At 38.8% G+C, this 288,358-nt stretch overlaps 7 protein-coding genes, 3 long non-coding RNA genes, 1 other non-coding gene and 1 pseudogene across 21 annotated transcripts; 6 read left to right on the top strand and 6 right to left on the bottom strand.

Annotated features, from left to right (window-relative positions):
• Window positions 1-46,341: 46,341 nt before the first annotated feature.
• Window positions 46,342-54,741, top strand: CD69 (CD69 molecule). The gene is made up of 5 exons (XM_004052681.5): window positions 46,342-46,486; window positions 50,803-50,925; window positions 51,957-52,156; window positions 52,531-52,634; window positions 53,632-54,741. Exons 1-5 carry the CDS (start codon window positions 46,423-46,425, stop codon window positions 53,738-53,740), a joined length of 600 nt encoding a protein of 199 aa, XP_004052729.1. The 5' UTR covers window positions 46,342-46,422; the 3' UTR covers window positions 53,741-54,741.
• An 18,703-nt stretch (window positions 54,742-73,444) lies between these two features.
• Window positions 73,445-84,820, top strand: CLECL1P (C-type lectin-like domain family 1). Its single transcript, XM_031000978.3, is given in 4 exon segments — window positions 73,445-74,425; window positions 74,428-74,587; window positions 84,577-84,663; window positions 84,666-84,820. Coding segments are annotated over 4 exon segments (504 nt in total). The 5' UTR covers window positions 73,445-74,266; the 3' UTR covers window positions 84,764-84,820.
• Window positions 84,821-113,749: 28,929 nt separating this feature from the next.
• Window positions 113,750-116,450, bottom strand: LOC134756550 (nucleophosmin-like). The gene has a single exon (XM_063693806.1). The coding sequence runs from the start codon at window positions 116,028-116,030 to the stop codon at window positions 114,972-114,974; it is 1,059 nt and encodes a 352-aa protein (XP_063549876.1). The 5' UTR covers window positions 116,031-116,450; the 3' UTR covers window positions 113,750-114,971.
• CLEC2D (C-type lectin domain family 2 member D) lies at window positions 114,827-152,713 on the bottom strand. 3 transcript variants are annotated; one of them, XM_055358652.2, is made up of 6 exons: window positions 141,423-152,713; window positions 130,161-130,271; window positions 123,139-123,323; window positions 118,278-118,381; window positions 117,261-117,384; window positions 116,399-116,450 (listed from the first exon to the last, which is right to left on the bottom strand). In XM_055358652.2, the coding sequence occupies exons 1-5, from the start codon at window positions 141,481-141,483 to the stop codon at window positions 117,273-117,275; spliced, it is 573 nt and encodes a 190-aa protein (XP_055214627.1). In that variant the 5' UTR covers window positions 141,484-152,713; the 3' UTR covers window positions 116,399-116,450; window positions 117,261-117,272. The 3 variants fall into 3 exon arrangements, 2 of the variants coding, with proteins under 2 accessions (XP_004052725.1, XP_055214627.1); XM_004052677.5 differs by lacking the exon at window positions 117,261-117,384 and having other exon boundaries at window positions 114,827-116,450; window positions 141,423-141,798; XR_010129300.1 differs by lacking the exons at window positions 116,399-116,450; window positions 117,261-117,384 and having other exon boundaries at window positions 118,284-118,381; window positions 123,064-123,323.
• Window positions 152,714-152,796: 83 nt separating this feature from the next.
• On the bottom strand, window positions 152,797-169,570 carry LOC101149094 (aspartate aminotransferase, mitochondrial-like; annotated as a pseudogene).
• Window positions 169,571-177,500: 7,930 nt separating this feature from the next.
• Window positions 177,501-225,226, bottom strand: LOC109029068 (uncharacterized). The gene is made up of 7 exons (XR_008670513.2): window positions 225,106-225,226; window positions 205,984-206,211; window positions 205,085-205,188; window positions 203,765-203,968; window positions 194,102-194,209; window positions 178,666-178,826; window positions 177,501-177,908 (listed from the first exon to the last, which is right to left on the bottom strand). It is a non-coding gene; the product is annotated as an uncharacterized lncRNA (long non-coding RNA).
• Window positions 187,106-187,212, top strand: LOC115930281 (U6 spliceosomal RNA). Its single transcript, XR_004066932.1, has one exon. It is a non-coding gene; the product is annotated as a U6 spliceosomal RNA (small nuclear RNA).
• On the top strand, window positions 203,651-214,717 carry KLRB1 (killer cell lectin like receptor B1). The gene is made up of 6 exons (XM_004052676.2): window positions 203,651-203,812; window positions 208,648-208,746; window positions 209,426-209,500; window positions 210,622-210,776; window positions 211,116-211,231; window positions 213,845-214,717. The coding sequence occupies exons 1-6, from the start codon at window positions 203,728-203,730 to the stop codon at window positions 213,990-213,992; spliced, it is 678 nt and encodes a 225-aa protein (XP_004052724.2). The 5' UTR covers window positions 203,651-203,727; the 3' UTR covers window positions 213,993-214,717.
• Window positions 225,227-232,982: 7,756 nt separating the features above from the next.
• Window positions 232,983-249,217, bottom strand: LOC109029264 (ovostatin homolog 2-like). Of its 7 annotated transcripts, XM_063693805.1 has the most exons (10): window positions 248,955-249,098; window positions 248,592-248,682; window positions 242,572-242,716; window positions 240,462-240,562; window positions 238,236-238,345; window positions 236,701-236,791; window positions 236,260-236,328; window positions 234,304-234,406; window positions 233,540-233,614; window positions 232,983-233,135 (listed from the first exon to the last, which is right to left on the bottom strand). In XM_063693805.1, the coding sequence occupies exons 4-10, from the start codon at window positions 240,546-240,548 to the stop codon at window positions 233,074-233,076; spliced, it is 597 nt and encodes a 198-aa protein (XP_063549875.1). In that variant the 5' UTR covers window positions 240,549-240,562; window positions 242,572-242,716; window positions 248,592-248,682; window positions 248,955-249,098; the 3' UTR covers window positions 232,983-233,073. The 7 variants fall into 7 exon arrangements, with proteins under 7 accessions (XP_063549875.1, XP_030856986.2, XP_055214621.1 ...); XM_031001126.3 differs by lacking the exon at window positions 248,592-248,682 and having other exon boundaries at window positions 248,955-249,183; XM_055358646.1 differs by lacking the exons at window positions 248,592-248,682; window positions 248,955-249,098 and adding an exon at window positions 248,719-248,842 and having other exon boundaries at window positions 242,572-242,647.
• A 15-nt stretch (window positions 249,218-249,232) lies between these two features.
• Window positions 249,233-258,046, top strand: LOC129525938 (uncharacterized). The gene is made up of 3 exons (XR_008670512.2): window positions 249,233-249,851; window positions 255,672-255,850; window positions 257,796-258,046. It is a non-coding gene; the product is annotated as an uncharacterized lncRNA (long non-coding RNA).
• A 6,907-nt stretch (window positions 258,047-264,953) lies between these two features.
• On the bottom strand, window positions 264,954-270,765 carry LOC115930232 (ovostatin homolog 2-like). 2 transcript variants are annotated; one of them, XM_055358644.2, is made up of 7 exons: window positions 270,321-270,561; window positions 269,643-269,752; window positions 268,128-268,218; window positions 267,686-267,755; window positions 266,275-266,376; window positions 265,511-265,585; window positions 264,954-265,106 (listed from the first exon to the last, which is right to left on the bottom strand). In XM_055358644.2, exons 1-6 carry the CDS (start codon window positions 270,516-270,518, stop codon window positions 265,533-265,535), a joined length of 624 nt encoding a protein of 207 aa, XP_055214619.2. In that variant the 5' UTR covers window positions 270,519-270,561; the 3' UTR covers window positions 264,954-265,106; window positions 265,511-265,532. The 2 variants fall into 2 exon arrangements, with proteins under 2 accessions (XP_055214619.2, XP_030856984.2); XM_031001124.3 differs by lacking the exons at window positions 264,954-265,106; window positions 265,511-265,585 and having other exon boundaries at window positions 266,275-266,378; window positions 267,687-267,755; window positions 270,321-270,765.
• Window positions 270,766-272,983: 2,218 nt separating this feature from the next.
• LOC129525937 (uncharacterized) lies at window positions 272,984-274,996 on the top strand. 2 transcript variants are annotated; one of them, XR_010129298.1, is made up of 2 exons: window positions 272,984-273,224; window positions 274,108-274,996. It is a non-coding gene; the product is annotated as an uncharacterized lncRNA (long non-coding RNA). The 2 variants fall into 2 exon arrangements; XR_010129299.1 differs by having other exon boundaries at window positions 272,984-273,329.
• The last annotated feature ends 13,362 nt before the right edge of the window (window positions 274,997-288,358 follow it).

Raw genomic sequence — 288,358 nt, 5'->3', positions numbered from 1 at the left:
ACATAATATGTATAAACAGCACCAAAAAAGGCAAAAGGATTAAAATCATATGAGTGATTTTCTAGATCCTACTGAAATTAAGGTAGTATACATCTCAAATAGATTCTTATAAGTTAATTGTACATCATAAGCCCTACAGTAAACATTAAAAGGAAACCTGAAAAGTGTACTAAAAAAATCTTTAAAGAAATTAAAGTTAAACTAGGAGGTATTACATTAACGCCAAAAAAAATTAAGTAAATAGAAAACAGAAGACATAGGCCAGGCATGGTAGCTCATACTTGTAATCTGCGCACTTTGAGAAGCTGGGCAGAAGGGTCATTTGAGGTCAGGAGTTTGAGACCAGCCTGGGCAACAGGTCAAGGCCCTGTCTCTACAAAATGCTTTTAAAAGTTAGCCAGGCATAGTGGCATGTGCCTGTCGTCTCAGCTACTAAGAAGGCTAAAGCGAAGGATTGCTTGAGCCCAAGAGGTTAAGGTTGCAATGAGCCATGATTACACCACTGTACTCCAGTCTGGGCAACAGAATCAGACCCTGTCTCTAAAAAAAATAGAAAAATGAAACAAAAATGACTTGAGACACACAGAAAACTGAAAATGGCAGACATAAAACCAGCCATGTTAATAGTTCTATTAAACGGAAATGGGTTAGCCAATCAAAAGGCTCAGATTGTCAAACTGGATTAAATGAACACAATCCAACTATATGCCATCTACATAAGAAACTTCAGATTCAGATAAAAATAAGTTGAAAGTAAAAGTCTGTAAAATGATACCAAATGAAGAGCCAATATTAAGCGACCTGGGCTAGCCTCAACACATTTTAAAAAATTGAAATCATATAAATTATGTCTTCCTACAACAATGCAATAAAATTAGATATCAAAAAAGATAGAATTTTTGGCATTTACAAATATGTGGAACTTAAACAACTTACAGCTAGGTTTATCAATGGATCAAAGACAAAAATCACAAGGAAAATTAGAAAATACTTTGAGATAAATGAAAAATAAAGCAAACATATAAAAATTATAGGATGCAAACAAAGCAGTTCTTATAGTAATATTTATACCTACAATGCTATACTATTAAAATAGAAGAAATCTCAAATAATAACCTAAGCTACCACCTTAAGGAATAATAATATTAAAGTAAAATGTACAACGAAATAAGCCTAAGCAAGTAGAAAGAAGGGAAAAAGAAAGATTACAGTATAAATAAATGAAACAGAGAATAGAAATCAATAGATAAAATCAACAAAACAAAAGTTAATTCTTTGAAGATATCAACAAACTCAACTAAACTTTAGGTAGACTGACCAAGAAAATACAGAAAATACCAACAAAATCAGGAATGAAAGAGGGGAACATAACTACTGACTTTACAGCAACTTTAAAAAGACAAAAAAAGAATTGTAAAGGAGTAATACAAACAATCAAGCATTACAAATTAGATTACTTAAATGAAACAAAAAAATTTTTTGAGAGATTCAACTGATGAAAAGTCTCAAAGAAATAGAAAAACCACATAGAAATATAAAAGTAAAGAAATTAAATCAGTGGTTTTAAAACTTCCTAAAGAAAAGTCCAGATCCAGATTACTTATCTGGTGAATTCTACCAATTATTAAAAAAATTAATACAAATCTTGCACAAACTCTTCCAAAAAACTGTAACAAAAGGGAACATTCTGCTATGGTTTGAATGTCTGTGCTCCCTTCAAAATTCATGTTGAAATATAATCATCAACGCAATAGTATTAAAAGGTGGGACCTTTTGGAGGTGATTAGTCCAAAAGGGCTCTGCTCTCATGATTGGTGACCTTATTAAAAGGGCTGGAGAGAATTAGCTTGGGTCCTTTGGGCCCTTCCATCTCTCTTGCTGTTTTGTCCCTTCTGTCACGTGAGACAGAAGGGACACATAAGATGTCAATGTGTCATCTTGGAAGCAGAGACCAGGCCTTTACTGGACATTGAGCCTGCTAGCAGCTTGATTTTGGGCTTCTGAGCCTCCAGAATTGTAAGAAATAAATTTCTATTATTTATAAATTGCCCAGTCTAAGGTATTTTGTTACAGCAGCAGGAATAGATAATCACAATTTCCCAACTCATTTCTTGAAGCCAACAACACACTGATAATAATATAATACTATGTTAAAAAATTACAAGAAAAGAAAACTACAGGCTCTTATTACTATAGATATAAAAATTGTCAATAAAATATTAGCAAATTAAATCAAACAATATACAAAAAGTATTACACAATGATCAAATAGAATGTATCTCAGAAATGCAAAATTGGTTGAACATCCAAAAATATATTAATTTAATATACCATATCAATAAAATAAAACATCAAAACAATATGATCTTCCCAACTGACATATAAAAACACTCTTCTATGCTGAAAACAGTCAACAAATGATTAACGTAAGGGAACTTTTTCAATCTGATACAGAACATCTACAAAAAAACACATTTGGTGTTATACTTGGTATAACAGACTTGAGGCTTTCCCTATAAGATCAGGAACAAGATAAGGATATCTACTCTCAGAGAAGTATTGGAACAAATGATTCTTGAACAACTGGATATTCATATACAAAACATAAAGTTAAACCTCTTGCTACACCATATACAATTTAAATCAAATAAATCAACAACCTAAAGTAACAGAAAAACAATAAAACTTTTAAGTGAAAAATGACCATAAATCTTCATAATCTGTTTTAGAAATAGTTTCTTTAGATATTACACTAATCGCACAAATAATCAAAGAAAAAACAGATAAATTGAACTTCCTCAAAATTAAAAACATTTTTGCTTAACATAATACTATCAAAAAAGTGAAAGGATAACCCATAATGTGAGAAAATTTTTGCATATCATATATCTGATGGAGGACTTGAAAGAAGAATATATAAAGAACTCCTACAATTCATTATTTAAAAGATACATTACCCCATTAAAATATGGGCAAAAGATCTGAAAAGACATTTCTCCAAAGAAGACATAAAAGACACAAATTGCAAAAAGGCCACGAATGATTATCAAGAACATAGTTATTAAAGAAACACAAATCAAAACCATAATAAGATATCATTTCATGCCCACTAGGATAGCTATAATAAAAAAGACAGACAATAACAAGTATTGATAAGGATGGAGAAAAATCAGACCTAGCTACCTTGCTAATGAGAATGTAAAATGGTGTAGCCACTTTGGTAAACAGTTTGGCAATGCCTCAAAATGTTAAATCCCAGCAAGTTATTTCCAGGATATCAACAAAGTTATTCTAAGGTTTATATGGAGAGGGAAAAGAAACAGAAAATCCAACACAATATTGAAAGAGAAGAACAAATTTGGACTGATGTTACTTGACTTCAAGACTTAGTATAAAGCTGCAGTAATCAAGAGTGTGGTGTTAACTAAAGAAAAGACAAACAGATCAAGGGAACAGAATGGACAGCCGAGATGTAGACTCACATAAATGCAGTAAACTGATCTTTGACAAGGCAGCAAGAGAGTACAAAGGAGCAAAGGATCTTCTTTATAACAGTGATGCTGGAACTGGACATCCACAAGCAAAAAATAAGAAGAAGAGAAAAATTTTTAAACAAAAACAGACAGAATTTGTACTCTTCTCAAAAATTAACTCAAAATAAATTTTATGAAAAAATGTAAACACAAAACCATAAAACTCATAGAATAAAACTTAAAAGAAAATCTAGATGATGTTGGGTATGAGAATTTTTTAGATACAACACCAAAGATATGATTTATGAAAGAAAGGATTAATAAACTGAACTTTTTTCAAACTAAAGACTTAAAGACTTCTACTCTGCCCAAGATACTGTCAAAACAATGAAAAGGTTTTCTTCTAGGGTTTTTATGGTTTTGGGTTTCACACTTAAGTCTCTAATCCATCTTGAGTTAATTTTTGTATAAGGTGTAACGAAGGGGTCCAGATTCTGTTTTCTGCATATGGCTAGCTAGTTCTCCCAGCACCATTTATTAAATAGGGAATCCTTTCCCCATTGCTTATTTTTGTCAGGTTTGTCGAAGATGAAATGGTTGTAGATGTGTGATGTTATTTCCAAGGTCTCTGTTTTGTTCCATTGGTCTATATGTCTGCTTTGGTACCAGTACCATGCTGCTTTGGTTATTGTAGCCTTGCAGTATATTTTGAAGTCAGGTAGCATGCTGCCTCCAGCTTTGTTCTTTTTGCTTAGAATTGTCTTGGCTTTATGGGCTCTTTTTTGGTTCCATATAAAATTTAAAGTAGTTTTTTCTAATTCTGTGAAGAATGTCTGTGGTAGTTTGGTGGGAATATCATTGAATCTATAAATTACCTTGGGCAGTATGGCCATTTTTATAATACTGACTCTTCCTATCCATGAGCATGGAATGTTTTTCATTTGTTTGTGTCCTCTCTTATTTCCTTGAGCAGTGCTTTGTAGTTCTCCTTGAAGAAGTCCTTCACATCCCTTGTAGGCTGTATTCCTAGGTATTTTATTCTCTTCATAGCAATTGTGAATGGGAGTTTATTCATGATTTTGTTCCCTGCTTGTCTGTTATTGGTGTATATGAATGCTTGCGATTTTTGCACATTGATTTTTGGGCTGATTAAGGAGTTTTTAGGCTGAGATAATGGGGTTTTCTAAATATAGAATCATGTTGTCTGCAAACAGAGACAATTTTATTTCCTCTATTCCTATTTGAATATCCTTTATTTCTTTCTCTTGCCTGATTGCCCTGGCCAAAACTTCCAATACTTAGTTGAATAGGAGTGGTGAGAGAGGAAATCCTTGTCTTGTGCCAGTTTTCAAAGTGAATGCTTCCAGCTTTTGCCCATTCAGTATAATATTGGCTGTGGGTTTGTCATAAATAACTCTTATTATTTTGAGACACATTCCATCAATACCTAGTTTATTGAGAGTTTTTAACATGAAGGGATGTTGAATTTTATCAAAGGCCTTTTCTGCAACTATTGAGATAATCATATGGCTTTTGTCATTGGTTCTGTTTATGTGATGGATTACATTTATTGATTTGTATATGTTGAACTAGCCTTGTATCCCAGGGATGAAGCCAACTTGATTGTGATGGATAAGCTTTTTGATGTGCTGCTGGATTCAGTTTGCCAGTATGATATTGAGGATTTTTGCATTGATGTTCATCAGGGATATTGACCTGAGGTTTTCTTTTTTTGTTGTGTCTCTGCCAGATTTTGGTATCGGGTTGATTCTGGCCTCATAAAACACAAACCATAAAAACCCTAAAAGAAAACCTAAGCAATACCATTCAGAGCATAGGTATGGGCAAAGACTTCATGATGAAAATGCTAAAAGCAATTGCAACAAAAGCCAAAATTGACAAATGGGATCTAATTAAACTAAAGAGCTTCTGCACAGCAAAGTAAACTATCCTCAGAGTGAACAGGCAACCTACAGAATGGGAGACAATATTTGCAATCTACCCATCTGATAAAGGTCTAATATCCATAATCTAAAAGGAACTTAAACAAATTTACAAGAACGAAACAAACAATCCCATTCAAAAAGTGGGCAAAGGATATGAACAGACACTTCTCAAAAGAAGACATTATGTGGCCAAAAAACATATGAAAAAAAGCTCAACATCACTTGTCATTAGAGAAATGCAAATCAAAACCACAATGAGATACCATCTCATACCATTCAGAATGGTGATTATTAAAAAGTCAAGAAACTATAGATGCTGGTGAGGCTGTGGAGATAGTGGAATGCTTTTACACTCTTGGTGGGAATGTAAATTTGTTCTACCATTGTAGAAGACAGTGTGGTGATTCCTCAAGGATCTAGTACCAGAAATACCATTTGACCTAGCAATCCCATTACTGGCTATATACCCAAAGGAGCATAAATCATTCTACTATAAAGACACATGCAAACATATGTTTATTGCAGCACCATTCACAATAGCAAAGATATGGAACCAACCCAAATGCCCATCAATGATAGACTGGATAAAGAAAATGTGGTACATATACACCATGGAATACTATGCAGCCATAAAAAAGAATGAGATCATGTCCTTTTCAGGGACATGAATGAAGCTGGAAGCCATCATCCTCAGCAAACTAACACAGGAACAGAAAACCAAACACCGCATGCTCTCACTCATCAGTGGGAGTTAAACAATGAGAACACATGGACACAGGGAGGGGAACAACACACACTAGTGCCAGTCAGGGGATGGGGGGAAGGGGAGGGAGAGCATTAGGACAAATAGCTAATGCATGTGGGGCTTAAAACCTAGATAGTGGGTTGATAGGTGCAGCAATCCACCATGGCACACGTATACCTATGTAACAAACCTACATGTTCTGCACTTGTATCCTGGAACTTAAAAATAAATAAATAAAATTTTTAAAAAAATGAAAAGATAAGCCACAGACCAAAAGAAAATACTTAACAAAAGACATATCAGATAAAGGACTGTAATCCAAAATAGATAAATAACTCTTAAAGCTCAACAATAAGAAAATGAATTACCTGATTAAAAAATGGGCCAAAGATCTGAACAGATACCTTGTTAAGAAGATATACAAATGGAAAATAACCTTATTAAAATATGTTCAATATCATATGTCATTAGGTAATTTCACATTAAAACACGCCATTACAGAAAAACCAACTACTATATGTTCTCACTTATAAGTGGGAGTTAAGTTATGAGTATACAAAGGCACACAGAGTGATATAATGGACTTTGGAGACTCAGAAGGGGAAGAATAGGAGGGGTTTTGGAATAAAAAACTACATATTGGGTAAAGAGTGCACTACTTGGGTGATTGATGAGTGTAATAAAATCTCAGAATTCGCCACTATATAATTCATCCATGTGACCAAAAACCACTTGTACTCCAAAAGCTATTGAAATTTAAAATTTTCTTTGAAAACATTTACACACCAATTAGAAATGTCAAAATCCAAAATATGAACAACACCCAATGCTGATAAAGACGTGGAGCAATAGGACTTTCATTCTTTGCTGATTGAAATGCAAAATGGCACAGCCACTTGGAAAACATGTTGACAGTTTCTTACAAAACTAAACACATTCTTACCGTATAATCCAGTAATCCCACCTCTTGGTCTTTATCCAAATGAGTCGACAACTTATGACCACATGAAAGCCTGCTCATGAATGTTTATAGCAGCTTTATTTATAATTGCCAAACCTTGGAAGAAACCAAGATGACTTTCAGTAGGTGAATGGATAAACTGTGGTACATTCAGACAATGGAACATTCTTCATCACTAAAATGAAATGGGCTATCAAGCTATGAAAAGGCATGGAAGACCCTTAAAATGCGTATTTTAAATAATTAAATAAATAAAAGATTTAAATAAAATAAAAGATTTAAATAAAAAGTGTGCATATTAAAAATACATGAGCTGCAAAAAAATATATTCTTGAGGTACAAAACTATAAAATATCACATAATCACTTTTTTAAATAATTATGGGGCCCTTTTCTTATGGATGTTTATAATGTGTTTGCTTACATGCCTTTAATGGATATGTGCTCTGAATTTATATATTCATTGTCTAATTATTTTAAAAATTAATATTAAATGCCTATACATTATAAATTAATAAATCAAGAACTTATTGCTTGTCAGCTAATGTGCTAGATACCGGAGAATAAAGATATTAGTAAAAGCTTCAACTGCCTCAAAGGATTTTATATTTACAATACAGGCTAAGCTCAAATATAGAGAAAAAGTGTATGATGGCAAGGCTTAGAAATCTCTAGAACTACATCTGATAGAATAGAAAGGGAACAAATTGACAAGACAAAGGTGGATATTAAGATACTTTTTCTGATTGAGCATTGGTAGTGGTAATTCAAACATGATTTCTACATGTATTCTACATGCATTATATCACTAGAACCTCTTATCACACTTTAGTTGCAGCTTAGATTGTTATCCTTGTTTGAAAACGAAGAATAGAAACATAAGAAGAATCATATTATTCTCCAAAGTCACCTAGAGATAGTAAAATTCTGGGGCTAGGACTTACAGGCCTCAAATCTGACTTCATGGAGCTGTTTCTCCACACAAGCTTTCCCTAGACTAATGAGTAGTACAATCGGTTCTATACTCTCTTAAAACCTTAGTCCTTCAACAGCTGGAAACACACTGCTTTGCAAATCACTTAAATATCTAGTTAAATTAGTTTTTTTTTCTTTTTATGCAAACAATGACCCCTGAAAGGAAAAAAAAAAAAACACCCTGGTACTTCTATGGGATCAAAAAAATAGATATTATATAATAAAATGCAACAGATGATATAATTTCTGTGATTTCACATCATACAAAGTTGAAACATATATGAAAAATATATTAAAACCATGTGATTGAACACTCACATAAAGTACAAAAGACCAAAGTTTAGAAAATAAACTGCAAAATCTGCTGTTTCTGCTCATATATCTAAGCCTTTTCTCTTGGTCATAAACACTACATAGATAGAGAAGGCAGCTTTGCTCTTAATAATACCTGAGCATTGAAGACCGTTTTCCCCAAAATAGCTTCTACCATACACACATTCATTCTTTCACTCATTCACTCACTCAATATCAATTTAATATCTAGAATGTTTCAGATCTTGAAAGTACAATAACTTAAGATCAATGATTTATAATTGAGAAAGGAAATGTCAAATATCGGTGATGGAGTTTATTCTTACCTAATTTCTATTTTTTAATTTATATACCATTAATACTTTATGAAACACATGAAATAGAAGAGTCTATAACTTTTATTTGTGTATTTCTAACATCTGTCAGTTTCTGGCCCACTTGTTTGTCTAATAAGTGTTTGACTAATGATCAAATGGAAAATAGAATCTGGTGAAGGTGTCCAAACGCAGAAAGGAAGGTGTTTACAGGGAGGACAACATGAGAGCCCAGCACTTTACCTCCTGACCACACAGTAGCAGGTGTTTCCTTAAGGCCTCACACCACCACTAGAGAGCAACAGTTCACAAGCGAACTGAAGGTCTACGTGCAAGAGCCCTTGCAGGAATGCAGAACAGGAAGGCTGCGAGGTGGAGGCCTTGTGTCAGAAATTGGTCTGAGGAGCTCATTTACCCCAAGGCAGTTATTTGAAACACAAAATCAAGTGATGTGCTTTAATTCGCTGGCCCTGTGCCCTCTATTATTTAACCCAATTCTATCTTCGAGTCATACAAAACAATTACTCTAATTATTTTTTTAAAATATTTTTAAGCATCTGTCCTGATCTGGTCATTGTGCTCAGAATTGCCACACTGCCTATTATTATGTGCCTGCATTCACCATCGGTTATACAGCAGGAATAATGAATAGTTTCATCTTTTAAATTTTAGTTTTTAGGATTATCTCCCCCTCCAAAAACATTGAAATGATTACAATTATATAAATTAAAGTAATTTTGATTTAGGATATCCCCCTACTATTAAATACCAAATAAGGCAACTGAAAATGCATTTCAAGTTTATGAATGCAAATAAACATATATGTTAATGATTAGGAACCCTCTTGTATTAGAGTCAATTGCCCTCAAGCTGGTAAAGAAATTAGAGTTTCTTTTTCCCCGCTTTATTATATAAAAAGTTTATATGCCACAAATAGGCTAATTTGATTGCTTTATAAACATATTGCCTCTTTAAAATACAAAGTAAAATAACTTGCAAAAGGAACTTGAAATCTGTCAATGTCAATCTGTTCTAGCACAATCTATCCCAAATCTTCAATAGGTCTGAAAACTCCAACATTACTGTAAATTCATTTATTTTCTTTCTTTCTTTAAGGAATAAAAAACAGAGTTAGTAACTTAGTCTGTTAGGCATTGCGCCAAAGTAAGTTCCACTAAAATTTGTGTAAACATTCAATGTGGTGTTTATTTTTTTTTTCTGAGAATTCCTTGTCCTAAATGATGCTTACTTCCTGTTTAACATTTACAAAGAAAACGATATGCAACACATACTTTAGCTGAAGTCATAATGGAGTTATCATTACAGTTCATTACAGCCAGTCCTTGTTACCCAAGATTAGATGCATAAAAGGCTGATCGCCGGCCCCTGCCTTTTGAAAGCTACCTAATTGTAAACGAAAGCATGTATTAGATTGGTGCAAAAGTCATTGCGGTTTTTGCCATAATTTCAACAGCAAAATGAATATGCCTGCTCCCCCCAAAAAATGTGGTTGGAATACTCGTAAAAAAGAAGAAAAAAAATTATTCACAGAGGTCTAAAATCCTGAAACCAGCTCAAAGAGTATCTGAATGTTTATATTGTTTTGAATTGAATAAAATGAGCAGTGAAAAAAAACAAACAGACAGAAGTATGTCTGTTTCCAATTTATTCTGTGTCCTGGAAATAAATCTTTTCTCATTTTTTCTTTAAAATGAAATTCACACACACACACACACACACACACACACACACACACACTTATGGGAAGAAATTAACAAAAGATCTCTAACCAGAGAGTATAAAATTTCAGGCAGTCTCATGAAAATAATTCACCATAAATCCTCCACTATCAAATGATTACATAGGAAACTGCATATTATAGTTACAATTATGACCACTTTAAAGAAAACACCTAAGAAAGTTAATATGAAACACAGAACAACCCTTATGCATAATTCACATGAAGAGATTGATAGTGGTAGAGTCAGCAGCAGCATTAGAAGTGGTAAAGATGGTGACGTTGATATCACTAGTATTATTGATACTACTTCTCTAGCAACCAAAGGAAGGAAGTGTATAAAGGAAAAGTAAAGATCAATTACGTCAAATTTTTCTGAGAAGCCCAGTAAGAAGAAAACTGAAAATTAAATATATAATATAGCAACATATCAGTAATTATTTAATACCTTGACAAAATCAGAACAAAAATGATTCTGAGAGTTATCCAGAAGAATAATTACAGCAGAAAAGCCAAGATGGTTTTTCCTCCTAAAGGAAGAAAATGGTGGGGTCTTTAAATGTCAGATATTAAATAATGACAATCAAAACAACAACGGTAGTGTCTTCCCAGACAAATTCAATCACCATTCAGATCTCAGCTCAATTTTTAATTTGTGGATAATCAGAAGGGATGTGGACTGACACTGTCAATCATGTGGTTCTTCCTAAAACCCATGTAAAAAAGCCAATGCGTTCGTCCTCACAGTATTCCAGTGGTTGACATACTCCCCCTCCTTGATTTCCACCATTCTCCTGTAGAAAAGATACGAAAAGTGTTGAGGATGTAAACTTAAATCATGATAAACGTTTGGTGGTTAACTGATGCAACAAGATGAATCAATACAAGACACGCTATTTGAAAAAGTTCTATTTCTCAGGCTAGACCTCCTGGCCAGGATGCTGCCAATATCACCTGCCCAGAAAAAAAGAGCTGGAGATTTTTCAGCAAGCTCAGGCTGAGTATATATTGGACCACTGGAAACGAAATTTTGAGAGGTACAGAGTCATGGTACCTTTCAAAGCAGGGTAAAACCAAAGAGAATATATGGTACCCGAAGGTAAGAAGGCTTCTGCTTCTTACTTCTTGGACTTGCTATCTGCATATCACTCCTGCAGTGCCTTTTTCTCTCAGGAGCACTACCATACTTACGAATGAGAAATCTAGAAGAAATCTGGATTATTCAGAGAAGTCCTCTCTGATCACATCTTTTAATATAATCATCCTCGATCTACCCACTCTCGCTCACTACCATATGTACACATCGATGTCTGTATTAATTAAACAAATAATTATTGAACATCTGCTATCACCTGGCAATGTTCTCGGCACTAGGGATATAGCAATTAGTACAACAAAACTGATGCCCTTATGCTGCTTACATTCAAATGAAGGGAGATAGGCAGTAAACAGAACAATCTTATACTAATAATTCGGTTGGTGGAAAAGTCCCTTGAAGAAACAAAGCAGGGTCCAGGCATAAATATGGGGGTCCAGGGAGTTCTTTACCATTGCTTCAAGACAGAAGCAGAAAGATCACAATTAAAACACTGTTAACAATAGCAGGCAATTGTTGGTGTTAGCGTGAAATGTGAAATACAGCTGTCGCAGTGGACGTATGATTCTGTGTGCATTGCTCACTGAGGGTTAGATGCTGTGTTTAGGAGAGAGAGGACAAAGTTGACTCAAGAGTTTTTGATATGTGTGAATGTGATAAAACTACCATTGAGATATGAAAAGCTGGAGAAAAAGCTGGTATGAAAGGCAAAATGAGAAGATGAGTTTTTAACATTTTAAATTCAAAATGTCAATTTGACACTGAAGTAGAGAGTGTGACTAAGCGGTTGCCAGACAAATATGGAATGCAAAAAGGAGGTCAAAGCTGAAAAACAGGTTGTAAGAATATGGAAGGCATTAATGCTATGGGCTGGATGAGATAATCTAGGAAGCTTGTGTAGATAAAGTAGAAGAAAACAAAGGGGTGAAAAAGGCTTCTTCGGAGAAATGACTAGTGACATAGAAGAAAAGTTTCATGCAAGCTAAACTGAGAGAGAGAAACAGAAAGAGAAAGAAATGGAAATCAAGAGGAAAACAGAGAACCAGTCATTAGTTTTGTAAAATGAAGGTCATTTGTGGTCTTGACAGGAATAGTTTAAGGTGCAGTACTAACTACAAAAGCCTGTTTCAAGTGGGTTATGTTTTTTAAATGAGACATTTCAGCATGATTTTTTATTTCCCCAGCTAAATAGTCCTATTAAGGTGCAGGTATAGTGTAATCAGAAAAGTAGATTTAATTGCTGGGGAATTATATAAGCCAAATTATATTAGTCAAATCACACAGCTGTGACAAGAGACAGTAATTTCATCATTGTCATGATACAAAGGTGATTCCGCTGTTACTAACAGGATTTTACAATCCCAGCCCACTTAGTGCTCATATAAACACAGATATTTTAAGAAAAACAATTTGTTGCTTCACTGAAATTCAAGGTACGTTGGGTTCTATATTTATTCTTCTTATTAATGTTCTCATTTTATCTTCTTTTAAATTAATTCAATTATTTGCTAGTTTGACATATTTTGTATTAGGCTTTTCTTATACTAAAAAGTGTAACAAACTATGACAATAACCTTGAATGAAATTGTAAACCGCCAATACCTCCAAAAATACCCTTGAAATTTGTAACTTCTTGTTTCTAAGAAAAGAAGTTAAATTGACTTCCTATAAATTACATAGTTTTGTGGTGAAATGAAGAGAAACGTGTATAGGAAACAGATGCGTAGGAGTTACTTCCTTATTTGGTTGCAAATGAATTCTGAAGTTTTGAAGAAAGGTAGAAGGTGAGTTTTCCTAAAACCAGGACATTTAAAAACCGTTCCAACATCCAAAGCAAGATTGAGAAGTATATTTCCTACAACTGGTTTATCACACGGCTCCTTAGCCCCTTTATTAGAACTTTTCCTTTTATCACCTTGTGTAATTGTGTAATCATATTATTTTACGATCACTTTTTTTGCAGGTAAAATGTTTTATTTATAAGGCTTATATGTATAAAATTCAACTGTAGACACACAGGTCGGAGACTATGTTATTCATTTTTTATCTCCCATGGTTCTTACTTTCCTGATATTCATCATGAAGCATGGGGCAATAGTACTTTTTAGTATTAACATCTAGGTAAACAAAGATATTTCCTATTTTATGCATCAATTTAGTATTTGATATGTTCTGCTGTACTTCTGGATACAAAGTGCTCCTTGATTTTATCATTCAATTCCATTTGACTCAGTACACCTATGATTCAAACCAACCATGTGGTCAATGTAAAAAACAGAGATACGGCCTTAGCCACTATAGTCAAAGGTATACATTTTGTCTTTACAGCCATTTTCCTGTCTATTTCTTTGGAAAAAATCATTTGCCCACATAATATGGTCCTGGGAGGTTTTCAGTCAGAATACACCATCCTCCTGGTTGAAATGATTACTTTAAAAATGGCAGATGAAGCTTCCAATGCAATAAAATATTGATCTACATACTCTGATGACAGTAAATAGAACTATGTTTGCTTTTTATCTGTATGACTCATGTTTATGGTTTCCTACAAAATGTTCATTTCTGTGTGTTTATCAGAGAGTCAAAACATCCCTTATGATTATCCCCCAAAAAATGCCAGATGCAAGGAGTTGGAGGAGCAGATCTTGTTGAGATACAGGCTGCAGAGAAATTCCGTTTGCTCATTCTTTTGTAGTATTGATTGGTATGGCTCTTAGGGAGTAAAATGATATGTATCATCCAAAAAATAAATACATCAAGAATGATATCCCAATTTTTTGCTAGGATTTGTCCCCAAATTTCTTCAGGCTGTGTTACAGGTCAGGTTCCTCAAAAACAGACTCTCAGATGAAGGATTACATAAAGGATGTTAAGTACCTGTGGATGAGAAAGAAAGGATTGGGCAAAGGCAGATATCGAATTGTGATGCAGTAACACAAAGGCTTCAGCTAACAGTATAGGGAGCTCTGGAGGTGAGTGCCCTTTCAAGTTTATCTTGATATAAGGCAACAAGTCCAAGCTTTTATACTCCCACACGAACCAGCCGTTTGATACATCTGGCACTGGGAGAGAGTGTGACTTTGAGAAGGCACTTCTGTTTAGCTGAGAGCCATACAAGGAAGATTCAGTTGAAAGCTTCTGACTCCCAGGTGCTGAGACAATGAGGCTTCAGTCCAAAGTGGAGACACACCACTGCACCCATTGTAAATGGAAAACCAGTTTTTAAATCAAAAGATAAGGAAGACATATATATATATATACACACACGCATATATATACATATATACACACATATATGCAGATAGATAGTTAGATAGATAGATAGATAGATAGATAGATAGATAGATAGATAGATAGATAAATTTTCCTGATCAGACTCCTTTGCTTAGGGCTAGCAGCATATATCCAAAAGTCCATTAAAATATCCAACTCAATCTCCCACATATTCCAGAAACAAAAGTGATCATTTTGATTCTTTTCTAAATCTAATTTTACCCCCTAATTTCTGACTCATTTGAAAGAATACTGCCCACAGTTTTAGGAATCAAAGCATGAAGGCCATCCTTGACTCTCTGTCTGCATTTTTTTCTGATTAAATGACCCTACCTAATAAATCATAGACTGTAATGACTAATAATGTCTTTAATTCAACAACTTTCCATCATCTCTACTTCCACTGCATTGGTCTTAAAGGCAGTCATCTCTCTATGGTATCCCTTTATTCCAGTTCTTCTTGCACCCGTTAGACTGAGTGACTTCCAAAAATTGCACCTGTTAACTTCCAAAAATTAATATCTAATTGCAATTTGTCCCAAATTTATAAGAATTTATTACTTTCTTTCTGCACTTAGAATAATTCCAGACTATTTAACAGCATTGATTTCACCCTGTAATCTGGCTTTGTCTCTTGTTCCATTCTTCAGTCTCACTGTAGTGGACCATTCTTTCTCCCATCTCTAAGACTTGTACATTTTACCCTTGTCTACAAAGTTGTTGTTGTTGTTTTTCCCCTGCCTTATTCACCTGGCAAACTGTCTCATCTTTCACTTCTCAGATTAAATATTTACATAATTTTATAGAATGCCACCTTGAGAATAAATTCTCCAAGATGTGTTCTACATGCCCTCATAATTACCTGCTTAATTGTCTTGCCAGACATGAGCAGAAACAGTGGAATAAAGACCTACAAAAAGCTATTCCTTCATAAAATCAACAAGAACATTGACAAAAATTGTCAAAACAAACTTCCTCAGAATACTGTGAATTAACCAAAGACTTGCAAAAATCTGGCAAGCATTTACTCAAGAAAATAGGTGAATTTAATTGAAAATAGGTGAATTTAATTGAAAACAGTGACCTTTGTGGAGATTTAACTTGCTCTATTCCTATTCCATATTTCTCAGCTTCACAGTAGCCTTGAAAAACTATAGTAGGTCTTACAACTATAGTAGCAGTAGTGAACTGTAGCCCAACAGGTCTCAGAGGGGCCATAAAGGGTTTAGAAGTCCCAAAAATTATTCTTAGAGTACTGTCATTATTCAAACTATCAAACATGATCTTGGAAATTCCCACCTACGACTTTAGTTGATCTCAAACAGAGCTTGCTCAGTGCAAATGACTTTTTCCCTAGGGGTATTTGACAAAAACAATCAGCACCTATTGCTGTACATTGCAGTTGCTTAATATGGAATAACAGCTGGGGCAAAGGAAAAGCTGACCAAAAAACTTAAGAGGGAAACTTAAGGGATGGGCTGCCTATAGTAGTTCATTGAAATGATACAAAATATTGATACAGCTTCAATGAATGGAGGAACACCAGAGTCCTTTGTCTCACGCCAATTTAGATAAAACAACATGGACACACATGGAGTGGTTTTAAGGAACAGAGAGTTTAATAGGCAAGAAAGAAAGAAGAAGCTCCCAGCTACAGAGACGGGGGGTCGGTGAGGGGTGGGGGTGGCTCCAAGCAGAGAGAGGAAACCCCAAGTATGGTGGAAACAATCTGTTATATTAGGAGGCTGGAGGAGGTGGTGTCTGATTTTTATAGGCCCAGGGGATTGGTTTGACTTAGTATGTCATTCACGTAGCCTGCAAAAAAACTGGCTCTCCCACCCTAGTCTTTTAATATGCAAATGCAGGCCGCCATGATTTTCTGCACAGTGGAGACCTCTGGGGGTGCCATGATGCTTGGCACATGTGGTGACAAGGAGAAGAAGGTGGAACTTGCCATATTGGATGGACCCAGCTTCTAATAGCTGGCATTTGCATATCAAAGCTTGCTGGCTTGGCCCTTCAAGCCATTTTTTTGCTAAAAAATAAATGTTTCTGGAGCTGCTTTTATTTAAAGAAAAAAACCTTACCAAGGACCACTTATCCTATCTGCCTGAAATAATTTCTTAATAATTTCTATAATAATATGATCATCAATATCATGAAAATGACCACACTGCCCAAAGCAATCTACTGATTCAATGCAATTCCCATGAAAATATCAACATCATTTTTCACAGAACTACAGAAAACAATTCTAAAATTCATATGGAACCAAAAAAAGAGCCTGAATAGCCAAAGCAATCCTAAGTAAAAAGAACAAATCTGGAGGCATCACATTACCTGACTTCAAATTATACTACAAGGCTATCATAAACAAAACAGCATGGTACTGGTATAAAATTAAATACGTAAGCCAATGGAACAGGATAGATAGATAACCCAGAAATTAAGCCAAATACTTATAACCAACTGATCTTTGACAAAATGTACGTAGATTGGGGAAATAATTCAATAAATGGTGCTGAAAAAACTGGACAGCCACATGTAGAAGAAAGAAACTGTATCCCTATGCCTCACTATATACAAAAATCAACTCAAGATGGATTAAAGACTTAAATCTGAGGCTTGATGCCATAAAAATCCTAGAAGAAAACCTAAAGAAAAACTCTTCTGAACATTGGGTTAGGCAAAGAGCTTATGATTAATACTCCAAAAGAAAAGGCAACAAAACAAAAATAAATAAACGGGACCTAATTAAATGAAAAAGCTTCTGCACACCAAAAGAAATAATCATCAGAGTAAACAGATAACCCACAGAATTGGAGAAAATATTTGCAAACTAAGCATCTAACAAAGACTAATATCTAGAGTTTATAAAGAACTCAAACAAATCAGCAAGAAGAAAACAAATAATTCCATCAAAAAGTGAGCAAATTGTATAAATAGACACTTCTCAAAAGAAGATATACAAATTGCCAAGAAACATATGAAAAATGCTCAATATCACTGATAATCAGGGAAATGCAAATTACAATCACAATGAGATACAATCTAACTCCTGCAAGAATGGCCGTAATTACAAAACTGAAAAACTCTGGATGTTGACATAGATATGCTACAAAGGAAACACTTATACACTCCTCGTGAAAATGTAAATTAATAAAAACCCCATGGAGAATAGTACAGAGATTTCTCGAAGAACTAAAGTAGACCTGCCATTTGATCTAGCAATCCTATTACCAGAATTAACAATCCAAGTTAAATATAAACTAAAAGAATTTGTTATTAGCAGATTTGTCTTACAATAAATGCTACAGAGAGTTCGTCAGACTGAAATAAAAGGACAACTAGGAAGTAACTTGAATCCACATGAAAACATAGAGATCATTGGTAAAGGTAACTATATGAGTAAATATAAAAGGCAATATTAATGTATTTTTGTTTAATAATTATATTTTTCTGCTAACTTATTAAAATAAAATTGCATAAAGCAATGATTATAAATGTGTATAGATGCATACTTTATAGACTTGTATAGATATTTAATGTATAAAGCTGTAATTTATATGGCAACAATAAAGACAGTGGGAGGGTCCAGAGCTATCCAAGAGTAAAGTTTGGAGATACTGTTAAAATTAAGATGGTATTAATCTTACCTAGATTGTTATGAATTAGAATGTTAATGGTAATCCCCCAGAAAAACCACTAAAGAAATAACTGAGAAAATGTATTAAAATAAAACAATATAGTTAAATTGGAGAAAATATCTATTTAACACAAAAGAATACAGTAATGGAATGATAAATAAATAAGAAGACATAAGACATATAGAAAACAACAAAAGTCAGATTTAAACTCTAACAAATCAGTTATTACATTAAATTTAGATGGATTCAACATCGTGATCTAAAGGTAGATATTGGTGGAGGCTGGGAGCACTGGCTCATGCCTGTAATCTTAGCACTTGGGAGGTTGAGGTGAAAGAATCACATGAGGCCAGGAGACCAGTCTGGGCAACATAGTGAAACCCATCTCTACGAAAACCTTTGTTGAAAAATTAGCCAGGGGTGGTGGTGCACACCTGTAAGATTAGGCAGGAGGATCACTTGAGCTCAAGAGTTCAAGGCCACAGTGAGCTATGATCATGCCACTGCACCCCAGCATGGGAGACAGAGTGAGACACTGCTTCTGGAAAAAAAAAAAAAAAGGCAGATATTAGAAAAATTGACACAAAATGGGATCCAACTAAGTGCTATATACAAGAGACACATCAAGGTTTAAAACACACAAATAGTTAGAAAATAAAAGAATAAAAAAGGTATACCATGAATACAGTTATGAAAAGACAAAATAGGCTTCGAGATAAAAATTATTTCTAGAAACAAAAAAGGGCATTTTACAATGATGAAAAGGCTAATCTGTCATAAAGACATGACAATCTTAAACCTATATGCACCTAAAAATATACCCCTAAATTTATAAAGCAAAAACAGAATTAAAGGGCAAAAAAAGACAATTAAGCAATAGTAGTTGGAGATTTTTGTATCCACTTTCAATAATGAACTGAACTAAACAGAAGATTGTAAATTGTAAACCAAAACCAAAAATGACTGAGGAAATTCTCAATAGTTTTACGGTTTATTTTGCCAAGGTTGAGGATGCACACGGGGGAAAACAAAAGAAAACAAACAAAAAAAACAAGCAAGTTACAGTACAATCTGAGACTTGCACTTTTTCCAAAGAAGGTTTTGAGGACTTCAATATTTAAAGACAAGAGAGTGAGCAGGAAGAGAAAGAAGAAAGAAAAGAAAAGCCCTGCTCACTCTTTTGTCTTTAAATATTAATATTCTCAAAACCTTCTTTGGAAAGTGGTTACATTCTTGTGTAACCACAAGGCAAGTGGTTACATTCTTATGAGGATTTGATTCACACTCACTGAATCTACATTTTACACATAAAAAGAAGGAGTGGAGAAACGGACAATTATGAATTCGGATTGTACTCCGTAAATTTACATTTTACATAATATAAAGTCAGCATGTGAAATTGCATCTCTTTGGTAACAACAACAACAAAAAAATCAGTTTTTGCATGACCTAGTTCCCAAGCCTAACTTTCCTTTTTGCATAGTGTGTTTCGGGTCCTGAGATTTTATTTTTCTTTTATATATCCCTCCTATTGTTCAAAATATTTTGGGGAAAGTATTGTAAAAGAAAATGAGTCTCTGGTCACAGACTTGATCTGATCCTTTGTCATTACAATGCTTTATTCCTAGAAGGATAGGTCCCACATTGGTAGGAAGGCTCATTCTAGGAGATTACAGAGTCTTATGTCCCACAGAGTAAAATAAGGGGAGGAAGAAAGAAGGGGGGGAAATGTAGGCAAAGAAAGACTGGGGGAAAAGGAGGGAAAAAGAGGGGGACCAAAGCCAGATTATAGCAACAAAAGGGAAAACAATCTTGGATAACTGATTCAGGCTATATTACCGAGATGTCCACACATCAGGAGGCAGGCAAGAATGTGGGGAGTGTGTGTGTGTGTGTGTGTGTGTGTGTGTGTGTGTGTGTGTCTGTGCATTTATACATATAAATAAGTTGCCTAACTTCAGCTTACAGGGCTTTAAGAAAAGCAGTTATAATTTCTAGTGATTCCAAGACAGAAAAATGGGAGAAGAAAATTTTTGGAAACACTAGTTTGCAGCCTTGTAGGTAGTATTCAGGATCCAGTCTAGTTAAATTGTAGACAAATGATAAAAACTGAAAAACAATGGACAACGCTAGAATCTAGTAACAGGTGTACTATAGTTTCTTTTGAAACACAGTTTTTCTCTCTCCAGTCCCACATTGCTATCAAAGACAACATCATAGTAGGACCAATTTATTTGCAAAATAAATTTTAGTCTCATTTTACTTTGCCTGATTATTTGCAAAAGCTGCTCCAAGAATAATTATTTATCCTACAGGATCCTTTTAAAATGGCTTTGCTGAAACGTTTTTTAACATAAGAAATCTCAGGTTACACTTTTGAAAGCCTTTTGAGCCTAGCCAAGGATTTGAATAGCTGCAAGATGCCTGTAGGGATTGAGTGAATTTCTCTTTTCATGAAGTCTCAAGATAACTTGGGGTTCCTGGGCCTGTCAGAAAGTAACATTTTTTCACTTATCACAGGTCAGGAATCATGTGAAGGAACTGTGTAGACAAGGTACCAGGCTCCAGAGCTCTTGTTCTGCTTGATATTCAGTTAGCAATTCTCATGAACACTATCAGCCTTTTAGAATCTTGGAAGATGTTTTTTGTTTGTTTGTTCATTTGTTTAGTCCAATGGTGTGATTTTCCAAAGTTATCAGAAACCTGTATTCAGGAGTGCTGGTGAACTCCTTTCAATTAATTTTATTAAAGAAGGAAATTTTGGACTATGGCAGATTATAAACTGTTTTTTTGAGAAGAATCGAAATAAAACAATATCTGTGAATGACAGTCTTAGGAGAGTAACAGTTAAAGACATAACTGGTAAGAAAATTTTGTTATTTCTGTGGCATACAATAATTTAACCTAATAATAATTATTACTTATATATTAAGACATATCAGAATTATAGGAACTTCATACAATAATAAAACACATATTAGTAACATTTATATAAATAGAACCCAAAGAAAGGAAAACATTGTTTCATATTTGACAATGCTTTCTTTATGATTTTTAACATATCAAATAATCCGAATATGTCTTTTTTTCAGACTTCAGGGAACCTAGTATCTAAAAAAGTTAATAAAGTCAAAAAGACTGAATTTAGAACTTGAAATTTTGATTTTGGAAAGTTTGTCAAATAGCAAACATTAAAACGCTTGATATGACAAAATAAGAGCACAGATCTCTGTAAAGTAAGTCATCCATTTAGCCAAAATGATAATTCAAAGATTTTACAAAGCAAAAACCCTTACTCTGTAATAGAAGAATATCTTTCCCAAACAATAAAGGCTAATAAAGATGGCATGAAGTCATCTGAATCTGTGTCTTCTCTCCCCTTACTCTTTATTTTTTTTGCAGTTTACTCAAAAGATAAACAAAAATATTTTATTATCTCTAAATATTACACAGAAATCTTGCTTAAAAGAGAAAACCTATGTATAGTGTATTATTAACACTAAAGCTAATTTTAATAAAATCTTATTAAGAAATCCATCCTTAAAACTTCTAGACAAAATTACTTTCACTTTAGCAAAAACTGTATTTCCATGCCTTCTTATAATCCTTCTATTTACCAAACACATCCTGCTTTCCCTATACACTTTATATACAGAGATGTTTTATATCCATTAGCTTTGTGTACATATATTTTACAGTTAACTCATAGTAATTCTTATTTTTAGTGAAAAACCTAGAAGTTTAGAAATTTTAATTATGTATGAGGAGCAAAGCTCAGGACAAAAGACAATGTCTGAAGGTAGACTTCCTCATGGCCCCCAATGGCTTATATGTAAACACCTAAATTTACAGGGAAATAGAAGCAAAGTTTTATCCCTTAAAGCATCTAGCAGAGACAATATCTGACCTGCTGGAATAATTCAAATGAAACGTCTAAATTCAATGGAAGACATTCTGATTATTTTATCAAAAATTCGCAAATTATCTCTTTTACTAAAATTTAGTAAAGTCACGTGAACTAAAAGTCTTTGAGTTAAAATTTTTATCTTTCTGTTAAAATATTTAATTTAAGTGCTTATTATTTTAAAGCCAATTAACCAGAGCTCTTTTATATATTTTGGTAGTAAAACATCACATTCAAATGACATGTATAAACACATAGACATACAGACATAGAAGCAGATCTTGTAGATTTATAAGTTCATTATTCGCCAGTTTTTTAAGTTCGCTTCTCCCATTTTAGACTGTCAATTTCTTTCGATTACCTGCCTTATTGCCTTAGGCAATTGTTGGCTAGGCAACCTTAAATTTGCATTTCTAAAGGGACAACTTTGGTAAAACAAGATAGAGAATTTGTATTTTAAAATCACAGGGCTAAGAAATTAAGCCTAAGTACTGCATCATCATTTGTTCAAACCAAAGGGAAAAAATGCTGTAAGTAAAAGTTCAATTAAGACAACCAAAAAAGGTACCTTAAACAAAAGCATATTTGTAAATTTAAAACAATGGTAAAAGTTCCTAATGTACACAGGTAAGCACCCTTACAAGAGGAGATTTCCTTAAAGACATAAATTTCTTTTTAGGATAGCCAGCTAATGCTACAAAGTTGTATTTTGGCTTTTTAACTTAGTCTTGTTTCTTAGTTAGATTATTGGTTTCAGGGTGGAGCCCTTCAGTAAACATGGGCAAGAGAGCATGCAGTCTTTAGGAACTAATATTTAAATATGTGAGGCCGGGCGCGGTGGCTCACGCCTGTAATCCCAGCACTTTGGGAGGCTGAGGCGGGTGGATCACGAGGTCAGGAGATCAAGACCATCCTGGCTAACACGGTGAAACCCCGTCTCTACTAAAAAATACAAAAAATTAGCCAGGCGTGGTGGCGTGCGCCTGTAATCCCAGCTGCTCGGGAGGCTGAGGCAGGAGAATCACTTGAACTGGGAGGCAGAGGTTGCAGTGAGCTGAGATCGCGCCACTGCTCTCCAGCCTGGCGACAGAGCAAGATGCTGTCTCAAAAAACAAAACAAAACAAACAAACAAAAAACGTGAGAAGCAGCTATAGCTGGAAGGCAAAACACAGATCCAGCAAAATAAAAAATCTCATTTTTACATTGAACCCTGGGACCAGAAAAAGAAGGAAACATTAAAGGATGAGACAGTGTAATGCCCCCAATGTACCTCATTGTAAGGATATTTCCCCAGGGCTTCGGGGCAACCCAAAACCAATCAGCCTACTCTGTAATCAGCCCATTTCTTAGCCATTATAAATACCAAAGGTCAAATTATCTTATAATGCAAAGCAATTTCTGGTACCCCCAAAAGCTGAAAAGATCAAGTACCACAATGCAAAAAAATGCAGAGCTTTAGACCTGAGAAATGTCTACCTATTGTGTTAGGAGTTACGAAGAAATTATTGCAGGCAGATAGAGAGGAAAAGGGGTCCTTGGAAAGTTTTCGTTTCTTTTAAAGCAGCTCCAGAAACGTTTCTTGTGGAGCAGGAAAGCCCACTCTTAGAGCCCTGCGGTAACCTTTGATATGCAAATGCAGGCCATTAGAAACTGGGTCCACCCAAACACGGAGATTCCCACCACCTTCTTCTTGCCTTTGCCCCACATGTTCCTGGCAACCTGGCCGCCCCCCACATATTCCCCATGTGTGTAGAACATCATGGCGCCCTGTATTTGCATATTAAAAGACTAGGGTAGTGGGGCCAGTTTTTTCGTGGGCTACATGAGTGACATACTGAGTCAAACCAATCCCTTGAGCCCTATGCAAATCATACACCACCTCCTCCAACCTCCTCCTATAAGCAGCCAAGTTTCCACTACATATGAGGGTCTCCTCTCTCGGCTTTGGAGCCCCCTCCCTCTGTCTCTGTACAAGGGAGGTTCTTCTTTCTTTCTTCTACCTTCTTTCTTGCCTCTTAAACTCTCTGCTCCTTAAAACCACTCCATGTGTGTCCATGTCACATGAGATAAGACCCCTGGTGTTCCTCCACTCATTGGAGCCATATCACTGTGACTCTTGAAACTCCACAAAGAAACCAGAAAACCCCAGAAAAGGGGTAAGTGGCACCTTTATTCTGAGTTCTTTAAGGGGTCTGAGTCATTAGAAGTCTTGTGTACATCTATTCACTTGGTGTTTATTATAGCAAGGGGAAGGAGGAATACTGTGGAATAAAAGTAAATGAAAGAACAATTTTTAAGAAAAGGAAGTGAATGGAGAAACCATGCACAAGCATTTATTTTAAAAGGTTTCAGTTGGCCAGGCAAGGTGGCTCACGCCTGTAATCCCAGCACTTTGGGAGGCCAAGGCAGGCGATCACGAGGTCAGGAGATCGAGACCATCCTGGCTAACATGGTGAAAACCTGCCTCTACTAAAAATACAAAAAATTAGCTGGGTGCGGTGGCAGGCACCTGTAGTCCCAGCTACTCGGGAGGCTGAGGCAGGAGAATGGCGTGAACCCGGGAGGTGGAGCTTGCAGTGAGCTGAGATCACGCCACTGCACTCCAGCCTGGGTGACAGAGCAAGACTGCATCTCAAAAAAAAAGGTTACAGTCAACTAAAAAAAAAAAAAAAAAATTCCCCAAACAGGATTCAAAAAGAGAAAAAACATAAAATATTTTTAAATATATATATTTTAAATATATATATAGCTCATATATATTTAAAATAATATGTGTGTGTGTGTGTATATGTGTGTGTGTATATATGTATATATATATGCCCACCAGTGTCCCCCCCAGTGCCAACACCACCGCATGTATGAATGCACAGAAGAAGGCCGGAGTCCCCACCCGCCCACCCTAAACCAAGACTGCTGCTGCTGCCAATGCCTGCATGGAGGATGACAGCCCTGGGCCTTCCAGCACTCCTACCCAGCCACCAAATTATGCACCATGCTGTGATGCCATTGCTTCTGGCATGAGTGAACAAGCATGGATCCTGCTGCCACTGCCTGACAAAGTCCATTGGCTGGGGCCACCCTTTGAAATTTTGTTGCCAGTGGTCTGAGAACACCTCATCCCCTTCAGTGAAGCAGGTTGCCAACCTTGATGGTCCAGAGAACAAAGCCGGGAGCCCTATACCAGCCTCCCAGAGTGCACAGCCCAGGAGTGCTGAGCTGAATCTTGGCCCCCCAAAAACCTATCAGAAACAAAGTCAGTCAACTGCACCCATTTTATACCATAGCAAACCTCCAATGACATCAAACAAGATCAAAACAAAAAATAAAAACCCATCCAAAGGACAGTAACTTCAAATATCAAAGGAACTTCAGCCCACACAGATGAGAAAGAGCCAGTGCCAGAACTCTAACAACTCAAAAAGCCAGAGTGTCTTCTTACCTCCTAATGACTGCACTAGTTCCCCAGCAATTGTTTTTAACTAGGCTGAAATGGCTAAAATGACAGACATATAATTTAGAATATGGATAGGAACAAATGTCATCGACAATCAAGAGAAAGTCAAAACCCAATCCAAGGATTCAAAAGAACACAATAAAATAATACAAGAGATGAAAGATGAAATGGCCATTATAAGAAAGCATCAAACTGAGCTAATAGTGCTGAAAAACTCATTTCAAGAATTTTAAAATAAAATTGCAAGTATTAATAGCAGAATTGACCAAACTGAGGAAAGAATCTCAGAGCTTGAGGACCAGGAATGTCTGGAATAACTCAGTCAGACAAAATACAGGAAAAACAATAAATAGAGTAAACAATGCCTCCAAGAAATCTGGAATTGTGTAAAGAGACCAGATCTACAACTCACTGGTGACCCTGAGAGACAAGGAAAGAAAGCAAGTAACTTGGAAAATATGTTTCAGGATACCACCTATGAAAAATTTCAGAACCCTGCTAAACAGCCCAACATTCAAATTCAGGAGATGTAGAGAACCCCTGTAAAATAATATACAAGAATTCCGTCCCCTCAACACATAGTCATTAGATTCTCCAAGGTTGAAATGAAAGAAAAAATATTAAAGCCAGCTAGAGAGAAGGGGCAGGTCACCTAGAAAGGGAACCCCATCAGCATAACAGTAGATCTTTCAGCATAAACCCTACAAGTCAGAAGAGAATGGGGCACTATATTCAGCAATCTTGAAGAAAACAATTTCCAACCAAGATTTTCATATTTAACCAAGCCTCATAAGCAAAGGAGAAATAAGAGCCTTTTCAGACAAACATATGCTAAGGGATTTCATTACCACCAGACCTGCCTTACAAGAGGTCCTGAAGGGAGTGCTAAACATGGGAAAGAAAGACTTTTACCAGCCATTAAAAAAACACACTTATGGACATAGACCAGTGACACTATAAAGCAATCACACAAATACGTCTGCATAACAACCAGCTAATAACATGATGACAGGAACAAATCTGAACAAATCAATACTAACTCTAAGTGTAAATGGGCTAAATGCTCCAATTAAAAAGGCACAGCATGGCAAGTTGGATAAAGAAGCATGACCCAACAGTATGCTGTCTTCAAGAAGCCCAGCTCACATACAATGACATCCATAGTCAAAGTAAAGGCATGGAGAAAAATCTACCAAGCAACTGGAAAATAGCAAAAAGAAAGGATTGCTCTTCTAATTTCAGACAAAACAGACTTCAAACCAGAATTTTTGTTAAAAATCTTGTAACAAAGATTTTTGTTAAAAAGCACGAAAACAAAGAAGTGCATTACATAATATTAACAGGCTTGATTCAGTGAGAAGTCTTAAGTATCCTAAATATATACGCACACAAACAGGAGCACCCAGATTTATACAGCAACTTTTTAGAGACCTATGAAGAGACTTAGATTACCATACAATAACAGTGGAAGATTTCGACACCCTACTGGCAGTATTAGACCAATCATTAAGGCAGACACCTAACAAAGATATTTAGAACCTAAACTCAACACTTGACCAAATGATCCTAACAGATATCTACAGAACACTCTTCCTAAAACAACAGAATTTACAGTCTTCTCATCTGCACGTCATGCATATTCTAAAATCAACCACACAGTTGAACATAAAACAATTCTCAATAAACTCCAAAGAGCAAAATCATATAAACCATGCTCTCGGAACACACTACAATAGACATGTAAATCAATCTCAAGAAAATATGGCTCAAAACCACCTAATTACGTGAAAATTAAACAACTTACTCCTGCATAACTTTTGGGTAAATAATGAAATTAAGGTAAACATCAAGAAATTCTATGAAATTAATGAGAACAACGATACGACATACCATAATCTCTGGGACACAGCTAAGGCAGTTTTAAAAGAGAAGTTTGTAGCACTAAACACCATGAAAAAGTTAGAAAGATCTCAAATTAACAACCTACCAACACAACTGGAGGAACTAGATAAACAATAGCAAACCATCCCCAAAGTTAGCAGTAGACAAGAAATAACCAAAAATCAAAGAAAATCTGGAAGTGAAACTGAAGGAAATTGAAACCTGAAACAGCATACAAAAATCAACAAATCCACGAGTTGTTTCTTTTAAAGAATAAATAAGATTAATAGACCACTAGCTAGACTAATAAACAACCAAGAGAGAAGATCTAAATAATCAAATGACTTAGGGGACATTACCAGTGACTCCACTGAAATAAAAAAAAAAAACAACTCAGAGACTACTATGAACACATCCATGCATACAAACTAGAAAACCTAGAGGAAATGAATAAATTCCAGGAAACATACAATCTCACAAGACTGAACCAGAAAGAAACTGAGTCCCTGAACAGAACAATAATGAGTTCCAAAACTGATCCAGTAATAAAAAGCCTATCAACGAGAAAAAGCCCAGGACTATACGGATTCACAGCCGAACTCTATCAGATATATAAAGAAGAGCTGCTACCATTCCTACTGAAAGTATGCCAAAAAATTTAAAAGGAGGAGCTCCTCCCTTACTCATTTTATGAGGCCGGTATCATTCTGATACCAAAATCTGGCAGAGACGTAACAAAGGAAAACTTCAGGCCAACAAAGGCTCAACAACGGCCAGGCATGGTGGCTCATGCCTGTAATCCCAGCATTTTTGGAGGCCAACGTGGATGGAGTCTCAAAACCTCAAAAGTAGAGAAGCTGACAGTGCAGCCTTCAGTCTGTGGCTGAAGGCCTGAGAGCACCTGGCAAACCACTGGTTTAAGTCCAAGAGTGCAAAAGCTGAAGAACTTGGAGTCTGATGTTGAGGGCAGGAAGCATCCAGCACAGGAGGAAGATGAAGGCCAGAAGACTCAGCAAGTCAAGTCCTTCCATCTTCTTCTGCCTGCTTTATTTTAGCTGTGCTGGCTGCTCATTAGATGGTGCCTGCCCAGATTGAAAGTGGGTCTGCCTCTCTCAGTCCACTGACTCAAATGTTAATCTCATTTTGCAACACCCTCACAGACACACCCAGTAACAATACTTTGCATCCTTCAATCCAATCAAGTTGACACTCAATATTAGCCATCACACTGGCTATATAACCAAAGGAATATAAATCATTCTATCATAGAGACACATGCACACATATGTTCATCACAGCACAATTCACAATAGCAAAGACATGGAATCAACCTAAATGCCCATCAATGGTAGGCTGAATAAATAAAATGTGGTACATATACACCATGGAATACTACGCAGCCATAAAAGAGAATGAGATCATGTTCTTTGCAGCAATATGGATGGAACTGGAGGCTATTATCCTATGCAAATTAACACAAGAACAGAAAATCAAATACTGCATATTCTCAATTATAAGTGGGAGCTAAAATATTGATTATACATGGACAACACAAAGAAGGAAATGATAGATACCAGGGCTACTTGAGGGTGGAGTGTGGGAAGGGGTGAGGATCAAAAAACTACCTATTGGGTAGTTTATTACTCGGGTGACAACATAATCTGTACACCAAACCCCCATGACACACAATTTACCTTTATAAAAAAGTTGCACATGTACTGCTGAACCTAAAATGAAAGTTTTTCTAAAAAAAAATTACAAAAGTCACACATATATCAAACCAAAGAAGACTCATACTCTGGCTGGGAATCGAAGCCAAGCCACTGTGGTGGAAGGACAGAGCCTTAGCTGTTGGACTACAGCATGCGGTGGTCTTTGTTGTTCTTCCCAGAAGAATACCAGATCAAAAAGAGTTTTGAGCTTGCAAAGGATTTTAACTTTTAGGTCACAGAAGTCTCAAGGCTAGCCATGACATCACTTTGTATCCTATTTCAATTTAACCTTTTCATTAATTGTTTAGAATAAGAGATCTCTGAAATCTTGTTTTATTTTCAGTGGCATACTCAGGTCCAATAGTGACTCAATCCAAATGCCTCAATCCAAATGCCTCTTTAAAGTTCAGATGCTACAAAAAGTACCAAAAGTGCACCAGAGTCACTACAACCCAAGAGCCATCACACAAATCCTTTTTTCTCATTAAACAAAACCTTCCAGAGGAGACAGTGATTTTTACCATCTGCCCACCAGAGTGCACAGAGTCCAGGAGCCTGGTGGGTAAGAAACTTTTACCCCTTTGCCAACAGATCAGGTTACTGGGTTCTCTTCTCAGCAGCTTCTAGAAGCGAAGAACAGCTTTGAGTCCTTTTTACTGCACTATCACGGGGGCCATGGCCATTGGCCCACTAAAGTTTTGCTTAAAAATCACTGGCATGAGGCAGATTAATTAATAGGAGAAAAGGTATACAAATTTATTTAATCTGTATACAAAGAGACTTCAGAATGAAGACAGTCCCAACAATAAGATTAAAAAGCCACAGTAAAGAATGAAGAATCAGGGCGTGGCCAAAACCAGGTTATGTTGCTAAGTCAGATTTAGTGACAACACAGGTTATGAGGGAAAGAAAGGCAGGAGCTTGACTAGCAACAGAGACTTTGTTATGTAGATGAAATTCTCAGGTAGTCAAATTTTTTATCTTTCTTAACCAACCAGGTTTTTTAGAGGTGGAAATTTGACTTTCTGCAGCTGTGGGAGTTTCAGTCAACATTAGAGATGGCCAGGAGTTGGTCAAATCTAACAGAAGATGAATCAACCACCGTTCCCCCATAAAAAAAAGGTCCAGAGAAATAAAAAAAAAATGATCACACAATTTACATATAGTCAATATCTCTCAGCATAAGGAAAAGTTATCACTAGCTGACAATAGATCTTGTCCTTCAGCTACCAAATCCCAAAACGAAACCCCAAACCATCTCTTTACCTGCAGATGGAACCCATGCTGAAGACTGCTTTCTGTCACCACAGAAGCAGAAAAAATCCCAAAAGGAGTCCTACAGCAGAAATAAACCTCAGATTGCAACGAAAACCTTTGGGAGACCAGGGATCTCTAGAGGAAGAAGCCCCCAGACTTCAGCATATTTTCCTATCAAAGCAATAAAGATAGCCCACCCCAGTACCAGGCACCAATAAGAGAGTTGCCACAGGTCGAGGGCCAAACTCCACTCAGAATCCCCTCATGTTTATGAAAATGTAAACCAAAAAAAATTTTTTAAATGACTGAGGCAAGTCTCAATCAGTTTTCAGGTTTATTTTGCCAAGGTCGAGGATGCTTCTGGGAAAAAGAAACACAAGTTACAGTAAGATCTGTGACATGTGCTTCTTCCAAAGAAGGTTTGGAGGACTTCAATATTTAAAGGAGGAAAAGAGAGCAGGAGGGGAAAGAGGAGAGATTAAAAAAAAAAAGGCCAGGTGCAGTGGCTCACGCCTGTAATCCCAGCACTTTGGGAGGCTGAGGCGGGCGGATCACGAGGTCAGGAGATGGAGACCATCCTGGCTAACACGGTGAAACCCCGTCTCTATTAAAAATACAAAAAATTAGCCGGGCGTGATGGCGGGCGCCTGTAATCCCAGCTACTCCGGAAGCTGAGCAGGAGAATGGCGTGAACCTGGGAGGCGGAGCTTGCAGTGAGCCGAGATCACGCCACTGCACTCCCACCTGGGTGACAGAGCGAGACTCTGTCTCCAAAAAAAAAAAAAAAAAAAAAAAGCAGAGGAGGGTAAGCAATGAAGCAAGTGGTTACATTCTTGTGAGGCCTTGGTTAGCACTCATTCGATCCACATTTTGTAAGTAAGGGAGGTAATAGAGGAACAATCAATTATGCATTCCTTTTACACTCAGTAAATCTACATTTCACATAACATAAAGTAAGCATGGGAAATTACATCTATTGGTTTGGTAACAAAAGGAAGGCAGTTTTTGCATGACTCATTTCCTGTACTTAATTTTCCCTTTGGCATAGTGGGTTTGGAGTCTTGAGACTTTCTTTTCACAAGATCAACAAGGAAATAGAAGACCTGAACAACGCTACAAATCAATTACTTAACAGACATCTATAGGACACTTAACGGGCAAAAACACATTTCTTTTAAGTGGATATGGAAAATCTTCCAGGTTAACCGTATGTTAGCTCAAAACAAGTTTAAAAATGTCTTAATTTAAAATGATGGAGATCATGCAGAGTATGTTCTCTGATCACAATGAAAATGAAAATAGAAATCAATAAGAGAAACAAATTTGGCAAATTCATATATATGTGAAAATTAAACAGCAAACTTCTAAATAACCAATGGGTCACAGAAGGAATCACCTGGGAAATTAGACTTTGGATTGTATGACAATAAACACACAACATACCAAAATTTATAGGATGCAGTGAAAGCAGTGCTCAGAAGAAAACATACTGCAATAAACACCTACATTTAAAGAAAGATCTCAGATTGTTACAGTAGGTGATCAAGCAGACATGAGAAGGGTGGGAGAGGTCCTCCACCCACCAGAAATGTCAGGTGATGGTCAGGCAGTTGTTACGCTCTCGTTCCAAAATAATAATTGGTTGCTGTTGGCCCTAGGGAAAGGCAGTCTCCCAATAGATAGAAAAACGTGAAACTGCTGATTAGCGTCCCAATAAGATCTCAGGTGTTGGGCGAGTGGGCTCAAACATGCACACTAAGTGGCAAAATGGCAGAGCCTAACTGGTATATGGCCTTCTAGGGGCATTCAACTGGTAAAGGAAGAATGCCTCAAGTTGCATGCATACAACTCCAGTAAACACACTGCGTATGCTCCCCTCCCACGTGCTAGCAGGCCAGTACACATGCGGACAGCCCAGCCCAAGGGAAGAATCAGGGGAGAAGGGACACAAGACCCTGGAAGTATGCCAATGTATAAAGCCCTAAGTCAAAGTCAAACAATGTATAAAACCCTAAGTCAAAGTCAAACAGTTCGCTTGATCTCTCCAGTTGCCTGCTGGGCCCTTTTCCAAGTGTACTTTACTTCTTTTCATTCCTGTCCTAAAACTTTTTAATAAACTTTCACTCCTGCTCTAAAATTTGTCTTGGTCTCTCCTTCTGCCTTATGCCCCTTGGTCAAATTCTTTCTTTTGAGGAGGCAAGAACTGAGGTTGCTGCAAACCTGTACAGATTCACCACCAGTAACAAAATCAATAATCTAAACTTCCACCTTAAGAAAACTGAAAAAAGAAGAGCAAACTAAACCAAAAGCAAGAGGAAAGAAAGTAATGAAAATTTAAGAGAAAATAAGCAAAATACAGAATAGAAAAGCAATAAAAAGAATCAGTGATATCAGAAGTTACTATTTTTAAAGATTAACAAAATGGATAAAACTTTGACTAGAATGACCAAGAAAAAAAAGAGAGAAGACTGAATTACTCATTGTGTGTCCTCTTTGCTAGACTGCACACTCCCTAAAAAAAATGGCTATAATTGTTTTGCTCAATACTGGATCTTTAGCACATATTTATTTCAGTGTTTGGAACAACATAAGTGTGCATTAAATATTGGTTGAATATTGAATGAATTGGTGCAATTCAGTGAAATGCAATTACTTATCTAATTTTATGCATTAGTAGCAGTCAATTTTCAAATCACATTCCTTTATGATTTCTAGCCTGGGTCTCTACAACTTGCAACCAGAATATATATCTCTTAGGCCTTCTCCATTTGAAGCTGTTGCTACTGATGTGCGCTGGTTCTATTTTGTTTCCTTTTTATCTGATTCTGCTATTCCCCACCCACTTCTCTAAACTTTACTTCATAGAAAACCTGTCTATGGTGTTTGGACAATAGCACTTTTTTTTTTTTTTTTTAAGTTTCAAGTTATCTGATGTGGTTTTAAAATTTCCTGTTAGGAGATTAAGACAAATGTGAGTTAGGGACATAAAGTTCCAGAGCTTGAATATGAAGATCGGTAACAAAGATTTCTTTTTGGCAAATATTTTGCAATAATTGTTGCAGACTGTGTTGATTTCATAGCCAGCATGCTATTATTTCTTTCACCTTTCCCACTGGAAATTGGAGACTATTTAGATGCTCATCATTTTTCATGTGGCCCTGGTGTTTCAAGAGCAGTAGATTCCATCCTGTAACTCAGAAGACGAATCCTAACTGGTCCAGATAACCACGGTGATATCAATTCTATGCTAGCAACTGGGTTATAAAAGGCCAGTAAGGCTAGCATTTGTAGCTAATGTTGGTTGAGCACCAACTTTCAACCATATATTACATTAAGTGTTTTTGACGTGTGAGCTCATTAAGTTTTTGCAACAATTTTATGAGAAAGTATACAAGTTGTCTCATTTTAAGATTAAAAAAATTGAACACTTAAGAGAATTTGAACTTGATTATTCTATACTTGACAGCCCTTGATAAAGAGGAATTGGATAGATTCTCTGGAACAGGCTTTCTTGGAGACGTGCTGTATCTTGACTAGAACATTGAGATTGCTAAAGGTTCTGGTTCATGTGTGAAGAACCTGAAGGAAAATACTCTAACAATTAGAAGATGAGTTATATACAGTTATTTATGTCTTCCTTACTGGTTGTTCTTGTGCCTGCCTGTGATTCTTAGAACAGACACAGCCATTTTGTAATCGTTAGGAGAAATGATGCCAACTAATAAGAATAGCAAAATAGAAAGATAACTCCTGGGTTCTTGAACTGCTGAAATCACCACCTCTCAACCTGCAATGAGATAATAACGTTTAAATCACGTTGAGTCAATTATCTGGTATGCACATCCACATGCATCATAACTGTAGAGACCCCTTCTGACTTTCTTGTTTTAAGTGATTGTGATTCTTTATTGTTTTAGTCAACTGACACAGAAGTTTTTGGTTTTTACAGCTGAAGTCATTCTTATTATTCAAATGCAAAGAAAAGTAAAGATATTAAAGATGATGAGTGAAAAGATATGGAACCAGCCTAAAGAGGAATCTTAGTGTCTAAGAAGTAACAAGTTGAACATTAAGAAACGATGAGTAAATTTCTGCCTCCATGTGGTAGTGTTACCTATATTCCCCTTTGCCCCAACAAACACACACACGGACCCACACAATTACTGATTAGAAATATGTCATCCAGACAAAATACAAAAAAAAAAAAAAAGAACCCAAGTAATCTAAAGACCTATAAGAGCAATTAGAATAGTTGTATGTGGAAAATAATCACAACTTGGAGAAATTATCAGCATGAAGATGAGTTTCCCAGTGATATTACGGCTCTGCCTCCAGGCATACTGCAAGATGTTTGGTTATCAGTGATCAATTTCCGATAAAAACTCTACAATTTTTCTAACTATACGTACCAGACAAAGTGTGTTACTTTGGGTCCCCTGAGAAGCAGACTTCAATAAAGAATTAGACATGCAACATATTTGTTAGAGAAAATACAGTTGACAAAAAGTGAGAAGACTCAAGAAAAGGATGGTAGAGCTTTCATGTTATACCATGTGAGGAAAAGAAGGAAGGAAAAGAGGTTGAGTGTACAAGCCTTAGAATGTAGTGCAGTTCTAAAAATGTTTGTCAAGACTGATAGGGAATCATCAAATCAAGGTTGCCTGCCAGAGGAATTCCACATCTAGGAACAGAGCTACCTCAGTGTCCTTCCAAGCTAATTCACTGCCTGGGAGATACATGTGAAAAGATTGGCTTTAGTATACATGTGGTAAGGAAGTTCAATGGGCAAAATCTGGGGTGAAGATTTGAAAAAAACATTTTCACAAAAGATAACACAAAAGAATAAAGAAAATGGTAGTGTGATGGTTAATTTTATGTGTCATAAAAGATAAATATAAATTCTATCTATCTATCTATCTATCCTATTGGTTCTGTTTCTTTGGAGAACCCTGACTAATATAGTAGTTACCAGAGAAAGAGATAAGAATCCCAGAAAGAAAAGAGCCAGAGAATGGGTTCAAATGTTGTAAAATATCCAGGCTGGCCCCTGAAACAGGCATGTGCAGGACAGGGGACAGTCTCCCTGCAATGCAACAAAAGCTAAAAAAATGAAATGAGATATGTACCACTGTATTGGTCAGGTTTCACTATATATTACATATATATATATGTATTTATATAAGCTGTTCTTAAGCACAGTTTAAATTTTAAACTGTGGGCCAAATTCCTCCTGTACCTCTTTTAGTAAATGAAGTTATATATATATGATAAAACTTCATTTACTAAAATATATACACATATCTTATATATGTCTATCTTAGATAGAAGATAGATGATAGATAGATAGATAGATAGATAGATAGATAGATAGATACATACATACATACATACATACATACATACATAATCTTATTGGTTCTGTTATATACAGTTATTTACTGCTCCCTCTCTGGTTGCTCTTGTGTCTGCATGTGATTCTTGGAACAGACACCACCATTTTCTGACCATTAGTGGAAAGAATGCAAACTAATAAATTTATACTTACATGCCATTTTCTGAAGACGCAGGAAAGCCAATGGTGTAATTCAGTTCAAATCTGAAGGCCCAAGAACCAGGGAAGCTAAGGGAAACAGAAGATTAATATTCTAGTTCAAGCAATCAGGCAGGAAGGCCTGAATTCTGCCTTCCTTAACCTTTTTTTTTTTTCTATTCAGGCCCTCAGTAGATTAAATAATGCCCATTCACACTGGGGAGGCAAACGACTTTACCAAATCCAGATTTACAGGTTAATTTCATCTAGAAACACCCTTGCAGACACACCCACAAATAATGTTTGGCCAAATATCTGGGCACCGCATGATGCAGTCATGTTGACACATAAGATTAAGCATCACGACCACCATCCACAGAAGTTAAGAGAGCTCTAGTTTGAGTTTAATGGGTCATTGGGCGCTGAAACAAAAATATCAGTATGTTTTGAATATATATTCAGAAATATTGCAGAATCTAAAAGGGCAATGCATCAGTCAGAAACATTTTAAATATGAATATGTTTAATAACATAGCCTCAAAATCTATTAAAGAATTTTTGACAGATTTTAATGAAGAAATAGACAATTCTATAACCAAAGGGTATTTTAACATTCCTCTATGAATAATTTATAGAATAACCAGACCAAAATATCAGTAAAGACATAGAAGATTTGAACAACACCATCAATCACCTTGGTCTAATTTATGTTTACAGAGCAATACACCCAACAACTTCAGACTGCCCCTTTTTTTCTGAATGTGCATGGCACATGCATTTGAGATAAACCATGTACTTAGCTATAAATAAACCTCAGTGTGTTCTTTGACCAAAATGGAAAAAACACATATTTGCAAATTAAGCAAGTCTTTTCTAGATAATGCATGTGTGAAATTATAAGGAAATTAGAAAATATTCTCAATTGAACAATGATAAAAACGTAACAACCAAAATTAGGGGGAGAGGTTTAAAACAGTTTTGGAGTGAATGTTCTGGCTTTAAATCAGCCATACACACATTTTTTTGTGTGTATGGTAAAGAGCGGGAGAGTAAATATTTTAGGTTTTGCAGAACATAAAACCTTTATCACAAAACTCCTTTTTGATCTTCTAGCCCCAAAACAGCAATAGACAATATGAAAGCAAGTGGGCATGGCTGTATTCCAGTAAAATTTTATTTACTAAAAGAAGTAACAGGAGGAATTTGGCCCACAGGCCATAGTTTGCTAATCTCTGCTTTGCATATAATTATAAAAGAAAATAATTCTATAATCAATAACCTAAAGTTACCCTTAAAAACTAAAAAAATACAAATTTAATCCTAAGAAAGTAGAAAGAAGCTAATAATAACGATAAGAGCACAAAAACGAAAAAACTGAAAGCAGAGAGAAAAGTAACAAATTAAAAGACTATTTCTTTAAAAATACTGGACGATTTCCAAGCTAGGCTAATAGAAGAAAGAGATTGAATTAGAGAGACTACAAATTCTCAATATCAGAAATGAAAGAGGAACTGTTACTACCTATTGTGTAGACATTAAAAGGATAATGAAAGCAGACAATAAACCAATAAATTTAACAACTTACACAACCAAACACTTGGAAGTACTACTCAATAATACTGTCACAAGGAGAAACAGAAAACAGCCTCACATCTATTAAAAAACCGAAGTTGCCATTAAAAAAAAAAAAACTTTTTTAAAAAGCAAAATAAACAACAAAAAGTACCTCCAGGTCCAGATGATTTCACAAGTCAACTCTTTTAAACATTCAGAGCAATAATAATAACAAACACATACAAACTTTTTCAGAAAAATAGTAGGTATGGAAACACCAACAAACTCATTTTATAAGACCAGCCAAACACTTCATTATTTTTCAATGAAGATTTCTGATGAATATTAGTAAGAGAGAAGATTGTGAGGAAGCATATAAGTAGACTCCTTTTAATTGAAAAAAATAAGAATTTAATTAACATGTGCAACAGGTGGGGCAGTATTTTGACAGCTGATCAGAAGAGAATATATGGTATTGGCATGGAAAATAAAATAATAGGTGCATAAATTGTATACCTGTTAAAGGATGATGAAGATGTGGTTGCATCTATGCTTGGGAATAATTTGTGTATCACATTTGGAAAAACTGGAAAGCATAAATTTATTTTGGTTAATACAACCTATGAAAATATTAGCTAGTTAAGGAATACTTTTTTTTTTTTTACTCTGAGTAGTTCAGTCATCTTTAGCTATTTCCTCTTTATCACCTTCACATTTTCTGTTATCAGAATCATTTCACTAGCTCTTTTCAGTGTGTTGCACATACACATTCTTCTTTATATTCAATTAATTGTCTCACATTTAGAATACTGCTATGATATAATGTATTAACTTATTTCTGTCTTCAGTTTCTACCCATTTCCTCTTACTCTTCTGGGAAATGTCTCCTGCCACTGCAGCCTGAACAAATTTATTTTCTTCCTATAGATTTTTTAACCTAAACTTTTCATTTGGCAAACAATCCAGTATGACAATATCATATATTTTTATCATTGTCCTATGTATTATTTTGATTTCTATTGTATTTAACTTTGTGGGCTTATTTATTCTATCTAGGTTGTTAGGACTTTGAGGAATAGAACCAGGTCATACATTTCTCTTTGTCCTCTACATTGCATCCACTACACTGTTCAGAATCTTGTAAGCAATAAAAAAATTGTGCAGTTTACCTACTTATTGATTAATTAATGGCATATTAGTGGTTAAGACGATTGAAGCACTGTTCACTACAGATAGGGGAAAATTCAATACAGTTGAATTACCCAGAATAAATTTCCCAGTGCCATAAGTTTATGTAGATAAAAACAACCGTGCACAGTCCAATTCTCTAGAGTAGTGCTTCTGCTGTACTTGTTCTATTAGTACTGGACAATTATTTTACTTACAGAAGTGAATATGCTTTTTTCTTAAGCTGTACAAAGCACCCTATAACTTTATCATTGGGTTTTTAGTTCCAGAAGAGCTTTTAATGTTGAGAAGATTAAAGGAAGAACAAAAGGTTTCACCTGCATTAATGCAACTCACATTTGATTGGCTTTGCCTCTTTTATTTAACTGTCTTCATTGTATTTGTCTTAATACAATAGCAGAGACCATAGCAGAGATTGTTAGCTGTTTTGATGTCACGTAATTAAAAATTCCCTATAAGTACAGTTCACTTCTGTTCTAACTAGTGAATTGTGTTTATGTGAGACCTTTCAAAAATTATTCACACTTTATATATTAACTTTAAACATTAGAGTTTTAAAAATATTCTTGATTTTATTAGAGATTAATTAAAAATCTATTATAGTGTTTCTGTTAGTAGTCCTGCATAATAAAATTCTGGTTTATTTTATTTTAGTGTGGGGGCAGAATCTTATATAGAAATATGGCAACGATGACATCCACAGGCACAAGCTGTATGTGAAACAACAGTTGAAAATATGGGTTCAAATTTCATATTGATTGTTTCAAAAACAGCAGTAAAACCACAAACAAATCAATTAGAACAGGCAAAAGATACAGATATTTCACTAGAGGACATATAAGCAGCAACTAAGCACACAAAAAGATATTCAACATCATTAGCCATTAGGGAAATGCAAATGAAAACCACAAGGAGATATCACTGCACACCTATCAGAATGGCTGAAATTTTAAAAATAGAGTGGCGACATCAAATGCTGGCAAAGATGCGGAGAAACTGAATCACTCATGTATTGTTGATGGCATTGTAAAAAGGAACAGCCACTCTGGAATAGAGCTGGGCAATTTCTTAATAAACCAGGGCTTGTGGAGGGAAATGGGAAATGGGTTTGACTCTAAAGGACAACAAAAAGATTCATGTGGTGATGGATTTATTCTGTATCTTAACTGTGTCAGTGTCAATATCCTGGTTGTGATATTGCACCTTAGTTTTGTAAGATGTTGGTATTGAGAGAAGTGGATTAAAGCTTAAAGGGGCCTAGTGCGGTGGCTCACGCCTGTAATCCCAGCACTTTGGGAGGTCGAGGAGGGCGGATCATTTGAGGTCAGGAGTTCAAGACCAGCCTGGCCAACATGCTGAAACCTCATCTCCACTAAAAATAGAAAATTAGCTGGGCATAGTGACAGTCACCTGCAATCCCAGCTACTCTGGAGGCTGAAGCAGGAGAATCGCTTGAACCCGGGAGGCGGATATTGCAGTGAGCAAGGATCTTGCCACAGCACTCCAGCCTGGACGACAGAGCAAGACTCAGTCTCAAAAAAACAAAAGCTTAAAAGCCTAAAGGGAGCTTTATGTGAATCTATAATTATTTCAAAATTTTAAAAACAATAAGTAAAAAATATTTTGACTCTTCTCCCCAATCATTATATATTTTTTATATTTATTTATTTAACTTTACTGCATGTTACATCAAGAAATATTATCTTTAAAATGGGGATACTGGGCATCTAATCTCATTTCTGATTTCACAAGAAGCATTCTCAATTGGTCATCATTAAGTATGATGTATTTTATGGATACCCTTTTCTATAATCTATAACCTACAGAGTAATGCAGTTCATTGATTCTTAGTGTGCTATAGACTTTTATTATTGATTCATAATTAAAGTTATAAAATATTATTTATCTTCTGAGATATCATTTCCTCTTAATTTGTCAATGTGGCAAGTTGTGTTGATTGGTTTTCAAATGAAAAATCAACATTAGATTCCGGCAATAAACCAAGTTTTGCTGTGGTGTATTATTTTTTATGTATTGCTGAGTACAATTTTCTAAATTTATTTTTAATTTTTTTGCCATCTGTTCTTATAAGTAAGAATAGGTCAGGTTTTGATTGCAGTGTTTTCTTGATCTGATCTTATAGTCTTTCAAATAAGTTGTAATTTGCTATTTCTTTTTTAAATGTTCGTTATTTTAGAACATAAAACCATCTTGACATGGGGTTTTTGTTGCTTCTGTTGTTGTTTTGTTTTATTCTTTCCCAAAAAGAGTGTATTTAATTATGGATTCAATTAACTTAATAGTTACAGAATATTTCTTTATTTTTGTCTTGCTTCAGTTTTGGAAGAGACGTCTGTCTAGAATATGTTCATTTTACTTATGTTGTCAAATATATTATAGCCAAAAAATATTCATAATATACTATTATAATTTTTCATGCCTACTTTCACCTCTCTCATACTTTCTTGTGAATTCCCTTTTAAGATAAAAGTCCCAGAATGTCATCCACCTGGAGGCATTTCCTAGGTATGTTAGGTGCACACAGATCCACAGGAAGTGGGATAAGCAGTTCTGTTCAAATTCATTATGCATCTATCAAACAAGATCCAAGTACAATTGGATACATTTTATAATAGCATAGTAGCCCAGACCCTGGCCTACCTTAAAATTCTATATGGTACATTTGCTATTTTCACACCATTATCTTTGAGAGTAGTCTCCAAAAATGTTTTATATGGATAAGTCTGGAATTAATTTAGGTAAAGTACTCAGACATGGTTAAGCGTTATATCTCATCTTTGGTATAGCTCTTCTTTTATTCTCTTATGTATTTTACTTTCAGAAACAGTCAGGTTTTTCAGAGTCCAAGCTTATGTGTACACAAGCACTATCTTTTACCTTCACTGTCTCAAGTCAAAAAGAAGAAAATGCCAGCTCACACTTTCCAAGCTCATTTTTTGTGTTTCAGATGTTCCATTGAAGAGGAAAGTTAGAAAGTTCAAAGACTTGAAGAGGACAGAAGGTTGGAAAGTGTTTAAAACTGGAAATCCCCCATTTACTCATGGTTACCTTCATCGACCCTTTACGGTAAACAATTCAAAAACACACAGGCACCTGCAGGTTAAAAATAAATTTTACCAATTTGTGTAATTTGCATTAATTTGAGAGAGGATGATGTATTCTAAATTGAAGTTTTGATTCACAAGAAGATTAAAAGCCATTCAGAAACCTAATTCACCCACTGAAAGGAAAAAAAAAAAAAGAGAGAGATGAGCAGGTTGTCTCCGGAAATTGTCTTAGGTCGGAAGTCTGTGGTCCCTGTTCACATGTACCCAAAAGCATCCTGCTGCTGCAGCTGTCTGATAAGCACAGAGTACCCCACCTTCTCTGCACACTTTGCATCTAGCTCATATTACCTCATCTTTATTTCCTTTCTGACGTCTCACCCCGGATTCTACATATAAGGTCACACAGGAAGGAAAGCTGCATTGAGTTTTGGTGTCCTGAAAGACTTTTGCCAACTTTGTCCCCGCACTAATTTCTCTAAGCACCAGCTATACTATTTTCTCAGCTACACGATGAAATGTGAATGATAATTTCTGCCCTAAAAATATCACTTAATTTTTTAACATACCATTTATGAAAGAAGACACATAAAATGTCTCCCTAAAATGGAAAGTTACATATTATTGCCATCTGTGTTTTATAAAGAGGTTGAAAGGGATTTGCTTGCACAAGGTTTGTTTCTTTATGTGTGTGTTTTTTTTAAGAGAACTAAACCCATCAGGGCTAACCACAAGAAGTTTGCTTCCATGTTTTGATTAAAAAAAAGGGGGTACTGAAGAACTCTCTGACCCCCAAATCTCTCCCACACTGCATCTTGACCCTCTACACTTTGCTTTGTTTTTCTCTGGAATTTCACGTGTAGAGATATGTTTCTTTGGCTTAACAAGTATTGATTAGTACCGTGGGCATATAGTTTATTGTACCTAAGAGGACATTGTCACAAGTGAAATAGCATACTCTTAATAATTACTGAAACAGCGTGGTGTTAATAATTACATGTTGTTAATAATTAACAACTGGTGTCAGCTAGGACAGTGCCAAGCAACCATTATTCACTGTGAGTTTAAATTGATTGCTTTCTCAAATTAAAAGAGATTTCTTACACTTAAGAAAAATAGAAAGAATTATGGAAGCGAGGGAATATAAATGAAGAAAAAGTTAATTTTTCAACAAGTTCAGGCTCTTGCAGAAGACCTTGAGCAGCATGGGGGATCCAGGAGGCCACTGACAACCATGTGCTTGGTACGTTGGCTACTTTTTTCTTGCAGTGGCTGCCTCCTCCCACGCACCCAAGTACTGATTTCAACAAAATACTTGGGCTATCCCCATAAAAAAAAGCAGACAAGGGCCAGGAGCAGTGGCTCATGCCTGTAATCCCAGCACTTTGGGAGGCGGAGGCAAGAGGATCATCTGAGGTCAGGAGTTCGAGACCAGCCTGGCCAACATAGTGAAACCCCGTCTCTACTAAAAAAAAAAAATACAAAAATTAGCCGGGCGTGGTGGTGGGTGCCTGTAATCCCAGATCCTCAGGAGGTTGAGGCAGGAGAATCGCTTGAACCCAGGAGGTGGAGGTTGCAGTGAGCAGAGATCACACCACTGCATTCCAGCCTGGGCAACAAGAGTAAAACTCCGTCTCAAAAAAAAAAAAAAAATCAGAGAAAAATGACTGCAAAATAAAGTTAATAGATTTTGATCAATGTCATAATGTTTAAAAATGCTTTCTCAAAATAAGATTTCTAGGTATCATTTTTCTGTGGCTTAGGGCATATATGTAAAATATATATTATACGTAACATATATAAAAACGTGCGCACACTAGATGTGTGTGTGATTATGGTTGAAGAAGCAAGAAACCTGGAGCACATGAGTCTTAGTACCGCGAAACCTGCTAGAGGTGGTTGTAGGAGACTGCAGTTTCCTCTGTCTCTTTCTCAGACGGAGAAGAGACACATTACATTACATCAGCAATTATGCTGTGACTTCTCAGTTATTATCTCTGAATGCCTTACATCAAATTCCTTTCTCTTTTCATGACGTGTACCAACCTGTCACTCCCTTCCATATAATTGAAGGCATAATATGTACCAAATACTATATTTAAAAAATTTAGAATTCATAATTTTTCTTCATAGAAACATTATAAATTGGATGTTATATTTTTAGTTTACAGATAACAAAGCCAAAGCTCAGTGGACTTGTATGGTCAATTTCCTGAAGCACTACTGGCTTACTGCACTTACCTTCATTCTTTTCCTTAAAGAAGCTAAACTTCTTTTTATTTTACAGAGTGTGTTCTTGTTCTTGTTCTTTCTGTTCTCAAATTTTCAATGGTTAACTCTTTCCTCTCATTTTTATTTAATTCCACATATGACCTCCTCAACAAGACCATGCCTGATGACCTATATAAATGACCTCACATCCATTCCTATGTATTACCTGGTTCTTTGCATGTAGCAGCCTAAGGTGATACACTTCTCAACCAAACAATCCTACGAACCCCAATAAATAGCACTCCATATTTTAGAACTCTTAGAGTTTTATACATATTTTTCATTCATTCACGCATTCAGTAAGGGCATGGAATACATACTAGATTCCAGTTACTACGGCAGGTGTTAGAGGCACAGAGGAGACAAGTCAAAGCCCTTGCCCTCAAGCAGCTTACAGTCTAGTAAGGGAAACAGATAATAAACCATGATATAATATCAGATATTGACAGCAATCTGCAGAGGCACAGAGTGTGAGGTTCTATTTTACACATAATAGCAACTGACAATTTCTCTGAGCAGGTGGCAGCTGAAGAGTGAGTCGGTTAAAGGGAGAGCGAGACATGCGGGAGATGGAAAAAGAATCTTTTAGAGAAAAAGTAAAAGCCCTGTAGTGGTAGGATGCTTGGCATTTTTAAGGAGGAGGTTTCTGTCAGAGAGGATACTGAATAATAGGAAAAATGATAGGAGAGGTAACCAGGGGCCATATTATGTATAAAGCAATCTCAACTATCGGGTCTTTGGATTTTACGGAACATTTGATAGGAAGCCTTTCAAAGTGCGGTGGGGGGAGGAGTGAAACACTTCACCAAAATCATATGAATTAATTATAAAACAATGGTTCTAGCTGCTATGTGGAAAAGGGACTAAGAAATTGACTGAAAAATAGGATGGAAGCAAAGGGAGCTTTTAGGGCCAACATGTACCTCTTTGTGTCTTAGGTAGACAAATGCATCTAATGGTCCAACTAACTTCTCTAGATGATAACTTCCAACCCACCTATGCATAAAATTTCATCAAGCTTTACTCTGAAAGCAGAATGTCTTTATTCTAAATAAGTGATACTAATAATAAAATTTGGGGCACCAAGATTATTAATCAGAGTGGTATTTTGATTTCCCTCCTTAAATCACCATACATAGCTTTCTGCATTCATCTTGCGTTGACTGTCATTACTTGTCTGAGTGAGACTGATACCACAGCAATGTTTTAAATACTAATCATACCTCAAAAGACGGAAGTCTCAGAGGTATCTGAAGAGAATAACCTAGAGCACAGGGGGAGAATTGAAGGAGATGTTACTGAGGTGACATAAAAGCAGTCTAAATGACAGTAAAATGTGACAAGAAAATTAGCAGGAAACAAATGAAACAGATCATTTAAGATAAACAATTTTAGAGCATAGCAAGGAAGTTCCAGACCACAAGCTTTCTGTTTCCTGCATTCTTACTTCTTACTACGTGATACATCTAGTCACCAGGGAAGAAGCGAATGACACACTTCCAAAAACCAATTCGTAGCTTTCTAAATAAAACCCTTTCAGGCTGGAGAGAGATCCATGAGCATAGAGATCTTAAAATTCATGTTCAGCAATAAATCCTGGGGCCCCAGACAGTGTCAGATGCATAGGGGGTGTTCAGTAAATATCAGTTAAATGTATGCATAAATCGATGAACGGGATTCCTGGAAAATACTACACTCTCCTTCTCCAAATTATCTTCATCTCAAAGAGAGTAATCTCTAACTTTTAATTCTTTACTTAGATTATGCTGTCTCCTAAACTATTTATGTTTTCTAGAAATTTAAGGCAGGATGTCTCAGAGTCTGGGAAAATCCCACTCTCCTCCTGCTACACCTTACAGTTGTGAGAAAGCACATTTCAGACAACAGGGAAAACCCATACTTCACCACAACAACACACTATACACTGTCTGGTCCACTGGAGCATAAATTAAAGAGAAACAATGTAGTCAAGCAAGTAGGCGGCAAGAGGAAGGGGCGGAGACATCATCAGGGAGTATAAACTCTGAGATGCCTCAGAGCCTCACAGACTCAACAAGAGCTCCAGCAAAGACTTTCACTGTAGCTTGACTTGACCTGAGATTAACTAGGGAATCTTGAGAATAAAGATGAGCTCTGAAAATTGTTTCGTAGCAGAGAACAGCTCTTTGCATCCGGAGAGTGGACAAGAAAGTAAGTCAGATCTGATTGCCTATTTACTCTCTGGTATCTCTATATATGACATTAATAGTAGTTATAGAAGATATACTGGTAATCTCTCTATATATGATATATAATCTTAGAGAAATATACTGCTAATCTCTATGTATGTGATATCTAATGGTTGTTAGGGAAGGAAGTGAGGCTTTGTCTTTTAGAGAAGACAGGTTCTTCTTCAGGGAAGAGGTAAATCCCTTTTTATCTATAAGAAGATAGAATACCTGATATGAGAGAAAGCCGCAAAAATGAATTTCAGAAGATCTTTAAAGATCTTTCTCTTTGCTTTAGTTTATATCATCTCAGTGTTTAGATTTAATTAGAAAACTTTCTGCTCTAGCCCAGTTATTCTCCATCATTTTTTCATATCCATCTGTACATTCTCCAGGAAGTGTTGTCTCTCTTTATGAAAAATTCTATTTTCCACATAAGCAATTACATTGTTTGCCTTCCTTTGCATTCAGTGTCTGCTTTCAGTGTACCTTATCCTGTGTTCTCATGACAGCATCCTCTAGTTGCTGGAAATGGGCAAGTTTGCCATCTTTGAGAGAATAGCTATATCAGCAGATGAAAATTTACAGTGTCCATTTGTAATTTACTAAAAAAAAAAGTCACAAAAGAATTCCTGAAAATGCAATCTCCTGCTTTGGTATTCTTTATAGGACTCTTTTCCTCTATTTCATCCTTCTATTTAACCTTTCCAATCTCTGGCTTCAAAGACTATGTAACTTAGAATTTGTTCTTCCTTTCCTTTGTTTCTCAGCAAAATATAATCATCTTAGAAATTTTCCTCTCTTCTATTTGTCTATTCTAGCCACATATCTAGTTTATTTCCTGTTACTGGGATTTTGCGTATTGTTTTTCTATACCTTACTTCTGTAAAATTTGTTGAGTTTTTCTATTTATCCCTCTTTCTCCTTAGTTAATGAGGTACCCTAAAGCACTAGCACTTAGGAATTAGTCTACTTGTCAGCAAGAGCGATCTATTAACAAAGGGATATGTGAGAAACAGGAGAACTAAAACAATCTTGTGGAAAGGGATTATTTTCTAAGCGTGTGTCTGCTATATTAGTTTACTTCCGAAAAACATCAGTTACTTCTCATAAATCCATCCTGTGTTTAAGAACATAAAATGTAGTGTGGATAACAAATGCAAAGCATGCAAATTTTCAGGTAATCAGGCGAGCTATTACTTACGGCACAGGAGTGCCACCAAAAAGAAATAATAATAATAACTACTCAATAAATAGAGAGCATAGGTGAAAGAAGGACCTAATACAGAAATTTTTAACTTTTCCTGATACTGTTTCAACTTTCTTTTGAATGTCTGATTTAGACTGCCCTAGTCATCCTTGGACGTTATCCTTGGGTGATTCAATAAGTAGCAAATTGAGTTGATTTTCAACTTCTCCATTAATGTGCAGGACCTGAAATCAAAGCAAAAGTGTGCTGTTGAGGGAAATGTTTTGTCACCTAGGAGATAAGTCAAGCTGTGGGTAACAATAGCCCTCAATTGTAATCCCAGCACTTTGGGAGGCCGAGGTGGGCGGATCACGAGGTCAGGAGATTGAGACCATCCTGGCTAACACGATGAAACCCCGTCTCTACTAAAAATACAAAAAGTTAGCCGGGCGTGGTGGCGGGTGCCTGTACTCCCAGCTACTTAGGAGGCTGAGGCAGGAGAATGGCGTGAACCCGGGAGGTGGGGCTTGCAGTGAGCCGAGATCGCCACTGCACTCCAGCCTGGACGACAGAGCGAGACTCCGTCTCAAAAAATAAATAAATAAAACAGTAGCCCTCATTAATGGGAATAAAGTATCATCTGAGAGTCATCCCAAAGCTTACTCCCTAGTTGAGCCAATGGGCTGATTGAGACTCTGGAACCCATGGGTCACCAGGGTGTGTTAGTGCTCACTGAGGACACAGAGCTGTTGCAATACTGAGTTCAAGCAGCACGACTGACTCACATAATGTGAAGTGAAACCAGACAGAGCTCCGAACTTGGTACCTTGGGTAGCAAAGGCGGCTTCCAATGATGATTCTATGCCAGTGAACAAAGAAAAGTTTGCTTTGAGAAGCTGAGAAAATCGAGCTAGGCGGCAGTGAAGTAAAGGCTTCTCTTGCAAAATCTGAGTGCCGATCTGTGATGGGAAAAATAACTTCCAGATAAAGCAAAAGTTGATGTGGACACCAGTACCCAGTAAATTACTGTGAAAAAAAGCCACCATCTCTTGGTCCAGTTTACCTTCAGATAAATGTTTTAAGGGTAAAAATATGTGTATTTCAAGATATGTCTTATGTAAACTTTTTTAAGTTATGAAAATCATCCATATTGAAAAATAGAATGTTTTCTATTTTGAAACTGTTTTGCATTGTCAGTTACTTAAGCAGCCATTTTACATTTTGGTTTTTGAGAACATAATAGGGACCTGTATACTCCTTGTGGGGCCACATTTTAAGACTCCTGACAGCTCATCCTGCAAAATTAAAATCCCAAATCTAAGTCGCAAAATTCTCTTTTCTCCTTCCTCAGTTATTTACTTAGAGTGTAGAACAGACATCCTCTTAGAGTTTTTTGTAACTATCAGTTATCGTTAACATCATATTATTATTCTAAATCCTTCCACAGAAACACTACTTGTTGGGAAAAAAAAAGGCTTTTACTTTGTTTCACCATTGTACAGAGGGTAAATGAAATAACTTTCGCTGAATATTTGGTCTATAATACTGCTACATTTCCTCTATTATTTTAACATCTTTTGAAAAATTCAAATTTTTACTGTTCATTCACGTATCATTTTAAATTGAGGTTTAGTTCACATACAATGAATGCACAGCTCATACGTGTCCAGTTTAACGACTTATGACAGTGGTATAACCACAAGATCAGCAACATTTGAATCTTTCCATCACCCCAGACAGTTTGACCTGTGTCCCATTCCAGTTAAATTACCTTTCCTACACACACAAAGGCAACCACTGTTCTGATTTTTGACACCAGAGCTTAGACCAACTATTATTTAATGTCATATAAATGCAAATATGTAGTATACAATCTTCTGTGGCTGGATTTTTTTTCACTCAACATTTTTTTTTGGAGATTCATTCATTTTGTTGCATGTATCAGTTGTCTTATTTTGAATTGCTGAGCAGAATTCCCTTGTATGGATATACCATAATTTGTTTACTTATTTTCCTGTTGATGGATATTTGGATTATTTCTGGAATTTGGCTCTTAAGAATAAAGCTGCTGGGAACATTCTTGCACAAGGCATTTTGAGAACATATTTTCATTTTTCTTGAGGATATACATAGGAGTAGGTTTGTTGGGCCATAGAAAAGGCATATATTTAATTTTATAAGAAACAGTTTCCGAAGTGTTTTTCCAATTTACTCTCCCACCAATAATATCTGAAAATTCCAGTTGCTCCACATCTGCACCAACTTCACCAAAAAATACTGTCACGTTTAAAATTTTGTTCAGTCATTTTAACGTTAGATATTTATATATCAATTCAATATTTTACTTTATGATATTATCCGCATTTATCCCATTCACATCATTTCTCTCAAACAGTAACTACAACGAGGTTAAGGAATTATGCTAGAATTTTTTATTTATTTATTTATTTTAGACAAGGTCTCACTCTGTCACTCAGGTTAGAGTGCAGTGGTGCAATCTCCACTCACAGCAACCTCTGCCTCCCAGGCTAAAGCGATCCTCCCACTTCAGACTCCCAAGTAGCTGGGAACACAAGTGCGTGCCACCATGACCAGCTAATTTTTTGTATTTTTGGTGGAGACAGGGTTTCACCATGTTGCTCATGATGGTCTTGAACTCCTGAGCTCAGGTGATCAATCCACTCACCTCGGCCTCCCAAAATGCTGAGATTACAGGTGTGAGCCACCATGCCCTAGAATTTTCTTATGTGTCTTCTGGGGCATGTGCATATTTAATAAACGTTCTTATCATGATTAAAACAAACTGATTATATACTTAGAATTTTCATAGTTACTAAGTGTATAAATCATATGTGTCAGGTAAATATTTTGGGGAGACACTTTATAATCTCATCATTATGCTTGAATTGTTTCATTTCAAGCCAACAATAAACTATTCAAATTCACTCAAAATTGGGGGTAAATTAACTTAGAAATTTCTATAAAGAGATGGGGAAATTTCATATAATGAGATAGGAAATATTAAGTTTAAATGCCTCAAAAGAATGTTGCATATTCCTATAGTACTTCTATAGTCTGCCTGAACTCATCATCAACTTTCTCCCTTCCAGATGATGCCACCAGTCCCCATTTTTCAACACGTCATGAAGGGTCCTTCCAAGTTCCTGTCCTGTGTGCTGTAATGAATGTGGTCTTCATCACCATTTTAATCATAGCTCTCATTGCCTTATCAGGTGGGTCTACACTTCATCAATTCTTTCAAAGCCTCCTAGCGGTAAGCATTCATGCCCAGCTGAAATCAATATTAGTTTAGTCTAGTTAATCAGAAACTAGCTAATTCAGAATCATCCCATGTACCATATATGGCCAATTTCCTAATCAATACTAAACATAATTCCACAATCCTTGAATAATTAATGTAATACTTTTATAAGTATTAAAAGTATCTGTGATTTATATATTACTGTAGAATAAAATTGCATTTGAAAAGATGTTTACATCTAGAATGAAGGGAGCTGATTTGAATTCTGAATAAATAGCTATTTAGCTAGAAAAAAATATGAACTTCACATTCATTGATTATGGAAAAAAATCGTATCTAAAGCCATAGATTAATCAGGAAGTGGCCAGTCTTTTGTGTTTTATCTCAAAGGACACAGAATGGTAGTTCTGAATAATTAAGATTATATTTAAAAGTTCCCAGAGAGTCAGTAGTGATTTGGTATTCAATACCTCCAGCTATACCAAGATATATTTGTATCTTTTACAAATGGGAATGTTTACCATTGTTTTGAGATATTCTGAGTCATATGTCTTTCTGTATTTTGAATTGGTTCCCTAAAAGTTACTCTCTCCATCTTTCCAGCCTAGTGCTATAAATACTGCATCTTCAAATTCTTCCGCCTCTGCATTCAGATTCAAAACCTTATTTGAAATGTATAATGCACTTTATCCTTTCTAGTCCAAAGAAATATCTAGTCCAAATTTTCAGAATTGTTCTATATTTCTGTCATTTTCTGACATTATGACCAAAAGTACATCCCCTCATCCTCATACCTCCATCCAATGATGATTAGGCACAGTGGAAGATCAGATATGGTCCTGAGAACTTTCTTTCTTCATACCCTTTTCAGAATTCTACTTTTTAGCTTTTATCCTTTACTTTATCACCACCTAGCACAACATAGCATCCTAAGGCTAGTTTTGCATGCTGTGGGCATTTGGTTTCTTTTGTTACTAAAACAAAGCATTTTTCTGTTCACAGTGGGCCAATACAATTGTCCAGGCCAATACACATTCTCAATGCCATCAGACAGCCATGTTTCTTCATGCTCTGAGGACTGGGTTGGCTACCAGAGGAAATGCTACTTTATTTCTACTGTGAAGAGGAGCTGGACTTCAGCCCAAAATGCTTGTTCTGAACATGGTGCTACTCTTGCTGTCATTGATTCTGAAAAGGACATGGTAAGAATAAAAAAAAGATAAAATACTACTATTTTAATTCATATGGCTAATCAGTGCTTTCCTTCTGTTTCTAAGTGGAGAAAACAAACAAACAAACAAACAAACATTGTACCTATTTCAGATGTAGGAAAATGTCATCCCAGAGAACCATATGATCAGCCTGAGGTCAAAATGAGATTTAATTTAATCTTTTAAATTTGATTTGATTGCTTAGCTTCAAAGACCAGAAATCCAAATATGCTGATCCTATATAGAATGAGTACATGGTCAGATAAGCTGTCATGCCTCAAGTTGCAGCTTTTGAGAAACAGGATTTACTATCTACTTCCCCAGAAGGGTGTTTAATGTAACAACTCCTTTGTGCTTTCTTTAAGAACTTTCTAAAACGATACACAGGTAGAGAGGAACACTGGGTTGGACTGAAAAAGGAACCTGGTCACCCATGGAAGTGGTCAAATGGCAAAGAATTTAACAACTGGTAAGTCTCCAGAAGTCTCTTTATATTCCCCAGGGTGGCATCTCAGGAAAATCACTTTCCTTTTCTCCTTTCAAAGCACTTTAGATATAAAGGCTGAGCTCTTCAAGAGCTCTAACAATCTCTTCTGAATGCGTATACTCTGGAATTCTTTAATAACAGGCTTTATTATTATTCTTTTTCTTTATCCACACTTATAATACATAAAATAAATGCTTATAGTAATTTTTCTCAGCAAACTCTAATGTGAGTAGTAGATCTGGTTAATTTGGAAATATTTCAATAATAATTATGATGATGCAACAAAAACCCATTTTCAATGTCACATTTAGTCCTTACTAATAAGACAGTTGCTGGAAAATAAATCCTTCTTACTATTTCTCAGTTTTCATCTCCACAGAATAAAGAATAGTTTCAATGCCTAATTATGAGTTTCTATACACCTGAAAGAAAATTTGCCCCAGAATTAGATACTCTATTTTCATTACCTTTAGTTAAAATACATTTAATGTTTGAAGATCATTTTATAAGTTTGCTGTTGATAATAATACTGATAAAGTATCGAGATTGAAATTCAGGTTTCTAGAAAAGGGATTCCTAATATTTGTCCTATGGCTCCATATCCACAGATGGGCTTCAGGAGCCATAAACCCCTTAAAGCTGTATGCACTAGTATGCATGGCTGTTGAATGCATATAATTTTGTGAAATTATTTATTGAAAAATCTATGAACTCAAAAATGACCAAGAATCACTTATCTGGTGCCATGCCAACCAAATGAATGGCGTGCTTTCCTCTTACTTCCATATTTTTTTCTCCACATCCTATTTTTTTTCAATTCTTGTCCATTGTCTCTACAGATTAGTCTATGATTATTTGACTTATGTATCCCACTAAGAATTTAAAAGAAGCAGAGGTCACCATCTCCGAGTTCATTCTCATGTAACTGAATGAAAACAATGAGCTGAAAATAATTCTAAGTTTCTTTATTGTTTGACAGGTTCAACGTTACAGGGTCTGAGAAGTGTGTTTTTCTGAAAAACACAGAGGTCAGCAGCATGGAATGTGAGAAGAATTTATACTGGATATGTAACAAACCTTACAAATAATAAGGAAACATGTTCACTTATTGACTATTATAGAATGGAACTCAAGGAAATCTGTGTCAGTGGATGCTGCTCTGTGGTCCGAAGTCTTCCATATAGACTTTGTGAAAAAAAATTTTATAGTGTCTTGGGAATTTTCTTCCAAACAGAACTATGGAAAAAAAGGAAGAAATTCCAGGAAAATCTGCATTGTGGGCTTTTATTGCCATGAGCTGGAAGCATCACAGGTTGACTAATAACCATGCCCAAGAATGAGAAGAATAACTATGCAACCTTTGGATGCACTTTATATTATTTTGAATCCAGAAATAATGAAATAACTAGGCGTGGACTTACTATTTATTGCTGAATGACTACCAACAGTGAGAGCCCTTCATGCATTTGCACTATTGGAAGGAGTTAGATGTTGGTACTAGATACTGAATGTAAACAAAGGAATTATGGCTGGTAACATAGGTTTTTAGTCTAATTGAATCCCTTAAACTCAGGGAGCATTTATAAATGGACAAATGCTTATGAAACTAAGATTTGTAATATTTCTCTCTTTTTGGAGAAATTTGCCAATTTACTTTGTTATTTTTCCCCAAAAAGAATGGGATGATCGTGTATTTATTTTTTTACTTCCTCAGCTGTAGACAGGTCCTTTTCAATGGTACATATTTCTTTGCCTTTATAATCTTTTATACAGTGTTTTACAGAGAAAAGACATAAGCAAAGACTATGAGGAATATTTGCAAGACATAGAATAGTGTTGGAAAATGTGCAATATGTGATGTGGCAAATCTCTATTAGGAAATATTCTGTAATCTTCAGACCTAGAATAATACTAGTCTTATAATAGGTTTGTGACTTTCCTAAATCAATTCTATTACGTGCAATACTTCAATACTTCATTTAAAATATTTTTATGTGCAATAAAATGTATTTGTTTGTATTTTGTGTTCAGTACAATTATAAGCTGTTTTTACATATGTGAAATAAAAGTAGAATAAACACAATGGTTTCCAAGAAAGTTCATTCCTTCAAAATACATTAAAAAGTATATACTGTATGAGAAAGCAGAAAACAGAGTTACTATAACTTAGAAAAAAATCCCATGTAGAGTAAAACCCTTAGTTTTATAATAGCTTATACATATCACATTGTTTTCATATGCTTATATGCTAAAGGGTGTATGTATCCATATCCATTTTTCTGTATATAGCAGATGCTCTGTAATAATTACTCCTCATAGTCAATGCTCTGAAAGTATCTTGTTCAATTCTGAGGTGCTATATACACTTTAGTTATTTATGTAAAATAATTCAATATATAGAAAAGAGGCATAATCTTCATGGGATATTTCTATCAGCAAAAAACTCAATGATGTAGTTTGGATGTGTGTCCCTGCCCAAATCTCATGTCGCATTGTAATCCCCTTTGTTGGAGGTGGGGCCTGGTGGGAGGTGATTATATCATGGGAGCGAATCTCTCATGAATGGTTTAGCATCATCCTCTTGATGGTCTCCTTGCACCTGAGTGAGTTCTCAGGAGATCTGGTCTTTTCAAAGTGTGCAGCACTTTCTCTCTCTCTCTCTCTCTTTCTCTCTCTCTCTTTCCTGCTTTCTCCATGTGACATGCCTGCTCCCCCTCCACTTCACCTTCCAACATATGTAAAAGCTCCCTAAGCTTCCGCGGAAGCTGAGCAGTGTCAGCATTATGCTTGTAAAAACTGCAGAACCGTAAGCCAATTAAGCCTTTTTTCTTTATAAATTACCCAGTCTCAGATATTTTTATAGCAATGCAAGAATAGCCTAATACATTTGATTATCTTCAAAATTGTTTTATAAATGTAATTTGCAATATTCTTCTCTGCTTGTTGGAAATGTATGATGTGTATGGTATCTCTAAACTATTGACAAACGGCAAACAGAAATGTGGATTTCAGACACTGCTTAGTGAAAAATAATGACCTCTGTGCTCCTGAGTTCCCACAGCTGTGGGAAAAAAGAAACAAGCAGCCTCCTAGCTGTAATATTCTATCATTACCAACAATCTACTCTCGAGTCATCTTAGAAAACAATGTCTTGCGATTAATATTTTAGTTATAACATATTTTTATGTGCATAAATCTAATCAAATTATGAAAACTGAGAGCAAGCTTAAAAATATTTCTATATTAGTATGACAATTTTTAAGTTATTGAATACTGACTGTATCACCTAACAATTCAATGAATTTTATCATTTTTAAAAATAATTTTATTGAATCCCTATAATTATGTGAAATGAGCAGCTGACGTATTTCCCTTTCCAGAGGAAGAAGTTGAAATTATGTTGAAAAAGCGACGCAAAACACGGATAACTGAGAGTTATTTTTTACACATAATTTGAAGTCATTTTATTCATAAGGACAACTGTTTTCTTTAAATAGATTAAAAATATACAATTCTTAAAGGGAATAATGTTATTATTTAAAGTATAACTCTACTTGCAAGTGACCAATTACAAATATAAACAATGGGTTTGTCTCAAGAACCCCTCCTGCCCCAGGCTAAGTCCCCTGTTACCAAAAGTTGCAGTGCCATCTAGTGGTTACACGAGATTACTGCACTTCTGTTTTAAGGATACTACAAAACATCTGTGTGGAGCGTGGAGCTGCTGGGAGCCAAAGCACGGGGGCCAGACCGCCCGAGTTTCATCTCTGCCACGCGCGGGCTGCCTAGCTATTTTATCAGAACTCGTTCAAAATTCAGCTAAAATTAGTTAGATGTTAAATTAGTTAGTACATGAAAACAAACTTAAAACATTATGTGGTTCCCTAGTACACCATGGGCATGTATTAAATACTCATGATGATTATTAGAACTTGAAACACTATGTCTTCAGACTTCCAGTATTGGCATAAAGCCGCGTTTCTACACGACGTGTCTATTTCTACGTAATATATCTTATTTGTATTTGTTTTTGGAAAGCCTTTTAAAAATTTCATTTCACAAGTTATTAGTAAGCACGTACTACGATGGTGGACACCAGAGTTAAAATACTCAGCAAATTCCGCATGGCAACTGGCCTTGTGGAATTCGTGGTCTATTTGTAAAACAAACAACAAGATGAATTGACATGGTGTGATGAATGTTATAACAGGAAAAACGTAGGGTGCTACGGAAGCATATTAAAGATATACTCCTGTATTCAAACCTTTAGCTAATTATCAAAATTTTAACTCTGCAGGCTACGTTCATCTTGGATAGTTACATAAATATGTGTAAAATAAAACTATCAGTTATGCGTGTTCTGCGTTGCTTTTTCAACATAATTTCAATACATCAGCTGCACATTTCACATAATTGTAGGGATTGGATAAAACTTTTTAAAAAGGCTAAAATGCCATTGAACTGTTAGGTGCTATAGTCAGTATTCAACTACTTAAAAATTGTATGATACTAATATAGAAATAATATTTTTAAGCTTGCTGTCAATTTTCATAATTTGATTAGATTTTGCACATGAAAATGTATTATAACTGAAATTAAAATGTAAATGATTTTTCAGGGAAAAATATTGGGAAATATATGACCAGAAAGACTGATGGTGATGGTGTAAACTGGTTTCCTTTACCCTTTGGAAAGCAGCTTGACAATACTTACTGGGGAGGGAGGGAGATTTTAAAGAAATAATCTTGGATGTGCAAGACATAACCACAAAAATGTTTATCAAAGGGATATTTCTAGTAGTGAAAAATCAGAAGCTACCTAATTGTCCAAAACCAAAGATTTAGTTAAATAAATATAATGCTCCTACATGATGAAATGCTATCCCAACATTAAAAAATAATGAAGAACATTTGTGTATATGAAAGAATACTCAAACTATTATTGCTGCTAGTTTAAAATAATATATACAATAGGATTACTTCCTGTTCAATATTAAATATACAAAACATGTTTTATATTTCTATATGCTGACAGAAAGTAAAACTACTAAAGTAAACACAGTGGTTTTCCCTGAGGAGGAGGAATATAGGAAGTATTTATTTTCTTTATGTTTTTCTATAATTTTGGATCTCTTTCTTTCTTTCCTTTCTTTTCTTTTTCTTTTCTCTTTTTTCTTTCTTTTCTTCTTTCTTTCTTTCTTCTTTTTTTCCTTTTTTTTTTTTTTTTTCCGAGTCTCACTCTGTCGCCCAGGCTGGAATGCTGTGGCTCGATCTCCGCTCACTGCAGCTTCTGCCTCCCGGGTTCGAGCAATTCTCCTGCCTCAGCGTCCCGGGTAGCTGGGATTACAGGCGCGCACCACCACGCCCGGCTAATTTTTGTATTTTTAGTAGAGACGGGGTTTCGCCATGTTGGCCAAGCTGGTCTCGAACGCCTGACGTCAGGTGATCCGCCGGCTTCAGACTCTCAAAGTGCTGGGATTACCCGCGTGAGCCACTGCGCCCGGCCAAGTTTGAATTTTCCTATAATGAAATTATCTTATTCTTAAGAAAAAGTGTTTTCTTTAAATAGATACAAATATATAATTCTTAAAGGGAATAGTTTTATTATTTAAAGCATGACTCTACTGTCTGGTGACCAATTACAAATATGAAAAATGAGTTTATTTCAAGAACTCCTCCTGCCTGTCTTAAAGATCCCTGTTGCAAAAGCTGCAGTGCCGTCTAGTGACTGGATGAGATTACTGCACTTCTGTGTTAAGTCATTGTCAAAGGACATTAAAAAATAATTTCTTGCTGGCTATAATTAACAATAATATATTGCACATTTCAAAATCACGCGAAGCGAATAAATTTCAAACGTTCTCACAATGAAAAATTATAAGTATTTGAGGTGATTGATATGTAATTAGCTTGACTGAATCATTCCACATTGTGTACAAATAACATTACATTATACCCCACAAATATATATAATTATAATTTGTCAATTTACAATAAATTTTTAAAATATATCTTGGTTTTTTTACACTCAAGTGGCTTGTGTGTGTGTGGATGATGATTCTTGGTTTCTTTAGTGGAAAGATGTGGCAGTCACCACTCTCTCAACACTACATTTTGTATTTTTTCTAGTTATAAAGGAAATGGCATAATCTAGAAAAGTAAAACTTAACCTTTGATAATGCTGCACCCCATCCACATTTCTCAATATTTGTAATGCCAAATTTAAGATGTAAGTAAAATAATGCATGTAAAAGTGCTTCGTCTATGCTAAAGAACTACATTACCATAAGTTGACTTGCTTCCAAATTTCTAGATTCTGAGACCTGAAGTTCACATTATTTTCTCCTTATTTTACATATACTTATCAATAACTTGAAACCAACAAACAAAAATCTGCACATTATAAACTTAAAATTACAGATTTCTAGTTTTCAAAAGACATCATGGACAGAATGACAAGTCGTCACAGAGTGGAAGACATTCTAACATGTATAATTGATAAAGGAATCTGTCTCTCCCCACCCCCATCATCTATCTATCTATCTATCTATCTATCTATCTATCTATCTATCTATCTATCATCTATCTATCCATCTATCATCTATCATGTACCTCGACAACAAATCAATAATACAATGACTGTTGATCTTAAGAAGCTAAGAGAGGCTCTCAGTCCTCAGCCAAGAAGAAAAGGAAACTTCAGCACTATAGTCGAATAAACTGGTTTTGCCAACAACCTGAAGAAGCTTTGTATTACACTCTTTTTGCGTTGCTATAAAGAATTCCCTGTCCAGGTGCAGTGTATCATGTCTGTTATCCCAGGACTTTGGGAGGCCGAGGTGGGTGGATCCCTTGAGCTCAGGAGTTCAAGACCAGCCTGGACAACATGATGAAATCCAGTCTCTACTAAAAATACAAAAATTAGCCTGGCATGGTGGCATGTGCCTATCATCCCAGATACATAGGAGTTTGAGGTGGAAGGACCACCTGAGCCTGGGAGGTAGAGGTTGCAGTGGACTGGGATTGCCACTGCACTAGAGCCAGGGCAACAGAGTGAGGATGCTGTAAAAAAGAAGAAAGAAAGAAAAAGAAGGAAGGGAAGGAAGGAAGGAAGGAAGGAAGGAAGGAAGGAAGGAAGGAAGGGAGGGAGGGAGGGAGGGAGGGAGGGAGGGAGGGAGGGAAAAAAGGAGGAAGGAAGGGAGGGAAGGAAGGGAGACCTGAGGATGCGTAATTCATAAAGAAAAGAGGTTTAATTGGTTCATGGTTCTGCAGGCTGCACAGTCATGACTCTAGCATTTGCTCTTGGTGAGGCCTCAGGAACCTTACAATTATGGCAATGGGGAGCCACCGTGTGAAGAGAGCCAGGGGGAAAGTGCCACATGCTCTTACCAGATCTTGCCTGAACTCACAGTGAGATCTCATTTATTACCAAGGGGATAGCACTAAGCCATCATGAGGGATCTTCCCCATGATCCAAAGACATCCCCCCAGGCTCCTCTCCAACACTAGGATTACATTTCAACATGAGATTTGGAGAGGACAGACATCCAAACTATTTCAAGCTTAAAAGCAGATTTTCCCCTAGAGCTTCCAGAAAACAACCGGGTCCTCGAATTTGGCCTTATAGGACCCTAAACAGAAAACCAACTGTGCCTGGACTTCTGAGCTATAGAAACCGCAAGATAATCATGTGCTGTTTTAAGCTGCTAAATTTGTGGTAATTTGTTACGGCAGCAATATAAAAAAATAGTATCTTTAAAAATTTTTATTTTCAGTTTGTTTCTGAGAAACAGAAATACAATTGATTCTTTTATATTGAATTTGTATCCAGCTGCCTTATAAACTCATTTTTTAATTCTCATAATTTATCGATAGATTTTCTTGGATTTTCTATAAACAGAATCATATCCATGGTAGATGTGTGCTGTATTTTTCTTTCCAAGGTTTTATAACCTAAAAATCATATTGTATCTGTTAACATCGTGAACAATGATGTTAAGTGGAAATGATAACAGTGAGTACCTTGTCTTGTTCCCAATGTCAAAGGCAAAGTTTTTAATATGCTACCATTAACTGTAATGTTTGTTCTAGCTTTGTTTACTTGTTAGGTTGACTGGTTGTTTTGGGGGGAGATGCTGAGAATAGATATTATTAGATTAAGAATTATTTCTTCTGTGAAATTAATTTTAGTTACTGTGGATTTTAGTTCTAGAGTTTCCATCCTCTCCTTTTTCAAACTTTCCAAGTTTCAGTCCAAATTCTAATATATTCATTTTATTTCCAGGAGTTCATTTAAAATATATTAGTATTTTAAAAATATTTTATGTTGTTATATTTTAAATACTATATAGGTATGTAAATTTAAGAAATGATTTATTTAAAATTTAAATATGTATTGACTTAAATCTGATTTTTTGAAATAATATTTGAACATGCTTACTTTAAAGTCTGTGTGTCATACTGCATTTTCTAGAGCCCTTGGATTTTCTTAACCACTGCCTGTTATTTCTATTTGTAACTTTTAATGTCATCTTTTCTATTTATGTACCCAGTTATTTATTTCGTGTTGTTGTTGAGTGTTGGACTTTTGTCTTAAAAAAAAGAAAAAAAGAAAAAAACTGAGGCTAGGCACAGTGGCTCACACCTGTAATGCCAGCACTTTGGGAGGCCAAGTCAGGGGGATCACCTGAGATCAGGAGTTCAAGACCAGCCTGGCCATCATGGTGAAACCCCGTCTCTACTAAAAAAACAAAAATTAGCCAGGCATGGTGGCATAAACCCGTAATCCCAGATACTTAGGAGGCTGAGACATGGGAATCCCTTAAACCTGGGAGGTGGAGGTTGCAGTGAGCTGAGATCACGCCACTGCATTCCAGCCTGGGCAACAGAGCGAGACTCCATCTCAAAACAAAAGAAAAAAATATAGCAATTATTTGAAAACTAGAATCATGTTATATTCTTTGACCAAGATGGCCTTAATGTTTCCCTCAGACTTCTTTTTATCTGTGAATCCATGATTTTTCTTTTCTTGGATCATTTAGGAAACTTGTAATTACAAATTCTTTCTCTGCTTCTTTGAAACATAAATCTTCTTCCAGCCTCTTTCCAGTTTTACAGCCCAGGAATGTCTTTCTCAAAGACCTGGGAGCCAGGCTTTTGGAATGTAACCATCAAGGGAGACAGTGCCCCTACTTCCGGCTTCTGTGGAAGCACAGGAACCTCACTTCAATGAGCTTCAATTAACAACTACCGATGACCTAATCACATTGACCAGAGTCCCCTCAACATGCTCTGGTCCTTTTCCACCAGCTCACTCCAGTATTTAAACATCTTCCCACTTCAGCATAATTGGATTCAATTACTCTCTTCTATTACAATGGTCTTGAATAAAATCTTTCTTCCCTGTTTAGTTTGTATGATGCAATTTTTCTTTGACAAAAAAAGTACCTGCAGGAAGAATGTAAATGTGCTTCTAGAAAATCATCATTAGCAATCTACGATCAACTTTCCTTCAGTTTTAGTAACAGAAAGGATTTGAAGGTGAGTTTCACCTCCTTCAAGAGCCAACCTACTCTTAGATTAGTCTTATTCCTAGGGCAGTGTTTTTCTACCTGGGATGGGGTAATTTTATCCCTCAAAGGGTATTTAGCAATGTCTAGACATATTTGTGATTGTTCGACTTGGTGAAGGGTCAGTGTCAAGGTAGGTGAGATGGGGGAAGAGGCTGGCTACTGGCATCTATGGGATGAAAGTAAAGGATGCAGCTAAACATCTTACGATGCGCTGCACAGCCCCTGCAAGAAAGAATAATATGACTCAAAGTGCCAATAATGTCAAGATCGGAAGATTTTGTCTGGGGTGCAGCTTTTGGTGAACTAACTAGAACTATTAATTTTTTCACCCCACCCCTACTTGGAGACTGGAGTTACTCTAGCACCGAAGACTGCCAAGAGCCCTGCTTGACTCCTTAGCTTTTTCATCTGTAAGATTTTCTGTTGGAAAAGCAGCTCTTATTTCTGGGTTTCAGTTTTCTCTTGGATTTGTATTGTTTTATTTTTCAATAGCATGTAATTTCATTGATGCCTTTATGATGGTTTGAGGCTGAGTGCAGTGGCTCGTGCCTGTAATCCCAACACTTTGGGAGGCCAAGGTGGGAGGATTGCTTGAGCCCAGGAGTTTGAGGCTGCAGTGAGCTGTGATTGCACCACTGTACTTGAGCCTGCGTGACAGAGTGAAACCCAGTCTAAAAAATTAAATTAAATTAAATTAAATTAACGATTTGAAACATTTTGTCTAGACTTTCAAATTGTCCTCAGTGGAAAGAGGGTTGGTAATACCCAGCAAGGGATTATCCACACTTTTTGTAATAGCCAAATAAAATAACTTGAAGTCTCATTCTGCCTTTAAAAATATATTTTTCTGAGTAATCCTGAGAATTCTCAGAGGGTACTTAAAAACTTGTTTGTTGCTTATTAATTCTCTCTCTTAACTGTTGCTCCAGTCTGCTCCACTGGTCATATCTTGTTGATTTATCGCTGGTTCTGTATGATGTGGTCTTCAACCCACACTACTTTGCTAAGTTTTAACACTCTTGCTCCCTGTATTATCCAAAGCACCAAAATAATAAAAGTAACAAAGTGTGTACCAGATGGTGGTAATTACAATAAGGATGATTAAAATACGACAATAATTATAACATCTCTATAGTGTTTCTATATGCCAGACACTAAATGTTTTACATATAATTCATGTAATTTCCAAAACGGCCCTGTGACTTAGATCTAATATCTCATTTAATATGTAACAAAACCAAGTCACAAATAATTGCTTTACCGGAAGGCTTTAAATTTCAGATCTACGCTTCATAGCCAGGCAATCTGACACTTTGGAAAAACATGACGTATTTTGACACTCAAAAATATAGGACGTTGGATGGGAACGGTGGCTCATGCCTGTAATCCCAGCACTTTGGGAGGCCAAGGCGAGTGGATCACCTGAAGTCAGGAGTTTGAGACCAACCTGGCCAACATGGTGAAACCCCACCTCTACTAAAAATACAAAAATTAGCCAGGCGTGGTGGCAGGTGCTTATAATCCCAGCTACTCGGGAGGCTGAGGCAAGAGAATCACTTCAACCTGGCAGGGGGAGGTTGCAGCGAGCCGAGATCCTGCCACTGCACTCCAGCCTGGGTGACAGACAGAGACTCTGTCTCAAATTATATATATATTTAAAGCTGAATGCCTGGTTTCATTTTCGTCAAAGTTTATGGCAACTTCAATCACACAGGGCCCCCTACTGGCAGAACACCTCCTTTTCTTCCAGCTTGCACTGTCGCTGAAGCTTGCCTACTCACCTCCAGACTATTTAAATTCATCTACTCTTTCCATAATTTCTGAGGGTGTTTGTCAAAAACACCAGGGATAATTGTTTAACTTCCGGAGGCAGCAATATAATAAAAACTGAGACAAAGAGCTGATGAAAACTTAAAAAAAAAAAAAAACTGCAAATGAGATGTCTATAGTAGGCTTCAAAATCTCCAACATATTTATTGGAATCTCGAAGGTTGTGCAAAAGCACAGGGCAGTGTGAATGTCCACAGCTGTAAACAGGTTCAGGAGTTACCTGAGAAGAACCTAAGCTCTCACCTCTGGCTGACCTCGAAGCTCAGCCTGTGCAGTGTGAATGTACAGGGCTGTATACAGGTTCAGGAGTTACCTGACAAGAACCTAAGCTCTCACCTCTGGCTGACCTCGAAGCTCAGCCTGTGCAGGAAGTGAAGGAACAGCACAGCGAACTGCTTGCTGAGGGTCCAGGGTGTGCCCCCAGGTGCACGCAAAGTCTCTCAGCGAAGAACGGGAGAGTGAGAGTTTTCAAACTCATGAATCAGTTTAAAAAGGCAGGCAACAACAAACGTTTAAGTGAGAAAAAGACTACAGAAGTGATTTCACAGAAAAAGGACACCAAAATGGCAAAAAAGCTTATCAAAACACTCAAATTCGTCATCAGAGAAATGAAAAAACTTAAAGGAGTCACTACACACCAACTAGAATGTCTAAAATTTTTAAAGAAATAAACAGAAATAAAATCTGAGAATACCAAAGGTTGGTGAGAATTTAGATCAACTGAAATGTTCATAAACCTGGAGGAAGTTCAAATTGATAACCATCTTAATTTGGTCATCTCTACTAAAGCTGCACATCAGCATACTCCGTGAACCAGGAATTCCACTCACTCGTTAATAGAAACAAACATGTATGTGCATCCAAAGACAGGAATCAATATTCATAGCAGTTTTATTCATAATAGCCCTGAATTGGAATCAGATGTCCATCAACTATAAAATAGATAAATGTTGCAGCATCCATACAAGAAGCACTATACCCGTTACACATGCAACAACACAAACAAATATCAGAAACCTACCGATAAGCAAAGAAGCCAAACATAAATGATCACAAGATTGTGTGATTCCATTTGTATGAAGTTTTTTAAAACCCTAGAATGACAAAGAGAAACCAGCCTAACACAAATTGCTGCAAAACCTGAAAATGCTTCTTCACCGCCCATTTCAGTGTGGTTAGACCACTGATTCATCATCTCTGTTTCTTAGTAAAACTAAATGCTTATTTATGTCAATGTAACATCTTATTTCAAGTGGCACTTCCTCTCTGATGCACCTGTGGGCTGCGGTAAAATCTCATGCGTGCTCTGTTGGGGCATTTTTGTTTTGTATATCAATTGTCAGTAAATTACTTACTTATTGACATACTAGAAAATCAGCTCCCTGCAGGGAGGACATCATTTTTAATCTCAACTTCCAGTTTCAGGGAAAGCAATATAGTTTAACCATTGTATTTATAGGCTTTGGTGTCAAGTAATCTGGTTTCAAATTTCTGCTCAACTCCTATCCTTCTGTGTGACTTTGAGTGAAGTACCTTGTTTTCCTCATCAGCAATTAGGGATAATAAAGGTGCCTAGCTCCTACAGTTGTGACACCAGAAGACTCAAATGAGCTAATACCTGAAACACACAATGTTCTTAGTAAATGTTAGCTTTTAGCTAATCAAATCATCAAACTGTATTTATAAGTTTAGTGTAAATTAAGATTGCTACTTTCATATGAATATTTTCACATAAATTAACACAAATTCAATATAAATCTTATAAATTTCGTATGAAATTTCATAAAAATTAATCTATTAATACAAATCTAACCCAATGTTTCTCTGAATGGAAACTTTTTGGCATGTATATATCAAGTGGCCTTGAAAACTCATTGATTAATATTCTAAATTAGGTTGCTCTTTAAGAAAACTAAATAAAACATTAAAAGTAATATATCTGATTTTTTTTCTCACAGATGTGAAGTTTTTTTGTTTTAATTCTCAAACTAACAAAGGCTATCTAAAAATTCAATAGGGTACTTTCAGGTACATTTGTAATATTCAACAGATGTATTTGTTTCTGCTTTCTCTAAAATCTCAGTAAAAATTACATTAATAAAAACATTTAATAGAATAAAAAATGATTGGGAGCAACTAGGCATAGATGAGAAATGTCTACAAAGTTTGGAATATGTTCAGTAACTTAGGCCATAGGTCCCTGGATGCTAAAGCATCAGAGACCCTATGCACCACAGACTCTGTGGTGGCTCCCATCATCCCTGTGTTCTGGTCTTCAAGCCCTTGTGTGATCTCCTCTCCTTGAATGTGGATAGGACTTGTGATTTGCCTCTAATCAATAAAATACAGCAAAGGTAATGGTATATGCATGATTACATGAATGTAATGTAATGTGCCTAAGATTATAATAACTGTCTGCCAGAGGGGACTCTTTTCATGGCTGGCTTTGAGAAAGCAAGGTGCCATGTCGGGAAAGTCCTTACAGCAGGAAACTGAGGGCTACCTCTGGCTAGTAGCCATCAAGAAACTCAGGCCCTCAGTTGATGGCCCACAAGGAAGTGAATGCTGCCAGCAACCATGTGAGCCTAGAAGCAGATCCTTCCCCAGATGAGCCTCAGAGGAGATGAGAGCCACAGCCAACACCTTCACTGCAGCCTTGTGAGTGTCTGAAGCGTAGCACCTACTACCCAAGCCATGCCTACACTCCTGGCATACAGCAATTATGAGATAACAAATGTGCATTGTTTTAAACCACGAAGCTTAAGGTAATTTGTTATTTAGCAATAAAAAACTAATACCGTATGGGTTCAATATGGGGGAAAACTGGAGAATTAGTACAAAATATATACAAGGAGCCCCCTGAACAACCAAACGGCAACCCTGTATGTCTACTGAAGATTGGAAGTTTATTGCCTGGCATTACTGAACCAAAAGGAGCCTGAATTCAGAGTAAGAGTCTCTAGGCAAGGCTAAGGGAGTAAGTGCTTTATTAAAGACAGAGGAATCAATTGAAATTCTGAATAACAGACTTGCTTTTGAGAGGTGACAGCGTGCTGGCAGTCGTCACAGCCCTCGCTCGCTCTCGGCGCCTCCTCTGCCGGGGCTCCCACTTTGGTGGCACTTGAGGAGCCCTTCAGCCCACCGCTGCACTGTGGGAGCCCCTTGCTGGGCCGGCCAAGGCCGGAGCCGGCTCCCTCAGCTTTCAGGGAGGTGTGGGGGGAGGGGCGCGGGCGGGAACCGGAGCTGCGCGCGGCGCTTGCGGGCCAGCTGGAGTTCCGGGTAGGCGTGGGCTTGGCGGGCTCCCCACTCGGAGCAGCCGGCAGGCCCTGCCGGCCCAGGGCAATGAGGGGCTTAGCACCCGGGCCAGCGGTTGCGGAGGGTGTACTGGGTCCCCCAGCAGTGCCAGCCCACCGGCGCTGCGCTCGATTTCTCGCCGGGCCTTAGCTGCCTTCCCGCGGGGCAGGGCTCGGGACCTGCAGCCCGCCATGCCTGAGCCTCCCACCCCCTCCGTGGGCTCCTGTGCGGCCCGAGCCTCCCCGATGAGCGCCGCCCCCTGCTTCACGGCGCCCAGTCCCATCAACCACTGAGGACGACTCGCTGAGGAGTGCGGGCGCAGGGCATGGGACTGGCAGGCAGCTCTACCTGCAGCCCTGGTGCGGGATCCACCGGGTGAAGCCAGCTGGGCTCCTGAGTCTGGTGGGGACGTGGAGAACCTTTATGTCTAGCTCAGGGATTGTAAATACACCAATCAGCACCCTGTGTCTAGCTCAGGGTTTGTGAATGCACCAATCGACACTCTGTATCTAGCTACTCTGGTGGGGCCTTGGAGAACGTTTGTGTGGACACTCCGTATCTAGCTAATCTGGTGGGGACTTGGAGAACCTTTGTGTCTAGCTCAGGGATTGTAAACGCACCAATCAGCACCCTGTCAAAACAGACCACTGGGCTCTACCAATCAGCAGGATGTGGGTGGGGCCAGATAAGAGAATAAAAGCAGGCTGCCCCAGCCAGCAGTGGCAACCCGCTCGGTCACGCTGTGGAAGCTTTGTTCTTCTGTTCTGTGCAATAAATCTTGCTACTGCTCACTCTTTGGGTCTGCACTGCTTATATGAGCTGTAACACTCACCGCGAACATCTGCAGCTTCACTCCTGAAGCCAGCGAGACCAGGAGCCCACCGGGAGGAACGAACAACTCCAGACGTGCCGCCGTAAGAGCTGTAACACTCACCTTGAGGTTCTGCAGCTTCACTCCTGAGCCAGCCAGACCCCGAACCCACCACAAGGAAGAAACTCCGAACACATCCGAACGTCAGAAGGAACAAACTCCAGAGGCGCCACCTTAAAAGCTGTAACACTCACCGCGAGGGTCCGCGGCTTCATTCTTGAAGTCAGTGAGACCAAGAACCCACCAAATCCAGACAGTTTGACATCTCCTAATTGACCTCAATATTCTCCACAATCAGGCTTAAGGCACCCAATAAGAAAATTGGAGAATTTCTCTTTGAAAAAACTGACCTGCTTCATAATAAAGACCTACAAATATTGAGGTTAAGAAGAAATAAAAAACTTCTGCCTGAACATCCAGTGATGTCCATTGATCCCAGACACAGAAATTCCCTTTGCTTATTTAATACCTCAGTCTTGCATGCTGTTAGACACCTAAGGACTACTAGATATTTAGAAAAGTCTCCAATAAAAGTAAGAGATGAGGCCAGGCCCGATGGCTCACACCTGAATCCCAGCACTTTGGGGGGTTGAGGCAGGCAGATCACCTGAGCCCAGGAGTTTGAGACCAGCCTGGCCAAGATGGTGAAACCCCATCTCCACTAAACATACAAAGAAACTAGCTGGGTGTGGTGGCACGTGCTTGTAATCCCAGCTACTTGGGAGGCTGAGGCAGGAGAATCGCTTGACTTGAACCTGGGAGGTGGAGGTTGCAGTGAGCTGAGATTGTGTCACTGCACTTCACCCTGGGCAACGCAGCAGAACTCCATCTCAAAAAAAAAAAAAAAAAAATCAAAACAAGTACATATAAGATGAAGTTCAAATTAGAATTGATCGTAAAAATGAAAGACTTAAGGCCGGGCGCGGTGGCTCACGCCTGTAATCCCAGCACTTCGGGAGGCCGAGGCGGGTGGATCACGAGGTCAGGAGATCGAGACCATCCTGGCTAACATGGTGAAACCCCGTCTCTACTAAAAATACAAAAAATTAGCCGGGCGTGGTGGCGGGCGCCTGTAGTCCCAGCTACTCAGGAGGCTGAGGCAGGAGAATGGCGTCAACCTGGGAGGTGGAGCTTGCAGTGAGCTGAGATGGCGCCACTGCACTCCAGCCTGGGCGACAGAGCCAGACTCCGTCTCAAAAAAAAAAAAAAAAAAATGAAAGACTTAAAATATTCTTATAATTCATAATCTCAGGTGTGGGGAAAGAAAATACTATATCACTTAAACAAAAAGAGTAAACTATAAAAAAGATCATTTCACAACAAGAAATAATCCTTGAAAATTAAAATTATAAGAAAAAAACAAATTCTATAAAATGGGTGGAGGAAAAACTTGAGAAATTTCCTAGATAATAAAATCTAAAGAGGAAGAGATAAAAGAAAAAGTATAATAATAGTAGAATATCAACCCAAGAGCACTAATATTTCACTAAAAGGAATGCTAGAAAAAAGACATTAGAATAAAGATACGAGGAAAATTAGGAAATAAGTATAAAAAAATTTCTCAGAAGCTAAGGGTGTGAGTTTCCTGTTTAAAGCTTCACATTGAATGCCCCATGGAAAGGACAAAAATAGACTTAAAAGACACCTCACTGCAGAATTTCAGAATTGTAGGAATAAATACAAGATCCTGAAAGTCTCCAGATAGAAAAGTTAGGCCTCAGACACAGGATCAGAAATCAAAATCATATTGTGTTTTTTAACAATTACGTCATCTGGCAGAAAGTGCAACTAAAATTCAGAGGAAATCTGATAACAGATCTCAACTTTTGTATTCAGTCCAACTATACTTCAGGTACATAAGAACAATAAAACTCTTTCCAGCCAAATTACTGAAAACTGTTCTCTCTCTTTTGCTCTCTCCCATGTACCTTGTCTTTGTTAACAAAACTCTCTTAAGCAAATTTATGTGCTTACAACTAAATGTCTCTGAGTTACCTTTGATATCATTTAATAGCTAGAGAATACTGGTACTTCCACTTTTGTGTAAACCTCAATTTTTAAAATCTACATTTGAAGTTACTGATTTCTTTTAAGTTAATATTTTACTCTTTATTTTAGAACATATTTCCTCTTTTTGGAACTGCACAACTTCCTTTTTCTTAGCCTCCCCCAAAATGTCGTTAATTATTTAGTACACTGTACTGTCTGTTCTGCATCTTTGACATTTTAATGCTGTTAACACTTAATCTCTTATTGTGCTGTCATCAGTGATCACCAGGGCCATTCAGAAAGATCAGACCTTGGTAGCAGGAATAAACTATTCCTGAAGAGGAGGTGAGATGAGTTCATAAGTAGCAAAAATTAAAAACAGGTTTCAAAATTATGAAACTTATCTCCATGTAAGGTAAATTAACTGCCTGATAGTCTTTAAATGAAGACAACCAACATAACATGCTTTAAGCAAAGACCACAACATCAAGGCATCTGTAAACATAAATCATAATATCCAGCATCTAATCGGGAATTATTCAACATGCCAAGAAACAGAAAATATGAACAATAACAAGTAACTGTGTAAATTTTTAAAAAGTACCATGAAGTGACAGAAATGAAGAAACAAACATACAAAGATGTTAAAACACTTTTATGACTGCATTTATTATTGGCTATGTAAGCACATTCTTCTTTTCAAACTAAATATAAAAAAACCTTCCTTTTCAAAAACTTAATGACACAAACCACTACTGAAAACATATACATAAATAAACATGAAGCCCCTCCATTAAGAGAAATATACTTCTATGCAATTATTGTCTTTATCTTCACCTCCAGGATCTCAAAATTATGTGTCTGTGTCTAAGTCAGATTTGGATATGACCTGTGGTCCATCAATACACATGTAAATTTTAATTTAAGCACGTCTAACACAGAGAGAAAATATAATAGGTTAACCTTTGTTAAAAAAAAATATAACATATAGGCCAGGCACGGTGGCTCAACGCCTGTAATCCCAGCACTTTGGGAGGCTGAGGCGGGTGGATCACGATGTCAGGAGATCGAGACCATCCTGGCTAACATGGTGAAAACCTGTCTCTATTAAAAATACAAAAAATTAGCCAGGCATGGTGGCGGGCACCTGTAATCCCAGCTACTCGGGAGGCTGAGGCAGGAGAATGGCGTGAACCTGGGAGGCGGAGCTTGCAGTGAGCTGAGATCGCGCCACTGCACTCCAGGCTGGGCGACAGAGGGAGACTCCGTCTAAACTATTAAAATATATATATATATCGCATATGAAAGAACTGTGTAAAAATAAACGTTAGTGATTTTAAATTCATTAACTAAGTCTTCACGCTGTACGTAACAAGGACTCGTTGCCCTGATGCTGCAAAGCCAGTCCTTGATAACCCAACCTGGGGATGATATTGGTGAAAATGATGGAGTAGATCTGCTTTCACATCTTCTATTCAACATCATGCTGGAGTTTCTTGCCAAGGGAATAAAACAAGAATACGAAAGGAGGAAGTGAAACTGTCTTTATTTGCAGATAACATGATCTTGCATATCATGTCATCCTAAAACATTCACAACAGCAATAAAAATTAGAGGTAATAAACAAGTTCAGCAAGATTACAGGATAAAAATCAATATAAAATAGTAATAGTGCTTTTACAGACTAGCAATGAACAATCCAAAAATGAAATTTAGAAAAATCTTTGTTTACAATAACATCAAAAATAATAAAATAAAGAATAAGTTTAATAACAGAAGTGTAAGAGTTATTCTGTGAACAATGCAAACCATTTCTGAAATAGATTAAGGAATATCTAAATAAAGGAGAGATTCTGTATTTATGGATTGAAAAAATTAATATTACTCAGTTTGCAATATTCCCAAAATTGATCTGCTGAATCCCAGCTGCCTTTTTTATGGCAGAAATTGACATACTTACCCTAATTTTTTAACACTCTTTTAATACTCTACATGCTAGTAATTTTTTTACTTTTATATGACTAGATCATCAGTCATATTTTTCTTTTTTGAGACGGAGTCTTGCACTGTCTCCAGGGCTGGAGTGCAATGGCGCGACCTCAGCTCACTGCAACCTCTGCCTCCTAAGTTCAACCCATTCTTCTGCCTCAGCCTCCCAGGTAGCTGGGATTACAGGCGAGAGCCACCACGCCCGACTAATTTTTTATATTTTTAGCAGAGATGGGGTTTCACTATGTTGGCCAGGCTGGTCTCGAGCTCCTGACTTCATGATCTGCCCGTCTCGGCCTCCCAAAGTGCTGGGATTACAGGCATGAGCCAGGGCACCCGGCCCATCAGTCATATTTTTCATATGAATAAAAGTCTACTTTTTAGTGAAAAATGATTATTCTCATTCTGGAAAACTGTTATAGCCTAATTATAACATTCAGCATAGCATAACTGATTTGGTAATTCAGCACGTAATTACTGAGCGGCTGTTATGTTTCACACAAAACTAAGTGATGAAAATAAAAATAATAAAATGTGAGTCTTACCCTCAAAATCTAGACAGCATAATTGAATTATGGCATGGACTTAGAACTCAGTTATCACTCTTAAAATGTACTGGTTATGCCTTTGGGAGGCTGAGGCGGGCAGATCACGAGGTCAGGAGATTGAGACCACGGTGAAACTCGTCTCTACTAAAAATACAAAATATTAGCCGGGCATGGTGGCGGGCGCCTGTAGTCCCAGCTACTCGGGAGGCTGAGGCAGAAGAATGGCGTGAACCCGGGAGGCAGAGCTTGCAGTGAGCCAAGATCGTGCCACTGCACTCCAGCCTGGGTGACAGATTGAGACTCCGTCTCAAAAAAAAAAAAAAAAAAAAAATTATTGGTTATGCAACCACCTGCAGATAATAAAACCTCTAAAAGTCAGTTTTTCATGTATGTAGTAGGTATTGTCTAGTCACATACAGACAGTTGGAACAGCCCAGAAAAGGGAGAGAGTCTCATGCAGTCTTAAGAGACAGAGGTCAGTGCTCAAGCCTCATCCAGGGTCAGAAGTTGGTCTTTATACGAGGGAGCCCTAAATGCCACAAAGCCAGGATCTGTTCTCTAGTTATTTAATTAACCTAAGTTAAATTTCTTGGATGAGGGGTAGGGATGGGGTGACTGCAGTTTAGATTAATTCTGTGGAATGCACTTGAGTGGGTATTGAAAAAAACCAGTTTTTCCATATGCAGATTTCCAGTTAATCTACTAGTCATAAGCTAATGGATCCTGCCATTTTTCATATCTGACATTTCTATGTCCTATGACGGTTTCACAGGTAGCTGGGCTCTCCTCCATTATTTCCCTCTGTATGGTGTTGGCTGCATTTTTCTCTGATTTTACTTCTTCATCAATGATCACATCTCCATCTACTCTCCATTTTCCAGGAATTCGTTGAAATTTTTCATCAACTAATAGGACCCTGAGCCTTTGTGTTATTGTTTTAGACTTACAAATTTTTATTCACTTAATTCAATTTTAGTGGAATTTTAGAAGAAATAGGAGATAAAATCTATGTTTGCTATGTTGTATTCGATGGTAAATTTCTGAACACCTCATTTTAAAATTAGTTTTTTTTCTTTTATGTCATTACCTTGAATTATTTTAACAGTTATTTCTGTTTCTTAAATATATATTTTTTAGTTCAGAAGTCCTCTGCATAATTCATGTTTTACCTCAGTTTAATGTTAATATTATAAAGCATACAGGAAAGCAAATAGCTTTCAGAATTTTTAAGGTATTATCTAGACAATACAATGCATTTAGAGAGGAGGATAAAAGACATAGGGCCCCTTTCTGTAACTTTCATAATAAAATCCCTTCTTTTTCTTGTTCTGTTTCCCAAATAGCTACCCTACTTTGGAGAAGATGCTGGAAATTCAGAGTTTCTGCCAGGGAATATATGCCTGAACTAAAAGAGGAAGTGGCCTATAGGAGAAAATGGTGAGATATCTTCTGTGGTATTAATAAAAGTTAAAAGCATTTCAAGTTTAGGCAGAAAACTAACTGAAAAACGAGAACCTACTGTATGGTTAGTAATTTCTTCCATGTCATACAAATATTCGAGAAATCTGCTACCTTGATTAGTAAGACTGAACACATTGGTTTTGTCATTTATTCATGGAGGAAGTCCACCACCCACTTGGGGAGCAGAAGGAAATTTGCCATCTCAATTTACTTAACTTACCAGAAGTTTCTTTGCAGAAATATGATTGCCCCTTCAGTGGGACATCATTTGTGGTCTTCTCTCTCTTTTTGGTCTGTGCAATGGCTGGAGATGTAGTCTACGCTGACATCAAAACTGTTCGGACTTTCCTGTTAGAACTCCCATTTCCACTTCAGAGATCTGGTAAGCTGGATTTAGGGTGCCTTTGAGAATTAAGATTTTACTAGTTATCTCCTTTATTTCTTTCTTGTGTCTCTAATTGCCAAACTGAAAAGAGGAGATTGGATTCAAAGCAAAATTCATTGAATGCTAAGAATAAGAGCGAATGTTTTTAATGAAGCAAAATGTCTGTTCATAAAATAAATTGCCACTTTGGTTTTAATATGTAGAACTTTGCTTCTGTTTTCATAGCCTTTCTATTTCTTGATTTCTTGTGATGAATGTTTATATTCACACAGCAACTTCTAGCGGGATCACCCCTTTCTGCTCCACAGCTTTGCTCACTCTCATTCAAATCTGACCTTTTAACATAATATGACAAATTCATCTCCACTGGGAAAAATACCTGTGGCAATTTACTCATATTGTTATTTATTCTTTTACAATATCAATAGGATAAAAATGTAAACTTAAGAAAACATGAAATGTTAGATTTAATTTTATAAAGTCTAGAATTAATGACTAGGTAATTGAATATTTCTGGAATCAGAGGCAATAAGCATATGCCTAAACTTAACATCGTGCCTTCATCACCAAACCCCCTCAAAAATTATAGATTTTCATAACCAGTGTCTTTTCTATTCTTTGAAGTATTAAGGAAATTTCTCTGTCTTGTTACATATCCATTCTCTGCTCTAGGGTAAGAATTTTTGTAGCATAGAGTTTATGTAGGTGTTTTAAATAATTTAAAGTTCCTCCTTTGTATTTGCCCTTGTGGAATGAATCTGCTACTTTGTTTGTTCGTATTTCCAAGCAATGTATTTCTTCTTTATATTTTCAAAAGTTTATAGTTATCAAAGGAATCTAGTGTGTGTCCTTTTCTGGTTGTAAAAGCATCTTGTTTCTTACTTTAAACCTTACCTCTCTATTTTACCCAGCAGAGGCTAACTTGCTTTCTTTTCTTCCAGCTTAGGCACTTTCACTTCCTATGAAATAGTGAAACATAATTTGAAAAATAACATGGACTAGAACTGCACTCTCATTCCCCTGTGCTTCAAAAATATCCTGTAGTTAGTTACATCTTTTAATGTGATCTAGTTCAATCTTAGAATGCTAAAAATGAGAAAACGAACTATATGAAGATTAAATTACCTACCTATAGTCATGCTTATGACCAGAAGTCAAATATCATATTGTTCTTGTGCTGTATATGTGTGGTGTTAGATAAATGCAACTTTTGTTCTCATGTGTCACTTCATCATCGAGGGAAAGAGCTGTTGGATAGATTAGATTTTTGTTGTCTTACATGCAGAGTCCTACACAATTGTTCCTGATCTCTTCTAACCTCATACCTTTCACTGATTTTGCTCTGGCTATTGGCCTTTTCTTTTCTCCTAAAGGTTGTCATATTCCTTACCATTTCAGAGCCTCATAAAATGCTGAATCTTTCTACATAATCTATTCATCTTTGTGTTTCTAGCACCTCACACCGTACTAAATATAGAGCAGGAAATTAACAGATGCTTGATAAGTAAAATAATTTATAAATGGCTGAATAAATAAATGAATCTCATTAGACGATGAATGTATATATGTATGCTCATTGGTTCTCCAAGATGTAATGCATAAAGGAACGTCATCAGGAAGCTTAGCAGGACATCAGTGAGAGTGTGTGTTTGAACTGAGAATATCCCAGAAATTTATGCTTTGCTTAAATCTTACTTAGGAGGCCTAAAAGAATGATCAATATCTTTTGTGTTAGTCTTTTTATGAAATCTGAAATTTTATTCTACTAAATTTAGGGATCCATAATTTCAGTTCGTCATATTAGTAACATGTGTAGTGGCCAGGCACAATGGCTGACACCTGTAATCCCAACACTTTGGGATGCCGAGGAAGGAGGATCGCTTGAGCCCATGAGATTGGTACCAGCCTGGGCAACACAGAGAGACCTCATGCCTACCAAAAATTTTAAAAACGAGCATGGTGACACGTGCCTGTAGTCACAGCTACTCAGGAGGCTGAGGCAGTAAGATTGCTTGAACCTGGGAGGTGGAGGTTGCAGTGAGCAGTGATCATGCCACTGCACTCTAGCCTGGGCAACAGAACAAAAGCCTATCCAAAAAAAAAAAGAAAAGAAAAGAAAGAAAGAAAAAGAAACGTGTAGTAATATCACCACATTCTTTCTGTGACTAACTTGACTCCCACAATTTTGACTGTTTTGTCTGATGAGTGAAAATATGTGGACTTCTTTTAATGTTTTGAAAATTAACAAATTCCTATTAAAGATGTTTTAATTAATAACAATAATAATCAGCACATAAAATAATGCACTCAATAATAATCTACCAAATAAACATTCCATTTAGTCTTGATATGATTATATTTCAATATCGGCTATTTTCAGTACTTTCTCAGTGTATTGTGTGTTTAGGTCACATATCTAGTGGAAACAATGTACTGTAACTTTTATGTACCAGAGACTGTTGTTTTAAACTTTCAGCCTAAAGCTAAAAGTACAACTTCTTTTATTTGGTTTATTTATTATCTTTTGAGTACTTCAAATGCAATGACAAGTGTGGATACCGAAGGCAGCACTAGTCTGGTAGTCAAGAGACCTGAGGTTAGATATCAGCTCAGCTCTCAAGTAACTGTGTGACTGTGAACTTGAATATCCCCATTTTAACACGTGGGTATTGTGTTAACATAATCTCTAACATTTCTTTTATGTTTAAATATGTGGTTTTATGGAATTACAATGCTATATCACAGGAAATGGATACATTATATAAGAGGAGAAACAGAAAAGATCAGCTCAAATAAGTGGGTGTTGTCAATAAGCTTATTAGAGAATCTTGAGGGTTTCACAGTCTTATATAAAAACCCAGAGACACAGACAGTGATCATAAGTAAGATCAATACTGGGGAATATAAACAGTGAAACCAAAAGGAAAAATTCATATTTATTCAAACCAGAGAATACACGCATATGTGTGTTTTGTGTGGAAAAAAAAAGAAGCTGGGTCTACATATTTCAAAGGAAAGTAACTCAGGAACATGATAGGTGAGAAAGTTTATTTGGCCCTGTCCTACTTCTTACCATCTAAGGAGCTACCTGCTGGGTTTACTAGTGAAATCTATTCAATTTTGTAGATTCTCACCACCATGGAATTGTTCTTAACGTTGGATGTGCAATAATATTATCCTTCTGGTAATAGTAATTGTACTGAATATTTTGGGTAAGTAATTAGTAATATTATTTATTCATCTCAAGGTATTATTTTTCTCATAACTTGTTGTAACTGTGTTTGCTATTTAAATGGTTCCTAAACAATATGGTACAACTTCACAAAAAGTGTAAAATTTGATACACAACTAAAATTAGAGATTTTCTATAGAATTTCACCATGTAATAAAATATATATTATAAATTCATCTCAATGATAAAGAAAAGAGATGGCAAGATTAGTTGCTTATTTTATGATCAAGATCATGCAGTGAATTTCCTGGTGCAGTTTGATATTGGGATATACACAGATGTCTCTGAAACCATGTTCAGAAGGAAGCAAATTAAATTCTGACTTGTATTTCTGTGTATGCTTATTCATATCTGCTACTCCTAAGTATCATCAATCTTGTGTCAACAGGTGAGAAATTTGTCTAAAATAAATCAATTCAATTGAGCATTATAAATTTATACTAATGTACTTTGGACATAGCCAAACATAGCCCAATTATTCATATGGCCATTATTTTAATGTTTTATTGAATAAACTCTTGGGGAAAAGTTCTTTACAAATATCTGTAGAACAGAGATGATATACAGATTATATATATATTCCAAGTAATTCAGGCTTCCAGATTAAACTAAACCCTAGAAAAGGTCAATGCAGTGTCTATGTCACTGAATCTTAGAGAATTATGTTAGCAATTATGAATGGCATTATCTATTACAAATAAATAAGCAGAGTTGTAGAACTTTAGAACTAGAAGGGACTCCAGAAATCAGCAAAGTCTAGTTTAGATGAGCAGTCTGAAGCCCAGAGGGATAAGTGGTTTAACTACTTTAATGTAACCAGCCAATGGCATAATTAGGGCTATAAAATGGGGTTGGGGGAGCAAAAATAATTAGCATTAAAAATCCCTACTATACTACTTTTCATTATGTTAAGGCAATAGATTTTCTTGTTACTAAAATAGTTTTTTAGTAAAATAGATTTTTTTGCTACTAAAATTGATGTGTTACTAATAGATTTCAAAGATAAAATATCTTCTTAAAAAGTTTCTCTAGAAGGCAACAATGTTCACGGATACTCTAGAGGCCCAGGACCTGTTTTCAAATCCCAGCTACATCACTAATAAAATTCTTGCATTGGATGCACTATATTATGATGTATATACGTTGAAGGATTAAAAGTATGATGTATCAACATAAGAATTAGAGATTATATATTTAATACATTAAATGAATTAAATATATTGTGAATATGGTATCTTGTGTTAATGCCTGGCAAATGGCAAGCACTATTAAATATTTACTTTTATTACTTTCAGATGTGTTTATGTGGTTTTAGATGGTCAATACTAATAACTTAATATACATTGTTGTGAGACTATAAATTATCAAAGATAATTTCAGTTAAATGGCCAGCAGAAAGACAAATATTTTCTTCGTTGCAGAAAAAAACTACTCTGGGCTAACTCTATCTCATATATGCAGCATTTATATGAAGAATCTCAAAGGAACAAATCATTAACCAAAACCAAAACGTACAAAACATCAACCAGGTGACACCTGATATAATTAATAGGAACTCACTAAACACAAATGATCTAAATATGAGTCATATCCAGAGCTGGACATTTTGTCCTTATTAAAGTAATTATGACAGCTCCAGGAAAAAATTCAAGTGCTTATTCTTCTGGTCATATTTTTTCCAACTCTCTTAAAGTTAACATTGCTGAGGTTAATAAGAGCGCAAAGGAGACTCTAAATCTTGGAAAAAGTAGTTATGTTTTTCTCTTAAATTTTTAATCATTTAACTTTTGATATGGAATTTCCATATCATTGGACTTCATGGAATAACTACAAACGAATGGTTTTGTGCTTTGTATCTAATTAGAAAAACATGTTTCTTGTTTCATTAGTTATCTAGTTCAACACTGCATGACATACTATTCATTATCCAATACTAAATTGTATAATGAGCCAAAAGAGAAAAACTGTACTGGGGAAAATAAATCTGGAACAATCACCTCAGTAGGTAATATTAGTTTGTATTGCCAAATTCCTGAGTAACCAAACATGAACAGTAGCCTTGATTTTCTTTGACGATATCTGAATAGAGGAGAAACTTCTCTATCACAATAGACAGATTGTTTAGATCATTACTTTTCATGGACTCATTACAATTCTGATAAAAATATTAACATGTAAAGGGCCAAGGCAAAATGAGACAAATGAGCTTATACAATGAGTTTTAAATGAATTTAAAAGTACTTCATTGAAATAATTGTATTTTATTTTGTTTTTTATTGGGGTATGTGCAAGCACAGGTTGGGGTTAAAATTCCTTTCCTCTTAAAATTCATGGTCATTGCAGATGGTTTTTCAATTTTTTAATGTTATTACATATTTAAAAACGTAAATGCTAATTTTGTTAGTCTTTCTTTTGCTCTCTCATATGAATGTATTTGCATATTTTAAAAGTCAGTAGATGGCCTTTGTATTTTCTTAGGTTATTTGATTTTAATTTTTTAATTTACATTTTAATTCTGTATTAAAATATTATATATCTTTTTATAACATCCAGAAACAATTATATTAGAATGACTTACCATGTCCAAATTATAAACTAGATTCAAATTCTGGGGATTAATTAAGAGTTTACATTGGTGTTTAAAGTCTTTGGGAACTTTGATGTTCCCAAGCTCCCTCAACCACAATCTAAAGACTATCTCGTACAATGTAAGTTAATATTTTTCTTAACTTTGTGAGATATCATCCCCAAAGCAAAAACACTTTCTTGTAATCCTTATACCTGTGACACAGGGAGATAATAAATAAAGCTCTGGCTTTAAATGCTTCCAAATCTGTTTTCTTACCCTTATTCTATTGTTATAGAGGTGTAAGTTACCTCTCCTAAGGTTCTACTTTCAATTGATTAGGAAAGTACACCAAATCTAAATGTGTTTATCTTAAAATAACAAAATGGACTTAAAATATGTAAAGTAAAACATAGTTGATCTATTCAACCACCATTCCAAATTCTTTCTCTAATTTCTCTTTGTTTCCTTCTGGGACTCAAATTAGATGTGCAGTGGGCCTTTGCTTTCTAGCCTCCATTTCACCTAACTTCACATTTTGTCCCTGTCAATTTGTGCTGAATTCTTAGCAATATTTTCAGATATATCTTTAAATTCACTAATTATCCCTTTTCCTACTGCTTTCCTCATCTGCTCTCATTCACTGAGTTTTTAATTTCAATGATAACAGTTTTTGATTCAGATGTATTTTCAAACTTATTGGCTTTTGATGTTTTTTGTTGTGATGTGATGTTTTTATTTCTTCTTTTATTTCTTAAAACCATTTAAACATTATTTTTTATAATACATAGGATTATTTAAATATCTAAAGTCCTTGGTGACCAAATTCATTCTTTGTATTTCCTATTGATATGTTGGCTTGTTTCCTGAAATATTTGATGATTTTTAAAAATTTGGTTGACCTCAATAATGGGATTCACAAGGAAAAATTAAAGATTATTTCTTCCAGAGATTAACTGCATTTTCATCTGTAAGAGGGCAGGGTGTAGCTAATGATTTGGATGTCTTGAGGCTCTTTTTAAGGTTTCAGACTGATGAAAGGCTCACTGATCTATCCCATCACCTTTCAGTAAACCAAGAGCTTATTCTTAGAATCTCAGCACCAATATATAGATTATTACCATGAAGGGCCACCTTGCCCTTTGAACTCATTTACCAAATGCTGCTCCCCATTCTGCTTCTAACTAAGTGCCTTCCTTTAGTGATTTCCTCATTTCTTACAAAGAAAGCAATATGTTTAACCTAATTATCTCAGGTTATAATTGTCTTGTAGTGAAAACATCTTCAAAGAAACAACAGTGTTATTTCTCTTAAAGTTGTTTCTTTGCACGCCCTGACACGTTTTATGCCTTGAAGTTCCTGAGCTATACAAATCCAAGTTGCTATTTGACAGACTATAAATAAACTATTATTTATCTATCTTGTTCTACTTTAGAAATCTATTTTTTGTATTCTATGATATCAAAATGGTTGTGAAACACTGCTTCCAGGTATCTAGTCTATCAGAGAAGTGAAACTGTAGTTTTTATAGTTTTCATTAAATGTGTCCTAAAATTTTTCAGCTACATAGTTGCTCTATCTTTCGCAATAATTATACACTTACTCAGAAAGGGTTTGATTTAGGTGCATTACATCAGTCTGAGAAAGAACTTTATAAGCTAGGCAACAGTATGAACTTAATTTGTAAGCAAGACCAAATGTTTTTTGAAGATATGTTGCTTACCTTATACTTTTATGCTTATCCAGATGTTTGCCATTTTTCATGTTCTTCCTTGAATATTCAAGTTCTCATTTAGAAACATTGCGCATCAGCCTGAAAAACTTCCTTTAACATTAGCTATAGTGATTATCTGCTGTCAAGGGGTTCTTTTCATTTTCTGAAAATGCCTTAAATTTGCCACAATTTTTGGAAGATTTTTCACTGGATATAGAATACTTTGTTGACAGTTACTTTTTCCTTTGACAATTTAAAGATATTTTTTACTGTATTCTAGCCCCCATAGTTTATAATGAGGATGAGGGATTTTTGTATCATTGTTTTCTTGCAGGTAATGCACAAAAACTGTTTTCAAGATTTTTATCTTTGGCTTTTAAGTTTGACTAACTTATTCATACATATGAATTTCTTAATATTTACCTGCTTAGGCTTTGCTGAGCTTCTTGAAAGTGTAAATTTATGGATTTAAGCAATCTGGAAAAAATTTCAATTATTGTATCTTCAACTTGTTTTGCCTTAATCTTTCTCTTCTCTTAAGTTTTGGGACTTCAATTCTAAATATGACATGTGTTTCAATATTATTCCACAAGTCCTTGAGGATCTGAAAATTATCCAACATTTTTCTTCATATTGGACAATTTCAAGTTCGCTAACTTGTTTTCCTGTTAAATCTTGCTTTTAAGTATGTCCAGAGATGGTTTTTATATAAAATGTTTTACTATATTTCTCAATTCTAAATTTCATTTGGCTTTTTTCCTACTGTCCTTCTTTGCTGAGGTATCCTATTTCTTCATCGCTTGAAAGCATATTTTCTATTATGTCATTAAGCACAGTTACAACAGCTGCTTTAAAATATTTGCCTGATACTTCTAACTTCCGCATCATCCTTATATTGAGCTGCATTGATTGTCCTTTTCCTTTAGAATTGGTCATATTTTTCTGGTTTTTCATGTAAGGCATTTGAGATTATATACTATACATTGTAAAAGTTATATTGAGAAGTCTGTGTTTTCTCACATATTCCTCCAAAAAAAGGGAAAGTGTTTATTTTCCTTTCTTTCTTTTTTTTTCTTTTTTTTTTTTTCATGGAGTTGCTGTGTCACCCTGGCTGGAGTGCAGTGTGACATGATCTGGGCTCATTGCAACCTCTACCTCCCAGACTCAAGCAAGTCTCTTGCCTCAGCCTCCCGAGTAGCTGGGGTTACAGGCACACACCACCATGACTGGCTAATTTTTTTTTATTTTTTGTAGAGATGGGATTTTGCCGTGTTGGCCAGATTGGTCTCAAACTGACCGCAAGCAATCTGCTTGCCTCAGCCTCCCATAGTGTTGGGATCACAGACGTGAGCCATTGCACCTGGCCAATTTTCCTTCCTTAGCAAGCAATTGGTGTAGTTGGACTTAAATTTAAATCTCTATCTTTGGGGCAGCAGGTCAAGTCTCAGTTCGGTTGTCTTGTTCTTACCATAACCTGGCTTGTGCTTGCATCAGTCAGAGATTTGGGGAAAAAAATTATACACACAAGTTAGAGCACCCCCTCTATGTTTTTGATTTTATGGGATTGATTCTGCATTTTCAGCATCTGTGGTTTCTCTTAACTCTGTTCTCCGGTTATTCAGGTGAGAAAGGCTGCAGGTTTTTTAATGATGTTTTACTCACTCTACATGGGACTACAATTGGCCTAAGGCTAACAATTGTAAAAATGATAAACTTTTGCCCTGCCATACCTTCTTTGAAGTGTCATCTCCCCTCTAGAATCTGTCTGGCTTTGTTTACTCTTCAATGGCTTCAGGTCGTGTGTGTGTGTGTGTGTGTGTGTGTGTGTGTGTGTCTGTCTGTCTGTCTGTCTGTCTCTGTGCGTAAAGAATATTTATTTACAGGAATACTAAATTATTGGTATACCTAGAATACCCTGTATCATCATCTAAATTTGCTGGGAAATATTATAAATTAGAACTAGCTGTTAAGAGCACATTTTTAGATGTCAAGATCCTTTTGTGTGATAGTAGAGATGAACCTATTTGATTTTGGGGGACTACCTATAGCACAAATTTTGCTTGTGAATAACTATACTAGTGTGATATAAACTCGCAACATTTCTGACATGTTAGTAGACAACTAATTAAAATTTCTAATTTCTATTCTTCCTTTAAAGTTTTTAGTTCCTTGAAGCTTGGATGTTCATTGTTTTATCCTAGTGTCTGGTGCATTTCCTGGCTTATAGAAAACATGATATATTTTTAAAAGGATAAATTAAATGGAAAAAGGATGGATGAGTGAATGAATTAATGAATATACACATGACTTCAATTCTTTTAATTATTTTTCAAATGTACCCTGGAACAAAGCACATACTTTTTTCAAAGAAAGCTTAGCACATAATATAACCAAATTTGAGACCCTTCAATTAGTATACGTTATTAGGATACAGTTTTACATTGATTTTAATTGCTTATCTTCCTTTTTTCCAATTTCTTTCAACTTTTCTACTGTCCATAAATCATGTCCTGCCAAAGACTGGAAGGGGCATAAGGGAAAATGTTACTGGATTGCTGAAACTAGAAATCTTGGAACAAAAGTCAAAATGACTGTGCCATAAACAATTCATATCTCATGGTGATTCAAGACATTACTGCTATGGTGAGATTTAACGTTTAGAGGTGACAGCATCCCCCACGCTGGCAGTGAATTTTTTGTGCTACAAACTTGGCAAAAGTCTGTGAAAAAAAGTTTCAACTTAATGTGTTATTAACTATACAAATATTAGTTGAATGAATTGTTGAATTACATGATTACCTTTGAGATTTTTTTTTTCCAGCTAGGAGGAGGGGAAATTCATTTTATATTTTATACCAAGCTCTTCTCTCCAAGGGACCATTGCTTCTTAGCAGATTTCATTTTAAAACTTCAGAAATTGAGTATATGATCTCAGCACACATGTTTATTGCAATGCTCATAAAGGCTGTAGCCAGATATCATGGCAGCTGAAATTAAGGATGATGTTGTGAGAAAGGGAAGGCAGAACAGTATCTCTTACTTAGATTTAGTATTTCCAGAGGATAACTAACATTTAGCTAACTCTGCCTTAATTTAAATTGAAGTTTTGCTGAATGGAGGTTGGACACTATTTTAAACCTTCTCAGTGATAAAGTCAATGTACATGTTAAATTACAAATATTAAATAAGGGTTCTCATAGGGCTCAGTGTGTTAGAATCACAAGCTATGTCAATAGCTCAGTTTCTGCAAACCCTGTGGCTATCAGTGCTTTACAAACCTGGTTGAACATGCGCCATCTGAAAGAACTTAGAAAAGGGCAGCTGTTGAGACATCTGAGGGAAAAAGTCCCTCCTGAGTGTCACAGAAATCCACACGAAGAAAAACTAAAAGAGAAGTAAACTATTAATATCTTCAGTGAAACTAGTGTTACCCCAAATGTCAAACTGTAAGGCTCTGTCAGGCGCAGCAAAATATCAGCCAAATCAAGGATGGAATTAGGAATTGATAAGAGACCTTTGTTTGTTCTTCTAGAGCAAATTTTAATGAACAAGAAAGAGGAAGCAGGGAGTAACTAAAAAGCATCTAAAAAGAGTGTTGTCTAAAGAATCAACAATAAATAATAGCTTGGAGCCATTGCGCAATGAATGACTTCACTAAGAATCTCATATATCTCCTGCTCACAGTCAAAGGGAAAAATGTGAAAATGCAGAAAAACATGTCTCTCAGCAAACAGTAAACCAGATTTAGGAGAACGGTGATCTAAGACAACACATTTTAACGGAAACTTACTTCCTCCAGTTTAAGCTTTACCTCTTCACATCATTCCTAAGTAAATATATGAGTCAGACACAATTGTTCCCTTTCAAGAATAAACAAGACTCTAAAAGGAATTAGTGTATGATTTATGCATAAGCATGTCCCTTTCTAAACATCTCCCAAAAAAGAAAAGTAAAAAACAGATAAAATATGTTAAAGAAGAACATTTACTCCAATAAATATAAAATCATTTTCTAGCGATTATTCTCAAGTTCTCCAGTAAGTTAAAGTTAAAATGGAAAAAAAAAAAGGATTATTAGTCCATCTAGGGTATCCAAGTGTCATCATATGGCAAATAAAATAAGAAGTATGAAGGAAAAAGGAGAAGGAGGGCAGAGGGGCAGGGAAAGAGGCATAAAAAGAAGTAAGGGAGATGTGTGGCTTTCATTTCCATGTTGCAGATATCTCAAAGAAATGCTGCTACCCCTTCTATAATGGAAAATAGCCAAATTAACTTCTCAACATTTTCAAATCCATTGAAGAATGAACTCTGTAGAACAACCAGCTGGCCAAAATCTATGGTGACAGGCACATGCGAGAGAGAGGAAACACATCCTTACTTATTTAGGAGAGACAAATCCAACACCAGATACCAGTAAGAATTCAGCCAGGATAATTGAAAGATGGATTAGGGATAAGTGTAGGGTGGCAGAACAGTGTGAAGCTCCTGGGGTCTGCAGAAATTAGAAAATCCCACCACCTCTCCCAGGCTATTTCTCTACAAACTCCACCAGACTCTCACAGAAATGACTGGAGAGAAGCAGAAATTCTTCATGTCCATTGTGATGCAGACCTGGAGAGAGAAAACAGTGACAATACAGAGGTGGCGGCTGGGCGCGGTGGCTCACACCTGTAATCCCAGCACTTGGGGGGCCAAGGTGGTCAGATCACCTGAGGTCGGGAGTTCGAGACCAGCCTGACCAACATGGAGAAACCCTGTCTCTACTAAAAAATACAAAATTAGCCGGGTGTGGTGGTGATGCCTGTAATCCCAGCTACTCGGGAGGCTAAGGCAGGAGAATCGCTTGAACCTGGGAGGCGGAGGTTGCAGTGAGCCATAATCGCAGCCACTGCACTCCAGCCTGGGCAACAAGAGCGAAACTCCATCTCAAAAAAAAAAAAAAAATACAGAGGTGGCATGAAATTCCACAGAGTACCTTCTCCCCTATCTGCTATCTACACAATAAAATAAAAGACCTACTGTGTGTGCTGGGGAGAAGGGCAACAAACATCTCTGCCCTTAGGGAACTGGGGGAACATCGTTGCAGGTGGGAGAAAGTGCCAAGACACAAAATCTGCTCCTGTAAGAGGGGCAGGAATACACACTGGATCAACGACTATATCCAGGGTAGGGGCAGAGACCTGAGCAGGCCAGGCACTAACATTACAGGCACTCACTCAGTGCCAAAGACTGAGTCATAGTGAGAACAGCCATCACCCCTTCCACTCACTGCCTTGCACTACCAAGATAACATTTTCAGAAAAGGAGTAAAAGAGAATGCTGCTGGAAGAGAAACAGAAGAGAAATAAGAATGTGCCAAGTAATCTTCTCCAAGGCACTGTGAAAATGGAAACTAAAATGCCCAGGATGAGGAAGACATTTTTCTGGCAAACAAATCTCCAGATTAAACACCAGCTATCATTACAGGAATTTAAAGTGTGTGAAACAATGAGGATAATCACAGCAAGAACAAATCACAAACCCAAACCAACTCTTTTTAGTTTGGTTGTATTTTTAGAGACAGGATCTCACTCTCTCTCACCCAGGCTGACTGCAGTGATGTGATTATAGCCCACTTGAACTCCTGGGCTCAAGGGATCCACCCCCCCAGCCTCCAGAAGGCCATGCACCACCACACTCTGCTTATTTATTTATTAGAGATGGGCATCTTGCTATGTTGCCCAGGCTGTTCTCTTTCTTTGTGTTTTGTTTTTGTTTTTGAGACGGAGTCTTGCTCTGTCGCCCAGGCTGGAGTGCAGTGATGCGATCTCGGCTCGCTGCAAGCTCCACTTCCCGGGTTCACGCCATTCTCCTGCCTCAGTCTCCCCAGTAGCTGGGACTACAGGCGCCTGCCACCACGCCCAGCTAATTTTTTGTATTTTTAGTAGAGACGGGGTTTCACCATGTTAGCCAGGATGGTCTCGATCTCCTGACCTTGTGATCTGCCCGGCTCGGCCTCCCAAAGTACTGGGATTACAAGCGTGAGCCAACACGCCCAGCCTAGGCTGTTCTCAAACTCCTGGTCTCAAGGGTTCCTCCCACGGCACCCTCATGAACAGTTGCTATTACAGGCATGAGCCACCGCACCTGGCTCTAACTCTTAATGATTAACTCAAACCCCACATTAAAGACCTAGGAGAAGGACCTGTGTGCACATTTCCAAGTACAAAAGCATTTTAACTCAATTCCCATTGTCCTACACAAGATGAAGATGTACAACTTTCAACAAACATGTAAGAGGTATATGAAAAGACACACACAAAAACCCAAGACACTCTTGAGAACAAGGAGGGACATTCCATAATAATAAAGGAGTTGTATTAATATGCTAGGGCTGTTTCAATAAAGTATCACAGACTAGGTAGCTAAAGCAACAGAAACTTATTTTTCACAGCTAAAGCCTAGAAGTCCAAGATCAAGGTTGTTGGCAGGTTTGGTTTCTTCTGAGGCATCTCTCCTTGGTTTTCAGCTGATCACCTTTTTGCTGTACCTTCAAATGGCATTTCTTCAATGTGTGTACATCTCTGATGTCTCTGTGTATCCAAATTTCTTCTTCTTGTAGGGACATTATCAGATTGGATTAGGGCCCACCCCAATGGCCTCACTGTAAGTTAATTACATCTTTAAAGGTTGTGTCTCCATATAGAGTCACATTCTGAGATAGTGGCGATTAGGACTTCAAAACATGAATTTTGGAGTAGTACAATTCAGCCCATAATATTCCACTCTCTGGGCCCCACAGCCCATAACAAGGGTCAATTATAAACGTGCATGCACCAAGGGAAAGACTGCAGAACTGAAAGGGGAAATGGACAAACTCACAATTGTAGCTGGAGATGTAAACACCTCTTTAAGTAACTAATTAAACTAATAGACAAAAAAAAAATTGTAAGGAAACAGAAGAACTAAACAATATCAACCAACTAGATTTAATTGACATTATTGGAAACTCTATACGACAGGGAATGTACATTCTTTCCAAGTGCACATGAAATGTTCATGTGGATCATATTTGGGGACATAAAAATCGGAAAATATTTACAAATGTGGAAAATATAAATATCATACAAAATGTATATCTCAAATAAGAATAAAATTAAACTAGAAATTAATAAAAGAAAGATACTTGGAAAATGCCTAAATATTTAGAAGTTAAACAACAGACTTTTAAATAATGTATAGGCCAAAGAGGAAGAATCAGGGGAAATTTTTAAAACGTATTCTGAGTTGAATAAAAATAACAATATAAAGCATCAAAACTAATGGATTTTAGCTTAAGCAGAGTTTAGAGGGAAATGTATAATATTGAATGCTTATATTTGAAAAGGAGATAATGTAGAATTTATAATCCAAGCATCTACTTAAAGAAAAAAAAAACAGAAAAAGAAGAGCAAGCTAAACCCAAAGCAAGCAGAATGGAAGACTTACACTATTCAATTTCAGGTCTTACTGTAAAGCTAAGTTCGTTAAGATTGGGTAGAATTGTCAAAGGAGAGATATATAGATGAGTGAAACTGAAAAGAAGGCTCAAAATAGACCCAGGCAAATATAGTCAGCTGGTTGTTTTTAACATAGTACAAAGGTAATTCATGCAAGAAAGCTATTGTCTCACTTGTATGCCTAATTACTATTTTCCAGCAAACAGCTATATAACTTAATATGCTAAGTGAATTCAGCTGTAGGTGACTGAGAAGCAAAAGTAGCTTAAACAAGATAAATATTTACTTCTTTTATTGAATCTAAGGTCCTTTCAATTATAAGGTGTAAGATTAATATCAATTAGAAAGCAAAAATAAAGTTGCCAATTAAACTACTGCAAGTCATTGATAAGACGTTTCCAATTCCAAAACATTAGCACTGGGGGAAAACCTGTCTTAGAACATATGCAGTAGGTTGTCTCTCTGACATAATTGCCTGGACTGCTACGGGGTTTCTGCTCATTATGGCCATCATCATTACAGGTGCGTGCCACAACCCCCAGCTAAATTTTTGTATTTTTAGTACAGACGGGGTTTCACCGTGTTAGCCAGGAGGGTCTCAGTCTCCTGACCTCGTGATCTGCCCGCCTCTGCCTCCCAAAGCGCTAGAATTACAGGCATCAGCCACCGCACCCAGTCTTGTTGAACTAATTTTCAAACTAAGCTATTTCAAAACACAGAAATACTTCCAGGAACAATAATCCTCCAGGACTTGCTGGGTAGAGGGATGGACACCAGAATACTTGACATCGTTCATGCTGCTAATGGTTCACCAAGTTCTTAGGATTCAGACCCTGCTGGAGCTGTGTCAGTGCTCTGGTTTACATCCAGTTCACAGAAGGATGTGGGGGTGTGGTTTACTTCTCATGTGATTCTAAGATGGAGTCTAGCAAGTGATTCTAGCATGGTCCCATAATAATCCATTCAGTAGTTTTGCCTCAAATGTTTTGGGAATGATATCTCATTATTTTCTTTCTCCTCTCAAATCTAGAAATCCAATCTTTTTTGACATATGCATATAGAAGTTCCTAGACTTCAGTGCTGAGGAGATAGAGGCTACAGGCATCCATATGTCTGTCTCTGGGGTCTTCTCAGGAAGAAGCCTCTGATGAAGAGAACAAAGCTCTGCTTGATATCCCAGCTTGAGCAAGACGGATGGGACAAGTTCTTGGCAGCCACCAGCCGCCAGGAGATGGCTGAAATAGACAATCAATTTCCAGGTTATTGGGAAATTCAAGACCAATCAATAGAATTATCTGGAGATAAACTCTCTGGGACAGTGTTCATCAAGTTGCCATGCCCTGTTTGAGTCAGAGTTAGTGTTAGTCAGAGATACAGTGAAGTCTAAGGAGGATGAGGAAGAGTGATTGGTGATAGCAGATAAAAGACAAAAGGGACAAAACGTTCACACAGAAAGTTCACAAACAAAAGAAATCTTACTCCATCTACTCAGAAGATTTATACATGAAACACGATTTGCCACTGATGGCATTTTTTTTTTTTTTTTGAGACAGAGTCTTGCTCTGTCGCCCAAGTTGGAGTACAGTGGCACAATGATGGCTCACTGCAACCTCAACCTCCTGTGCTCAAGGGTCCCTCCTATCTCAGCCTCCTAAGTAGCTGGGACTATAGACAGGCACCACCACACCTGGCTAATATTTTAAAATTTTTAAAAATTTTTTGTAGAGAGAAGGTCTTGCTTTGTTGCCCAGGCTGGGCTTGAACTCCTGGCCTCAAGTAATCCTCCTACTTTCATTATCCCAAAGTTCTGGGATTACAGGCATGAGCCACCACACCCAGCCTACTGTTGCCTTTTTATTTTATCATTTTATCTAAGAGGTAAATTGTCAAGTGCAAAGTATGAGAGCAGAAGATTATTACACAAAATGTTAAGTTTCTGCTCATTTCTAATAGTGATCAATAAGTTTAAAATGTAAAAAATTAGAAGAGATGTTTTATCATTAACCGCATGCACCTCTAACTAATACTTACTATTTACTATGGAGAGAAGTTTTGAGAAATGAAACAGAGTGGGAAGAATTATTTTACCTATTATATTGTGTATTGTTTACATTCTTTTAAAGACCATATTATCATTAAAAAAATAGAAACTATTTTTTAGGTCCTTTTTTAGTTTCTGCATATTTGCTTTTTCTTTTTCTTTTTTTTTTTTTTGAGACAGAGTCTCGCTCTGTCACCCAGGCTGGAGTGCAGTAGTGCGATCGTGGCTCACTGCAACCTTCGCCTCCCAGGCTCAAGCAATTCTCCTGCCTCAGCCTCCCGAGTAGCTGGGACTACAGGCGCAGGCCACCACACTCAGATGGTATGAAGGCAACTATTTTCTTTCTTCCTATAGGTATTCAATAAACAATAGCAAACTATGGACCCAAAGCAAGAAATGTGCCCAGGTGTCTGGTAATAATATCGTTCCAGAAAATTTTGAGAATGATAAAGAGTAGATTTGTGAACTGTAATCCACTCTGCAGAAGGTCAGCCTTCATTTCTGTGACTGAAAGACAAGCACCACATGAAGTTTGAACTCAGATCACGCGAAAGTCAAGAGAGTTGTACATGCCCTAGAGAGCTGTGTTTGAGTGTGTGTGTGTGTGTGTGTGTGTGTGTGTGTGTATGTTCATTTATGATTTGTATGGGTATAGTCCTACTTATCGGGGATGTGGGAAGAGTGATAAGAGTCAATAAAATGTTATCAAAAATGAGTAGGTATGAAGAGTATTTTTTCATCTGAATTATTAATTCATTTATTCAATCATTATAATCTTGTTTTGCCTGTATTATTGGAACTTCAGCCTTCTTAATCTTCTCTATATCTTCCCTCTACAATAATTAGCTAATCTCTTCCATTTTTACAGCTCCAGTTACCACCTATGAAGCAATGCATATCAAATTTACATCTCTCTCATTCCCTGATCATCAGACGCATATACCACACTGCCTATTCAATGTATCAAATTGAAAATCTCAAAGATATTTCAAACTCAACATATAAAAGTAATTCATTAACTTTCCCCACAAAAGGAACCATCTTTTAGTGTTTCATATCTCAATAAATGGCACACCATACAAGAAAATTATGCAAGCTATCAACCAGTTGTCATCTTCTCATCAGCCTCTCTCTCTCTCTCACCTCTAGGCTGCTCCTTCCTCTCTTTCTCACAACTAAGGCCTGCGAATTTCTTTTCCTTGAATAATTATCAAATTTGTCCCATTCTCTAGTCACCACTTTCATGACCTTAATACAAAGGTACTAAAATATGAAATAACTGCAATTACAAGGTGTTGGTGGGTGAAATGGAACTCGTACTCTCTTTCAATCATTCACTGTCATGCAACCTGAGTGGTATTAAGAAATAATATACTGACAATGCAACCTCCTATTTAAAATACTTCAATGTCTTCCTTAGAATAACACCAAACTATATAGCATAACCTACAAGTTCCTGTGAGTTCTAACTATTATGTATTTATTCAGTCTCTTCCTACACAAAACCAGCAGCAATTCTCAGCAAGACAATTGCGTTAGACTAATTTTAGGAATTCAAACTCTAACTCTCTATCACACTGCCTTGGTAGAATTTGTTTCCTATTCATGGAATTCTCTTTCTTCTCTTTCTTTCTTCTCTTCTCCATAAAGTTGACTCCCAAACATTCTCTATATATCTCAACTCAGTTTTCAAGAACACTTGAGCTCTATGACAAGGTCAAATCCCCCAACACGACTTCTCTCCCTATTGCTCTATCACATTTTTGGTATTACATATACCACTCTTTGAGTCAATATTTGATTAATGTCCTTCACCCTTAGTTGCCTGGAAATTACATGAGGGTCCTGTATCTGATTTTATATTTCTAGTTCCTTTTAAAGTGCCTACCTCATAATAGGTACTCAAAAATTATATTTATTGTATTAAATTTTTTCTAAGAGATTTCACAAGCAAAGTGGTGATATGTGGCTAAATAGATAAGATACAGAAGAAAAGGAGTCTCAGACAATGGAGGCCTAGTTACTAGGTCACTGTGTGCCAAGGGAAAATCCAAGTATTTGTCTGCTTGGGTTACTGATACCGAAAGAGAATCTTATAAATACCAAAGGAGTTTATGTAAACAAGTGCTTCAGTGACAAATTTTGCCCGTCAATGCTATGTTTATTCTCACTTCTTTACAGTGATTATATCCTTACAATTTTTTTTTGCATCTCTTCTTATAACATGACAAATCACATTATATATGCTGAGTTGAACACTGTTTTATTGTTGTTGTTATTTGTTTGTTTGCTTTTAGAGACAGGGACTCTGTCACTCAGGCTGGAGCACAATCATAGCTCACTGCAACTTCAAACTCTTGGGCTTAAGTGCTCGCAAGTAGCTGGGACTATAGGCCCATACGTCCAAACCCTACTAATTTTTTTATGTTTATTTTAGGAGAGATGGGCTCTTGCTATGTTGCCCAGGCTGGTCTTGAACTCCTGGCCTCAAGTGATCCTCCCCCCTCAGCCTCCCAAAGCATTGGGATTATGGGTATGAATCACTGAACCCAGCCAACCCAGTTGATATTGATTGATGAGAAAAACATTTATGCTATGGCATGTTGGCACTGCGTACAAGCACACATGATAAAAAATCTTTTTATGAGCACAGTAGTTTTATAAAACTCTACAAATATTTGTTGAACTAATTTTCAAACTAAGCTATTTTAAAACACAGAAATACTTCCAGGAACAATAATCCTCCAGGACTGGCTGGGTAGAGGGATGGACACCAGAATACTTGACGTCGTTCATGCTGCTAATGGTTCACCAAGTTCTTAGGATTCAGACCCTGCTAGAGCTGTGTCAGTGCTCTGGTTTACATCCAGTTCAAGAAGGATGTGGGGGTGTGGTTTACTTCTCATGTGATTCTAAGATGGAGTCTAGCAAGTGATTCTAGGATGGTCCCATAATAATCCATTCAGTAGTTTTGCCTCAAATGTTTTGGGAATGATATCTCATTATTTTCTTTCTCCTCTCAAATCTAGAAATCCAATCTTTTTTGACATATGCATATAGAAGTTCCTAGACTTCAGTGCTGAGGAGATAGAGGCTACAGGCATCCATATGTGTGCCTCTGGGGTCTTCTCAGGAAGAAGCCTCTGATAAAGAGAACAAAGCTCTTGTTTGATATCCCAGCTTGAGCAAGAGGAATGGGACAAGTTCGTGGCAGCCACCAGCCGCCAGGAGATGGCTGAAGTAGACAATCAATTTCCAGGTTATTGGGAAATTCAAGACCAATCAATAGAATTATCTGGAGATAAACTCTCTGGGACAGTGTTCATCAAGTTGCCATGCCCTGTTTGAGTCAGAGTTAGTGTTAGTCAGAGATACAGTGAAGTCTAAGGAGGATGAGGAAGAGTGATTGGTGATAGCAGATAAAAGAAAAATGAATCAGTGGGATAAATGGAGATGACCAAGTTTGGCGAGAAGACAATACTATGAGAGAAGGTGTTCAGAGACAGAGTGAGACACAGATATAGGAACAGGATCCTGGGCCTTCCTGCTCCAGGAAAAGCATGGAAAAGGCAAGTTGTGAGGGCAGAAGACAGTCCCACAAGAACACGAAATTCAGTCATGCAAAGGGCTGGGAAGGCAGAAACACAGTGGTGAGAGTGGGCCAGAAAGGAGATGTGGGGAGCAAGGACTCATGGCAGAGAAGGCCCTGGTAACCAAGATAAGAAAGTCAACTGTGAAGGTAAACTAAGAACACATGATGGATGAGTGGAAACCAGGGACCAGAAAGTCTTTGAAGGCAGAAGATACAAGGCAATTTGTGGGCAGGAGGGAAAAAAGTAGTGAAAATGTGCAGGCCAATGTCAGAGGGGCCTGTGATGGCAGAGAGGAGGCCAATGATGTGAGTAAAAGGAGGACTGCAGGAACAGGGCCCAGTGTGACGTTATGAGAAAAACTGAGATGGTGAGGGAGAGTCAGAGCCAATATCGGAACCAATGATGAAAGGCCTCCAAAGAGAGGTCAGGATAAGAAGACAGAATAAAGGTCAGAACGGGAGAGAGCTCAGCAGTGGGTGGGGATGGCAATTGGACCTCTGGAGTGTCAGATGGGAGAGTGGATGCTGGAGGTAGAGGAGGAAAAAACCAAAAATTTGTGAATGAGAGCTAGACCTGTGTGGTAAAAGCTTCCAATACTTCTTCCCACACAGAGGACTGCCTTCAGTGCATACATCAGGTCACTGAGGTAGGACAAGTTAAGACAATCTTTTTATTTTATAGCTATTATGAATGCCTAGGGACTCCAAAGAGAAACTGTTTGTATAGTAACACCCAGTACAAAGTATGTAATCCAGGAAGTGACCAGCCCGATGTGTGCTATGACCCCTTTGAACCTCCCATGATCGCAGTCCTTGAAGTAAGACTAAGAACTAGTCATTCTCTAAGTGACGCAAGTAAAGTAATAGCTAGAACAGAAGAAAAAGGGGTCCCCAAAAATGTAACCTTAAAATTTGATGCCTGTGCTGCTATTAATAGTAAACAGCATAGGTTAAGTTGCGGTTCTCCAGATTAGAAAAAAAGTTATGCAGCAGAAAATAAGTACATCTGTCAAGAATCATATTTATGTGAGATGTGTCAATACTGGTCTTGTGTCATTCATTTAGGCTACTTAGAAAGAAGATAAAAAAGATCCTGTTTGGCTCCAAAAAAGGAAAAGTCAGCCCCTCCTGCATGAGTGGGAGCTGCAGCCCTTTAGAATTGATAATCACAAACCCCTCAGACCCAAAGTAGAATAAAGGAAAATATGTAACATGAGGCATTGATAGAAAAGGACTAGATCCTAGTGTAAATATCCTAATAGAAGGAGAGGTTCAAAGATGCTCTCCAGAACCAGTATTTCAGACTTTCTATGATAAACTAAATGTGCCAGTACCAGAGACTCCAGGAAAAACCGGAAATTTGTTTTTGCAATTAGCCAAGCATGTAGCCCAGTCTCTAAATGTCACTTCATGTTATGTTTGTAGAAGAACTGTAATAAGAGATCAATGGCCATAAGTAGCCCGAGAATTAGTTCCTACAGACCCAGTTCCTGATGAATTTCCAGCCCAAAAGAACCACCCTGACAATTTTTAAGTTCTAAAAGTCTCAATTATTAGACAGTATTGTATAGCTAGAGAAGGAAAAGGATTCACTCATCCTGTAAGGCAGCTTAGTTGTCTTAGGCAAAAGCTGTATAATGATACCACAAAAACAGTTACATGGTGGAGTTCCAATTACACAGAAAGAAATCCGTTCAGTAAATTTCCAAAGCTGCAGGCTGTTTAGGCCCACCCAGAATTCCACCAGGACTGGACGGCCCCCACTGGGTTATACTGGATATGTGGACACAGAGCTTATGCTAAGCTGCCTGATCAGTGGACAGGTAGCTGTGTAATAGGCACCATTAAGCCATCTTTCTTCTTACTGCCCATAAAAACAGGTGAACTTCTGGGCTTCCCAGTCTGTGCTTCCCGCGAAAAAAGAAGCATAGCCATAGGTGATTAGAAAGATAATGAATGGCCTCCTGAAAAAATCATACAATACTATGGACCCACCACTTATGCACAAGATGGCTCATGAAGATATCAAACCCCCATCTACATGCTCAACCGAATCATACAGTTACAAGCTGTTTTAGAAATTATTACTAATAAAACCAGTTGAGCTTTGACTGTTTTTGCCCGGCAAGAGACTCTTATGAAGAAATGCTATCTATCAAAATAGATTGGCTCTCGACTACTTGCTAGCAGCTAAAAGAGAGGTCTGTAAGAAATTTAACCTTACTAATTACTGTCTACACATAGATAATCAAAGGCAAGTAGTTAAAGACATAGTTAAAGATATAACAAAACTGGCACATGTATCTGTGCAAGTGTGGCACGGACTCAATCCAGGAGCCATGTTTGGAAATTGGTTCCCAGCAATAAGAAGATTTAAAACTTTTCCAATAAGAGTAATAATAGTAATAGGAACTTGCTTACTGCTCCCTTGTCTGATACCGGTATTTCTCCAAATGATAAAAAACTTTGTCGCTACCACAGTTCACCAAAATGCTTCAGCACAAGCATACTATATAAATCACTATCGATCTATTGCACAAAAAGACATAAGTAGCAAAAATAAGAGTGAGAACTTCCCCTAATAAAAAGTGAGAGTCTCAAATGGGGGAAATGAGGGAAGAGAGAGACCCCCTCATATTGTTTTATACTCAGTACCTGTTTTAAGAAAAAACAACAAGAAAGTAAAACCAAAGACAGGCAGCCCAGCACCAGGCCCGAAACCAGGCCTGGGCCTGCCTGGCCTAAACCCATTAGTTAAAAATCAACTCATAACTTAGAAACCGATGTTATTCATAGATTCCAGACATTGTATAGAAGAACACTGTGAAACTCCCTGCCCTGTTCTGTTTCTCTCTGACCACCGGTGCATGCAGTCCCTATCATGTACCACCTGCTTGCTCAAATCAATCACGACCCTTTCATGTGAAATCTTTAGTGCTGTGAGCCCTTAAAAGGGACAGAAACTGTGCATTCGGGGAGCTCAGATTTTGAGGCAGTAGCTTGCCGATGCTCCCAGATGAATAAAGCCCTTCCTTCCCCGACTTGGTGTCTGAGAGGTTTTGTCTGCGGCTCATCCTGCTACAATATAGTTTTTGTTTCTCATATAGTTATTAATTTGTCTAAACATTTCAATAGATGGCAGGGTCCTTTTTAGTCTTCTGATTCTGGGTTCTATTAATAGTTGTACTTACATAAAAAAGCTTTATGTAATTGTATCAATCGATTAAAAAAAGAAGTTGGCAAAATTCAGCAACCATTTATGATTAAAACTCTAGGAAGCCTAGGAATAAAAGAGAAATTACCTTAATTTGTTAAAGACTATCTGTAATAAACTACAGATAACCTCATATTTAATGGGGAAAGATTTGAATGCTTTCTCCGTAAGATTAGAAAAAAGGCAAGGATGGCCACTCTTGCCACTTTTATTGAATATCACAATAGAAGTTTTATTTAGTGCAATAAAACATGAAAAATAAATAAAAGGCATACAGATTGTAAAGAAAGAAATAAAACAGATCTCATTTGTAGATTGCATTGTTCATGCTTGGCTAAAGCAGAACAGTATTATGGTGCAACAGGCACTAAAAAGAACTGTAGGAAGATGTGACTTTGGAGAAGTACATGGGAGCCTCATCATATAGTAACTTGTGAACCACAGGGAAACCTTCACGTTTTACTGAGTGAGATAGGTAGTTGAAAATTTGCCATAAAGACTTACATCGTCAGACTTACATTTTTATAAATTCATTCTAAATGATGTGTGCAGAATAGACTATGGGGATGAGGAGATAGGTACAAGGACACTGGTCAAGAGCCTATCACAATAATCAGGTGAGAAATGAAAATGGCTTAGTTTGGGTTGGCAGCTATTTTTAAGGTAGATATATCTTTACCTTAAAAGTAAGCTATAGGGTCTTGCTATGTTGCCCAAGCTGGTCTTAAACTGGCCTCAAAAGGTAGAGAATATCTGGATATACTCTAAATTTATCTAGATGTATTGGATAGGTAATATGAAATGAAAATCAACTAGTAAGATGTATTCGATAATGATAATACTGAGGGAGAAGCTTGCATGAAGTAAAGACTAGGCTTTCAGCTTGAGTCATGTTAAGTGTAAAGTGCCTATTAACTATCATTGTAGGAATGTCAGGAATCCAGTTAGATACTTTAGGCTGGAAGTCAGGGGAGAGGCTAGGTCTATGATTGTTAGCAGTCCATAGATGAGACCAGAAGACATTGCCTAGGAAGTAAGCACAGATAAGAAGAGGTACAAGGACTGGGGTATTCCAAACTTTAGGGGGTGGAAAAAGGAAAAGGAACCACAAAAGAAAGTTGAGAAGGACCATTGCAAAAAAAAAAAAAAAAAAGAAAGAATAATCTGGGGTGGGGAGAGGGTTTCTTTTAAAGAAAGAATTTCAAGGAGGAAGCAATCAAGTATGTGAAATTCTACTGATAGTTGAGTATGGTGAAAACTAAGAAGAGATTTTTTTTTTTTTAAATAACTTACTCTCTGAAACCAGGCAAAAGCAAAATTTTCACGGAAGCTTAATAATATGAAGTGGAAAAGCTCCAAGTAGCTTTAATGAAGAGCAGTTAACTCCACAATCAGCTTGTTTGACCAAAGCTTTTAGATTAAGTAGCCAATGCAATTCTGAAGGTAGAAACAGAACACCAACCTTCTCTGGAACCCAGAATAAGTATAAGCCAGAAAATTACCCATTGTTTCTCTTAACAGTTCTGGCTTGAATGTGAAATGGGAAAAGTTCCCTTATCCCCTTGCAGGGTGTGAGATGGGGGTGTGGCTGGCTTCTTCAGTGCCTCCCTGCTCAAACCTCTAGGGGAGCTTACAGGCGGGCAGGCTGTGGGGTTCGGATCCCACAGCAATGTCTAGGGGTGAATGTTTGCAGCTGAAGCCCCAGTAGGCATGTGTTACAGTGTGCTCTTTTAGTTTTGCTCTTCTAGTTTAGCCGCTCTAGGTGCCTTGTGTTAGTCAACTCAATTAGACCCCTGCTTTATCACAAGGACAGTGGGCTTTCTGTATCCTGAGGTTCTTGCCTTGGTGTACTGGAAGAATCAGATCACATATGGGCTTGGAGAATGAGTGCAAGGTTTTATTGAGTGGAAATAGCTACCAGCAGATGGGAGAGTCAGAAGGGAGATGGTTTTCCCATGAAGTCAGGCTGCTCAGTGGCCCAGACTGTCCTCCAGCTGCCCCAGCCAAACTCTGCATTGTTCTGTCAGTCAGTGGCCTACCAGCATGCTGGTGCCTGTCAGTGTGTTCCTCTCAATGTCCAGCCACCTATGTGTTCCTCTCCCTGTGTGTTCCTCCGCTGATGTGCTCCTCTTGATGTCCAGTTGCTTCTGTATCTGCCTTGCTAGGGTCTCAGGTTTCTACAGGCACAGGATGGGGGCATGGCAGGCCAGGGTGGTCTTGGGAAATGCAACATTTGGGCGGGAAATGCAACATTTGGGCGGGAAATGCCTGTTCTCAGTTAGGTCCGTGGGTGTGGAGCCCTAGCCAGGACTAGCCAGGGTATGGAGCCCTAGCCAGCCATGTTCTTCCCTTCCTAGCACTCCCATATTCTTTCCCCTCTCTGAAGAGGTGTATCTAACTGCCATGAGAATATGGACAATGACCGGTCTTAGCTGCTTCCTGCTGACAGGGGGCATTCTTTTGGGGTAAACTGCTGTCGGATGCTTCCGAGAGGTCTACCTAGGGGTTCCTAGCAAAGCGGAGCCATCATCTGAGGCTCTGGTTGCCTGAACACTTGGAGTTTGATGGCTTCCAGGCATGAGAGAAAAAACAAGTTTTATAAGGTTAAGTATGCATGGGTTAAACATGTGTATTATTAAAGGAAAGAATTTAGTGCCAAATATTACAGACATAAGAAGAAAATATACTAACAATAACATTGTACCCCAACTTGTTTCACTCTGTTGAAAGAAATGAAACCTTGCACAGGAGCAAATAAACTTTACCAGAGAGATAACTGTTCTTGCCATATCTTTAGCAACTAACAGGTGTACCCTGGGAATTCTAGGGTTTGTGGGGTTGCATGGTGGCCATTAAAGCTTTTGCTCTTTTGTGTATTTCCTCTCTCCTTCCTGGGCCTCCCTGTCTGTATTATAAAAGACCAAGGTAGCCACTTTCAGGAGGTCCTCTAATGTACTAGCTGATCCCAGGGATCGTTTCTGCAACTTCCTCCTGATATCAGGAGCTGCCTGAGTAATAAATTTATACTAGCCTTCCATTATGCACACCTGAAAGTGTGTGCTTCTCCAGTCTTCCATCTCATCATTGGGATGCCATTTAGGGTCATTCACTGGTACTGCTTCTCTTCCAGTTGGATAATATTCGTCCCCTTCCCTGACGCTATATGTGATACAAAGCTCATTCCTAAATCTCTCTGCTGCTTGCAGAGTGGACTGTTTCTCAGTGTCCATCAGGGTCTGATTCAAAAGTAACATAATGTCTTTTCAAGAGAGTTCAAATATTTGGGTGAAATTCTGGAGAGCCTCTATCTATAAGGGTCATCTGAAAACTTGTCAATATCCTCCTTAATTTGCTTTAAGTCCTGTAGGAAGAAGGAGACCTGGACCTTACTGGGCCCAAATTCACTGGGCATCTGTTGGAGGGGCAGGAGTGAGACTGGGGCTTGTTTAGAGTGAGGATTTCTAGGAGGGGGCAAGTGAGAGGCTGAAGCTGGATAGGGACGTTGGGGTAGACCTGGAGGAGCAGGGCTTGAGGGAGCTGGCTCCCCTGTTGGGGGTGCCTCTAGGACTCATATCTTTAATTCTCTAGGCTTGCCCCTTGCAGCCTTCCCTAAGATGGCAAACAGGAGGGCTGGATCTATCTTACATTGTTAGCCAAGGTCTCGATTGCCTTGCAAGATATAGAAAGCCTGCATATATGTGGCCTCAGACCATCTGTCCTCATGTCTGCAGAAAAGTTCCAACTGCCAAGTGGTATTGAAATGAATGGTTCCTTCCTGAGGCCAACTCAGTCCTTCCTGTAAATCATAATTTGGCCAACCCTTTGTGCGTAGGGCTATGAGGTGTTTTTCCTCCAGATTCTGAGGGTCAAAGCAGTCCCAATGGTTCAGGATACACTCCAGAGGAGTATAAGCTGGAGGTGGTGAAGAGAACTGGTTGCCCATTCTGAAAGACAGGGAACAGAGGTGTCCATCATTCTCTTCTTTCAGCAAATACTCAGGGTGTGATGGAGAGAGAAAGCCAGCGTCCCCCTTCACTTTCCACCTTTTGTCCCTGAGCCCCAGTGACCTTGACCTTGGCAAGTGACATAGGTACCAATGCGGTAGGTACCCATGAAGTAGAGAAAATCTGGAGAATAGGAATTAACTGCCCTCATCTGTGCCTTCTTTTCTCCCTGCTGTTGGCAAACTTTGAGTTCCCTGGGCCTGTTTACGCCACGAAGCAAGGCCTCCTTCCATGGGGTGGAGGTTTCAATTGGCAGAAATTGGCTGCCCATTTATATTGTGCCCGTTGCCTGGCTTTGGATCCCTCAGACCTGGTTTTCCTTTTTAGGACCTCAGCCTGAAGCTTGGAATCAAGTTTGGGACTGAAAAGGCGTTTCAGAAGCTGTTTGTGTCCATTTAGAGAGTCTCAAGTATGCCCTGCTGAATTTGCAGTTCTCAGCCAGCAGGGGTCGTTTCACTGTTAACTTCCCTATCAGAAACAGTGTTAGAACGGGGAGCCCTCTCACTTAAAAAACAGAAAAATAGCTTAAGGGGCAAAAATGGGAGAGATTCTGAGGGAAGAACCACTTGCTTAGTGCAAGTGGGCCCTCCTAATCCTTATAACTTTCCCATTCTTCCCCCAGTTCAGACCAGATTTAATTCCTTGGCCAGGGACGTTCCATTGGCACGGCAGGTAAGAAGCACCTTGTAGAGTCCTGGTTACTGCCCCAGCTTCCTCCCACCCTCCCTGTGGGTGTTGAACTTGGCCTTTGCCTGCTGTGGGCACACCCAGGCACCCGAACTGGGAGGAAAAAGGGTAACGGGAGGTGCCCTGAGCCATGTGTACCTGTGGCTGTTGACATGGAGGCATACATGGCACCTCCAGGAACAATTGGTCTGACTTGCATCTTTGTTGACTGAGCCAAATGCTCATTTTACTTAGTAAAATTGCTGCAGCCTGTAACAAAACTCTTAACATTATAAAGAAAGAGATAGCCATTTTGAACCATGTGAGAGAGACAAGAGACAAAGAGAAAACAGAGCATCTTACCCACAGAAAGAGAAGTGGCAGGGTTTTGGAAGAAAATCAGACCCCACAGTTTTGTATTTGCTCATACTCAACTTCTGAGATCCTGGAAAAGCCCCCATTTGAAATGGGAAAAGTTCCCTTGTCCCCTTGCAGGGCATGTGATGGGGGTGTGGCTTGCTTCTTCAGTGCCCCACTGCTCAAATCTCTAGGGGAGCATACACAGGCAGGCAGGCTGGGGAGCTCCAACCTCATGGCAGTGGGGCAGAAGTGGAGCCCTAGCCAGAGACCACACCCTCATCTACCTAGCACTTCCTTTCCCCCACTCCATATCATTTAAATGGACCATGTTCTTCCCTTCCCAGCACTCCCATATCAAATGTACGTGTAAACATTTAAGAAATCTTGGCTTTAATTCTAATAAAATGATAAAATTACTATGTAATTTTAGATGCTAATACTTCTAATTTTGTATAAAACTTTTATAATCTTTATCCTTCATAATTTTTAGATTGGTGAGATTTGCCAGAACTTTAAACTGGTATCTACTGCATGCCTACATCATAATTTTATTTAGTCATTTTACTAGAATTAAAACTCAAATTTCTGGTACTCCAATTAATCCTTCAGCTTTTTCAAATGAACATAAAATACACCTATGCACATAAATTATAAAATCTAGAAGAAATGGATAAATTTCTGGACAAATACACCTTCCCAAGACTGAACCAGGGGAGAAATTGAATCCCTGAAAGACCAATCATGAGTTCTGAAATTGAGCCAGTAATAAATAGCCTACCAACCTCCCCAGAAAAGCCCAGGACCAGATGGATTCACAGGTGAATTCAACCAGATGTATAAAGAAAAGCTGGTACCATTCCTACTGAAACTATTTCACAAACTTGAAAGAAGTGACTTCTCCCTAACTCATTCTATGAGGGCAGCACCATCCTGATACCAAAACCTGGCAGAAATACAAACAAAAAGACAACTTCAGGCCAATATCCTTGATGATCATATGCAAAAATTCTCAACAAAATACTGACTAACTGAATCCAGCAGCACATTGAAAAGCTTATTCACCACAATCAAGTCGGCTTCATCTTTGGGATGCAAGGTTGGTTCAACATACACCAATCAATAAATGTAATTCATCACATAAATAAAACTAAAGACAAAAACCACATGCTTATCTCAGTAAATGCAGAAAAGGCTTTCAATAAAATTCAATATCCCTTCATGTTAAAAACTCTCAATATACCTGGTATTTAAGGAACAGACATCAAAATAATGAGTCATATATGACAAATCTACAGTCATATCATATTAAATGGGCAAAAGCTCAAAGAATTCCCCTTGAAGACTGACACAAGACAAGGATAACCTCTCTCACTACACCTTTTCAACATAGTATTAGAAGTTTTGGCCTGGGCAATCAGGCAAGGGAAAGAAATAAAGCATATTCAAATAGGAAGAGAGGAAGTAAAATTGTCTTTGTTTGCAGATGACATGATTCTATATTTGGAAAATCCCATCATCTCAGCCCAAAAGCTTCTTAAGCTGAGAAGCAACTTCAGCAAAGTCTCAGGTTACAAAATCAATTTGCAAAAATCACTAGCATTCCTACACACCAGCAACAGGCAAGCAGAGAGCCAAATCACAATTGCTACAAAGAGAACAAAATACCTAGGAATACAGCTAACAAGAAAAGTGAAGGGCTTCCTCAAGGAGAAGTACAAACCACTGCTCAAAGAAATCAGAGAAGACACAAACAAATGGAAAAACATTCCATGCTTATGGATAGGAAGAATCAAGATCTTGAAAATGGCCGTACTTCCCAATGCAACTTACAGATTCAATAGAAAAATACCTATTTTAAAATGTATATGGAATAAAATTTATACGGAATAAAAAAGAGCCTGAATAGCCTGAATAATATTAAGCAAAAACAGCAAAGCCAGAGCCATCATACTACCCAATTTCAAACTATACTACAAGGCTACAGTAACCAAAACAGCATGGTACCGGTACAACAACAGACACATAGACCAATGGAACAGATTAGAGAATTCAGAAATAAGACCACACACCTACAACCATCTGATCTTTGACAAACCTGACAAAAATGAGCAATGGGAAAGGATTCCCCTGTAAATAGTGCTGGGAGAACTGGCTAGCCATATGCAGAAAATTGAAACTGGGACCCTTCCTTATATCATATACAAAAATCAACTCAAGATGGATTAAAGGCTTAAGTGTAAAACCCAAAACTATAAAAACCATAGAAGAAAACCTAAGCAATAACATTCAGGATATAGACACAGGCAAATATTTCATGACAAAGATGCCAAAAGCAATTGTAAGAAAAGGAAAGATTGACAAATGGGATCTAATTAAACTAAAGATCTTCTGCACAGCAAGAGAAACTATCAACAGAGTAAACAACCTACAGAATGGGATAAAATTTTTGTAATTCATGCATCTGATAATGATCTAATATCCAGCACTTATAAGTAACTTAAACAAATTTACAAAAAAAAAGACCTCATTAAAAAGTAAGCAAAGGACATGAAAAGACATTTCTCAAAAGAAGACATACATGTGGCCAACAATTATATGAAAAAAAGCTCAATATCACTGATCATTAGAGAAATGCAAATCAAAACCACAGTGAGATACCATCCCACACAAGTCAGATGGCTATTATTAAAAAGTCAAAAAATAATAGATGTTGGCAAGGTTGTGTTGAAAAAGGAATGCTTTTACATTGTTGGTGGGAGTGTAAATTAGGTCAACCATTGTGGAAGACAGTATGGCAATTTCTCAAAGACCTAGAGACAGCACTGCTATTCGACCCAGCAATCCAATTACTGGGCATATACCCAAAGCAATAAAAATTGTTCTATAATAACTACACACACACACATATGTTCATTGCAGCACTATTCACAATAACAAAGACACAAAATCAACCTAAATGCGCATCAACGATAGACTGGATAAAGAAAATGTGGTACATATACACCATGGAATACTATGCAGCCATAAAAAGGAACAAGATCATGTCCTTTGCAGAGACATATATGCAACTAGATGCCATTATTCTTACTAAACTATCACAGGAATGGAAAACCAAATACCACATGTTCTCACTTGTAAGTGAGAGCTAAATGATGAGAACACATAGATACCTAGAGGGAAATAACAAAAACCGGGGCCTACCAAACAGCAGAGGGTGAAAGGAGGGAGAGAATTAAAAAAATAATGGATACTAGGCATAATACTTGAGTGATAAAATAATCTGTACAATAAATCTCCATGACATGTGTTTACCTATGTAACAAATCTACAAATCCTGCACATGTATCTCTGAACTTAAAAGTTAAAAAAAGCAAATGAACATAACTTAATCCCTATTCCTCTCTATATGAAAATTGTGAAATAACTGTGACAATGCAGCAACATTTTCACAAGAAATTGTTTAAGGCCTTGGAGCACAGAATATGTAATATTTGTTAAGAAAGTGTCATAATTATATACAGAAAATATTTATTGGAAATTCTCCTTGTGCAATTAAAATTCTAAAGATGTAAAAATCAAGTATTTCATATTAATAAAATATTAAGGTACTATGAACTTACCATAAATTTGACTCTGATTTGGCAATTACCTAAAGAAAATACAAGATACGTCTTGTAAACTAAATGATTCATCATTGAAAATAAATGTTAACACATTGTTTAACATCACTAGTTTTCTAGCTCCTTCTTTCAAGATAAAATAAGCTTTAATGTAACTTATAAATGTATTCAATTAAAGAGTAACATTAAGGTGGAAAATATCATACATATGTTCACCTTGCTACTAAAACACAATACATAGAATATGTTGAGGTCTCCACTGTAGAATATGCAAGTCAATAAAATCAGCAAATAAAATTGACAAAAGGTGATTATTTCTTATTAAAAAAAGAAAATCATTTACACTTAGTCTTAAAGTTTTAAAGCAGGATATTCCAGTTTTAAGACAAAGAAATGACAAATATGTATACATATATATATATACTGGCAAGTGTTCTTTAGACATTAAAAGACCTAGGACAGGCTGAGCTCAGTGGCTCACAACTGTAATCCAAGCACTTTGAAAGACCAAGGCAGGTAGATTGTTTGACCCCAAAATTTTGAGACCAGCCTTGGCAACACGGTGTAGTTCTGTCTCTACAAAAAATTCAAAAATTAGTCAGGTATAATGGCACATGCCTGTGGTCCCAGCTGCTTGGGAGGCTGATGTGAGAGGATCACCAGAGTTTGGGAAGCTGAGGCTGCAGTGAGCTATGATCATGCCACTGCACTCCAGCCTGAGCAACAGAGTGAGACCTTGTCTCAATAAATAAATAAATAAATAAATAACCTAGCACAAATTCTTTTAAGAGTGTGTGTGTATGTGTGTATATATAAATATTTTTTTACAAATATCCTCCAGTAGTATGAAGTTGATTAGTACAATGGAGGAACAACATTTAACAGCTGTCCTGTGCCTTAAGGGACATAAATCTTGATTGTCCATTCATAGATATTGTATTTAAAGGAACAATGACTTTACTCTATTCAGTTTAGTAGCAACTTCTCCAGAATGGATTGCAGTCAGAAACTGTCAGATCTCTTTTGGGTGAGAACTTTGGAACGTTAAAAATTCTGTCTCTTAAAAATGAATGATGGTCAGGTAGTTGCATGCAGTAATTAGGATTTCTGTTTATTATAAGTAGAGATTTTTTTCTGGGTTGTCTACTAGTTTAGTTATAGAACAAGTCTTCTCTTCCTCTGTGTTGATTGGAACCTTGGCAGATACACCTTCACTGATTTTACTGAAATTTACTGTTCCACTAAAGTAAGGGTAAAAAGAGAAGGAACGGAATAGAAAACTTTCAGTCTTCAGATTTAATGCTACTAACTCATTAGCAGACCCAGTTTTCAGAGTTACTAGAGGAGTAGAGATGTCTACAGATTTCTGACTAATGTCATCATTAGTTTTCTTTTTAAATTGTGCTGTGGAGGAAAGTTAGTTATTTTACATAAGAGAGAAAGGGTTTGCTCTGAGAGAAGCAGCATATAACTTTCCACCTCTATATTTTAATGTACCTTTTGAGTAGGGTTAGGAGCAGTGTTGGTGATATGGGTGGGAAGCAGGGAAATACTGGGCAGAAGAGGGCTGTCCCCAGCAAGAGCCACACATCCTCAAGCCTGGGACCACAGACCAAAATGAGAACATGCATTTCCTGCTTTCCCACTCACATGTTGCTTTTTGGCCCACCCCACACCCCATCCTCTACCCATAAAAACCACAGGCCCCATCACCAGAGCGGCAGAGCAGCAGAGCAGCGGAATAGCAGAGTGACAGAGAAAGAAAGAAAAGCAGCAGCAGCCGGATGTCAGAGAGAAGCAGTTTGAGCTCAGAGGGACAGCTTGATGGTGGGACCTCGGAGAAGAGTTTGTCTGAACTCCAGGGGAATACCACCTTCCCATTCCATCCACTTTCCAGCTCCCTATCCCGCTGAGAGCCACTTCCATCCCTCAATAAAATCCTCCACATTCACTACCCTTCAATTTGTTTGCATGACCTGATTCTTCCTGGACGCTAAACAAGAACTGAGGTACCAAGAGGGCAGGTCCAAAAGGCTGTCACCCTGACCCTCCACTGAGCTGTTAAATACTTAAGTCATCTGTGGATAGAAAAGCTAAAAGAGCACACTGTAACACTCACCCTCTGGGGCTTGAGGGGTCATGGGAACCCCCCTAGATGCTGCCATCGGGCAGCACAGAGTTCTACTCCTGCTGGCACACAGAAGCCCTCATCCTGGTCCCTACACCCACTCACCTGTGAGTTTCCCCTCTCATGAGGGGTTGAGAGCTGTGGGCTGAGTAAACAAGCCAACTCCTTTGCAACTCCTGCAAAGAGGCCAGGGAAGTATCCCGTTTCATCAACACTCTTGGCAGGTGCCAATGTCCTCTCATCTTTTCTGCTTTTGCAAGAAAAAAAAGAAATTGATTTTTTATGTAGATTTGAAAACTTCTAGGTTTTAACTCCAAAATATTGTTTATATCTCCAAATTTAGCACAAATGGAGTTGTACCAGTCTCTCTCATTCTGGAGTATGTTTTAGAAGATTAGTCAATGCACCTTCAGCCATGCTCAGTGCACTGTGTGCCTGATGCTTCATTCCTAGGTGAGAGTTTGGCCTAGGTGAGTAGTCATTCCAGCTCTCAGTACATACTTTCTTTTCATTGTATTTGAAGGTTTAGGATTGAATTTGTAGTCATCTATAAAATGGATGATTCTTTATACAAGAAGTAGTTGCAATTTTATCAATCCCTTCCAAAGGAGTAAAGAGAGCATCATTACACTGTGCCTTTTGCCTTTTTTTTTTTCCTTTTGTATGTTTGGGTTGATTTAATTTTGGGTTCAATATTGATGAAACAATTAATTTCCTTGGAACACCTTCATGATCAGTTTTACATACCTGATAATTTGATCATCTGCCAACTTCCATGACAACATCATTACTTTTGGAAACATCTCTTACATTGATCTCTGTTCTCCTAACCCCATTGTTCATATTATTTCCTGTGTTAATTGGATACTTATTTCATTTCATAATTCTATTTGAACCCAACAACTTCAAGATTCTTACACAATTGACTACCATCTCTTCGTTGTTTATATGATGTACCATAACATGTGGTTCTCCATCTGTCTTCACAGTTCCTTGTTTTACTCCTTGGAGTTTTGTGAGAAATCTCTAGCACCATTGTCAAGGACTTAGGATCTTTTTTTGGAGGGGGCCATATTTATCCTATCTTTTGGCATTGCACTCAGTTCATTTTTATCTATATCTCTTCAATTCTGGATTAAGTGTCTATTCCAAATTGTAGTGATGCTATAGCTTCATTAGACATTTTTGGGCAATCAGAGATAGAGGTTTCACTTGTCAGTATGAGGCAGAGCACTGTTCATAATTTCAGCAACACTTTGGGAATTCACTACGTAAGAAGGTGCTACCCCTTGGATGTAGGCAAGTTCACGTTGCACGCTTTGGGAATGTAGGTTCAAAGGCAATAGATCTTTTGTCTTCTTAGGTGAATCTGATGGCAAGAGTTTGAAATATGCAGTTTGAGCATTATACTGAACCTCATAAAAGTCACATCTAAGGCTTTCTTGTTAGATGTGTTGCAGGAGCACTTGCAGTTTGCTCCTGCTTTTTGTCATTTGGAAAAAACAACCTAATTTTAAAACTGTCAAGTGAAGTGTGATGGCTAATTTTATATGTCAACTTGATTGAGATAAGGTATACTCAGCAGGGAAAGCATTACCTCTGGATATGTCTATGAGGACCGGTGTGACAGAGCTGATATTTTATAAAAATATGTTTTTTCTGTGATCTGATATTTCATGCAAATGAATCAACATTATTTTAACAAAGCTGTATTTTAGTTCTATTCCCTTTTGTTTGCAGAAAACTGATAAGAGAAGCACAATCATATTGGGCTTTAGATCTTAGCCTCCTGCCAAGGAAATTATGGAATCTTTGTGAATTGTGGTTGGTTACATAGTTTATAAGCCAGAGATTTAGTTTCCTCTTCTTACTTATGTAGGAAGTACAAGCTTCCTAGTATTCTCTTCTGCAAGCTAGAGAACCAGGAAAGCCAGTGTTGTAATCTAGTCTGAGTCGAAAGCCTTAGAACCAGGAAATGTCTTCCTGACCAATACATGAAGTATTATTAAAATATGCCTAAATAAAACAAAGCATAATTCTCAGTGTAAGGCCAAAGGTCTGGGAAACTGGGGAACTCCAATGTCTGAGAGTAGGAAGAAATGGATGCCCTAGCTTTAGAAGAGAATAAATTTACCCTACCTGACTTTTTGCTCTTTTTGGGTAGGACCTGCACGGATTGGATGATGCCTGCCAACACTGGTGAAGGTAGATCATCTTTACGCAGCTTAGTGATTCCAACATCAATCTCTTTCAGAAAAGCCCTCATAGACACATCCAGAGATAATGCTTTCCCTGCTGAGTATACCTTATCTCAGTCAAGTTGACATATAAAATTAGCCATCACACTTCACTTGACAGTTTTAAAGTGTTTTCAAAATGACTGTTACTTAAAACAGAAAGCCAATCATCTTTTACATAATTGAGACCCACCCTGAAGAATAAGAGATAGCTGTAATATATTTACAGTTCGCTGCCTTTCAAAGTGTTTATTCAGAATTATACTAGAAGTAATTTCATGAAAATAATATTTTATTGTGCAACCTTTTCATTCTATTTCAATGAAAAGCAGGCATGAACATTACTCAAGCTTGAAATTTTACTGAAAAGTAAACATTTCAATTAAGCTTAAGGAAAAAAGAAATTTCCTGAGATTTCCAGTGTATACAGAACTGTCTTTCCATTAAGAATAATTAAAAGTTAAAAAATATGCTGATAACTTGCCACAATTGACAGAATGCAGATTAATAGGATAAATGGCAAACAAATCTATAAAAATGCATGCAGAGAATCAGAGTGATCACCCCACCAAGCAATGGGGTATAGATGGTGATATACCCTTGTTCTTAGGGGAGAGGGAGATGGGGAAGTGTGGGTGATTTTGGGGGAATAGTAAATAATTTGGGGAGAACTTAATGGGGTGAAGATCACATAAATGGCCTGGGACAAAGTCTACTGGGCTTGCAGAGAAGACAATGGTTTGTGAGAAAAATCTATCCAGGTGGGTTAAGAGACTTCATTCTTTTTCCTGCAATATGACTTCAGTTAATGAAAACCCATGGAAGGCACCAGAATTAACTGTTTTCTTATTTGGTGAGTCTGAACTTAAGGCAGATAAAGGAACTTCAGAGAACAACTTCCTCCTGTGCTCTGGGAAAACAGAGGATTAAGAAACAGAGGTTGAGGAGGTGGTCAGAGAGACCTCGAGTCTTCTTTGGTTCCACCTGTCAAATCACTATATGTTAGGGTATCTGTTTCTGAGCCCCAACAATAGTTTGGAAATATCTTCTCCCAATCTGTAAGTTGTCTCTTTACTCCATTATTTCCTTTGCTGTGCAGAAACATTTTTTATTTTATGCAATTTCATTTGTTTATTTTCACTGTGGTTGCATCTACTTTTGAGGTCAAATCCAAAAATTGCCCAGACCAACGTTGTGAAGCTTTCTCCCTATGTTTTCTTTTAGTAGTTTTACAGTTTAAGTCTTTAATCGATTTTCAGTTGGTTTTTATATATGGTAGGAGGTAAGGGTCCAATTTTATTCTTCTGCATGTGGATATACAATTTTCCCACCACCATTCATTGAAAAGACTATTTTTTCCCCATTGCGTATTCAACATTTACGGACTGGGGCTGGGGAATAGAGAGATGCTCCCCACATGTCATAGGGTAGTAGGTTTCAGTTAAGAGGAATAAGCTTTTGAGATCTATTGCACAGCATAGTGACTATAGTTAATAATAGTGTATTGGATCTTTCAAAATTGTCAAGAGAATTTCAAATGTTCTCACCACAGAAAATGATAAGTATGTGAGATGATGAAATGTTAATTAGTTTGATTTAATCATTCCATAGTGTACACATATATCAGAACATCACATTGTATTCCATAATTATACAGCTGTCAGCTAAAAATTTAAAAAATAAAAATATCCTTTAAAAATGCAAATAGCAACTGCAGATAGAAATTTATCATGTATCTCCCAATGTGCTTTTTTATTGTATATATTTGATGTGTATAATGTGATGTTCTTATGTACATACACTTAATCTAATTAACCTAAGCTTCATCTCACATACTTACATTTCTTTTTGTCTGTGTGTGTGGTAAGAATATCTAAAATCTGTCATCAAGTTTTCAGTACACAGTGCAATACTATTATAGTCCTCATACTGTATGTTAGATATCTAGACATACTCACCCTTTGTAACTGCAACTCTGTATCTTTTGACCTGTGTCTCTGTATTTTCCTCATCTCTGGTAATCACCATTCTACTCTCTTTCTATGTATTTGGGTTTTTTTTTTTAAGTTTCACTATAAGTGAGATCATGCAACTTTTTTTTTCTGTGTCTGGCTTATTTCACTTAGTATATATAATAAACCCTATAGGTTTATTTACATTGTTTCAAATAACAGTGCCGAGACCAGCTCAGTCGGGTAGATCCTAACCCAACAGCGCCAGAGGAATTAAAGACACACACACAGAAATATAGAGGTGTGAAGTGGGAAATCAGGGGTCTCACAGCCTTCAGAGCTGAGAGCCCAGAACAGAGATTTACCCACGTATTTATTAACAGCAAGCCAGTCATTAGCATTGTTTCTATAGATATTAAATTAACTAAAAGTATCCCTTATGGGAAACGAAGGGATGGGCCGAATTAAAGGAATAGGTTGGGCTAGTTAACTGCAGCAGGAACATGTCCTTAAGGCACAGATCGCTCATGCTATTGTTTGTAGCTTAAGAATGCCTTTAAGTGGTTTTCCACCCTGCGCGGGCCAGGTGTTCCTTGCCCTCATTCCCATAAACCCACAACCTTCCGGCGTGGGTGTTATGGCCATCACTAACATGTCACAGTGCTGCAGAGATTTTGTTTATGGCCAGTTTTGGGGTGAGTTTATGGCCACATTTTGGGGGGCTTGTTCCCAACATAACAGGATTTCTTTTTACAAGGCTGAATAATATTCTATTTATATATATACATATGTATATAATGTGTGTGTTTTATATATATGACAATTTATCCATTCATCTGTTAATGGTCACTTCGGTTAGTTCCGTATCTTGGCTATTATGAATAAAGATGTGTTATAATAAACAGGAATGCAGATATCTTTATGAGGTGGTGATTTCATTTCCTTTGGGTGTATATCTGGAAAAGGGATTGCTGGCTCATATGGTAGTTCTCTTTTTAATTTCTTTAGGAACCTCCATGCCATTTTCTATAATGGCTGCACCAAACTGTGTTCCCACCAACTGTGTACAAGGGTTCCCTCTTCTCCACACTCTCACCAATGCTTGTTATTTCTTGTCTTTTTGATATAGCCATCTGATATGGTTTGGTTGTGTCTCCACCCAAATTTCACCTTGAATTGTAACAATGTCCACATGCAAAGGGCAGGGCCAGGTGGAGACAATTGCTTTATGGGGGCAGTTTTCCCCACACTTTTTTTTTTTACTTTATTAAAATACTGAGTTTTATTTCACATGTATATTTTTGTCTCCCCACCATTTCCATGTCTGACCACTGCTACTACTATGTCCTATCATAGCATCCCATACATACTTAAAACCAAGCAAAGGGTGGAGTTCCATCTTTAAAAACTAAACAGGCATTTTGGACAACACATTCTTGCCAATAGAACCTGGACAACATTTATCAAACATGGTAGGGAAAGTTCTCACTCTGCATTATAAAAAGGACAGCCAGATATCAACTGTTACAGAAATGAAATAAGATGGAAAATTTTTAACAAATTGTTTAAACTGTTTTCTTAAAGAGACTTCCTCCACTGCCAGAGATCTTGAATAGCCTCTTGGTCAGTCATCCAGAAGAAATTCTTCACATAATTGATGAACTTGGTTTCCACTTTGGGAAGAGAACCACCTTTTTCTACATTTGCTTGCATTTTTGCTTTAATGTCTTCTACAGAACTAGATCCTTTTGGTGTTTTAGGAGATTTTTCCTGTTTTTTGAAGGATTCTTGTCCTTTTGATCTTGGTGTTGATGATGGTTTTGAGTCTTTTCCATTCTGATTTGACTTTTGTGCATTTTTGGCTGGAGTAGATTTCTTCACTGGCGCTTTTTCTTCAGCTTCCTCATCATCATAATCATCATCATCATCATCTTCATCATCATCTTCATCATCATCATCAGCAGCAGCAGCAAGTTTTACTTTTTTCTGCCCACCTCCAGGGGCAGACTGCTTTCCAGATATACTTAAGAGTTTCACATCCTCCTCTTCTTCATCTTCTGACTCTGCATCTTCCTTCACAGCTACTAAGTGCTGTCCACTAATATGCACTGGCCCTGAACCACACTTCAACCTTAAGTCCACTGGTGGTGTTATTTCAAAGCCCCCAAGAGAAACCATTGGCTGTACAGACATTTTCAAAGTTGCCAGTGTTACTTTAATTGGACTGCCTTCGTAATTCACTGCCTCTGCTTCGACAATGTGCAATTCATCCTTTGCACCAGCCCCTAAACTGACCGTTCTTAAAGATAACTGGTGCTCATTTTCATCATTATCCACCTTAAAGTGATAATCTTTGTCGGCCTTTAGTTCACAACTGAAAAGATAGTTCTGGGGCCTCAGGGGGCTCATGTCCATGTCCATCGAATCTTCCATTAGGTGGCGGCACACACTTAGGTAGGAGACAAGGCAGACGAAGATAAATGAATGCTGCTCCAGAGAACAGCCGCACAGGACGGAATCACACCAGGGAGCCCCATACTGTTCTTGTCTCAAGATATCTGATGGTTGTATAAATAGGAGTTCCTGTGCACAAGTCCTCCTGCCTGCCACCATATAAGACAGGACTTTGCTTCCCATTTGCCTTCTGTCATGATTGCAAGACCTCCCCAGCCATGCGGAACTATAAGTCAATTAAATCTCTTTTATTTATAAATTACTCAGTCTTGGGTATGTCATTAGCAGTGGGAGAACAGGTAATATTAGCACCATGAAAACAGGTAATATTTTACTATGATTTTGATTTGTATTTTCCTAGTTATTAGTGATATTGAGCATATTTTCATATACCTGTTGGTATAAGAAATAAATTCTTTGCTCATTTTAAAATGGAGTTATCAGTTCCAATATGCTTCTAAAGATTAGTTGGGGCTTTGCTGTAACATCTAGACATGTATATCTGATTTGGAACAAATCCACTTCCTCTCTGTGTAGTGCCTGGCACTACTGGCACCTTTGTCATTCAAATAGGCACACTCTCCTGCTCCCAGGATAGGAAACCTGCAAGAGAAGAAGCAGAATCAGTTGGCCACTGAACATTTCTTCAAAAGCAGAGAGAATGAAGATGAGAAAATGAGAAAACTAACATTAATTCAGCCTCTAAAAATAATGTTGTTTTTCCTTGTGTAGTGGTGACTAATTAGTCAGTGGGCTTTGCTTAGCAGGAGATGTTATAAATCAACTATAGGAATACTGCAAAGTCCTGAATCAAACCTATTTCATGTCTGTAAGCATAATATTCTTTCCAGTACATCCAAAGCCTTAGCTGGCTGATGGGAGAAGTCTGACACGTTTTCTTTACACAGTTTCCCAATATTTTGCTTCCTTAAATAACTGAAGACTCAGCAGCTATTTCTAAAAACCATGCTTGATTTTATTCCTCCTACTTCCCTGGTGGTTTTAGTACTGAAACTGCAGTGCTATTTAGCTGAGTTTAGATGGCTTGGCACAGATATTTTAGGTCAGCATTTCGATTATAAATTTTTCCTCTTTGCTCACTGGAATCACTATCATCTATGATATAATTTGCTAATTGTTGAAAATGTTAGACCTTAATCATATAATATTTTACATTTCTTTAAGTGATGAGCAGTTTCCAACAACTGGTTAGTTAATAATATATTTGATCCTTAAAATATTTTGAGAGGCCAGGCATGGTGGCTCACACTTGTAATTCCAACATTTTGGGAGGCCGAGATGGGAGGATTGCTTGAGCTCAGGAGTTCAAGATCAGCCCAGGCAACATAGTGAGACCCCATCGCTGAAAAAAGAAGAAAAAAAAAAAAAAAAGCCAAGCAAGGTGGCACACACCTGTAGTCCCAGCTACTCAGGAGGCTGAGATGGGAGGCTCACTTGAGCCAGGGAAGTCAAGGCTGCAGTGAGCCATGATGGTACTACTGCACTCCAGCCTGGGTAACAGAGTAAGACCCTGTCTCTCAAAAATACAAACAAACAAAAAACCATTTTAAGAATTAGGTAGAGAAAATTTACTACTTCCATATTGTAAAATAAGAAATAAAAGTTAATTCTAGATATTTATGAAGCAGTCACAATGTGCAAGGCAGTGTAGATACAACAATGTATAAATGTACATGTTCTCTGATTTCTAAAACTTACCATCCCATCCAAGGTCAAAAGCTAATGAGAAAAGACTCATTTCAAACCTGCCAATATCCAGTCTGGGGCTCTTTTTATTAAATAAAGTTATATTTCCAATATTGATGAATGTATTACAATAAAGTAGCTTTTCAAAACTGTCTCATCTCTCAGACAAACATTGAGTGAAATTGTGTGAATCCAATTTTTCCAGCATTATCTCAAATCTTTTTAGTAATCTGAAGATCCTATAAATATACAATTGAGATTAAATTTTCTAGTGCCAAACTTTACCCATTTTAAAATTCTAAAACTATTGTCTTATTTTAAATAATAGGTATAATTGCTGTCACTCATAATCTTTCCCTGATACATCAAAATCTCTGTTCCTCACATCAACCCTGTGAAATCAGGAGGACAAGTGCAATTTAATTTTGTTGTGGAGGTAAGGAACAGACTTAAAGATATTGTATGGTTTGCTTAAAATGAAAGTGTTTGAAAATGACATAGATAAGCCTGGAGCCAAGCTCACAGTCAGTCTACCTCACCATGACAGGTTTTGGATTCATTGGAGGAAGTTGTGAAACCTATGCAACATACAAGTTGGCACCATCTTCTTTCATGACTAATCTTAAAATGAGAATTTTTTAAAGCATGTAACTAGAGAACACTTCAGATTTAATGCAAAGTAAATTCAAATACAAATATTACTGCCAGATTTTTAGAACTTACTGTCTTGTCCATTCAGTACCATTTATCCATTTCCATGGTTGGCCTTGTTCTCTGCTCAGCCCAATCCAGTGATCAGATGGGCCTTTATATCTCAACAGGAAATTCTTTCAGAAAACACAGAGATGATATTCATTAATCTAACATAACCCATCCTCTCCCAGAAATGTTGCTGCTATGCTATATTCTTAACTACTCATAATTTTCTTCCTTTTGATTTTGTATTGTTTAGTAATACATACAGAATAGGTGTGCTATATTATCATACATATCAAAAGAAGATAATTTAAAACTGAGAGAAATTGTTGATAATTTGGTTACTTTTGTTTCTGTATTGTACTCCTTTGTATGACTCTTCTCCAATTTATCTATTATACTATTGGTTGACACCAGGGTTTTTTCAAGTTTGGAATGTATGCTACTATGACATTCTTGGCACCTGTCCTAGAATAGAATTTTTAGGCCCCAGGATATGCTTTTTGTCAACTTTAAGAAATGACACCACCAGGCCAGGCACCTGTAATCCCAGTACTTTGGGAGGCCGAGGCAGGCGGATCACCTGAGGCCAAGAGTTTGAGACTAGCCTTGGCCAACATGATGAAGCCCCCTCTCTATTAAAAAAAATACAAAAATTAGCTGGGCGTGATGGCATGCACCTATAATCCCAGCTATTTGGGAGGCTGAGGCATGAGAATCATTTGAACCTGGGAGACAAAAGTTGTAGTGAGCCAAGATCACGCCACTGCACTCCAGCCTGGGCAATAGAGTGAGATTCTGTCTCAAAAAGAAACGAACGAACGAAAGAAAGAAAGAAAGAGAAAGAAAGAAAAAGAGAGAGAGAGAGAGAAAAGACACCAAACTAATGTAAGTGTACCAAATTATCCTCACAACAGCAGCAGCGTAGGCTGGTTTCTTTTGCTGTGTTTCCTTGTCAACATGTACTGTCCTTTTTATGATTACAAGTTCTGAATTTTAATGCAATTAAATATATAAACAATTTTCTTTATTATTAGTAAATTTAGGGACTTATTAGGTAAATCTTTTACTCTTTCAAATCATAAAGATGACTTTTATTTTTGCTTTACTTTTTTTAGTTCCTTACAGTGTACAGTTAGGCTATGGATTTGAGATCTTTCTTCTTTTTTAGTTAACTGTTCACAGCTATAAATTTCCCTCTTAGAACTATGTTCAGTGTATACCATAAACGTGCTATTTGTATTTTTACTTCATTTGTCTCAAGGTATTTTCTAATGTCCCTTGTGATTTTTTCTTTGACCAATGGCTGTTGAAGAGTGGGTTTTTAAATTTCTACATATGCGTGACTTTTCCGGTTTTTCTAGTTATTGATTTCTAGCTTCATTCCATTGTAATTGCAAAAGATACTTTTTATGACTTCAAATTTTCAAACTTATTAACACTTGTTTTGTGGCCTAACATATGGTTTATTTTTAAGAATGTTCCATGTGCATTTGAGAAGAATTAATATTCTGCTCTTGTTGGGTAGATTCTTCTGTATATGCCTGTTAGGGATAATTGGTTTATAGTGTTGTTCAAATTTTCTATTTCCTTATTGATCTTCTGTCTAGTTGTTTAATCTCATGTTGAAAGTGGAATATTTCATTCTCCAACTTTTCATAGAACTGTTCATTTCTCCCTTAAATTATAGCAATTATTGCTTCATATATTTTGAGGCTGTATTATTAAGTACATATATTTTATAACAGATAATTATTTGGCTATGTCAAAATTTTTGTCAATGCATAATGCCCTTCTTTTTCTCTTATAAATTTTACTTTAGTTTATTTTGTTTGACAAAAATATAGCCACTCGGCACTATTTTGGTTACTACTGTTTGTATGGAATATCTTTTTCGGTCCTTTTACTTTCAACTTCTTTGTGTCCTTATATCTAAGGCAAGTAAGTCTCTTATAGACAGCATGTAGATGAGTCTTGTTTTTCTTTTTAATTTATTTTAGTTTTTAGCCAACTTGTCAGTCTCAGCCCTTTAATAGGATGGCTTCATCCTTTTCTATTTAATGTGATTACTAAAACAAGATTTACTTTTGCCATTTAATCATTTGTTTTCTCTATATGTTATATGTCTTTGTTTCTCAAGTTGTCTGTTACTGACATTTTTTGTATTTAATTGGTTTTTTATAGTGTATTGTTTTTCTTTTTTCCTTTTCTGCATAATTTTGGTAATTTTATTAGTGGTTACCTTGAGAATTATAATTAGCATCTTAAACTTGTAACAATATAATTTCATAATATCAACATAGCTTCAATAACTATGCAAACATTTTGATCCTATATGTCTTCATCCCTCCTGCTTCATAAGATTGTCACAGATTGCATCTTTATACATTATATGACCACTATCACAGATTTATAATTTTTATTCATTTGCCTATGAAATTATAGATAAATATAAATAGAGAAAGCTATAAATAGGAGAAGTTATAAACTATATGACACATGTAGTAATTCTGGGTTTTATATTTACCTCTATTGTTACTTTTATGAATATTCTTTATTTTGGAGGCTCTGAATTGCTGTCTAGTGTCCTTTCAGTTAAGCCTAAAAGGTTTCCTTTAGCATTTTCTGTAGCACATGTCTACTGGTAATAAAATCCCTTACTTATTGGTTATCTGAAAATGTGTTACTTTTTCCTTCATTCTTGAAGGACAACTTTGCTATACATAGAATTCATGGTTGGCAGTTTTATTTTTTCTTTCAGACATTTAAATATGCCATTCCACTACCTTCTGATCTCCATGGTTTCTCAGAGAAAATCAGCTATTAATTTTATTCAGGTTCTTATGTAAATGATGAGTTGCTTCATTCTGGCTGCTTTCAAATCTCTCTTTGGATTTTGTCAACTTGACTATATTTTGTCTCAATGTAGATCTCTTTAAGTTTACCCTTTTGGAGTTCATTGAGCCTCTTGGATGTATATATTTATGTATTTCCTCAGATTTTGGAAAGTTTTGTTCATTATTTCTTTAAGTGTATTTCTCTGCTTCTCTTTCTCTTCTCTTTCCTGGATTTCTACAGTACATATGTTAGTATGTTTGCTGATGTCCTACAGGTTCCTTAGAATTTATTTATCTTCATTCTTTTTCTTTGTTTTTCTTAGTCTGGATTGTTTCAATTATCTTATTTTCAAGTTTTCTGATCTCTTACTTCTCAAATCTGCTGTTGAACTTCTTCATTGAGTTTTTTAAATTATTTTAAAATTTCAGTCATTGTACTTTTCAGCTCTGGAATTTTTGCTTGGTTCTTTTTTACAATTTCTACCTTTATATTGATATTCTAATTTTGTTCATTTATTATGTTTTCGGTTTCCTTTAGCTTTTTGTCTAGTTTCCTTTAACTCATTGGTTATACTTAAGACAGCTGATTTAACATTTTTGACTCATATTTTTAATATCTGAGCCTCTTCAGGGATAGTTTCTGTCAGATTACTTTTTTTTCCTGTGAATGAACCATACTTTTCTTTGCATGTTTTGTAATTTCTTTTTGAGAACTGGACATTATGAGTACTATGTTGTGGTAACTCTGGTAACTTAATTCTTTTGCTCTTCAGGGATTGTCAAATCTTGGTTGTTGTGGCTCAGAGTCATTTGGTCATGATTTTTTCCCAACTATTTTTATTCTCTGTTGTGCATGGTCATTGAAATCTCTGTTCTGTTATCTCTGCTGTCAGCCAGTTATCTAATAAAAATTGTCTTAAATGACTGCTTCCTAAAGGGAGGAAAAACACATACTATTTACTTAAATCCTTGGGAAGCCACTTCAGCTGATGAGGACTGATGCAATGATAGCCCACTTCTGTGTCTGCCCCTCAGCATTCAAAGGCAGAAATCAGCAATAACCCTGATATTTGGACAAAAAGGTGCTTATTGTTCACCCTGGCTGCAGGAATTCATTACAAGAACATGGGCAGCAGTTCCCATGGATCCCTGCAATAATGGGGTGTGGAAAATAGTTATTATTGAGTGGAAAGGCTGAAATTCACCGACATTAACCAAAATTTATCATCCTCTTTATCAAACTCTTCCGTTAATGCTTCCAGTGTTTAACTAGACTCGAGAATTCCAAAATAGTTACTTCAGACAGTTTTTGACAGTTCAATAGTTTTCTCAGTGGAGGAACAGATTTCTGTAGCTTTTTAGTCTACCAACCTCTATGACATTATTCTTGCTTGACTTATTGTTTTTATTTTATTATTTTTTTGAAATAGAGTCTCACTCTGTTAGGCTGGAGTACAGTAGCATGATTTCAGCTAACTGTAGGCCTTCACCTCCCAGGTTCAAGCAATTCTGCTGCCTCAGCCTCCTGAGTAGCTGGAATTACAGGCGTATGCCACCATGCCCAGCTAATTTTTGTATTTTTTAGTTGAGATGGGGTTTCACCATGTTGGCCAGGCTGATCTCAAACTCCTGACCTCAAGTGATCCACCCGCCTTGGCCTCCCAAAGTGCTGGGATTACAGGCATGTGCCACTGCTCCTGGCCTTGTTTGATTTATTTTGAAACAATGTTGCTAACTTCATACAAACTTAAAATTGGGTTTCTACCAATACTTTTCTAATCCTTATTTGCATAGTTCTGGCTCACAAATCAAAGAAGGCTCTGGCTTGCTTGCCCTCTGGGCCTGTTCCTGCCATGAATATTAAGGTAATTTTAGATGGTTCACTGTAAAATATAATACATGCTAGGTTACTCTTTCATTATGCAAAAAATAAATAAATAAATAAAATCAATGTAAAAGCAGATGTCTAAACCTACCTCTTAGATAATTTCACAGGAAAACATATCCTTGTAGGGCTGAATCTTTGATTCTGGCCAGAACTATTTTCTTACCAGTTCCTGGAAGCTTTCAACCTGAGCAAGATCAGCATCTTGTGAGTCACAAAACCTCTGACTTGATGTCCAGTTCTTGGTGTCATCAGAAAAATAGAAACACTTTCTTTGAAAACCAATCCAGCTTTCTGGGCATGCAGCTTGAAGACATACTGATGGCTCTTGATGGCAGTTAGCTCTTATTGCTGAAAATAAAATAAAAATAAATAAAATAAAAATTTCTTACTTTTATATTGTATTGTATAAATTACCAAGTGCTAATATACTTTCTGACACTCCTGTTAAGTATTAAATGTATTATTTTCATTTTTCAAATGAGAAATATGATGCTAAATATAATTGCATACATTACACAGCAAATGGCAAAACTGAGATTCAAACTCATGCCTTCAGCAGGCGGTGAGCTGAAAAAGGAGTTATTAGTAACTTAAGCTTGCTCTGGGCCATGTATCTATTTGGCTCTCAACAGTGTTACCCTTTCTTAAAATATTAGATACATTAATGATAGCATTTGATCAGCTTTGGAGAACAGATAGTTCTCCAAGTGCTCTAGATTAGGGGTCCCCAACCCCTTGGCCATGGATCAGTACTGGTCCATGGATGAGTCAGGAAGTAGGCTGCACAGCAGGAGGTAAGCAGCGAATGAGTAAGTGAAGCTTCATCTGTATTTACAGCCACTCCCCATCACTCACATTACCTCATGAGCTCCACCTCCTGTCAGATCAGCAGTGGCATTAGATTCTCATAGGAGGGCAAACCCTATTGGGAACTTCTCATATGAGGAATCTAGGTTGTGGGCTCCTTGTGAGAATCTAATGCCTGATGAACTGTCACTGTCTCCCATCACTCACAGATGGTACCATCTACTTTCAGAAAAACTAGCTCAGGGTTCCCACTGATTCTACATTATGGTGAGTTGTATAATTATTTTATTATATATTATTACACAATGTAATAATAATGGAAATAAAGGGCACAATAAAAGTAATGCACTTAAATTATCCCCAAACCATTCCTTGACCCCAGTCCATGAAAACGTTGTCTTTCACAAAACTGGTCCCTCATGCCAACAAGGTTGGGGACTGCTGCTCTAGATGACTTGGTAAAATGAAGGGCAGGATAGAGATGCCTTATGTGAATAAGGTTTCTTGATGTGAAAAAGCCTTGTATATGTCTAAATACTATCATAAATATGAAATAAGTTGTTGTACAGTGAACTTCCTTCCACTAAGGAGATTTAGTGAGGTTTTCTACACTTTGAAAGCAGCAATACTTCACTGGACAGGCTTTTCTGACCCACTTCTTATATAATCAGGATAAATGTTCTTTTCATGTGGGATCGAGATGAATGAATGTCTCTCCAGATAGTTGTCACTGAGCCCCTAGTAGCTACCAGTTCTTCTATTATATAACCACCTTCTACCTTCAACTCAATGGTTCTGAAAGTGTCTATGATAGACCAGAATGCTGGGTATTCATAGAATCATTACTATCAACTGGCACCATTATCCTTGGATTTGGCTCTTACGAGATGAGAATCACTCTTAGTTATGAATAATAACTGGTGTAATCTGAATGTCAAATCATAACGTGAGGCAAACGTGTATTGTATCTGGTTTGGTATCACAAACAAGGTACCAAATTATAACTATTAAAATGTAATTTCTTGAACCAGACCATAAGGCAGGATGACTTTCCCCAAATCTGTGCATATTTGTTGTGCTATCACTGCTCCTGTATCAACCAATTTAAAGAAAACGACCAGACCAGAGAGGGCAAGATGGCTGATTAGGAACAGCTCTGGTCATCAGTTCCCAGTGAGACCAATGCAGAAGGCAGGTGATTTCTGCATTTCCAACTGAGGTACCAGGATCATCTCACTGGGACTGGTTACACAAGTGGGTGCAGCCCACAGAGGGCAAGCAGAAGCAGGGTGGGGCGCTGCTTCACCCAGGAAGCACAAGGGGTGGGAGAACTCCCTCCCCTAGCCAAGGAAAGTTGTGAGGGACTATGCTGTGAGGTGCTATCTGGCCCAGATACTACGCTTTTCCCACGGTTTTTGCAACCCACAGACCAGGAGATTCCCTGGAGTGCCAACACTACCAGAACCCTGGGTTTCAAGCACAAAACTGGGTGGTGATTTGGGCAGTCACCAAGATAACTGCAGGAGTTTTTTTCATACCCCAGTGGTGCCTGGAACCCACTGAGACAGAATCCTTCACTCTGCTGGAAAGGGGGCTGAAGCCAGGGAGCCAAGTGGTCTTGCTCAGTGGGTCCAATCCCCACAGAGCCCAGCAAGCTAAGACCCACTGGCTGGAAATTCTTGCTGCCAGCACAGCAGTCTGAAGTGGACCCCAGATGCTCAAGCTTGGTGAGGGGAGGTGCATCCGCCATGACTGAGGCTTGAGTAGGTGATTTTCCCCTCACAGTGTAAACAAAGCCCTGGGGGAAGTTCGGACTGGGCGGAGCCCACCACAGTGCAGCAAAGCCAGCGCAGCAAAGCCACTGCAGCCGGACTGGCTCTCTAGATTCCTCCTCTCTGGGCAGGGCATCTCTGAAAGAAAGGCAGCAGCCCCAGTCAGGGGCTTATAGATAAAACTCTTATCTCCCTGGGACAGAGCACCTGGGGGAAAGGGTGGCTGTGGTCACGGCTTCAGCAGACTTAAACATTCCCGCCGGCCAGCTCTGAAAAGAGCAGTGGATCTCCCAGCACAGTGCTCGAGCTCTTCTGAGGGAAAGACTGCCTTTTCAAGTGGGTCCCTGACCCCCATGCCTCCTGACTGGGAGACAACTCCTAGCAGGGGTTGATAGGCACCTCATACAGGACAGCTCAGCTGGCATCTGGTGCGTGCCCCTCTGGGATGAAGCTTCCAGAGGAAGGAGCAGGCAGCAATCTTTGCTTTTCTGCAGCCTTTGCTGGTGATACCCAGGCAAGGAAGAAATGGATAAATTCCTGGACACATACACCCTCCCAAGACTAAACCAGGAAGAAATCAGATTCCTGAATAGACCAATAACAGGTTCTGAAACTGAGGCAGTAATTAATAGCCTACCCAACCAAAACAAGCCCAGGTCCAGACAAATGCACTGCTGAATTCTACCAGAGGTACGAAGAGGAGCTGGTACCATTCCTTCTGAAATTATTCCAAACAATAGAAAAAGAAGGAATTCTCCCTAACTCATTATATGAGACCAGCATCATCCTGATACCAAAACCTAGCACAGATACAACAAAAAAGAAAATTTCAGGCCAATATTCCTGATGAATATCAATGCAAAAATCCTCAACAAAATACTGGCCAGCCGAATCCAGCAGCACATCAAAAGCTTATCCACCACGATCAAGTCAGCTTCATCCCTGGGATGAAAGTCTGGTTCAATGTATGTAAATTAATAAATGTAATCCATTACATAAGCAGAACCAATGACAAAAACCACATGATGATCTCAATAGATGCAGAAAAGGCCTTTGATAAAATTCACCACCCCTTCATGATAAAAACACACAATAGACTAGGTATTGATGGAACATACATTAAAATAATAAAAGCTATTTATGACAAACTCATAGCGAATATCATACTGAGTGGCCAAAAGCTGGAAGCATTCCCTTTGTAAACTGGCACAAGGCAAGGATGCCCTCTCTCACCACTCCTATTCAATATAGTATTGGAAGTTCTGGTCAGGGCAATCAGGTAAAAGAAAGAAAGAAAGAAAGTATTCGACAGGAAGAGAGGAAGTCAAATTATCTCTGTTTGCAGATGACAGAATTGTATATTTAGAAAATCCCATTGTCTCATCCCCTTAAAACTTATTAAGCTGATAAGCAACTTCAGCAAATTCTCAGGATACAAAATCAATGTGCAAAAATCACAAGCATTCCTATACACCAATAACAGACAAACAGAGAGCCAAATCATGAGTGAACTCCCATTCACAGTTGCTACTAAGAGAATAAAATACCTAAGAATACAACTTACAAGAGATGTGAAGGACCTCTTCAAGGAGAACTACAAATCACTGCTCAAGGAAATAAGAGATGACACAAACAAATGGAAAATCATTCCATGCTCATAGATAGGAAGAATCAATATTATGAAAATAGTCATATAGCTCAAAGTAATTTATAGATTGAATGCTATTCCCATCAAGCTACCATTGACTTCCTTCACAGAATTAAAAAAAAAAAACTTTAAATTTCATATGGAACCAAAAAAGAGCCTGTATAGCCAAGACAATCCTAAGCAAAAAGAACTAAGCTGGAGGCATCATGCTACCTGACTTCAAATTAAACTATAAGGCTACAGTAACCAAAACAGCATGGTGTTGGTACCAAAACAGATATATTGACCAATGGACAGAACAGAGGCCTCAGAAATAATACCCAACATCTACAACCATCTGATTTTTGACAAACCTGACAAAAACAAGCAATGGGGAAAGGATTCCCTATTTAATGAATGGTGTTGAGAAAACTGGCTAGCCATATGCAGAAAACTGAATCTGGACCCCTTCCTTACACCTTATACAAAAATTAGCTCAAGATGGATTAAAGACTTAAACATAAGACCTAAAACCATAAAAACCTGAGAACAAAACCTAGGCAATACCATTCAGGACACAGGCATGGGCAGAGGTTTTATGACTAAAACACCAAAAGCAATTGCAAAAAAAGCAAAAACTGACAAGTGGGATCTAATTTAACTAAAGAGCTTCTGCACACACACACACACAAACTATCATCAGAGTGAACAGGCAACCTACAGAATGGGAGACAAATTTTGCAATCTATCCATTTGACAAACAGCTAATATCTAGAATCTACAAGGAACTTAAAAAAATGTACAAGAATAAAACAAAAAACCCTATTAAAAAATGGGCAAAAGATATGAACAGACACTTCACAAAAGAAGACATTTATGTGGCCAACAAATATATGATAAAAAGCTCATCATAACTGATCATTAGAGAAATTCAAATCAAAACAACAATGAGATACCATCTCATGCCAGTTACAATGACAATCACTAAAAAGTCAGGAAACAACAGACGCTGAAGAGGATGTAGAGAAATAGGAACACTTTTACACTGTTGGTGGGAGTGTAAATTAGTTCAACCATTTTGGAATACAGTGTGGCAATTCCTCAAGGATCTATAACCAGAAATACTGGGTCTATACCCAAAGGATTATAAATCATTCTACTATAAAGACACATGCACTCGTATGTTTATTGTGGCACTATTCACAATAGCAAAGACTTGGAACCAACCCAAATGCTCATCAATGATAGACTGGATAAAGAAAATGTGGCACATATACACCATGGAATACTATACAGCCATAAAGAAGAATGAGTTCATATTCTTTGCAGGGAGACAAATGAAACTGGAAACCATCATTCTCATCAAACTAACACAGGAACAGAAAACCAAATACTGCAGGTTCTCACTCATATGTGGGAGCTGAACAATGAGAACACATGGATGCAGGGAGGGGAACATCACACACTGAGGCCTGTTGAGGGTTGGGGGGCAACGGGAGGGATAGCATTAGGAGAAATACCTAATATAGATGACGGGTTGATAGGTGCATCAAACCACCATGGCACGTGTATACCTATGTAACAAACCTGTGGGTTCTGCACGTTTATCCCAGAACTTAAAGTATAATTTTAAAAAAAAGTTAGGGACCAGAGCTATAACTGCAAAGCTCTATTAGGAAATTTTATAACTAAAGCCAATCTAAATAACTCGATTTAAATGGGGAAATACCACACTTGAATAGTTAACTAACAATCTAAATGTTAAGTAAAACATAAAAATGATATAAAGTAATACATAATAACACATTTAAAAAAAGAAAGAAAGAAAATGACCAGATTAGAAGATGGCTCCAGCTATTGGCTCCACACAAGAAATCATTTCCAGTCAAAGTGCTAGCTGAAAGGAAGAGAAACACATAATGGATAATAAAGGAAAACAGTCATAAGTGTCAATTTCATATGCTTACTATAAAAAAAGGGCTATAAATTTAAATTATATTTCAGAATACATTCCCTTGATTAATACTGAGGTACTTACAGACTACAGAAATTGTCTCTTTCCAATTTTTTCTTTCTTAAATAGTTATAATTAGTTGACTTAAATCTCTGAAATAAAAAAATTATTTTTGCTTCATAAATGTATAAAGTATATTATCTGTGGTTTCAAAATGCCAAAAGATAATAAGCAAAAGATTTGCAAATGAATAGAAATTATTTAGAGTGTTACATGGAGTGCTCCAAGTATTGCTGACTCTAAGTTACGTAAGCAGTATTTGAAGGGTCTCTCTGAAATTACTTCAGAATGTAGTAACAGGGGGTAGATTTTAGGTTGATACCCAGATTGGCATGAGGTTTGGGGAAAGTGCTTTTGTAGTTTTCTATGTCTTAGCTTGGTCTATATTAGATGCACTGCAAGCATGTTTTGAAGTACAAGATAATTTTTATAGCTAAATTGCTTTTAGGGTACAATCACTAAAAGGAGTTTGTTTTCTAGGAAGATGGGCTACATATGCTAAAAAAAACAAGGGCCAGAACATGCTCAAATAGCTAGGAAGAAAGAACAGGCTGCCTGTGATGTTATACAGCCACTTAGTAGTTTTGTGTACTTTAAACCATCTGTTTTGCTATTTTTCATGAAACAAGGTTGTTGTGGAGGTAAAATTAACCATGTCCCTAGATTGGACAAGAGACTATTTTTCAGTTTACTATTTTTTTTAATTTTTGCATCAATATTCTTAAGGAATAGTGGTCTGTCTTCTACCTTCTGAAGACTCTGATCATCTCACTAAACTTGGAATAATGTGAACCCTATTTACATAATTAAATTTTTTGATGCCACTTAAAAAGTTATTGGAGTTTAACTCAGTTAGTGAGACAATATATTAAAAGCTGTAAAGAATAACAAAATTATTCAGATTCTTCCTCTTCTTTTTACAAGTATAATTCTCTCTAGATGAATAAAGATTACAGTTCACTTACCGCTTAAACCAGCAACCATTCCACACACTATGATTGTCAGAAACATGATTAAGAAAAATAAGCGCCAAATTAAGGTAGCTTTAATAGAATGCTCTTTTGAATGCAGACAACCTGGAAAAAATTATTGAAAAACATTTTAACAATTAAATACAGACATAATACTGCCAGAAACATTAAGCATCAAAAAGTTATTTTTATTTAATTCCTTCGCTTTTCACTAGAGGATGCAAATGACCTGTCATCTTATGAACTTACTATTCTATCTCCAGAATTTAATCATTTTCCAAAGTTAAAAGAATTGATTTTAACTTTCCAGCTACCATATTCAAGTTACCCTTTCAATTGGAGAGATTCATGTCAACTAAACCACAGGAATGAAATCAACAAAATCCAAGTAACTGGAAATTCAACATAGCAAATTATTCTGATTCCTGTCTAAAAATGTAAAGAAATATTTTTAAATGATATTAAGAGGAAATCTATCAATTAAAATTGACTTAAAAGGCATTGTTTCGGAGGAAAAAAGGCAAAACTGGAGTGATAAAGTGATTATTGTAGAGGTCAAATTAGTGTTATTCTTGGAAGGATAGGAGAGTGAATAGTTAAGAATACATGGAGGGCCTCTGAGCCACATAACAAGGATCTTTCTCAGACAATGTTAGTAGTTGTATTAGTCCATCCTCACTGCTATGAAGAACTGCCCAAGACTGGATAATTTAAAAAGGAAAGAAGTTTAATTGACTCACAGTTCTACATGGCTGGGGAGGCCTCAGGAAACTTACAATAATGGTGGAAGAGGAAGCAAACGTGTTCTTCTTCACAAGGCAGCAGGAGACAGAAGTGCCTAACAAAGGGGTAAAAGCCCCTTATAAAACCATCAGATATCATGAAAACTCACTCACTATCACAAGAACAGCACGAGGGTAACCATCTCCATGATTCAGTTATCTCCCACTGGGTCCCTCCCATGACAAGTCGGGATTATGAGAACTACAATTCAAGATGAGATTTGGGTGAAGACACAGCTAGGCCATATCAGGAGTCAACAAAGGTGTTTATCTTATAATAATTAATCAAGCTACATATTTGTATTGTATAATTTCCTGTAGTTGTGTTATATTTCAAAATGTCTTAGGTTATCTAAAACCTTTTATGAAGTTCATTATTGGAACCTTGTTCTGACACAATCTCTTGCATACAATTCACACTTCTAGTTAATTTATCTAGGTTTGTCCTTAGCTAAATAGGCATATTTTTCTCCAACATTCCCCCCAACACTAGAGACATCAGCAAGCTTTACATTGATGTCTCCCAAGATATTTGTCTTAATCAATAGATTTTAGTTTTTATCAGTTTAAGTTGACAGAAACACTGAATTAAAAATATAGAGTTCACATATGCCCCTGTACCCCCTTTATCAAAGATTTAAGAAATCATAAGAGAATCCAGAGGAAAATAAATTCTACATGTAGAGAAACAAAGATAAAAATGACATTTACATTCTTCTCAAAAACCATGCAAGCAAGAAGACAGTGGAAACAAATATTTAAAGTATTAAGAGAAAAAACCTTATCAACTTAGAATTCTTTAGCCAAAAAAATTCTTCAAAGTGAATGAGAAACAAACACTATTTTGGACAAACATTGAGATAACTTGTTGCCAGTAGACTTGTCTTATATCAAAAAACAAAAAAAGTTAAATGCAATTATTTTAAAAGGAAAGAGAACTATACAGGTTAGAAACCTAAATTATATGAAAAAGGAACAATATAAAAAATAAGTGAAGGTAAAATAAAACTATTTATTTTTCTTATTCTTAATTGATCTAACAAATGGCAGTTTGTTCAAAATAACAATAGTAGCAATATATTTAATTATGTGTGCTTATGTATACATCTTTTATATATATTTATATGCTTATGTATTCTTACTTGTAAATAAAATAAATAACAGAAATGACACATGGGATAAAAGCAGAGAATTAGGATTTTTTTATTATAAGGTACTCACAGTACCTGTGAAATGGTATAGTATTATTTGAAAGCAAACTTATGTTAGTTGTGAGTGTATATTGCAAACACTAGGGTAACCACTAAAATCACATTTTTAAAGTATAATTGATATACTAAGAATGAGAAAATATGGAACTTTATAAATGCTAAGTTAAAAACTAAAAATGCAGGAAAAAAATGGAAGACATGGCTGGGTGTTGTAGCTTACACTTATAATCCCAACCCTTTGAGACACTGAGGCAGGAGGATCATTTGAGGCCAGAAGTTCAAGACCAGCCTGGGCAACGTAGCAAGACTCTGTCGCTACAAAAATTAAATAAAAATTAGCCAGGCTTTGTGGCACATGCCCGTAATACCAGGTACTCAGGGCTCAGGTAGGAGAATCACTTGGGCCTAGGATTTCAAGGGTACAGGGAGCTATGATTATACCACCACACTCTAGCCTAATGAACAGAATGAGACTCTGCCTCTGAAAAGAAGAGAATGAAAAACAAAAATAGAAACAACAAAGGCAACAAATAGAAAACAGAAAGAAATATGGTAGATATTTAATCCACCTATATTAATAATCATTTTAATATCAATGATCTAAACGCACCAATTAAAAATCAGAGATTAAACTATATGATGTCTGCAGGAAATGCACTTTAAATATAAAGACACACAAATTAAAAGTAAATGGATCATGAATATATATATGTATTATATCATACTGGCACAAACAAAAGAAAGCAGGAGAAGCTATACAAATTTCAAACAGAACAAACCTCAAAGCAAGGAAATTTATCAGGAATGAAGAAAAGCATTGCATAATGGTATAAGAATTAGCTTTCCAAGAAACTATGTTATGTTTCCGCATAACAAACCTAAATGTGCACGCACCTAACAAGAGAGTATTTAACTACGTGAGGCAAAAAATTAATAGAACTGCAAGGAGAAATCGATGAATTCATTATCATAGTTGGAGATTTCAACAACACTCTACTGGAAATGCACAGATCCAGCAGGGTACAGTGGCTCATGCCTGTAATCTCAGCACTTTGGGAGGCCCAAAAGGCTGGATTATTTGATCTCAGGAGTTCAAGACCAACCTGAGCAATGTGGTAAAATCTGTCTCTACAAAAAGACAAAAATGAGCCAAGTGTGGTGGTATTTGCTGGTATTCCCAGCTACTCAGGAGACTGAGGTGGGAGGATTGCTTGAACTCGGGAAGCAGTGGTTGAAATGAGATGAGATTGCATTACTGCACTCCAGTCTGGGTGACAGAGCGAGACTCTGTCTCAAAAACAACAAAATAAAAAAAAAAAAAAAGAAAGAAAGAAATGCCCGGATCCATCAGGCAGAAAATCAGTAGAACTTAGGTGAACTCAGCAACACCATCAATTAACCGAATATAATTGACATCTATAGACTACTTTGTCCAACAACAGCAGAATACACACTCTCAAGATTACATGGAATAGTCACCATAATAGACCACCTTCTGGGCCAAAACATATCCTAACAAATTTAACAAAATAGAAATCATACAGTGTCTGCTCTCAGACCACAATGTAAATAAACCAGAGTCAATAACAGAAAGAAAATTTTAAAATCCCACTAATCTCCACAAACATGTGGAGATGAAACAATACGTTTCTAAACAACATATGGGTCAAGGAAGAAATCACAACAGAAGTTTTAAAATATTTCAACTAAATGAAAATGAAAATACAGCTTAACAAAATTTGTGGGATGCAGTAAAAGCATTGTTTAAAGAGAAATTGATAGTATTGAATGCATCTATTAGAAAAAAATTAAGATCTAAAATTAATGATCTAAGTTTACACCTTAGGAAACTAGAAATAGAAGAGCAAATCAGGTACAAATTAAACAGAAGAAAAGAAATAATTAGAGCAGAAATAAAAAATGGGACACTGATAGAAAAAAGTTATCACAACCAAAAACTAGGTTTGAAAGATAAAAAAAAAAAAAAAAAAAGGATAAGGCTCTAGCCAGGCTAATTAAGAAGAAAAGAGGAAGGACACAAATTATCTATATCAGAAATAAATAAGGAGTTGTTACTACAGATCCCATGGATGCTAAAATGGACAGTTCTATGTCCACATAGAGGATCAATCACTTGAGAGACATAATTTGTCTAAACTCATACATGGAGAAATAGATGACCTAAATATGTTTACATTTATTACAGAAGTTGACCTTCCAAAACAGAAAGCACCATGTCAAGATGGACTCACTGGTGAATTCAACCGAATATTTAAGGAAAAAATTATACCAATTGTCTATAATTTGTTTTAGAAGTTAGAGCCGAGAGAATACTTCTTAACTCATTCTATGAGGCCACCTTTATCCTAATAGGAAAATCAGATTAAGACATCACAAGAAAAGAAAACTATGGACCAATATACCCCATGAACACAGATGCAAAACCTTAACAAAACATTAGCAAATCCAATCCAATGATGTATAAAAAGAATTATATACTGTGATGAAGTGAAATTTATTTCAGCTATTTAAGGCAGGTTCAACATTCAAAAATCAATTAATGTTATCCATAACATTAACAAGCTAAAAAAAATCACTTGATTATATCAATATATACAAAAAAAATTAACAAAATTCAACACCCATTTGTGATAAAAACTTTCAGTAAACAAAATTCAACACGGATTTGTGACAAAAACTCCCAGTAAACTAGAAATAGGGAAGAACTTCTTCACCTTAATAAAGAATATCTACAATAACCTACAGCTAACATCCTCAAGTATGGTGAGAAACTTGAAGTTTTCCCACTAAGATCAAGAACAAGGCAAAGATGTCCCTCTCGCCAATACTTTACAACATTGTTCTGGAAGTACTAGATAATGCAGTAAGACAAGAAAAGGAAATAAAGGAAATAAAAGGTATACAGATGAGAAAGTAAGAAATAAAACTGTATTTCTCTGCAGATGACATAATCATCTATGTAGAAAATCCAAAATAATTGACAATTCTGGGAACTGATATGCAAGGTTACTGATATGCAAGGTTACTGATATGTAAGGTTGCAGAATGCATGGCTAATACACAAAAGTCAATCACTTTTCTATATGCCAGAAATAAACAAATGGACTTTTAATTGAGAACACAGTGCCATATACATTATCATTCAAAAAATAAAATACTTAGGTATAAATCTAACAAAATATATACAAAATCTATATGTGGAAAACTACAAACTGATGAATGAAATCAATGAAGAACTAAATAAATGGAGAAGTATTTTATGTTCATGGAGAGAAAGACTCAACATTGCCAAGATATCAATTCTTCCCAGCTTAATCTACAGATTAAATGCAATGATAATAATAATCTCAGCAAGTTATTGTATAAATATCAACAAACTGATTCTAAAGTTTATATAGATAGGCAAAAGACCCAGAAAAGCAAACACATTATTGAAGGAGATGAGCAAAGTTAAACAACTGATACTACCTGACTTCATGATTTACTCTAAAACGACAGTAATCAAGACAGTGTGGTATTTGTTAAAGAACAGACAAATAAGGCTGGGTGCGGTGGCTCACGCCTGTAATCCCAGCACTTTGGGAGGCCAAGGCAGGTGGATCATGAGGTCAGGAGATCGATACCATCCTGGCTAACACGGTGAAACCCCATCTCTACTAAAAATACAAAAATTAGCCGGGCGTGGTGGCAGGTGTCTGTAGTCCCAGCTACTCAGGAGGCTGAGGCAGGAGAATGGTGGGTGAACCCAGGAGGCGGAGCTTGCAGTAAGCTGAGATTGCGCCACTGCAATCCAGCCTGGGCAAGAGAGTGAGACTCCGTCTCTTAAAAAAAAAAAAAAAAGGAATAGACAAATAAATTAATGAAAAAGGATAGAAAGCAGAGTAGCAGACTAAAAAGAAATAGACCCAGATAAATATAGTCAACTGATCTTTCATAAAGGAGCAAAAGCAATACAATTAAGAAAAGACAGTCTTTTCAACTAACGATGCTGAACAACTAGACACCCACATACAAATAAATGAATCTAGGCCCAGATTTTACATTTTTCCCCAAAATGACTCAAAATGTATCATAGTCCTAAAGGTAAAACACAAAACTGTAAAACTCGTAGAAGATAATATAAGAGAAAGCCTAGATAACTTTGGGTATGGTGATGACTTTTTAAATATAATACCAAAGGCACAATCCATGGAAGAAAGAACTGATAAATTGGACTTCATTAAAACTAAAAACTTTTGACCTGCAAAAGACATAATCAAAATAATGAAAAGACAAATTATTAATATCATATGTCTTTTGAGAATTGCAAGTTAAAATAATGAGATATCATTACATATTACTTAAGTGTTACATTAAAACATTAACAATATCAAATACTAGCAAGGATGTGGAGCAACCAGAAGTCTCATGCATTACTGGTAAGAAAGCGAAATGCTACAGCCACTTTGGCAGTTTCTTACAAAAGAAAACATACTTGAAGGGAGGGGCCAAAATGGCCAAACAGAAACAGCTCTGGTCTGAAGCTCCCAGTGAGATGAATGCGGAAGGCAGGTGAATTCTGCATCTTCATCTGAGGTACCAAGTTCATCTCATTGGGCAGCTGGTGCAACCCACAGAAAGCAGGAAGAAAGCAGGTGGGGTGTCATTTCACCCAGGAGCTGCACAGGGTGGGGAGACCTGCCTCCCTGAGGTAACGGAAGTGGGGAGGGTCTGTCCTACCCACCAGGGGTACTATGCTTCTCCCACAGATTTTTGCAGTCTGCAGATCAGAAGATTCCCTCGTGAGCCTACACCACCAGGGCCCTGGGTCTCAAGCACAAACCTGGGCAAACCAATGACAGCCACTCCCATTGGTGGCTGTTTAGGCAGGCACTGAGCTGCAGGAGTTTTTACATACTCCAGTGGTGCCTGGAACTCCAGTGAGGCAGGAGAACCATCCAGTCCCATGGAAAGGGGGCTGAAGCCAAGGAGGAGAGCCCAGCAGTCTCAATCAGTAAGTTCTACTCCCATGGATCCCTGCAAGCTAAGACCCACTGGCTTGAGATCCCTGCTGCCAGCAGAGTAGTCTGGAGTGTGCCTGGAATGACTAAGTTCCTGGGGGGAGGGGTGACCACCATTAGTTGGCAGTTTGCCCCTGACAGTGCAAAGGAGCCTGAGAGGTTTGGACTGGGCCAAATTTCCCACAGTGCAGCAAACTGGCTGTGGCAGGTTGTGGCCAGACTGCCTCTTTAGGTGGGACCCTGAGCCATCCCTCCTCACCAGGCAGGTCATCCCTGCAAGAATTCCAGCAGCTCTGGTCAGGGGCTTACAGACAGAACTCTCATCTCACTGAGTCAGAGTACCTGAGGGGAGAGGCAGTTTCAGGTTCAGCAGACTTAATCTTTTCTGCCTGCTGGCTCTGAAGAGACCAGATGAACCCGATGAGTGGGATTCCCCCAGCACAGCACACCAGCTCTGCTAAGGGAATGTCAGATTCTCTACATAAGCGGGTCCTTGATCCCATGCCTCCTGACTGGGTGAGACTTCCCAACAAGGGTCACCAGACACCTCATACAGAAGAGTTCCGGCTGGCATCAGGCCAGTGCCCCTCTGGGGCGAAACTTCTGAAGGAAGAAGCAGGCAGCAATCTGCTGTTCTGCAGCCTCCACTGGTGATACCCATGTGAACAGCATCTGGAGTGGATCCCCAGCAAACTGCAGCAGACCTGCCTCAGAAAGGCTGACTGTTAGAAGATAAACAAACAAACAGAAAGTAACAACAACAACATCAACAAAAAAGACTCCACAAAAACCCCATTCAAAGGTCATCAGTCTCAAAGATCAAAGGTGGATAAATCCACGAAGATGAGGAAAAAACAATGAAAAAACGCTAAAAATTCCAAAAGCCAGAGTGCCTCTTCTCCAAATGATCGCAACAGTTCTCCTGTGAGGGCATAGAACAAGGCTGAAGCTGAGATGGATGAACTGACAGAAGTAGGCTTCAGAAAGTTGGTAATAACGAATTTCGCTGAGCTAAAGCATTATGTTCTAACCCAATGCAAAGAAGCTAAGAAGCATGATAAAAGATTACAGGAGCTGTTAACCAGAATAACCAGTTCAGAGAGGAACATAAATGACCTGATGGAGCTGAAAAACACAGCACGAGAACATCATGTTGCAAACACAAGTATCAATAGCTGAATTGACCAAGCAGAAGAGAAAATATCAGAGCTTGAAGACTATCTTGCTGAAATAAGGCAGACAGACAAGATTAGAGAAAAAAGAATGAAAAGAAATGAACAAAACTTCCAAGAACTATGGGACTATGTAAAAAGACCGAACCTACCACTGACTGGAGTACCTGAAAGAGACAGGGAGGATGGAACCAAGTTGGAAAACACACTTCAGGATATAATCCAGGAGAACTTCCCCAACCTAGCAAGACAGGCCAATATTCAAATTCAGGAAATCCAGAGAACCCCAATAAGATACTTCATGAGTAGATCAACCCCAAGAAACATACTCCAAGGTCGAAATGGAAGAAAAAATATTAAGGGCAGCCAGGGAGAAAGGTCAGGTCACTGACAAAGGGAAGTCCATCAGATTATGAATTTTGAGTGCTACAATATGCCAATGTAGGTTATTAATTGTAATAAATGTACTGCTGGTGAAGAATGTTGATGTTAGAGACTGCTATGGTTTGAATGTGTCTCCAAAGTTCATGTGTTGATACTTAATCCCCAATGCAATAGTGTTGAGAGGCAGGCCCTTTAAGAGGTAATCAGGTCATAATGTCCTTATAATGGGAGTGGGTTTACTATCACGAAAGTGGATTTGTTATAAAAGCAAGTTTGGTGCCTCTTGCTCTCTCTCTTTCTTATGCATGTGCTCTCTTGCCCTTCCAAATTTTGCCATGGGATGATGGAGCAAGATGTGTTTCTCAGTCTTGAACTTTCCAGCCTCCAGAACTATGAGCCAATAGATTTTGTTCATTATAAATTACCCAGTCTTGGGTATTCTGTAATAGCAGCACAAAACAGACTAAGACAGAGTCTATATATGTGTGGCAACAAGGAGAAAATGAAAAAAAAAAACTACCTTTCTCACAATTTTGCTGTGATCCCAAAATGGCTCTAAAAATATGGTCTTTAAACAAAACAAAAAAGAGCAAAAGGAAAAAGGATATACTAGCAGCAGATCTTACAAGAATATCCAAATTTAAAGAGCCATCAAACCAGTGGTGAATTTAAATTTCCCTACTCTAGTATCACTGCCCAGAACTTAATACAGCCAGAAACATGGAATTGAGCGTCTGTCAGCATAAAAACAGAGAGGGCTCCAGGAGAAGCACTAGAGGTATGGTCTGAGGAACAGAAAAGCAAACTCCTACCTCAAATAGAGTATGAAAATACCACATTTATTTTTTCTCCCCCTCTTGTCTACATTCTCATGTGCCTCAAACCTCAGGCAATCTGATGATGGTAGGGGAAACTACAGCAACATGCAATAGCCAAAACCTTGAGAAAGGTTAATCCTCGGCTGGGCGCGGTGGCTCACGCCTGTAATCCCAGCACTTTGGGAGGCCGAGGCGGGCGGATCACAAAGTCAGGAGATCGAGACTATCCTGGCTAACACGGTGAAACCCCATCTCTACTAAAAATACAAAAAAGTAGCCGGGCATGGTGGCGGGCGCCTGTAGTCCCAGCTACTCAGGAGGTTGAGGCAGAATGGCGTGAACCCAGGAGGCGGGGCTTGCAGTGAGCCGAGATCGCGCCACTGCACTCCAGCCTGGGGGACAGAGTGAGTCTCCACCTCAAAAAAAGAAAAGAAATCTAAAGTCAATCCTCTCCATTCAGTTGAGCTGTAGCTCCATGAGAGTGGGGCCAAACCTCTTGCTTTTTTTTCTTCTTTCTCACTGTCCGTCTGCCACATGAGCTTAAAGATGCAGCTATAATTGCAGAAGTGTATGGTTCATCAGAATAAAAGGAGCTCCGCATTTCTAGCTGGAGGATGGAAAGGAGAAGCCCCTGGGAACCTGAAAGTACAGGTCAGATGGTGAAGAGGAAGAAACTTTAGAAAGAGACCCATGAACATTATTTATAAACTCCTGGATTCACCTACCCCTCAACTTATGCATGCCTAGATATGGTTCTAATTGGCACACTAAAGATGCTAAGACCTGAACTAATGAGTAGAGCATTGCACAGTTCCCAATTTCACCCCTGGTTGATGCACATGTCTGAATAGCACTACAAAGGCTTTCAGAATGGAACTGACATTGGAACCAGATCCCACAGATTGTCTTCATCTCACCAGGGCGATTGCTTGCTAAAACAATAGTATCAATATACTCCAAAATGTAAATAAGATCCAGTCTAACTATTTGTTCAAAATGTTCAAATTACAATCCAAAATTACACAGTATATGAAGAACCACGAAAATGTCAACTTCCATGGGGAAAGACAACACAAGCCAAGGAGGACATGACAGAGATGTTGGAACTATCCGACAAATACTTTAAAGCATTTGGTATAAAATGCTCAAAATACCCAATGAATGAAGAAATAAATGAAGTCATTTAACAACATTTAGAGTTCATCTTTTTCTGCCTCTGAATTACCTTTTCTCCAAATTGACTACCTTTTAAGTTGGGAGGAGAAAACTCCAAACTTTTAAGTCCTAAGTTATAAAACCTTGATTTTCCCTAACTGTGGCAAGTCATTTTTTTCACTTACTAAAGCATCATATAAAGCTATATATATATATATATTTCCAGTGCATCCAATGTAACATAATTCCATTAGAATGCCCTACTAAGTTTCTACTTCAACCTTTGTTACTTTTTTGATTTGTAAATGTCCTTTACATACTATTTTCTACCTTTTCTCTCTTAAGAGCTTCCATGATAGGTTTTCTACCTATGTAATAATGATGGTATCTTGTATCTGAGTAACACTTTAGAGTTTGTATAGTTTTTTTTTTTTTTAGTGAAATTAACTGTTTTTATTTTCAATCCTAAACTTAACCTTATCTCATTGTCTTACATCTTTCTCTCATTGTTCCCTCTCCTTAGTTGTTGGAACTGGGAATATAAATATATGCATGTTTTACACAAATTATAAGCCAATTTATGGACTCCCACATTCCATCTCTTATCCTTGAAAACTTTTTACTAGATCAGCACCTTTCCTGTGTGAGCCCATCACTATCACTACCTTCCCATTCCAGTCCTCACACTTACTCTGTAGAGCCCAGCTTCTTACCTGGGTTTGCAGGCAATTCAGATGGTGTAATGTCTTTCTCCACATTGTTACTGTCATGCATTTTGCCTCCAGTTTCTATGAGTGATCTAAACCACAGTCTCTACGTTTTCAACCCCAAGAATGATTCAAAACAAAACAAAAAAAAAGCCCAACGACTAAAACGTGTCAGTGTGTAACCGCCCCAGTAACTCAAAATGTCAAGCCTTTAAGTTAAATATAGCTAGAGGAACAAATGAAGCATAAATTGTTTCAAAAATCAGCTCATCACAACAGAATAAACTGGTGTTTGTAAGAATTTTAAAAAGTTGAAGCTACTTCTCTAACAGTATTTTGGTTACGAAAGAAACTAATGTTTGATAACTTAAAATTTCTTTGACTATTAAAAATTATAATTCTATTTTGTGCGGTACAAAGCAATATTATGATAGAAAATAAGAATTTATTGAAAGGAAGGAGTTGGCTCTCAGAGGAAATGAATGTTAGGTAAGTAAAGACAACAGCAATTTTAATCTCAAATTAAAATTCATTCCCAAGAGTTTACGCTCATTCAAAAAATATCTTGTTTTCAATTTCTTCAAGATATTTTGGGAATTTGCTGCTATGGCTGCTACAACTTTTCAAAAATGGGCTTGAATGGTGTGCAGCTTCTGTGCTCCCTCTGGCATGATCCAGGAGCACAGAGGCTCTTTAGCAGCAAGAGCTTCTTGTCAGATGTGTTGATTTCTTGTATATAAATGCCAGTAAGGGCACCTTTTACTAAAATATAATTTATAGTAATGTGCACAAATCATAAGCATACAACTAAACACATTCATTAAAAATATAACATGTAACAAGTGCCTAGATGAAGTATATCTTAAAACCACGTAAAACAATACCAACACGCTATGTGCCCTACTCATGTCCTGCAACGCTCATTACCCCAAATATAATCTCTATCTTAACTCTGACAACATATTTTCCCTGCTTTTGAATTCTATACAGTAGCCCCTCTTACCTCTAAGAAATAAGTTCCAGATTGGACAGCTATTGCCTTAATCGAATAGAAATGAAGTTGAATTAGGACTGAGTTCCAGTTTCTGTAAGATTTTATATATCTTTTTCTTTACTATTTCATCATTTCTAGTTTGTCCTAGGACCTATGATAAAGCCTTCTAGTAATTCCATCTGAGAACCTGCTTTCTATCAAAGCTGCTTCTCTTTCTTGGAAGTTGAATTTGGTTTTGTCTCCTGAACAACATGTGATTGCCAAAAGTTCAAGTCTGTTTTTCACATAGTTCTTCCTAACCTCCTTTCCTGTGAAATTTAATAATTTGAAAATTGCTTGAGAGAAAAATTTTTCTCATTTCTTTGGCCCTCTCTCCTCTCTGGGGGTTTTGGTCCTTCAAGTGCTTTAGGAAGAGATTTTTCTCTCCCCCAAAAAAATGCCTGGTATCCACTGCCCTCTCCCCAGAATCTCAGCATCTGACCCACTGCCAAGATGCCCCTAAGAGAAGAGTGGCTCCTGGAATGCTGACTCACTTCTCTGTGGCCCCTTTCCAGAATCTTCGTTCTGCCTCCAGTTGCCTTGAACACTCTCTAATATCTTAATGAAATCCTTTTTCTTCAATTCTAACTCTTCTAGTTGTTCTCAGCATGAGTTTGATGTCTCTCCAGTTATATTATCATACACAGAAGTGGATATGAACTGTCAGGCTTATCCCTTTTATATCCTTTTATAATTTCATTGTTAGCTTAAAGGGGACAAAAGGTAAACCCTGATAAATTGAAATTTCCACACTAATCTTGGAATTTCCACACTAATCATCTTGGAATTTCCACACTAATCTTGGACCTTCCAGTGAAACTACTATTACTTTTACTGTTACTAGCCTGGCATGACAACATGCCAGGTTATTACTGCTTACTATGCTCCATACACATTAATATGAGATTTAAATACGTGTTCTTATTTAATTGGCATAACTAACTAATGAGGCTGATATTACCTTTATTTTTCAGATGATTTTGGGTGAGGGACTAACTAATATGTCTAAGTTCACAGTAAGCTATAGAACCCATGACCGACAGATCTGATATGAAAACTACTTTAAAGGTCAAATATCAAATGACACGGTATTTGTGAGTTAGTCACATCATTTATTCATATCAATCTCTTGGTTTCTACGTTGCTGTAAGTTTCTCCTTATGTGGAAACTAAACTGAAAGTAAGTTCATGAAGTCCTAAAGATGTACATAATCATTTACCCTTTAACAAATATTTTCAAACTTAACATCTTTCAGCCAGCACGCCAGGTGGACTTTGAGGGTAATGTCCCTTTCTTTAAGGAAGTTAATATGAAACTGAAAAATAAGTAGGTATACATGACTTATTGTAACAAGATGTGAATGGCAGTAGAATAATTTATTAGGAGAGCAGTTAATGAGGGCACTTAACCCAGAAGAAGTTTTCCCAAGAAAGTACCAATCAAATGAGCTGGAGTTAGTTAAATAAAGTGAGGCATTTAGGCCAGGCATGGTGGCTTATACCTGCAATCCCAGCACTTTGGGAGGCCAAGGTGGGTGGATCACCTGAGGTCAGGAGTTCAAGATCAGCCTGACCAACATGGTGAAATCCTATCTCTACTAAAAATACAAAAATTAGCTGGACATGGTGGCTTGCACCTGTAGTCCTAGCTACTTGGGAGGCTGAGGCAGGAGAATTGCTTGAATCCTAGAGGCAGAGGTTGCAGTGAGCCAAGGTTGCACCACGTGGGCGACAGAGTGAGACTCTGTCTCAAAATAAATAAATACATACATCCTGGCTAACACAGTGAAACCCTGTCTCTACTAAAAATACAAAAAATTAGCCAGGCACGGTGGCAGGCACCTCTGGTCCCAGCTATTCGGGAGGCTGAGGCAGGAGAATGGCGTGAACCCAGGAGGCGGAGTTTGCAGTGAGCCGTGATAGTGCCACTGCAGTCCAGCCTGGGCGAAACAGCGAGACTCCGTCTCAAAACAATAAATAAATAAATAAATTAATTAATTAAAAAAAATAAAGTGAGGCATTTGAGGTGGAGGAAGAAGTCTTCCAGTTGAAGGAAGTCTTCTAGTTTCTTTAGTGAGGCCCAGAGAGAAGAGAATATATCTCAGAGTTGGGAAAACACCTGAAATCTGAGAGAGCTGGAGCATAAATTATGAAAGGAGAAATGTGACAAAATAACTCTCCAATTGTCACAAGAGCTTTATATTAAACTATGTGAATCTCATGACTTCTAAGCCATATCGTCGTGCTTACTTTCTTATGCAACCTTGTGTTAAATAGCTGATACCACACATAAGATACCACACATAAGATACAGTGATGTGCATTTACACTGTCCTTAGAGAATTCCAGTGTGAGGAAAAGAAGTACACATACAGAGTAATTTTAATTTCATTTAGAAAATAAATTTTTTTCAAAATATAATTTTTTAGTTGAGTCTATATTAGGAGGCAGAAATTAATGACTAATTGACCGGATATAAAAGGAAAGAAAAAAGCCCCTTCAAAGTGCCCATTACTCTTCAATAGATGTGAGTGTCTCAACTAAGTAGTATAAAAGCAATATATTATCAGATTTTGCTTCATTGGAATAGCTGACTGATAAAAAGTTACAAGAAAGAACAAAAGTTTATAAAAATTATTTATTCTCAATGACCTGTATCCCACTTTTCTTGGGTTTTTGTGTTTGTGACAGCATGATGGATGGTAATGATATTGAATAAGTGAGGGATATAAAAGGCAGTGTATTATGATGTAAAAGAACACAGCTGGCAGGGCGTGATGGCTCACACCTGTAATCCCAGCACTTTGGGAGGCCGAGGCAGGTGGATCACCTCAGGTCAGGAGTCGGAGACCAGCCTGGCCAACATGGCAAAACCTTGTCTCTACTAAAAATACAAAAACTAGCTGGGCGTGGTGGTGCGCACCTGTAATCCCAACTACTTGGGAGGCTGAGGCTGGAGAATCACTTGAACCCAGGAGGCGGAGGTTGCAGTGAGCCGAGATTGTGCCACTGCACTCCTGCCTGGGCAACAGTGAGAGTCCATCTCAAAAAATAAAAATAAAAAAAATAAAAAAAGAACACAGGCTTTGGGGCAAAACAAGCTCAATTCATATATGACTTTTGTAGCCTGATAGTTAATTTTAAATGTATGTGGAAAGCAGAATAATGACCCCCTAAAGACATTAATAAGCTAATTCCCAAAACCTTGAGGTAAGAATGTTATTTTACATGACAAAAGACATTTTGCAGATATGGTTAAGGGTCTAAAGACAGAGGGATTATTTTGGATAATCCAGGTGGGCCTAATCTAATCACATGGGTCTTTATTAGGGGAAGGCAGGAATGTCACTGTCAGAGAGAGATTTGAAGGTGCTGTGCTGCTGGCTTTAAAGCTGTAGCAAGGGACCATAAGCTAAGGAATGCAGGTGGCCTCTGGAAGCTGAAAAAGGCAAGGAAACGGCTTCTTCCCTAGAGCCTCCAAAAGAAATGCAGCCCTATCAGTGGCACCCTGACTTTAGCCATTTTGAACCTCTCATTTCTAGACAGTAAGATAATAATTTGTGTTGTTTTTAATCCACTTGTCTTAGTTCATGTGCCTATAACAAAATACCATAAAATGGGTAACTTATAAACAACAGAAATTTATTTCTCACAGTTCAGGAGGCTGGAAGTCCAAGATCAGAGTGCTGGCAGATTTGGTGCCTGGTGAGGGCCCACTTTCTGGTTCATTGATGGTAACTTCTAGATGTGTCCTCACATAGTAGAAGGAACAAGGGAGCTTTGGTGGGCCCCTTTTGTAAGGGCACTAATCCCATTCATCGGTGTTCTACCCTCATGACTTAATGACCTCACAAAGATTTCATCTCCTAATGCCATCACCTTGGGAGTCAGGATTTCAACATGTGAATCTGGGAGTGGGAGATACAAATATTGAGATCATAGCACCCCTAGTTTATGGTAATTTATTATTACACAATAATTATAGCATATTGATTAAACTGCCTCAGCCTCAAGATCTATATGAATAAAAGGAGTATAATAGCACCTTCCTTGACTGGTTTGTTCTGAGAAATGAAAACTTCATCAGTTAATATACCTATTAAGTTACTAGTAATTCATACCTGCTTTAGGAAATATTACGAACTTCAACATCTAAAATCTTCCTGGCGATGCTTTGATCTGGAGAATATCTACAACGTTTTTCTTCAGGGCTCAGATAATGTCATTTCCCTCAAGTGTGGAACGTTGGCCAGAAACTCTTCTGATTGGTCAGTGCCTGGGTTTAAATATTCTGAATATCGACGTTTCCTCAAGATTAGGAGAAAGGGTGTGCTTCATCCTAGTGCATCATGAAAATGATCTGAGAGAAATGGATGGATGAAGCCCATTAGGCAGGGCAACTACTGTTAAACAGCTTAGCAGAGAAAGAAGAGAAAATTACCCTCCTGAAGAAGCAAATTCACTGAGCCCAAAGAGGCCATGGTGAATTGATCATGGGCAAAAATCATTCCATTTGCAGGGCCAGATACGTGAATGTGCAATCTGTGTGGTAGCACAGTTTATCATGCTTAAAGGGCCCCACAGGCGGCTTAATGCTTTATCACTGTCTCAAAATTATTAATAATTTTTTAACAAGATGTTTTACATTTGTATTCTGCTCTAGATCCTGCAAATTATGTTACAGTCTCTGACTCTGTGTGCATGACAAGGGTGAATTATTTTTTGCTTCATTTCATGTAGCTTTTATTTTATAATTAAACTTTTTATTTTGAGCTAGTTGTAGATTCACATGCAGTTCTAAGAAATACTAAAGAAAGATCCCACATCTTCTTTACTCAGTTTCTCCCAATGGTAACATCTAAAAAACTACACTATAATATCACGACTAAGATAATGCCATTGATACAATGAGGAAACGAAACTCTTCCATCACGACGGAGATCCACACCACCCTTTCTCCATACTGCCCCTTCTTCTCCACTCACCCATCCATAACCCTCATTCTCTATCTATACCATTTTGTCATTTCAAGAATGTTATGTAAATTAAATCATACAGAATTCGATCTTCAGTAATTGGCTTTTCTTACTTAGCCTAAGTACTTTGAGATTCAAGGAAGTTGTTGTATGTATCAATAGCCCATTCCTTTTTATTGCTGAGTAGTAATCCATTGTATGCCTATAACAGAATTTACTTAATTTTTCACCCATTGTGAGACATATAGTTGTTTACAAGTTTTGACTATTATGAATAAAGCTGTTATGCACATTTTATATACAGGCTTTTGTGTAAATATAAGTTGTCATTTGTGTGAGAGAAATGTCTACAAATGTAGTAACTAGATTGTATGATAGTTTAACATTAAAAGAAACTGTCAGAGTCACAGATGGCAGAATAGAAGGCCCTAAACTCTCCTTCCCCACCATCAATTCAACAGCAACACAGAGGCAAATTCCCATCATTGGAAATCCAGAAACTGACTGAGCCACTCCTGCACCCTAGGTGAGTGTGAAACTATCCACATCAAAACTGATAGGAAAAAACTTGCACACACTGTGATCATAACCCCCAACCCTAATACAATGCCATATGATCGGGAAGGAACTCCCATCTCTTAGTCTATCCCTGAGGAGTGAAGGGTTTGGACCACCTATCTGGTATCACAACTTCTCTAGATACTACCAGAGAGACTGGTTTCTAATTTCCCTGTTTTGGTGAGCTGACAGGGCCCAGCATCTGCTAAACCTCTGGGGCTACACAAAACAAAACAGCAGTTGCTTTTAAAATAATAATTGTTATAGCCCTGTTACTTCAAATATTGTCAGAGCGGTTTTTAATAAGCATGTGGGTACTTCCCCCTGCTCCCCACTTTGGCTCAGTGCAGTGATAAAGCCTGGCTTCCAGCTTCTCTCTGAAAAGCAAAGGAGACAGACCAAATAACTAGCACCCCAGCTTTTCTGGCTGCTACCTGAGGAACTGGATTTTATCTCATGTATCTGAGAGCACTGGAAGGGCCTGGCATACTCTAGATGCCTGAGGACCATTAAGAACAAACATTGTGGTTTCAACTACCAGGAAGGTTTAAGTGGCACCCAGAACCTCTGTCTGGACTGATTGGTAAAGGTGTTGTCCTATCTGAGACCTGTCTGTGAAGACTGGAAAGGAAGCTGTTTTATCTGGTGCACAGACACCAATGCAGACAGTCAAGGAAAATAAAGAAATGGAAAATATGTTCTAAATGTTACCCACACAACAGGTGGGTTCAGTCACTTGGCAGGTATCAACCCAATGACCACAGACAAGGTGGATTTAGCAAGGAGATTTTGTTCTTACAGAAAGTAAAGAGAACACTGGACAAAGTTCCCAAAGTAGTACCTCGCCAAGCTGGGAGGTGGGTCAGGTTTTATAAGCATAGGGTAGTGAGGAATAATCTGATTGGATCTTGCAATAAGGTGATGCTGGGAGGCAAGATCTGACTGGATCCTGCCATGAAGTGATGCCTGAGTTCTATCCAGTTGGATCCTGGATCCTGCCATCCTGTGTCCACTTCTTAATTCGGTCCCTGTACCTCAGTCTGAACGATTAGGTTTCCCTTGTGGTTGCACACTTGTTTCACCTGTCCATGCTCAGGTTACATGACCTGAGTGAGGGTCCATGACAACTGAAGAACAACTCACAGCTTTGTTACCATAAAAGTTGAACCATGCATGTTTATTGCTGCACTATTCACAATAGCCAAGACATGGAATCAATGTAGATGCCTATCAACAGTGGATTGGATAAAGAAAATGTGGTACATATACACCATGGAATACTACACAGTCATAAAAAAGAACAAAGTCAAAAAGAACAAAGAACAAAAGATGCAGCTGGAAGCCATCATCCTAAGTAAATTAATGCAGACACAGAAAAACAAATACCACATACTCTCACCTATAAGTGGGAGCTAAATGCTGGAAACATGTGGACATAAAGATAGGGAAAATAGGCTTCGAATTAAGAGAGCAGGGAGAGAGGGAAGATAAGGCAAGTTCTGAAAAACTACCTATTGGATATTATGCTCACTACCTGAGTGATGGGATCATTGGTATTGTAAGCTCAGCGTCATGCAATACACCCATGTTAACAAACCTGCACACGTACTTCCTAAATCTAAAATAAAATTTGAAATATAAAGAAAACAAAAAACAAACCCAAACATCTTGCTGGTAATACAGAAAATATGGCTCATGGTAGTGGAAGCCCCCATAAAGCATGTGTGATTCAAAAAAATAAGAATCAAAGCTGAAAAAGGAAACATACAGACCAACCATATCTATAGGAAGCACTCTGTAAATGAGGTAGCATGGAAAAAAAAGAGTATGTTGAATAAAAAAAAAAAGTTGAACCAGATTTGTTAGGAAAGCAGGAGCATAGGAAAGCCAGAGTGACACTATTTTAAAATCAACTCCATCTAAAAACTAGCAAGGCACATTCCTTGACAGTTATGACCTACGATTATAAGATGTTTACAGCTAAGGAAGAGATTTAGTAATGCTGCAAGGACAAACTCCTACGACAGCAGAATGTCCAGATGTCCCAATATCACATAACAATACATGCTTTTAAGGTAGCTAAAGTCATACTTTGATGTACTTATGCACTAAGATGACAAGGATAAGTTTCTTTATATCAACAAAGTACTAAATTTTGTCACACTGACAGCCTACCCACATGTAGACATAGCTTAGGTTTTACATAGATTAAACCCCTATAAAAGAAGAGTTTAAAACAAAGACAGCACATTCCTCCTCCTGCTTTTGGAGGATGCCCTACTCTGTAACTGAGTAGCTTTCAATAAACTGTCTATTCTCTCTACACTCTGTGACTCTCCTTGAATTCCTTCCTGCAGGAGATCCAAGAACCCTCTTTCACGGTCTGGTTCAAGAGCCCCTTTCTGACAACAGATTAGTCTGGAGCAGTTACAAATCCCCTCCTTTTTATGTCCATTCCTCAATCTTGAGGGAAAGGGATGATGACCATTCTAACTACTTCTTGCTGATTAGGGACATAAACGTTGGTTAGAGTAATAAAGTTGTTTAGCGCTTTACTGCAGGAGTTCCCTGGTATTAGGGCTGCATTTCAGATGGAGTTGTTTCCATCCAGTTCTAGAGAAAGGTACAGAGAGTTAACAACATTGTTTGCTCCAGAGAACAAAGGGAATGCTCAGATTTTATAGCAAGTATTCATACGCAGGCTCCCGATCAAGTCTTCTACACAAATGAATGGTTAAAATTTGAAACTCGCTTAGTTTTCATTAGTCAATACAGCTGATCCCTGATTAGCTGACACAAGTGAGCTTTAATTGATTGATTTAGTTGAGTCTTGAAAGTCCCAAAGTTAAGGAGTGTGGGTTTTCCAGGAACTCAGAGCATTTGTATGAAATCTAGTTAGCAAATGGCTGCTTTGTGCTATTTAAATTTAGGTCCAGTTAGTCACTCAGAATCCATCTTGAAGGACTGGCTCAAACATGCTGGCAAACAACATTGCATTCCATCCAACAGAGAAGTGGTTGGCTACCTGCTCTGGGCCCATCGGATCCCTTGCAGGAATCCTAGTGGCAGTGCAGTGGCCAATAGAGCAACTAGAGCCATTTACTTAGGAGAGGCATTCAGGAAAGTACTGGTTAAATGTGAACCAAAGTCTCTTGGGTTAAGTTGGTTCCTATTTCCAGCTGGAGTGAGTTTAAAGTCTCAAAAATTGCATGGGCAGGATCATGGTGGGAATCTCTTGTAGACATCTGTTAAAAACAAGTTAGAACAATTCTAAAGGGGAGTCAAATGCTTAGCCAAAATATGAGGGGTATCATTAAGATGTGTAGGGTAGAATGCAGAAGAAATCCTATACCAAGGAGAAACCAGCTGAAAATATCTGGACATTGGATACTTTATCCACTAAGTCCAGCGTGGAGGCTTTCTGAAGATGTCTCTTTCAGAGATTTTGCCAACTCCAAGCCCGCTTAAATATGACTGGAAGTATTTACCCAGGTACAGCAGCAATGTTAGAAGTCACTGAGCAGGCCAGGTGCAGTGGCTCATGCCTGTAATCTCAACACTTTGGGAGGCCGAGGCAGGTGGATCACCTGAGGTCAGGAATTCGAGGCCAGAGGCTAGGCTGGCCCACACGGCAAAACCCAATCTCTACTAAAAATACAAAAATTAGCCAGGTGTGGTGGCACATGCCTGTAACCCCAGCTAATTGAGGGGCTGAGGCATGAGAATCACTTGAACTCGGGAGATGGGAGGTTGTAGCGAGCTGAGATCATGCCACTGCACTCCACTCTGGGTGACAGAGTGAGACTCCATTAAAAAAAAAAAAAAAGTCACTGACCAATAAGATCTCATTACTGACCATAGTATCTTATGGATCTAGTTTGTTCCCAATTCTGGTATCTAATGTCCCTAGCTGGTCAGATTTTTAAGAAGGGGAAGTCACCTGAATGTCCCTGGAGCATCCCTACTCAGGATCGAGGCAAGAGGGTTGGGGGACTCCATCAGGACTGTTATAACCTAATATTGGAGGAACTTAGGAGAATTCAGGATCTAGTTCAGTCCACAGGCAGATAACAAGGACTTGAAGACAATGTACAGGGTTAAAATCTAAAAACAGGTGTAACTTTGCTTTCCTTAGAAGCATAATTTTTCTCTCCCGTTGATGATGTAGGAGATCTTAGATTTTAGAACCTCTTGAGGCTAGGAAACCAAACCAAAGCAGCCTTTGGATTTTGCTTATAATAAGGTTCTTGAACCTGCCAGAAAGTGACAATTTTTACTTATTCCCTGTAAAGCTGGGAACTCATGAAGCAAGGCATTTTATGCACTTTTTTTTTTTTTTCTGAGACACAGTCTCACGCTGTCGCCCAGGCTGGAGTGCAGTGGTGGGATTTCCACTCACTGCAACCTCCACCTCCTGGGTTCAAGCGATTCTCATGCCTCAGCCTCTCGAGTAGCTGGGACTACAGGCGTGTGCCACGATGCCTAGCTAATTTTTGTGTTTTTAGAAGAGATGAGGTTTCACCATTTTGACCAGGCTGATCTCAAACTCCTGGCCTCAAGTGATCCACCCACCTCAGCCTGCCAACATGCTGGGATTACAGGTGTGATCCACCACCCCTGGCCTCTATGCACATTCTTAAATATGACATTTCAAGCCAAACCTTAGCAATATAAACAATGTTTCCAATTGGATCCTGCTTATAAAGAGAGAGTGGATTTTTACTGAAGTTGTATAAATAAAACTAAAAATATCCACAAACAGTTTCTGAATTTTGCAGGAATCAAGTAGAGAGAAAAAGTAAATGCTTCCGTATTTGTTCACAAAGGATTATTTATCAAATTATTGCAAACGATAGATAGCTTGTGACAGAAAATTTCCTTGGCTCTGGAAAATAAAACATTTAAGTCATAAAAACATCCTTATAAATTAATTTTATGTAATTAATTTTGTTTTGCTTGATCTTAATTAGCAATTTTGGACTATAGCTGATTGCGAACGCTTCCAAAGAAGAAATTAAAATAATAACTGTGAATGACAAAAACCCAGAACAGCCATAGGTAAAGATCTGATTAACGTTACCAATTAACCAGGAAATTTAAGTGTTTCTGTGGCATACAATCATCCAACATAAAAATTGCAATTATTACAGGTATCTCAGCATGTCAGTATCTTAGGAATCTCATAAAATTTCACATTTCTATAAATGATGAACTTACACAAACACAGCTTAAAGAAAGGTAAAACACCATTTCTTATTTGACAATGCTTCTAGCAGTATTTGCCAAATAAGCCTAATCATTTAATAACTCTACAAGAAAGACAAGCCTTTGGAGGAGCATATCTAGGGGGTCCACCTGGGAAAATCCCAGTCAATTTTAGGCCAAAAGGCTTAATTTAGGATTTGGATTCTAGAGAAACCCGCCAAAGATGTCAAAAAGCTTAAAATACTTCCTTCAACAGATAATAAGTCACTGCTAAGAATACTACTCATTTAATCAGAGTGACAACCTAAAGACCTCAGAAAGTTACATGGATGGAAAAACTTTTACCCCTTTAAAGCTCAGTTTCCCTAAGCAGTCAAAGCCTAATAAAGACACCATGAAGCACTGGGAATTATCTTGGTAAAACACAGAATCTTTGTTTTCTAGGCCAGTGACCTTGATCAGGGGAATACATTTAGTAACAACATAGGAAATCCTAGTAACAAAACAATTTTGACACATTAAGAAAAAACAACAATATAGAATCAAGTTTTGCTGAAGTAAAATGTTGCATTTCTAGACCTTTAAGATAAATCCCAAACCAGGACTAGACAGTTCTCAGGAAGGAATGTGGCAGAAATAGGAATTAGTTTGTAATTCAGAATGGCTGTTAAGGAAACATTGCAGAATTAAAAATCAAAGCCTCTTGTAATCTTACTAAGAACAAATCAATATTTTAAGAGACTCATATTGTTTTAATGTAGGAGACCAAAATTTAAGTTTTGTATCAGTGCATCTTAACATCAAAGTTCCATTTTTTCCAACTTTTATTTTAGATGTAGGGGATACATGTGCAGGTCTGTTACTTGCAGTTTTTCCAGGGGCATGGTGGAAGCTGCTGCTGATTCCACCATTCTGGAGTCTGGAGGATGGTGGCCCTCTTCTCACAGCTCTACTAGGTAGTATCCCAGTGGGGACATAACTGGCAACTGTAGACATAATTGTTTGGCTTGCTACAAATCCATTTTCTGTTCATGTAGATTCTGCCACTGTTGACTCCATTGTCATTCAGGAAGGCACATTCTCCACCTCCTCTGATAGCAAGCCTAAATCCAAACACAAAAATATTAAATATTTGTAAGTTAGACACCTGCATTTGTTCCTCCCCTATCATCTTCTGCACCCCCTCCATATTTCAATGTGAATAAGAGAAAAGCAAAAGTCTGTCATTAATATTGCTTCATAGTAATATAAACCATTTCTGTATTTAGTGTCCTTTATGTCCTCAAGGTCCTTGCTTGAAAATCACAAGCTTATCATTCATCCATACCAAGCCCAGCTATGTTGATAGGTATTTAACTGATGCTTGCTGCCGTACCCAAATGAACTGCTGCCATTGGTGGTCTTCAGTCAAGATGATTTCCAGTCTCCTCCCAAATTGTTTTATAAATGTGTGAAAACTAAAAAAAAAAAAAAAACTAGTAAATTCCTGAAAGGGCTTAGCTTTGATAAATGGATATGACTGGGTTCCTACATTTTATCTGCTGCAATGTAATGATTATATTCAAAATACCCCTTTGAAATGTTCACAGTCCAAGGAACTGTTACTAGTTTCCTTCTGGTGATAAAGCTTTAGGAGGGAGAGATTCCCATGAGTTCCCAGGATGCTTTCCTATTGTAAATGGATGCAACATCTGCAAGAGTGGGCTTAACAGCCTTGTGGATATCAGCTCCTCAGTGGCTTCCTATGATTGTAGAACCTTTGTTGCACATCAGCTATAAGTAGGGATTTCAGCAGTTTTAAATCAGTGGATGAAAGTGTAAAATTGTGAGAAATGTCACTGTCATGTTAAAGACTTCAACTGAAATCACAGGTAAAGCTTTCCCAAAGACACAGCTAACAAACTGAAGAGCATAAAAAGGGTTTAGATTTCTTACCTCATATTGCAGTAAGTTTTCCATGATACTACATTTCTTATCTCATAAACACAACTCACACACATAACCATACATAAACACAGCAAAAGATGAGAAGTCTCAAAACATACATGTTATTATATTCCATGTTGTCTGTCCATTTCCAAATGTGATGGGATGATTCTCTTCTAAGGCCAATCCAATGGTCAGAAGGGCCTTTATATCTTTTCAGGAAATTCTATAATAAAACAGAAACTAACACCATGAGCCCCTTTCTTTCATATTACTCTGGAGTCTCTCTTCCCTATCCCTTCTCTTTTTCACTGGCAGCGTGGTATAATTAAGCAGCATAAACTCTGGAGTGAGACTAATTCCCAGTTCTCAGTTTAAGTCATTTAACGTCTCTGATCCTAAATTACTTTATTTAAAGTGAGCATATATCCCAGTTTCATTGGGAAATTCTCAGTTTATGCTTGTCATTCCACCAATGTATTAATGATCACTTTTAATACCCTATATGTCTTAATCTAGATGACAAATTATATAATTACTTCTTAATAGAATGAGAACAATACATCTCATCTTACCAGCTCACCATGAGCATTACATGGGGAAATATATCCAAAATGTCTCACAGGGTTCCAGGCAGAGAACACACCCTCAACAAATGTTAGACATGAAAACACATCTCATGCCCCTGAAATGGGATCCTTCTTAGTATTTCAGCTTTAACCCTATGTAGCCGACCTGCCTCAGGGGGCTAAGTATTTAACAGAAAACATGATCCAAAAATATCTCTTACCAGTTCCTCCATAGTTGCAAACTGAGCAAGGCTGGCTTCTAATGAGACACAGAATGTTTGACTCAATGTCCAATTTCTTATGCCTTCAGAAAAATAAAAACATTTACTCCTAAATCTAATTCAGCTTTTTGGGCAAGCAGCGTATTTAGATGACTCTACCACTGGCTTTTCCTTTCTTGCTAAAAGTGAGACAATCACAATGAAACATAATAAAGAAATTTTCTCACCCATTTTATCTATTTTTCTGCTTACCTTCCTGAGGTCAATTTTGAAGTGTACATATCTGATTGTTGTTTTCCTAACTCATCACAAAGTGCCTTATCCTAAGCACAACAATCATCAGTCCAGTGGTTTCCAGCTGGGTATCTGCACCCTTGACTTTCTGAAATTTACACTGACACTAACAGTTTCAAGGAAATCAATTTCTATAGCATCGACTTCCATAGTACTGTACTTTCACAGGGTCATACGGATGATTTTTCCATATCCTCCCTCATATTAGCCCTTCTTTCTCTTGACAAAGCAATGCTGAGGATCTATTACCTCTATACAAGAGATGATTTTTTTATGTATACAGTTCTCTGTACTTTCGTGCATTCTCAATCTGCTTAAGTAGAAGATACCAGCTCTTAAGGCTAGGTGATTTGCCTGAAAACATTTCAAGTAGAGATCTTACTTTATTTTTAATAAAAAATGACAATTCTGAGAGGAACTTGTCAGGAAATAGTTCCGTAAGCGGAATTCCTATACCCATAGCCTTTCTCATATCAATGGACGGCAAATGCATTCTTGCCAAGGCTCAAAAGAAAAGACAGGCTTACCTTTGACATTCCTCTTTCTGAGACGTTTTATCCAATTTGACATAAAATACTGTTGGCTCAGCTTTCAAAATATCCAGAGTCTGACCACCCTCCCCTACCTAGTCTCAATATAGCAATTAAATGATTATTCTACAATGAAAGTCACATCAAGACACTCCTCTCGTACAACTTCCCTCATCTAGTCTCCCTATTGCACTGAAGGTCAAAGCCAAAGTCTTTAACTGACCCTCAAGGTTCCTCCATTCCTGATTCCCCATGGTATCACTCTTCTTCTCCATCTTCACTTTGCTTCACCTACAGCAGCCTCCTTGCTCTTCCTCAAATAAGCCAGGAAGAGTCCTCCTTCAGGCTTTTGGTCTACTTGTTCTCTGCCTGGAATAGGTTCCTTCACATGGTTCCTCCATCTCTTTCGAAAGGTTGCTGAAATGTCATCTTCCTAAGAAGGCTTAGTTTTGTCAACCTATTGCAACCTGTTATACCTCCACCCTTATTTATTTTTACTTGTGTTTTTCTGCTGGAATATAAGTTCCAAAGGGCAGGAATTCTTTTGTGTGTATTTTGTTTGCTGATGTAATTCAAGCATTTCACACAGTGACAGGCACATAATGGAGCTTAATAAATATTTATTGACAACAAAAACATATGGAGAATATTGTACAGTTTGGAGAACAAGTAACTTACCTGACAAAACAATAGAAAGTGCAATCACACTTGTAGTCAGGACTGCAATGATGAACAAGCAACAATAAACCTTGACAGGAGTCACTGGAGATATAAGTGCTAGACATTGTCTTTGCAGAGTTTTATCTGTAAAATAGAAACATCAGAATCTCAATCTCAGGAATATCGTAGGGAGAAAAAATTTATCATAGAATCAACACTAAGATCAGATGTACTTCAATTCTCCTACTGCCAACTCCTTTCACAAAAGGGCTTGGTTCATAAATGAGAATAATGGCCCAAAGAGGGCTAGAGATAAAAATCGAATTCTCCCCACCCCCAGGGAATCTTCCAGTTATTGGAAAAAGAGTAGAAATTGGGATGAAAAAGAAACATACACAATCCAGATTTAGCCCCATAGTAAAGCAGCTGGTTAGAAGCAACAAGGGAAGCAGAAAATAAATCAATGTAATTCACCATATTGACAGAATGAGACAAGGGACAACATATGAGCATCTGAATAAATGCAGCAAGAGGATGTGAAAAGCTTAATATTCATCCACGATAGTAAGACTCAACAAATTAGAAATTGAAGAACTTTCTTCAACCTGATAAAGGGCATCTACAGAAAAACTACAACTAGCAACAACCCTAACGATGAATAAATGCTTTCCCCCAGTGACATAGAACAAGGCAAGGATGTCTGATCTCTCTCACCAATCCAATTTAACATTTTACTGGATGTCCTATTAGGGGCAAAAAGGCAAGAAAAAAGAAATAAATGTCATACAGATTGGAAAGAAATAAAAGCATTGCTATTCACAGACAACACAGTTGTCTGCATGTAAAATTCTAAGGAATCTACCAAATGGCTATGAGAATAAATGAATTTGGCAAAGCTACAGGATTACCTATGTTCATATATAAAAATCACTTATATTTCCATATTCATAATTATGAAGTGGAAATTTAAATATAAAAACAGTGTCATTTATAATAACATGAAAGATATCAAATAAATATATCAAAATATGCTTAGGATCAGTATGATGAAAGCTGGAAACCAAAGGGACAAAGAAATCAAAGCAGACTTGAATCAACAGAGATATAAGATATTCATAGATTGGAATATGCAATATTGCTGGATGTCAATTATACCCAAACAGGTTTAGAGATTCAGTGCAATCCTGATAAACATTGCAGTATGAATTTTTTGTAGAAATAAGCAAGGTAATTTTAAAATTATATGAAAAAGCAAAGAACTAGAATAGCCAAACAATTTTGAAGGAAAAAAAAATGGCCAAATTTGGAAATCAGGGAACCTGCTTTCATAATTTACAAAGTAATAGAAACAAAGACAGTATGATATTGACAAAAGAACAGACACATAAATCAATGGAACAGAAAAAAGGTTTCAGAAACAAATCTAAACGTGTATGGTCAATTGACATTTGACAGACGTGGAAAGTAATCAGGTAGGTAAGGGGTAATATTTTCTGAACATGTAGTGCTGGAACAATTGAGTGTCCTAATGCAAAACAGTGAACCTCAGCTCACATCTAATACCTTATAAGAAAATTAACTCAAAATAAATTTTAGACTCATATATAAAGCCTCAAACCCTAAAACTATTAGAAGAGGAAAATTACATTTTTGTGAACTTGAATTAGGCAAAAATTTCTTACATACAACACCAAAAGCATTATCAATATTTTAAAAATTGATAAATTGAACTTTAACATAATTAAAACTCTGCTAGAAAAAAACCCTGAAAAGGGAATAAAAAGACAAGCAAAGGCAGAAAAACATCTCTCTAAAAAGCGACTTGTATCTAGAATATATTAAGAACTCAAAACTCAACAATAAGAAAACGAAAACTAGATTAAAAAGTGGGCCAATGATTTGGAGATATACTTGATTAAAGAGGATATATGAATAGCAAACAAGTGCATAAAAACATGCTTGAAATAACCAGCCATTTGAGAAATACAAATTAAAACCATGAGTGACTACTACATGGTTATTAGAGTGACAAACAAAACAGAAAAAGAAACAACTGCTGGTGAGGAAGGGATGTGATATGGTTTGGATCTGTGTCCCCACCCAAATCTTATGTTGAATTGTAATCTCTAGCGTTGGAGGTGGGGTCTGGTGGAAGGAGATTAGATCATGGGGGCAGATTTCCCCCTTGGCACTGTGTCGTGATAAGAGTGAGTTCTCGTGAGATCTGGCGGTTGAAAACTGTGTGGTGCCCTCCCTCACTTCCTCTCTTCCTCCTGCTCTGGCCAAGTGAAGTATGGACTACCCCTTTGCCTTCTGCCATGAATTGTAAGTTTCCTGAGGCATCCCCAGAAGCTGAGCAGATGCCAGAATCATGCTTCCTGGCCAGCCTGTGGAATGGTGAGCCAATTAAACCTCTTTTCTTTACAAATTACTCAGTCTCAGGCTATTTCTTTATAGCAGTGAGAGAATGGACAGGATGCAACTGGAATTTTCATGCATCATCACTGGAAATGCAAAATGTTATGGGCATTTTGGAAAACAGTTAAGCAGTTTGTTATGGTAAATGTAAATTCACCACATGCCCTAGCCATCCTATCCCTAGGTATTTAAACAAGGGAAGTGAAAACTTGTGTTTACCCAAAAACCTGTAAGGAATATTTTACACCAGGTTTATTCATTATCACAAAAAACTAGCAACAACTCAAATATGCTTCAGCTGCTGAAGAGGTAAACAACTATTCCTCAGCCCTAATAAAAGAAAAAACTCGATCACACATTCACAGTTGTCAATTTCTTACTGTGTGTTAGCTGGCCAAACTTTTGTCAGGTTTTTCTCCTCCCCACAGGCCCTACACGTGTTTGCCCACAAGTTTGCCTAAATGCCTCAAAGGACAGACTTGCGAAAAACATCCTGCCTTAACCTGACCACAGACCACATTGCACCATTTCCTGCTGAAACGCCTAGACTTTGCCCCCTGCTCTCTCCCACACCACTAACTTTTTTTTTTTTTTTTTAAGACAGAGTCTCTGTCGCCCACGCTGGAGTGCAGGAGCATGATCTCGGCTCACTGTAAGCTTCCACCTCCCGGGTTCATGCCATTCTCCTGCCTCAGCCTCCCGAGTAGCTGGGACCACAGATGCCCACCACCATGCCCGGCTAATTTTTTGTATTTTGTTTAGTAGAGACGGGGTTTCAGCCGGTTAGCCAGGATGGTCTCAATCTCCTGACCTCGTGATCCACCCGCCTCAGCCTCCCAAATTGCTGGGATTATAGGCATAAGCCACCGCACCTGGCCTACTAACATATTTTTGAAATCAGTGTTATTCCTATTGCAACAGTCCTTTTGAATAAAGTTTCTCCCTATCTAAGTCCAGACTTGTTTTTCTTTGACAAATGATACATACTATAATACAGATGACTTGAAAATGCATTATTGCTAAGTGAATGAAGTCAGATTCTACATTTACCTACTGCAAGATTCCATCGATGTGACATTCTGGAAAAGCAAAAGTGCAAGATCAGAAAACAGATGAGTGGCTGCCAAGGGCTAGGGGTAGAGGAAGAGACATTCTACAAAGGGACATGAGGGAATTTCGAGTGGGTGGGTATGGCTCTATATCTTGACTTTTATGGTAGTTACATGAGTATATATGTTTACCATAGAAATCTACACCAAAAGAGTGAATTTTACTGAATATAAATTATAATACTTTAAAAGTCCCTGCCAACTTTCGTCCGTTTAATATACATCTACAAGAATAACAGGGAGCTTCAGCTTAAATTCTAGACAGGGGGAAAGATGGGTAAGATTGGATGATCTTAAGCAGTAAATATCGTTTGGATTTTGGCTCATATAAAAATATCAACCTTTACTCTTTCTGGTTCTACACTAATGCAAAATTGTCTTAAAGGTTCAGAATACTAAGACTTCCGTAATTCTTTTTCATTGCTACTAGGGTAATGTGTAACTCTCCCCTTAAAACTTCCCCCAAATCTCCCATTTGCCTCTCTTAATAATCTTCTAAATGTGCCTGCTTTCTCTTCTTTTTTACATCTCTAGCCTCTCCTACTAATACTGAGACAGCCAGGTGGGAAGGGGTCCCTGGAGAAACTCCAATTAGCCTGCCCACTGAGGTGGAGCCTTGGGAAGTTCACAAGGTTTGCAGCAGAGAGAAGCCTGAGCCTGGCCCCTGTTTTTCATTTGAAGAACCTGGGATTCAAACTGTCAGGTGGGAAGCGCTCCGGCGGAAGGAGTCTGGCCTTGCAAGAGTACCTGTTTCCCCCTTTTTTTCCCTTTTTCACCCAATAAAACTCTGCTTCACACACCCTTTAAACCATCTGCGAGCCTGAATTTCCGTGGCCGTGGGACAAAGAATCCCATTTTTAGCTGAAATAAGGAAAAGTCCTGCAGCAATATTTCCACATGCATCTTGTTCCACTTCTCTCTTGCTCACTTATTTCTCTTCTACCTTTCTTACAGTGTGTCCTGACTCCCGCAAATTCATACCACTCTTAAGGTACACACTGAACACAATAACTCTTCAGACTTCTAGTTGGAAAAACAACATTAGGAATTATCTCTCAGAAGAACAGAGAAATAAAGCATTATTACTGATCAAATTTTAACTCAGTTTCAGGATCTGAAAAACTTAAATCACAGGATGCATTTTAAAAAACAAGTTTCACAACTGTACCAGGTAACAAATATTTAGTTTCGGTTCTGTAAACATTCTTTAGAATATAACATTTGGCTTAGTTAGTAAGAATATAACTTAGTAGGAATGTAACTTAGCCAAAAGTTACATTTGTAACATCTAAAAAATGTTAGAACGTACTGCTCCGGGAGACAAATTTAAGAAGACCGATTTGAGTAATAATAAAACTCCCATCACCTGCAAAGCCGGCTCTGCGTGAATTACTCTTTCTCCATTGTAATCCCCGTCTTGATAAATCGGCTCTATCTAGCAGGCAAAGTGAACCCACTGGACGGTTACAACAGTACCATGAATGCTAAGAGCTAGGAGCAACATGTTACAAAAACAGTGGCACCCCTTAAAAACAAGTTTCCCCAAGAAAGGTGGGAGGAAAATAGGGGCTCAGGACAGTTGCAAATAGATGCCTATCTTCCAAATAAAATGCCAAGTCTTCTTGAGGTCACAGCATCCACAAGTTTCCAACTAGGCTGGAAAAACAAGTTGGATCAGAGAGAGGTTGGGGGAGGGCCCGTGGGTGGCCCTGAAGCAGGCCACTAGGACGCCCTGTTTCCCTCTCTCCGCCCTTCCAAAAGCCCTTAAGCCACAGACAGCCGTGGCCCGTCTAGGGGGCACTCCCCTCTCAGGTCCCCCAAAGTCCTGCAAACTCTGACGACAAAGGCAAGTCAGAGTCCCGTGACATGTGGGGAGGCATCGCACAGATTTTTCTTTTCATGGCCTGGTCAGAGGGAGTGCTCACCCAACCGAGAAGGCCCTGGCGGGGTCACACTGGCTAAATAAAAAGCGCCTTCTTCTGCTTTTTTCGGAGCTCCAGGTGACGGCTCCTCCTTCACTCCAGGGCGGAGCTCTGCAGAAAAGGCGGGGAGGCACGGAGGGAGGTGTATTGGGGCTGCGGGATTCGCGGCTACATGGGCTTCTAGGCTCTCTCGCGCCCACCCTGCCCCGAGCTACGGAGCCCCTTCCGGTCCCGCGGACTCCAAGCCTCAAGTTTCCGCCACACCCTCCAGAGAAGCGTCCCCGCCGCAGCCCCGGGGAGCGGGAGGCGCGAGGCGAGACGCGCAGCTGCGCCCAGCACTGGCCCCACCTCCCACGCGCCCGCGGGAGATTTGCTTGGGGCTGGATCCCCCGCCTACCGTTTCCCCGCAGCCGCCGGCGCTTGTGGCGCTTGTGACCCGAGCAGGAAGCCCAGAGAGAAACCAGAAAGACAGGAAGGGGATTCCTGGACTTCCTTTCCACATCCGGCAGGAACGCGACCCTCCTCCAGCTAGGAGCGCTTGTCCGGGTCTGGTGGATCCCTTACCCTGTGATAAGGACCCAGAGGATGCCCTTGTCCCCGGGATTAGGGGGAACCCAATGGAGGCCTCGACCCAGGGCCGATTGCCGCCCTGGGCCACAGGAGCTTTTTAGGCAGTGAAACTATTCTATGTGTAATGGTGGATATGTTATAGGAGGCAGAAACGAATTATTTGGGTAGACAGGGTAAAGCCAGTCCCTGGTAGAAAACTTGGCTTTTAACAAAAAGCAGCTCAAAAATAGCTCCCTTGCTAACCTCATGCAGTTCAAAGAAATCACTTTTCTAACAAGAGGCCTGAAAGAGCAGACAGTAAAACACAGAAAAGACAGCTGGGACACAGAAGGACTGGGGTGGACAGCCGGGAGTCTCCCGGGTAATCACCAAGCTTCACCCTTACACGATGGGCCCCACTAAAACAGTGGGCCTTAATAAGCACATTCCTTTCTCTTTAGGCGCACCAAGATGCCTGCAGCTGCAAGAAGATGTATGGGAACAGACACAGAAACTTTCCCTACCAGATAAGCAGGACAAAGAAACACACACTAAGAGTTGGCCTGTGTGGTCACGGAGTGGGTTAAGAGATGATAAAAAAATCTGCTCTGTACAGATAGCACACCTGGTCCCAACTAAACCCTTGGGCCCTAGAAAGATAAGACATCCCCTCCTCACAAGCCCCTCCTCAAGAGCCCATTTATAAAAACTCTGACATTTTTATTACAACTTGGCAATCTTCTCAGGATCCCTCTCTAACAGAGACCTGTTCTTTCCTTTTGCCTATTAAACTCCTGCTCCAAACTCACTCTGTCTGTGTATGTGTCCGAGACCTCGATCTCCTTGGCCATGAGACTAAGAATCTTGGTATTTACCCCAGACAATGAGGCTGCTTCAGATATATCTCATACATTTGTCAAACCCACAGAATGTACAACAGAAAGAGGGAACCCTAAACGATGGACTTACTTACAATGTATCAATATTTGTTCATCAAGACAAATTGTACAACACTAATGGGCGATGTTAATAATAAGGGAAATTGTGAGGGAGGAAGAAGTGATAAATGAGAAATCTACACTTGCCACTCAATTTTTCCACAACCCTAAAACTATTCTAAAATAACATGTATTAATTATTTTTAAAAAGCAGATGACTTTTTGTCAGTTATGATTGTTTTTAGCTATGACATAGAAAGCTATAATCATCCTTCAATTTAACTTATAATTTGTTGATATATATATATCATATATATGTATGTGTATATATATATCATATATATGTATGTGTATATATATCATATATATGTATGTGTATATATATATCATATATATGTATGTGTATATATATATGTGTATACACACACACATACTTTGCACCACAGGATACAGTAAGATTAGAATTTTCTTACATGATAATGAAACAACCTCAATCACATTTCAGAAGTAGTGCCTTAATAAGTCCTTCCACCTTTTGACTCTCTCTGAGGAAGTATGGAAAAGGAGATATGATGTTAATATCTAAGTTTATTGCTTGTGTAACAAATATTTTGCTATGTATGCATACGGATAATAAAAATAATAATACTATATAGCTATAACTATCCTAATATAACCCTTATAAAGAAAAGTGTCTATGAAAAATGAGTGAGTTTGAGTGCATCACGGTGGTTTAAATTTTTTTTTTCTTTATTTTTTCAAACTCTAAAAGACAGGCATAAAAGGATCTGATTGCAGGGCCTTAAATCTGACTAGGTTTCTCAAATGTGTCATCACAGTAAATGAAATGTAAGCCCATGTCTATTATATATGAAAAAAAGTTAATACATAAGCACAAGACTATTAATTTCTGGAATTGCATTCAGAATTCTCCTGTCCTCAGAAGAAAGGAAATGTTCTGCCTCATGCATTATTGTCCTTTGTATATAAAGGACAATAAATAAAGGTTATGTAAATAAGTACACAGCCAGGATTCTTTTAGGACACACACATAGAATGTAAGTTATTTGGCTTTTGAATAAAATGATTACTTGCAAAGTCCGTTGCAGTTAGAAATGCTTACTGAAGCTGACTCAAATCTTTCCTCCTTATTATTACCTAGTTAAATAAACAAATGGCAAACATTTGTGTGGAGAGTCATATATTACGTGAAGTGCTAGATGGTGGCATGTTAATAAAAGACCCTACTAGTAAAAAATGTAGAGTTTTTAAAATTGAAATGAAAAAACCTTTATTGGATTTTTTAGATCTGCCTATAGTAACATCCCCAGTTCCCCTGCTAACATCATCATCATAGCAGTTACAATATATCTATCTCTTATTTTGCCTTAGAGTGGTATTACTCAAAGTGTATATCATGGATCAGTGGCAGTTCATGAACTATGTGTTATCAGTCCATGGTGAGGTAAACACAGACTTTATTAGTCTGTTTTCACACTGCTGATAAAGACACACCCAAGCCTGGGCAATTTACAGATAAAGAGGTTTAATTGGACTTACAGTTCCATGTGGCTGGGGAAGCCTCACAATCATGGCAGAAGGCAAGGAGGAGCAAGTCATGTCTTACATGGATGGCAGCAAGCAGAGAGAGCTTGTGCAGGAAAATTTCCCCTTATAATAAACATTAAACCTCATGAGACTTACTCACTATCACAAGAACAGCTCGGGAAAGACCTGCCCCATGATGCAATTACCTCTCACTGGGTGCCTCCCACAACACATGGGAATTCAAGATGAGATTTGGGTGGTGACACAGCCAAACCATATCACAGACATTGAGAGTAAGCATTTAAAAACTCATATAGCAATTTGACATTTCCTTAATAACCAAGTGGGTGAATCCACCTTGTTGGACAGGAAATAGACAAGTGTGGTACCATCAGACTCAGTGGTGGGTCACTTCTGACATGAGTGTGTATGAGTCACGAGAAACTGTACAACATTAAAAAGTTTGGGATCTTAAGGTTATTTTCTCAACTACAATCCAACTGTGCATAAAAATCTGAAATTCACATATTACCTTCTTGCAAAATAATAACAAATAATTGTGAAATTTACAGGATAACTTGTTGGAAATAGTTATTGATGATTTATTGAAAATAAAATTTGAAAACACGGCATCATTTGCATTATTTGGGGTAAGATTTAAAAACAAATAACCTTAACTTGCAGAAATTATCTTAAAATTTCTTTCTCTGTTCTCTTGAATATAGATCTTTGAAATCAGTTCTACTTTTAATGGTAAATAGAAATACTTGAGGTACTCTTTCTCTTCAGTGAACAGAATCTTGTCATAAATGCAACCTCGTAAGCTCATTTCTCACATTACAACTTTACATATTAATATAAATAAAATTTATTCACAGTGTGGGTGTAGGCATTTAATATAGGAAATACAATTTCATACTTAAACTTGAGATTAGTTACAGTTTTTTTTTCCTTTCTTCCATTTTGTTTCTTAATTGACAAATAGTAACTACATATTCATAAAGTATGTAGTGATGTTTTGATAGATATGATGTACAACAATTCTATTAGGGTAATTAGCATATCTATCATCTCAAACATTTACCATTTCTTTATGTTGGAAACATTTAATATCTTCTTTCTAGCTTTCTGAAACAATATAACATATTATTGTTAACTGTAGTAATCCTACAGTGCTATGGAATGCTAGGAGGTATTCCACTTATCTCGTGCACAATGGAGAAACAGAAAATGTTTTTTTTTCTATCACATCATCAGGCTGAACATTTTCTAAACTTTTATCCTCTGTTTCCCTTTTAAAACTGAATATTTTAACAGCACCCAAGTCACCTCTTAAGTGCTTCAATGCTTAGAAGTTTCTTTTGCCAGATACCCTAAATCATCTTCCTCAAGTTCGAAGTTCCACAAATCTGTAGGTTGCAATAAGTCTACATGGTTTCCAGGAGGTGAAGCCTGAACCCAACTGGCAGCACACAAAGCCTAGAATATCCTCTTTCCTGGTACCACCCTGTGCCACTGGACTCACGGTGTGAGATGAGTGACTGCACAACCACATTCAACAAAGGAGGAGGTACAACTGGGCAGAGACAACATCACAACCAGAGAAGATTACAAAATCATTCAAGAGGATAATGAGATAAAGTACAGTTACCTACTCTCCATTATTCTTTGCTGAGAAAAGTGAGGGTATGGCATCAGCAGAAAATTATGTTTATTCTTAAATAAATCCCAATAGGATGGGGTTGATAGGCAGTAGAATGAGATAAAAATCTGCATTCATTAAAAATCTTTGTGCATAAGGAAAAGAACAGCAATGGCAAGGGAGAAAAGAGAGCCTTCTCTTTTTCTTAAATAAGACAGGAAACTGCATTCTTTTCCTTGCTGTAGTGGCAGCAGACTTACTGGTATTCATAAAACATAATTTCTGCAATGCAGTCTGTTGATAAGGCTGCTCCATGATGGGAGGACAGACATGAGGCCAAGTGTTCATGACAGAACTAGGTCTTCTCTCAAAGCCTCTAATGTGTGCTATTTCTCATGAGGAACCTGACACTATAAGACACTTCAGTTAAAGCTTCTGAAATATTGCAATGGCATAATTGACAGGTTTTTTGGTGTGGTGACTTTCTCGTACACGTAAACTCTTTGAGAAAAGTTGGGGATAAAAGGACAGGGGAGCGTTTGGTTTAGAGCCACAATGTTCCAGACACCAGCCACGGATCCCTCTGCCCTGTGTCACTACACGTTCTTTTCTGAGAAACATTCAATTGCTGAGTGTTACACACTGTGGTTGAAGAAAATGATCCACTCACCACCATCCACTCTCTCTCATCCTCTGTGTGAAGCTCCCAATAGCAGAGGCTGAAGACAGAAAGGTCGTCTCTGTTTCCTTGCACCAGGTACATTACTTGGTGATCTGGTGAATGGCATGGGCAAAGTAGCCCACGTTGCCGGAGGTGACCCCTGCCACAGAAATGCGGCCGTCCTTTGTCATATAGATGGAGAACTCCTTGGTTAGCCACTCCACCTGTTTAGGCTTTAGCCCTGTGAAACAAAACATGCCAGTTTGGGCAGTGATATGTGGCCAGTTGTGGGTGGAACCCTTCTTCTTGAGGTTGGAGACAAGCTGAGTCCGCATGCTAATGATGTGGTCGGCCACGCCTTTCACTTCTTGCAACCATTGTTTTCATGAATCTGGGGTGTTCAGAATGGTAGAAGCAATCTGGGCCCCATTGTGGGGACGGTTGGCATACATGGGACGGATCAAGATCTTCAACTGTGACTCTACACTTTTGGTTTCATCTCATCTTTGCATACTACAGTGAAGGCTCCTACACGTTCACCATATAAGCCCATGTTCTTGGCATATGATTGGCAGAGACAAACATTAATGCCCTGTTCAATGAAGTGGTGCACGGCCCGGGCATCCTTATCACCATCACCACTGGTAAAGCCTTGGTAGGCCATGTCAAAGAAGGCAAAGAGACTCTTCTTCTTCACCATTATTGCTGTATCCTTCCACTGCTCCAGACGTGGGTCCACTCCCATGGGATTGTGGGTGCAGGCATGCAGAAGAACAACATTTTGCTCTGGTATTTTTGAAAGGCCCTCCACAGCGCCTGTGAAGTCAAAACCGCAACTCTTGCGGTCATAAAGCCGATAACCTTGTAGCTGCATGCCAGTGTCCCTGAAGATGGGCGTGTGATTTCCCCAGCTTGGTTTGGGCAGAAAGACATCTCAGCTGAACTTAAAAAATATTTGCAGAAAGCTGGCTCCAATCCTTAAGGCTCCAGTTCCAGAAATGGTCTGCACAGTGACAAACCGGCCACTTTTCAAGACTTCACTGTTCTCACCAAGGGCTAGTTCTGCAGATGCCTTGCAAAATTCAGCCAGTCCCCCAATGGACAGGTATTCCTTGTCCAAACTTTTTGTGGCAATCTGGGCCTCTGCCTTGGGGACGCTAGGCAGCACGTCCAAGGCTTTCCGTTATCATCCCAGTAGGCACCAACTCCCAGATTCATCTTTTTGCTATTGGTGTCCCTCTTAAAGTTTTCAATGACTCCCAGGATGATATCTGGAGGTCCCATTTCCACATGGGTCCATCAGGAGCTGGCTCTGGCAGAGGCCACAGCTGCGAGGCCCAGGTGGAAGGTGGCAGCGATCCCAGAGAGGACGCGGCCAGAGTGCAGCAGGGCCATGGTGGACAGTAGAAGGGCAGTGGGCAGCCACAGGACTGAGCAGAGGGCTCTCTGTAGAGTTTTAATTGCGAGAGACGATTTGTGAGGCTGATCTTAAGCTGTAGCCAATCTGGTCTGCTTTGCATGTCTTTCTGTATGGTCCATAGCAAATTTGCTGAGGACCTCCATCTTGTTTAACATCCTTGGGAGCAAGACCTGTAACCACTTGGCAAGGTTTTGTGTAGCCTCTGTGTAGCTTGGATTCAATCCTGGCTTAGGGAATGAGTCTTACCTGGTTTGATATCTGCATGACCTTTTGCTATTTGTTGATTCCATTTCTCTCCACGACCTGCCTTGGATTTTCCTTTCTCTGAGCCTTTAGTAAAGTTTGAAAGCCAGAAATATTGGCCACTTGGTGTGGCTAAATTCAGATAATAAGGGAGTTAAGAGGAATTTCTTAAGGAGTGCTCAGCTTAACTAAAAGTGGATATCCAAGTTAGAGTCATATTTAAAAGGTTTCCCTTTTCTTGGACCTTGTTTTGCTGAGAAAAGGTTTTTCTTGGTCAACTGCATTACTTTTTCTTCATTTTGCTTTGCCACTTTTTTAATGCACGCACAAGAGAGGAGAGACCTCTTTTTTTTCTCATGGACTCCAGAAATTAAAAGCACCCAGAGGCCAATAATCCAATTAGGAGATTGGCCAATGAAAGATCTTACGGGGACCGGGTTATCTTCTACCTGTCTGTGTAATTCTATATGTGTTGTGTGTGTGATGTTTACATAAAAAAAAGAGCTCTAATTAATTTTGCCTAAAGGAAGTCAAGCACTTGGATCAAATATTTTATGAAAGAGAAGACAAAAAGCTGTGGTACCTTTCAGTTCACATGACTTTAATCTTGGAGACAAAAACAGCCTTAAAGATTGTTGGTAAAAAGCAGATGTCATCAAAATGTAAATAGGTGGACTAAATTATGCAGGTCAGATACTAGGTTGGCAAAATATTTTAAGGTCATAAACTGCTTTTTTGGATTTTGAGAACTTTTCAATTTGCTGGCTTCACAATTGGCAAGGCCTAGGGACACATGGAACTAAACACTCGCTTAATTATGCTGGAAGGAGTCACACCTTGGCTGCACCTAGCACATAATCAAAACAACTTACCAGGTTTTACATTACAGTTAAAAATTGCTAAAAGTTACCATTATGACATGTAATTGAGACTATTGGAAATAGATTTACATGCAAGGTGCGTAAGAACAGTGAAATGTGTTTTTAATAAAGATTATAAGAAATCATAAAAATGTAAATTCCTGCCTAGGGTTGAAGATTTGTTTTAAATTAGATAAGATAAAGCTAAAAGTTCAAACAACTGGTGGAAGGATTGTAAAAATTAATCTTGCAACAAATTCTCTGTGTGAACATATTGACTAACTTCAAAAAGTATTATATGATTTTTCTGTAAATTGAGCATTCAAATAAAAGCACAGCAAGGTATCCTTAAGGCACTAATCTGCTCTTCAGGAAAATTTGTATGAAAGCGCTGTACAAGGTTTTTTCTTTAAAAAAATTTCTTAGTCGTTATTTCAGCAAAATAAATAACTTATGGTAATCCGGAATTCTATTTCATAACAGCAAGTATTTTAAGCCTCTAATATATTTAATAGGCTTTCCAAAATCAAACTTCAGTTTCAAAATTGTCTTTTCTGACACCTGGCTTTTCAGATACTTCAGAGGGCCCCTGGAGTGTTCAGAAAAGAAAGGTAAACAGGATTATGTGACATGTTTAGGTACATGGGATTGCCAAAATGGTATTCAGTCTTCTTTAGGTCATATTTTGGTGAATAATACTAATATATGTTCCAAAATTGTATTCAGTCTTCTTTAGGTCATATTTTGGTGAATAATACTAATATATGTTCCAAAATTGTATGGAATTTCTAAAATTCTAATGTCTAAAGTATATCCTATCAATCATAATTAAAGTTGTTAACTTATTGTAAACCACAGAGATAACAAAACTTTGTCAATTGTGTTTCTAACTGTAACTACCCTGGACATATTGTTATTCACAGACAACTGTTGTTTTAATCTTTTTCAAAAGATGGTTTATAATAAGCTAGAGAACTTTTATGAGTGCTCTCAGATACAGGTTTCTCATACCTTTGGGGATTGTGACATTGGAATAAAGGAAAAATGTACAGAACTCATGAAGAGCTAAAATGTTCATGAATATCAAGCAAAATAAGGGTTAACTGAGTGAACTCAAAAAAATGAAGCAATCTTTTTCACTTTTGCTTGGATATTGCTGATCCTTGTTTTGTTTTTTAGAGTCAAGAAAACATCTTTTGAACTATTTATAGCCTTTAATCACTGAGTAGAGTATACCCCTGTGAACAAAATTTGGAGTATATTTGCTTCTCTCTGCCTGGTTCCTGTAGAATTTGGAAATTATCTGTGAGTATTCTTAACTTACAGCAATATACTTGTTTGCATCAGTGCAATAAAAATCCATTTTCTTTTGCAACAGGATGCAATTGGAGTAACTGGTTGTTTTACCAAGGCTTTGACTGGAAGGGTATGCTTCTCTTTAAGGAGTCAAGCTCAACTTGCAGAGCCAATAAAAGTCCCTTGGGGAAGGCCGGGCATGGTGGCTCACACCTGTAATCCCAGCACTCTGGGAGGCCAAGGTGGGCGGATCACCTGAGGTTGGGAGTTTGAGACCAGCCTGACAAACATGGAGAAACCCCATCTCCACTAAAAATACAAAACTGGCCATGTATGGTGGCACATGCCTGTAGTCCCAGCTGCTCGGGAGACTGAGGCAAGAGAATTGCTTAAAGCCGGGAGGCAGCGGTTGCGGTGAGCCAAGATTGTGCCATTGCACTCCAGCCTGGACAACAAGAGTGAGACTCTCTCAAAAAAAAAAAAAAAAAAAGTCCCTTGAGGAAACTGGTCTCATAGCCTTGTCTATGCAGTTCCTATACAGGGTTCATGACCTGTGATCAGTAAAGAATGTCACTTTCTAACAGGCCCAGGAGCTCCAAGTTTATCTTGGAACCTTAAGACAAGAGGATTACCCAACTCACAGGTATTTGAGGATACAAATACATGTCTGGGCTTGGCTTTAAAAGATCTTATTTGAGATTACTTGTGGAACAGCATTCCATCAAAGCCAATCAAAAGGCCTATGTAGAAATAATTATTTTTGCTGCACTTTATGCAAATAATCAGGCCAAGTATAAGACTAAATTCAATTTTGCAAACAACTCAGTCCTATCATGATTTGTGTTTTTAACAAAAATGAGGACTGGAGAGAGAGAAATTATGTTTCAAAATTTAGCATACATTTGTCTTAAAATTCTAAACTCATTAGTTGTTTTTCAGTTTTTGCCTACATTTTCAGACTAACCCTGCTTGTTCCTGTGAACCAACCAGTGATCTCTGTGTGCAGCTCAGAAAGAACAAACGGGATAGGTAATGTAGAAATCTGGATCAATATTCTAGTTCTGAGCAGTTATCCTGCAAATCCTACCAGGTGATGGGAATAAATAGGTTGCCCATCACTCAGAGGGTTTTTTTGTGGGGGAGGTGGGGGAAAGTAAGACCAAGGGAGCTAACCAAAGCCAAGCACCAGGCACCCAAATCCTAGGAAGCATAACTATAGCCACCAGTTATCTAGGCATGTCACTGGACATCCTTTTCTCTCCCTTGTTGGAAGAGGACTGAATTCCACAGCTTCACTTCAGCATTTGGTTTATGAATAAGGAGTCCATGCAACCCACTCCAAGATGCATTTTTGTCCCAATCTCAATTCCAAGTCAAAGGCCTAGGAAAGAAAACTGGATCTGAGGGATCCAGAGGCAGATGATAACGGAAGTTAAAAGACATAGTGCAGGTGAGTGTGGCTGATTCCTGCCAATTAAGCCAAGCTTCCAGTTTCATGGATAAAGGCTATGCTAGTATCCATGGCATAAATGAGGTCTAGGGAATCCAAAGGCTACTGACAGAAGGGGAGATAGGGCATACATGGGTGAGAATGGATACTCCCACCTCTTAGGCCCCCCCTGTTAACATGGGTGAAAGCCACTTTAACACCCATGGCCACTGGTCATGGTCACCAAGACTCAGGGATACAAGGATGGAGGAAAGAAAGAGGAACACCTCACTTTTCCTCCCTCATGTATCCTGTGTATTTGCTAGGAAGAGAAAGGAATCAGAGGCACTGGCACTGGCTCCCCTCTTTCTAGATGAGTAGCCATTCATCTTCAGTCTGTACCCCTTTCAAATGCATCTTGAATCCCTGGGACTCCTTTGAAAAAACACCTTCCTTTTTCCTCCTCTGTCGTCTCTTTAATGATAAGTAATTGTGTCTCCGTACTATGGGACACTCCCCTCAGATGCATCCTCCAAACTGGGAAGAGTTAATTTCCCAAACCTTAGACTGGTCGGCTTCAGATTGGGCTCAGGAGAAGGAGGCCCAGAAGCATGACATGCCTGCACAAAAGTAAGTTTCCTTACCAGTCGAGCTTTTGTCCCCCACCCCCTCCGTCTCCCTGTGTGAACTGGTAAAAGGCCTCAGGATTTTTTAGCTGTCTTCACCCACCCCCTTGTTTCGTTTTGATACATGTTTTCTATTAACCTGGTTTGTTTCTTCTCTCCTTCAGGCAATCGAACTCCAAATAGTCATGCAACTGGAGCCTCGGACAATGGCGCCTTCTGCCAGGGACCGTTACAGAGGCCTTTGAGGGAGATCTGACTGCCATTTCCCCCAAAACAGCGCCCCTGTCGGCAGGAGGCAGTTAAGATTGGTCTTCTTTATCCTTATCCTTATTCTAACAGCAGTTAGATGTACTTCAGAGGGGGGAATGAGACAGCCACCTCAAAAGGGGTCTCCTGAGAACCTCTGACCATCCTGGGCACTGGGAGGATGGGGTGGAGCCGTGGGACGTTAGCACTGTTTACAAGGGGGAGTAGCCTAGCCTCTCCTGTTCCTGGGTGATAACCAAGGATTCAATCTGCAAGGTGGGAAACTTCATAGCAGGACTGTCACTTTGCTGAGAGTCCCTGTTTCCCACTTTTTTTTCTTTTTCACCCAATAAACTCTGCCCTACTCACCCTACAATGAGTCCTCATGCCTAAATTATCTTAGTCATGTGACAAGAACCTGGATTTTCCTACAACACAGAGATCTTTCACTTCCTTAGTTAAATTTATTCCTAGGTTTTTGTGTGTGTGTAGCTATTGCAAATGGGATTGCCTTCTTGATTTTGTTTTCAGCTAGTTCATTTTGTGTGTATAGAAATATTACAGATTTTTTCTGTCTTAACTTTGTATCTTGAAAATTTACTAAGTTCTTGTATCCCTTCTGAGAGTTTTTTGGTGGACTTTCCAGTTTTCTATATATAAGATTATGTCATCGGAAAACAGGAACAATTTGACTTCCTCCTTTCTAATTTAGATTTTCTGTATTTTTCCCTCTTGTCTAATTGCTTGGGCTGGGCTTCTAGTACTATGCTGAATAAGAGTGATGACAGTAGCCATCCATGTTTTGTTCCAGATCTTTGGGAAAAAGCTTTCAGCTGTCATAACCAAAATAGATCTGAGGAATGAGCATTCCTTACCTTGGGAACAGCAGGAGCAAAGGGCCTAAGGAAGGGGAACCTGGCATGTGCTAGGAATGGAAAGAAGTTCTTGTGGATCTAATATGATCAACATGGCATAGTGGAGGCAGAAGTGGAGAAGGATGAGTGGTGAAGGTTGAGGTTGAGGACATGTAAAGATGCTAGATTGTATTGGACCTTGTAAAACAGTGAGAAGGATTTGGGTATCATTTTTTTTCTCTAACTGCAATAAGGAGCTATTGAAGGACTTCAAGCAGAGAAAAGATACTTTTGCATTTTTATATTTTAGAAGATACCTCTGACTGCTAGGTGGAACAGGTTTGCAGAAGGGTAACTGTGGAAGCGACAACAAGATCTGTTAATCTACACATCTGTACCTGTGTAAATACAGAAGTGAAGTGAGCCAAGAATAAAATCTTAATTTTGCATTTAGAGGAAAACACAGGAAAAGTCAGCAAATGAGAAACTGTGGCCCTTGAAGTGGGAAGAACAGTAGAATAATGTGTTTTAGGAAGATATAAGGGAAAGACACTGGACAGGGGCTACTTTGTTTATAGGATTACTTTTCAGTGGTTTCAATTGTAGAGGAAAAATACCCATATTCCTCAATTACACTTATTATTTTCTAATAATGAGTCATAAAGAATGCTAGTAGTATGCAAGTAGCTAATACAATAACCTTATTGTATTTGAATCTCTGTAGGCTATTCTCAAAGAAAAATTGCATTGGACAAAGTTAAATAGGCAAGGAAGACTTTATTCAAAACTGTTGCAATAGGTGTCAAGCCTGTTCCAATAAGAAAGAGAGACTGTATTCAAATCTGTTGAACAAAAAGCAGGAGAGATTGTAAAGGCTGGAGTATGCTAGTGAAAAAGTTCTGGAGAATGTTAGTGGGGAAGGTGGGTCAACATGATTAGGCCATCTGTATTTGCTAACTGGCACATATGGAAGTTAGAGTACTACCCTCCCACGGAGATGGGAAGATAAGGGAACTATTTTTCTTGATGATTATTTTTCAAAGAAATGGCTCCCAGGTCTTTGAGAAAGATATTCCTGGGTTGCAAAACCGATAAAAGGCTAGAGAAAAATTTAAATCTCAAATAAGAAGACAGAATTTATAGTGGGAAGTTTTCTAAAGTAAACAATCTAAGAAAAGAGAAGTAAAGGAGCGATACGTCAGGGAGAAATCTGTCTAAAGTTTAGTCAAGTTGAGGGGAACATCAAGGCAGTCCCGTTCATCCTATACATGTATAAAATCTTGTTCAGAGGTACCTTGACATTAACTCACCCTCAAAATTCTTGCAAAACTCATAACAGAATATTTTATTTACGTTTGCAAAGTCTAAGCAATATGGATAACATTTTGTGTTGAAAGCAGCTAAAAGGCTCTTAGCAAAGCAACACAATAAACACTGGTTTAATCTGCTTGAATTTAGCCAGACCACTCAACTAAGAGCAGAGCTACCTTTTTAAGAATTAAGCCCAGCCTTAGGCAAAACTGTGAAGTAGACACTATTTTGCTTTAGTTTTTCACCTCCCTGTGTCCTGGTATAACAACCCCCAATGGTACTGTAGATTTTGAAAGAAGCCTGAATTTGGGAGTTGAGAAACAGTTCAGTCTTCCTGTTTACTCATCTACAAAGTAAAGAAAAGAATACCTACTTAGCAAATACAAGTATTGGTACCTCCAATGAAATAATGTGGATTTAAACATTTCATCAATTAGTTTCTGACTTCAGTACACAGGTGTAAAGGACAGAAAAAGAAAGGCATTGCAGCGCCCTCTTCTGGGAACTGTTGGTAAACTAACTCAGATAGTTGAAATGGATTTTCTAGGTGAATACAAAAGTTTCACTCCAGGAATAACTGCTCCACTTTTTAAAATATACAGATACATTGAAGTGTGCAAACAAACATCAAATTCAAACTCTTGAAGAGAAACACCAATGTTCATCCTTTCCCTCAACCCCTATCCACACATCCATGCAGGCAGCCCAGGGGACCTCAGATTGAAAATCAGAAAATAACTTATCAAGAAGCCATGTCACTTATAGCATTAGTTCTAAAACTTTAATTCATCTATGTATTACCTGGAGATCTTTTAAAACTGCAGATTCATATTCACTGGGTCCAGGATTCTACATTTCTAACAATCTCCCAGGTGAGAACTACACTGATGGTGGCATGACTGAAATCACCTTTGAAAAATTATAACAGTGAGAATGTAACCACCCAACAGGTTCACCTTGCCCAAGGCCTAGACAGAGCCAATATATCAAGACAGGGAAATTGCAATAGAGAAAGAGTAACTCATGCAGAGGCAGCTGTGTGGGAGTCCAAAGTTTTATTCAAAACTCAATCAGTCTCTTAGAGCATTCAGGGAGCAGTTTTTAAGAACAACTTGGTAGGTGGGGGGAATCCAGTGATACAGGACATAGAAATAAATTATTTAGGCAGATAGTAAGGACAACAGAGTCATAGGCAGAATTTTCCATTTTAACAAAAAGCAGCCCAAAAAATCATTTCTTTTCTAACAAAGAGCAGCCTGAGAAATCGAGCTGCAGACATACATGAGCAAGCTGGAAGCTTGCACAGATGAATGCCAGCAGCTGTGCCAATAGAAAAGGGCTACCTGAGGGCCAGGCATGTTCAACATGGAGGGTCCATCTTCTTTTCTTGTCATCACATGTACAGTAAAGGAACAGGCAACAAGGCACAGGCCAGGTAGAGAACCCATCTGCATAATAAAAGATTAGGGAGGACAGTTGGCATGAGGTTCTAAGATGGCCGAATAAGAACAGCTCCAGTCCACAGCTTCCAGTGTGAGCAATGCAGAAGATGGGCGATTTCTGCATTTCCAACTTAGGTAATGGGTTCATCTCACTGGGGCTTGTTGGACAGTGGGTGCAGCCCACAGAGCAGGGCGGGGCATCACCTCACCCAGGAAGCGCAAGGGGTCAGGGAATTCCCTTTCCTAGCCAAGGGAAGCCGTGACAGATGGTACCTGGAAAATCGGGGCACTCCCACCCTAATACTGCACTTTTCCAATGGTCTAAGCAAATGGCACACCAGGAGATTATATCCCGCGCATGGCTCGGAGGGTCCCATGCCCAAGAAGCCTCGCTCGCTGATAGCACAGCAGTCTGAGATCGAACTGCAAGGCGGCAGTGAGGCTGGGGAAGGGGCGTATGCAATTGCTGAGGCTTGAGTAGATAAACAAAGCGGCCGGGAAGTTTGAACTGGGTGGAGCCCACCGCAGCTCAAGGAGGCCTGCCTGCCTCTGTCAATTCCATCTCTAAGGGCAGGGCATAGCTGAACAAAAGGCAGCAGAAACTTCTGCAGACTTCAAAGCTGTCTGACAGATTTGAAGACAGCAGTGGTTCTCCCAGCACAGAGTTTGAGATCTGAGAATGGACAGACTGCCTCCTCTAGTGGGTCCCTGACCCCCAAGTACCCTAACTGGGAGACACCTCCAAGTAGGGGCCAACTGACACCTCATACATCCAGGTGTCCCTCTGAGACGCAGCTTCCAGAAGAAGGATCAGGCAGCAACATTTGCTGTTCTGCAATATTTGCTGTTCAGCAGCCCCTGCTGGTGACACCCAGGCAAACAGGATCTGCAGTGGACCTCCAGCAAACTCCAACAGACCTGCAACTGAGGGTCATGACTGTTAGAAGGCTAGCAAACAGAAAGGACATCCACACCAAAACCCCATCTGTGTGTCACCATCATCAAAGACCAAAGGTAGAAAAAAATCACAAAGATGGGGAGAAACAAGAGCAGAAAAGCCGAAAATTCTAAAAATCAGAGTGCCTCTTCTCCTCCAAAGGGATGCAATTCCTCTCCAGCAATAGAACAAAGCTGGACGGAGAATTACTTTGACGAGTTGAGAGAAGAAGTCTTCAGACGATTGGTAATAACAAACTTCTCCAAGCTAAAGGAGGATGTTCGAACCCATTGCAAGGAAGCTAAAAACCTTGAAAAAAGATTAGATGAATGGCTAACTAGAATAAACAGTGTAAAGAAGACCTTAAACGACCTGATGGAGCTGAAAACCATAGCACGAGAACTATATGATGCATGCACCAGCTTCAGTAACCGATTTGATCAAGTGGAAGAAAGGGTATCAGGGATTGAAGATCAAATGAATGAAATGAAACAAAAAGAGAAGTTTAGAGAAAAAAGATTTAAAAAAAAATGAACAAAGCCTCCAAGAAATATGGGACTATGTGAAAAGACCAAATCTATGTCCGACTGGTGTACCTGAAAGTGATGGGGAGAATGGAACCAAGTTGGAAAACACTCTTCAGGATATTATCCAGGAGAACTTCCCCAACATAGCAAGGGAGGCCAACATTCAAATTCAGGAAATACAGAGAATACCACAAAGATGCTCCTCGAGAAGAGCAACTCCAAGACACATAATTGTCAGATTCACCAAAGTTGAAATGGAGGAAAAAATGTAAGGGCAGCCAGAGAGAAAGGTCGGGTTACCCACAAAGGAAAGACCATCAGGCTAACAGCGGATCTCTCAGCAGAAACTCTACAAGCCAGAAGAGAGTGGGGGCCAGTATTCAACGTTCTTAAAGAAAAGAATTTCATATCAACCCAGAATTTCAATTCCAGCGAAACTAAGCTTCATAAGTGAAGGAGAAATAAAATCCTTTACAGACAAACAAATGCTGAAAGATTTTGTCACCACCAGGCCTGCCTTACAAGAGCTCCTGAAAGAAGCACTAACCATGGAAAGAAACAACCGGTACAAGCCACTGCAAAAACATGCCAAATTGTAAAGACCATCGATGCTAGGAAGAAACTGCATCAACTAACGAGCAAAATAACCAGCTAACATCATAATGACAGGATCAATTTCACACATAACAATATCAACCTTAAACGTAAATGGGCTAAGTGCTCCAATTAAAAGACACAGACTGGCAAATTGGATAAAGAGTCAAGACCCACCAGTGTGCTGTATTCAGGTGATCCATCTCAAGTGCAGAGACACACATAGGCTCAAAACAAAGGGATGGAGGAAGACCTACCAATCAAATGGAAAAAAAAAAAAAGCAGGGGTTGCAATCCTAGTCTCTGATAAAGCATACTTCAAACCAACAAAGGTCAGAAGAGACAAAGAAGGCCATTACATAATGGTAAAGGGATCAATTCAACAAGAAGAGCTAACTACGATAAATATATATGCACCCAATACAGGAGCAACCAGATTCATAAAGCAAGTCCTGAGTGACCTACAAAGAGACCTAGACTCCCACGCAATAATAATGGGAGACTTTAACACCCCACTGTCAACATTAGACAGATCAATGAGACAGAAAGTTAACAAGGATATCCAGGAATTGAACTCAGCTCTGCACCAAGCAGAACTAATAGACATCTACAGAACTCTCCACCCCAAATCAACAGAATATACATTCTTCTCAGCACCACATCACACTTATTCCAAAATTGGCCACATAGTTGGAAGTAAAGCACCCCTCAGCAAATGTAAAAGAACAGAAATTATAACAAACTGTCTCTCAGACCACAGTGCAATCAAACTAGAACTCAGGATTAAGAAACTCACTCAAAACCGCTCAACTACATGGAAACTGAACGACCTGCGCCTGAATGACTACAGAGTACATAACGACATGAAGGCAGAAATAAAGATGTTCTTTGAAACCAATGAGAACAAAGACACAACATACCAGAATCTCTGGGACACATTTAAAGCAATGTGTTGAGGGAAATTTATGGCACTAAATTCCCACAAGAGAAAGCAGGAAAGATCTAAAACCGACACCCTAACATCACAATTAAAAGAACTAGAGAAGCAAGAGCAAACACATTCAAAAGCTAGCAAAAGGCAAGAAATAACTAAGATCAGAGCAGAACTGAAGGAGATAGAGACACAACAAAACCCTTCAAAAAATCAATGAATCCAGGAGCTGGTTTTTGAAAGGATCAGCAAAATTGATATACAGCTAGCAAGACTAATAAAGAAGAAAAGAGAGAAGAATCAAATAGATGCAATAAAAAATGATAAAGGGGATATCACCACCAAGCCCATAGAAATACAAACTACCATCAGAGAATACTATAAACACCTCTATGCAAATAAACTAGAAAATCTAGAAGAAATGGATAAATTCCTGGACACATACACCCTCCCAAGACTAAACCAGAAAGAAGTTGAATCCATGAATAGACCAATAACAGGCTTTGAAATTGAGGCAATAATTAATAGCCTACCAACCAAAAAAACTCCAGGACCAGACGGATTCACAGCCACATTCTACCAGAGGTAAAAGAGGAGTTGGTACCATTCCTTCTGGAACTATTCCAATCAACAGAAAAAGAGAGAATCCTCCCTAACTCATTTTAGGAGGCCAGCATCATCCTGATACCAAAGCCTGGCAGAGACACAACAAAAAAAGAGAATTTTACACCAACATCCCTGATGAACATTGATGCAAAAATCCTCTATAAAATACTGGCACACCAAATCCAGCAGCACATCAAAAAGCTTATCCACCATGATCAAGTGGGCTTCATCCCTGGGATGCAGAGCTGGTGCAACATATGCAAATCAATAAATGTAATCCAGCATATAAACAGAACCAAAGACAAAAACCACATGATTATCTCAATAGATGCAGAAAAGGCCTTTGACAAAATTCAACAGCCCTTCATGATAAAAACTCTCAATAAACTAGGTATTGATGGGATGTACCTCAAAATAATAAGAGCTATTTATGACAAACCCACAGCCAATATCATACTGAATGGGCAAAAACTGGAAGCATTCCCTTTGAAAACGGGCACAAGACAGGGATGCCCTCTCTCACCACTTCTATTCAACATAGTGTTGGAAGTTCTGGCCAGGGCAATCAGGCAGGAGAAAGAAATAAAGGGTATTCAATTAGGAAAAGAGGAAGTCAAATTGTACTGGTTTGCAGATGACATGATTGTATATTTAGAAAACCCCATTGTCTCAGCCCAAAATCTCCTTAAGCTGATAAGCAACTTCAGCAAAGTCTCAGGATACAAAATCAATGTGCAAAAATCACAAGCATTCCTATACACCAATAACAAACAGAGACAAACAGAGAGCCAAATCATGAGTGAACTCCCATTCACAATTGCTTCAAAGAATAAAATACCCAGGAATCCAACTTACAAGGAATGTGAAGGACCTCTTCAAGGAGAACTACAAACCACTGCTCAAGGAAATAAAAGAGGATGCAAACAAATGGAAGAACATTCCATGCTCAGGGATAGGAAGAATCAATATTGTGAAAATGGCCATACTGCCCAAGGTAATTTATAGATTTAATGCCATCCCCATCAAGCTACCAATGACTTTTTTCACAGAATTGGAAAAAACTACTTTAAAGTTCATATGGAACCAAGAAAGAGCCCGCATTGCCAAGACAATCCTAACCCAAAAGAACAAAGCTGCAGGCATCACGCTACCTGACTTCAAACTATACTACAAGGCTACAGTAACCAAAACAGCATGGTACTGGTACCAACACAGAGATATAGACCAATGGAACAGAACAGAGCCCTCAGAAATAATACCACACATCTACAACCATCTGATCTTTGACAAACCTGACAAAAACAAGAAATGGTTGCCTATTTAATAAATGGTGCTGGGAAAACTGGCTAGCCATATATAGAAAGCTGAAACTGGATCCCTTCCTTACACCTTATACAAAAATTAATTCAAGATGGATTAAAGACTTAATTGTTAGACCTAAAACAATAAAATCCCTAGAAGAAAACCTAGGCAATACCATTCAGGACATAGGCATGGGCAAGGACTTCATGACTAAAACACCAAAAGCAATGGCAACAAAAGCCAAAATTGACAAATGGGATCTAATTAAACTAAAGAGCTTCTGCACAGCAAAAGAAACTACCATCAGAGTGAACAGGCAACCTACGGAATGGGAGAAAAGTTTTATAATCTACCCATCTGACAAAGGGCTAATATCCAGAATCTACAAAGAACTTAAACAAATTTACAAGAAAAAATCAAACGACCCCATCAAAAACTGGGCAAAGGATATGAACAGACACTTCTCAAAAGAAGACATTTATGCAGCCAACAGACACATGAAAAAAATGCTCATCATCACTGGCCATCAGAGAAATGCAAATCAAAACCACAATGAAATACCATGTCAAGCCAGTTAGAATGGCGATCATTAAAAAGTCAGGAAACAACAGGTGCTGGAGAGGATGTGGAGAAATAGGAACAACTTGTACACTGTTGGTGGGACTGTAAACTAGTTCAACCATTGTGGAAGACAGTGTGGTGATTCCTCAGTGATCTAGAACTAGAATGCCATCCCATTACTGGGCATATACCCAAAGGATTATAAATCATGCTGCTATAAAGACACAGGCACACGTATGTTTATTGCGGCACTATTCACAACAGCAAAGACTTGGAACCAACCCAAATGTCCATCAATGATAGACCAGATTAAGAAAATGTGGCACATATTCACCTTGGAATACTATGCAGCCATAAAAAAGGATGAGTTCATGTCCTTTGTAGGGACATGGATGAAGCTGGAAACCATCATTCTGAGCAAACTATTGCAAGGACAGAAAATCAAACATCACATGTGCTCACTCATAGGTTGGAATTGAACAATGAGAACACTTGGACACAGGGTGGGGAACATCATACACCAGGGCCTGTTGTGGGGTGGGGGAAGTGGGGAGGGATAGCGTTAGGAGATATACCTAATGTAAATGACGAGTAAACAGGTGCAGCACACCAACATGGCACATGTATACATATGTAACAAACCTGCATGTTGTGTGCATGTACCCTAGAACTTAAAGTATAATAAATAAGCATATAAAATTAAAAAAAAAAGAGCTTACTTGTCTCTAAGACTGACATTCTCCCATTACAGGTTAAAAAAACAGCAAAGTCTGAGATTTCCTAAAAGTCACTTTCTATTATTGGAGCAGAATTATACCAGGTGCTCAAATTACTTGACAGTGGAAACAGTCTTCTGGCTTTGAACTCAGAAGACAGGAAGTGTTTATCCATCGAAGAACATTTTCATTATGTGTCTATCATGGGAGCACACACTTATTTCTTAAAGATCACCGATAATTATGAAGTGAGATGTAAGTGTGTGTGAGTTTCACAATCCACTCTTTAGTGATTCAGTGAAAATGTTATTAACTATATGACTATTTGATAACTAACAGTCATTTTATTGGTACTAGGGTATTTGGTTCTGCCATACATCTTATCTAAATTTTTAGGATACACAGAGTCTGCCACAATTATGGAAGTGTCTCCTGGGTCATTTGCATTGAATAATTCAATGTATTTATAGCATTATTCTCAAGCTTTAGTATATAAGGCTTTAGTGCATATAAAGATCTCAAACTACAGTATATATGAGAATAACTTGAAAACTTGTTAATAATGCAGATTCTTGCCACATAAACCCCTTTTTCTTCCCAAAGTACAGTTAGCTAGAATGGAGAATGTGCTAAAAATTATTTCAGGTGGTTCATGGACCACATTTAAAGAAACATTCATCAAGTAAATGAAAAGTGTTGGAATATCTTAGAAAGGTCAATAGAGTGACTAGAAGTCTGATGATGTAATTAGGGGATTAAAATTGTGGTTTAGTGCACTCAAGTATAACTTCAAGTTCTGAAGCATGACTGTGACTACTGGGAACCTACAATGGCCATACCAAAAACAACTGATTGAGGTAAGCCGTTCTCTTCAAACAGATGCTTGCAAAAGCCTATAAGGTGCAAAAGTATAAACTAGTTAGAAATATCAACCAAAGAAGAGGCTTCACTTGTCCATACATGGCATGAAACATATTGATTGATCATTTTGCTTGTTACAGAGTATGAAGAGCAACAACCAATCACCTGCACAATTTTCTTCTATCACAACAGATCCTTGTTATACAATTATTAATGTGTGTATATATTGTATATACATATGTAATATATATTATTACAATGTGCCTATAAACATATATGTTCTATCTCTCTCTATATATATACACACATACATAAAACCCTCATGAAAATTCAGACCTATAATTTTTTTCTATTTATGCTAGTGAATCCATTTGATGATCTAATTATGCAAATTACACTTTACAGCAAAGCATATCAGAATTTATGAATATCTTATCATGAGAAAATATAGAGAGAGAATTGTCAAAACACCCACACACATACATACACAATATAATATGAAAGCTAAAAAATTCAAAGAATTAATGAGTATATGTGATCCTAAGATTTATAATGTAGTAATAGTAGAGGTAATAATTGAGCAGCTCAAGGAACAATAAAGACAAGTTTTTGACTAGATTACCTATTTTTGACATTGAACTTTGCCAGGTCAGCAGTGGGCACTGGGGTGGGTGGACAGGAAAATACAGTAAAATAAAAACAATGTAACTGTTGAAAATGAAGAGCCACAATAGAGCCCAGAACGTGGCCACAAAAAGAAGTGATTAAGAGGATAATTTCATGCAAGAAGGTAAAGATACAAAAGTCAGCAAGTGTTAATCATGAGCTAAGAGAATCTACTTTAGGCTTAAAAATGAAAAAAGGAAGGGATGACATTAGCAAGAGAGCAGAATAGGAAATTATGGGACTCTCTTCCCCACAGGCCCATTGCTGTGGCAACTTTAGAGACTACTGGAGAAGCTGAAGCACCAGCCCATTATAAAACCAAGAAAGGATTCCCCCCCAGAAAAAGGATAGAAAAAATTTGTGACATTTGACACGCCCATTCATGTCCCTCCTTTATGCATTATACTGTGAAGCAACTGGGAGGAACCACCCCATACAGCGGATTCTCTCTCCTGATGGAAACAAAAAAGTGGACCATGCATCTAATGCTCTGGCTTGTCTGAGGGCTGCCTGAGGAACTGGTTTCTGTCTTCCCTGACTCACAGTGCTGGTAGGACTGGTAGTAGAGTGTGGAAGGCACTGAAGGCAAAGGCAAGCAGCATGTTAGAGTTGCAGTTTTATAGGACAACACCAAGAAAAGTAAGACATGAGAAAAGGTTTCAAAGATCCCAGAACCTCAAACTGGGTTGATTGGTAAAGCTAAGAGAGGTGGTTGTTTTTCCAAAGGCCCAAAACCCAGAAAAAAAGTATATATATCTCACAAGGCATACAAAGAAACAGAGAAACATGGCCCAATCAAAGGACCAAAATAAAACCTGTCCTAAAACTAAAGCAACACAGATCTAAGAGCTGCTTGACAAAGAATTTTTTAAATTGTCATAAATACACTCAATGAGCTCAAAAAGGGCACAGGTATGCAGCTAAAGGAAATAAGAAAAATGGTGCATCAACATGATGAGGTTATTAACAAATATACAAAACACTATAACAAAGAACCAAATGGAAATTATGGAGTGAAAAATACAATAACTGAACTGAAAAGCTTATTAGAGGGGTTCAATAGCAGACTTGATCAAAAAGAAGAATCAAAGGTAAATTCATTGGCAAATAGAGTAACATGTACTATCTTAATTTTGGTGCATAGATTTTAAACGATAAAATTGCACAACAAATAAGTACAATTGCTTGTTAACTGGTATACAGTATATAAATATGTAACTTGTGACATCAATAACATAAAGTGTTGCGGGGGGGCAAAGCTGCAAAGTAGTACAGTGTTTGTGTATGACTGAAGTTGTTAACAGTTTAAAATAGACTACTATAACTTTAAGATGCTTTACATAATTACCATGGTGACCACAAAGAAAATATCTATAGAAGACAGGAAAAAAGAAAATGCAAAAAGAATCAAAGTATGTCACTCCGAAAAATCAGTGTAATACAAAGGAAGGCAGAGAAAGTGAGGGATAAAAAACTCACAGGACATGCAAAAAAAATTGACAGTGCTTGCTTCAGCAGTACATAAACTAAAGTCGGAACAAGACAGAGAAGACTTGTGTGGCCCTTGAGCAAGGATGACATGCAAATTTGTGAAGTGTCTTATTTCTTAACAAAAAGCAATTAAGAAAATTACAAAGTAAATCTTAATATCAGGACATATATAGGCTAAAACTGAAAAAATGGAAAAAAACATATTCTGGGCAAATAATAACCAAAATAGAGCAAGAGTGGCTATACTAATAGCAAACAAATAGACTTTAAATGAAAAACTTATAGAAGACAAAGAAGGACAACATATAATGAAAAACATTCAATTCACCATGAATATATTACAATTATGAATACTTATGCACCAAACCTAATAGCTCCTAAATATATAAATCAAGCTTTGAAAGAATTGAAGGGAGAAAAATACAGAAACACAATTGTAGTATACTTCAATAAGTTACATTTAATAGTTGACAGAAGAACCAGACAGAAGATTAATAAGGAAATAGAAAACTTGAACAACAGTATAAACCAATCGGACCCAACAGATATATACAGAACATTCCAACCAACAGCACCAGGGTATGCATTCGTTTTGAGTGCACATGGAACATTCTCCAGGATACATCACATGTTAGGTCACAAAACATGTCTTAACAAATTCAAAAAACATTTAAATCATAGAAAGTATCTTTTCCAATCACCATATAGTGAACTAGAAATCACTAACACAAGAGAAACTGAAAAATCTACAAATATTTAGAAATTAAACAACTCTTAAATGACCAGTGGGGTCACAAAACAAGTCACAATGGAAATTAGGAAATACACTGAGACAAATGAGAGTGAAAACACAACATACCAAAACTTGTGGGATGGAGCAAAAGCAATGATAAAGAAATTTTCATGATCTAACTTTACACCTTAGGAAACCAAAAAATAAGAACAAACTAAACTCAAATTTAGCAGAAGGGAAATAATAAAGATTAGAGCAGCGATAAACAAAATAAAAACTAAAAATAATGGACAAAAACCAATAAAATTCATAAACCCTTAGCTAGATTAAAAAAAAGAGAAGATGCAAATAAATAAAATCAGAAGTGAAAAAAGAGATATTACAATTGATACCACAGAAATAAAAAGGATCATGAGAATACTGTGAACGATGGCATGCCAACAAATTGAATAACCTAAAAGAAATGTACAAATTCCTAGAAACATACAATCTAGCAAGACTGAATCATGTAGATACAAAAAATCTGAAAAGATCAATAAATAGTATGAAGATTGAATTAGTAATCAAAAATCCCCCTAAAAAGAAATCCCAGATGGCTTCACTGGAGAATTCTACTAAACATTTACAAAAGAATTAACACCAGTTTTCCTGAAACTCTTTCATAGAATTCAAGAGGAGGGAATGCTTCTAAGTTCCTTATATCAGGCCAAAATTGCCCTAATACCAAAGTGAGGCAAAGACACTGCAAGAAAAGAAAACTACAGACCAATATCTCCGATGAATGTGAATGCAAAAATCCTCAACAAAATACTAGCAAACCAAATTAAATAGCATATTAAAAGAATCATATATGATAACCAAATGGGATTTACTCCAGGAATGCAAGGAGAGTTTAGCATATGAAAATCAATCTCTGGGTGCAATGGCTCATGCCTGTGATCCCAGCACTTTGTGAGGCGGAGGTGGGTGGATTGCTTGAGCTCAAGAGTTCAAGACCAGCCTGGGCAACATGGCAAAACCCCATCTCTATAAAAAAATATGAAAACTAGCCAGGCGTGGTGGTACATACTTGTAGTCCCAGCTACTCGGGAGCCTGAGGTGAGAGGATTGCTTGAGCTCAGGAGATTAAGACTGTAGTGAGTCAAGATAGCGCCATTCCACTCCAGCCTGGGTGACAGAGTGAGACCCTGTCTCATTAAAAAAAAAAAAAAGTAAGAAAAAAAGAAAAAAACAGTGTAATATAACACATTAACAGAATAAAGGACAAAAATCACGATTATCTCAATCAGTGGAGAAATATCATTTGACAAGATTAAATACTCTTTCATGTTAAAACACTTAATAAAATGGGAAGAGAAGGCCAGTCCATGAACACAATTAAGACCATTTATAAAGAGGCCACAGATAACATCATACACAAGGATAAAAGACTAAAAGCTTTTTCTCTAATATCAGAAACAAGGCAAAGATGCTCACTCTTACTACTTCTATTCAACATAGAACTGAAAATTATAGCCAGAACAATTAAGCAATAAAAAGAAATAAAAGGCATCCATATGGGAAAAGAAGAAGTAAATAATCTCTGTTTACAGAGGACAAAATTGTATACATAGAAAACTCTAATGATTCCATACACAATAAAAATCTGTTAGAACTAATAAATGAATTAAGCAAAGTTGCAAGATACAAAACCAACACACAGAAATCAGTTGCATTTCTATACATGAATAATGAACAATCCAAAAAGGAAATTAAGAAAACAAATCCATTTACAATTTCACTCAAAACAATAAAAAGCTTAGGAATAAACCTAACCAAGGAGATGAGAAGCTTGTACACTGCAAACCATAAAACGTTGCTGAATGAAATTAAAGCAGACACTAATAAATGAAAGATATCCTGTGTTCATGGATTAGATAACTTAATATTGTTACATTGTTCATAATGTCCGAAGTGACCTACAGAGTCAATGCAATCCTTATCAAAATCCTTATGGGATCTTTTGGAGAAATAGAAAAATGTATCCTGAAATTCATTTGGTATATCAAAGGACTCCGAATAGTCAAAACAATTTTGAAAAAGAACAAAGTTGGAAGACTTACATTTCCTGATTTCAAAACATATTACAAATCTATGATAATCAAAGTAGTGTGGTACTAGCACAAAAACAAATAGACCAGTTGAATAGAATACACAGCCTATAAATTAAATTTTCATGCATGTGGTCAAATGATCTTTGACAAGGACGCCAAGACCACTCAGTGGGGAAAAACAGTCTCTTCAACAACTGATATTGAAAAAACTGGATATCTACATGCAAAAGAATGAAGTTGGGCCTTTATTTTACACCATTAACTCAAAATATATTAATGACTTAAACATAAAACCTAAATTTATAAAATTCCTATAAGAAAACATATAGGGAAAGCTTCATGACACTGGACTTGACAATGATTTATTGGATATGACACTAAAAACACAGGTAATGAAAGCAAAAATAGATAAATGAGACTATATGAATCTTAAAAACTTTTGTGCAACAAAGGACACAATCAACAGAGTGAAAAGAGGCCAGGTGCAGTGGCTCAGGCCTGTAATCCCAGCACTTTGGGAGGCCAAGGTGGGCAGATCACCTGAAGTCAGGAGTTGGAGACCAGCCTGGCCAACATGGTGAAACCCTGCCTCTACTAAAGATACAAAAAATTAGCCAGGTGTGGTGGCATGTGCTTGTAATCCCAGCTACTTGGGATGCTGAGGCAGGAGAATCGCTTGAATCCGGGAAGCAGAGGTTGCAGTGAGCCAAGATGGCGCCATTACACTCCAACCTGGATGACAGGGTGAGACTCCGTCCAAGAAAACAGAGCGAAAAGGCAATGTGTGGAATAGAAGAAAAGATTTTCCTTTCTAAAATTTGATAAGAGATTAATATCCAGAATATACAAAGAACTCTTATGTCTCATAAGCAAAAATCAAATTGCCTGATTAAAAAATGGGCAAAGAAATTGAATAGATGTTTCTTCAAAGATAACATGTAAGTGGCCAACAGGAATATAAAAAGTTGCTCAACTTCACTAATCATCAGGAAAATGTAAGTCAAAACCACAATGAGAAAAAAACTTCCAGTTTCCGGTTCTGCCTATAAGGTGCTTGGAAGTTGCCACTTCAGATTAAATACGAGGAAAAGTTGAACAGACTGACAAATCAACAACTCTTCTAGGATATGTAACAGCACTGAAGAAACAGCAAATGGCTGCACTCAGGTTTGAAGAGGCAGACGGGAAAATACAGGAAGAGAAACTATCATGAGAGCAAGAGCTGGGAGAGGAAAACACGGACTATAATGGATGAGGTGCTGGAGGCACAGTGCAGGCAACTTTGAGAGTTAAAAACTCCAGGGGGACCCAGTCATATGAGGATCCCACAATTTTGTGAGATTTACCTCTGGGAACTTGATCAGGTTCTCACAGAAAATATTAGAGAAAAACCCTCTCATGCTTCCAGTAGGGGGGAGAAAGGAATAATTTTAAAATATGCCAGAGCACTGTGTTCTTCTTCTTTCTTCTTTCTTCTCCTTCTTCATTTTTTTTTTTTTTTCTTACACTGTGTTCTTCTTAAAAAGGTTCTGCCCTCAGGAGACAATAGTAAACCAGGACCTACATTGCTGGGGCATTATTAAGAGTCTAACTGACCTAGAAGAAGCGTTATACAACTCTAGTCAGCTCTAGCCTTCCACATGGGAGAAGAGAAATATCCAACTTCAGACCACTCTAGCCATCCTTTCACGCCTAAGTGGGATGGAAAAGAAAATAGAAACATTTGTGAAGCTCGCAGTCCAGAGGCCTCACTACAAATCTGAGATCTGGTCTTACTTCCCTCTCCCCACACCTCACCGCAATACTAAAGATCAAATTGCAGCGGTTCCTTTTTTCTTAGTATATTATCAGGCTATCAAGGGGGAAAAAAAAGCCATTTTAAAAGGCAAAAAATCAATGAAAGGACAGAGCAAGCATCAGAACCAGGCATAGAAGGGATGTTAGAATTAAAAACAAGATGAGGTATCACTTCAAACCTATTAGGATGGCTACTGTTAAACAAAATGAAATAAAACAGAAAATAAGTGTTGGTAAGGATGCGGAGAAATTGGAAACCTTATGCATTGTTGGTGGGATTGTAAAGTGCTGCCACCACTATGAAAAATAGTGTGATGATTCCTCAGAACACTAAAAATAGAATTACCATATGACCCAGTAATCCCCCTTCTAGGTATATTAAAAGAAAGAAGGAAGGAAAGAAAAGAAAAGAAAGAGAGAAAGAAAGAAAGAGAGAAAGAAAGAAAGAAGGAAAGAAAGAGAAAGAAAGAAAGAAGGAAAGAAAGACAGAGAGAAAGAGAGAAAGAAAGAAAGAGAAAGAAAGAGAAAGAAAGAAGGAAAGAAAGAGAGAGAAAGAAAGAAAAAGAAAGAAAGGAAGGAAAGAAAGAAAGAAAGAGAAAGAAAGAAAGAAGGAAAGAAAGAGAGAGAGAAAGAGAGAGAGAAAGAAAAAGAAAGAAAGAAAGAAAAAAAGAAAGAGAAAGAAAGAGAGAGACAGGAGAGAGAGAAAGAAAGGAAGAAAGAAAGAGTCTCTGCTACGGTTTGAATGTGCCCCCTCCAAATTCATGTTGAAACTATCTGCATTGTGGTGGTATTAAGAGGTGAGGCCTTTGGGGAAGTGTTTGAGTCATGAGGGTTCCAGCCTCATAAATGGATTAGTGCCTTTTATAAGGGATGGAGGGAACTAGCTTTAGGCCCTTTTGCTCTTCTGCCTTTTGCCATGTGAAGACTCAGCATTCATGCTTTTTGCATTTTTCACCCCCTCCACCATGTGAGGATGCAGCAGGAATGTCCTTGCCAGACAGCAAGTGCCAGCACATTGATCGTGGACTTTCTAGCCTCCAGAACTGTAAAAATTAAATTTCTATTCTTTATAAATTACCCAGTCTTGGTATTTTGTTATACCAGCACAAATGGACTAAACCAGTCTCAAGGAGATATTTTTACACCCATGTTCGCAGCAGTACTAGTTACAGAAGCCAGAAAGTAGAAGCATGTCAAGTGTCCACTAGCAGGTGAGGGACTAAGATGTGGTATATTCATACAGTGGAATATTATTCAGCCTTAAAAAGGAAGGAAATTCTGAAGCATGTTGCAACATGGATGAACCTTGAGAACATTATGCCAAGTGAAATAAGCCAGTTATAAAAAAGACAAATAATGGGCCGGGTGCTGTGGCTCACACCTGTAATCCCAGCACTTTGGGAAGCCGAGGTGGGCAGATCACCTGAGGTCAGGAGTTCGAGACCAGCCTGACTAACATGGTGAAACCCTGTCTCTACTAAAATTACAAAAATTAGCTGGGTGTAGTGGTGGCGCCTGTAATCCCAGCTACTTGGGAGGCTGAGGCAGGAGAATCGCTTGAACCCAAGAGGCAGAGGTTGCAGTGAGCCTAGATTGTACCACTGCACTCCAGCCTGGGCGACAGAGCAAGACTGTCTCAAAAAAAAAAAAAAAAAACACAGATAATGTATGATTCCACTTACATGAAGTACCTAGGGAAGTCAAATTCATAGAGGAAAAAAAGTAAAGCGGTGATTTCCAGGAGCTGAGAGGAGCAAGGCATGAGGGGTTATTGTTTAAAGGGTACACTGATTCAGTTTTGTAAGATGAAAAAAGTTCTGAAGATCTGTTTTATAACAATGTCAATAACTTAACATTAGTGAACTCTACATTTAGAAACGATTATGCTGGCACATTTTATGTTGTGTGTTTTTTTTAACCATAGTAAAAAAATACACAAGAAAAGTTGTGTCATTGGGGGAGCCCTAGTGTTCAGTGATGACAAATAAAAGAAGAGAAGCATATTCTCTGAGAAGACTGAGAATGTAAGGACAGTGTTTTCAATGAAATATCCTCTCTCTCTCCATCCACAGAATTGGAAGATGGTCAATCATATCGGAAGAGTGCAGTAAGACAATGAAGATGGGAGAGTGAGTGAAAGCCTCTAAGGATTAAAGACTGTGTGGCACTATCACTCCATTTATCTTCTGCCTCATCTGTTATTTACCGCCTGTGTGCACCGTAATTAGCCCATTCAAATTCAGAATTATAAACAAAATGTTTCCTGCTAAATTTAAACAGTTAAAAAGTGCTTATTGCCGCCTAAGAAAAATGTAAGCTATTAACAGGATTAGGCGTGATTTCTGAGTTAAGACAGATGTGTTCTAACCATGGAAGGGACTCACCGTTTGGCTGTGGCTTTTCTATTTGCTTGGACTTCTCACTCATCAGAGTCCAGATGTACCAGTTAAGCTTCATTTAAGTCTCAGTTCTTCTTTCTTTCTTCTGTGTTCCTATAGATTTTACATATAAATACATTTATAATGTATTTGCAATGTGGTAATATAAATGTATGTCTATTTTTGCTAGGAAATGAAAATTTTCCCTTGAACTGTGACTGTTTTTGTAATGCCAGAGAACGACACAAATGTATATTGAAGGAAGAATGGATATGTGGTGTATTTATTGTGCTTATCCTATGCTTCCTATTTGTACTGGAGTGTAGCTCTGGAAAACCTCCTATATTTGTTTTCTAGGGCTTCCATAACGAAATGCCACAGACTGGGTGGCTTAAATAAAAATAATTAAATAAAAAATAATTTTTTTTCAGAGTTCTAGAGTCTAGAAATCTGAGATCAGGGTGTTGGTTAATTTCTTTTCTTTCTTTTTTGTTTTGATGGAGTCTCTCTCTGTCACCCATGCTGGAGTGCAGTGGCACAATCTCGGCTCACAGCAACCTCCGCCTCACAGGTTCAAGTGACTCTGCCTCAGCATCCCGAGTAGCTGGGACTATACAAGCATGTGCCACCACGCCCGGCTAATTTTTGTATTTTTAGTAGAGACAGGGTTTCACCATATTGGCCAGGCTGGTCTTGAACTCCCAAAGTCATGATCCACCCACCTCGGCCTCCCAAAGTGCTGGGATTACAGGCACGAGCCAGGAGTTGATTTCTTTTAAGGCCTCTCTGCTTGGCTTGCAGATGGTCATCTTCTCTCTTTGTCTTCACCTGGTCTTACCTCTGTATGTACCTATGTCTTAATCTCTTCTTATGAGGAGTCCAGTCATATTTGATTAGGGCTCACCTTTAACTTATTTACCTCTTTAAGGACTCCATCTTCTAAGGGCTAAGATGTCAATATATGAATTCTGGGGACAAGAGTAGGAACACAATTCAGCCCATAACACCTCCTAACAAATTTTCCACATTTAATCTAGGCGAATGGTTATATTTGTCCTCAAAAGATAATTTTGTGTGTGTGTGGTTGGGCATTATAACTGAATTTACCATTACTAATGCAAGAAAATCATACAGCAAAATATATGATTTTAAAATACCAACTGAACCTACTGATCAAGACTTGAAATATAAACTCTTTCCAATAATAAATGTACTTTCTATAACCTGTTCAATAATACATTATACTAGTATTCAGAACATTGTCAAAATTGTGATGAAAAAAGATATTGTATGAAAGTTTTTGATGTTCAAAGTTCAGAAATTTCCACTGCAAACAAAATTAGGTCAGTTGCACAGGAAATATTTACCACAAAAGTCTCTACCGAAAGATACTTTTATAAACTGTCATCAATCAGCATGTCAGCTATCAGTGCAGCTATAAGCATAAGCCTGAAGTCCATTCACTAAGATGGGGATACATATTGTTAAAGCTCACTTTTGTAATCTAAGAATTGTGTTTATTTTTAGAATAGCACAGTTCTCCCATCATTTTCGTGTTATCAAATACAAATACAAAGGTTAGGGACGGGGGATAAAGCAGCTGCTGGAAGTCAAATTCTCAGAGTATAAAGTAACATGATCTCCTCATTATGAGAGTCATGTGAGACTCCAATTCAGTCATTCAGTTACTGTTCAGAAAACATCTACTATGTTACGCTCCACATTATTTGTTGGGAGGGTTATACCAAAATGTTAAATATAAAATACAAATGCATAATAGAAACCTAGCAACGACAAAGGTAAAATACAAGCTGTGTCTTCAGAAAAAAAGGAAGTGGTAAATTCTTGCTGATTTTGCAAAGATGGTTGTGGTGTTCCGGATGGTGGTAAAAGTAAGAGAGCTTCTCTGAAGCAAATAACATTCTAAAACAAGTGGTCAAGGAGCTTGGATTTTGAACGCCATGAAAAGAAAAAAATTACATGAAATAGGTCTCATCTAGCAATAAATATTTATAATAAAAGCAGACAGAACATGCCTGCAAATACTCTGCACCAACTTCAGATTAGATGTTACCTCTGGTAAAAAGTAAAGGGAAAAATGCCATTAGTTGTGTCTGTTTTATTTGTTCATTTTTTAACCTGATATGAAGAAAAGGTGGGCAAAAGTGATAGTAAAAACCACTTATTCATCCATAGCTTTGTTCTTTTGCCTTAGGACTGTCTTGGCAATGAGGGCTCTTTTTCGGTACCAGTACCATGTTATTTTGGTTACTGGAGTCTTGTAGTACAGTTTGAAGTCGGGTAGCGTGATGCCTCCAGCTTCATTCTTTTGGCCTAGGATTGACTTGGCAATGCGGGCTCTTTTTTGGTTCCATATGAACTTTAAAGTAGTTTTTCCCAATTTTGTGAAGAAAGTCATTGGTAGCTTGATGGGGATGGCATTGAATCTGTAAATTACCTTGGTCAGTATGGCCATTTTCTTTTTTTTTTTTTTTTTTGAGGCGAAGTCTCGCTCTGTGGCCCAGGCGGGAGTGCAGTGGCGCAATCTCGGCTCACTGCAAGCTCCGCCTCCCGGGTTCACGCCATTCTCCTGAGTATGGCCATTTTCACAATATTGATTATTCCTATCCATGAGCATGGAATGTTCTTCCATTTGTTTGTGTCCTCTTTTATTTCGTTGAGCAGTGGTTTGTAGTTCTCCTTGAAGAGGTCCTTCACATTCCTTGTAAGTTGGATTCCTAGGTATTTTATTCTCTTTGAAGCAATTGTGAATGGAGTTCACTCATGATTTGGCTCTCTGTCTGTTATTGGTGTATAGGAATGCTTGTGATTTTTGCACATTGATTTTGTATCCTGAGACTTTGCTGAAGTTGCTTATCAGCTTAAGGAGATTTTGGGCTGAGACAATGGGGTTTTCTAAATATACAATCATGTCATCTGCAAACCAGTACAATTTGACTTCCTCTTTTCCTAATTGAATACCCTTTATTTCTTTCTCCTGCCTGATTGCCCTGGCCAGAACTTCCAACACTATGTTGAATAGGAGTGGTGAGAGAGGGCATCCCTGTCTTGTGCCAGTTTTCAAAGGGAATGCTTCCAGTTTTTGCCCATTCAGTATGATATCGGCTGTGGGTTTGTCATAAATAGCTCTTATTATTTTGAGGTACATCCCATCAATACCTAGTTTATTGAGAGTTTTTATCATGAAGGGCTGTTGAATTTTGTCAAAGGCCTTTTCTGCATCTATTGAGATAATCATGTGGTTTTTGTCTTTGGTTCTGTTTATATGCTGGATTACGTTTATCGATTTGTGTATGTTGGACCAGCCTTGCATCCCAGGGATGAAGCCCACTTGATCATGGTGGATAAGCTTTTTGATGTGCTGCTGGATTTGGTGTGCCAGTATTTTATAGAGGATTTTTGCATCGATGTTCATCAGGGATATTGGTCTAAAATTCTCTTTTTTTGTTGTGTCTCTGCCAGGCTTTGGTATCAGGATGATGCTGGCCTCCTAAAATGAGTTAGGGAGGATTCTCTCTTTTTCTATTGATTGGAATAGTTCCAGAAGGAATGGTACCAACTCCTCTTTGTACCTCTGGTAGAATGTGACTGTGAATCTGTCTGGTCCTGGACTTTTTTCGATTGGTAGGCTATTAATTATTGCCTCCATTTCAGAGCCTGTTATCGGTCTATTCATGGATTCAACTTCTTTCTGGTTTAGTCTTGGGAGGGTGTATGTGTCCAGTAATTTATCCATTTCTTCTAGATTTTTTAGTTTATTTACATAGAGGTGTTTATAGTATTCTCTGATGGTAGTTTGTATTTCTGTGGGCTCGGTGGTGATATCCCCTTTATCATTTTTTTATTGAGTCTATTTGATTCTTCTCTCTTTTCTTCTTTATTAGTCTTGCTAGCTGTCTATCAATTTTGTTGATCTTTTCAAAAAACCAGCTCCTGGATTCATTGATGTTTTGAAGGGTTTTTTTTCTCTATCTCCTTCAGTTCTGCTCTGATCTTAGTTATTTCTTGCCTTCTGCTAGCTTTTGAATGTGTTTGCTGTTGCTTCTCTAGTTCTTTTAATTGTGATGTTAGGGTGTCGGTTTTAGATCTTTCCTGCTTTCTCTTGTGGGCATTTAGTGCTATAAGTTTCCTTCTACACACTGCTTTAAATGTGTCCCAGAGATTCTGGTATGTTGTGTCTTTGTTCTCATTGGTTTCAAAGAACATCTTTATTTCTGCCTTCATTTCGTTGTGTACCCAGTAGTCATTCAGGAGCAGGTCGTTCAGTTTCCATGTAGTTGAGCGAGTTTCTTAATCCTGAGTTCTAGTTTGATTGCACTGTGGTCTGAGAGACAGTTTGTTATAATTTCTGTTCTTTTACATTTGCTAAAGAGTGCTTTACTTCCAACTATGTGGTCAATTTTGGAATAAGTGTGATGTGGTGCTGAGAAGAATGTATATTCTGTTGATTTCAGGTGGACAGTTCTGTAGATGTCTATTAGTTCTGCTTGGTGCAGAGCTGAGTTCAATTCCTGGATATCCTTGTTAACTTTTTGTCTCATTGATCTGTCTAATGTTGACAGTGGGGTGTTAAAGTCTCCCATTATTATTGTGTGGGAGTCTAAGTCTCTTTGTAGGTCTCTAAGGGCTTGCTTTATGAATCTGGGTGCTCCTGTTTTTGGGTGCATATATATTTAGGATAGTTAGCTCTTCTTGTTGAATTAATCCCTTTACCATTATTTAATGGCCTTCTTTGTCTCTTTTGATCTTTGTTGTTTTAAAGTCTGTTTTATCAGAGACTAGGATTGCAACCCCTGCTTTTTTCTGTTTTCCATTTGATTGGTAAATCTTCCTCCATCCCTTTATTTTGAGCCTACGTGTGTCTCTGCACGTAAATGGATCTCCTGAATACAGCACAATGATGGGTCTTGACTCTTTAGTCAATTTACCAGTCTGTGTCTTTTAATTGGAGCATTTAGCCCATTTCCATTTAAGGTTAATATTGTTATGTGTGAAATTGATCCTGTCATTATGATGTTAGCTGGTTATTTTGCTTGTTAGTTGATGCAGTTTCTTCCTAGCATCGATGGTCTTTACAACTTGGCATGTTTTTGCAGTGGCTGGTCCTGGTTGTTCCTTTCCATGTTTATGGCTTCCTTCAGGAGCTCTTGTAAGGCAGGCCTGGTGGTGACAAAATCTTTCAGCATTTGTTTGTCTGTAAAGGATTTTATTTCTCCTTCACTTATGAAGCTTAGTTTGGCTGGATATGAAATTCAGGGTTGATATGAAATTCTTTTCTTTAAGAATGTTGAATATTGGCCCCCACTCTCTTCTGGCTTATAGAGTTTCTGCTGAGAGATCCGCTGTTAGTCTGATGGGCTTCCCTTTGTGGGTAACCCGACCTTTCTCTCTGGCTGCCCTTAACATTTTTTCCTTCATTTCAACTTTGATGAATCTGAAAATTATGTGTCTTAGAGTTGCTCTTCTTAATGAGTATCTTTGTGGTATTCTCTGTATTTCCTGTATTTGAATGTTGGCCTGCCTTGCTATGTTGGGGAAGTTCTGGATAATATCCTGAAGAGTGTTTTCCAACTTGGTTCCATTCTTCCCATCACTTTCAGGTACACCAATCAGACATAGATTTGGTCTTTTCACATAGTCCCACATTTCTTGGAGGCTTTGTTCATTTCTTTTTACTCTTTTTTTCTCTAAACTTCTCTTCTGGCTTCATTTCATTCATTTGATCTTCAATCCCTGATACCCTTTCTTCCACTTGATCAAATTGGCTACTGAATCTTGTGCATGCATCATGTAGTTCTCGTGCCATGGTTTTCAGCTCCATCAGGTCGTTTAAGGTCTTCTCTACACTGTTTATTCTAGTTAGCCATTTGTCTAATCTTTTTTCAAGGTTTTTAGCTTCTTTGCGATGGGTTCGAACTCGTCCTTTAGCTCGGAGAAGTTTGTTATTACCAATCGCCTGAAGCCATCTTCTCTCAACTCATCAAAGTCATTCTCCATGCAGCTTTGTTCTGTTGCTGGTGAGGAGCTGCATCACTTTTGAGGAGAAGAAGCACTCTGATTTTTAGAATTTTTGGCTTTTCTGTTCTGGTTTCTCCCCATCTTTGTGATTTTATCTACCATTGGTCTTTGATGATGGTAACACACAGATGGTGTTTTGGTTTGGATGTCCTTTCTGTTTGTTCGTTTTCCTTCTTACAGTCAGGACCGTCAGCTGCAGGTCTGCTGGAGTTTGCTGGAGGTGCACTCCAGTCCCTGTTTGCCTGGGTATCACCAGTGGAGACTGCAGAACAGCAAATATTGCAGTACGGCAAATGTTGCTGCCTGATCCTTCCTCTGGAAGCTTCATCTCAGAGGGCCACCTGGCTGTATGAGATGTCAGTCAGCCCCTACTGGGAGGTGTCTCCCAGTTAGGCTACTCGGGCTCAGGGACCCACTAGAGGAGGCAGTCTGTCCGTTCTCAGATCTCAAACTGCATGCTCAGAGAACCACTACTCTCTTCCACGCTGTCAGACAGGGATGTTTAAGTCTGCAGAAGTTTCTTCTGCATTTTATTCAGCTATGCCCTGCCCTCAGAGGTGGAGTCGACAGAGGCAGGCAGGCCTCCTTGAGCTGCGGTGGGCTCCACCCAGTTTGAGCTTCCTGACAGCTTTGTTTACCTGCTCAAGCCTCAGCAATGGTGGATGCCCCTCCCGTAGCCTCGCTGCCACCTTGCAGTTTGATCTCAGACTGCTGTGCTAGCAGTGAGCAAGGCTCCGTGGGCATGGGACCCTCCGAGCCATGCATGGGATATAATCTCCTGGTGTGCCATTTGCTAAGACCATTGGAAAAGTGCAGTATTAGGGTGGGAGTGTCCTGATTTTCCAGGTACCGTCTGTCATGGCTTCCCTTGGCTAGGAAAGGGAATTCCCCAATCCCTTGAGCTTCCTTGGTGAGGCAGTGCCCCACCCTGCACCATGGGCTGTCCCCACTGTCTGCCAAGCCCCAGTGAGATGAACCCAGTACCTCAGTTGGAAATGCAGAAATCACCAATCTTCTGTGTCGCTCACACTGGGAGCTGTAGACTGGAGCTGTTCCTATTCGGCCATCTTGGAACCCAATCCACCTAAGGTCTTGCTCTAAGGTTCTATGCCTGAAAATCTTTGAAAGAGGTGAAGGACCTCTTCAAGGAGAACTACAAACCACTGCTCAATGAAATAAAAGAGGACACAAATAAATGGAAGATCATTCCATGCTTATGGATAGGAAGAATCAGTATTGTGAATATGGCCATACTGTCCAAGGTAATTTATAGATTCAGTGCCATCCCCATCAAGCTACCAATGACTTTCTTCACAGAATTGGAAAAAACTACTTTAAAGTTCATATGGAACCAAAAAAGGGCCCACATTGCCAAGCCAATCCTAAGTCAAAAGAACAAAGCTGGAGGCATCATGCTACCTGACTTCAAACTATACTACAAGGCAACAGCAACCAAAACAACATGGTACTGGTACCAAAACAGAGATATAGACCAATGGAACAGGACAGAGCCCCCAGAAATAATACCACATATCTACAACCATCTGATCTTTGACAAATCTGACAAAAACGAGAAATGGGGAAAGGATTCCCTATTTAATAAATGGTGCTGGGAAAACTGGCTAGCCATATATAGAAAGCTGAAACTGGATCCCTTCCTTACACCTTATAAAAAATTAATTCAAGATGGATTAAAAACCTAAATGTTAGATCTAAAACCATAAAAACCCTAGAAGAAAACCTAGGCAATACCATTCAGGCCATAGGCATGGGAAGGACTTCATGACTAAAACACCAAAAACAATGGCAACAAAGGCCAAAATTGACCAATGGGATCTAACTAAATTAAAGAGCTTCTGCACAGCAAAAGAAACTACCATCAGAGTGAACAGACAACCTATAGACTGGGAGAAAATTTTTACAATCTACCCATCTGACAAAGGGCTAATATCCAGAATCTACAAAGAACTTAAATAAATTTACAAGAAAAAATCAACCAACCCCATCAAAAAATGGGCAAAGGAAATGAACAGACACTTCTCAAAAGAAAACATTTATGCAGCCAACAGACACATGAAAAAATGCTCATCATCACTGGCAATCAGAGAAATGCAAATCTAAACCACAATGAGATACCATCTCACACCAGTTAGAATGACAATCATTAAAAAGTCAGGAAAAAACAGGTGCTGGAGAGGATGTGGAGAAATAGGAACACTTTTACACTGTTGGTGGGACTGTAAACTAGTTCAACCATTGTGGAAGACAGTGTGACGATTCCTCAAGGGACTAGAACTAGAATTTGACCCAGCCATCCCATTACTGGGTATATACCCAAAGGATTATAAATCATGCTGCTATAAAGACACATGCACACATATATTTATTGTGGCACTATTCACAATAGCAAAGACTCGTGAACCATCCCAAATGTCTGTCAATGATAGACTGGATTAAGAATATATGGCACATATGCACCATGGAATACTATGCAGCCATAAAAAAGGATGAGTTCATGTCCTTTGTAGGGACACGGATGAAGCTGGAAACCATCATTCTGAGCAAACTATTGCAAGGACAGAAAACCAAATACCGCATGTTCTCACTCATAGATTGGAATTGAACAATGAGAACATTTGGACACAGGGAGGGGAACACCACACACCGGGGCCTGTCGTGGGGTGGGGGGAGGGGGGAGGGATAGCATTAGGAGATATACCTAATGTAAATGATGAGTTAACGGGTGCAGCACACCGACATGGCACATGTATACATATGTAACAAACCTGTACGTTGTGCACTTAAAGTATAATAATAATTTAAAAAAAGGTAAAAGGAAAAAAAAAGTAGACACATACTATAATCACCTTGAAAAAAAAAGAAAGTCTTTGAAAGAGATAAAAAATTCCAGATACTCCACTTCCTACAATTCTGGCAGTTTCCAAATACTTTTACTTATATGGAAATGCTATCATATCCAAGAGTGCCTTTAGAGCTAAGCTAACAGTAGGCTAGTGATCTTTAGCACATTGCTTTTTCTGTTGTGTTATTCAGGGGGCTTTCTCACATTTATGTTTCCATTTTTCACATTTCACAACTTTCTTTGGAGCACAGATATTTCAGGAAGATTTTAGAGCCTTTGAATAGCATTATGGACTTTTTTGCATTAATTTTTACTTTTACAAAATTGTGCTAAATATTATTTCTGTTAATTAGTGAGTTTTGTGGGGGCCCCTTAAATTGGAACCCCAGGCTATGCCTCATTTGCTTCACTCTGGTCCTGGCCCTGAGAGAGGAACACAAAAGGGATGGTTAGAAAAACAAGAACAAATGAGCCTCCCAGAATTTTCTCAAACAACAGGCCAGTTAATTAAGGAAAGTAGATATTACATAGCTAGGTATAATGAACATGCAGTCAGTGGATTGTCTCAGTAATTTATGGAGATAACCACCAACAAAAAGTGTATGTGGGTGGGGACAAAAGAGAGACAACAAAGTACTGCAGGCAGAAAGCTTCCTTTTGCTGATTTTGCCTCACAGAATTGAGAGTTTGTTCTTACACACAAGTTTAATGCCACCTTCCTCTGTCTGCCATGGACCAACAAGTGATATATGCTGAGTTAAACTTACCCACAGACTCAGGCCCAGAAAGTTCTTCACCTTCATCTCTTCCTCGGGGTAAGTGGCTTTAATTTTCCTTTCGGCATTTGTATATCTTCCAGAATTAGATCTTCCTGTTACATTTATGGCTTTAAATCATTGCTTTAAAGATGAGCAGTAGTTTTATATTAATGTTTAACGGGTGTTGCATGGCTTGCCTGTAGATAATCACAACTTTGGGAAAAAAATTTTAAACCTCATACATTTATTTTTTTCAATCAAGTTAGCATGAAAAGCAAACATCACTTGTCTTACTGAGCCTTGGTTAAAAGACTCTGAACACTTTAGGCTACGCTGGGCACACTGCCTATTGGTTACCCCTGCTCTACAGGGATTGAAGGAAAGAAAGAAAGAAAAGAAAAGAAAGAAAGAAAGAAAGAAAGAAAGAAAGAAAGAAAGAAAGAAAGAAAGAAAGAAAGAAAGAAAGGAAGAGAAAGAAAAGAAGAAAGAAAGAGAGAGAGAAAGAAAGGAGAGAAAGAAAAAGAAAGAAAGAGAGAGAAAGAAAGGAAAGGAAAGAAAGAAAAAGAAAGAAAAAGAAAAAGAGAAGGAGGAAGGAAGGAAGGAAGGAAGGATGGAAGGAAGGAAGGAAGGAAAAATATTTTACATGTATGAACTAAGGAATATTTAAGACACATTGCAAACTTGCTGTAATAACAACCTACGTTATTCCAAATTCCTCTACAAAATATCAGTACTATGATTAAGTCCCAGTGCATTTTCATCCATAATATTCCTTTCAGAATACAACGTGTAGGCCAGTTGCAGTGGCTCATGCCTGTAATCCCAGCACTTTGGTAGGCTAAGGTGATTTGCTTGAGTCCAGGAGTTTAAGGCCAGCCTGGGCAATGTGGCAAAACCTCATCTCTACAAACAATACAAAAAAATAGCCAAGTGTGGTGGCACGTGCCTGTGGTCCTAGCTACTCGGGAGGCTGAGGTGAGAGGATTGCTTGAGCCCAAGAGATCAAGGCTGCAGTGAGCTGTAATTGTGCCACTGTACTCCAGCCTGGGTGACACAGCAAGACTATCTCAAAAAAAAATATATATATATATATACTTTTTATACATATATTTTATATATTATATATATATATATATAAAGTGTAGGCTTAATGAGTAACATACTTCCCTCTCTCAAGAGAGGGGAACACTTTCTGGAAAAAAAAATCATATTCAAGATCAAAGATTTGAATATCATTACTACCTGACAGTTTCTAGTTTGAAAAGTATCACAGCTTAGAAAGAGACAAGCCACAAAATACTCGAGCATATCAGTAACGAACCTACTTACCATTTGTTGAAACTGGCACTTTCCTGTGTCTCTGAAGAGTTAGGATTCTGAGTGAAAGAAGCGGGGAACACCAATGTGAGGTAACACATGATGGATAGCATGGCCTGTGGATGGATGGGAAGAAACTAGAAACTGAGGCAGAAAATCAGCATGAAATTATTATGACACATTATTATTTTCTGATATCTAACTGAATTTACTATCATTGATAATATTACAATTGTTTACCAATCTGATATGCATTCCATATCATGCCAAGCATTTGACTTGTGCTGTTTTAAGACTGTTTAAGTTTTAAACTATTGAATTCTCAAAGTTTTAAGTCAAGAAGAAAGTCTTAGAGCCGTCAATTAAGTTTCACTATAATTTTCACATAAGAGTAGAGGAAATCAGAGGGTTCTAATAACTATAGGGAGGATTTGGTTGAGTAACTTTCGGGGAGGGTAGCATATCAAACAGAATAATCAAGGAAGGCCTCCCTGAGAAGATGACATTGAGTCAAAACCTGACAGAAGTGAGGGACAAAGACATAAGCCCCTGAGAGAGGAGCCTTCTAGGAAGGTGACCAACAAGTGCAAACACATCAAAATGAAAACACGCCTGTGATATTGTAGGAGGCATCTGCGTGGAGAGTGTGCGTATGGAGGCCAGATGGGGTGAGGGCAAATGTAAAACCACTATTGGACTCTGGCTAAACTGTTGAGGCTGTGGTCACTCTGTAGCGTGGTGATTGTGTCTAAGGCAGTCAACAAAACCAGAAAGAGAGATGTGAGTGATAACATACAACAGAAGTGGGGGCCAGCTTAAATAGGGACATATGAGCCATTCTACAGACTGATTTGCCTGATGAAAAAGCCATTGGAAGGTTTAGAACAATGAAATGAGATGATTTCACATACTTTTTAACCTCAAATGGAGAACAGCCATAGGTAGGTATTTCCAGATAGCTAACATCCGCCGGACCCCTGTAGTGATTCGTTGTAACTTCATTAATTCTAATGTCATGTGGTGCCACAGAAACACAGTACAGGAGTACATTCCTCCCAGACACAGTACACTCCACTCAACTCCTTACATTTTAGCATGAATGAATAACGATTTTTAAAAGTCACCAAGTTGCCTTTCACCTATAGTTAAAAAAAAAAAAAACTTTTAGAAAAAAAGAACTGCTGTTCATTGAACAGTTACCATGTGCCAGACACTGTGCCCAGCATTTAGAAAAATTGTTTCATATAATCCTCTCCAAAATATTATGACATAGATAATATTCCACATTTCACAGATGAGGAAATCTGTGGGTTATGAAGGTTGAACGTATTTTCCAAAATAACATGTTCACATTCAGATTTGCTAGATCGGAAAGACTGTTCTTAATCAGTTAGCCTTTAGTAATGAAAATTACTAAATTCATGTTAGTAATAGAATTAGGCTGGGCGCAGTGGCTCACGCATGTAATCCCAGCACTTTGGGAGGCCAAGGCAGGTGGATCACCTGAGGTTGGGAGTTCGAGACCAGCCTGACCAACATGGAGAAACCCGTCTCTACTAAAAAAAAAAAAAAAATACAAAATTATCCAGGCGTGGTGGCGCATGCCTGTAATCCCAGCTACTCGGGAGGTTGAGGCAAGAGAATTGCTTGAACCTGGGAGGTGGAGGTTGCGGTGAGCTGAGATTGCACCATGAGCCTGGGCAACGAGAGTGAAACTCCGTCTCAAAAATAAATAAATAAATAAATAAATAGAATTAAGTTAACACTTAAAATAGTGACTATACAGAGCTTTCTCCACTAGACAAACAAACTTAGAGTTTCAAGGAAGAAAAGGGTGGGGAAGAGAAGAGACAGAAAGGTGAAATAATGTACATATATAAAACTGGAAGGAAAGCCATCCCAGTGCTGTCTTGGGCTTATTGACTGCATGTAGACATTCTTGTATCACACCAGCTCTCATTAGAAGTTCTAGGCCAATATTACCAAGCTTGGTTTCCTCACATTCAGATATATCCCTGGGGCCTTGGAGTCTCCTCTAGGTATCTACTCCTCCCTGCCCCCCTCCACTGATACAGCATGTCCTAAATAGTACCAGACGATAATCCATGTTACAACCCTGACTCCAGTGTATTATGGTTCCTCCCATAATCTTTGATCACATCTAACGCTACTAAATTCTATCTCCTCAGGGCCGTTTTAGAGAGAGCTGATTCACTTATATCAGTGTGAGCATCCTAATGTGAGAGATTATCAGGTCTGCAAACTGGACTGCAGAACTTAATCCTCAAGGATACTGTACCATTAAAAGTAGAAATGGCTTCATGGCCGTTCTGAAACATATATAGAGACTAAAGGATAATATTATAGTATATCTGATGCTAAATTTTTTAACATGTAACTCATAGCAAGTAATCACTTACGTGGAATAATATTAGAAAAAATAAAAAGGAATAGACAATACAAATAAATCAATAGCTTCAGATAAATTAGAAAGCCTTTATTCATAAAAGCTCCTAGCTCTAATAATAGAATTTATAAAGTAATTTATAATTATAATATATCTAATATGTTAAAAACCAAATGAGAGCAGAGGGAGACTTACAATTAAATCAGAGATAGGGGAGCTATTTAGGCACAACTTCTAGCAGTGTAACTGAGCAATATACTACCAGAATAATTCCTTATTAGAGTTGATTTAATTTTGGAAGCTATATCCCAGTGTTTCTCCAAAATATTTTTATAAATCTCTCTTTATTTTTTTTCTATTAATTCATGTTTTCAAAGATACAGAGCAAAATACATTGACAAAGTTGCGATTAATTTATAACATTTCATCAATATAATCATAACTTTTGAAGAACATGGGAGATCCATTATATAGTAATTGATATAATTACAGAGAAAAGCAGAGATATCTGACACTTGGTTTAGACTATGCGATGTTGTAGTCATAAGCGCATGTTATGTTATACTAGTGATAATATTGAAAAAGGTATGCAGTCACAAAACCTTATCCCTTGATGGCTTGGGATCCCAAGTTGGCTTTGACCCAACTTGGAGATGATTGTTCTAGACAACAGCAAAGCAGAGGATTCCATGTCCAAGAACAGAATTTCTGTATACCACCAGCACCTAACATGGTACTTGGCACAAAATAGAGCCTCAAAAAATATCTTGACTAAATGAAGGTCTTCCTTCTTGGACAAAATGCTTTGACTTACTTCATACATTAAGACATGCACTTAATTTTTGTATAGCACTTGGCAATTTTCAAAACATCTTTCTACCTATCTCATTTGGTTCTTACACCAATCCTTTGTATACACACATGCATAAGCGTTCGTATTTTATCAGTGAGCAAACTCTGTTGGATCTGAGAACCCATCTTGCAGGACTCTACTTTTAGAATGATGGATAGAGGTTGTTCCCTGCCCCCATCCCCCAAGATGAATCTAATTGTCCCTATGTTATCCCAAGTACATTTTTGTGCCAGATGTACTCCACTGAGTTAACCGAGGTTTTTTGTTTCGTTTGTTTGTTTGTTTGTTTTTGTGTTTTTCTTTTTAACTTTTCAGATGTCTGTCAGGGTTCACCTTGGCATCAATTTGCCCTGAAACTTAGCTGTGCTGGGATTATTCTCCTTGTCTTGGTTGTTACTGGGTTGAGTGTTTCAGGTAAGTGGGGCACCATCATTTGTTTCATAATACTTACTCTACTTCCATTATGTATCTTAGAGCATCTCAACATAATTTGGCTACCCCAATCTTAGTGTAAAATCAATGAATAAAAAGTCATGAAACAATGCTTCTAACAGTCAGTCCATATCCACTTTGGATACCAGCCTTTCATATTTGTCTTCCTAATTGCCCTGAGAGTCATCACGGGGTATTATATATGTGGCCCAAGAACTTTTGAAAAAGATCACAATTGATGATAACAAAGAAAAGAAAAATTTCCAGTTATTTATGGTTTATAATGTACTTACTAAAATTCCAGATTGCAGTAGACAATCTCTCCCTTGGAACAGGCACAATTAGACTCATTTTGAAGATGATAAAGTTCAGGTGAGACTGTAGGCAATTTAAGAGCTTAAGTAATCCCCTTAGATTGACTTACCTAGTAGACACAGGCAACCTAATGCCTGTGTGAGTCCACCTGTTTTGTTTTTCCTTATTTGTTTCTGTATGCTTCCTGTAGGTGAGATCTTTTTTTTTTTTACCACTTTGCTAATACTTTTTTCTGTCCATATTCAAGCGTGTTGAGATTATCTAGTTTCCTAAAGTAACAAATATAATATATCCACTCCACCACACATTTCAGCATTTAATACTCTTGTTTTTCCTTATGTACTAGTGACATCCTTAATACAGAAATCATCAATAGAAAAATGCAGTGTGGACATTCAACAGAGCAGGAATAAAACAACAGGTAATTGTGTGGCTTGAATTTCCTAAGAATAACTGTTAATATTTGGTAGATTTCATGTGTTACCTTAGGCACAATTCATAACAATCCATATGTTAAGATATTCTTATCATTCTGCTTTTCTGGATTAGAAAATTGAGACATAAAAAGATTCAACAACTTGCTGAGGGTCACATAAGCACCAAGTGATGAGGCTGGGAATTATACGTAAGTGGTCTGACTTATGAGCCTAAGGTTTTAACCAGCAAGGCATGCTGCCTCATGAGGAGCCTCTGCTAGGATACTCCACTGTTGATAGGAAATATGTGAAATATCTGATTATTTTAGTGAGCTGTTAAGTTTGGTCTGTTTGTCTGAAGTTAATTGATAGAACTTAAACATAGAATGAATTCTTTACTATTTATTGTATTTCCTCACCACACAGCCACACTAGTCTTGTTCCAGTGTGCATTAATAAAAAAAGGTGACTATTGTTGAGTGACTATAGTGGAATATGATCTGTGTGCACATTCTCACAGAATGGAAGTTTTAAGAAAACCTGAAAGTCCTTCTGGAAAATTCTATCCAATAGATCACATTAAGTAGGTAAATACATCATTTAGCAATTGGAAATTTTCTTATAATTTTTTCTCCATGGTATTTCTCATTAATTTAGTGAAAATAATTATTTGCTATGCATTTTGTGCATCATTTAATGTCAGCACTTTTTACATGAGTTTTATATTGTTGCCTGTGCAGTGATACAGGCACTGGTGATGAATTTAAGGAAACTGAGAAATAGTGGGAAATATTTCATCTGACTGGCTGGACTTAAGTTATTCTGTCTCTCACTGTCTTAAAATGTAAGATGTGGCAGTTTAAATTATTCTGATGGTGTTTTCCTGTTTTAATATTTTATGATTCCATTTATGCTCAAGATAACTGGTCACTAATTCCCAATTCTTGGTACCAGAATGAACAGTAGGTCTCAAAAATCTCAACTTTATAACAAATTCATTGTTCTCACAGTGATAATCAAAAACTTTGAGCATTTATAATGACCTGTGTGTGTGTGATTGGTTGTGGTGTGTCAGGGATAGGTTAGAAATATAACATTTATTTCTTATTTCTGTTTTTTACTTTAGAGAGACCGGGTCTCTTAAACTGCCCAATATATTGGCAGCAACTCCGAGAGAAATGCTTGTTATTTTCTCACACTGTCAACCCTTGGAATAACAGTCTAGCTGATTGTTCCACCAAAGAATCCAGCTTGCTGCTTATTCGAGATAAGGATGAATTGGTAAATCATTAAATGAAATACCTTAATAAAACTTAACACTTTCTTTAAACCATATTAATATGTCTGTGCATTAGCCCAGGGGTTTTATGCAATGGAAGTGATGACTTTGACTTCACAATTTGAATGACTAAGTGGATATGTAAACAAATAATTAAATATAAGGTGATGAATACAATAATAGAAATAAAAACATAGACAGAAATATCACAAAGAAGGAATAATTAATGCTGACGACGAGTTAGGAAAGACTTCAGAGATGAGGTGATGCTTGAACTAGGTTTTAGGGGATCAAACCAGGAATAGATAAGCAGATTCAATATTCTTCTGTTCCATTTATAGACACACACACAGAACCTGATACGTGACAAAGCAATTCTGTTTTGGATTGGATTAAATTTTTCATTATCAGAAAAGAACTGGAAGTGGATAAACGGCTCTTATTTAAATTCTAATGAGTGAGTATTAGATGAGCTAACTTTAATATTCAATTTATATCAGGTTTACACTGCAAGGTAGTAACACTGAAGATTGAGTTTTATAGTTTTAATTTGGTTTAAAAACTCTCAAGAAGTTCTGAATAGGCTAAGAACATGGATGATTTCAAAGTTGGTTGGAAAGTTCTATATATGAAAAGATATCAGCTCTTTATGAGAAAATATATTTTTATCTGCAATGGAGTTTTAGGGGACAAGAAATAGACTAACTTATTTGAAACGGGCACATTAAATTAAAAATAGTGATTATCTGGAGACCACTGGCACACAGAATGTCTTACGTTGTATTTTTCAAACTGTGGGAAAATACACATTAGTAGGTAAAGAGACCAATTTAGTGGGTCACAGCTGGCATTAAAAGAAAAGAAAAAATAGTAAATATCAGAGTGTGGAACCCAGACACCCACGTTGTGACAAAAATTGCAGTATATTTGAACCACTGGTGTGAGAGACAGAGGTACTTGAGACGATGTGATGAAAACATGTCTAACCCACAAAAGAGCTATTTGCGGTTTTCTCTTCAGTGTGACATGCTTTTGTCTTGTGTAAGATGGTCAAAATTACCATCAACGTACTATGAGGGGTGATGCGACACAGGCAAATTTCATATTTTAGCAGAATTCGTGGATAATTTTGCAGAAAAAGGCAGGGTGTTTTCTTCCCTCACGAGCAAAAAGGTATAGGCCTTCAACCACATGTCTGTAAAGAACTTTTAATGAGTTTTTCAAAAGAGATAATATAAACAGTTATATTTAACGAGTCTGTAAATGATTTAGTCAAATTGGCAGAATTTACATTTAAAATTTATTTTCCGTCACTCAAAAAACAAGAGGTTAAAATCTAAAACATAGGAGAATGTTTGTCTAAATTATACTAAGATAATTTATTAAGTATGGAAAGTATTAAACACTGAAAGAAATGTTGGCTCAATCAGCAAAGTTTTGACATTATATGAGCCACATTCTAAAATATTTTATAAAGTGTAAGATTTTAAAATAAAGATGATTTAAAATAAGTGTTCTGGACTAGAATAAATTTATGAAAAGCCAAACATACACATTATATTTAAAAACATCTCTCTTGATTTTTATATTGCTTTCTGGGGGTTATTTTCAATATTTTATTTACAAATAAATCAAAGTAGGTTTGCTATTAATTTATTTTTATCTTTCCACACATGGTATTGGTAAATTAGCATTTATTAAGTATAGTTTGTGTGTGTGTTTCTTAATGGGGTCATAATGCAAAATGTTTATTTTATTGTGGTTCACAGTAAAAAATAAAATTTGAAAACATTGAAATGTGAACATAAATATGTGTAAAGTGGATGGAGTAAATTCAGTTGAACTTTTCATTTTATTCTGAGGAGAAAGATGATGCTTTAAGATAATAGTGATCAGGTAAACCTGGAAGGTATCACGTTATAGTAGAAAAAGCACCAGTTAGACTCTGCTTTTATTTGCAAGGCAAGGAAAGAAAGGAAAGAATCATAATTTTTTTACAGGATTATTTTGGGGGCTACAGGAGACAATGTTCAAGAGCTAGCCAGATGTCTCATCAAGGCCTGGAAAACCACTGAGGGCCTTTTGGAAAAGGAATTGTTGACTTGGCCAGATTGGCATTTAAAAAATTACCCTGATAATTGAAGAAACAATTAAAAGGGTGGAAGAGATAAAATATAGGGAACTTTTGCAATAGCCCAGTTGAAAGAAGTTCTTGGTTTGACTAGAAGGTTGGGCAGTAGGAAGAAATCAGACAAGCAGCCCCAAGAGGCTACATGAGAAAATGGAACAAAGGACTAAAGAAAAGCTGTGATGGAGCCCAGCACGCTGCCACCACCTCATCCGTTTGAGACAAATAGGAGAGTCTTGAACTCACACCATCCTTGCAACTCAACCCCAATACAGCCTGTCCCTTTGTTTGAATTATATCATCACCTCCTACCTGCAGTGAGCCACGGGACTCATGCCTGTTTGAAACTAATATTATGTTGCTGCAGACACCTGTTCACCTCTGTTTGGAATGAGAATGAAAGGAACCTGACTACATAACCATGAACTGAGCCACTTTTTCTCACTGCTTCCAAATTCTGTAGACCCTGAATATCCATCATGCCTCTAGATATTTATCATATTTACTCAGCACATATTTTTGAAGTATTGCCACATTTTCATATTTCATCTCCATGCCTCCCCTAAATATTAGGTGGCTATAGCCTAAATATTTAATAAAACTGTGGCTCAGTAAAGTTAGGAAACATTTTTAATGTGACCTGGTAGTAGAACAATAAGAAGACTGAATCCCCAGTTTCCAAAGTTTCTTTCTTTTTTTAATGTAATTGTGAAGTTTCTTGTTAGAGGGATTCTTTTCCAATGAAGATGAACTTGGAAGTTCCAGAGGTTTACATTAGCTCTATCTTAAAAGTTCATACCATTATATTTGTGACCGTGTGCCTTCTTTGTTTAATAGTTTATCATTCTACTGCTTCCTGAGAGTCCTAGGAAATAATGGCTAAGTGAGAATAGCCCTGAGAAAATCATAAATGCTAAGACAGAATTTTCTTTTGCTCCACAGCTTAGAAATTAGAGGTGATGCTAAAGAAAACAGCTGTATTTCCATCTCACAGACATCTGTGTATTCTGAGTACTGTAGTACAGAAATCAGATGGATCTGCCAAAAAGAACTAACACCTGTGAGAAATAAAGTGTATCCTGACTCTTGACTATGAATCCCATCTCAATTTATTTGCTTCCCATTACTGATCTCTGTACTTGTAGCTGCACATACTATTGGTACTACCTAATAGTGCCACATTTAGTGGCACAAAGTGAACAATTCTGAGAATTGTACAACTGTTATGAATCTTACAGAAGTTCATGTTTATCATATTCATTCTATTAAATGAGGAAACAGAGACATAGAGAAAAACGTGCATCGTTTTAAAGAAACAGTGATATTCTATGGTGAAGGAGTGAAGGATGTCCCCGAATATGCCAGATTGGTATATTGATTGTTTTGTGTTTAAAACAGTGGAGAAATTGTAGATTCAGGAAGGGAGAGCTGACCTGTCTCTTCCCGCATGCGGCAAGCCGTAAAGATTCCTCTGGGAGGGCTATCCGAGTCATACAAGGGCAAGAAAATAGCTCTTATCGCCAGAGACCTGGAATTGGATGCTGCAATGAACCTGAATAAAGACACTTAATAAACACCTATCTTTCACCTATTTTAAAGCCCCCCGCAACCAATATATCTCCTAGTGACTCCTCTAGAAAATTTATTGTCCCTAGCCAGCTTTTCTTCATCCTGTCATTTCTTTTCAAATTTATCATTCTTGGTCTAAAAAGCATAAAAGCATCTTGCTTAGGCCACTTCTATGGATTTCACTCTCTTGCGAGTTCCTCATGTACATGCAAAACGAATAAAATGTGTATACTTTTATTTTGTTCATCTGCCCGGTGCCAGTTTAGTTTCTAGATCCAATAGAAGAGCCGGCTACGAGCTAACAAGGGGCTTTAGAGGTGATCTGTGGCTCCCCTTCAATGGAAAGAACCCCAGACCTGCTGAAGAGAATTAGATTCTAATCCTGACGTGTATGTGTGGACTTCATTGATCCCTTCCATGTAATGGCTCATCTCCAGGAAAATTTTAGTAAATAATTGCTAAATCCCTGTGCATCCATCATAGTCTATCATTTTTTAAACCAGTACACAATTGAGTTGTGGCAGAACATTGATTAAAGTTCATTCTTTGAACTCTGACACCAGAATCCCATAATTAAAGGAGTTTGGGAAGGGACCTTAACTCTTCTTGCCATTCCATCATTCTTCCCATTTTCATTTTAATATTACATCATTTTCTTCCATATTGTCTTCTACCCACGGCTCACACACACAAGCTATAGAAAATATGTAATTAAATCTTTAGTTATTCTGATGGAAGATAAGTTATACCTTTTAACTGTGAAGTTAAAGTTAAAAAACAGAAGTATTTATTATCATAGATCTCTTGAATGTCCACCTTTCTTAAAAATATGCCAAATTATGCACGGAAATCAAATAAATGAAAATGGTGAATGTACCTGATAAGAAGACTTATCGTAATAAAATTCTGAAAAATAGACATCTGCTTACCCTAATAATTCATCACCAAATTGAATTATATAAATTCAAGTGCATATGACATGGCTAAAATAATGGCTCAATTCCTATATCCCATACATGAGGAGTTATAATACTTGTTAAAACAATAACTTTTGAAGAGATCAAAAATCAAAGCAAAATTCATTTTGTGCCAATTACTTAGAAAATAGATTACTTAGGGAAACATTTTAGGCAAATGTGTCATTACAAAATAATATACAATGAAAGTGAGGTTTGGAAGTATTTGATACTTTCGGGGAAGGACACGTAATGACACCAGTAGAGTAGAAATCTGATGAAAATTGTCCCATGATGGAAAACGCACATTCCCACCTTTTTGGAATGATGTCGATAGCAATCTTCTAAAGTGATTCAGGATAAGGCTATATCCACCCAGTTAGTCCAGAATTCACTCCAAACATTGACCTTTTCCTCCCTCTGTACTTGTTAGATCTGAAATCAAGCAGCCTTAAAGCACACATCCGAAAGAAAATTTTGCGGAAAACTTAACCCCGAGAAGTTAGGTTATCTGTCACTGTAATGTGCTATTGCAAAATCAGATAATTAAATAAATTTACTATGTATTGGATATTATAATTCTGAGGTTATCCCCGAATCTCAAACCATGAAGGCACATTTCCATGAGGAAGGCATGTCTAACCATATTTCAGGCAGGTTAAAAAATATCAGGTTTGAGGGGAAATTTTTGGTTATAGTATTTGAGTCAATGTTTATGACATAAACTGCAACTCCAAGGCATGGTGAAAATATGATACTTAGTAAGGCATTAAAGATCTACTGTCTACCTACTATCAAAAAGATAAGAGATAGCAAGTGTTGGTGAGGGTGTGGAGAAAAGAAAAATCTTATATGCTGTTGGTGGAGATAAAAATTGGTATGGCCATTATGGAAAAAAATAAGCTTTCTCAAAAACTAAAAATAGAACATCATACAATCCAGCAGTGCCACTTCTGGGTACATATCCAAGGGAAATTAAATCAACACCTCATAGAAATATCTGCATATTACAGCACTATTCACAATAGCCAAGATATGGTATCATTCTGGGTGTCTGTCCATCAGTAGATGAATGAACAAAGAAAAGGTGGTATGCATTATATATATATAGCATTATATATATATATATATAAATACAGTGTATGTATATAACATAATGAAATAATTTGCAGCTACAAAAAAAGAAGAAAATTCTGGCACTTACAGCAACATGAATAACTTAGAGGGCATTATGCTAAGTGAAATGAGCCAGATGCACAAATACTATATGATTTCACTTATATGTGGAATCTAAAAAAGTCCAACTCATAGAAGCAGAGCGTAGAAGAGGGGCTGCTAGGGGCTGGACGGTTGGGGAAATGGGGCATGTTAGTCAAAAGGTATGAAATTTCGGTCCTAAGATGAATAAATTCTGGAGATCTAATGTACAATGTGTTGAGTGTAGTTAATAATACTGTACTGTGTACTTGAAATTTGGTAAAAGAGCAGATTTTAAGAACATATCTCCTCACACTCACACACACATACACACACAAATGATATGGGTGGTGATGCATGTGTTGATAGTGCTAATCATCACATAATGTATATCTACATTAAATCATCACATTGTACACCTTAAATATATACAATTTTTGTCAATTAAGTCTTTTAAAATTAAAAAGAAAAAAGATCTGCCATCTATGTTTCTGACGTTGCCTTCCACTATGCACCTCTGTGAAGCCCTTGCTCCAGGCACACGGACCATTGTCCAAACAACACTGAACTCCTTCACTCTTTGCCTAGAAAAATCCTAGCAGTTATCGAAGGCTCGAATTAAACGTTAATTCCTTTGATGAAATTTACCCCAAATCTTTTTGCTCTTCATGATTTGTCATCTATTTCTTCCCACTTTTCCAAAATATGATTGAATTCTTTGCTGTGTTACAATTAGTTGCTTTTATGTTTATAAAGCTAGTTCCACTTTTCTCATGGCTGGAGTTGGACAATCACCAAGACAGAATAATTAAAGGGAAAAAAAAAGATCATCTCTGACTTCATTTTAATATAGTGGCTTAGAAATTACTTTTGGCAGAGTAATCTGTTTATATTATGGTAGAAAGATCTCAAGGCAGGGCCAATGAGATTCCTTCTGTGTATTTTCTGTGCTACATGCTTGGATTTGAAGTCTATCTCTGCTTTACCTCCCTGCCCCACCCATTCCACAGACTTCTTCAATACACATGGCATGGGTTAAAAAGTAGGCATAGTAGAAAAACATTTCTGGTAGGGAAATTAAAAATCTAAATATTCTTAATGCATCCATCTAGTTTTGTTTGTTTGTTTGTTTAACCAGTCTTTCCAATCCACTTATGTTTAGGCAGCCACCAATCAATTCTTCCCTTCATAATGCAGAAATGGATAAGAAAAAGTAACTTTTGCCTTCTATATCAAGCAGCTTGGAAAAGGGAAAATTCAAAAAAATACAAATTAAAAAAATTCTAAAAGTAATTTTGGATTTTAAACACCTATAGAGTCACGAAGCAACTAACTTATCTTGGTCTGGTGGAGATAGACTTTAATCTACTCCTTGGTGGTAATTCAAGTTTACTTCTACAACTGTTTGTGACGAGCTTCACCTGCTACCTTAGAGGCTTATTGGTTCATTTTGTTTTGTTTTTGTTTTTGCCTTTGATGATGCTCTTGTTTCCTCCCAACTGAGCAAAACAGAACAAATAAAAAACAGTTCTGTACCAATCAGAACAAGTTTATCAACTTTTCCCCTTCAGAACATCTTACTTCCTACACAATAAATAAAACTGAATAAGTATTTATTTATTTTCTTATTTTGTTATTGTTGCTACTAGTACTACTATTATTAGGCCCTCTCCATGGGAATATGAGCCCAGGAGGGCAAGGACCTTCTTAGTATTGTGAATCAACAAACGGTTCTGTTACATAGTAGATGCTCAAAAATATTTCTTATGAACAAATAAATTATTATATAATCAATTTTCTGTAATACCTGGGCTCAGAAGGTGGTTTTTCCAAAAGTACTATTTTTCAAATAATAAAGCAAGCACACAGAATAATTTTTCAACATTTACAAGGTAACCCACTAATAGGGCTGGAACCCAAGTCTGATTTCCCAGGTCTGGGAAGCCAACTGCACTCTGTATCTCAACACAATCTACCAGGGCCCTTTCAAAATAAACATGGGGACACTGTAAAACTAGAGTTTACTTCTGATTTGTCCTTTGCACTTCATGAAAAATTTTCAGTATTCTACTTTAGGAAGCAAGTAACTGCTACACAAGTAAACATTTCCAGGCAAAAATAGTCAAACAGGCATAATCACTAAACGTAATTCCAATTTTGACTGAAATTGAACCCCAGATAGCTTGTTTTGCTCACAGGTTTATGTTCAGATATTTTTATTCATCAGTAGTGATTTTCAGGCTCAAGACACAAACAGTAATGTCCAATTATTACTACTTTATTTCAGTTTTTTTTTTGGTGTTAAAATGAAGAGTACAGGATGACTTAAATTGTTGGTTAACTTATAGGTTAAGTGATTTTGCCTAAATGGCAATGGAGGACTGGATTCCTGTACAGAATGCAAGCACCTCAATAACAATTATTTTTGCCTGATTCTTCACTGTTGTATCCCAAGGACATAGAGAAATGCCTACCACATGGTAGGCACTCAGTGGCTATTGGATAAATGATGGTGTAAAAAAAAGTATAAATTTTCCAAGACAATTTAAACTCTCTAGGAAACTGTAGCCAGTTAATAGAACCATTTTTCAGGAGACATTATAAGGAGTGAGAATGCCTTTGTTCACATTGTTCTGATTAAACACCCTTATTTTCTACTTTGCCTGTTGAAAACTATGAATATTTTTAAGACTCAAATTACGTTTGTCTCCTATGAGGTTGCACTGCAGTAAATACTATTTGCTATGAAATCTTATTGCAATTTCAATCTATGTCATACACTTTGTATTACACATATTTTCTTTTTTCTTTTTTGAGACGGAGTCTCTCTGTCACCCAGGATGGAGTACAGTGGCGCCACCTTGGCTCACTGCAATCTCTGCCTCCTGAGTTCAAGCAATTCTCCTGCCTCAGCCTCCCGAGTAGCTGGGGTTATAGGCGTGCATCACCACGCCGGGGTAACTTTTCTGTGTTTCTAGTAGAGATGGGATTTCACCATGTTGGCCAGGCTGGTCTCGACTCCTGACCTCAGGTGATCCGCCTGCCTCGGCCTCCCAAAGTGCTGGGATTACAGGCGTGAGCCACCGAGCCTGGCCTGTGTTACACATATTTTCAATTTTCTGTCTCAATTTTGTTATTATGCTAAGAAAAGTGTAGGTCTTTAGGGCCATTTTGGTTTTTTTTTTTTAACATTTATTTGAAAATTTTCACACTACTTAGCACTTGCTTAGCGCATAATTGAGCTGCTTCTGGTTTCTCAATATTCTTTCCTAAATTAGGATTCACTGCAGTTATCAGCTAAACACAGACAAAAACAACCCAAAGGAATACTTTCTAAGAAAAAAAAATCTTTTAACCAATCAAATCAGAACAAATGAATTACTCGAAATCATTCCAAATATAATTAATGGAATTATATAATGCTAAAATAGGGTTCTAATAGAATAAATACATATAATTATAATTGTAGTTTGCTGCCTATGTCAGTTAGGATTTTCTTCATTACAAATTACTCCAAAGTTTAGTGGCTTAAAACAAAAGGCTTTAGTTTTGCTCTGGAGATTACAAGTTAGCTGGAACTTTCTATTGATCTGGTATTTGCTCATCTGATTTGTTCTGGGCTCACTCATGCGTCTATGGGCAGCTGACTGGCCAGCTGAGGGCTGGCTGGTCTACGATGACCTCAGTTACATCTGGGACAGTTAGTTCACTGTCCACTTGGCTGCTAGATCCATGTGTTTCCAATTCTCCATCAGGTTATCCCAGGCTGTTCACATAGTGGCTGGGCAGAGTTCCAAAAGGTAGAGGGGCCTTCACTTGCAACTAAACACTATCACCCCCCACATCCTATTAGACAAATAAGTCAAAAGGCCAGCTCAGATTCAAGGGGTGGGATAAATAGACTTCTCATCCTGATGAGAGGAGGTGTGAAGTCACATTACACAGGGCGTAGGTGCAAGGGAGGTGTAGAGAAGCAGAACTCATGCTAATTTTTAACTCAAATGACATATAACCTTTAAAATTATTTCTTTTTATACCAGACTTCACAAAGTATCTGTGGAGAAGTTTCTGATATTAATTGGGGTGTTGGTACTAAATAGCCTTGAAGGTATTTTCCAACATTAGGATTCAACAATTCTGTGATTTCACCCACAAAAACTAGAAAGGATGAAGGAGGGAAATTTCGATCAATAAAATACATGGCTGAAATTCTGTGAATCAGGAGATTTTCCAGAAAATGTTGTTTGAAGTTGGACTAGAGTTAATCCTTCCAGCTGCTTTTGTTACAAGATAAGTTGTTGAATCATGTAATGTGACAATGGCTGTGCAAACAGCAACTAAAATTTTGGATAGGATGTAAACAGCCAACCGCAACACGGACAAACTACCAGCACAATTGTTTTAGTCCTTGGAATAGACCACAAAGCCAGGGACCCAGAACTAAACCCAGACCATTAAAACATCCCAATGTATTGCTGGGTCTGTTTCAAAGAGCTGGATGGCTTTTTCTTTTAGCTTAGTCATGGTTATTTACTTGACTGTATTTATGAGGTGTAGAAAGAACCATTTTGCTATAGCATAAGCACTCGCTCGGGAATTCCTTAAAAGGAAATCAAGGATAATACCAAACTTGGCTGATGGATTTTAAATGGTTTGTTGAGTCTTTAAAGCAGAAGTGATGTTCACATAAGAAACAGTATCCTAGAAGAGCACAGCCCCATTGGTAATATAAGTAGCCTTCATTTTAACAGGAGTGAGTCAATCATTGGTACCTTAAGTTGGTCAGATTTTCTAAGTAGAGCGAAATAATTTCTGCAAAGCAGGCTGGAGTGTTTCTGAAAAAACAGAAGACAGACTACTATAGTAATGATAGTGTTGAAATTAGTACATGTGTCTGATGAGCTATGTCTAGCTGATAAGGATATAATGACCTCAATGGAAGCATTTCATTGAGTAGGGTTAAGATCCACTTTTTACAAGATTAAAGGTTGGCGTTAATAATGTAAAGGTAATTTAAGTACCAGATAAGACCTCTAAAAGAGAATTGACTTTCTGAAATATTTAAGTAATGCTTGTCAACTTTTTTCAATATTATTTTCTAAAGAGCCTTTTTAGACGTTTTGTTTCTAATTGCCATACCCAAGAAATTTTAATACCATATAGATGCATACCTGTTCATGTACCACGTGTAGAACCATGATTATACATAAAAACGGTAAGACATTTTTAATTCATAAGAACAGATTTTTGCCTCTGTGGGGGTGATACCACTCCTGCTGAGAATGCATGTTTTAAAGAGACAGCTGTTAAATCCATGACAGCAGGGTTGGATGGAGGATGACAGAGCCAATAATCAGTTAATTGAAAGTGGTAGAAATGGTCTGAAGAAAATGCACAAGAGAATTTTGTTTCTCTTTGAGCAACTGAAGACCATAGGTGCCAACAGTAGAAAGATGGAGAGGAAGCATGTTGAGAAATTGGTCTCTTGTCAATATGATATGCTACAGTACAGTAGTAGGCAAGGTTAAAGAAGAGCAAACAGAAAGGAATAGGATGAAGAAGAATCACAAAATTGATTTTGTTTGTTCATGCTGCGTGGCAGTTTTCTACTCTCTAGAGCTTTCTGATTTTAGAAGACAGTTAAGTATCCTCAGTTGAAAGTCTCCCAATTCAACGGACACTCAGCAATTAAAAGAAGATGATATGCAGTGGTCAAAAGAAAATGAGGTCTGTCTTTTTAAGAAACATGAATCCAAGGATCAACCTCTTGGAATTTTACTGCTATGCTGGTTGTTACTGTACCTGCAAAGTTCCTTTCTGTAGAAGGGTAAGGGTGGATTTTTTTAAATGGGGTTTCTTTCAGAAGACTACACTTCCATGTTCAAGGTCATGAGTAGTTATTTTAGAAATGATTTTTGTACCTGTTTAATGATAAGACTGATGATATCTAGTCATATCCATTCACCATAGGGAAGTATCCCAAATTCATGAAGTGGCCTGGAATTAAGCCCTAAGAAACAATCTATGTATGTCATCAAGGCTTATGGCAATATCTTAGGCCTTGGAAGTTATAAAGTCTGAGAGCATTGCCAATTTTTGGTTTTGAATTCCATTTGTTATCTCTATTTTTTACTAAAGATTGCAAATAGGAACAATGAAGTTTTTGAGTAGAAAGTAAAGCCTTACCAAGGTATTTAATAACATTCTCAGTGAAAGGTAGTCCTCAAAATAAGCAATGACCAAGCATACTACAACGTGCCTATTATTTGTATAAATGTTGATCTTTGTTTCTTTTTACCTGGGAGGCTCACATGAGGACAATGAACTCAGTTATATGAACTGATATAAATTCCAGTAGAGTTTCATGTTCCAAGATTGAATTTGAATCTGTAATCGTATAGCCTGTTTGATAATTTCAAGTTTTTGTTTTTAAATGCAAACCATTATAAAACAAAATTAAATCAGAATTACTCAAGGAAATCTATGTTAAGCCTATGTAAAGCCTAGAAAATATTTTCATACAGATTAAATCATTGAGAGGTTTTTTTTTCTTTAGTAGAGGAAGGAGTCCTGGAGTCAGCATGTTACAGTGGTGGATACTGATAGGTGAAGACGAGAGAAATAGTATGGGAACTTTAACTGCAAGTTTATTAATTTATTTCATAAGGTATAAGAAGAGTGCCCCAACCGGGCACAGTGGCTCATGCCTGTAATCCTAGCACTTTGGGAGGCCAAGGCGGGTGGATCATCTGAGGTCAGGAGTTCACACCAGCCTGGCCAACATGGCGAAAACCCCATCTCTACTAAAAATACGAAAAAAAAAAAAATTAGCCGGGCATGGTGGCAGGTGCTTGTAATCCCAGCTACTGGGGAGGCTGAGGGAGGAGAATCACTTGAACCCGGGAGGCGGAGGTTGCAGTGAGCCGAGATTGCACCATTGCATTCCAGCCTGGGTGACAGGAGTGACTCCATCTCAAAAAAAAAAAAAAAAAAAAAAAAAAAAGAATGCCACTAATTGACAAGAGTTTATAAATCTAGGCTGTAAAAAGCAAAATATTTTTGTAAACAATTATACCAGTCTATGCTTAAATATGAATATGCATCTTTCAATTTGAAAAGTATACAATCATTGAAACACATTTACATTGTATCTTTCAACATTTGTAATCAACCTAAGAAGACAGCACTTTCTTCTAGATTAACCAGCTTTTAAATTTTGACTTACACTTGTTAAACGAAAGTATTCTCACAGTGGCTGTAAAATGATCAAATTTTGAATACAAACAAAGTACATTATTTTTATTACTCTTTCCTCATTTCTTTGAATAAAACAAAGGAAAAAATATGTTACTTGGGGGCCTTTCCAAGAAACCTGAAAATTTGATTGTACATAAAAAGACTTCACAACCATTCTATTCTTTCTAATTTGGGGCCTAAATTTCAGAAAGGCAAAATTGAGTATGGTCAAAAGAAACAAGATATAAACACAATACTGTGTTTTATAGATATACCACCACAAGGGCAAAGATTATCAGGAACTTTTAACATTCCCAAAGACAAGTTGTTTGTTAAAATACATCAAGAGCAAAGTTATCAGAATAGATTGCTAGAAAAAAATGGGTATCTGTTATCTGAACACAGAAAATTTGCTCATTTTACAGAAAAAAAGGACAAATCTAATTTTACTAATGTGTACTATTTATGTGAACATTTACAGTAAAGAATTTAACATGTTTCTATGCATGCGTTTTCACATATAAAGATATATATATGCAAACAGATGATAAATTTAACTAAAGCCTTAAAAATATAATAATTAACTGATAAGTATGTTAAATAGAGCAATGTCTATATGATATTGAATTTGTCATCCTAGTAAAGTATTAAGATGTCCTTAAATAACAGATACTAATTAGTATCTTGTATACATATTCATGTTTCTCTGTAAATAATGAACCAAAACTGTTCAATCATTTATATTAATTCCCAGGTTCAACCATGCTGATAATTCTTTATATAAATTTTCCTGTTAGATTGCTGGTATGATTTCTGTCTTCTAAATGGATCCTGACCAATACGAACACCAAATTAGTTTCATTACTCATTGAGCATGCCTGCATTTGGCAGTGCCAATATATTTTCTCAGGATTTGAATGGAAAGAATATACTGTATTACCGAGTTTACTCAATATTCAAAAATAATCAAAACCTACAAACCCCAAGCCTGTTTGAACAACAAATTAAATATACATGTCTTCAGGCTAAATTTTTCACTCCCACTTCAAACCAAGTATAAACTGAATTTTAACACAATACATAAGCAGGACATCTTCAACATTGCTTTGTTTAATTCTCCAGGGATTATCTAGATAACTATTATCAAGCTCTACAAAATATAATAATACTTAACCTAACCCCCTACAAACAAATAATCTTCTGAATAGAGTCTAAAAACTTACCTACATAGATATGGTTTCTTACCTTTAAATTCTTGATAACATAGCAGCAGTTTTCCTGGTGGGCACTGATGTGGGCAGACCTGTAACATCACAAAATAAATAGCCCTCATTCTTGACTCTCTCAAGACAGAGCTGTGGCTGTGATATCTTGGAAGAAACAAAAATCACAGAATGCAAGGTTATTTTTACGTCCTTTCTCACATTAGTATTAAGTGATTTTGGCCAAAGAGCAAGTTTTCGTGAACTGATTAGTCCATCTATTTATTATCATCATGTTAATACTAAATATTTACAATCGATAAGGTGCATTTTGGGCACTCAGTGGGTTGCAAGGTATGACCACAGTTAGGTACAACAATACATAACATAGTTCTTGCCCACTTACAATCTGTAATCTATTTCAATACAAATAGTTTATGAGAAAAAAAAGTTTAAATTACAGTTTTCTTTTCATACCCCAAAGAACCCCTTTCTACTTGCAACGTGAGTTCAACCATGGGCATAGACTACTTTTTTCGTTTGCTTTTTTTTTTAACTTTAATTTTAGGTTCAGGGGTGCATGTGCAGGTTTGTTATATAAGTAAACTCATGTCACAGGGGTTTATTGTACAGATTATTTCATCATCCAGATCTTAAGCCTGGCACTCAATAGTTGTTTTTTCTGTTCTTCTTCCTCCTCCCACACTCTACCCTTAAAGAAGCTCCAGTGTCTGTTGTTCCCTTTGTGTCCATGAGTTCTTATCATTTAGCTCCCACTTACAGGTGAGAACATGCTGTATTTGGTTTTCCGTTCCTGCGTTAGTTTGCTAAGGATAATGGCCTCCTACAAAAGACATGATCTCATTCTTTCTTATGGCTGCATTGTATTCCATGGTGTATATGTACCACATTTTATTTATCCCATCTGTCGTTAATGGAAATTTAGGTTAATTTCATGTCTCTGCTATTATAAATAGTGCTGCAATGAACATTCGTGTGCATGTGTCTTTATGGTAGAATGATTTATATTCCTCTGGGAATATACCCAGTAATGAAATTGCTGGGTCGAATGGTAGCTCTGTTTTTAGCTACGTCATACTGCTTTCCACAATGGTTGAACTAATTTACATTCCTGCCAACAGCGCATAAGTGTTCCCTTTTCTCTGCAACCTCACCAGCATCTGTTAGTTTTTGACTTTTTAATAATAGACTCTTATGTTCACTAAATTCTAAGAAGCCAGAACTGGTAATGAACTCAGAGACTAACTATTGGCAACTAACACAACTAAGGAAAACAGGCTTGAGAGGTAAAGTAATATATAGAATCACAGAGGCATTGAAAATTTCGGAATTAGAATACAAATATTTGATTATTAGGGCAAGCCACATTACATATACAACCTAAGAAACCAACATTCTTAGTGGTTAAGAAGTACAGTCCCTGAAGCCAGCCTGATGAGTTCTCATCCTGAATCTGCCACTTATTAGCTACCTGACCTTGAACAACTTAACTAATCCCTCTATGCGTCAGTTTCCTCATTTGTAAAATGGGTACAATAGCAATCGTAATTACCACTTAGGACTGATAGTGAGCTTCAACTGAGGTTCACATGTAAAGCACTTAGAAGTGTCTAGAACATGGTAAGTGTGACTTTAATTATTACAGAACTTTGTTTTAGGAAACATCTTGAAAGACATCTTTCCCAACCTTTTACCACAGTCAGTAATTTTTTTTTTATTATACTTTAAGTTTTAGGGTACATGTGCACATTGTGCAGGTTAGTTACATATGTATATATGTGCCATGCTGGTGCACTGAACCCACTAACTCGTCATCTAGCATTAGGTATATCTCCCAATGCTATCCCTCCCCCCTCCCCCCACCCCACAACAGTCCCCAGAGTGTGATATTCCCCTTCCTGTGTCCATGTGATCTCATTGTTCAATTCCCACCTATGAGTGAGAATATGTGGTGTTTGGTTTTTTGTTCTTGCAATAGTTTACTGAGAATGATGTTTTCCAATTTCATCCATGTCCCTACAAAGGACATGAACTCATCATTTTTTATGGCTGCATAGTATTCCACGGTGTATATGTGCCACATTTTCTTAATCCAGTCTATCATTGTTGGACATTTGGGTTGGTTCCAAGTCTTTGCTATTGTGAATAATGCCACAATAAACATACGTGTGTATGTGTCTTTATAGCAGCATGATTTATAGTCCTTTGGGCATATACCCAGTAATGGGATGGCTGGGTCAAATGGTATTTCCAGTTCTAGATCCCTGAGGAATCGCCACACTGACTTCCACAATGGTTGAACTAGTTTACAGTCCCACCAGCAGTGTAAAAGTGTTCCTATTTCTTCACATCCTCTCCAGCACCTGTTGTTTCCTGACTTTTTAATGATTACCATTCTAACTGGTGTGAGATGGTATCTCATTGTGGTTTTGATTTGCATTTCTCTGATGGCCAGTGATGATGAGCATTTTTTCATGTGTTTTTTGGCTGCATAAATGTCTTCTTTTGAGAAGTGTCTGTTCATATCCTTCGCCCACTTTTTGATGGGGTTGTTTGTTTTTTTCTTGTAAATCTGTTTGAGTTCATTGTAGATTCTGGATATTAGCCCTTTGTCAGATGAGTAGGTTGCAAAAATTTTCTCCCATTTTGTAGGTTTCCTGTTCACTCTGATGGTAGTTTCTTTTGCTGTGCAGAAGCTCTTTAGTTTAATTAGATCCCATTTGTCAATTTTGTCTTTTGTTGCCATTGCTTTTGGTGTTTTGGACATGAAGTCCTTGCCCATGCCTATGTCCTGAATGGTAATGCCTAGGTTTTCTTCTAGGGTTTTTATGGTTTTAGGTCTAACATTTAAGTCTTTAATCCATCTTGAATTGATTTTTGTATAAGGTGTAAGGAAGGGATCCAGCTTCAGCTTTCTACATATGGCTAGCCAGTTTTCCCAGCACCATTTATTAAATAGGGAATCCTTTCCCCATTGCTTGTTTTTGTCAGGTTTGTCAAAGATCAGATAGTTGTAGATATGCGGCGTTATTTCTGAGGGCTCTGTTCTGTTCCATTGATCTATATCTCTGTTTTGGTACCAGTACCATGCTGTTTCAGTTACTGTAGCCTTGTAGTATAGTTTGAAGTCAGGTAGTGTGATGCCTCCAGCTTTGTTCTTTTGGCTTAGGATTGACTTGGCGATGCGGGCTCTTTTTTGGTTCCATATGAACTTTAAAGTAGTTTTTTCCAATTCTGTGAAGAAAGGCATTGGTAGCTTGATGGGGATGGCATTGAATCTGTAAATTACCTTGGGCAGTATGGCCATTTTCACGATATTGATTCTTCCTACCCATGAACATGGAATGTTCTTCCATTTGTTTGTATCCTCTTTTATTTCCTTGAGCAGTGGTTTGTAGTTCTCCTTGAAGAGGTCCTTCACATCCCTTGTAAGTTGGATTCCTAGGTATTTTATTCTCTTTGAAGCAATTGTGAATGGGAGTTCACTCATGATTCGGCTTTCTGTTTGTCTGTTGCTGGTGTATAAGAATGCTTGTGATTTTTGTACATTGATTTTGTATCCTGAGACTTTGCTGAAGTTGCATATCAGCTTAAGGAGATTTTGGGCTGAGACAATGCGGTTTTCTAGATATACAATCATGTCGTCTGCAAACAGGGACAATTTGACTTCCTCTTTTCCTAATTGAATAACTTTTATTTCCTTCTCCTGCCTAATTGCCCTGGCCAGAACTTCCAACACTATGTTGAATAGGAGTGGTGAGAGAGGGCATCCCTGTCTTGTGCCAGTTTTCGAAGGGAATGCTTCCAGTTTTTGCCCATTCAGTATGATATTGGCTGTGGGTTTGTCATAGATAGCTCTTATTATTTTGAAATACGTCCCATCAATACCTAATTTATTGAGAGTTTTTAGCATGAAGGGTTGTTGAATTTTGTCAAAGGCTTTTTCTGCATCTATTGAGATAATCATGTGATTTTTGTCTTTGGCTCTGTTTATATGCTGGATTACATTTATTGATTTGCGTATATTGAACCAGCCTTGCATCCCAGGGATGAAGCCCACTTGATCATGGTGGATAAGCTTTTTGATGTGCTGCTGGATTCGGTTTGCCAGTATTTTATTGAGGATTTTTGCATCAGTGTTCATCAAGCATATTGGTCTAAAATTCTCTTTTTTTGTTGTGTCTCTGCCTGGCTTTGGTATCAGAATGATGCTGGCCTCATAAAATGAGTTAGGGAGGATTCCCTCTTTTTCTATTGATTGGAATAGTTTCAGAAGGAATGCTACCAGTTCCTCCTTGTACCTCTGGTAGAATTCAGCTGTGAATCCATCTGGTCCTGGACTCTTTTTGGTTGGTAAGCTATTGATTATTGCCACAATTTCAGATCCTGTTATTGGTCTATTCAGAGATTCAACTTCTTCCTGGTTTAGTCTTGGGAGAGTGTATGTGTCGAGGAATTTATTCATTTCTTCTAGATTTTCTAGTTTATTTGCGTAGAGGTGTTTGTAGTATTCTATGATGCTGGTTTGTATTTCTCTGGGATTGGTGGTGATATCCCCTTTATCATTTTTTATTGCGTCTATTAGATTCTTCTCTCTTTTTTTCTTTATTAGTCTTGCTAGCAGTCTATCAATTTTGTTGACCCTTTCAAAAAACCAGCTCCTGGATTCATTAATTTTTTGAAGGGCTTTTTGTGTCTCTATTTCCTTCAGTTCTGCTCTGATTTTAGAACTTTAAAATTGTGTAGCATCGCTTTTCTGACATCATTCTTTTTCCTACCTTTTAATCTTTGCATGTCTTTTAAAATCAGATTACCTGATACACAATATATCCTTTGGTGGGATTTCGATGGAGTTGCATTAAAAGTATAGATGAATTTGGGAAGAATTGAAGTCTTTATTAAGTATTTCTACCCATGGATCCATGTATTTCTTCATTGATTTAGGTCTTCTGTGATTTTGTTTACAGCATTTTGTACATTTTCAGAATACAGATCTTATATAGACTTAATCATTTCATTTTTTCAGAGAGAGAACAAATGCAATTATTTTAAAATGTTGATTTTCTGTTAGTTATTGTTAGTATATACAAATTAAATTGAGTTTTGTATTTTGAACCTGTGCTACTTCTGGAATGTGTGTGTGTGTGTGTGTGTGTGTGTGTGTGTGTGTGTGTGCGCGCGTTTATGTAGTCCTTGGAATACACCATAACCAAGTGGGTTCTTCCTGGGAATGCAAGACTGCTTCAATACTTGAAGATCAGTCAATGTAATCTGCCATAGTAATAATCTAACAAGAAAATCAACATGATCACATCAATTGATATAGAAAAAAAATTTACAGAATTCAACATATTTTCCTATTACAGATTTTCTGCAAACTAGGAATAGAAGCAAGCTTCTTAACCTGATGTATGGCACCTTTAAAAAGCTTACAGCAAACATCTTACTTAGTGATGAAAAACTGATTGCCTTCCCCATAAGATTGAGAACCAGGCAAGGATGTTTACTCTCATCACTCCTATCCAACATGGTACTGGAAGTCCTAGCTAATAGAATAAGGGAAGAAAATGACACAAAATAAAGGTAGTAAGATTAGAAAGAAAGAAATTGTCTCTATTCACAAACAAGGTGATTTCTTTTCCTTTTTCTTTTATTTTTTAAGAGACAGGGTCCTTCTCTGTCACCCAGGCTTAAGTGCGATCATGGCTCATTGTATCCTCAAACTCCTGGGCACACACAAATAGTCCTCCTGCCTCAGCCTCCCAAGTAGCTAGGACTACCGGTGCATGCTGCCAAGCCCAGATAATTTTTTTTATTTTTTGGAGACACAGGTAGTCTCATTCTGGTTTCAGCTCTGGAAGGGGCGAAGAACAAGTCCCCAGAGCCCATCCTGTCCTTCGTGGATGACATACTGAGGGCTCAGGAAGACGCTCCCTCACAGCCTGCCCCAGGTTCCAGGCTGAGCCACCTGAGCAGCTGCTTTGGAAAGCCTCTTGTGCCATAGCCATGCTTAGGAAAAAGCATATCTTCCATTCAATTCACCAAGAAACACCAAGAAATAACTGGATACAAAGAATAAAAAATACTCTGCCACACTGGCAGGGCAGGAGGGTGAAAATTGTGCCCCCTCCAAAGGTAATGTCTATAAAAGGATAACTAAGGCCAGCGCCAAAGTCCACCTACAGAAGGCGGGTCTGTCTCAACCCCAGCTGTCAGTCACTGTGAACCTTTAGAACTGGGGCTGAAGCTTCTTCCAGTTGCTTGCTCAGATGTCAGTGAGACCGCTCCACAACAGATAAGGGGAGCTGTGTGTCAGGGAAGTCCCAGCCACTAGGACAAGCTGCACTCCAGGCAGACGTTTCTGTTCTTGTGCAAAGAACAGCGCAATCCATTCAAGTTCACAGGGGCAGGTGGCACTTGAAAATGTCAGGGTCAACTTGCAGGGCAGAAGTTAGCAGGGAAGTCTTCCTGGGGGAGTGGGAGAGCCCAGCAGAGTTTAGGAGGGAGGAGCGACATCGGGGCAATCCTCTGAGTCTCTCTTTCCTCCTCAGGAACTGTCCAGGAAGACCCTGCAGTCTCTCTGCAGGCTCATGGGAGCTCCCAGAACTGAGACAACACACGGATCCAGGACTGCTTCGAAGTCAGTGGGATGCGGCCCTTGAAAGTCCATGTATTGGGTTCCTAGGGCTCTTGTGAAAACATGCCACACCTGGCTGGTTTTAAACAACAGGAGTTTATTCTGTCAGTTGAGAAGGCTAGAAGTGCAAAATCAAGGTATTGACGGGATGAGTTCCAACTAGAGGCTGTGAGGCAGATCAACTCCATGGCTCTCTCCTGGCTTCTGCTGGTTTCTGGCAACAGTTCACTTCCCATGCCTGGTAGACACATCACTCTAACCTCTGCCTCACTTTTTCACGGGCATATTCGCGTGTGTGTGTGTGTGTGTGTGTGTGTGTGGATGTGTGTGTTAAGGACAGCAATCATTAGACCAGATGGGGCCCACTCTAATCCACTGTGAGCTTCTCTTACTTTGGTAACATCTGCAAAGACCCTATTTCCAAACAAGGTCACATGCCATATTCTGGGACTGTCTTCTGAGAGATGTCTCCCCCAGGATCCTTCCAGGTGGAAGGATGCCCTTTGACCTGCAAAGCCAGGCAGAAAACCAGGATCAGGGCAGGACAAGAGGATGCTAGCCTGTGATGGCTCCCACTCAGGTGGGGTGTGAGAAGTGCCTGTGGCCTGGGACACACCAACTTGCTCCCATTACCTCATCTGAGATGGATTGCACAGTGTATGTCCAGGGCCCATCCCGGCACACTGTGCCTTTGCAATGCTGTCTCTGCGCTTTGGAAATTCACTCAGCCCACTGCGTGGGGTGGTCTGAGGTGGGCCACAACCATTTCTCAACCATCCCTGAGTACCTGACCAGTATCCCTCGGGGGTGCCGACTGGCTACATCTGGAGCATGAGGAGCGTGTTTACCTGGTGAGTAAGGATGCAAGCATACAACGTCCTGGCCGATCCTCTGCACAAGCAATGCCTTTGCTCCAACGGGATGGGCAACGTTGGATTAGGCCTGAGGCAGATTTGATCTCGGAAGATACATTCGAGTCTATGTGTTTTGTGCATTTATTTTTGTTTCCTTGAATTAACATGGAGTCCATTTCAACTTTCACTTAGTCTCCTTCTCTCTCTTCCCCCACTTCTCTCTCTCTCTCTCTTTCTTTGTATGTGGAAGAATAGTAACTCTGTGTTCCATAATGTCTAAATACTCAAATTTAGAGTTGACAGCCATACAGCAAATTATTCAAGTTGCTGTCAAAAAAAAATCCCTGCGTTTTCTAGGATTAAAACTGTGAATAGAGTACTGGAAGAAAAAAAAGTCATAGACTCAGATGCAAAATGACAACATTTAATGGGATGATAAGGAAATAAGACTTGACAAGAAACCATAGCCCACTGCAGACTGTTCACGATGTCAGATGGTTCATGATTTTTTTCCAGGTTTGATACAGAAGAATCGGTTTGTTACAAGAAATGCTTTTCCACCTGGGATTTAAAACATCATTTAAACAATAAACACGTTTGTATGTACATATAAATAGATATTTAGATATAAAAACATGCATATATAGGCACATAGACATGTACATACATATACACACATATGTACAAATATATATGCCTAAATTTTTACTGACCTGTCAACTTACAAAACAAAAATGAGAGATTTATAAAAGGTACATATATAGCTGTGAATTCTTTAAAGCTATTTTTAAAGAAATTAATATAATCTTAATGATTATCACATTACTCATGCAGTACACAGCTACACAAGTCTAATGAAGTACCAGACACTTCTCTTTCTTCAACTATTGTCCTATCTTAGTTAGGTTTTCATTTTCTTACTAGATGTGTTTTCAATGGTTTATGATGTAATAAAATTTCTTTACCTCTTCCAGTAATTGCTTTGTCTCTCTCGGAAACTGAACTATTGTCGATGTTGTAAAAAGCTAGGGCATATTCTTCTGAAAAAATAAACGGAACATGTATTTTTATTAAATAGATGATATAAGCACATTAGATCTAATCTTTCCAATAATTTTGAAATAGAGACAATTACTTTCCCATTTTATACATCCAGAAATATGCTAATAATATTTAAGACACTTGATGAAATATATTCTATTAGTAAATGATAGAGACAGAATTCAAACACTCCACAAACTTCACACAGCATTCAACAATAATTAAATAGAACCAACCTTCCAGGGAACAGTTGTATGGTCTCTACAACATCTTAGTGTATGTTTTAGAAATTAATCTATCAAATTTTTAAGTTAACATTTCAGAATATTCCCCACTCCTCTTTTTAAGTCAAAGTCCACAGAAGTAGCTTGGAACAGTCAGTCTTAGCATGAACAACAATGACAATAACAAAAAGACCTGGAAGCTTAGTGTGGCTTGTATTTCAAGTTCAAGTGGAGCCCTGTCAGGTCATATTGCAAGGATTCTGGTGTTGAAAAACTCTGGTAACTGGAAAATGGGTTCAGTCAGAAGACACATCATGGGATAAAGAAACCAGTATACAAAGTAATGCCATCTATTGTTTACTCTGTGAAGACGGAGGTTGATTTTGGAAAGTTTAGTAGCTCAGGGAATGTTAGATATAAATACCACATTCAATAACCTTAGGGCATGGCTGTTGCTTGCCTACCTTTTTCGTAATAATCGTAGACCATGACTGGGGCTGGCTGAATGTTGAACACAAGGTTGCTCTGCTCAACAGAAAAAGGGAAACTGTCTGCTCGACCAAAAACCTATCATGACACAAATTATAATTACATTGTAGCAGGTCTGAGAAAAGATAATCACTGAGAAAATTATCCGCAGAACTTTATGATCTACAGAATTAAATAGATCTAGGGTATGATTAACTTACATATTGGAAAAATAATGAGTTGTTAACCTTAAATCATATAAAATTTCAAGTTCCTTTGCTTACATTGAGGTGAGAGGAATTTAGCTGGAAGTCTTAGAGGAATGTAGGCATTTATGTGAGTGGTAACAATACACATAGAAAGGATGTCTCTAAAGCGCATGCCACAGTTTGGCGTTTCCTCAGTAAAATAAAAATAGAACTACCCTAGGATCCAGCAATCCCATTTCTGGGTATGCATCCAAAGAAAATGAGATGAATATTTTGAAGAGACAGCTGCAGTCCCATGCTAATTCTTTCATTAATCACAATAGCCAACATAAGGAATCAACCTAAGTGTTCGAAACAGATGAATGGATAATGAAACTGAGGCATATACACATACAAATTATTCGGCCTTAAAAAAGGAAAGAATTTCTGCCATTTGTAACAACACTGAAGAACTTGGAGGACATTATGTGGAATGAAACAAACCAGATACACACAAAAAACACTGCAGGATCTCACCTGTAAGTTAAATCTAAAGTTGAGTTCATAGATGCAGAAAGTAGAATGGCAGTTATCAGGGATGGGAAAATGGGGAGATGCTGGTCAAAGGATAGAAAGCTTCAGCTGTGCAGGATGAATACATTCTACAAATCTCGGGTACAGCAGTGGCCTACAGTTAATGCCGTACTGTAGATGTAATATTCCCTAAGGGAGTAGATCTTAAGTGCTTTGTCACAAAAAAAGAAGAGGTAACTGTGTGAAAAGAGGGATGTGTTAGTCAGCTAATTCACATATAGTCACGCTAGATGATAACAATCAGCTCACTATATATATCAAAACGTCAACCACATACCTTCAATACACAACTGTAATTTCAAAAAATTATGGCAAACTTTGTAACAGTTTAGTCAAATTATAAAATAATTACATATCTACTCTGTGACCAGACTGTGTTTGATAGGGAGATGATGTTTCTAAAATGGAAAGCTATCTAGTCACATAGCCAGGGCATATATGAAATAGCCTTGCAACTTGCAAGGAGAAGATGATCAGTGGGATAAAACACTGGTAATCCTTAACGTCCCTTATTATTTCCTTTTACAAATCCTATCATACATATCTATAAGAAATTGAAGCATCCAATTATCCTTGGAAGGAAAAAAGAAAAACTTTTTCTTTTTTTTATTATACTTTAAGTTTTAGGGCACATGTGCATATCGCGCAGGTTAGTTACATATGTATACATGTGCCATGCTGGTGCGCTGAACCCACTAACTCGACATCTAGCATTAGGTATATCTCCTGATGCTATCCCTCCCCCCACCCCACAACAGTCCCCAGAGTGTGATATTCCCCTTCCTGTGTCCATGTGAACTCATTGTTCAATTCTCACCTATGAGTGAGAATATGTGGTGTATGGTTTTTTGTTCTTGCAATAGTTTACCCAGCCATCCCATTACTGGGTATATACCCAAAGGACTATAAATCATGCTGCTATAAAGACACATGCACACGTATGTTTATTGCGGAATTATTCACAATAGCAAAGACTTGGAACCAACCCAAATGTCCAACAATGATAGAAAATGTGGCACATATACACCATGGAATACTATGCAGCCATAAAAAATGATGAGTTCATGTCCTTTGTAGGGACATGGATGAAATTGGAAATCATCATTCTCAGTAAACTCTGGCAAGGAAAAAAGAAAAACTTTAAAGAAAAAAAAATATAGCTAAACTTACATTTTCCAAGTAGAAAAGAACATGGTCATTCTTGACTTCAGTCTTCATCACTTGGCCCTTGTTTTCAAGCTTTGAAGAAATTGTTAGGGAAGGATAGAGAATAGATATTAGAATAAATGACAGCGCCACTGCAGAACTGAATGTCCACTCTTTTCTACGTCACGTTTTGTTTTATGGAACATTCCTTGGTGCCATGATGTTTTCATAAACACAGGTAGCAACTAAAGAAAAATATATGATGAACCATGGGAAATACTGACTGCTAATTGGTACAAATTAAGTACACCAGCTCTCCAGTGTTAGCGCAAAAATACAAAGGTGAATGTTGAAGAAGAATTCTGTAGTTTTGTTTTGCAAAACTACGGCTAAACAAGTATTTATTTTATCTTTATACTCTATGTAGCTGTCTTTGTGCTGAAAGATTAGGCTTCTATTATTTACCTCTTCAATGGATGACATGGTTGGAGTAAATCCTGATAGCATTTTTACATCTATAACCACCATACTGGATTTATTGCAAATTCCAGTGTATCTGAAAATTTTAAGAAAACACTCGTTTAGATATCAATTTTAAAAGGTGACTTATCTCATAATGAGCGTGCCAGGTGGATAAATACTAATTGGCTAGAAATCTGGAGGACAGGTAAAAGCTGAAGAGAAAATATCGGAAGAAAGTCATTTTCAAGCATCTGTGAATAGGCACGACCAGAATGATAATGAAAGAGATGATACATAGCAAGAGAAATTGGAGCAAATAATGAATTATCTGGACATGAAATCTTCCCCAAACCCTGCTTTTAAGCTTACCTGCAGTCTCAAAGTTTGAACTGATAAACAGAGCTTCTAAATCTTTTACATATACTTAGGTTAGTGTTAGAGCTGCATAACACTTAGAGGACATCTTTGCTTAAAAGGTGGTATATAAGCATAATTATAGAGTAGATATGTCCCCAGGAGAACTTCTAGCTCAGTTTCCCGCTTCTGGATAAGACTATTGGGGTGTGAAGTTAAGAGTTCCATAGTTCATCAGGGCATGGTTGCTCACACCTGTAATCCCAGCACTTTTGCAGGCCAAGGTGGGTGGATCACTTGAGGGTCAGAGTTCAAGACCAGCCTGGCCAATATGGCAAAACTCTGACTCTACTAAAAATAGAAAAATTAGCCAGATGTGGTGGTGCACACCTCTAATCCCAGCTACTCAGGAGGCTGAGCCATAAGAATCCCTTGAACCCAGGAGCTGGAAATTGCAGTGAGCTGAGATTGTGCCACTGTGCCACTGTAGCCACTGTACTGCAACCTGGGTGACAAAGTAAGACTCTGTCTCAAAAAAAAAAAAAAAAAAAAAAAAACCAAAAAAGAAAAAGAGTTCCCCAATTCATTGAGTTCTTAGCCCTGGAGCTCAAGCGATCTTTATTTAGAAATTCTAAAAAATATCTCCCAAACTAATTTTACTCAATGTTTTCCACATATTAACTAAGGCTAAGAGCCTTTAGCATCTATCAATCATGCTTGAATTCAAGAGGATCATTTCCTTTTTCTATTCTGAAAAGTAAAAATCTAAAATGTTACTCTTTACAGTTACAAAATAAACATTGGTGGGCTTGCTACTATATGACCATGCATGCTTGTCTTGAGAAAGAAATATAGAATCTCTGTTTTTCAAAACTAGGAGTACTTCCATTCAACAGAATAAAAAGTATCATTGAAACATCAGTGCAGTGAAAGCTTTCAAATCCTGCTCACATACACTGCATGTTTTCTTGCCTCATTTTAGCTCTGATTTAGCTGAAGATGTACTAAATTGTGGTGTCCGGACAGAGGGCTAAAAAGTGACTGTGCTGTAGAATTGTCACCACCAACATGAGAACTCATCATATTACCATGATTTATATTTTGTTATTTCACTACTGTTTGAACATTTAAAATATTTTACCATCTTGTTCACATGGGAGTTACTATCAAAATATGACACTTACTTGAGGGTCACTGTGAGGTCAAAAACAGTCGAAGAGTAGTTCTTTACTATTTCCAAGGAAAGAGAAAATCCAGATGCCTTCTTAGGTAGAACATTGTACTTAAGGGTGGCCTAGAAAGGATAGCAAATTAGAAGAAAACCCATCCTGTATTAAGAATTATACAGTCTGACTATAGTCAGTAGTAATGTAATTTTACATTTTAAAATAACTAAGAGTATACTTCGATCATTTGTAACACAATGGATAAATGCTTGAGGTGATGCATACCCCACTTGCCCTGATGTGATTCTTACACATTGCATGCCTGTATCATGCATCCGGTAAAAATTTACACCTACTATGTACCCAAAAAAATTAAAAATAAAACATTTTTAAAAAGAAAGAACCTATTGTTTATTTCTATTACTCATGCAGTTTACATCTTTATCATCAGGTAATCAGGTTAAATTCTTTAGTTTTCAGAATAATGTAATTTAATGAAGACAGAATACTTTCTAATAGCAATATTCCTCAAGAAACTTCTTAGACAGCTGAGTACCTTTTCATAAAGTAACTTGCAATTTTGGCTATTGATCATGTAAATACACAAAACGGTCAAATAACACTTCACGTAGAAATGAAGAGACAGTCCGACTCTTTTACTGGCAAACACTCATCACCCCCTTAGGCAGATTTCTGTTAGCTGGATAAATGTACAACCCTGTCCTTCCACTTCTACTGTGTATTGTCCAGGTGCCTGTGTTACTTCTGAACGTTGGACCAGTAGGCGGTTATGACCGTTAACCTGGAAAATCTCACTGGATCCTTCACTGCTAAAGGTGACAGTGTTTTGATTCTTAAGAGGAGAGCCCCTCTTCCACCCCTGGCTCTTAGGATCCCCATCGCAGGGCGGGGAGGCACCCACCGCGAGGCGGAGACTGAGAGCCAGACCCTCCCACCCCCGGCTCTTAGGACTCGCATCGCAAGGAGGGGAGGCACGCCACGCGAGGCGAGGCGGGGACTGAGAGCCAGCACCCCTTCCCCCACCGGCTTAGGACCCCCATTGCGGATCCTAAGATCCATAGGACCCACCTGGAGGACTGTGGGTATTAGGTGTCCAAGAAGAAAGTTCAGATCTGCCGACGGCAGGTACCTTACCTGGGATTTACTATCCGACAGGGGTCCGAACACAGCCCGGGATCAGACAGAAAGCAGGTCATTTGCAATCTACCCGAGCCAGCCCCTCTTCGCCCAAGGGCTCGTAGGATCCCTAACGCTGCAGGGGGAGGCTCCCCCCGCGTGGCGGGAACTGAGAGCCAGCCCCACTTCCCCCCTGGCTCTTCGGACCCCCATCGCAGTGGGGGGAGGCAACCCCGTGAGGCGGGAACTGAGAGCCAGCCCCTCTTCCCCCACTGGCTTTTGGGACCCGCATCGCAGGGGGGAGGCACCACCCGCGAGCCAGGCACTGAGAGACAGCCCCTCTTCACCCCTGGCTCTTAGGATCCCCATCGCAGGGGGGGGAGGAACCCCCTGCGAGGCGGAGACTGACAGCCATCCCCTCCCACCCCCGGCTCTTAGGACTCCCATCGCAGTGGGGGAAGGCACCCCCCGCGAGGCGGGGGCTGAGAGCCAGCCATTCTTGCCCCCCTGGTTCTTAGGACACCCTTCGGAGGGGGGGTGGCACCCCCCGCGAGGCGGGGACTGAGAGCCAGCCCCTCTTCCCCCCTTGTCTCTTAGGACTGCCATCGCAGCGGGGGAGGCACTCCTTACGAGGTGGGGACTGAGAGCCAGCCCCTCCCACCCCCGGCTCTTAGGACCCCCATCGCAGGGGGGGTGGCAGCCCCCGCGAGGCGGGGACTGAGAGCCAGCCCCTCTTCTCCCCCTGGCTCTTAGGACCCCCATCGCAGGGGGGGAGGCACCACCCGAGAGACGGGGACTCAGAGCCAGCCCCTCTTCCCCCCCTGGCTCTTAGGATCCCCATCGCAAGGGGGGAAGGCACCCCCCGAGAGTCGGGGACTGAGAGTCAGCCCCTGTTCCCCCCTGACTCTTAGAACCCCCATCGCAGGGGGGGAAGGCACCCCCCGCGAGGTGGGGACCGAGAGCTAGACCCGCTTCCCCCACTTGGCTCTTGGCACCCCCATCGCAGGGGGGGGAGGCACCCCCCGCGAGGCGGGGACTAAGAGCGAGCCCCTCTTCCCCCCCTGGCTTAGGACTCACATCGCGGATCCCAAGATCCTTAGGACCCACCTGGAGGACTGTGGGTATTAGGTGCCCAAAAAGAAAGCTCAGATCTTCCGTCTGCAGGTACCTTACTTGGGATTTACTATCCGACATGTATCCGAACGCAGCTCGGGATCAGAAAGAAAGCAGGTCATTGGCAATCTACCAGAGTCAGCCCCTCTTCCCCCCCTTGCTCTTAGGACCCCCATCGCAGCGGGGCAGGCACACATCGCAAGGCGGGAACGGAGAGCCAGCCCCACTTCCCCCCTGGCTCTTGGGACCCACATCGCTGTGCGGGGAGGCACCCCACGCGAAGCGACGACTGAGATCCTGCCCCTCTTCCCCCCAAGGCTCTTCGGACCCCCATCGCAGGGGGGGGAGGCACCCCCTGGGAGGTGGGGACTGAGAGCCAGCCCCTCTTCCCCCCCTGGCTCTTAGGTCCCGCATTGCGGGGGGGGGAAGCACTCCCCACGAGGCGGGGACTGAGAACCAGCGCCTCTCCCCCCACGGCTCTTGGGACCCCCATCGCAGGGGTGGGAGGCACTCCCAGCGAGGCGGGAACTGAGAGCCAGCCCCTCTTCCCCCACTGGCTTTTGGGACCCGCATCGCAGTGGGGGAGGCACCACCAGCGAGCCAGGGACTGAGAGACAGCCCCTCTTCACCCCTGGCTCTTAGGATCCCCATCGCAGGGCGGGGGAGGAACCCCCTGCGAGGCGGAGACTGACAGCCATCCCCTCCCACCCCCGGCTCTTAGGACTCCCATCGCAGTGGGGGGAGGCACCCCACGCGAGGCGGGAACTGAGAGCCAGCCATTCTTGCCCCCCTGTTTCTTAGGACACCCTTCGGAGGGGGGGTGGCACCCCCCGCGAGGCGGGGACTGAGAGCCAGCCCCTCTTCCCCCCTTGTCTCTCAGGACTGCCATCGCAGCGGGGGAGGCACTCCTTACGAGGTGGGGACTGAGAGCCAGCCCCTCCCACCCCCGACTCTTAGGACCCCCATCGCAGGGGGGGAGGCAACCCCCGCGAGGAGGGGACTGAGAACCAGCCCCTCTTCCCCCCCGGCTCTTAGGACCCCCATCGCAGGAGGGGGCGGCACCCACCGCGAGGCGGCGACTGAGATCCAGACCCTCTTCCCCCAACTGGCTCTTAGGACCCCCATCGCAGGGGGGTGAGGCACCCCCGCGAGGCGGGGACTGAGAGCCAGCCCCTCTTCCCCCACTGGCTTTTGGGACCCGCATCGCAGGGGGGGAGGCACCACCCGCGAGCCGGGCACTGAGAGACAGCCCCTCTTCACCCCTGGCTCTTAGGATCCCCATCGCAGGGGGGGGGAGGAACCCCCCACGAGGCGGAGACTGACAGCCATCCCCTCCCACCCCCGGCTCTTAGGACTCCCATCGCAGTGGGGGGAGGCACCCCCCGCGAGGCGGGGACTGAGAGCCAGCCATTCTTGCCCCCCTGGTTCTTAGGACACCCTTCGCAGGGGGGTAGCACCCCCCGTGAGGCGGGGACTGACAGCCGGCCCCTGCTCCCCCCTGACTCTTAAGACCCCCTTCGCAGGGGGGGGAAGGCACCCCTCGCGAGGCGGGGACTGAGAGCAAACCCCTCTTCCCCCCCTGGTTCTTAGGACCCCCATCGCAGGGGGGGAAGGCACCCCCCGCGGGGTGGGGACCGAGAACTAGACCCGCTTCCCCCACTTGGCTCTTGGGACCCCCATCGCAGGGGGGAGGCACCTCCCGCGAGGCGGGGCCAGAGAGCCATCTCCTCTTCCCCCCTTGGCTCTTAGGATCCCCATCGCAGGGGGGGGAGGCACCGCATGCGAGGCGGGGAGTGAGAGCCAGCCCCTGTTCCCCCTCTGGCTCTTGGGACCCCCATCGCAGGGTGGGGAGGCACCTCCCACGAGACGGGGACTGAGAGCCAGCCCCTCTCCCCTCCCCCCGGCTATTAGGACCTCCATCGCAGTGGGAGAGTTACCCCCGCGAGTCGGGGACTGAGAGCCAGCCCCTTTTCCCCCCCCTGGCTCTTGGGTCCCCAATCGCAGGGGGGGGAGTTACCCCCCGCGAGGTAGGAACTGAGAGCCAGCCCCTCTTCCCACCCTGGCTAGGACCCCCATCGCGGATCCTAAGATCCTTAGGACCCACCTGGAGGACTGTAGGTATTAGGTGTCCAAGAAGAAAGCTCAAATCTGCCGGTGGGAGGTACCTGACTTGGGATTTACTATCCGACAGGGGTCCGAAGGCAGCCCGGGAAAAGAAAGAAAGCAGGTCGTTTGCAATCTACCGGAGCCTAAGGGCAAAAGGCAGGTGAGAGAATTCTTAGGAGCTGTGGGGTTTTGTAGACTGTGGATCCCAAACTTTGCATTATTAGCCAAGCCTTTGTATGGAATACTGAACCGGATAATGTCCAGCAATTAGAAACACTGGCTTGGAAAGATAAAACCACATAATCTCTTAGCTGCCATCATTTTCGGAAATGCTACATCAATTTCCATCTCTATACATAAGCACATGCAGTTTGTTGTGCCATGGAAACTCCTTGCCATAAACATTTGGTACAAATGATCTTCTTATCTATGACCCATATTTGAGGGAACAGCCCATTAATCCTGTTCTTATGCAAAGGTAGTTATTACTAAAGGAGGGAGTTGGATAATCATATTTGGCCTAATTGACAATAATAAGTCAACATTGGGGGGTGAGAACTAATAAGGGAGTTATGATAATGCTGCAGCTGCTTTGATTTTCAAGAAGCCCTTTACTTCTCCATGGTGCTTCCAATCAAGGATGATTGTCAAAGGATTGCAGTAGAAATTCTCACTGCCTTGGTTAAATAGAGGAGTTGCATTCTTAGAAATAGAAGCTTCAACCATGAACCAAGGAGAACAGGAACCACATGCTATCTTACGGAAGTGATTTCGGATTTAGATTACTACAAGGTCTTTGGAGCACTAAAAATTAGATTCCTGCTCTGGAAACTAAAATTAAGCAACAGTCTAGTGAATGTAGCATAACTATAGAAGATGGGGAAAGGAGGTGGATTAAAAGTGATGATGTCTTAAGGATGAAGTACAGTTTGGAGGGAGGAAAAGGCACTAACAGAGAAACCATCTGCACAGCTTCTGTAAGCTTAAGAAGCTTCTTCGTAACTGCGCTCAGTTGATAGATTGATCTGAGACCACAAAAGAATGCTTAGTTCTAACAGGTTTCTAAACTACATGAAATGAAATTTGTCAGGTATCCTGTTGTAAAGACTGAAGTCCAGGTCATGATTCGTTGTCTTTTGACAGTTTTCACTGTTGATCGCCTTGGTTCTCAGATTGTCGCTAGCTAGATTGTAGTCTTCTGCTGAAATACTGTCTTAGACTACCATCACCATGTTCCCACCATGTATTTAGTTCCCTAACTGCACATCAGTATCTATGAAATAACTTCTCTGAATTTCCCATTAGGGAAAGTGAGGCAGCGTCACTTTCCCTAATGGGTAGCAACACTTCCCCCTTTACCATCCCTGTGTAAATAAAGAACAATATCTGGAAAAATTGGAAGGGGTCCTGGAACACATCCCCAGTCAACTTATTTCTCTGCTCTACACACAAACTGCTCCTCTATGACGAACTGTAATTCAAGTGCCTTCATAATATGGCACCGAGCCTCCTTTCCAAGTCGTTTATCAACATGCCTTTTTTTTTTCTTTTTTGAGATGGAGTCTCGCTCTGTCACCCAGGCTGGATGGAGTGCAATGGCGCAATCTCGGCTCACTGCAAGCTCCACCTCCCGGGTTCACGCCACTCTCCTGCCTCAGCCTCCCGAATAGCTGGGACTACAGGCGCCCGCCACCATGCCTGGCCAATTTTTTGTGTGTTTAGTAGAGATGGGGTTTCACCGTGTTAGCCAGGATGGTCTCGATCTCCTGACCTCGTGATCCATCCGCCTTGGCCTCCCAAAGTGCTGGGATTACAGGCGTGAGCCACTGCGCCCAGCCCTTCAACGTGACTTTCTATATTTGTTATAAGTTTCAGCAAAGCTGGGTTACGACTATTCCCTAAATCCTCTTGATTCTCTACCCACATGCCTTCACTAACATTTTTTCTCTGCCTACAGTATCTTCTAGGCCTAATTTATACATTTGGTCATCTCTGTCCCCTAAGGAATGTCTCGATTTCACCTACCCCGTGACATCTGTATCAGGCATGGCCAATGCTTCCCCCTTAGATCCCTTTTTCTGGTTCTTTCCAACCACCCCCAGCTCCATTGTGTTTTACTTCTAACAGCTTTCACCTGTGAACTTTTTGAGAGGCCTGTTTTGGAGCCTCCTGGCAAGTTCCTAGGGTTTTACTCCTATGTTGGGTGATGCCCAGAGCCAATAACTGCCTGATGCTGGAGTACAAAAGCCCAGCTTTGGTTCCTAAAGTGGAACAAACTGTGAAGTGTAATTTATGCTCTGGAGCTTCCTGCCAGTCAGTCTGAAGACTTTGCCCAAAATCAGTTGATTGCACCCATGCTTGGCCTCCTCCCCTCCCCTGTCCTGCTTCTCTCCACTCTCTTATTGGTTTCCCCCGGCAGCACTTCCTTAACAATTCAGTTGTCCGTTTTTCCCTCTCTCAGAATCTGATTCTGGAGAAGTTGATCTAAGATAATACCTCTCCTGGTAACTCCAGATACAAAGCAGCCATAATGCTTTCATTCACTGGTTATGTAATTCACTCATTCAGTCATTATAAAGTATTATTGTGGCTTGGCTCACTGGTTCATGCCTGTAATGTCAGCACTTTAGCAGGCCAAGGCAAGAGAATTGCTTGAGGTCAGGAGTTTGAGCAAAGCCTGGGCAACATAGCAAAACCCCCTCTCCACAAAAAATAAAAAAATTAGCTGGGCATGATGGTGCTGCCAGTAGTCCAAGCTACTTGGGGGGCTGGGGCAAGAGGATCGCTTGAGCCCAGAAGTTAAGGCTGGTGAGTTATAATCGCACCACAGCACTCCAGTCTGGGCAACAGAGCAAGACTCCATCTCTAAAATACATAAATAAATAAAATATTCACTCTACATAACATTACTCATTCACTCAATACATAATTTAATAATGGTATAATATTACTAGCCTACTATCTGCCATATCCTATTCTTCCAGATGTCAGGAAAGTGTTTATTTAGCACAGGGCTGGCACTTAGTAAACATTCAGTAGGCAGTAGACTTTTAAATTAGATTCCTTTACATTTCTCTCAGCCACGGAGCTCTGGCTGAAACAGCTTCCCAGTACTGAGACCAGGCATTTTTCTTTCCTTGCTAGGCTAAGGTCTAAGAAAAACTCTGCTCCACGTTGACGTCATCTTTTTTTTTCTCCTCTTCTGAACCTAATTATCTCTGAGACAGTGATTCAAGGAAGAAAGGAGAGGTAAACGCTATCTGGAGGCCTGACTCTTCCATCCTGGTTCCCACACCTCTCTCTTTGGAACTCACTTCTCCAAACTCTTTGCCAGGTCTGTCTCTTCTAAGCACAAATGTTAGTAAGTCCCAAACCCATTTTACTAATATTAGTAGATCGAGAGCCCATCTTTATAACTTTGGCCTCAATAAGACTAGTGATAGTGTCACTCTATTTACGAGGGGAAAGGTAGTTGCCACGATGCTCTTCGGTATAGGGGCAATTAAAATGACTACAGATTGGTGGCAGTTTATGGATTTGCACAAGAAGAGAGAACTCACAGAACTAGCATTATTTTACCCTCTGTCTTTACAGAGATGTATTTGGCTGTTTTGTTAGCCATTCTGGGGACAAGAAAAAATGAAAAAAGAAAAACATGACTACAGAGGTAGAGGAATTATTACAAGAAGGGTAATTAAAAAACATGATTTACAATTCAATCCTGAGAGAGGGGTATGTACTGAAAAAGCTGTAACACATGAAGGAAAGGGGAAGAAAGGTACCTAACAAATTTTTGAGTAACTCCTATGTGTTAAACACTCTACAGTGGTCTTTTGCTTTTATTATCTCATTTAATCTGTACAACACTATAAGGATACAGCTACTGGATACTGATGCTTACAGAAATTAAATAAGTCACAGCTAAAAAGTGGAAAACCAGGGATTCAAATCCAGGTCCAAATGACTGTGCTTTAGTGAAGCTCATCCGGTAGCAAGAGATATCCAGCATAAGTGAAGGGAGGTTCACTGAAGGGAGGTTCACAAACTGAGAGTAAGAATTGAAACTATCTGGGAAAGGCCAAAAACAGAAGCAGACTAGAGCTGCAAGGCAACTCGGACTTCAAGACAGCTCCAGGAATGTCACCAGCAAACACACACCCACGGGGTTCACTCTCCTGCTCAGCCAGGTGCCGGATACAGCCACAATCTCACTCCCTCAGCGCACTCGGTTTCTGCTTATCCCAAACTTTCACTTACACGTGGCCTCATCAGCCCCTGGACCTTTCAGCTTCAGCTCCCACTGCCAAGTAAAAAGTCTTCATGTCTCCTCATTCTGAATCCCAAGACAAAAAGCTGACCAGCAGCTCCTCTCAAGACAGAGCACTGGTCAGCCTGAGACTGGTCAGGCTCCCAGCCTCATCTACTCAGCTCGGGCCTTGCACTTGCTGCTCCCCTTGGCCTGGAGAAGGAGTCCTCCTCAATATCCAGGCTTTGGCTCACCTCCTCAGAGAAGCCTCTCCGGCTGTCTGGCCGCTGGACAGTGGTCAAACACCACCCCCACTCCTCACCCCCTAGCTTGCTCTAAGTCACTTTTTAAAAATCACATTACTCTGTATTTAATTTATTCATAGCTCTTAGCACCATCTGAAGCTATTTATTCTTCCTCACTGGAATATACGTTCCATAAATAGAGGAACCTTGTCTGTCTTGCTCTTCTCTGGCTCCAGGACTCAGAACTAGGTGCTTCAACACCTCATAGGCATTCAACAAAAATCTGATGAACGAATGAGTAGCCAGCCAGACATCGGGGCTGTAAGTAAAGGTTTCTCTTCCGAGGCTGGGTAACGGAGGTCCCATGACTCGAATACCTATCTAGTTAAATGGCCAGTTCTTTAATGGTTTCAAACCGTTTTCAGATAACCCCACAAAAACCCTGTGTGGTATTTTTATAAGCTCTATTTTATAGAGAAAGAAACTGAGACTCAGTAAACTTATATGACTTGCCCAAGGTCACTCAGCAAGTGCTTGAACTCAGGATTTGAACCACATCTGCCAGACCCCCAAGCCACCTGAAACTTTCTATCTCCTCACTTTTCCTCCCACCAGGGTAAGTGGGATAAAAAAGACAGACTTGGTGACCAAACTCTAGAATGACAACACTAAACAATACAGAAGAAACGTTAAGTATTATTTCACTTCCCCATCAGTGGTAATTATGGATCTCATTATTCCAGAAGCAGCACAGGCTAAATCATAGAGGTTTAGATAAATCTGAGTATAACGGATTCACTAAGCCCTATTAAAAACATTTGCAGTGACTTGTTCAGCCCTCTTCAGGTTGGCTGTGTGGAGGACAACCATCACCTCCAAGTGCCAAGGCACACACCAGGACAGCAAAGCTCATGCTCATAAACGAGGTTAGAGTTGTGAAAGCACTTCAGGAACATATTAGTTCTTAACGTGTTCATTTTCTTCAGTCCCCAATTATCACTCATTACTGAGTACAGACTATTGTTGTGGGCTCAGTTGTGTCCTCCCCACGTTGATCTTGGACATCCCAAGCCTCTGGGACTGTGAGAAAACACATTTCTGTGTCTAAGCCACCCAGTTTATGGTATTTCGTCATGGCAGCCGGGGCTGACCAAGACAACTATGTGGCAGGTACTATCTACCGTATGGCCCTAAAACGTTTTAACTTCACACACCTGGAAAGCACCACAGCCCCAAGAGAAAAGCTTTTCCGCACTGCTGTTAAGCCAGGGCCACACACTGCAGTGCTGCGGTGCTCCACCAGCTGGAGGATGGCCTGGCCCATAATACCCGCATTCCCACCTTGCTCTGGCCCTGTGTCCCCTCCAACGTGCATCCTGAGCTGGCACCCTGTGTGGAACCCAACCAGCTGCTTATCACCACTGTTATGACACTTCCGTCAACAATCTGGTCAACTGCACTCATCCCTGGCCTCCGTACTGTACCCTGCTCCGCCTCGATTCCCGCCCCGGGGGAAGCCAGACTCACGCAGCTAACTTTATCGGCTCTGGGCTCTGATTGCCAAGTTTAGGATCCCAGCTGTATCCTTGCTAAAGTTAGTATCGCTGGGGCTCAGTTTCTGTAAGAGACAGGTGGGTTACAAGCGCTCACTCACTGTTGCAGTGTCTTATCTACATAACATAATCCACGAAAAGCTCAACACAGCTAGGCCAAACCTAAGACCCAGACACGCGGCTGCCGTTAACGCCCACTCCTGCGCACCGCCCAGTTCCACCGCAGGCACAACCTTCCTAGGCCTACCCGTCCCCACACACGGGTTCCCGCTTGTCAATCACGCTGGCCCGGCCCTCCACTTCCGGAATGTTTTCCCGCTCCGGACGGGCCACCCACCTTTGCAAACAGGGGTCCGGCGCCGGAACAGACGCCCAGTTTGCGATTTCACCAGTCTGCCCTTCCTCGTCCCGCTGCTCCTCGTCCTAAGGAGCTCTGCTGCCACACAGCACTGCGCTCACCTTCTTCGCCGGCAGAATTGCTACGCTGAAAGCCAGGCCCCGGGAATCAGGGAAAACGCCACTGAATTTGAAACTGGCGGGTCCCCTCAGTGAAAGGCTGCCGGAACAACCCCCGCCGCTGCGCATGCGCACTCCGGGACGCGCGCGAACACGCAGCAGCCAGAATCTACAGGGGCGTGGTTTGCGCGCGCGGGAACTGGGATCTCAACCCCAGGGCTAGGTGCCTCCTCCCGCTGCTTTCCGCCAGCTGCGGGGTGTGAGATTAATCCCTGCCGATTAGCGCCAGGTGTACTAAGCGCTGGATGGTTCCCTGACCAGATGAAACATCAGCCGATGTTCTAATGCCCGTCCCCTGGGCGCTGTCCCCGAGAGGGAAAACCTGTTTTCTGACCCCGGCTCTAGTCGGCCTCTGGAGGTTTGCAGCTGGGTTATTTTACCTCTGAAACGGACGACACCTGCCCCGCGCACCCCAGCGGCTCCTCCACACGGAGAGATGGTGTCAGTCAAAGGCCGTCTAGATGACGAGTTCATGAAATTGTTCCTGGCCCGTGCCGGGCACGACCTTGCAGAGAGCCCAGAAGATGAAACCCCAGCCCTGCCAGGAGCTCACCTGCTAATTAGGAGGACAACGAATCACCTCACCTCCCTAGACTTTGCTTCTCCTTTACTCAGTGAGGGATTGGACTAGCTGGTCCTTAAGGACTTTTCAGAAAGTCTGGTTCTGGGAGATGACCAATGGGATCATCTTATGCTATGAGCTTTCCTGGAATGACAGGTAATTGGTGCGCCTTCCCAGCAGGGTCAGGGAGAGTTGCTGGGACTTGAAGGAAAGGCTTTTGGGGAGAGGAGCCAGTGTTACAAACTATCGAAAAGCTTGGAGGTGGGACATTTACAAAAGGTGATTCCAGGGTGAGTTTTTTTGTCACCTGCTTCCGACTTCGGCAGTTTGGAGAGGGCGAGTAAGTAATACCTTTCAGGGTCTTGGGATGTGGCCCAGCAAAATCCTTAGAGGGTCTTTGAAGTCTTAAGTTTTAAGTTTAGAATTAATGGGCAGAGTATTTAAATAGCCATTTCTCCAAAGATGTATACAAATGGCCCACAGGCCCATAAAAATGTTGCATTCCACCCTATAACATGTTTTTGCATAAAAAAGTTTTAAAATAACTGTTGTCTGGTAAATTGACATCTCTGGAATAGAACGTACGCTAGGTTTTTTACCCTACTGCTTCAAACCCCATCCCACACACACACTCCTAGGGTATGAATCATCCAGTTTAAGAAGCACCCTTGGAGAAACAAAATGCTGTAAACAAAATCACAGAAGACCTAAATCAATGAAGAAATACATGGATCCATGGGTAGAAATACTTAATAAAGACTTCAATTCTTCCCAAATTGTGCTTCCCAAATGTGCTGGGATTATAGGCATGAGACACCATACCCAGTGATAAGAACTTATGATTTATTTATTTATTTATTTATTTATTTATTTATTTATTTATTTATTTTTGAGACAGTCTTGCTCTGTCATCCATGCTGGAATGCAGTGGCGGAATCTCAGTTCACTGCAACGTCTGCCTCCTGGGTTCAAGTGATTCTCCTGCTTCAGCTGGGATTACATGTGTGTGCCACTACATCAGGCTAATTTTTTTTTTTTTTTTTTTTTTTTTTTTAGTAGAAATGGGGTTTTGCCATGTTGGCTAGGCTGGTCATGAATTCCTGGCCTCAAATGAGCCTCCCGCCTTAGCCTCCCAAAGTGCTGGGATTACAGGCATGAGCCACTGTGCCCAAGCCAAGAACTCTTTTAAAAAAAAAACAAAATTGCAATACCATTATCATACCAACCATCGCACACTACTATTCTTTAGTACTACCAACTACCCTACTGTCTCCAAATTTCCAGTAATTTCATTTTTTTGTTAGTTTGTTTGAATCAAAATCCAAATAAAGTCTCTCCTTATGATTGTTTGATTTGCCTGTTAGTATTTCTGGATCTATAGGTTTCTCCTTTCATCAATTGTTTCTCCTTTGCAATTTATTTATTGAAGAAACAAGACTGTTTCCCTGTATTTCAGATCTTGCTAAATGTATCCTCATTATGGCGTTTCTCATAGTTTGGATTTTGCTAATTGTATCCTTGTGGTGTTTAACTTGTTCTTCACTTTGTTCTATTTACTGTAAATCAGTGGTACGATCTAAAAACTTGGTCAGAGGCAGGTTGGATTTGTGGGGCAGGGCAAAAATACTTTGCTAGATTCTTCCATCAGGAGGTGTGTACTGTCCGGCCATATATATATATATATATATTTGGTGATGTTGCCAGCCACTGATCGATTATGGACTGAACAATGGTGGTATTATGATATCATTCCTGCTCATTTTTGAGCTGTCATACTTCTATAAAGAGATACTGCTACCCTGAGAACAGCCTTGTAGAAGAAAAAAAATAAAATGAAAAAGTAAATATAAAAAGAGATACTTCTCTTTATAAATTATTGTGTTACCCACTTGTACAATTTATATAGAAAAGGCCAGGTAGTTGCTTTATTTATTTGTTTAGATAGGGTCTCTCTCACTCTGTCACCCACGTTGGTGTGCAGTGACGCAATCACAGCTAACCACACCCTCAACCTTCCTGGCTCAAGGGGTCCTCCCACCTTTGCCTCCCAAGTAGCCGGGACCACAGACACACAGCATCAGGCATGGCTCATTTTAAAAATGTTTTTTAGAGACGGGGGTCTCCATATGTTGCCCAGGCTGGTCTCGAACTCCTATGCTCAAGTGATCTTTCTGTCTCTGCTTTCCAAAGTGCTGAGATTACAGTCCTGAGCCACCCTGCCTGGCTCACTCTTGTTTTTAATAAAGAATCATTATGAATGCATAGATTTAAACATATTTGATGTAGTTTAGTCCTTTGCAATTATTATACTTATTAATGTACAAAATGTTCTATCTTTGGTCAGAAGGAGTTCCTTCAGATTGGCTCTTGAGGCATGTTGATATCATCCTAATGATCTTTGATAGATTCCTTGCTATCTAGAGTGACAATATGTTCCAGTCTTGTCTTAAGCATTTCTAGCCCAGACCTGGAATCATCAATTTCTCTAAGAAGCCTTGGTTTCCTTTAGTGGGTAAGGGTATTTGAGGACCACAATCTTGGTGCTAAGGGTCGATGTTACAGTTTTCAAAGTTTTATTTTTTTAATTGACAGCTTTAATTGAGGTAGAATTTACCTACTAAAATTCACCCCTTTTAAGTGTACAATTCAGTGATTTTTAATATATTTAGTCTATTTACAGAATTGTGCAACCATCACTAAAATCTACTTTTGAAACATTGCATCATCCCAGAAAGAAAAGTTGTGCCTATCAGAGTCACTCTTCATTCTCATCCCCAGTCCTAGGCAACCACTAATCTATATCAGGCAATTCTGGACATTTCATATAAATTGAATCAGTCAATGTGTGTTATTCTGCATCTGGCTTCTTTCACAAAGCATTGTGTTGTTGAGGTTAATCAATGTGGTAGCGTGCATCAGAATTTTCCTTTTATTGCTGAATAGTATTCCGTTATACACCACACTTTTTTTTTTTTTTTTAAATCTCTTCACCGGATGATGGGCATTTGTGTTGTCTCCGCCTTTTGGTTCTTGTGAATGGTGCTGCCATGAACATTCACATACAAGTCAGTGTGTGGGCATACACTTTCATTTTCCCTGGACAGGTACACAGAAGTGAAGTTGCTGGGTTTAAGGCAATTCATCTAACATTTTGAGAAACTGTCATACTGTTTTCCCAAAAAATAGCTGCACTATTTTACATTCCCACCAGCAATCTATGTGGGTTTTGATTTTTCCACATCCTCTCCAGCACTTGATATTATTTTTCTGATTGGTTATAGTCCTTCTAGCAGGTGTGAAGTGACTTCTCATTGTGAATTGAATTGCATTTTCCTAGCAATTAACGGCATTGAGCAGTTTTTAATGTGCTTTTTGGACTTTAATACATCTTTTTTGGATGGTTCTTTGCCCATTTTAAATAGGATTGTCTCTCTCTTTTTTCTTGGAGACAGAGTCTCTCTCTGTCACTCAGGATGGAATGCAATGGCACGATCTCAGCTCACTGCAACCTCCGCCTCCTGGGTTCAAGCGATTCTCATGCCTCAGCCACCCAAGTAGCTGGGATTACAGGCATGCACCACCACACCTGGCTAATTTTTTGTATTTTTAGTAGAGATGGGGTGTCGCCATGTTGGCCAGGCTGGTCTCGAACTCCTGTCCTCAAGTGATCTGCCCACCTTGGCCTCCCGAAGTGCTGGGATTACAGGCATGAGCCACCACGCCTGGCCTGGATTATGTTTTAATATTGAGTTGTAAGAGTTCTGGATGTGTCACTTACTAGAGATGTGATTTATAAATATTTTATCATTCTGTGGGTTGGGAGAAACCTTTCTTGTGTCTTTTGATGTGCCAGGGTTTTTAATTTGGCTGATGTCCAATTTGCCATTTTTTCCTTTTCTCACTTGTGGTTTTGGTGTTGTATCTAAGGCATCATTGCCTAACACAAGATCACAAAGATTTACTTCTATGTTTTCTTCTAAGAGTTTTATAGTTTTAGTCCTTACATTTAGGTACATGACTCATTTTAAGTTAATTTTTGTGTGTGGTGGTAGTTAGGGACTCAATGTTTTTGCACATGGATATCCCATTGTCCCACCACCGTTTGTTGAAACAACTATTCCTGGCTGGGTGTAGTGGCTCACACCTGTAATCCCAGTATTTTAGAAGCTGAGGTAGGAGGATCACTTGAGTCCGGGAGTTTGAGACCAGCCTGGGCTACATAGTGAGATACTCATCTCTTAAAAACCAAAAAATAAAGGAAGAAAAAGAAAAGACTATTTCTTTCCAAATGATTTTTCTTGGTACCTTTGTCAAATCAATGGATTGTAAATGTAAGGGTTTATTTCTGGGCTTTCAATTTTTTTAATTAGTTAATTAATTTTTTGGAGGCAGTGTCTTACTATGTTGCCCAGACTGGTTTTGAACTCCTGAGCTCAAGTCATCCTCCCCTCTCAGCCTCCCAAGTAGCTGGGACTATAGGTGTGTGCCACCATGCCCAGCTAATTTTTAGTTTTATTTTTGTAGAGATAGGGTCTTGTTATGTTGCCCAGGCTGATCTCAACTCCTGGCTCCAAGGGATTCTCCCTCATTGGCCCCCCAAAGTATTGGGATATCAGGTGTTAGCCACCATCCTTGGCTTTTTATTTACTTATTTTTTTTCTTTACTCACACGATCTCTCTCTCTGTTGCCTGACCTGGAGTGTGGTAGCCAATCATAGCTCACTGAAGGCTAAAATTCCTAGGCTCAGGTGATCCTACCATCTCAACTTCCTGAGTAGCTAGGATTACAGGTGTGCACCGCCATGCCTGGCTAATTAAAAGCAAAATTTTTAAATTGATTTTGGTACATTGATACAAAAAAATGTTTTGTATGTAGACACAGGTCTCACTGTGTTGCCTAGGCTAGTCTTGAGCTCCAGGCCTCAAGGGATCCCCTTGTCTCGGTCTCCCAAAGTGCTGAGATTACAGGTGAGAGTACTTGCCTGAGCTTTCAATTACATACCATTGACCTATACATCTGTCCTTATGCTGGTACCATACTCTCGATTACTTTGTAAGTTTTGAAGTTAGGATGGTAAGTCCTCCCACCTTGTTCTTTGTCAGGATTGTTTTGCTTATTCCGTGTCCTTTGCATTTCCATGTGAATTTTAGGATTCACTTGCCAATTTCTGCAGAAAAGGCAGCTGGGATTTTGGCAGGAATTGGGTTGAACCTGTAGACCAATTTTGAGAGTGTTGATATCTTAGTAACATTTAGTTTTCAGATCTATGAACAAGTAACATCTTTCATTTATTTAGGTCTTCTTTAATTTCTTTCAACAATGTTTTGAAGTTCTTAGTGTACAAGTTTTCCTGTTGTTACATTTATTTCTAAGTATTTTATTCTTTTTGATGCTATTGTGAATGGAATAATTTTCTTAATTAATTTCATTTTTGGACTGTTCATTGCTAGTATATAGAAATACAATTGATTTTTCTATGCCGATTTTGTGAACCTGCTGAACTAGTTCTAGGGTTTTTTTTTTAGGGGATTCCTTAGGATTTTCTGTATACAAGATCATGTCATTTGTGAGTAAGACAGTTTTACTTCTTTTCTAGTCTGGATTCTGTTGTATATGGATCGCCTAATTGCCTGGGCCAAAACCTCATTACAAAACTGAATAGACCTGCTGAACATGGCCATCCTTGTCTTATTCCGAGTCTTAGGGGGAAAGCATTCAGCCTTGCACCATTAAATGTGTTAACTGTAAGGTTTTCACAGATGCTTTGTATTATGTTGATGAAGTTCCTTCCTGTTTCTAGTTTGTTGAGATTTTTTTTTTTCCATGCGTGGGTAGATAATTTTACTCTCATTTACAGAAAAGGAAATGGTTATTCAAGCAGCCTGCCTCCAGACCAAGCCCTGGATTATGGTGCTCTCTACAGCACTCTCTTCCATTTAATTTTCCCTCTGCGCCTCCTCTAAATTCTCTTTCAGCTCACTGGGGAATGTTGGTGTTCTCCAGGATTCTCAGCACTTTGCTTGGGTGCTTCTCTGCTGAAGTGGGAGAATGGATTCAGCCATCACCTGCAAGCTGATGACTCCACATTCCCTGTTTTCTGCCCTGAGCTCTGGTGAATCCTCATGCTCCCAAGACTTGGATCCACTTGGATACGGTCAGGAAATCTCAAACCCATCCTGTCCTAGAATGCCCCGTTATCCCTCTCCACTCAAGTGGTCTTCTCTGCCTCTATTTTCAACATTGTATGCTTCTGCCATTTGCCCTGTTCCAGCCTGAAACCTGGGCGTGATCCAGCACTTTTCCCTTTCCTTGACCCCTCCTCTCACCTTTTCTAATCAGTGGCCAAGTCTGACATATTTTTTCTCCTCACCTCCACTGCTACTGATACAGGAGGTAAAGAAATTATTTAGGCAGATAGTGAGGGGAACAGAGTCCTTGGCAGAGCTTCCCTTCTAACAAAAAGCAGCCCAACAAATTTTTTTTCTAACAAAGAGCAGCCTGAAAAATTGAGCTGCAAACGTAGATAAGCAAGCTGGAAGCTTGCACAGGGGAATGCTGGCAGCTGTGCCAATAGAAAAGGGCTACCTGGGGGCCGGGCATGTCCAACATGGAGGGCCCATCTTCCCTTTTCTGTCACCACGTGTGCAGTAATAGAGAAATGGGCAACATGGCGCTGCTCAGGCAGAGAACCCACCTGCATAATACAAGATTAGGGAGGGGGCGACTAGAATTTCGCACCCTATGCAAACGACACACCTGGTCTAAGCAGTTTTTCACGCCCTATGCAAATGGCATGCTTGGTCTGACTAATCTTTCATGTCCTATGTAAATCAGACACCACCTCCTCACCAGCTCATCTATAAAACCCTCTGCATTTGGCCGTGGACCGGCAATCCATTTCTCTGTGACCCCTCTCTGCAGCAGAGAGCTTTTCTTCTGCCTGTTGAACTTCCACTCTTAACCTCACTCTTTGTGAGTCCGCATCCTTGTTCTCCATGGCTGTGAGACCACAAACTTCAGGTGATACTCCAGACAATGAGGCCGTTTCATTACTGCCTTGCTCCTGCCTCCAGTCTCATTCCCCTCAAATTCACCCTCCACTTTACCAACAGAGCAATTTCTCTGGATTACAGATCCTCTCATCCTTAGCCCTTTAGTGGTTCCCTATTCCCATAGCACAGCAATTAAGGCCTTTCCTCATCTGTTCATTTCATACACTAGGAACTTCCACTAAAGACTGAAGTCACTGAATGCACTTTCTGATGCCACTTTTAATAGCCTCATGCTGCTTTCATCATTTGATGTTAGAAACAATGTTACCCAGAAACAATGTTACCCACTTGACTCTACTTTCTTCTGCATGTCGTGTTTTCTCTGCCTCAATGCTTCTTGTGTACTCTGTTGTCTTTTTAAAATATTAAACTTATTTCACTAGAGACAGGGGTCTCACTATGTTGCCCAGGTTGGTCTCGAACTCCTGGGCTCAAGTGATCCCCTCAGCTCGACCTCCCAAAGTGGTGAGCTTACAGGCACAAGCCACCACTCCTGGCCCTGTTGTCTTTTTTTGAAAAGTTCTTTCTCCTCCCACACCATTCCCTCTATTCCTTTACATCCTGAAGAGCCCTACTCAGTAGGCCCTCTTCTTTGAACCTCCTCCTAGCTGGTGCATAACTATGCCCTCCTCTGTATTATTTCAGAACATTGTGTATGCCTATAATATCACATATGTTATCCTATGTTATAAGTATTTGTCATGTTTTTCTCTAGATTTATACTAATCTTAAATACTCTTATAATTGCCAGCATATAGAAAATGCCTAAAGAATATTTGTTGAATCCACCTGAATTAGGATTTGTCTATAAGCCTCCTTGCTTTTAATAAACAATTTTCTAATTTGTCAAACAGTTTAAATGCATTTTGAAGAGAACATACTTAAAAAATAACATTTTAAATGTGACAAAGTAACATATGCTTATTTTAGACTATACAGAACATATTGAAAAGCCCTTCGAAGAACAGAAAAATGATTTTTAAATGTACAATCTGGGTACTGTTAGTCCAAACTGCACTGTTTTGTAAGCCCCCTGCCGTTTCACAGACCTTGGCAGAGCAAAACATTCCATGGGGGTTCCACCGTGAGAAATGTCCTGCCCCACGACCTGACCACAAGGCACGGGAATGTCCTTATCATACCCTGCCGAGCAAAGGCCCAACTGAAGGAACATCTTTGTCAAGCAGCAAACCACGCCACCCAGACCCTTCCCACCCATACCTATAAGTACCCTAGCCTGTAAGCAGTGGTGGGCTCTGGCGTTAAGCTGGTGCCCCACCTCAGCAGGTTGCTCTGGCAATAAACTTGTGTTGCTGTCGAGCTGCCAGCACTCCCTGTGTCTTTTTTTAACCCTCGCCTTCCCTTCAAAAACTAACAGATATGTTACCATTTTGATGTATGTCCTTTCAGTTTTATCTGTGCATTCATATGTGAGTGTATGTACACATACATATGTGTATAGTTGTGTGTATATATGTAGTATGCACATAAGTGTATAATCTGGATATATCCAACTCCGTCATCCATATCATTGGCTGTGTCTACAACAATAGTATACATACTTTTTGTAACCCGTCTTACTTTTTTTGTTGTTAATTATTGTGGATACATATCAGTTGTACCTATTTATTTGGTACATGTGATATTTTGATGCAAGCATACAAAATGTAATAATCAAACCAGAGTACTTGGGATGTCCATCACCTGAAGCGTTGATCATTTCTTTGTATTAGGAACATTCCAATTCCACTCTTTCAGTTATTTTGAAATATACAATAAATTATTAAGTACAATCACCCTATTGTGCTACTGAACACTAGGTCATAATCCTTCTAACTGTATTTTTATACCCATTATCCATTTCCTTAACTTGTCTTTTTTAACTTAATGTAGTGTGAACATTTCCCCATCATCAAATATCATTTTATAAAATTATTTTAAATAACTGCATTTATAAAATAGCCACATTTTATAAAATTATTTTAAATAACCTCACTCGTGAATACTGGGGTAGCTGGGGATACATTTTTAGGCTCATTGTTATTTTCCCTCAAAACGTGGAAGTTATTATTCCATTGTCTCATCTACTGTTGCTGATGAGATGTCTGCTGTTGGCTTGGCAATCTTTTCTTTGCAGCAAATCTTTCTTTTTTTCTTTTAACCTTTTGGCATTTCCTCATTTTTTAAATTTTTTCTTTTATCCTAATGTGTCTAGGGGTTTATCTACTATCTAATAAATAAATATGTATTTTTAATCCTGTGAAAGACTTGATGTGCCTTTTCAACCCGAGGGTTGATATCTTTTTTAATTCTGAAAAATTCTCAGCCATTGTCACTTCAATGATTACCTCTTGCCCAACTACTCAATTTTTTTTTTAATTCCCCTTAAGCACATATTGGAGTAAAACTCTGTTTTACTTTGCTCATCTTTCTACATATCTGTGCTGTAAATTGGTCACTCTGTCTTCCAATTCACTCATTCACTCTTCAGCTGTGCCTAGTCTGCTGTGAAACCTATCTAGAGAGTTGTTTAAATCAATCTCTGTTTTTCTGTTTTGGACCCATTTACAAAAATACAGCTCCATGTTTCTTTTATGTAAAATGCTGTATTTACCTTAAAGTTCTTCTTTTAACTTAAACAATTCTTTTCGACAGTTTAACACACAGAAAAGTTTATGAAACAATACGTACACCTCAATGACTTGTCACAAAGGAGTATCTATGTCATCATCATCTAGGTTAGAAAAACAAAAAAGGACACTGCCAGCACTCCAGAACCCACCATTGCGATGCTCCCTAGTCTCTATTCCCTCCCAAGGTGAGGATTAAGCTGACGTTTATTATATAAAAATCACTTGGTTGCTTTTCTTTAAAGTTTTTATTTTGAAATGATTGTAGATTCACAGAGAGTCACAAAAGTAGTAGACAGAGTCCCTTGGATGCTTTACCCGGCTTTCCCTAACAGAACAGCTATCTTACAGAACAGCAGGACACCATCAAAACCAGGGCATGGGCATTGTCTGACTATTGTTAGACTACAGACCTTATGCAGTTTTCACAGTGTTTGCATGCACTCCTTTGTGTGTGTGTGTTCTATGCAAGGTGATCTCATGTGTAGTATCCTGTAACCACTTGCACCACTGTCCTTGCCAAAGAACTGTTTCATCACTGAGAGGAACTCACTTGTGCTACCTCTTTTTAGTCACATCCTCGTACCTTGTCCCTGTCTCCTGGCAACCACCAATCTGTCCTCCATCTCTATAGTTTTGTTAGTTGGAGTGGAACAGGAATTAAAAGAAATTAAAGAATGTGTAAGCAAAAACTCAGTTGTATGTAAGAAAACCCAATTCCCCCTGAGGAAGAGAAAGAGCTGGAGTCCTCTAAAAATTAACTGCCTGTTTTTCTGTGGCTAGTGAGCCTTATCTCTCCCTTTCCCAGGCATTGTGAAGACCCTGTTCTCTAGCTGTGCAGCTCCAAGGTCACTAGACAGATAAACTCAAGTTGTAAAACATGTTTTTCCTTGAAAAGAAATAATGTAATGCAAGTCTCAATTGAATAACTGTCTTTGTTTCTTGCTTCTGTAATATGCTTCCCCCTGCACAAATCTTCCCCCACCCATGAAATGCTTAAAAGGTAACTTGACTCTTTGTTCGGGGCTCAGTCCTTTGGATGTTAATCCGACTGGGCCAATGCACCTAAATAATAATAATAAATCCTCCTCAACCCCTCGGTCTCTCTGATTCCTAAATTATCCCACAACAGGAGAATGTTTTATACATGGAAGCTTATAAGTGTAAAACCTTTTAGAAGATTGGCTTTTTTCATAAGAGAAAGTTTTTTCTTTCGTCAACAAAAGCCAAAAGCCAAAAGCCAATCTTCAACAGAAGATTGGCTTTTTTCACCAAGTTTCACGCTCTAACAAAACCTCCAAGTTTTTGCCTGTATCAATAATTTCTTGCTTTTTATTCCTGGGTAGTAGTCTCTTATATGGATATGGTAGAATTTGTTGAGTCTTTCACCATTGAAAGATATTTGGGTGGTTTCCAGTTTGAGGCTATTTTGAATAAAACTTTTAAGAACATTCATGTACAGGTTTCTGTGCACCTGCTTTCATTCTTCAGGTTAAATCCTGAAGAGTGAAATTGCTGATTCACATAGGACATGTACCTTTGGTTTTATAAGAAACTGCCAAACTCTTTTCCAGAGTGGCTATACCTTGTTCAAGTGATGCCAGGGATGTGTGAGTTGTCTGGTTTCTAAGCAATCTTGCCAGGATTTGGTGTCATCATTGAGCTTCTCCTTTCTAACAGACATAGCGATACTTCATTGTTTTAATTTGCATTTCTCTAATGGTTACTGATGCTGATCATATTCACTTGTGCTTCTTTGCTCTTCATGTTCTTTCTTTGACAAAATGTCTTTTCATGTCTTTTGCCCACTTTTACACCGGATTTTTTTTTTTTAAAAATGTGTTGAATTTTGAAGGTTCTTCATAGATTCTACATACAAGCCCTTTGTCAGCTATATGGTTTGCAGATGTTTTCACTCAGCCTGTAGCATGTCTTTTCTTCCTCTTAATAAGATCCTTCACAGAGCAAAAGTCCTAAATATTGAGGAAGTTCATTTTGTCAGTATTTTCTTCTACAAATTGTTATATTGGTGTCATGTCTAACAACTTAGTCTTGAATATTTCTCCTATGGTTTCTTCTAAAAGTTTCATAGTGTTACATTTTTTATTTAAATCTGTGCTCCGTTTGAATTAATGTTTATATAAAGGTAGGAGCTTTAGGTTGAGGTTCAATTTTTTGCTTATGAAAGTTCAGTTGTTTCAGTAGCTTTTGTTGAAAGATTGTCCTTTCTCTATTGAGTTGTCTTTGCAGCTTTGTTAGAAATCAATTTTCCATGTCAGTGTGGATCTATTCCTGGATACAGTCTGTCCCATTGATCTCTGTGTCTATCCCTTTGCTGGAATCACACCATCTTGACTACTTTAGCATTGGAGCAGAACTTTAAAACTGTGTAGCATCGCTTTTCTGACATCATTCTTTTTTCTACCTTTTAATCTTTGCATGTCTTTTAAAATCAGATTACCTGATATACAACATATCCTTTGGTGGGATTTCGATGGAGTTGTAATAAAAGTATAGATCAATTTGGGAAGAATTGAAGTCTTTATTAAGTATTTCTACCCATGGATCCATGTATTTCTTCATTGATTTAGGTCTTCTGTGATTTTGTTTACAGCATTTTGTACAATTTTCAGAATACAGATCTTATATAGACTTAATCATTTCATTTTTTCAGAGAGAGAACAAATGCAATTATTTTTAAATGTTGATTTTCTGTTAGTTATTGTTAGTATATACAAATTAAATTGAGTTTTGTAATTTGAACTTGTGCTACTTCTGGAGTGTGTGTGTGTGTGTGTGTGTGTGTGTGTGTGTGTGTGCGTGTGCGTGTGTGTGTGCGTGCACGTTTATGTAGTCCTTGGAATACACCATAACCAAGTGGGTTCTTCTTGGGAATGCAAGACTGCTTCAATACTTGAAGATCAGTCAATGTAATCTGCCATAGTAATAATCTAACAAGAAAATCAACATGATCACATCAATTGATATAGAAAAAAAATTTACGGAATTCAACATATTTTCCTATTACAGATTTTCTGCAAACTAGGAATAGAAGCAAGCTTCTTAACCTGATGTATGGCACCTTCAAAAAGCCTACAGCAAACATCTTACTTAGTGATGAAAAACTGATTGCCTTCCCCATAAGATTGAGAACCAGGCAAGGATGTTTACTCTCATCACTCCTATCCAACATGGTACTGGAAGTCCTAGCCAATAGAATAAGGGAAGAAAATGACACAAAATAAAGGTAGTAAGATTAGAAAGAAAGGAATTGTCTCTATTCACAAACAAGGTGATTTCTTTTCCTTTTTCTTCTTTTTTTTTTTTTTTAAGAGACAGGGTCCTTCTCTGTCACCCAGGCTTAAGTGCGATCATGGCTCATTGTATCCTCAAACTCCTGGGCACACACAAATAGTCCTCCTGCTTCAGCCTCCCAAGTAGCTAGGACTACCGGTGCATGCTGCCAAGCCCAGATAATTTTTTTTATTTTTTGGAGACACAGGTAGTCTCATTCTGGTTTCAGCTCTGGAAGGGGCGAAGAACAAGTCCCCAGAGCCCATCCTGTCCCTTGTGGATGACATACTGAGGGCTCAGGAAGACGCTCCCTCACAGCCTGCCCCAGTTTCCAGGCTGAGCCACCTGAGCAGCTGCTTCGGAAAGCCTCTTGTGCCATAGCTATGCTTAGGAAAAAGCATATCTTCCATTCAATTCACCAAGAAACACCAAGAAATAACTGGATACAAAGAATAAAAAATACTCTGCCACACTGGCAGGGCAGGAGGGTGAAAATTGTGCCCCCTCCAAAGGTAATGTCTATAAAAGGATAACTAAGGCCAGCGCCAAAGTCCACCTACAGAAGGCGGGTCTGTCTCAACCCCAGCTGTCAGTCACTGTGAACCTTTAGAACTGGGGCTGAAGCTTCTTCCAGTTGCTTACTCAGATGTCAGTGAGACCGCTCCACAACAGATAAGGGGAGCTGTGTGTCAGGGAAGTCCCAGCCACTAGGACAAGCTGCACTCCAGGCAGACGTTTCTGTTCTTGTGCAAAGAACAGCGCAATCCATTCAAGTTCACAGGGGCAGGTGGCACTTGAAAATGTCAGGGTCAACTTGCAGGGCAGAAGTTAGCAGGGAAGTCTTCCTGGGGGAGTGGGAGAGCCCAGCAGAGTTTAGGAGGAGGGAGGGGCAACATCGGGGCAATCCTCTGAGTCTCTCTTTCCTCCTCAGGAACTGTCCAGGAAGACCCTGCAGTCTCTCTGCAGGCTCATGGGAGCTCCCAGAACTGAGACAACACACGGATCCAGGCCTGCTTCGAAGTCAGTGGGATGCGGCCCTTGAAAGTCCATGTATTGGGTTCCTAGGGCTCTCGTGAAAACATGCCACACCTGGCTGGTTTTAAACAACAGGAGTTTATTCTGTCAGTTGAGAAGGCTAGAAGTGCAAAATCAAGGTATTGACAGGATGAGTTCCAACTAGAGGCTGTGAGGCAGATCAACTCCATGGCTCTCTCCTGGCTTCTGCTGGTTTCTGGCAACCGTTCACTTCCCATGCCTGGTAGACACATCACTCTAACCTCTGCCTCACTTTTTCACGGGCACATTCGCGTGTGTGTGTGTGTGTGTGTGTGTGTGTGTGGATGTGTGTGTTAAGGACAGCAATCATTAGAGTAGATGGGGCCCACTCTAATCCACTGTGAGCTTCTCTTACTTTGGTAACATCTGCAAAGACCCTATTTCCAAACAAGGTCACATTCCATGTTCTGGGACTGTCTTCTGAGAGATGTCTCCCCCAGGATCCTTCCAGGTGGAAGGATGCCCTTTGACCTGCAAAGCCAGGCAGAAAACCAGGATCAGGGCAGGACAAGAGGATGCTAGCCTGTGATGGCTCCCACTCAGGTGGGATGTGAGAAGTGCCTGTGGCCTGGGACACACCAACTTGCTCCCATTACCTCATCTGAGATGGATTGCACAGTGTATGTCCAGGGCCCATCCCGGCACACTGTTCCTTTGCAATGCTGTCTCTGCGCTTTGGAAATTCACTCAGCCCACTGCGTGGGGTGGTCTGAGGCGGGCCACAACCATTTCTCAACCATCCCTGAGTACCTGACCAGTATCCCTCGGGGGTGCCGACTGGCTACATCTGGAGCATGAGGAGCGTGTTTACCTGGTGAGTAAGGATGCAAGCATAGGACGTCCTGGCCAATCCTCTGCACAAGCAATGCCTTTGCTCCAATGGGATGGGCAACGTTGGATTAGGCCTGAGGCAGATTTGATCTCGGAAGATACATTCGAGTCTATGTGTTTTGTGCATTTATTTTTGTTTCCTTGAATTAACATGGAGTCCATTTCAACTTTCACTTAGTCTCCTTCTCTCTCTTCCCCCACTTCTCTCTCTCTCTCTCTTTCTTTGTATGTGGAAGAATTGTAACTCTGTGTTCCATAATGTCTAAATACTCAAATTTAGAGTTGACAGCCATACAGCAAATTATTCAAGTTGCTGTCAAAAAAAAATCCATGCGTTTTCTAGGATTAAAACTGTGACTAGAGTACTGGAAGAAAAAAAAGTCATAGACTCAGATGCAAAATGACAACATTTAATGGGATGATAAGGAAATAAGACTTGACAAGAAACCATAGCCCACTGCAGACTGTTCACGATGTCAGATGGTTCATGATTTTTTTCCAGGTTTGATACAGAAGAATCGGTTTGTTACAAGAAATGCTTTTCCACCTGGGATTTAAAACATCGTTTAAACAATAAACACGTTTGTATGTACATATAAATAGATATTTAGATATAAAAACATGCATATATAGGCACATAGACATGTACATACATATACACACATATGTACAAATATATATGCCTAAATTTTTACTGACCTGTCAACTTACAAAACAAAAATGAGAGATTTATAAAAGGTACATATATAGCTGTGAATTCTTTAAAGCTATTTTTAAAGAAATTAATATAATCTTAATGATTATCACATTACTCATGCAGTACACAGCTACACAAGTCTAATGAAGTACCAGACACTTTTCTTTCTTCAACTATTGTCCTATCTTAGTTAGGTTTTCATTTTCTTACTAGATGTGTTTTCAATGGTTTATGACGTAATAAAATTTCTTTACCTCTTCCAGTAATTGCTTTGTCTCACTCGGAAACTGAACTACTGTCGATGTTGTAAAAAGCTAGGGCATATTCTTCTGAAAAAATAAAGGGAACATGTATTTTTATTAAATAGAGGATATAAGCACATTAGATCTAATCTTTCCAATAATTTTGAAATAGAGACAATTACTTTCCCATTTTATACATCCAGAAATATGCTAATAATATTTAAGACACTTGATGAAATATATTCTATTAGTAAATGATAGAGACAGAATTCAAACACTCCACAAACTTCACAGAGCATTCAACAAGAAATAAATAGTACCAACCTTCCAGGGAACAGTTGTATGGTCTCTACAACATCTTAGTATATGTTTTAGAAATTAATCTATCAAATTTTTAAGTTAACATTTCAGAATATTCCCCACTCCTCTTTTTAAGTCAAAGTCCACAGAAGTAGCTTGGAACAGTCAGTCTTAGCATGAACAACAATGACAATAACAAAAAGACCTGGAAGCTTAGTGTGGCTTGTATTTCAAGTTCAAGTGGAGCCCTGTCAGGTTATATTGCAAGGATTCTGGTGTTGAAAAACTCTGGTAACTGGAAAATGGGTTCAGTCAGAAGACACATCATGGGATAAAGAAACCAGTATACAAAGTAATGCCATCTATTGTTTACTCTGTGAAGACGGAGGTTGATTTTGGAAAGTTTAGTAGCTCAGGGAATGTTAGATATAAATACCACATTCAATAACCTTAGGGCATGGCTGTTGCTTGCCTACCTTTTTCGTAATAATCGTAGACCATGACTGGGGCTGGCTGAATGTTGAACACAAGGTTGCTCTGCTCAACAGAAAAAGGGAAACTGTCTGCTCGACCAAAAAACCTATCATGACACAAATTATAATTACATTGTAGCAGGTCTGAGAAAAGATAATCACTGAGAAAATTATCCGCAGAACTTTATGATCTACAGAATTAAATAGATCTAGGGTATGATTAACCTACATATTGGCAAAATAATGAGTTGTTAACCTTAAATCATATAAAATTTCAAGTTCCTTTGCTTACATTGAGGTGAGAGGAATTTAGCTGGAAGTCTTAGAGGAATGTAGGCATTTATGTGAGTGGTAACAATACACATAGAAAGGATGTCTCTAAAGCGCATGCCACAGTTTGGCGTTTCCTCAGTAAAATAAAAATAGAACTACCCTAGGATCCAGCAATCCCATTTCTGGGTATGCATCCAAAGAAAATGAGATGAATATTTTGAAGAGACAGCTGCAGTCCCATGCTAATTCTTTCATTAATCACAATAGCCAACATAAGGAATCAACCTAAGTGTTCGAAACAGATGAATGGATAATGAAACTGAGGCATATACACATACAAATTATTCAGCCTTTAAAAAAGAAAGAATTTCTGCCATTTGTAACAACATTGAAGAACTTGGAGGACATTATGTGGAATGAAACAAACCAGATACACACAAAAAACACTGCAGGATCTCACCTGTAAGTTAAATCTAAAGTTGAGTTCATAGATGCAGAGAGTAGAATGGCAGTTATCAGGGATGGGAAAATGGGGAGATGCTGGTCAAAGGATAGAAAGCTTCAGCTGTGCAGGATGAATACATTCTACAAATCTCGGGTACAGCAGTGGCCTACAGTTAACAGTGCTGTACTGTAGATGTAATATTCCCTAAGGGAGTAGATCTTAAGTGCTTTGTCACAAAAAAAGGAGGTAACTGTGTGAAGAGAGGGATGTGTTAGTCAGCTAATTCACATATAGTCACACTAGATGGTAACAATCAGCTCACTATGTATATCAAAACGTCAACCACATACCTTCAATACACAACTGTAATTTCAAAAAATTATGGCAAACTTTGTAAGAGTTTAGTCAAATTATAAAATAATTACACATCTACTCTGTGACCAGACTGTGTTTGATAGGGAGATGATGTTTCTAAAATGGAAAGCTATCTAGTCACATAGCCAGGGCATATATGAAATAGCCTTGCAACTAGCAAGGAGAAGATGATCAGTGGGATAAAACACTGGTAATCCTTAACGTCCCTTATTTTTTCCTTTTACAAATCCTATCATACATATCTATAAGAAATTGAAGCATCCAATTATCCTTGGAAGGAAAAAAGAAAAACTTTAAAGAAAAAAAATATGGCTAAACTTACATTTTCCAAGTAGAAAAGAACATGGTCATTCTTGACTTCAGTCTTCATCACTTGGCCCTTGTTTTCAAGCTTTGAAGAAATTGTTAGGGAAGGATAGAGAATAGATATTAGAATAAATGACAGCGCCACTGCAGAACAGAATGTCCACTCTTTTCTACGTCACGTTTTGTTTTATGGAACATTCCTTGGTGCCATGATGTTTTCATAAACACAGGTAGCAACTAAAGAAAAATATATGATGAACCATGGGAAATACTGACTGCTAATTGGTACAAATTAAGTACACCAGCTCTCCAGTGTTAGCGCAAAAATACAAAGGTGAATGTTGAAGAAGAATTCTATAGTTTTGTTTTGCTAAACTACGGCTAAACAAGTATTTATTTTATCTTTATACTCTATGTAGCTGTCTTTGTGCTGAAAGATTAGGCTTCTATTATTTACCTCTTCAATGGATGACATGGTTGGAGTAAATCCTGATAGCATATTTACATCTATAACCACCATACTGGATTTATTGCGAATTCCAGTGTATCTGAAAATTTTAAGAAAACACTCGTTTAGATATCAATTTTAAAAAGTGACTTATCTCATAATGAGCATGCCAGGTGGATAAATACTAATTGGCTAGAAATCTGGAGGACAGGTAAAAGCTGAAGAGAAAATATCGGAAGAAAGTCATTTTCAAGCATCTGTGAATAGGCACGACCAGAATGATAATGAAAGAGATGATACATAGCAAGAGAAATTGGAGCAAATAATGAATTATCTGGACATGAAATCTTCCCCAAACCCTGCTTTTAAGCTTACCTGCAGTCTCAAAGTTTGAACTGATAAACAGAGCTTCTAAATCTTTTACATATACTTCGGTTAGTGTTAGAGTTGCATAACACTTAGAGGACATCTTTGCTTAAAAGGTGGTATATAAGCATAATTATAGAGTAGATATGTCCCCAGGAGAACTTCTAGCTCAGTTTCCTGCTTCTGGATAAGACTATTGGGGTGTGAAGTTAAGAGTTCCATAGTTCATCAGGGCATGGTTGCTCACACCTGTAATCCCAGCACTTTTGGAGGCCAAGGTGGGTAGATCACTTGAGGGTCAGAGTTCAAGACCAGCCTGGCCAATATGGCAAAACTCTGACTCTACTAAAAATAGAAAAATTAGCCAGATGTGGTGGTGCACGCCTCTAATCCCAGCTACTCAGGAGGCTGAGCCATAAGAATCCCTTGAACCCAAGGGGTGGAAGTTGCAGTGAGCTGAGATTGTGCCACTGTGCCACTGTACTGCAACCTGGGTGACAAAGTAAGACTCTGTCTCAAAAACAAAAACAAAAACAAAAAAGAAAAAGTTCCCCAATTCATTGAGTTCTTAGCCCTGGAGCTCAAGCGATTTTTATTTAGAAATTCTAAAAAATATCTCCCAAACTAATTTTACTCAATGTTTTCCACATATTAACTGAGGCTAAAAGCCTTTAGCATCTATCAATCATGCTTGAATTCAAGAGGATCATTTCCTTTTTCTATTCTGAAAAGTAAAAATCTAAAATGTTACTCTTTACAGTTACAAAATAAACATTTGTGGGCTTGCTACTATATGACCATGCATGCTTGTCTTGAGAAAGAAATATAGAATCTCTGTTTTTCAAAACTAGGAGTACTTCCATACAACAGAATAAAAAGTATCATTGAAACATCAGTGCAGTGAAAGCTTTCAAATCCTGCTCACATACACTGCATGTTTTCTTGCTTCTTTTTAGCTCTGATTTAGCTGAAGATGTACTAAATTGTGGTGTCCGGACAGAGGGCTAAAAAGTGACTGTGCTGTAGAATTGTCACCACCAACATGAGAACTCATCATATTATCATGATTTGTATTTTGTTATTTCACTACTGTTTGAACTTTTAAAATATTTTACCATCTTGTTCACATGGGAGTTACTATCAAAATATGACACTTACTTGAGGGTTACTGTGAGGTCAAAAACAGTCAAAGAGTAGTTCTTTACTATTTCCAAGGAAAGAGAAAATCCAGATGTCTTCTTAGGTAGAACATTGTACTTAAGGGTGGCCTAGAAAGGATAGCAAATTATAAGAAAACCTATCCTGTATTAAGAATTATACAGTCTGACTATAGTCAGTAGTAATGTAATTTTACATTTTTAAATAACCAAGAGTGTACTTCGATCATTTGTAACACAATGGATAAATGCTTGAGGTGATGCATACCCCACTTGCCCTGATGTGATTCTTACACATTGCATGCCTGTATCATGCACCCGGTAAATATTTACACCTACTATGTACCCACAAAAATTAAAACATTTTTAAAAAGAAAGAACCTATTGTTTATTTCTATTACTCATGCAGTTTACATCTTTATCATCAGGGAATCAGGTTAAATTCTTTAGTTTTCAGAATAATGTAATTTAATGAAGATAGAATACTTTCTAATAGCAATATTCCTCAAGAAACTTCTCTTAGACAGCTGAGTAGCTTTTCATAAAGTAACTTGCAATTTTGGCTATTGATCATGTAAATACACAAAACGGTCAAATAACACTTCACGTAGAAATGAACAGACAGTCTGACTCTTTTACTGGCAAACACTCATCACCCTCTTAGGCAGATTTCTGTTACCTGGATAAACGTACAACCGTGTCCTTCCACATCTACTGTGTATTGTCCAAGTGCCTGTGTTAGTTCTGAACGTTGGACCAGTAGGCGGTTATGACCGTTAACCTGGAAAATCTCACTGGATCCTTCACTGCTAAAGGTGACAGTGTTTTGATTCTTAGAGGAGAGCCCCTCTTCCCCCCTGGCTCTTAGGAACCCCATCGCAGGGCGGGGACGCACCCACCGCGAGGCGGAGACTGAGAGCCAGTCCCTCCCACCCCCGGCTCTTAGGACCCCCATCGCAGGGTGGGGAGGCACCTCCCGCGAGGCGGGGACTGAGAGCCAGCCCCTGTTCCGCCCCTGGCTCTTAGGACCCCCATCGCAAGGGGGGGAGACACCCCAAGCGAGGCGGGGACTGAGAGTCTGCCCCTCTTCCACCCGTGGCTCTTAGGACAACCATCGCAGGGGTGGGAGGCACGCCGCGGGAGGCGGGGACTGAGAGCCAGCCCCTTTTCATCCCCAGGCTCTTAAGACACCCATCGCGGGGGGGTGGAGGCAACCAACGCGAGGCGGCGACCGAGAGGCAGCCCCTCTTCCCCCGCTGGCTCTTAGGAATCCCATCGCAGGAGTCGGAGGCACCCCCCGCGAGGCGGGGACTGAGAGAGAGCTCCTCTTCCCCCCCCCAGGATCTTAGGACCCCCATCGCGGGGGGGGGAGGCAGCCCCGCGAGGTGGCGACTGAGAGTCAGCCCCTCTTCCCCCCCATGGCTCTTAGGACCCCCAATGCAGGCGCGTGGCACCCCACGCGAGGCGGGGACTGAGAGCCAGCACCTCTTCCCCCACCTGTGTCTTAGAATTGCCATCGCAGTGGGGGGAGGCACCCCCCGCGAGGCGGCGACTGAGACCAAGCCCCTTTTCCCCCCCTGGCTCTTAGGACACCCAACGCAGAGGGGGGAGGCACCCCCTGCGAGGCAGGAACTGAGAGCCAGACCCACTTCCCCCTGGCTCTTGGGATCCCCATCGAAGGGAGGGGAGGCACCCCACGCGAGGCGGGTACTGAGAGCCAGCTCCTCTTCCCCCCCCCAGTCTCTTAGGACTGCCATCGCAGGGGGGTAGAGGTACCCGCCGCGAGGCAGGGACTGAGAGCCAGCCCCACTTCATCTCTCGCTCTTAGGCCCCCATCGCAGGGGGGGGAGGCACCCCATGCGAGGCGGGGATTGAGAGCCAGCCCCACTTCCCCCCTGGCTCTTGGGACCACCATCGCAGTGGGGGGAGGTACACACCGCGAGGCGGGGACAGAGGGTCAGCCCCTCTTCCCCCTCTGGCTTTTGGGACCCCCATCCCGGGGGAGAAGGCAACCCCCGCGAGGCGGGGACTGAGAGCCAGCCCGTCTTCGCCCCCTGACTCTTAGGACACCCATCGCAGTGGGGGGAGGCACCCCCCGCGAGTCGGGGACTGAGAGCCAGCTCCTCTTCCCCCCTTGGCTCTTGGGACCCCCATCGCAGGGGCGGGAGGCACCCCCCGCAAGGCGGGGACTGAGAACCAGCCCGTCTACCCCCCTGGCTCTTAGGACCGCATTCGCAGGGGGCGGAGGCACCCCCCACGAGGCGGGGACAGAGAGTCAGCCCCTCGCACCCCCGGCTCTTGTGACTCCCATCGCAGGGGGGGGCGGCACCCCCCGCAAGGCGGGGACTGAGAGCCAGCCCCTCTTCCCCCGCTGGCCCTTGGGACCCCCATCGCACGGGGGGAGGCACCACCCGGAAGGCAGGGACTGAGAGCCAGCCCCTCTTCCACCCTGGTTCTGGGGACCCCCATCGCAAGGGGGGGAGGCACCCCCCCAGAGGCGGGGACCAAGAGCTTTCCCCTCTTCCCCCGCTGGCTCTTAGGACCCCCATCGCAGGGGGGGAATGCACCCCCTGTGAGGCGGGGACTGAGAGCCAGCCCCTCTTCCCCCATTGGCTCTTAGGAACCCCATCGCAGTGGGGGAAGGCACCCCCCGCGAGGCGGGGACTGAGAGCCAGCCGCTCTTCCCCCACTGGCTCTTAGGACCCCCATCGCAGGCGGGGAGGCACCCCCCACGAGGCGGGGACTGAGAGCAAGCCCCTCTTCCACCCCTGGCTATTAGGACCCCCATGGCAGGGAGGGGGAGGCACCCGCCGCGAGGCTGCGATTGAGAGCCAGCCCCTCTTTCCCCCCTGGCTCTTCGGACCCCCATCGCAGTAGGGGGTGGCATGCCCCATGAGGCGGGGACTGAGAGCCAGCCCCTCTACCCCCACTGGCTTTTGGGACCCCCATCGCAGGGGGCGGAGGCACCCTCTGCGAGGCGGGGACTGAGAGCCAACCCCTCTTTAACCCCTGGCTCTTAGGACACCCATCGCAAGGGGGGGGCACCCCCCGCGAGGCGGGGACTGAGAGCCAGCCCCTCTTCCCCCCTGGCCCTTGGGACCCCCATCGCAGGGGGGGAGGCACCCCCCTCGAAGATGGGACTGAGAGCCAGCCCCCCTACCCCCCTGGCTCTTGGGAACCCCATCGAAGAGGGGGGAGGCACCCCCCGCGAGGCGGGGACTGAGAGCCAGCCCCTCTTCCCCCCTGGCCCTTGGGACCCCCATCGCAGGGGGGGGAGGCACCCCTCTCGAAGAGGGGACTGAGAGCCAGCCCCCTACCCCCCCCGGCTCTTGGGAACCCCATCGAAGAAGGGGGAGGCACCCCCCGCGAGGCGGGGACTGAGAGCCAGCCCCTCTTCCCCCACTGGCTCTTGGGAACCCCATCGCAGTGGGGGAGGCACCACCCGCGAGGTGGGGACTGAGAGCCAGCCTCTCTTCCAGCCCTGGCTAGGACCCCCATCACGGATCCGAAGATCCTTAGGACCCACCTGGAGGACTGTGGGTACTAGGTGTCCAGGAAGAAAGCTCAGATCTGCCGACGGCAGGTACCTTACTTGGGATTCACTGTCCGACAGGGGTCCGAACGCAGCCCGGGATCACAAAGAAAGCATGTCCTTTGCAATCTCCGGGAGCCTAAGGGCAGAAGGCAGGTGACAGAATTCTTAGGAGCTGTGGGGTTTTGGAGACTGTGGATCCCAAACTTTGCAGTACTAGCCAAGCCTTTGTATGAGGTCACAAAAGGGGCAGGGACCGGGAAGCTTTGGAAAGGGGATGCCAACAACAGCGAGGCTTTCATGAGTTAAAGGAAAAACTTCTGGCAGCCCCAGCCCTGGGGCTACCCGATCTCACAAAGCCTTTCCCATTGTATGTGTCAGAGGAAGAAAAGATGGCAGCTGGACTTTTAACCCAAAGTGTGGGGACCTGGCTGAGGCCGGTGGCCTACGTCTCTAAACAACTAGACAGGGTTTTTAAAGGATGGTCCCCTTGTTGGAGGGCCTTGGCAGCAACTTCCCTGCTAGTACTAGAAGCAAATAAGCTGACTCTTGGGCAAAAGCTGAACATAAAGGCCCCCCATGCTGTGGTGACTGAGAGCCAGCCCCTCTTCCCCCCCTGGCTCTTAGGATCCACGGTGGACTCACAGCCTGTTTACCATATTGTGAGTAATATCATCTCCCCCTCTGGAGATTATGAACTGTTTCACAGACGGGTGGATACCCTCGGTGTACAGAGGGTGTACACCCATCTGTATTGGGAGTAATATCATCCTCTTCCTCCCTGAATATTAAGGATAGTATCACAGGGGTGTTTCTACTCCCTGCGATATCGCGTGTCATATCCTCCTCTCCCACCTTGCAATTAGAAACAATATCAGTGGGGGTGTGTCCACCTTCTGTCATATTGAAAGTAATATCATTTTCTTCCCTCCAGGACCGTGGGAACAATATCCCAGGGGGGTTTCCCCCTTCTGCCATATATGTAGTCACATCACCCACTCCGCTTTGGAATATTATTAAGGACCATCTAACAAGAGGGTGTATACGTCCTGCGATATTGGGAGTAATATCAACTTCTCGGCCTCTGAATATGAGGAAGAATATCACAGGATGGGTGTACGCCTCGTGCTCTATTATGCGGAGTCATATCTCTCTATTATGGGGAGTAATATCATTCTCTCCCTTTCAGGATGTTAATAACAATTTCACAGGCTGGGTGAACAGAGCCGGCGATGCTGAAATTATTATCATCCTCTCCCCCTCTTCCCCTCCCGGCTCTTAGGACCCCCATCGCAGGGGGCGGAGGCACCCCCTGCGAGGCAGGGACTGAGAGCCAACCCCTCTTCAACCCCTGGCTCTTAGGACACCCGTCGCAAGGGGGGGGCACCCCCCGCGAGGCGGGGACTGAGAGCCAGCCCCTCTTCCCCCCTGGCCCTTGGGACCCCCATCGCAGGGGGGGGAGGCACCCCCCTCGAAGAGGGGACTGAGAGCCACCCCAATTCCCCCCTGGCTCTTGGGAACCCCATCGCAGTGGGGTGAGGCACCCCCCGCGAGACGGGGACTGAGAGCCAGCCCCTCTTCCCCCCCCAGGCACTTGGGACCCCCATCGCAGGGGGGTGAGGCACCCTCTGCGAGGCGGGGACTGAGAGCCAACCCTCTTTCCCCCTGGCTCTTAGGACCCCCATCACAGTGGGGGGAGGCACCCCCCGCGAGGCGGGGACTGAGTGCCAGCCCCTCTTCCCTAGCCTCTTCTTCAGGGCTGAGAGAATTTTGAGCGCTAGCCGTCTCTCGATCGCTGGCTAATAAAGAACTCCTGAATTAGTCTCAAAGTGTGGCGTTCCTCTATTACCCGCTTGGTTACAACAGCTTTATATTAATAACTATAATAAAGTTGATCGCACATAGGATGGAGGAGGCACCTGCCTGGTAAGACGAGACAATGGTCGGATTCACTGAGGCTCCTGCGTGTCCCAGATTTCCTGCTGGGGGAGGGTGTGCTGCTCAGCGGTTCCCACACCTGCTTCTATGGGAGAAGCAAGAAGAAGTCAGAAGGGTGGGCGAAGGAGTCAGAAGCTTCTATTATTGGTTCGGGGAGATGCTGTGTCGGGGGCATCAATTATATGGGGAACCAACCAGTTGCCAACTCCTGACCCTTGGAGTTGACCCCACACCGCTTAAACCTCTGCGCTGGTTCCCCGGGGGCCCACAGTGAGGTCTGTAACTCAGGGAGAGGCGCTGGAGCGGGGTGTGGGAAAACGGTGTGCAGGACGGGCTCCATGCACTTTGAAATTATAAACTGCCTTATGAGACAGGGGTACGGTGTGTGTGCATTTTCCTGGGAGAGTCCATAGTTTTTACCACATTGTGTAAAGCAACGCTGTGCAGTAGAAATATTACGCCATACACAATACATATGTACAGTTTTAGTTGTCAAAGAAACTGAAAGAAGATCTTGATGAACACGGATGGCATAGATGTGAGGAAAGCACCATTATTAAAGAATATTTATGCATTTATGTAATGCATTAAAAGGTAACAAAATGGATAGGTAACAGGTAACACAGGTAACACAACAGCAAAGACCTAGAGTCAATTGCAGTCATCCACTGGGGAACTGAGGAGTTAGGGTTTCTCATTACAAAACTCTCTGATGGAAGACTATTACTTATCAACTATTTATTGTCTTTCCACTAAACAAGAAGTGATCGTCATCTTTTCAGATGAGCGCCACAGACTTTGCAAAAGATAACTGCCAATTAACCTTTGTGCCTGGATTTTCTCATTCCTAAAAATAGATAGTATTACATGACTCCAAAGTTTGTTGTGAAGTGAATTGGGGTGGTGTATCCTAAAGTAAAAAAAATGTTGACCACACAGGAGGGGGTGGTTAGTGTTAAGACTCTCTGTTTTTCTGTCTATATATATATATATTAAAAGTGTAGTTTAGGTTTACATAAAGACAAAGTATCATGAAAAGGGGTCTTACAATTGGTAGTACTAAAAAAATGTTTAAACTCCAAGATCTTCAATTTTAATATATAAAAATAATAAAACATACTGATAAATAACAAAAGTTCTATAGTCAGACAACATAGGTCCAAGTTTGGGCTTGATCTCAACTAGCGTTTCAATGCTGAAAAAAATGTCATGTGGTCTTTCCAACTTCATTTCCTTACCTAACATTGGAGATAATAAATTCACTGTTATTAAGTGTTAAATGAGATTATTCTTAAGAAGGTGTTAGAATGGTTCTAACATACATAGGTATTATGAGCTAGTATTTGTAGTACCATTGTAGCATAAGGAAATACCATCTGCTGAGAGAGGCACAATAATGATTATCTTCATGATAATAGTTTAAGAGCTACCAGATACAGAATGAAGGGGCCATAAAATGATAATGTTATGAATGATTTTGATGCTTACGCCAGACTCCATTCTAGGATAGCTCCTGCCTGAAAAGAACTGGGATTCATTTCTTTGGAATCACAGGACACTGAGTCTGGCAAAAAGAAAACAAAAGAAAAATATGGAAATCACATATGTGATTTTAAAATAGAAAGAAACAGGAGAGGCTGGGCATGGTGGCTCATGCCTGTAATCCCAGCACCTTGGGAGGCCAAGGCGGGCAGATCACCTCAGGTCAGGAGTTTGAGACCAGCCTGGCCAACATGGTGAAACCCCGTCTCTACTAAAAGTACAAAAATTAGCCGGGCGTGGTGGCAGGTGCCTGTAATCCCAGCTACACAGGAGGCTGAGGCAGGAGAATTGCTCAAACCCCAGAGGCGGACGTTGCAGTGAGCCAAAATTGTGCCACTGCACTCCAGCCTGGGTGACAGAGAAAGACTCAGTTGAAAAAAAAAAACAGAAGAAATTAGTGATATATTTCATTTACTCCAATGTATCCAAAATATGGTCATTTTAGCATGTAATCAATATAGATTTTAATGAGATAGTCTATGTTCTTTTTTCCTAAGTCTTCGAAATTCGGTGTGTATTTACACTGACAGCACGTCTCAATTTAGACTAGCCACATTTCCAGTGCTGAGTGGCTGCATGTACCTGGTGGCTACCATACTGGACAGCACAGGTCTAAGGATTTCATTCCTGGTTCAAGACGAGACTCCTAGCCTTGGTTTTGGGTGTTTTTCACAAACTGGCCTCTCTTTATCATTCTTTTTCCTGGTACTTCCTCAAGGATGACCGTGTCCCCACCACTCAAGACCACCTGCCGTTTCACTACGTACCTTTGTTCAAGCTGTTCCTTTTACCTGGGATGCTCTCTTGTTTCGTTTTGTTTTGTTTTTTTGAGACAGGGTCTCACTGTGTTGCCCAGGCTGGAGTACAGTGACATGATCATGGCTCACTGCAGCCTCCACTGACCTCCTGGAGCTCAGATGATCCTCTCACCTCATCGCTCCCTAGCAGCTGGGACTACAGACCTGCACCACCACACCCAGCTAATTTAAAATATATATATTTGTTGGTAGAGACAGTAGTCTATGTTGACCAGGCTGGTCTTGATTCTTCCACCATGGCCTCCCAAACTTCTAGGATTATAGGTGTGAGCCACTGCTCCCTACCTGGAATGCTGTCTCTGCACCTTCTCCCTGGGCCTGGTAGAGAGGCACACAATCTGCTGAGAGGTTTTTCCTGACTTCCCTAGCCCTAAAAGGGAATTTGTCCCTCCTTAGCATTGTACTCATGGCTGGATTAGAGTTTAACTGTTTTTGAGGCTGTCTCCCTGGCTATTGCGTAGTGTCTTATTCACCTTTGTTGTGATAATGGTCTGCACTGAATATATGATCAGTAGATGCTTGCAGACAGAATGAATAAACCACTGATCAGCCTCTCAATGCTTGAATGGACTTGCTACTTCCTTGTTTAGATTCGTGTCTGTACAATCCTCTCACGTGGATAGTACAGTAAACACAGACACCCTCAGATGTGGTAACAAGGAATTCATCTTAAAACGTGCTCAGAAAGTCTTACATCTTTATCCTCCTCCTGATCTTACAGGTGGGAGAACTGAGGCACAGGACTGAGTTAAGATGGCCAGCAAATTTGCATCAGTATAAATACAAAGAAGGGGAGGGGAGGAACATTCTTGAAAGGTGTGGGTAGTCTCACACGGTTGGGTTCCTCAGATGGTTGGAGATCAGTTGGCTGTGCCTTGGTTATCTGACAGGAGGGAAGAGAAGTGGGAGGTGAGGAGTAGCTCCTGGGTCCTCAAGAGTATTCAAGGCAGGTTCAGGTCTGAGAAGCCGAGGATATCCTTCCTGGAAGCCTGAGTTAGGAGGAGGAACTCACTGCTGGAGAAAAAGTTGAAAAGGAAAGAGACATCTCAGATCATGGGAAGTGCTGGCCTGAGGAGGCAAGGAGAGAACCATCAGGGTAGAAGAAGGGGCTGAGGAAGCCGGCAGGGGGAGCAGAGGAGTAGGTGCCAGCATGGTGAAGAGGTGCAGTGCATTATGTATGATACACACATTATTATTATTGGGAATAACCGTGTATCAGAGTGCAGTTCTCAGCCTGGAGAATGGGAAATGGAAAGGACCAGAGATTCAGAGAAGGCAGTTTACCCAAGGTCACACAGCCCTTTAAGGCCAAGTACAGCCTCCAAGGCATTTCTTGCCACACTCACCCAGGCCCACCCACACCTCAGTTGCAATGGAGGGCCCAGGAGAGCAGGTCTAGGGCACAGTGCCAGGCCAGATGAATGTCCCTCATGCCCTTTTCAAACAACAGACTATGATTAGGCCTAATTAGAGGGGCCTGGTCTCTTAATATTCTTCCTGGCATGTCTCTTGCCAATCAAATCAGTGCCATCTGCAGTGTGATTCCTGCTTTAGTGGCATCGGGGGAAGAGTTAGTTCAACCCAATATAAATAGACTGTGCCCTCACCTTGCAATTCGAGTATTTTTCCCTCCTGTCCTGCACCCCAACATGCACCTCCTTCCTTCTGGCTCCCTAAGCTCTAGCCTGGGTGAGCAGGGCCTGGACACTGCTATACCTAGAGTCACTAGCCACTGCCCAGTCTGTCTAGGACGCAGGCCTCGAATTCCTCAGGGTTAGAGTGGGAAGAACCCATGTGTGCACATTTGCTTTTCCAACCTGGGCACCATTTGGCAGTTGATTCGGGCAATTCTCTCACCACCACCACCCTGCCCATGTACCCGTTTCCAGCCTCTGTTTCCCTCTTCAGCCAGGGATCCTTTCTTGTGTTTCCAAGGTGGAGAGCTGAACTGAGATCATGTATGGACAGGGTGCTCGGCAGGTACCCATCACCTTAATACCAATTCCCCAGTCCCTGGTCCTGCCGTCTCCCTCCCTCATTCATTCAGCAGGCATCAGCAGAATCCCATCTCCTATGAGCTCCTGACCTCCTACCAAATGCTCTGCTGCCACCCACCCCCACCTGATCAGAGGGCCACCCCCTGTACTGGGAAGTCCTCTCTCCAGTCCCTGCAACACAACCTCTGGGAGCAGCCCCTTTGGGGATTCTTGGTCCTGGAGGACCCAGCTGTCTTCCCTGGGTGGAAGGGGCCAAGGGGAGAGCCCAACTTGGAAGCTTTCGCTCCTGACAGCCGGAGAGCTCACTCCCTTCCACCCCACCTAGCCTCCTGGTTTCCTGTGGTGGCTGTGCTCTCCCAACTCATGCTCTTCCTCCCACGAAGTAGAGAGGGCGGGGGGCGGGGAGTGGGGAGGTTAGTCCTTCACGGTTTCCTGCAGCCAGAAAATATTTACCCAACAGTGCCTGTGTGCAAGGCACTGAGCAAATCACTATAGATCCAGTGATGAATAAGGCAGCGTCCTTGTCCAACTGGTGTATACACTCTGGCAGGAGAGACAGACCTAAATAACCAACTAATGATCAGTTATTTAATTACAGTTATGATAAGGCCTATTTATAGTATTTTGTAATCACTAATCTTCATGTATCATGGAGCTTGCTCCACCATTGATCTGAATGCGTTAACTCATTAATCCTTGCCACATTTTATGAGCAGGCGCTGCTGTTATCCATGTTATAGATGAGGAAACTGAGGCACAGAAAGACAGAGTTTGTTTACATTTGGTCATTTTTGCTTCACCTTGTTTTGCTGAATTTTAAAGTAAATTAGAGTTATCATGCCACTCCTAAATATGTTACGTATGGAGCTCCAAAAAATAAATAAGGATATCCAATTATGTAACTGCAATGTCATTATCAGAGCAAACACAAATTAACAATAGCTTGGCCAGGTGCAGTAGCTCACACCTGTAATCCCAGCACTTTGGGAGGCCGAGGTGGGCGGATCACTTGAGGTCAGGAGTTCAAGATCAGCCTGGACAACATGGTGAAACCCCACCTCTACTAAAAATACAAAAATTAGCTGGGCATGGTTGTGCGTGCCTGTAATCCCAGCTACTCGGGAGGCTGAGGCAGGAGAATTGCTTGAACCCGGGAGACAGAGGTGGCAATGGGCCGAGATCATGCCACTGGACTCCAGCCTGGGCGACACAGTGAGACTCCATCTCAAAAAGTAAATAAATAAATAAATAACAATAGTTTGTATTGTGATATAATTTAATTATCAAACCTCTATCCCCATATATACTTTGTGGTTGTTTTTCAAACCAGGATTCAATCAAAGACCATACTTTGCAGCTATTTGTTATGCTTCTCAAGTCTCTTTTAATCTAACAGATCTATCAAGTTTTTTGTATTTTTTGTGACATTAATTTTTTGAAGAGATCAGGCCAGTTGTGGTGTAGAATTTCCCTAATTCTGAATTTATCAGATTGTTTTCTTTGGCTGTCGTTTAATTTGTTGTCTCATTCTGTGTCTTCTGTAACTAAAAGTTAGATCTATATTTATATTGTATCACATCCAGAGGCACATCATTATTAGTGATGTTAAGTTTGATCACTGGATTAAAGGTGGTGATAGCCATACTTCCCCGTTAATGTTGTTGCTTTTTTCTTCTTTGCACCAACAATTAACATTCAAAATATTACACTGGGATCATGCCAATGTAATGGCATGATCATCAATTTTTACCTAAAAGTCTTAACATGCATCGATGATCTTTACCTGATCAACCATTTCATTAAGAACTACAAAGTGGTGATTTTCTAATTCTATCACACCTTCTACCTTTATTAGCTGGCACTGCCATACTGTATAGTCCAATATACCAGAGTATACTCAATATGTCAAATGTTTCTGGACAGTCGCAGTAGTTCCCCTCTTTGACTATTATATATGGCATTGAAATTAATAATGTGTATATATGACTTTGTACTTGGGCAGGTATATCTTCTGGAAATATTTCTTGAAGTGGGATTATTAGGTCAAGTTAAGTTTTTAACCAAGCCTATTACCAAGTCATATTATTTTGGATTTAGATTCTACAATTTCTCTTTTAATTTATTCATTGTGTTCATGGTATTTACCTTGACTCCTGAAGTTCTGACATTATAGTAATTTTATCAGTTGCTTAAGGCTGAAATCAGATCATTTTAATTATTATCCAAAACACAGCATAGATATATTCTAACTCTGCTACTCAGTAGCTGTATGAGTTTGGACAAGTTACTCATCTCTCTGTGCCTCATTTCCCTCATCTATAAAATGGACGTTAAAAATAGCATCTACCTCAAGGGGTTGTTGGAAACATTAAAGGAGTTATTATATGAAAAAGCATTTAAAAGTGAGTACAGAGTATATGTTCAATAAATGTTAACTAAAGTTACTAGTGTTACTAGTATATTGTATATAATTGTATAGAAAAAAAGAAGCAGAGAGGTAAAGATTAACTTTCAAGTTGAAGTGTTAATGTGGAGGTAATAAATTTAAAATTAATCCTTTAGTTAATAAATAACATATTCTATATTTCTCCAAGTCAACTCTGAGGTATAACATCCTGCTCCCTAAGAAGTCATCTGGATTTTCCCTTTCTGTGAATACAACCAATGCTTTCTGCAGAGGATTATTTGATGCAAAATTTGACCTTATTGTTTCAGCCAGGTAAGAACTCTTTTTTTGGTAAATATAGATATTGCTCTACCTCTAATTCTGGTAGCCTAGTGTCTTTCTCTGCCTCCAAGTGAAACCACATTCCAATTATTTTATGTGAAAGATTGGCCTGTCTTGATCTTCTTGGAAAATATATTTCATCTTGTTTAAATTGCCTAAATTTTAGAAGATTATGGTAGCTGAAAAATAAACCTGGCTTCGAAAAAATATGGAATAGAAGGAAGAGAAGGAAATTGTAAGGGAAAATGTTTCTATAAATTCCTCCTCAAGAGATACATTTTCTTAGTTTCTAGTTTGTAAATCAACAGATTGCAAACTCTTACTTTAGAAACATAAAATTCTAACACAAGGTTATCAGACCTAGGTTCAACTCTCTGGGTCCACTTAGGAATGAATTAAGATGCACGTGTGTCATTTCGGAACAGCACTAACTTCAGTTTATTATTAAATTATTCCAATGTCAGAACAATAAACTCTATATAGGGTATGATAAAATAAACATTTTTTGCATGAAAATACATTTTATTTTTTCTTTTCCTAAATAATGATCAAAGTTTATCTGAATTTTAAATTTTGTACTTTAAAAAAAAAGTTATTATGGAAAGCGCAACTCTTCCAACATGGCAATCATAGATGTGAAGATGCTTTCAGGATTTGTACCTGATAGATCATCAGTTACGAAGGTAAAGATTTAAATGTTGTTAATTGAAATAACTTCAGAATAGATATAATGTGTTGAGCCCTGTGCTATAGTATACATTGGCCACAAGTTTATTTAAAAAAGGAATACATTTTCTATTCTTAAGGAGTAAAATTTGAATCTTAAATTTTACTTTAATGTGTATCTAAAAGTAAAACATTGAGGTTCTCAAATTAATTTATATTCTTCTATTGTCAAAACAGTGAATCACTAAAAAACAGGTAGATGAGTTAGTGTTTAGTTATTATTATATTCTTTCTATTATTCTATTTATTTAAAATTAGAAACTAATATTATACAGATAGATGTCTCAAAAATGTTGAATGAATAAATCTCAAAGATAAATATTTGTTGTTGAAGCTTTATAGAAATATTATAAGTATTTATAAAGATGCAGGAAAACCTCCAAGTTGAAATCAAATATTTATCTTTGGATAACTAGATATTTGTAATCCTAGTTCCCTGAATTTTCAGTACACTTTTTTTCCTTATTTTTAGCTTCAGGAAGATGGCAAAGTACAACTAGTAGAAATCAAAACCACCCATGTCTTTTTCTACCTGGAGAATGTGAGTTTACTGTCATAACTTGGTTTGTGTGTTGGTGTATATGCTTGAGGCACAATGTGGTTTTACTTTTGTCTTTGTTTTTTTATGTTTAAGAAAGTTTTCCTAAGGGCATAAGTATCAAAATAGTATTGCTAAAATAATTCTGAATATTTGAAATGGAGAAAAGTTGAGGGAATACATCTCAATATGCATAACAGTATTAATTTATTCTCAGGTTACTAAAAAAGAAATTCAATTCTCATTCTCCGTCAAACAAGATGCACTCGTATCCAACATCAAGCCAGCATCTGTTCAGCTCTATGATTATTATGAAACTGGTAAGAACTGTATTTAGTAACTGCGGTTTTTGTCATCAAGTAATTGCGGTTTTTGCCATTACGTTCAAGGCGAAAACCACAATTACTTTTGCACCAACCTAAATAGTTAAACCAATTTTCATTTTCTCGACTGGTGTTATAGTTCCTATTTTTGAAGTCTTCTTCCCTTATTTGGTGTTTTGTAACTTTTCATACTACCCAATACAAAAAGCGTCAGAATTTCAAGAGCAAAATTTGAGGGTTTTTTTTTACCTAAATGGACAAAACTGGCCTGATTTTTCTTAACCAGTCTTCTCACTAGAATGTTCATTTAAATTATTGGAAAATAAATGTGAAGTAGGATATCTAGCTGAATATAGATTCAGGCAAAATAAAGTTAATGGCTATGAAGGTTGGCATAGTTTATGCATTAGTGTGAATTACAGGATACAGAAATTATGTGTTTATTATGTGAATAGAGAAAGAGACATATACTATTAGAGATGGTAAAGATAGGCTTACAAAAATATTCTTAGAAAACATATTTTTGAAGCCACAACCATTTATTATTTCTCACAATTCTATGGATCAGCCAACCTGATTGGATTAGGGTGACTGGTTTGGGCTGATTCAGCTCTTCCCTCTTTGAATTACACCTGTAATTCACCTGGTGAGTTGGCCAGCTGGATGTTCTAGGAGGCCTCATTCCTATGTCTAGCATTGGACTGGCTCTTGATTGGAGGCTGGCTGACTGCCAGCTGAATCAGCTTATTCTTGCCTCTCATCCTTCAACAGGCTAGTCTGGGCATGTATTTGTCTAGTTAGCTACCACCTATCTATCCATATATTGCTTAGCGCAGTGAAATTTTTAAATAAAAAAATTTATAATCAGAGTTACTTGGTCAGGTAACTTTTGGTTTCTGGATTTTGGTTTTTGTTTTTTTTTTTTTTCAACCAAGTTCTTATGGTGTTATTAATGTTTTAACCAAGGCTCAGGAAAGGTAAATTCTTACTGATAACACCAAACAAGTAAGTAGCAGAATAAGATCTCTAAATGAGGTCTTCTGTTTTGAAATTGAAGCTTATCTGAACACTGTGCTTTTCTTAGATAAAAATTATGTCTATGAATACATTGAAACATAGGTCTAATAACTTTACCAATTAAAAAATTAAAATGACAAGTTAATTATTTTCAAGTCGGATTACCTCAGCCAATAAATGACTCACAGACTTTTCGAGATAACAAAAACCTGTTTTATACATGCCATCTTGATAAATATTTCAGCCAAAAAAGGGAGTGAATCGATAGTGATACAAACTATTAAGTGTTAAGTGTAAATCAACAGTGGTTTACAAACTTTGAACACCTATATGTTTGATAAGTACATCTTTACTTCTTTACAAAAACCTGGATGGTTGAACTAAGTCTTCAGTGTCCCTCCAGCTCTTGTGATAATATAGACACTTTATTCCAGAAAAGAAAGCCCTAACCTCTGTTAGGTTTTAATATGTATCATATACAAAACATCATACCTGAAACACTTAGGAATGATCATATGGGTATGTATGCAATGTGATATAAATCAGAAGAATAAAATACAGTATATTTGGAAGTTGTTAAGAAAAGAAACTGTTATAGTAGCATAGATTTAGGGGAATTTATTTCTAAACAGATAAGAAATAAAGATGCTTTCTTCTTGAACAATGTTATAAAACTTTCTGTAACAATTACTATCTTTCAGATGAATTTGCAGTTGCAGAATACAGCACACCATGTGGTCCGATGTCTTTTGAAACCTCCTCATTCTAGGATGAGGAAAATGAGATGGAAAAGAAGATACTTTGTAACTGAGATATCTATCAAGTTTGTTCCTGGAAGCATTAAAGCTGCACTTCCCAAAAGCTTCAACCAGCAGAGACCAGGGCCAGTAGACAAATGCTCCCACCTCTGCCTTTGGTCAAGAATTGTGGGAGGCATTCCAGATGCTTCTCATGAAGTCACCTTGAAATCCATCCCGGTTTTCAGGAAGCAGCCTCTACAACAAATCCTTAAATTAGCTTTTGTCCTTTTTTGTCACAGTCTCCCTGCTCTCTCACTCCTGTTTCCTGGGATCCCCAATGAAATGAATTATCTGCATCCAAGCCCTTACCTCAAATTCTACTTTCAGGGCAACCCAAGCAGAGAAAGCCTACCCCATCAATCACTGAATAACTATAGAAAATACTTTGTTAGATAATGAGTATTCTAATGTGTTGATATTTTAGTTCTGGTGTGTGTTTCTGAATAATTTCTCTGGGAAATGTGGAAAAGTAAGACTTCATGTTATTTAAACATAAATATGTTTATTTTCCTTGGCAACTATTGTTGAGTAAAACCTGACCAGAATCCATGTTTCTTTTTTTAAAAAAAAGAACCTATGTATTTTTAACTTTCATTTTAAAACTGGATTTTCTTTCTCCAGATAAGCTTAGGATGAAACAAATACCCCCCATCTCCTCCCCAACACAATCACTTAGAGTATCATTTCTGAAGATATATTTGTAAAGTTTTCTTGGCTATAAAATATTATATACTTGATTTAATTATAAGATCAAATATTCATTAGTACGTTATTATTAAACACATATATTTTAGAAAATTATTTTTATACATTTACCTAAAGTGTTTACTTATATGTAACTGTTAAAAGAATAAATTTATGTTGTTTTGAGCCACAAAGTATGAGATAATTTGTTACTGCAGCAATGGAAAACTAATGCACTATCTCATAAATATCTCAAACATAACGAACTTCAACATTTCAAATGTCGTTTGTCATTTCTAACTGCTCCCCAATGCAATCAATCTCACTTTATACCTGGTCACTCAGTCATCTCAGTAATGATATTCACATCCACCCAGATCCTATGGTGCAGGTGCAAGACCTGTGTCTTTTGCTTATTTCTCCCTGACTAACAGACTTTACATCCATCAGTAATACCTATCATTTATACCTCCAAAATATATGTTCTAAAAGAGAGCTTTAAAAACTTTTTTTTCATTTGCTTAGATCTCTCCTTTAGTAGCTTTCCATTGTACATCAGAGAGCAATGAAGTTTTACCATAGTGTACAAGGTATTAAATGAAAATGCCCCTGCTTATGTGTCCAATATTATTTTATCCCACTTTCCTACTTTAATCACAGTGACTTCTTTCAGTTCTGGCTGTATTCAAGTATCCAAACCACACAATATCTAGAAAAGGCAAAACTATGGAGACAGTAAAAAGATCTGTGGTTGCTAGGGGTTGTAGGGAGGGAAAGATGATTAGGTGAAACACAGAAGGTTTTTAGGACAGTGAAAATACGCTGCATGACACTATATATAATGTATGTTGGATACATGTCATTATACATTTGCCAAAACTCATAGAATGTACAACACCAAGAGTGAACCCTAATGTGAACTATGGTCTTCAGTGATAATGATGTATTAAATAACTTCATCAATTGTTAACAAATGGATCACTCTGGTGCAGAATATTGTTAGTGGGGGAACCTGTCCATATGGGAACAGAGGGTGCACATGAGAGCTCTCTCACTTTCTGCTCAATTTTTCTATGAAACTAAAACTACTCTAAAAAATAAAGTATATTTAAAAAAGATATTAAGGGTATCTTCATTATTGCTGCAATAATGGCGATTTTAAAACCCAACTCCAAACTCAGTGGCTTCCAACAAGAAATATTTATTTCTCCCTCTCATTGATCTATGGATCAGATGTGGCTACGCTGGGCTTATTTGGGCTTGGCTAACCTTGTGCCTAGAATGATGATTGGTTTTAAGTCTGATACATGTGCCTGTCATCCCATGACAAGTAACTACTACAAAGGCCCTGAGTACAGAGCCTTGATTTGTTCGGTGTTAGAGGTGGGTAGATATGTCGGTCATTGAGTAGCGGGCGTGCATATCATAGAGGAATGCTCATTAAATAAATAAATAAATCTTAAACAACAATTTTGTTGTTGTTGTTATGAAGCATGCCTATAGCTCCCAAATTCAATTTCTAAAAATTGTGCCCTCCCAAACATTTATTCTTTGGTCAGCTTTGTAATGTATTTTTTTTCCTTAATCCTCATTGGCATCACCACTGACCTTTCCATGATTTTTCAATAAAAGAAGGGGTGATTCCAAAGATTAACCCACGTTATAGAAAAATTTACTACAAAAAAATGATTGAATATATTTCCAAGCTTTGATATGCTATTTCATCCTGTCTGGTGTAGCTGTTGACAGCTGTACCATTGGCAATCTCCATTTGTCAGTTAAACAGAAAGGCATCCATTATGGCAGGGTGTAAGGACAAATAAAAATTTTAAATAGTTTTAATTCTCTCTGTTGAAAATGAAGAGACAATCCTCCCTCCCTTTTTTTAATTTCCTTAGAAAACTTGTTACTTTAAGTCTTTTCTCCTCTTTGAAATGTATCCAAACCTTCCTGAACACTGGGTAGGATTCGTCAGCATTATGAAGAATGTGGGAGTCATTTCTTTGAAACATCAACATCAAAGGAGATAGCACACTTATCTGCAATTTCTGCAGGAGGGTAGGAGGCCAGCTTC

This window comes from Gorilla gorilla, chromosome 10 (assembly GCF_029281585.2).
Source record: "Gorilla gorilla gorilla isolate KB3781 chromosome 10, NHGRI_mGorGor1-v2.1_pri, whole genome shotgun sequence".
In the NCBI taxonomy this organism is placed as follows: domain Eukaryota; kingdom Metazoa; phylum Chordata; class Mammalia; order Primates; family Hominidae; genus Gorilla; species Gorilla gorilla.
Note: the sequence above shows the minus strand (reverse complement) of the source record. Positions and strands in the feature narration are given on the sequence as shown.

What these genes read in the sequence shown, in the direction of transcription:
- KLRB1 (XM_004052676.2), top strand. Translation starts at nt 203,728, where the DNA reads ATGGACCAACAAGTGATATATGCTGAGTTAAACTTACCCACAGACTCA. An exon ending in TACTGGGTTGAGTGTTTCAG is followed by an intron (nt 208,747 to 209,425) that starts GTAAGTGGGGCA and finishes CTTATGTACTAG; the next exon opens with TGACATCCTTAATACAGAAA. An exon ending in TCTTATTTAAATTCTAATGA is followed by an intron (nt 211,232 to 213,844) that starts GTGAGTATTAGA and finishes TTTGCTCCACAG; the next exon opens with CTTAGAAATTAGAGGTGATG.
- LOC115930232 (XM_055358644.2), bottom strand. Translation starts at nt 270,518, where the DNA reads ATGGGGTTCCTAAGAGCCAGGGGGGAAGAGGGGCTCTCCTCTAAGAAT. An exon ending in ACGGTTGTACGTTTATCCAG is followed by an intron (nt 269,753 to 270,320) that starts GTAACAGAAATC and finishes TATCCTTTCTAG; the next exon opens with GCCACCCTTAAGTACAATGT. An exon ending in TCTTTTCTACTTGGAAAATG is followed by an intron (nt 266,377 to 267,685) that starts TAAGTTTAGCCA and finishes GTCATGATAGGT; the next exon opens with TTTTTGGTCGAGCAGACAGT.
- LOC109029264 (XM_055358645.1), bottom strand. Translation starts at nt 249,202, where the DNA reads ATGCGCAGCGGCGGGGGTTGTTCCGGCAGCCTTTCACTGAGGGGACCC. An exon ending in GACCTCACAGTGACCCTCAA is followed by an intron (nt 236,792 to 238,235) that starts GTAAGTGTCATA and finishes TAAAATTTTCAG; the next exon opens with ATACACTGGAATTTGCAATA. An exon ending in CCATGTCATCCATTGAAGAG is followed by an intron (nt 236,329 to 236,700) that starts GTAAATAATAGA and finishes ATTTCTTCAAAG; the next exon opens with CTTGAAAACAAGGGCCAAGT.
- CLEC2D (XM_004052677.5), bottom strand. Translation starts at nt 141,483, where the DNA reads ATGCATGACAGTAACAATGTGGAGAAAGACATTACACCATCTGAATTG. An exon ending in AATGGTTGCTGGTTTAAGCG is followed by an intron (nt 123,324 to 130,160) that starts GTAAGTGAACTG and finishes TTTTATTTTCAG; the next exon opens with CAATAAGAGCTAACTGCCAT. An exon ending in GGTACTGAATGGACAAGACA is followed by an intron (nt 116,451 to 118,277) that starts GTAAGTTCTAAA and finishes CTTCTCTTGCAG; the next exon opens with GTTTCCTATCCTGGGAGCAG.
- CD69 (XM_004052681.5), top strand. Translation starts at nt 46,423, where the DNA reads ATGAGCTCTGAAAATTGTTTCGTAGCAGAGAACAGCTCTTTGCATCCG. An exon ending in AGCTCTCATTGCCTTATCAG is followed by an intron (nt 50,926 to 51,956) that starts GTGGGTCTACAC and finishes TTCTGTTCACAG; the next exon opens with TGGGCCAATACAATTGTCCA. An exon ending in TTGATTCTGAAAAGGACATG is followed by an intron (nt 52,157 to 52,530) that starts GTAAGAATAAAA and finishes GCTTTCTTTAAG; the next exon opens with AACTTTCTAAAACGATACAC.
- LOC134756550 (XM_063693806.1), bottom strand. Translation starts at nt 116,030, where the DNA reads ATGGGAAGCAAAGTCCTGTCTTATATGGTGGCAGGCAGGAGGACTTGT.